At 43.8% G+C, this 288,358-nt stretch overlaps 4 protein-coding genes across 4 annotated transcripts in view; 1 reads left to right on the forward strand and 3 right to left on the reverse strand.

Annotated features, from left to right (window-relative positions):
• Positions 1-11,299: 11,299 nt before the first annotated feature.
• LOC149281548 (leucine-rich repeat-containing protein 59-like) lies at positions 11,300-20,316 on the reverse strand. Its single transcript, XM_089499133.1, has 7 exons — positions 20,212-20,316; positions 19,041-19,100; positions 18,766-18,924; positions 12,393-12,497; positions 11,903-11,975; positions 11,641-11,814; positions 11,300-11,553 (listed from the first exon to the last, which is right to left on the reverse strand). The coding sequence occupies exons 1-7, from the start codon at positions 20,314-20,316 to the stop codon at positions 11,300-11,302; spliced, it is 930 nt and encodes a 309-aa protein (XP_089355259.1).
• A 28,080-nt stretch (positions 20,317-48,396) lies between these two features.
• Positions 48,397-209,465, forward strand: LOC149281549 (medium-chain acyl-CoA ligase ACSF2, mitochondrial-like). Its single transcript, XM_089499134.1, has 18 exons — positions 48,397-48,585; positions 48,885-50,301; positions 50,466-50,484; positions 89,854-90,049; positions 90,551-90,679; positions 91,839-91,892; positions 98,140-98,258; positions 113,102-113,264; positions 122,974-123,072; positions 123,174-123,322; positions 135,033-135,121; positions 145,297-145,373; positions 169,834-169,941; positions 170,017-170,168; positions 173,245-173,386; positions 176,928-177,038; positions 208,298-208,366; positions 209,415-209,465. The coding sequence occupies exons 1-18, from the start codon at positions 48,397-48,399 to the stop codon at positions 209,463-209,465; spliced, it is 3,333 nt and encodes a 1,110-aa protein (XP_089355260.1).
• LOC149281550 (chondroadherin-like) lies at positions 166,074-167,853 on the reverse strand. The gene is made up of 3 exons (XM_089499120.1): positions 167,077-167,853; positions 166,303-166,466; positions 166,074-166,215 (listed from the first exon to the last, which is right to left on the reverse strand). The coding sequence occupies exons 1-3, from the start codon at positions 167,851-167,853 to the stop codon at positions 166,074-166,076; spliced, it is 1,083 nt and encodes a 360-aa protein (XP_089355246.1).
• A 54,220-nt stretch (positions 209,466-263,685) lies between the features above and the next one.
• The window catches only part of LOC149281551 (putative sodium-coupled neutral amino acid transporter 12), a 41,461-nt gene continuing 16,788 nt past the window's right edge, over positions 263,686-288,358 (reverse strand). Inside the window, exons 8-9 of the mRNA XM_089499180.1 lie at positions 265,268-265,361; positions 263,686-264,446 (exon numbers count right to left, since the gene is read on the reverse strand). Of these exons, the coding sequence (XP_089355306.1) occupies positions 263,686-264,446; positions 265,268-265,361 (855 nt within the window). The remainder of the gene's footprint in view (positions 264,447-265,267; positions 265,362-288,358) is intronic.

Genomic DNA, 288,358 nt, shown 5'->3' on the forward strand with positions numbered 1-288,358 from the left:
TTGGAATTTTTTTTTATGGATTTTGGTAGATATTCGTTAGATCCGGTTAGATCAACTGTTTTTTTCGTTAGATCTATCTCGCAGGAGGCAGTATTCACAATCCTATTTTGTGTGCGGGGAGGATAGGTTTTATTTCCTAAATGCTTTATTTCCTATCTTTTAGCTTTGTATAGTGTTTCCAGGGCCGGCCTGAGGTGTTCAGGTGCCCTGTGCAGACCACCCCCGAATTCCACGGAACAGAGGTAGAGCTCAGCGGGACATAAATTCCAAATTTCAGTTAGAGGGGAAACCCATATGTATTGCTATCCCCCGCACACAAAATAGGATTGTGAATACCGCCTCCTGTGTGATAGATCTAACGAAAAAAACAGTTGATCTAACCAGATCTAACGAATATCTACCAAAATCAATAATTAAAAAAAAAATTCAGTTGAGGGGGGGCAACCCCTATGTATTCCCATCCCTTGCACACAAAATAGGATTGTGAATACCGCCTCCTGCGTGATAGATCTAACAAACAAAAAAATTGATCTTACTGGATCTAACGAGTATCTACCAAAATCCATTAAAAAAGTTCCAAATTTCAGGAGGGGGGCCAACCCGTATGTATTCTCATCCCTCACACACAAAAAAGGATTGTGAATACCGCCTCCTGCATGATAGATCTAACGAAAAAAACAGTTGATCTAACCGGATCTAACGAATATCTACCAAAATCCATAAAAAAAAAATCCAAATTTCAGTTGAGGGGGGGCCAACTCGTATGCATACCCATCCCCCGCACACAAAATAGGATTGTGAATATGCAATATCTCATTAGACTAGATCTAACAAAAATTTTGTCTGATCAAACCTGATCTAACGCAGAGCTACTATAATCAGTAACATTTTGTTGAAATTTTTGTTGAGGGGGGGCTGGCTACGGGTTAGCCCCCCCTGAAAAAGATTGTTAATATTGCCTATTTTAGAGTAGATCTAATGAAAAAAAACAGTTGATGAAACCTGATCTAACAAAGATCTAACAAATGCAATGATCTTTTGTAAAAATTCTTAATATGGGGGGGCTAACCCGGGGGAGGTGATGTTAATATAGTAAAGACATTTAAGCCAGCATGGGATAGGCATAAGTCCAAGCTAGATATAAGATAAGGCCAGGTACTAAGTAAAGTACTCAGAGGATGGGCAGACTGGATGGGCCTAATGGTTCTTATCTGCCGTCACTTTCTATGTTTCTATGTCTAGACCATAAAAGACTCACTTAGCAGCCTCTCTATTTTTGAAAAATCCACATTACTAAAATACAAAAGCTTGGGTTTAGTGTGGTGTAATGTAATTAATGTAACCTTTCTTACACTGATTGATGATCACTGTGGCCTAAACTCTCTCCTACAGTGACATCTGAAATCAAGTCTTCATTTGTAAATACTAAATCCAGCCCGGCGTCTTTCCTTGATGGCCCCTCTACCAACTGCTTTAGGCACAGTCCCTGTCAGGAATTTAGGATATCTTTACTCCTGGTTAAACCAGCTGTTTGTTTTTTCCAGTCTACATAATGGAGAAAAAAGTCTCCTATAATCATAACCTCACCTTTCATGTAGGGCTGCAACAACTAATCGATAATAATCGATAATGAAAATCGTTGCCAACGAATTTCATTATTGATTAGTGGAATCGATTTTTATCGATTATAAAATAACGTTTTTTTCAGAGCAAACGCTCTGAAAAATACCCCTCATTATATAATCCGTTTCAGTGACTCACAGCAGCAGTTCCTACTTACCAGTCCCTCCCTGTAATCACTGTGACAACTAGTGATGTCCGGATCATGAACGAATTGTTCATTTGATCCGAATCTTTTTAGTGATCCGGATGAATCGGTTCAGTAGACTGAACGATTCATTTGTAGCTGTTCAGTCTGTGAATCATGCAGTTGTAACCTGATCAGTCAGAGAATATCACCATACTTTTATAAATAAATATTAATTATCACTGCCCCCAGGATTTACATTCCCCTTTACCTCTAACCGCACCTTAAGTTAACTTTATTAAATTAAATTAACCCTCAGCATTAAATTAACCCATAACACCCCATCAACCATGACTGCCCCTACAATTAACCCTAAACACCCCATTAAGCATAACTGCCCCTAAATTAACCCTAAACACCCCATCAACCATAACTGCCCCTAAATTAACCCTAAACACCCCGTTAAGCATAACTGCCTCTAAATTAACCCTAAACACCCCGTTAAGCATAACTGGTTAATGGGGTGTTTAGGGTTAATTTAGGGGCAGCAGTGGTTAATGGGATGTTTAGGGTTAATTTGGGGCAGTTGTGGTTAATGGTGTGTTTAGGGTTAATTTGGGGGATGCTGTGGTTGATGGGTGTTTAGGGTTAATTTGGGGGATGCTGTGGTTGATGGGGTGTTTAGGGTTAATTTAGCGGCAGTTATGGTTAATGGGGTGTTTAGGGTTAATTTAGGGGTAGTTATGGTTAATGGGGTGTTTAGGGTTAATTTAATTAATTTTATAAGGTTAACTTAAGGTGCAGTTAGAGGTAAATGGGGGCAAACTGAGGGGAATCTAAATCCTGGGGTCAGTGAAGATTAACCCAGTACTTGGGTCTGTGACTCTATAAGGGGACTATGAGTTATCTGGGGGGGTATAAGGCATATCTGGGGAGGACAGAGTGACATATCTGGGGGCATAAGGCATATAGGGTATATAAGGCATATGTGGGGAGGGCAGTGTGGCATGTCTGGGGGGACTGAGTGGTGTATCAGGGTGTATAAGGCATATCTGGGGCCACAGTGGCATATCTGGGGCCACAGTGGCATATCTGGGGGTAGAATGGAGTGGCATATGTGGGGAGGGCAGCGTGGCATGTCTGGGAGGCAGTGTGGCATGTCTGGGGAGGATGGAGTGGTGTTTCAGGGGGTATAAGGCATATCAGGGGCCACAGTGACATATGTGGGGGTAGAGTGGAGTGACATATGTGGGGGTAGAGTGGAGTGACATATGTGGGAGGCAGCGTGGAGTGGCATATGTGGGAGGCAGCGTGGAGTGGCGTATGTGGGAGGCAGCGTGGAGTGGCGTATGTGGGAGGCAGCGTGGAGTGGCGTATGTGGGAGGCAGCGTGGAGTGGCGTATGTGGGAGGCAGCGTGGAGTGGCGTATGTGGGAGGCAGCGTGGAATGGCGTATGTGGGAGGCAGCGTGGAGTGGCGTATGTGGGAGGCAGCGTGGAGTGGCGTATGTGGGAGGCAGCGTGGAGTGGCATATGTGGGAGGCAGCGTGGAGTGGCTTGTCTGGGAGGCAGCGTGGCAAGCTCAAATGTGCATACATTGGGGGCTGGTTGGGAAATAAAGACAAGAAATGCATTTTATCAAAGTTTTTTTATTCTGCTGTTTGTATTTAACATCAATTGTTTATTAAATTATTTTAAATAAATGAAATTTACATTTTTTTTTTAAATTAAATTAATCAAAAAAATAATCGGCCAACTAATCGATTATGAAAATAATCGTTAGCTGCAGCCCTACTTTCATGTTGGTCATTTCCTCAAGTAGTAGATTGTCAAATTCCTCTGCTTGTCCAGAAGTCTATACATCACACCAATGCGAACAACCGCTTTGTTACAAAGTTCTAAAGTCGCCCAAATGGTTTCTAGGTTCTCCTTATTACCGTATTTACTCGAAAACAACGCTCTGAAAAATGACGATAGTCTTATATTCGAGGTTGTCTTCTAATTAGACCTCAAATAGAGGTTTGACTATAGGACTAAGATCCAGATCCCCCGCAGCGCTGCAGGGGAACCGGATCCTCCTCTCCGGCAGCCGGAGGGGTCTGTGCGATGCGTGCAGACAACCTCCACTGCTGCCAGGGCTTCTATGACGTTACATGACCTTCCAGTGCTCATCATAGAAGTGCCGGCAGCAGCAGCGGAGGTTGTCTGTGCACATCGTGTAGCCCTCTACCGGCTGCCCCCGCTACACACCAAGGAATCTGAAACACGGGGGAGAAGTCTAGAGAAGCACTGGTAAGTCAGGGGAGGGTAAGTGTGGCATATAGGGGAGGGGATATGCGCTTTCTAGAGGCAGAGTGGCATATAGGGGGTTAAAAGGAATATCAGGGAGACATAGTGGCATATAAAGGGAATAAGGCAAATCTGGGGGGCATAGTGACAAATAGGGGGTTAAGAGGCATATCTGGGAGGCAGGGTGGCATATAGGGGGTATAGGGCAAATCTGGGGGCTGGTTGGCCAATAAAAGGAAATAAAAACAAAAAATTCTCAATCAGTTTTTATTAAATAAAAAAAAAATAGTTTACATGTGAATTAGTATTTACTAGTAAAACTTTTTTCTTATAGGGTAGTCATATTCAGGCTCTTTTTTTCCTAAATTAATATTCAAATTTTGGGGGGGCGTCTTATAATCGAGCAAATACCGTACTTTGTAGAAGTTACCTTTAAGCTATTTTTTTACATAAATGGCAACCCCTTCCTTTTCTGCCATCTCTAGCATTTCTATATAACATGTATCCTGGTATGGCAACCTCCCAATCATTTTTCTTGTTGTACCAGGTCTCTGTAACTGCGACTAAATCCACATTATCACTAATGCATTAAGTAATTTGTGGAAAAATCAATTTTTCACTATCTTTCTATCATATCATCTATTATTCATTGATAAATATTGGTGACAAAACCAGGCATTATAATATAGAATATAGTGGAAATTCAGTCCTTCTTCACGGGGCTGTGTGAGCCTATGATGTGCCAATGTCTGCCTGCCAAGGCCCAGTGCTCTACTGTTACTGCTGCCTTTGCACCTCTTTGTTGGTCCTGACTCCTGCATGTGTTTATGATGTGCCAGTGTCTGCCAGCCAAGGCTCAGTGCTCGATTACTACTACTGGAGTTGCCCTTAACCCCTTAAGGACCCTTGGGCCTGGTTAGTACATGGATGGGAGACTACATGGAAATACCAGGTGTCATAGGCTGTTAATTTGTGTGAAAACCATGCCCGAATATGAGATATTTAGGATGATTGTGAATTAAATTATTTTGGAAAAATATATTTTTACATAATGACATTCTTATATATATTTATTAACTTAAACATTATCCTTTATCTCTTTTAGATTGTTTGTTTATTTAACGCTTCTTTGTAGGGTTTGAGATTATGAAATATTTGACTAGTGCAGCTGCGTTGACAGACCGGTCTTTAATATTGTATATTATCATGCTACAATTTTGTTATAGTAGTATTGCTAGATCTTATAGTAACATAGTTCATAAGGTTGAAAAAAGACCAAAGTCCATCAAGTTCAACCTATATACATATTGTGTCCCTACTGTGTTGATCCAGAGGAAGGCAAAAAAAACCCTTATGAAGCAGATGCCAATTGCCCCATACCAGGGGGAAAATTCCTTCCCGACTCCAAATATGGCAATCAGAATAAATCCCTGGATCAATGTTCTGTCCCTATTAATCTAATATCCATAACTTGTAATATTATTGCTTTCAAGAAACACGTCCAGGCTCCTTTTGAACTCTTTTATTGAGTTTGCCATAACCACTTCCTCTGGCAGAGAGTTCCATAATCTCACCGCTCTTACTGTAAAGAACCCCCGTCTGTGCTGGTGTAGAAACCTTCTTTCCTCCAACCGTAGAGGATGTCCCCTTGTTATAGATACAGTCCTGGGTATAAATAGGTCCTGGGAGTGATCTCTGTACTGTCCCCTTATATATTTATACATAGTTATTAAATCCCCCCTAAGCCGTCTTTTTTCCAAACTAAATAGCCCTAATTCTGATAATCTTTCTGGGTACTGTAGTCCTCCCATTCCCCTTATTACTCTGGTTGCCCGTCTTTGAACCCTCTCCAGCTCCACTATATCTTTCTTGTACACTGGTGCCCAGTACTGTACACAGTATTCCATGTGTGGTCTGACTAGTGACTTGTACAGTGGTAGAATTATTTCCTTGTCGTGGGCATCTATGCCCCTTTTGATGCACCCCATGATTTTATTTGCTTTAGCAGCAGCTGCCTGACACTGGTCGCTACAGGTAAATTTACTGTTAACTAAAACTCCTAAGTCCTTTTCCATGTCAGTCGTCCCCAGTGTTTTCCCATTTAATACATATTCCCAGCCTGGATTTTTCCTCCCCATGTGCATAACCTTACATTTATCTGTGTTGAACCTCATCTGCCACATCCCAGCCCAAGCCTCCAACCTATGTAGATCCATTTGTAATCGTGCACTGTCCTCTATTGTGTTAACCACGTTACAGAGCTTAGTATCGTCTGCAAAGATTGATACTTTACTATACAATCCCTCTACAAGGTCATTAATAAATATATTAAAAAGAATAGGACCCAAAACTGACCCCTGTGGTACCCCACTAGCAACAGTAACCCACTCAGAGTATATACCATTAATAACCACCCTCTGTTTCCTATCACTGAGCCAGTTACTTACCCACATACACACATTCTCCCCCAGCCCAAGCATTCTCATTTTATGTACCAGCCTTTTATGTGGCACCGTATCAAATGCTTTGGAAAAATCAAGATATACGACATCCAGCGATTCACCCCGATCCAGTCTTGAGCTCACCTCCTCATAAAAGCTGATCAGGTTAGTTTGACAGGACCGATCCCTTGTAAACCCATGCTGATATGGAGTCATACGCTTATTTTCATTGAGATACTCCAAAATAGCATCTCTTAGGAAACCCTCAAACAGTTTACACACAACAGAAGTTAAACTAACAGGCCTATAATTCCCCGGGTCACTTTTTGTCCCCTTTTTGAATATTGGCACAACATTTGCTATGCGCCAGTCCTGGGGAACAGACCCGGTCACTATAGAGTCCTTGAATATTAGAAATAGGGGTCTGTCTATTACATTACTTAACTCCCTTAGAACGCGGGGGTGAATGCCATCTGGACCTGGTGATTTGTCTATTTTGATTTTTTTTAGGTGGCACTGCACTTCTTCCTGGGTTAGACAGGCGACATGTACTGGGGCAGTTATCTCATTCTGCTGTATATTACCTGGCATTTCATTTTCCTCTGTGAATACAGCAGAGAAGAATATATTTAATAGATTAGCTTTTTCCTGATCCCCGTCTATAACTTCTCCCTCATTACTTTTTAAGGGGCCAACGCTTTCATTTTTAACCTTTTTACTATTTATATAGTTAAAGAACATTTTGGGGTTTGTCTTACTCTCTTTGGCAATGAGTCTTTCTGTCTCCACTTTTGCTGCTTTTATCTGATTTTTACATATTTTATTTTTTTCCCGATAGCTTTTTAGTGCTTCCTCACTACCTTCCTGTTTTAGTATCTTAAATGCCTTTTTTTTGCCATTTATTACCCCCTTTACATTTTTATTTATCCACATTGGTTTTCTCTTGTTCCTGACTCTTTTATTCCCATACGGTATGTACCTTTCACAGTGAGAATTTAAGATATCCTTAAAAATCTCCCATTGAGTGTCTGTACTCTTGTTTTTGAGGACATTTTCCCAATTTACAGTGTTAAGGGCTTCTCTTAGTTGATCAAACTTTGCCTTCCTAAAGTTCATGGTTCTTGTGGCTCCTCTAAGAGTTCCCTTATTGAAGGACAAGTTATAATGTATCATATTGTGATCACTATTTCCTAGATGCCCCCTGACCTGCACATTAGTTACTCTGTCAGGTCTGTTGGTTAATATTAAGTCCAGTAGGGCGCCCCCTCTGGTCGGGTCCTGTACCATTTGGGACAGATAATTATCCTTACTTATAGTCAGAAACCGGTTTCCTTTATGAGATTCACAGGTCTCTGTTTCCCAGTTTATGTCGGGATAGTTAAAGTCCCCCATAATAACCACCTCATTGTGATTTGCTGCCTTGTTTATTTGCTTTAATAATTGATCTTCTGCTGCTTCCATTATATTTGGTGGCTTATAGCAAACCCCGATCAGTATTTTATTATTTTTCTTTCCATATATTTCTACCCATAATGACTCCACATTATCATTTCCCTCACATATATTCTCCCGCAGTGTGGCCTTTAGGCTGGACTTTACATAAAGGCAAACTCCTCCCCCTTTTCGTTTTTTTCGATCCTTCCTGAATAGACTATAACCCTGTATGTTAACCGCCCAGTCATAGCTATCATCCAACCATGTCTCTGTTATACCTACTATGTCATAGTTTTCTTCAGACATTATTAACTCCAGTTCGTCAGTTTTATTGGTCAGACTTCTGGCATTAGTAAGCATACAATTTAGAGGTGTATGGTTTTTTTCCCTATGAAGCCTATCCCTATTGACTATTCTAACCCCTCCCTCCGCTCCACCCCCAGGTACATTTATAAGCCCCAGCTTTCTATCTACACTATCTTCCCCTTCTATATTGTAGTTTCCCTCCCCCCCTTTACCTAGTTTAAACACTCCTCCACCCTTCTGGCCATCTTCTCCCCGAGCACAGCTGCACCCTCCCCATTGAGGTGCAGCCCGTCCCTACCGTAGAGCCTGTATCCGACAGAGAAGTCGGCCCAGTTCTCCATGAACCCAAACCCCTCCTTCCTACACCAGCTTCTGAGCCACTTGTTTAGCTCCCTAATCTCCCGCTGCCTCTCTGGTGTGGCACGTGGTACAGGTAATATTTCAGAAAATACTACCTTGGAGGTCCTTGCCTTAAGCTTGCTACCTAAGTCCCTGAAATCATTTTTAAGGACACTCCGCCTACCTCTCACTTTGTCATTGGTGCCAATGTGCACCATGACTGCTGGGTCTTCTCCAGCCCCCCCCAGTAATCGGTCAACCCGATCCGCGATGTGCCGAACGCGAGCGCCAGGCAGACAACACACTGTTCGGCGATCCCGGTCTTTGTGACAGATCGCCCTGTCTGTCCCCCTAATAATTGAGTCCCCCACTACCAGCACCTGTCTGGCCTGCACTGCGCTCCTCCTTCCCTCCTTACTGGAGCAGACACCCCTCTGGTGGTCAGAGGCAGTGACCACCACTGTTGATTTTAAACTTGTGTACACTTTTTTGATATGATACCGTATTTCCCCAAGTATAGGACGCTCCCTTGTATAAGACGCACCCCTATTTTGGGGGGCCAAAATAAAATATATATATATATATATTACATAAAGTTATTGTACTGGCTGCCTGGGCATGATACGAGTGTGATTGATGTTGGCTGCTAGCAACTGTTAGCAATCGCACTCCTATCATGTTCAGGCAGCCAGTACATGCACATCACTTTCAGCCTCCCTGTTCCCCCTACAAATGGATCCATGCTAACACATATATACATACATTTACTCCCACACCTTACCTGAGCTGCCTCTCGCCGACTTCCGTGGGGGCCACTGTTTCCCCTCTGCCTTGCTTGAGCAGGACCAGGAACTGAGTGGAGTCATGTGACGCGATGTGCATTTACGTGACTCCACTGGGTTCCTGTGCAGCCACGACGGATCAAGGTAAGCAGGTCCCCTTTTTAGAAAGAAAAAAAAATCTACCACCACTATATAAGACGCACCAAATTTTTTCTAAAAAAGGTGCATCTTACACATGGGGAAATACGGTAATATATATATATTTGTAGTATATTTTTCACTTTTAATATAATGATATTTATATATACACAATGACTGGCTATCTTTGCACTGTCACTTTATATATAGACTGGTCAGTTTGCACTGTCACTTTAAATTATGTAGGATCGGGTGTGTCCAACCCCTTAATCACTTGTTTTGCATAAATATTTGAGCATGTGCACTTATGTTTCTAAGGCTTGAGAAAGACCTGTGTCGAAAAAACGTTGCCTGTGTGAAATAAACTCACCTTACCATTTGAGTGCTGAGCCTCTGCTTTTTTATTTTGGATTTAGAATTAACAGTGACACTACGCATGCTAGTCACGCAATGCCACACACATGCATACAAAACAGTCACACTACCCTATGCACATGCATACTGCTCTCTATAGCCACACTACCCTAGGGAAGTACAAACTACCCTGGTCACAGTCATACTAAACAATAGAACATTACAGTGATACTACCCATACTGCACACATGCATATCCCGCCATACAAAGTCACACAACCCTATACAAAAGTATACTATAACCAACACACAGTGACTGTACTCTATGCACATGCATACTACCCTGCATACGGTTACCGTGTCTCCCACCAACCTTCACAAAGGCTACCAGAGCAAATAGCTGCCACCCATGGGAGCAATAATCATCCAAATCCAGTGCACAGGAAATCAAGATACCTGCTCATACTAGTATACACAAAATGTTTGTCCAACGCTAAGATATTTATTTAATCATTAAACACAAGTATATGGGTTAATTTATTGTACTGAACAGTAGAATTTATGGTTTGAATAAGTGACATATCACAAATTTGTTGGTCTCTCCCATGAAAACATTTCATGTGAACGTTTTTTCTGTAAATTTGAAAGCAAAACCACTGAAATGTCTGAGCACTGTAACTCAAATCCAACCCACATCTTTGGTCAGCCATTTTTTCAAATTTACGTATCTTAACTATACAGTAGTAGTGTCCTGTTTTTACCACTGCTGCTTATTGAATCTCTTTTTATTGAGTTCTTCCATCCACGGTAAATTAATATATTTTAGGGCTGTGCATGTCAACGTATTGTCAACAAATGCATCTCTACCTTGGCCCACTTACTACCATTTTACTGTAGGATAAGTTAGAGGAAATGATATGCAAGTTTGCATTGAACAATATATTGCGCACTCAAGGTATCACAGACTGTGACAAAGTCTTAGGTGATCAGGCCCCTTCCCCAAGGGTACTGCTGCTAAATGGGATGTTTACATAAGTCTCTGCTTTCCAGAGGTCCATTTATACTATGGAGGACTCGGCGACCCAGAACCGCCTCCATAAGACTACATAAAGGGTGGTGTTTGCCTTTAAGACACGGATCGCCATTATATGATGTCATATCCCGGCTCTCTGTATTGAGGGGCGGCCGCAGAGGGGGAGGTTGGAGTCTCGAGTTGCATAGGGCAGCGGCAAAAGTAAATACACCTCTGCATAGGGGTGTTTAATACAAACCAAGATATTCCTATTTAATGCCATTATACCTTATAATTTTAATAATATTTTAAAAACACTGGAAATCAAGGAGCCCATTTAACAATGAAATCCACCAACACAGCAGCAATGGACACACAAATTCATAAAAAAGAAGTACCCCGTAGAAAGAGGTGTACAACAAGTCAACCCCACCCCATTTAAAGTGAGTTCATACAAGTGTCAATGACCTTCTTGTTGTGGGCCTGGTGGCTGTAGAATACCTTCCAGGATCTGATAGCTGCGCAGAGTAGTCAACGTTTCCTCATACACTGCATTAATACTGAAGCATATATTCTTAGTTTGCAGTTGCGTACAGTGACAAATCACAACAATCCCTATAGCCATCATCAACATGAACAGGATGAAGACAACAAGGCGGCCCAGCCACGATTGCCTCTGCTGCTGCTTCTTCTCAATGGGAATGGCAAACACTTCTGTAGGTGTATAAAAATGCACGTGTATATATATATATATATTATACAATGAGGAAACGTGTATTATGCCGTCACTAAAATACTTACTGTGATTGTAAGATTTTTCATTCTCTGTGTTATTCTTTACTTGTCTCTGAGCTGCCTGTAAAGCATTGTAGTCTCTCCTCTTTTTATCTTTTTGCCGGGCTTTCTCCCGACGCCTCAGCTGTCTTTGCCGCTCCTCCTTCTGTTGCTGCTCAGCTTCATGTTTCTGCTTCTGTGCTGAAACAAACCTGGTGTTGTCAATTAACCTCCCTACTGTACATTAGTGAAGAAAAAAAAAAACACTTTGCTGCCTGTTAATACTTACCTTGTTCCATCAGAAGTTTACGCTGCATTTCTTTTTCCAGATCAGACTGAACAATCTTCATGTACTGAAGAACCTGCACAGAACACAATTTATATGACTCTCTTACAGTTTAAAGGGGGGGCAAGCCATGGACGCAGACAACCCCCGCTGCTAACCGCACCTCCTTCTGGCTGCAGCGGAAGTTGTCTACGCGAATTGCGTAGACGTCTACATGTTGCCCCGGCTACACACCGGGGAGTCAGAAGCACCGTTAAAGTTTGGGGGGGCATAAGACAGGAGGATCCAGGTCCCCTGCAGCGCTGCGGGGGATCTGGATCTTAGTCTCATAGTCAGACCTATTTGAGGTCTGATTCATAAGACGACCCTGATTATAAGCACTTGCTCTGAAAAAAACCTTGTCTTATAATCGAGCAAATACGGTAATATTTACATAGGTTTAGCATTTAGATTCCACCACTTACATTTCATAGGCTATATTATCTCAACTCACCCCCTGGGCACATTCTTTACACTGCTTCTCATCCAGGCAGTCGCCAGCTACTTTGGCCAGAGCTGGATTGAGTGGATTGTCTTTTAGATCAAGCCACTTGAGGTTCTGTTTCCAAAAGAAAGTGTGAACAAAACATGTATGCACTACCAATTCACAACATACCACAAACCCCCAAAATGTAACATCTCATGTTATATCGCACAATATTAAATATCATGAACCGAATAACTGCAGTTTAAATTTGTTTGATCACTCCCTCACTTCTTCACATCGAAAGCACCAGCACCTCGGGTTTGTTAGCAACACATACAACCAATCTATGCAAATATAACAGGACAACTGGGGACTTGGTATTATAATAATAATCACCCCTATAACTATTCTGAAACAAGATGATTTGTGCCCAATAATTCACCCTTTTTTATGCTACTGGGAAATGACAAAGAAAGTAAAGGTAGCGCTGCCTGGCAGGAAATTATAAAATCCCCAGGAATCTCCTCCATATCCTAAGTGAACAAAGCCTGATGTACGCAACACTATTAGAGTGGAAATTATGCTACTGATGTACCCATAGTATTAAGATCAAATATAAATAAATAAAAAAGATAGAGATCACAAAACTCATTATAATACTCTCCTGCTAATCTTGGGAGTCCTCAGCTGACGCAACAAAGTCAACAGCAAGGAGTAAAAGTGTGTAGATTCTTCCAAACTCCTGCCTTACCAAATTTGATCCACCTAAACATCAGCTGCCCTTGCCCAAGACATTGAATCAGCCCCAGTAGAATGAAGACATAATGCAGAAAGAGGTTCCTTTATCAACCTAAGGTGCCAACCATGTGAGAGATACGTGGTTGGCAAAGTAGGCTTTATGGCTATAAACCGAATTCTTACCTGGGAATTCCTTTTCCTTGCTGGCACAGACAGAGAGAGATAGCTCTGCCTATCAGGTAGGGCAGAAACAAAAATAATTTCCCTGTGAAGTTTGGCAGACATCAGTGAAGAAATAGCTGCCTGAAAACTGTCAAAATTACCCTAGTTGAACACCTTGACTTGTCTACTGTTCATATAGTTTTATGGGGTAATTTACAGTGGGGGCTTCCAAAATGTCCCAAATGGGACATGGGCCCAGTAAACCAATTTCTGAAAATTCCAAATTTGAAAACTAAAATGCGCACGTTCCAGTTTTGCCCTCATAGCTTCATCAAAAAATGCATGAACCATGCACGTGAGGCCTTGTTGGAACCGGGGGATGCTGGTGAACACAATTTGGAGTTGCACATATTCTATACAAAATATAATATGAAATTTAAAGCAACATAGGCAAAAAAAACCCAAAAAGATATAAAAATACCTCACAATTTGACAGCAATTGGTGATAAAATGACCCTAGTTGTACACCTTGACTTATCTACTATTCATAAACATAATTTTGGGGGGAATAATCAGTATCTGTGACAACTATTGCAGTTATTAGCCTACCATGCCAAATTCAAATTTTTTTTTACAAACATGATGCATGCCTTGCAATATTTGCCCTATACTGGTCAAAATAGATGAAGATCATGGCCATATTGGGTGGTTTCAAAATCAGGACAAGTTAATGCAGGACTTGACAAATTTGTTGTGAATCTAGGCGCCAGGTAAAAAAGTTAGGAGCCAGGATTTTTTTAAACTAACAGTTGGTTAGGAGTGATCGGATCATCATCAGCCCACTTACTAAACTCACAGCGTTTGACCTGGAAGCACCCTGGACTTTCAGGTCAGTGCTGTTTTTTTTTTAATTATTAATTATTATTTTATTTTATTTTTTAACTCTTTCGATGCTGATGTTCCATTGGAGCACAGCATTGACTGATATTTAGTCCCCACAAGCTTGTGGGGAAAAATGTTAATCCTGCAATGCCACGAATGTGTCATACACAAGTGTGGCATTGAAGGGGTTAACGCTGCACTGTCGCTCTCATGGAGCGATCAGGCAGCAGGGGGGGTGTTGGGGCTGGCCTCCACACTCATGTGGAGACCAAAGAACCTTCTCCCCTGTCCCTGAAGCTGCCTCTGGCAGTTGGGACTCAATTGCTGGTCTATAGACCAGCCATTGCAGGGAGGGGAGTCTTTGATGACTGCTGTAGGCTTCCATGCCTACAGGAATCATCAAAGGGCTTGTGGGGGCTCGTTTTTGCTGTTGCTGGTCTGCCTGGGCTTCCAGGCAGACCACCAGCAGCAGAGCCCCGTACAAAACGGGAATTAACCCCTAAATGCCGCGATAGCGGCATTGAAGGGGTTAACGCTGCACTGTCGCTCTCATGGAGCAATCAGGCAGCAGGGGGGTGTTGGGTCAGGTCCCCACACTTGTGTGGGGGCCCAATCAACACACAACCCCCTTACCTGAAGCTGCCTGTGGCAGCTGAAAACACGATTGCTGGTTTTGCAGCAACGGCGGTTTCAGCCTACAGGATCACTCCGTGGGAGTGATCTCAGGCTCGGGGGCGGGCTCTGAGTGGCTGTGCTGTCTGCCCAGACTCCTGGGCAGATAGCAGCAGCAGCGCCCCCATGTGGTTACTCAGCCTCTTACATCCACATTTTTTTATGGATGTAAGAGGCTGACAAAACCTAGGCGCCAGGACAAAATTCTCTGTCGCCATGGCGACCTGGGATTTGTCGAGGCCTGAGTTAATGAATATATTTTGGATAATTTTTTCCCATTGGTTCAATGTGTGTACAATTTGTACTACCCAGCTTAATATGGTTTCAAATGAAAGTCCTACTTGTGCTGAAAAAAACAAAATATGATTTGTGTGGGTGCACTAATTGAGGAGAAATTACAGTTGAAGAAAGACATAGCAAAAAAGGCTCCGGTCTTTTAGCGCAACCTTAGTAACAAAAACCCGGTCCTGAAGGGGTTAATATACGAACAATGAGTCACACCACACAAAAACGTTTTAGATTTGAGAATTTGACACACTTTGTCAAACTATGTAATAGTAATTTTTTTTTCCACACAAATTGTATTTTAGTTATAGATATACAGGTTCTGGTATATGTCACTGTCAAACAACACCCCAATGTGTGTTCAGGAACATCTCCTGAGTACAGCGATACCCCACATGCATGGGTTTGTCAGATTGTTTGGCTGGCAAAGGGCTACTTTTGGGGCATGCGTAATTCAGGTGGTCATTTGGTCATTCTGCCTCCATCTCCTCTTTGGAATATCTTTGAAACCGGTTAACTCAATTTAACCCATTTAAACCATATATTTTTGAAAACTAGCCACCCCAGGGTATTTCAAATTCTGTTTTTTTAACCCTTTCCATGCACCCATTATACAACCACACTTTGTCAAACTTTGTAATAGAAATTATTTTTATTTTTTTTCACACTTGTGAAATTGTACTTTAGTTATAGATATACAGGTGCTGGTATATGTCACTGTCAAACAACACCCCAAAGTGTGTTCAGGAACATCTCCTGAGTGCAGTGATACCCCACATGCATGGGTTTGTCGTGTTGTTTGAGATTTAAAATGCCACATTTGGGAAGTGCACTTTTTTTCTCCGTTTTGGTCAGTCTGTACCTATGCCCTATCTTTGAGCTTGGCCACTCCAATTTACCCCATCAGCCATTTTTTTTTTTTATATTAGACACCCCTTGGGTATTTGAAGTGCTTTTATTTTAACTCTTTGTTGAGAAATTTTAGCGCTTGCTCAAAATAATAAACTTAATTTTTTTATTTTAATACTTTTTTTTACACATTTTGCTGGTACTGGATGGTTCCTCTAGTGACATCACTGCATAATTATTTTAAAATTTTAGCACATTTATTTTTTTATATTTTACTAATCACATTGTGATTAGAAAGCTGGGCTCCATTGACTTGCATGGTTGAATGCAGTACCTGTATTCAACCTGCAAGTGGAGCCAGAGTTCTCTAGAGGGTCTGGAGACCATCTAGCGAACTTTTAAAACTTGATTGTTTTTTTTACAGGGCGGCCTGCTATCTTGCTGATGGCGAAGATCACCGGCAGTGGCGGCTGTGACCGCTCTCCAGAGCGGTCACAGTCCATCCCGAGGTAAGTGTTTGGTGTTACTGGATGCCTCCTGATCGAGGCATTCCAGCGACATCGAGGCATTACAGCAACACCGTTAATTTTTTGACGGTTCAGGACCGTCAAAGGTCGTTAAGTGACCGTTTTTCCGTGACGGTCCAGAACCGGCAAAGGTCGTTAAGGGGTTAAAAGGTAACAGAACATTGTATTAGGCTGGTCAGTAAGAGCCACTGTGGTACTGCGCAGAAGTGGTCAAAATCATATAAAAACAAGAAGTCAGCCTTTGGTAAATACAAAAAAAAACAAAGTGAAGAAGATAGACAGATATAAGAACATAAGAAGAAGAAAATTATTAATGTAAACTATTTTTTCATATTTAATAAAAGCTGTGATTGAGAAAAACATTTTTTTGTTTTTATTTGCCAACCTGCCCTGCAGGGGATCTGGATCTTAGTCTCATAGTCAGACCTCTATTTGAGGTCTGATTATAAAATGAGGGGTATTTTTCAGAGGAATTTCACAGGTACCTCTTAAAAAATTGAAATGGTGGTGGTGTTAGTTGAGCGATCAAATTCAGATCTGAGGATACAGACAAGCCTCTTCTTCTAGGTTGGATTCTACATTTCACCTACAAAGAACTTCTAACCCAAGGATGTAATGCTAGTTGCTGATTGAGGAAAGCACTCTGACAACTGTCCAAACAGGTTCTGCTAAGTAGATGCCTTTTAACAGTTTCCTATTTTGTAGCCATCATCTGACATTTTTTTCATTGTAGCAGGAGAAAAAAAAACAACTGATCCCAAACCCCTGCTTCCCTTATGTGAGAAAGGACCCAAGATATCACCAGTCCCAGATGCTTCATGATCAGTCTAAACTGCACTTTCACTGATGCATAATTATAGTAGTCAGGACTACGAGATTCTGGAAGAAATGTCTTCTGTAGGGAGGTGTCAATTCCTAAACTCAGAAATGCAACTGTTCTTAAAGATTAGATTTTTTCAAATTTAAAATCCATGTCTTGAAATCCTACTGTTCTCTGAATATGAGAGCATAAAATATTCTCAGACACAGCTGCCAGTAACAAGTCATCCAGAAATGTCACTATTCTATGTATTCCTTAACACTGCTGTAACCTCTAACATTTTGGAAAGACACAGGGGGGACTGAGGCAAGGCTGAACAGTATTGTCTGAAGCTGAATATGCTACATTACTTGAGAGCGAATTGCCACCCTCATAAACGTACATCCAGTCTTGCCTGGAAGCTTCCTGGGGACAAGATCCCTAAAGTGGATTTTTATGGGCTCCATCTCGAACTTGCAGTAAATAATAAAATTATTTAGGAATCTGAACTCCACAATCAGCCCAAAGCCTTTGGAATCACAAGGACCAGACAGTAAATGCCTCTTTGTTTCTGACATAATGGAACTGGAATCAAAAGCTTTTTTGGATATATTGCCACCTGGAATTAGAGGAGATGCGCGTATCACTCCCAATTTCATCACACTGCAGCAGAAACAGAGCGCCCAAGGGCTGTAAAACCTCTAGGGACCTGCCTAAGGATTCTGCCCCAGCACTTAGTAGCTGCCTGGTTGCACAAGGACCAAACCAGTACAGAACACAAGGCTTCTCCAACTCCCCAGAGTACAGTACAGTGCACTCCCACAAGCTCTACTAAACAATAAATGGGAGAAGATAGCTCACCTACCCCAGACAGCATAAGGGGTAGGTTACGGGGATTTTACAAGTTCACGCCTTATCTATCTTCACCGCTTCATGCTTCTGGGAATGACATGAGAAAATCATGCATACTACACTATATGCACTACCAGTTGTACCAAGGTGCCCTATTCCATATACAGGTGAACACTCTCCAACAGTTGTAACTCTGATTCTTCAGTTATAAAACATAACTATTCGGCTTACAGAAAACGGTTTCAAAAACTCTACATCCTCATGCATTTTGCAACAATTGTTTTGGGCAGCTGGTGGTTAACAGGCTCAAAGGTACAGAGATGACACTTTCACTCGACAGTTTTTCTTTTTGCCTCTAAGGCAGCCTAAATGGTGAAACGGGACAGGTTTTGTTTGTAATCTGAGAACATTGATTTTAAAACACTATGTATTTTGGTGTAACAGATTGATTTTAAAATGTTGACTTTTAATATTGTTAAATACCTATTATTATTATAGCCCATATTTTCATATCAAGCTAGAAAATTTCAGGGGCAATATCAACGACAAAAATTGTGTAGCCAGAAAAAAAGCACTATGGCCCTATATGACAATATCATCTACACACAGCCCCACTTCAAATACTAACTTTTACCTTTAGGTATGCAAAGGTGACAGGCAGCACTGTCAGTCGGTTCTGTAACAGATCCAGGTGTTGAAGATTTATCAGTCTCCCAAATTCAGATGGAAGTTGCACTAGCAGATTCTTACTGAGATCTAACTTTACAATGTGAATGAGAGAGCAAAAGTCCCCCTATGGGAAAAAAAGAATTAGAAGTTCTTAATAAAAAAGCGTGGAAAAATATACTGTGCAACAGTACTGTACATGTTTCCTCTGGAAAGTGAGATACCATCAATGCAACCTCTCACCGGTAATGCTGTCAGCTTGTTACAAGACAGGTCCAATACAGTGGCCTTTGGTATTGCTGCCTAAAATACAAAATAAAACATCCTGTTGATAACTGGTGTGTAATATATATATATATATATATATATATATATATATATATATATATATATATATATATATATATATATATTGTTTAAGGGTAATGTCAGTTGTACTGTGAAGGTAGATTGGTCCCTAGTTACCTCTAGCTAATTTCTTGAGAATTGGAAGCTTAAAGAAAGTTCCTATATAAAAGCAAAAGCAACACTGGTAATATACTGGTAGCTCCTAAAGGAATAATATCAAAGGGTCCAATAAAACAGATTATGGGCATTTTCCATCAACCGAGTGATTTGCATAACACAGAAGTTTATGGGAGGAAAATGCTTCTTGCCGTACATAACAGCATTGCCATTAAATATGTATTTAAAGTGTGACTGGCATGGAATAACTGCAATTATAGCCATTCTTTCTTGTAATGCCAGTGCTAATGTGCACAGGCTGTTAACAGTGGACCTTCACATCATACTGTCAGTGTGGGGAAAGCAATGTTTTTACCTTGAGCACTGCACACTGCCACAAGCCTTAATGGCCCCTATCGTTACCGCTGTGCAATATCTCTAAAGGATGCAGGGAGCTAGGTACAGCATACTATGGAGATCAAAGGTCTTCGCTTCCTACAAGGCCAATTGAGCAGCGTTGAAGCCTTAGGGGCTGCCACTCCCCACCGACCTACAAAGCTAGGCCAGAATGAGGACCATGAGTGCCTATATGCACGCTCACCAGTTCATTCTACATGTAGCAGCATGTGCCGCATTTCAGGATTGTAGAGATCAGAAGAAAAATAATATTTGGCCCATACATGGATATCTACTAACACAAAGTATATATATATATATATATATATATATATATATATATATATAAATACCATCGTAAGTGACCTGTAAGTTTTTGATTCAGAGCAAAAGTTTGTATGCTCATATTGGCATAAGTGTTTTAAATTACTTCCCGAAAAAGAAGGAAACTAGTGCTATATGACCTTGATATTTAGCAATCACTGAGTCCCTAAAAAATATAGATGAACAAATAATTGCCACCACAGGTAAACTATAATTTGTTGTTGCAAAAGCCCTCTACACAAAGACTAACCAGTTCCCGCACTGGTATTTCACTCATGTCACTCAAGCTCAAATCAAGCTCGTTTCCATCTAATTTGTCTTTCAGGTTTCCAAGCTTTGATGCACCTCGGGACATTTTTCCTGCAACAGAACAAAAACAATGATAAACAAAAAGTACTTATCCACCACACTTCGCAATTCAAAAAGTCTGTGGCTCGATATCTGCGAGATGCCTTATACCCTTACACTGGAAGTCGGATCGCCCTCCGACATTGCAGGCATGAATGTGTAAGGTACAGGAAATCAGGGTGATCGAGGACCTCTCGGCTACCTCTATAAAGCAAAGGGACGCCTACACTGCTACCTGGTTTCACTGGCTTATGTATGTGGGTGATCACTCTTCGTAGGTGCCTCGGTTGTTTTTCCGTTTGGGGCAGTTATACGTTGTTTCATGCTTCCATGCCGCCGATGTACCATTTGTGTTATCAAGTGTATTTATGCCTGTACACCTTTGCATTTCCATGTATTGCGTACTTACCTATGGTGTACTGTGACTTATTGCCATGTCATCTTGGCTTTATTGTGCTGATTCCCCTATTTTTCCTCCCCCCCCCTCTTCCCTTCTGTACCCCTTCTCCCCTATTATAAAATTGAAAAATCAAATAAACATTGGATTTTGAAAAGAAAAAAAAAGTACTTATCCAATTATCAACAATCACATTAACAGTCTGTTTATGATCACAGAATTTGCAACTTTATGGTACTATCCCCCCCACACCCCAAAGTGTTCCTGTTATCTTCTCATAAGCTATCACACCATCTATTGTCCAATCCCTCTCCACTGTTTCTTATCAATCTGTAAGGTCATTCCCTCTTTATTCAGCAAATACCCAGTCTCTCTCTCCATCCCCAGATATATACCTCTCTGGACATCTCTTTCCTAAATGGCAACTACCACCATATTTTATATCCTACTGTTATTCTATGATGATAAGAAATAAATATTTTTTCTCCCACAAATTGACATAAAATAGCAAGTTCTTGTGGCCTGGAAGTTTCTTGGAGATCATAACACTGCGTAAATTGCATCAGATGTGACACTGTGATAAGGTTTTAAATATAATCTGCTGCAAATTACATTAACAATCGTTAGCCATGTATTGTCAGAAAAACGGCAAAATGCATGTGTAACAGTGCTCTGGTTTCACATACAGTAGGTCTAACATCAGCTCAGGCTAGTACTACCCCTTACTGACCAAAGGTCACCTAGGAAAGGCAACACACACACACACACACACACACACACACACACACACACACACACACACACACACACACACACACACACACACACACACACACACACACACACACACACACACACACACACACACACACACACACACACACACACACACACGTTAACCTTTAACTGCCGCTCCCTTCAATAGGCTTCCTGAATTACCACCGCAATAGGACCTCAACTTCTACCATTCTGGGAGACGCTCTCCCACACTTCACCACCACCAGATTCCACTAGCGAAGCCATCTCTTCCCAGACGCCCATAACACATACTAACACATACCACTTTTCCATTCCATGGTCGTCAACAGCTTTCTCTGCATGTAACCTTCCAGGTATCAGTCCTCAGCATTAGCCACCATAAAATTACATAACCGTCTCTCTTACCTTCAGTAATTTTGCTCTAGGTCCCAAAACATTCACCTTTACAACTCCAATATCCCACTTCCCAGCGCTTCTGCTGACGAGTATTATTCCACGTCACGCTCAAATGATATGAACCAACGAGACGATAGACCGAATCCTAGATGGTGTGCCATCTTCCGGTCTGGATGTGCTACACCTTAAAACATATCAACTATGGTAGTGCTTTCGGTTGTGTTTGGGCAATAAAATGACGTGACGGAATACCGAATCCTTGTACATTAATTTAAGAAAGTTAAAAAGTAGCTTAGCGACTGTTGATGACAAGTTTTTTTTATTTCAGTACTACCGCTGCCACTATTTATTTCAGTTTGGAGGACCCTCAGATTTTAGTATTGTATGTCTTCTACATTGTAGAAATGCTTGCACTTGCACGAAATTAAATTATTTAATTATATTTTTGTGAGGGAACACTGAGAGGTTTAGGTTTCAATGAACTCTGTGCAGATGTGCATCGTGAGGTATGACATCATTAATGCATAAAATATTAACCCTTTCCGTCCCGGGGGTTTTTGGTACCTCAAGTCCTGAGGAATTTTGTCATTTTTGTGGTATGTTGGTTCAGCGATTATTCCCCTTTCCTGCAAACAGTGTACCCAGTATACACAGTATACAGTATATTGTTTTTTCAAGGAGAGAGAGATGGCTTTTGATACCATAGTTAGATAATTAGATGAATATTTAGGATGAGAAATTTAAAAACTAGCTAAAGCTAGAAACCCCCCCCCACACATTTTTTTAGATATTTTCCCCTCTGAACAAAAGGTGATGGAAAATGCCTTCCAAGTTTATCCATTCAGGTGTCCTGATTTCAGAAATACCTAATTTATATATGATTTCCATACTTTCCCAGCACTTATAGGGAACATACTATAAGGTGTACATTATTCTTTACAAAGCATTAGAGTTTTTACTAGACTTGTGCATTCGTCTTCGGGTGAACATGAAAACAAACATGAAGAGTGCGTTTTCGTGTGCGTTCTGAAGACATGAAGAAGAGAAGACAGCGGCAGTAAAACGTAGACGAAGACAGACAACGCGAAGAATCTTCATACTATGGCCATAAGATGTGACGGAATCTCCAATAGTTATCAAATAGTCCTAGGCTAGTTTCTGTACTTATGTGTGTCAGTCTGTGATGTAACCTGTGGGGTGTCCTGACCTGTCCTGTTCTGTCTTGTATCCTCGGTAGAGGGGTATCCTGTCTTGTTCATGTCTGATCTTGCGTATTATTTGTCTTGTGCCCTGTATCATGTATACCTTGTCTGTTATGTTTCTTGCCTGGTCTCCCTATCCCTTGTTTGTTATGTTTCTTCTATAAACTCTGCTTAGCTTCCACACTCCCAGCCTGCAGCACCCTGCACATGAGTCTTGTGCTATGTCTCATGCCTGTTCCAGGGTGCCTGCAGGATTTAACTTTGTTCTGGTCTACATCCGCTGCTATGTCAGGGCGCTGGTATGTGGCTGCACAACCCTAGGTGCGGTCGCCCTGCACCAGGCCCTGTCCAACTCCACTACTGCATACTGAACTCCTGAACACAATCTTTGGGCGCTCTGGGTCTTTACAGTCGTATGTATCTTTACAGTCGTCTGTATGGACCCAGTTCTTGACACCCGGTCTATTTGTTTTTATAGATTACAGATTTTAGAAGCTATTAAATACGAACAATCTTTTGAATCTTTTGATGAGCCTGCTTTATCCAGCCTGCTTGTGAGTGGATCTTACACCATATTAAAGCTTTTTTATTTTCAACATATTACACTATTATTGTATTTTGTTTTTTCCCTTAGATGCTGAAACGTTGATGGTTCTGAACAGTTACAGCGTTTACCTATAATCTCCTGCTATGTAATCCTGGAAAGGGGTGGCTGTGTTGGGTGGCCTGTTACATCTCCTTCCTTTTTTTTTTTTTTTTTTTTTTTCTGTTGACATGGCGTCTAAACATGCAACAGAAAATAAATCATCCAGAAAGGATAAGAAAGATAATAAATTAGACAAAACTGAAAAAAGACTTTCAAATTTTCTCTCGCCACAACCCCCTAGGAATTTGGATTCCAGGGAAGAAATTTCATTTTTAACACAGGATGATGATTTGCAGGTAATGCATACAGATCTGCCTCAAGATACACTTGATAAAAGTTCAAGTTACTTCAAAAAATCACACAGGAAATTCAGCTGAACACAAATGCATTAAAACAAAATATCAAGCAAATTGCTCAAAAAATTCAAATTATAGAAGAAGAATTTAATAACATAGATCTTCAGCAGCAAAAGATAAAAGATCAATACGTCTATCTCTCTAGAAAATATTTGCAACTAGAAACTAAAGGAATGGATTTAGAGGATCGTCAACGTCGCAATAATATTAGAATAAGAGGAATTCCCGAAATGAAAACAAGAGAAGAATTAGAAAATTATATGACTTTTTTTTTTTTTAAAGAATTATGCCTGGAGATTGATTCAATAACTGATATAATGCATAGATTTCAGAGTTTTTAAACCAAAAGGCCTTCTAGAACAAGTACCCAGGGACTTTGTTGCATGTCTCCAACAGTATAGATTTAAAGAACAAATTATGACTGCGTTCAGGATCAAAAAAGGTCTTGATAAAAAAATATGCAAACATAAAGATATTTCACGATCTCTCGTGGTACACAAGAAATTTCCGGAAACAATTTTAAAAAAAAATATAAATGGGGCTATCCGAAAAAGCTGATTGTACTATATGAAAATACATCCTTAATCTTTGAAGAGATGGAAGCAATTTTGGACTGGATAGGGAAAAAACAATTAAATTGACAAACTTTTTTAACCCCTTGACTGTTAACGACGGCATGGTGCAACTTTATTAATAACTGACAATTGTCAGTTAAAGCGGTATGGGGGCATGCTGCTTAGATGCCTGTATCTCAGAATAAAAAAATTTAAGTAAAAAAAATAAAAATGTACAAAAAAAGTAAAAAAAATGATTTAGGGGTCTCTAAAGGCAGATAAATAAAGATCAAAATTGCCTAGAGACCCCCAAAATAAATTATCCAAACATAAACTAGTTTAACTTAAAAAAAAAAGTTTAAGTATTCTAGCTAAATGATCACTGTGATCAGCTATTTTAACCCCATGATCCCTTTGACCAGGTTAAATTTAGCCAATGGTAGAGGAAGGCAATTTTTGAAATCCTGATGAACTGTAAATATTATTAAAATCAGCCATTTAGTGATGGGAAGTTCGGATCATTAAAGTGAATCGGATCATTTCGATTCGTTCACTGAAATGATCCGATTCATGATCCGAATCTTCGGCTCACTCAGTGTGACTCACAGGAGTTACTGTTTTCCAGTAACTCCGTGCAGGCACACTAATGATTGGCCTTGCCCCTTTCATTATGAATCCCCCCCCCCCCTGCCTCCAGTGATGTCAATGAAGGCAGAGAGTCATTCAAAGATTCGGATCTTACAGGGATCCGAATCTTACAGTGATCCGGATCACTGTAAGATCTGGATCATTGTAAGATCCGGATCTTTGAACGACTCTCTGCCTTCATTGGGATTCGAATCAGTCAGATAATATTACTGTATATACTGTTATAAATAATACATTAATAATCACTGCCCCCAGGATTTACATTCCCCTTTACCTGCAACTGCACCTTAAGCTAACTTTATTAAATTAATTAAATTAACCCTCACCATTAAATTAACCCTAAACACCCCATCAACCATGTCTGCCCCTAAAATTAACCCTTAACACCCCATCAACCATGACTGCCCCTAAAATTAACCCTTAACACCCCATTAAGCATAACTGCCCCCAATTTAACCCTAAACACCCCATTAAGCATAACTGCCCCTAAATTAACACTAAAGACCCCATTAAGCATAACTGCCCCTAAATTAACCCTAAACACCCCATTAAGCATAACTGCCCCTAAATTAACACTAAAGACCCCATTAAGCATAACTGCCCCTAAATTAACCCTAAACACCCCATTAAGCATAACTGCCCCCAAATTAACCCTAAACACCTCATTAAGCATAACTGTCCCTAAATTAACACTAAAGACCCCATTAAGCATAACTGCCCCTAAATTAACCCTAAACACCTCATTAAGCATAACTGCCCCTAAATTAACCCTAAACACCCCATTAAGCATAACTGCCCCCAAATTAACCCTAAACACCTCATTAAGCATAACTGCCCCTAAATTAACACTAAAGGCCCCATTAAGCATAACTGCCCCTAAATTAACACTAAAGACCCCATTAAGCATAACTGCCCCTAAATTAACACTAAAGAGCCCATCAACCATACCAATTTATTAGATAATTTATCTGGAGTACATGCAATTAATTTAGGGGCAGTTATGGTTAATGGAGTATTTAGGGTTAATTTCAGGGGCCGTTATGGTTAATGGGGTCTTTAGGGTTAATTTCAGGGGCTGTTATGGTTAATGGGATCTTTACAGTTAATTTCAGGGGCAGTTATGGTTGATGGGGTATAAGGGTTAATTTTATGCTGATGACTGAGGGTTAATTTAATTAATTAATAAAGTTAACTGTAGGTGCACTTATAGGTAAAGGGGGGCAAACTTAGGGGAATCTAAATCCTGGGGGCAGTGTGAACATTATTAATGTATTTATTTATAAAAGTATGGTATCAGTAATATTCTCTGTAAGATTCGAATCTCTGTAAGATTCGGATCCTTGTAAGATCCGGATCCCTGTAAGATTCGAATCATTTGAATCATTGAATCATTCGAGTCTTCGGATCATTCGAGTCTTCGGATCATTCGAGTCTTCGGATCATTCGAATCTTTGAACGACTCTCTGACTCTATGAGTCATCGTTCCTCTGTGAATTAATGAGCTGTAACCTGACCCCAGAGTCTGTGTCTGAGTTTTCTGCAGATGACTCACAGCTCTAGGATCAGGTTACAGCTGAATGATTCACAGACTGAACCGCTACAAATGAATCGTTCAGTCTACTGAACCGATTCATCCGGATCACTAAAAAGAACCGGATCAAATAAACGATTCGTTCATGATCCGGACATCACTACAGCCATTTAGCCTGTGCGGTACGTGAGTAACCATCTCATCCCTGGAGCGCCTTGCATTTTTACTGCAAAACTTATTTTTGCTGTAAAAGTGATTTTTTTTTCTCCCTTTACCATCATTTCTTTTGGATTGTAAGGGGAAAGAATGGTGTGTGCTTCTGTGAGTGAATGTATGGAAAGTATGGAATGCGAGTGAATGGAGATATGAAAGGCGTGTGAATGGTCAGTAATTAGGGTTGACGCCTTAACGTGGCATTACTGCTCACGTAAGAAGTTAAATTATGGCACAAAAAGTCCACATTTGTAAAAACTACACCCCTTGGCGCATCAAATGAGGGGCTGCATGTGTTTCTAGTCCAAACCTGGAGTGCGCAAGACACAAATGAACATGTCGCTATGGTTAGAAAAAACATATTTTCTAGCCAAAGCGACACATTCCATTATTATTTGTGCACTCAACTTTTGTCCTAGAAATACATGTAGCCCCTCAATTGAACCGCCAAGGGGTGTAGTTTCTTGAAATGTGTACTTTATGTACCCTAATTTAACTTCCCAGATGTCTAGACCACTTTAACTTCAGATATGGCAGAATTAAGAATCTTGTTAAAAAATTGTCTTAAAACATTTAGGGGTGATGCCTGCAATTAGACAGCTCTAGACAGCTAGGAAGTTAAATTATGGTACATAAAGTATACATTCTCAGAAACTACACCCCTTGACGCATCAAATGAGGGGCTGCATGTATTAGTAGCACAAGACTGGAGTGTGCAAGACATACATTTTTTGTTGTGCGCGTCAGATTTGTGATACAAATACAAATAAGACCTCATTTGCTGCGGCTGGGGGTGTAGTTTCTAAAAATATATAGTTTTGTTGGCATATTTTAACATCCCAGGCAGCTAGAGCTGTTTAGTTGAGGGCAGCCATGCATTAAATTTAAAGATGTCTTTTGTGATAGTCTAGTAAATTTAACTTTTAGCAATAAAATATTAGAAAAACACAGTCTACTGTTCTCAATTTCTGTTTATTTTAGACCGGTTACCTACTACAAATATTTAGCAACACAGCTTTTGATATTAGAGTTTAGAAAAATAAAAGTACAAACTAATTTTTATTGAGTCGGAAGTGAAAAAATACACTTTTTTCCAATTTTTGGCTTTATTTTGCAAATCTAATGAGACATACACATATAAAAATTGTATATTTGGAATCCGCTGGGTGTGCTGAAAAAAACAATATATGGTTTGTATAGTTTATTCCCAAGAAATGTACTTCTAAATGCGTTTAAACGAGAGATGCACCAAAATGCCGAAAACCAGCTTAGCACCTAGGTGGGAAATGGCTTAGCAGCCAAGGGGTTAAGCTACTAAAAATACTTCAAAGTGGTTCTGAATCCATTATACTTTAAGGCAGGGCTCGACAAATCCCAGGCGCCAGAATTTTGTCCTGGCGCCTAGGTGTTTGTCAGCCTGTAATCGCGGGGCGCTGCTGCTGCTGTCTGTCCAGCCTGAGATCACTCCCACGGAGTGATTCTGTAGGCTGAAACCGTGATTGCAGGAAAACTTTGCGTTTTCAGCTGCCACAGGCAGCTTCAGGAAAGGAGGGTTGAGTGTTGATTGGTTCCCCACACAAGTGTGAACACCTGACACAACATCCTGTCAGATATTTTATGATAGAAAACATGTATTCTATATATTCTGTATTTTACATGAGCACAAAATGGAGTCAGAGCCATTTTATTTTACTTAATCATATAATGATTATTTCTATCTTTGTTCCCTCTATAATTGAGAACAAAGAAGTATTCATGTATATAGATGTTTCAGTATATATGATCCAATTAACGTTATCTTCCATGAGAAAGTTAAGGAGTAGACACTACATATCCTTAGGAATGTAAATTGGAATGGGGGATACCTCGTAAGACCACCAAAACCTAATTTACTACCTAGGAGGCAACGTCTGGAGATATGGGTGACTACAAAGACCTGATTTACTATCTAGGAGGTAACATCTAAAGATAAGGTGACCAAGGATAAATTCCTAACACATATGTAATGGTCTTAAGTTATTTCTTAGACCAGAGCGTCTCTCGCAGGTAAATTAAGAAATTACAACGATGTAAATACGAGTAAAAGTCCTAATTATAATGGGTAAAACCCACCATTATGATTGGAGAATTCCAATCAAGAGGTGGAGGCTATGATAATAAGCCCTGTCTTTAAAAGCTTAGGTTTTTAATCATTAAGGGTCGGACCTTAAAAAAAAGAAACGGACCTGAAACAGACAGACCCTGACGGACTCATTTAAATTTACCCCAGAGAATTGGAATCTCAAGATCCTGGCACCATAATCTTACTCTTAGAATTACTTTGAGTCCCAACCTATATAACTTTTAGAAAGTATATTTCTTTCCACTTAATTTCTTGCCACTGAACCTGGATTAACTTCTACAAGGACCAGTAGGACAACAGCAACAAGTGGTGGTAAATATAATTGTTTTATTATGCTGAATAGAGATAAATTTTGTCTTCTTCCTATAGAATTTCCTGTTTCTGGGAAATAAATAATATATTGCATTATTGTATATGACGGCTTGTGAGACTGCAGCTTATAACCCGTGATAGTGACAATAATGAAAAGGTATTTTTACCTGTAGATGAAGTTTGACATTATTTGCATCTATTAGAAATTTCACTAAATACTCTTAGACATTATTAAATTATTTTAATCTGTCATATTAGTTGAACTAATATAATAGAGTTAGTGATCTTTTTATTACCGCCCTGATTATCATTTTTGGTTGCTGAGTGGGATGGAAATTAATGGTGTGTGTTAGACTCATAAAGTAGTAATTCATATTGATAATATCGATAATATATTGTAATTGGAACTGATTCAATTTGACATGTTTTAAGAATTTCGTGTTTTATATCATGCACTGTGTGACTCCTATAGATATTTTATAAATTGTGTTTACAATAAATAATATTTTCTTGATTGACTATCGTGGTGATATATATCTAATTTGAATTATAATTTTCGGCGATCTGAAAGGATTTAGGATCGGAGATAAAATATAGGGTATCTCCTTAAATTAACATTGTGGATGTGGTTCTACAATCTTTGGTAGCGTCGTTATTTTGCGTGTGTGATAAAATATTGGTTTTACCTATTTTGTCTCATTAATATCCCTAACATACTCCCTGCTGCCTGATCCCTCCCGGAGAGCGATAGTGCAGCGTTAACCCCTTCAATGCCACGATCACGGCATTTTAGGGGTTAGTTCCCATTTTGTAAGGGGCTCTGCTGCTGGTGGTCTGCCTGGAAGCCCAGGCAGACCAGCAACAGCAAAAACGATTTCCCACAAGCCCTTTGATGATTCCTGTAGGCATGGAAGCCTACAACAGTCAACAGAGACTCCCCCCTGCAATGGCTGGTCTATAGACCAGCAATTGCGTCCCAGCTGCCAGAGGCAGCTTCAGGGACAGGGGGAGAGGGTTCTTTGGTCTCCACATGAATGTGGAGACTAGCCCCGACCCTCCCCTGCTGCCTGATCGCTCCATGAGAGCGACAGTGCAGCGTTAACCCCTTCAATTCCACAATTGTGTATGGGGTTAACATTTGTCCCCACAAGCTTGTGGGGACTAAATATCAGTCAATGCTGTGTCCAATGGAACATCAGCATTGAAAGCGTTACAAAAAATATATATATGTATCTCAAAAATAATAATAATTAAAAAAAAAACCCAAAAACCAGCACTGACCTGAAAGTCCAGGGTGCTTCCAGGTCAAATACTGTGAGTTTAGTAAGTGGGCTGACCAACTGTTCGTTTAAAAAAAATCCTGGCTCCTAACATTTTTAGCTGGCGCCTAGATTCACAACAAATTTGTCAAGCCCTGCTTTAAGGATACACATATACATGTTATCTGTAGAACTGTATAAGAAAATATTCGGACAAAGCAAATTAAGTGATAGTAGAATTTATTATACGATCTTGCAAGAATGGGTGACCATACTAAAAATTATAAAAGTAGGCACACTCTTATCAAGTTACGATGCTTTTCTATAACCCTATTCCCGAACGCAAAGACCCAACTCTGAGACCCTATTTGATAGAGTCACCAGAGTTTATAGCCCATCCCAACCGCCTAAACAGAATACAGTAGAATTTACCCGTCCTTGATTACTACTAAGTTGCTAAGTATCTCATTTGTATAAACACCCAAATTTAGTTTGGTTTCAAAACAAACCTAGCTATAGATTTACAAAAAAACCTTGCTGACATGCTGAACACTGGACCAAAAGAAAATGTATCTTTATCTGAACATGTGCTATTTCTGGCTGAAGCAACTGTTGTTCTTTTACTTGCTAAAGCAGTTTCACTACACATTGCTATTAACTCATTATATACTTTTTAAAATTGAACATATACTTCATTTCTTACAGTCCTTCCTGTCTTTATTTCATCATTTAATATTTGAAAATGTATTTCTTTCCTTCAAACCTGTGTAATAACATTTCACTAGGACTCCATGACATTGGGCAAAACATTCTGCAAAAAGTTGAACACGTTTTGAAAAGATTCAGAAGACATTGCATGCAACAACATAAGCATATACATATCACCACAATCAGGATCAGACTACTTAATAGGGTTTTTTTTAACACTTAAAGTTTATTGGGTTTACAATAGAGCAAACAAAGCAAAGATAAACCGTGGGTACAAATATCGCAAAGATAACGAGCAAATAGAACCGAATTCCAGAAATATACTCGGTAAACAAGGCATACTGACACATGGAAAGAAAAAGAACAAAAAAAAGAAATATAGACTTAGAAATACAAAAGAACACCCGACAACACAGAGAGAAGACAAAAACACACACAGGGAAATAACAAGAGGGGGGGAGACAGGGGAAGGGGACGGGGGTAAAGATGAGGGAACGAGGCCCAATCCAGCAGCTGATACAGCGGACCTATGAGGCTGCAGTGGCTTTAAGGTACCATGGTGTGCGAAGTGAGCCTAACATAAAGCCCGAAGGGGTATGTCCAAATTGATTCTGATAAAACTGGATCCAGCAATCCCGAAGTCTCCTCAAAGATATGCGGGGTATTGATGGCAAAATGAGCTGCCTTCTCGTATTGGCAGGTGGTAGTAAGAGAATAAAGAACATCATGGATAGAGGGAGAAGATGAAGACTTCCACTTCTTGGCGATACTGATCTTGGCAGCAATAAGAAAGTAAGCCAGCAGTTTACGGTGAGGGCCAGATAGGTCTTCCGGAAACATGTCGAGAAGCGCCAATTCAATGGACCTCGGCAGCTGAATAGAGAGAAGATGTGCACTAAGATCGAAAACATCGTTCCAATAACTGCGCAGAGCAGGACACACCCACCATATATGTGCCATCGAACCCCGGGCACCGCATTGACGCCAACATAGTGGGGACACTGTCGGAAATATGGACGCCAGCGTAGTCGGGACATAGTACCATCAAAATTTTTCTGTTGGTTTCAAATTGAGTCACATTCTTTGACACGCCTCGGATCGTGGAGAGAGCCTGAAACCAGTCGGAAACATCAAAGGCGCGGCCCAATTCCCGTTCCCATGCGACCATATAAGAGAGCTTGGCATCCATGGAGGGGTTCAGCAGAACCAGGTAGCACAGAGAGATGGCCTTGGGAACTATCTGGGCCCGGAGGCACATCTGGACGATAGGGGAACGGAGGAAATAGATTTCTGCATAACAGAGCGAAGCTGAAGGTACTTAAAGAAGTCCTGTCGAGGGAGATGAAAATCAGCACACAGATCCTGGAAGGCGCGTACGTGAGATTGATGGAAAAGCTGCGAGATCGACCGGACTCCATTTCGGATCCATGTATCCAAGGATGTGTGCGGGAGGAGTGATTGCAGAACGGAGAGGGGAGCAAACCACGAGACCAAGGATGGGAAGCGTAAGGATAAGTCTATATTTGTCCCAGACAGCAAGAGACTGCTTCGTTGTGGGTAAAGCAGCCGGCAGTGGTCGCCGAAGTGACTTAGGGAGCCATAGAAGATCGCCAATCCGGTAAGGTCGTGTGAATAGGGCTTCTTGATCGACCCACACCACTTGCGAGGGACCCGAGAAAAGCAGCAGAGTCTGAGCAAGAGTTGCAGCCAAGTAATAGAGTTGAACATTCGGGACTCCTAAACCTCCGGAGAACTTGGGCCGCTGTAAGAGTTTCGTGGATAGTCGCGGGCGTTTATGAGACCAGATAAATTTAATGAGGCGGGACCCGATGGACCGCAGGAAGGCAGCCGGGAGGACAACAGGAAGCGTTCGAAAAAAGTACAGGAGCTTAGGTAACGCGTTCATTTTAAACGCCGTGATACGCCCCAACCAGGAGACCTCCAGTTTTGACCACCGGTTAAGATCCTCTTGAATCCTGTTCCAAAGGGGGAGAAAGTTGTGTTTGAATAAAGTGTGGGTGGTCTTGGTAATACGGATCCCCAGGTACGGAACTCAGTAGCATGAGCAGAAAACCCCTGGATTTCAGGATCATTCCATATCGCAATCGCCAAGGGTTCCATGGCCAGCGCAAAGAGAAGCGGGGAGAGTGGGCACCCCTGACGGGTGCCATTATGGATGTGAAAAGACTTAGAGAGGAATCCAGAGGAGCACACCCTGGCAGAAGGGCCACTGTAGAGGAGAAGGACTGCATTAATGAAGTGCTCCAGGAGATGACATGCCTCTAAGGTAGCTTTCAGGTATCCCCAATGAAGGCGGTCGAACACCTTCTCCGCGTCCAAGGACAGGAGAAGGCACGGCGCTTTAGTAGTATTGGCTAGATGAACAATGTTGATAATCTTACGAGTATTGTCAGACGGTTGACGGCCCAAAACAAAGCCCACTTGATCATTCGAGATCAGCGACGGAAGTAGACTGTTGAGACGTAGGGCCAAAAACCTTGAAAAAAGTTTTGTGTCCGTGTTCAGCAGCGAGATCGGCCTGTAATTAGCACAGAGAGTAGGAGATTTACCAGGCTTGGGAATAGTAATGATCTGCGCCTCCGTCATTTCCGCTGGCAAGGACGATGCAGACATAAAATAGCTAAACAAGGAGCATATATGCGGAGCCAAGATGGAGCGAAATTTCTGGTAATACAAATTCGGTAGGCCATCTGGTTCAGGTGCTTTGTGAGGTTTGAGTCCTTGGAGTACCGCTTCTATCTCCTCTATCGACGGAGGAGCAATGAGAGAGTCCCACTGATTCCTTGGCAGAGCAGGGATAGGAAGCAAACGCAGGAAAGAGGAAATGGAGGCTTTCGACGGCTGGGTGGTATGCGGTTGGGAGTGTAAATTATATAGAGAGTCATAGTAATCCGCAAAGCTGTCGCCGATATCTTTGGGGTTATAGAGCCGACGTCCATCAGGGGCTTGAAGATAATGCGCTGTAAGTTGAGCCGAGCGCTGAGTGAGCTTCCTGGCAAGTAAAGAGTCCGCTTTGTTATCCTTGGCGTAATACGTTTGCTGAAGTCTGCGGAGCATGTATTCCGTACGCTGTAGTTGAAGTTGGAGTAATTCTGACCTAACAGCGGTAAGTTGGCGGTAAGTATCGTCAGACCACAAGGCCTTATTAGCTAGTTCCAGAGCTGTGAGACGTTGAGTGAGATCGAAAATGGATTTCATAAAGGCACGTTTCCGGCGGGATGCCATTTTAATAAAACAGCCACGAACCACAGATTTGTGGGCTAGCCGGGGTATCATTGAGCCGAAAGTAATCTGAAAGGGAGTCGGACACTTCAATAGAAACATCTGCATGCTGTAACAAGCTCTCGTTCAGCCTCCATCTAGAAGAAGCGGTGCATCGAGAATAGAGATCAAATGTAGTCCAAATTGGGGCATGGTCGGACCATGTTATAGGTCCGATATCTGCTTTCGTTATCGTTTGCAAGGTAAGTTTATCTACGAGGATCAGGTCAATCCTGGAGTAACTGGCGTGTGCTGTTGAGTAGAACGAGTAATCTCTGTCGAGCGGATGAGTATTCCTCCAAGTATCAAATAACATGTGTTGGTGTAGTAAGTCCTGGAAACGGGTACCTTGAATAGTCAGAGACTTCAAATATTTAGAGGACATTTTAGCGGAGGAGTCGAGAGACGGGATCGGGAGAAGATTAAAGTCCCCGTCGTCAAAGAGCCGACCCTCAGCGACTTTCCGCAGCTTGGCTAAAACCCGATCCAGGAAGGAGAGCTGATTACAGTTAGGAGAATACACATTGAGGAACGTACAGACAGTACCGTTAAAAGTGCCGCGGAGAATGAGGTAACGCCCTGGAGGATCACAGACTTTGGAAAGGAGTTGAAACTGGACGTCTCTGCGAAATAGAATGGCCAGTGGGTAGTATTTGGAAGTCATATGACGTTTATGGATAGTATTAAGGCCCTTAGCATTGATCGAAAGCAGCGCAATGCTGGACATAGTCAGCAGCGGAAGGGCAAGGGAAACAAAGGAAGACAAACACAAGGACAACCACAAAGGAACAACTCACAAGACTAGAGACAAGAGAGAGAAAAAAAGAGAGAAACTATACAATCGAGTTTTAGGCCTGAATCGTAGCAGACGAAACTAGGCCACAATATATTCCCACGTAAAACCAACACTAAGGGGTTTGTAGGAAAATAGGTAGAGAGGGCGAAGAAATACCAGCCAATGGGAGTCAATATGTAGATATAAGAAAAAAAAAAAAAAAAATAAAAAAGGGGGGGGGTATGTATAAATGTGTGTGTACGTAGGCAGGCGGCGAGAACCCATTTATGAACCGAACCGAGCAACAGAGGCCCAGGAATAACTATAAATGGGCGACCAGAACCCACCAAGTATGTAGGCACTATATGGATGGAGGAAGCAGGAGGGGGCCAACATAACAAAGGCAGGCTGGTATGTAAAAAAGTGGATGTTGTATGAACAGGAATGTATATGTAGATGTATGTATGTAAATCTAAACAATAGAGGCCCAGAAAGAAGCAGAAATGTGTGGCAGGACCCACCCAGAGGAGATACTCCACAAGGATGGAGGTATGAAGAGGAACCAATTGTAGAGAGAGATTAGTCTTATGTATGTGTGTGTGCGTGGACGTGTAGATGAATGTGTGCACAGCTAAGAAACAGGGAAGAAGCATAAGTGAGTGTCAGGACCCACCCAAAGGAAAAACCTCATAGGGATGGAGGCAAGAGGAGGAGCCAAGTGTGGAGAAAAAGTAATCTTGTATATGTGTGCGTGCGAAACTAAATAAAAAGGTGCATGCACCAAAGCTTGCGAGGCTGAGCAACAGGAGTCCCAGAGCGAGTACACAGGAGCGTCAGAAGCCCACCGAAGATACGAGTCCACTAGGCCCCTAAGTAATGTGAAAACCAATATGAAAGAAAAAAAAAATATTGAATATGTGTGTGTGTACATGAAACCTACAGGCATGAAAACAATAAAAGAGAACAAGTATGGGTGTAAATCGAAGTAGTGATAGCCCCTCAAGGAGATGTACTCCTGAAACATATGGGCATGGGGGAATCTGCCCCTGGAAAACATATAAAAGTGTATGTATATGAACAAAAAAAAAAGGGGGCAATACGAATGATAAATGTAAACAGGCAACCGGACTGTAGTCCGTGGCCGACGGGACAGTAAGTGAGCGTATGTGTAGGTGCAGAGTAACCTCACGAACAGGTAAACGGGTAAGAGGGAAAACACAATACAGGGGCTCGGCAACGAAAACTGCAGCAAGGAGAAAACAAACCCCCCAAACAAACTATAAGGCACATAACCCGTGAACCAGGTATGTCCAAAGATAGTGAGCAGTCAAGGAGCCAACCGGGAGGCAGCAGGTTCAGGTGGTCTGAGAAGGCATGCCGGGCTGAGTCGTAAAGGGACCACGGGTGAAGCGTCGTCGGTCCTTACGCTTGCTAGAAGCGACCAGTTCCCACTCCGTCGAGAGTCCCCGGGCTGGAACAGGCTCCGGAGGCGCAGCGGGCAGGTGATCAACCACAATGCCCCAAAGATGGAGAAGCTGGAGGCCATCAGCGGGGGTCAAGACAGTGGAGTGTACCCCATTCCTGGTCACAAGAAGCTTGACTGGAAAACCCCACCTGTAAGGTATGTTGTTGGCCCGTAGAGCAGTGGTGATCGGGACGAAGGAACGTCTTTTAGCAAGAGTAGCAGCAGAGAGATCAGCGTAGAGGTGGAGATCGGCGTATGGGTCAGGTAAAGTAGGGAAAGCACGGGCACATCTCAGGAGAGCGTCCTTGGAGTGAAAATAATGCAGGCGAATAATAACATCTCAAGGGATGTGTGATGGCAGAGATTTCGGCTTGGGAATGCGGTGGATACGGTCGAGGAGAAAGTCCGAAGGGGGAACATCAGGAAGCAGTGAACAAAAAAAAGTAGACACATACTCCGGCAGGGCCGCCATAGTCACCTCCTCCGAGATCCCATGAATGCGAAGATTGTTCCTGCGGGAGCGGTCTTCTAGGTCTGTAACTTTAACCTGCATCGTCTGGACCTGATCTTCCAGGGTATTGTGCCGATCTACTAGATCATTGAAAGCGGAGGCGAAATCCTCAAACTTCCCCTCCATGTGGTCTGTGCGGGAGCCCAGTTGCTGGAGGTCCGATTTAATCTCAGACAGCATGTCTTTAATCTCCGAGGTCATAGCCACTCTCATACCATCAAGCATGTTCTGCAGAAGGTGAGTAGTAACCGGAGCATCCACTGTCTCATCCTCTTCCTCCATCTCCGGCTGAGAAGCTGAGAGCGGAGGGTCGTCGCCATCTTGTGCAGAAAAAGGCGGCCTAGCCCTCTTCGGAAAGTACTGCTGTAGCTTGTGCGTGGACCTCCAAAACATGGGCGACAGAGTCACTACCCTTGAAAGTGATGCGGTTGCTACTCGCTCGGCAGTGGATGCCGCTTCGGAACAACTTCATCTACAAGCTGAGACTATTGCCCAGCTGACGCAAAAGGTCGAATACCTTGACAACCGGGGCCGTCGCTCTAACCTGCGAGTACGCGGAATTCCGGAGTCTGTTGCTGGGCCCGATATCACTACGGTGACCTGTGCTCTTTTTAACCGCCTGCTCCAACAACCGGATGACACGGTAATTAAATTTGACCGGATTCACCGGGCACTTCGCCCTAGACAGCCTGATGGTCGCCCGCCGAGGGATATAGTGTGCTGTCTCACGGAATACGCTGTGAAGGACGCTATACTTGCTGCGTGTCGCAAGGCTGGCTCTTTGGATTGGGATGGTAACGCTATACAAATCTTTCCCGACCTGTCTCCCATCACCCTTCAGTATCGTCGGATGCTCAGGCCTCTTACATCTGCCCTCCGGGATGCTGCCATCCCCTACCAGTGGGGCTTCCCGTTCTCCCTGATGGTTCGCAAGGGACCGGACCGCTTTATCGTCCGTCGGGCTGAGGATGTACCGGACCTCCTTGAGAAGCTGGGCCTACCTGCTGTATCTATTCCTGATTGGGAATTTTCTTTCCCTCTCCCACCCAAATTGAGCGACTCCTCGCGTGACTGGTCGGCCAGACCCCAGAGGCGCCGTAAATCCAGACCGGAATGATGCTCTCCATGATTACACTGTAAGCTTACCTTGCTGTTCTTCACGGGACTTTTTCCTGGGCTGCTGCTGTGGTGCCTTTTGCTGGCGCTTCCCTGGACTCCTTCACGTCTTCTCATCGCCCGGCTCCGCTTCGAGGGTTGACCTCTGGCTGCACATCGCCGCTCCCTATCGTCCTGGATGACTTTCGGCTCTTTTGCGGTTGGCTACCGCTCATGGACTACCCGTGTGTTCCCTCTCTCTCCTTGCGGACGTCATTGGTACCGGCTTGTCCGGTACTTGCACTGTTTGTCGGGTTCATGCGAGGGTCGACCCTTCCTTTTGTTTATCTTTGCTTTGGCTTCTCTCTTTTTTGTTATTTTATTATTATTATTGTTTTGTGTTTTTATTTGCCGTGTACCTGGTCTTGCCTCGCAGGGCTCTTGCTTACCGGGACTCGGTGTGTAGTATTGGGGGTCCCTCGCCTTTACGGCTCCCCTATTGTTTTCCGCTTCTGGTAGCTTTTATTTTGCTTTTCGTCCCTGCTGCGCTCTTTCTCCTCCTTTGGGGGTTTTTTCTTTCCTAGTCATGACGATCGGGACGCCTTTTTCTTTTCCTTTCTTTTCGCAACCGATCTCTGTCATGGCACCCTCTTTCCTTTGAGGGCCTTCCTGGATGGCGGGTTGTGAGTTTTACCCGCAGCGCTTCCCTTGGTCTCCGGTTTCCGGGTTAGCCCGTGCTCGAATGCACTCTTCCGCATCCCTGTTAGCCCCTTTTTGAGTTGTCAGTCTTTGTTGCATCCTTTCTCCTCCTTCGGGAGTCTTTTTCCTGCCTAGCCACTACGGTCGGGAAGCCTTTTCCTTTTTTCTTTCTGCTACCGACTCCTGTAGTGGCTTTCTTTTTCCTCCACAACCTTTGCCAGGGCAATAGGCTGTGAGCCATGCTAGTTAGTTGCGCCAGGCTACTTTGTGGCCCTGGGCTATTTGACTGTTTGCCTCGCACACACTTACCCGCTTTCGCGCTTCTGTTCGTTAGCCCTCCGTGTCTGTCTGTCTTTTCTGTTGCACCCTTCTCCTCCTCCGGGAGTCGTTTTTCTTTCTAGCCATGGCGGTCGGGAAGCCTTTCCCTTCTCCTTTCTTTTTGCTCCCGGCTCCTGTCATGGTTTCTCTTTTGCTAGCGTAGCGCTCACCTGCCAGTGGCGGGTTGGGTGTCTGTAGCACACGGTTGCGCATTCCACGGTCCTTGGTGGCCACACACACCTCTACACACTTACTTGTTTTATCCCCATTTATTTGCCTATTTTTGCCTATTCTTACGCCGTTTTGGTTTCTTTCCTCCCTTGTCATATTTCTGGTATGTACTCAGGAGATGTTGCTGAACACATATTGGGGTGTCTTGTGACAGCGGCATATACCAGGAGCTGTAAATTCATACATAAAGTAGGTGTGTGTGGGAAAAATACACACACAAAAATACTACTGCAAACTTTGAAAAAATGCTGGTGGTAAAATGTGTGCATGCAAAGAGTTAAAATACCAGCATTTAAAATACCCTGTGGTGTCTAGTTTTCAAAAATATATGGTTTTGTTGGGCACACTGAAATGGCCCGGCTCAAAGATGTACCAAATAGGGGATGGGCAGTGGATCCCCAAATGCCAAAGTTCAACATTGAAAAATGTGCATGCCCCAAATGTGGCCCTTTTGCCCCCGAACAGCCAGGCAAAATCATTCATGTGGGGTATCACTGCGCTCAGGAGATGTTGCTGAACACATATTGGGGTGTTTTGTGATAGTGACATATACGAGAACTTTTTAATTCATACCTGAAGTAAAATGTGTGTGACAAAACAAATGCAAAAAAATGACTACCATAAAGTTTGGCAGAGGCTGATGGTAGAATAAGTGCTTGGAAAGGGTTAAAATACCAGCATTTGGAATACCCTGTGCTGTCTAGTTTTCAAAAATATATGATTTGATGGGGTAAATTGCATTGGCCGGCTTCAAAGATACCCGAAATGGCACATGGGGGAAGAATTACCAGATTTGGAAAAAATGGCTTTGAAATAGCAAAACGCTACCTGTACTTATTGCTCCATAACGTGCAGAAAAAAGCAAAAAAACATAAAAACATTGGGTATTTCTAAACTCAGGACAAATAGTAGAATCTATTTAGCAGGTTTTTTTATTACCTTTTATAGATGAGTAAAAGATTTTTCAACTAAAAGTTAGAAACAGTCATTTTTTTCTAAATGTTTCACCATATTTTATACTTTTATTAATAGTAAATAATATGATACAATCAAAACAATGTCATCTAAAGAAAGCCCTTCTTGTCCTGAAAAAAAACAATATCTAATGTGTGTGGGTTCAGTAAACGGGAAAGAAGAAAATTACAGCTAAACACGAGCAGCGCAGAAATGTTAAAACGGCCATTGTCACGAAGGGTACAAAAAGTAAAATCACGAAGTCACGAAGGGGTCACGAAGGGGTTAAATAAAAGCCTAAAACCCAACATCCATTGATACTGGACATTGGTTCTTCTCCTGAACGAATATCACACAGTTGCCGATACATCTTCCAGGGTTGGCCTATCTTTTTCCAAGTCTCCGTTTAATAAAAGATCAGGTATACAACAGTGTGTTACATCCGAAAACATACCAAAAGGCACAGGTATAGTACAGAAGCACAATGCACTGCAAAATAAATCACGAGGAATCAATGGTCATAGGCAAACAACATATCGGTTCACAGGGCGATAATCATGCATGACAGAGATCATCATGACACGGAACGAAAGGGAGAAGTATACAAAAGTACATAGTGTGGAGCAGAGGTGCTCAATAAACAGGGTATATATCTTCGTGTTGGTGCCTGCCTCGTGGCTTGTCCACGCTTTGTTATGTTTTATGGTTCTTGTGTTTATATTTGTATGGATTTTGTTGTCTTGATGGCGCGTGTCCTCTGCTCACTCTTCTACTGTCTCTCTAGGTGTCACACTCATGCAATCGAATAAAGTGAGATTTACTACCCTTAATGTTCGGGGCCTTAATAAGCCGGAACGTCGTTCTCAACTGATTCACTTCTTGCGGTCTGCTAAATCTAAGGTCGCCTTTATTCAGGAGACCCACTTCAGGGCCGGGAGGGAACCCAAATTATATTCTCAACACTTTCCTCTCCTCTACACGTCTAGCTCCCCGGATTCCAAAACTAAGGGGGTCGCTGTATTACTCCATAAATCCCTGCCGTTTCAGCATGTTTACACCTGGAGGGATCAGGAGGGTAGATGCCTCTTCATTAAAGGTTTCGTTGCCACCCAAATGGTTACCCTGGCCTGTGTTTATGCCCCCAATCGTGATCAAACGCGGTTTCTGGTTTCTGCCCTCCACAAATTAGCTGATTTTCAGGAGGGGATCTCCTTGTTGGGTGGTGACTTTAATATGACGTTGGACCCGCGACTGGACAGCTCCTCGGGACGGTCGTGCATCTCCTATTCGCGCATCGCCCGGGTTAAACGGGCCCTTCACGCTATACAGTTAGTGGACGCGTGGCGTGTCCAACATCCCTCTACTAGGGATTACACGTATTTTTCCCCTTTAAAACCAACACTAAGGGGTTTGTAGGAAAATAGGTAGAGAGGGCGAAGAAATACCAGCCAATGGGAGTCAATATGTAGATATAAGAAAAAAAAAAAAAAAAAAAAAAAAAGGGGGGGGTATGTATAAATGTGTGTGTACGTAGGCAGGCGGCGAGAACCCATTTATGAACCGAACCGAGCAACAGAGGCCCAGGAATAACTATAAATGGGCGACCAGAACCCACCAAGTATGTAGGCACTATATGGATGGAGGAAGCAGGAGGGGGCCAACATAACAAAGGCAGGCTGGTATGTAAAAAAGTGGATGTTGTATGAACAGGAATGTATATGTAGATGTATGTATGTAAATCTAAACAATAGAGGCCCAGAAAGAAGCAGAAATGTGTGGCAGGACCCACCCAGAGGAGATACTCCACAAGGATGGAGGTATGAAGAGGAACCAATTGTAGAGAGAGATTAGTCTTATGTATGTGTGTGTGCGTGGACGTGTAGATGAATGTGTGCACAGCTAAGAAACAGGGAAGAAGCATAAGTGAGTGTCAGGACCCACCCAAAGGAAAAACCTCATAGGGATGGAGGCAAGAGGAGGAGCCAAGTGTGGAGAAAAAGTAATCTTGTATATGTGTGCGTGCGAAACTAAATAAAAAGGTGCATGCACCAAAGCTTGCGAGGCTGAGCAACAGGAGTCCCAGAGCGAGTACACAGGAGCGTCAGAAGCCCACCGAAGATACGAGTCCACTAGGCCCCTAAGTAATGTGAAAACCAATATGAAAGAAAAAAAAAATATTGAATATGTGTGTGTGTACATGAAACCTACAGGCATGAAAACAATAAAAGAGAACAAGTATGGGTGTAAATCGAAGTAGTGATAGCCCCTCAAGGAGATGTACTCCTGAAACATATGGGCATGGGGGAATCTGCCCCTGGAAAACATATAAAAGTGTATGTATATGAACAAAAAAAAAAGGGGGCAATACGAATGATAAATGTAAACAGGCAACCGGACTGTAGTCCGTGGCCGACGGGACAGTAAGTGAGCGTATGTGTAGGTGCAGAGTAACCTCACGAACAGGTAAACGGGTAAGAGGGAAAACACAATACAGGGGCTCGGCAACGAAAACTGCAGCAAGGAGAAAACAAACCCCCCAAACAAACTATAAGGCACATAACCCGTGAACCAGGTATGTCCAAAGATAGTGAGCAGTCAAGGAGCCAACCGGGAGGCAGCAGGTTCAGGTGGTCTGAGAAGGCATGCCGGGCTGAGTCGTAAAGGGACCACGGGTGAAGCGTCGTCGGTCCTTACGCTTGCTAGAAGCGACCAGTTCCCACTCCGTCGAGAGTCCCCGGGCTGGAACAGGCTCCGGAGGCGCAGCGGGCAGGTGATCAACCACAATGCCCCAAAGATGGAGAAGCTGGAGGCCATCAGCGGGGGTCAAGACAGTGGAGTGTACCCCATTCCTGGTCACAAGAAGCTTGACTGGAAAACCCCACCTGTAAGGTATGTTGTTGGCCCGTAGAGCAGTGGTGATCGGGACGAAGGAACGTCTTTTAGCAAGAGTAGCAGCAGAGAGATCAGCGTAGAGGTGGAGATCGGCGTATGGGTCAGGTAAAGTAGGGAAAGCACGGGCACATCTCAGGAGAGCGTCCTTGGAGTGAAAATAATGCAGGCGAATAATAACATCTCAAGGGATGTGTGATGGCAGAGATTTCGGCTTGGGAATGCGGTGGATACGGTCGAGGAGAAAGTCCGAAGGGGGAACATCAGGAAGCAGTGAACAAAAAAAAGTAGACACATACTCCGGCAGGGCCGCCATAGTCACCTCCTCCGAGATCCCATGAATGCGAAGATTGTTCCTGCGGGAGCGGTCTTCTAGGTCTGTAACTTTAACCTGCATCGTCTGGACCTGATCTTCCAGGGTATTGTGCCGATCTACTAGATCATTGAAAGCGGAGGCGAAATCCTCAAACTTCCCCTCCATGTGGTCTGTGCGGGAGCCCAGTTGCTGGAGGTCCGATTTAATCTCAGACAGCATGTCTTTAATCTCCGAGGTCATAGCCACTCTCATACCATCAAGCATGTTCTGCAGAAGGTGAGTAGTAACCGGAGCATCCACTGTCTCATCCTCTTCCTCCATCTCCGGCTGAGAAGCTGAGAGCGGAGGGTCGTCGCCATCTTGTGCAGAAAAAAGGCGGCCTAGCCCTCTTCGGAAAGTACTGCTGTAGCTTGTGCGTGGACCTCCAAAACATGGGCGACAGAGTCACTACCCTTGAAAGTGATGCGGTTGCTACTCGCTCGGCAGTGGATGCCGCTTCGGAACAACTTCATCTACAAGCTGAGACTATTGCCCAGCTGACGCAAAAGGTCGAATACCTTGACAACCGGGGCCGTCGCTCTAACCTGCGAGTACGCGGAATTCCGGAGTCTGTTGCTGGGCCCGATATCACTACGGTGACCTGTGCTCTTTTTAACCGCCTGCTCCAACAACCGGATGACACGGTAATTAAATTTGACCGGATTCACCGGGCACTTCGCCCTAGACAGCCTGATGGTCGCCCGCCGAGGGATATAGTGTGCTGTCTCACGGAATACGCTGTGAAGGACGCTATACTTGCTGCGTGTCGCAAGGCTGGCTCTTTGGATTGGGATGGTAACGCTATACAAATCTTTCCCGACCTGTCTCCCATCACCCTTCAGTATCGTCGGATGCTCAGGCCTCTTACATCTGCCCTCCGGGATGCTGCCATCCCCTACCAGTGGGGCTTCCCGTTCTCCCTGATGGTTCGCAAGGGACCGGACCGCTTTATCGTCCGTCGGGCTGAGGATGTACCGGACCTCCTTGAGAAGCTGGGCCTACCTGCTGTATCTATTCCTGATTGGGAATTTTCTTTCCCTCTCCCACCCAAATTGAGCGACTCCTCGCGTGACTGGTCGGCCAGACCCCAGAGGCGCCGTAAATCCAGACCGGAATGATGCTCTCCATGATTACACTGTAAGCTTACCTTGCTGTTCTTCACGGGACTTTTTCCTGGGCTGCTGCTGTGGTGCCTTTTGCTGGCGCTTCCCTGGACTCCTTCACGTCTTCTCATCGCCCGGCTCCGCTTCGAGGGTTGACCTCTGGCTGCACATCGCCGCTCCCTATCGTCCTGGATGACTTTCGGCTCTTTTGCGGTTGGCTACCGCTCATGGACTACCCGTGTGTTCCCTCTCTCTCCTTGCGGACGTCATTGGTACCGGCTTGTCCGGTACTTGCACTGTTTGTCGGGTTCATGCGAGGGTCGACCCTTCCTTTTGTTTATCTTTGCTTTGGCTTCTCTCTTTTTTGTTATTTTATTATTATTATTGTTTTGTGTTTTTATTTGCCGTGTACCTGGTCTTGCCTCGCAGGGCTCTTGCTTACCGGGACTCGGTGTGTAGTATTGGGGGTCCCTCACCTTTACGGCTCCCCTATTGTTTTCCGCTTCTGGTAGCTTTTATTTTGCTTTTCGTCCCTGCTGCGCTCTTTCTCCTCCTTTGGGGGTTTTTTCTTTCCTAGTCATGACGATCGGGACGCCTTTTTCTTTTCCTTTCTTTTCGCAACCGATCTCTGTCATGGCACCCTCTTTCCTTTGAGGGCCTTCCTGGATGGCGGGTTGTGAGTTTTACCCGCAGCGCTTCCCTTGGTCTCCGGTTTCCGGGTTAGCCCGTGCTCGAATGCACTCTTCCGCATCCCTGTTAGCCCCTTTTTGAGTTGTCAGTCTTTGTTGCATCCTTTCTCCTCCTTCGGGAGTCTTTTTCCTGCCTAGCCACTATGGTCGGGAAGCCTTTTCCTTTTTTCTTTCTGCTACCGACTCCTGTAGTGGCTTTCTTTTTCCTCCACAACCTTTGCCAGGGCAATAGGCTGTGAGCCATGCTAGTTAGTTGCGCCAGGCTACTTTGTGGCCCTGGGCTATTTGACTGTTTGCCTCGCACACACTTACCCGCTTTCGCGCTTCTGTTCGTTAGCCCTCCGTGTCTGTCTGTCTTTTCTGTTGCACCCTTCTCCTCCTCCGGGAGTCGTTTTTCTTTCTAGCCATGGCGGTCGGGAAGCCTTTCCCTTCTCCTTTCTTTTTGCTCCCGGCTCCTGTCATGGTTTCTCTTTTGCTAGCGTAGCGCTCACCTGCCAGTGGCGGGTTGGGTGTCTGTAGCACACGGTTGCGCATTCCACGGTCCTTGGTGGCCACACACACCTCTACACACTTACTTGTTTTATCCCCATTTATTTGCCTATTTTTGCCTATTCTTACGCCGTTTTGGTTTCTTTCCTCCCTTGTCATATTTCTGGTATGTACTCAGGAGATGTTGCTGAACACATATTGGGGTGTCTTGTGACAGCGGCATATACCAGGAGCTGTAAATTCATACATAAAGTAGGTGTGTGTGGGAAAAATACACACACAAAAATATTACTGCAAACTTTGAAAAAATGCTGGTGGTAAAATATGTGCATGCAAAGAGTTAAAATACCAGCATTTAAAATACCCTGTGGTGTCTAGTTTTCAAAAATATATGGTTTTGTTGGGCACACTGAAATGGCCCGGCTCAAAGATGTACCAAATAGGGGATGGGCAGTGGATCCCCAAATGCCAAAGTTCAACATTGAAAAATGTGCATGCCCCAAATGTGGCCCTTTTGCCCCCGAACAGCCAGGCAAAATCATTCATGTGGGGTATCACTGCGCTCAGGAGATGTTGCTGAACACATATTGGGGTGTTTTGTGATAGTGACATATACGAGAACTTTTTAATTCATACCTGAAGTAAAATGTGTGTGACAAAACAAATGCAAAAAAATGACTACCATAAAGTTTGGCAGAGGCTGATGGTAGAATAAGTGCTTGGAAAGGGTTAAAATACCAGCATTTGGAATACCCTGTGCTGTCTAGTTTTCAAAAATATATGATTTGATGGGGTAAATTGCATTGGCCGGCTTCAAAGATACCCGAAATGGCACATGGGGGAAGAATTACCAGATTTGGAAAAAATGGCTTTGAAATAGCAAAACGCTACCTGTACTTATTGCTCCATAACGTGCCGAAAAAAGCAAAAAAACATAAAAACATTGGGTATTTCTAAACTCAGGACAAATAGTAGAATCTATTTAGCAGGTTTTTTTATTACCTTTTATAGATGAGTAAAAGATTTTTCAACTAAAAGTTAGAAACAGTCATTTTTTTCTAAATGTTTCACCATATTTTATACTTTTATTAATAGTAAATAATATGATACAATCAAAACAATGTCATCTAAAGAAAGCCCTTCTTGTCCTGAAAAAAACAATATCTAATGTGTGTGGGTTCAGTAAACGGGAAAGAAGAAAATTACAGCTAAACACGAGCAGCGCAGAAATGTTAAAACGGCCATTGTCACGAAGGGTACAAAAAGTAAAATCACGAAGTCACGAAGGGGTCACGAAGGGGTTAAATAAAAGCCTAAAACCCAACATCCATTGATACTGGACATTGGTTCTTCTCCTGAACGAATATCACACAGTTGCCGATACATCTTCCAGGGTTGGCCTATCTTTTTCCAAGTCTCCGTTTAATAAAAGATCAGGTATACAACAGTGTGTTACATCCGAAAACATACCAAAAGGCACAGGTATAGTACAGAAGCACAATGCACTGCAAAATAAATCACGAGGAATCAATGGTCATAGGCAAACAACATATCGGTTCACAGGGCGATAATCATGCATGACAGAGATCATCATGACACGGAACGAAAGGGAGAAGTATACAAAAGTACATAGTGTGGAGCAGAGGTGCTCAATAAACAGGGTATATATCTTCGTGTTGGTGCCTGCCTCGTGGCTTGTCCACGCTTTGTTATGTTTTATGGTTCTTGTGTTTATATTTGTATGGATTTTGTTGTCTTGATGGCGCGTGTCCTCTGCTCACTCTTCTACTGTCTCTCTAGGTGTCACACTCATGCAATCGAATAAAGTGAGATTTACTACCCTTAATGTTCGGGGCCTTAATAAGCCGGAACGTCGTTCTCAACTGATTCACTTCTTGCGGTCTGCTAAATCTAAGGTCGCCTTTATTCAGGAGACCCACTTCAGGGCCGGGAGGGAACCCAAATTATATTCTCAACACTTTCCTCTCCTCTACACGTCTAGCTCCCCGGATTCCAAAACTAAGGGGGTCGCTGTATTACTCCATAAATCCCTGCCGTTTCAGCATGTTTACACCTGGAGGGATCAGGAGGGTAGATGCCTCTTCATTAAAGGTTTCGTTGCCACCCAAATGGTTACCCTGGCCTGTGTTTATGCCCCCAATCGTGATCAAACGCGGTTTCTGGTTTCTGCCCTCCACAAATTAGCTGATTTTCAGGAGGGGATCTCCTTGTTGGGTGGTGACTTTAATATGACGTTGGACCCGCGACTGGACAGCTCCTCGGGACGGTCGTGCATCTCCTATTCGCGCATCGCCCGGGTTAAACGGGCCCTTCACGCTATACAGTTAGTGGACGCGTGGCGTGTCCAACATCCCTCTACTAGGGATTACACGTATTTTTCCCCTTTACATTCTCATTATACGAGGATTGATACTATTTTCGTGTCTCACCATCATTTACCTATGTTGTCCTCCTCCAGTGTGGGTCCCATCACTATAAGTGACCATGCCCCGGTCCATGTTACTCTCTCCTTTAAGTGTCTCCCCCCCCGCTCCTGGTGTTGGAGACTTAAAGCTCCTTGCTTTCCACACCTGCCCATGTTCAAATTCTTGATAAGGACCTCAAGCAATATTTTTCGGAGAATGTTTCTGCCCATCTGCCCTTTTCCACTGTTTGGGAGGCCCATAAGTCGGTGATACGGGGGCGGCTAATTCAAATGGGGGCTACTGTTAAGCGCATCCGTTTGGGTGAAATCATGCGTCTTGCTAATGAGATAGCTCGTTTGGAATCTAGGCATAAACTCACCTTAGACCCTGCCCTCCTGGTTCAGTTGGTTGCTCTGCGAGAGAGGTTGGCGTCCCTGGTGGATAGTCAGTCTAGGCGACTTTATCTCCTAACCAGTAGTCACTTCTATGAATCTGCGGACAAGGCGGGTAAGTTGCTTGCTAGGGCCCTTCGTGCCAAGCGGGCTCAGTCCTTTATACCGAAGGTCCGGGATCGTTCCGGTGCCACCCGCCACTCCACCCCTGACATAGCAGCTTGCTTCCGCGATTTTTATGCATCCCTGTACAACCTGCCTCCAGCTCCGGGCTTGGCGCCGTCCTTTCGGGATTCCCTGCGGCAGTATTTGGCTAAATATTTAACGAAACATATTTCCCCGTTGGATGCTGCGCTTTTGGATACCCCGATTGACCTTGCTGAGGTGGTGGCGGCCATTAAATCTCTCCCTAATGGCAAGAGTCCTGGTCCTGACGGACTTACGAAAGCATATTATAAACAGTTTGTTGCCACTTTAGCCCCCCATTTGGTTACCTTGTTTAATGGCATGGCTGATGGGGATCACTTTGACCCGCATACCAACACTGCCCATGTTACTGTTATACTGAAGCCGGGTAAGGCGGCTGACCTTTGCGAAAGCTATCGTCCCATCTCATTGCTCAACACTGACATAAAATTATTGGTCAAGATTCTTGCTACTCGTTTGGGGCCCCTTGTACCGTCGCTCATCCATCTGGACCAGGTTGGTTTTGTTCCGGGGCGGGAGGCGAGGGATAACACCACCAGAGTCCTTGACGTTCTTGACCGGGCTGGGCGCCTTCATACCCTGCTGGCTCTGGTCTCTACGGACGCTGAGAAGGCGTTCGATAGGGTCTCGTGGCCCTATCTCTTCCAAGTGTTGCGCAGCTTGGGCCTGGGTGCAACTTTTTGTAACTGGGTCTCAGTACTCTATTTTAACCCCTCTGCCAGGGTCAAGATTAATGGCTTTCTTTCGGACCCGTTTTTCTTGGCCAATGGTACTCGTCAGGGTTGTCCACTGTCCCCCCTCCTGTTCGCGCTTAGCATGGAACCTTTGGCCAATGCCATTAAAGCCAATCCTGGTATCTCTGGAATGTTAGTTTCGGGGGTGGAGCATAAATTGGCCTTATTCACGGATGATATGTTGGGGATCCTGTCTGCTCCCCTTACATCCCTGCCCTATTTCCTCCAGGAACTGGAGACGTACCAAGCATTTTCTAATTACAAGATAAACTTGGGTAAGTCGGAGATATTGGGGGTCCACCTGGCGGACTCTACTAAACGGGAGTTAAGCTCTTGGTTTCCCATTAAATGGTGCGGCTCGTCCCTTCGATTCTTGGGCCTCCAACTCCCTGCGGATCTCTCCCTGCTATTCTCATTGAATTTTGTCCCCATCCTGCAGAGGGTCTCTCAGGACCTGTGTAAGTGGGCCTTCCCGCATGTTTCGTGGTTCGGGAGGGTTGCCGTCGTTAAGATGAACATCTTGCCACGGTTCCTGTACCTCTTTCATGCCCTACCGATTTTTATTCCCAGGGATTATTTTAAGCAATGCCACCGAGTCTTTTTGAAGTACATTTGGTCGTCTGGACACCATCGCCTCGCTTTTTCCCATCTGGTTCGTCCTAAGCTCCTGGGAGGCCTGGGTGTCCCACACTTGGAGTTGTATTACCATGCGGCTCATCTGCGTCGTGTGGTTGAGTGGACTATTAGGGCTCCTAAGCAGTGGGTGACACTGGAGGAGGACGCTCTCCCGCACCCCATACACTCTTATCCGTGGCTGTCCACCCCCTCCCGGCCCACCGCTCGCCTTAAACATTGCACCATTTCCCCGACTATGCGGATCCTCCGGAAATACATGTCCAAGGGTTCTTTGACGTCCTCCACTAGCCCTCTCTTCCCCATCTCTGACAATCCTGCCTTTGCCCCTGGCTACAGAACAGGCAGGACTAGACCGTTTTCTCCTTTAGTTTCCGGTATTTTGCGTTTCTATCATATTTCTGACTCGGACTCAGTCAAACCGCTGCAGACTCTGTTAGGGGCGTCTCGGCCGCGCCCGCAAGACACCTTTTTTTATGCCCAAATGCGCCACTTTATTGCTTCTTTACCGTGCTTGATGAGTTCATGAGTTTGAACGCCTGTGCACCTCTAAGTCTGAGCAGCCCCACCTGGTTTCCACACTGTACTCCATCCTCCTTACTCTTGAGTGCTCCTCTAAGCCGTATTTCCTGGCCCTTTGGGAACGGGATCTCCCGGCTCTCTCCGGGGATGAGGTATGGGATAAGATTATTCAGTTGGTTCATAAGGGCGCTATCTCAAGTAGAATCCAGGAAACCTCCTACAATTTATTGATTCGGTGGTATCGCACCCCACATGCTTTACATCAATTCCTCCCGGATGTCCCGGACCGTTGTTGGAGGTGTGAGACGGGCCCTGGCACTATTTTACATATTTGGTGGACTTGCCCATGGTTACCCCCTTTTGGAAGCTAGTGGAAGGGGTGATTTGGGAAGTAAATGACCCTCATTATGTGCTGACCCCTGAGGCGGCTCTCTTGCACCATACATCGCTCCCGGTCGCTGTTTATAGACACTCAGTGACGTACCATATATTAAGTGTGGCCAAAGCTGTTATCCCCCGTTTTTGGAGAAGCCGTGACACTCCGCCGATCCAGGCTTGGGTCAGCAGGATGAACTTTATTGCCCACATGGAGGAGTTGGTGTGGGCCTCCAGGGGCAAGGAATATTTGTTCATCAGGCGCTGGTTCTGGTGGAAGGAGCTCACCTCTTCCCCGCGCTTTCCTGCTCTTTTACAGTCCGCCTGAGGAGCCCCTTCGGTCGTGTGGGTTTGCCACCCCTGGGTCCGTTTGCGCGGCTCACCCTTCCCTGCTCTGGGTGTTCCCCTCTCTTTGTGTCCCTCGGCTGCTTCGCTAGCACTTAGGTCTTATGTGGTTGTAGCGACACGCGCCATCTGACTCTGATTTTTATGTTGTGTTCATGATTTTGTTTTGTTTGTTTTTGTTTGCTCTCTCCGTACGGACATCTCCGTGTGCTTACGTACGTGCCTTTTTACCATACGCATCGTGTTGAGGGGGTCTTTGTTGGACACCGATCTCCTCTTATATACCCTGTTTATTGAGCACCTCTGCTCCACACTATGTACTTTTGTATACTTCTCCCTTTCGTTCCGTGTCATGATGATCTCTGTCATGCATGATTATCGCCCTGTGAACCGATATGTCGTTTGCCTATGACCATTGATTCCTCGTGATTTATTTTGCAGTGCATTGTGCTTCTGTACTATACCTGTGCCTTTTGGTATGTTTTCGGATGTAACACACTGTTGTATACCTGATCTTTTATTAAACGGAGACTTGGAAAAAGATAGGCCAACCCTGGAAGATGTATCGGCAACTGTGTGATATTCGTTCAGGAGAAGAACCAATGTCCAGTATCAATGGATGTTGGGTTTTAGGCTTTTATTTAACCCCTTCGTGACTTCGTGATTTTACTTTTTGTACCCTTCGTGACAATGGCCGTTTTAACATTTCTGCGCTGCTCGTGTTTAGCTGTAATTTTCTTCTTTCCCGTTTACTGAACCCACACACATTAGATATTGTTTTTTTCAGGACAAGAAGGGCTTTCTTTAGATGACATTGTTTTGATTGTATCATATTATTTACTATTAATAAAAGTATAAAATATGGTGAAACATTTAGAAAAAAATGACTGTTTCTAACTTTTAGTTGAAAAATCTTTTACTCATCTATAAAAGGTAATAAAAAAACCTGCTAAATAGATTCTACTATTTGTCCTGAGTTTAGAAATACCCAATGTTTTTATGTTTTTTTGCTTTTTTCTGCACGTTATGGAGCAATAAGTACAGGTAGCGTTTTGCTATTTCAAAGCCATTTTTTCCAAATCTGGTAATTCTTCCCCCATGTGCCATTTCGGGTATCTTTGAAGCCGGCCATCAAATCATATATTTTTGAAAACTAGACAGCACAGGGTATTCCAAATGCTGGTATTTTAACCCTTTCCAAGCACTTATTCTACCATCAGCCTTTGCCAAACTTTATGGTAGTCATTTTTTTGCATTTGTTTTGTCACACACATTTTACTTCAGGTATGAATTAAAAAGTTCTCGTATATGTCACTATCACAAAACACCCCAATATGTGTTCAGCAACATCTCCTGAGCGCAGTGATACCCCACATGAATGATTTTGCCTGGCTGTTCGGGGGCAAAAGGGCCACATTTGGGGCATGCACATTTTTCAATGTTGAACTTTGGCATTTGGGGATCCACTGCCCATCCCCTATTTGGTACATCTTTGAGCCGGGCCATTTCAGTGTGCCCAACAAAACCATATATTTTTGAAAACTAGACACCACAGGGTATTTTAAATGCTGGTATTTTAACTCTTTGCATGCACACATTTTACCACCAGCATTTTTTCAAAGTTTGCAGTAGTATTTTTGTGTGTGTATTTTTCCCACACACACCTACTTTATGTATGAATTTACAGCTCCTGGTATATGCCGCTGTCACAAGACACCCCAATATGTGTTCAGCAACATCTCCTGAGTACAGTGATACCCCACATGCATGGGTTTGTCATTTTTGGGGGGAACTAAAAGGCCACATTTGGTACGTGTGCATTTTTCTAATTGGAAATTAGATGTGTGGCCATCCTTCCCCCCGTGTTAATTGGGACCTTGTTGAACCCGGCCAATTCAATTTACCCCATCAAATCATACATTTTTTAAAAGTAGACACCCCATGGGCATTTAATATGCCAGTATTTTAACTCTTTCCATGCGAGAATTGTTTTAAGCTAATATGCTAATTTTAGGACTTGCTCACAAAAATATATATTTTATATATATATATTTTTTTTTTTTTGCCTTTTTTTATTTTTTTAACATTTTTTTTCAACTTGAAGGTTCCCCTGATAGTGACATCAGTGGGAAATTATTTTTACATTTTACTGGTTTTTTACTATTTTTTTTCTAATTATTATTAATTTTATTTTATTTTTAATTTCTTTTTTCTAATCACACTGTGATTAGAAAGCTGAGCTCCATTGACTTGCATGGTTGAATGCAGTACCTATATTCAACCTGCAAGTGGAGCCAGAGTTCTCTAGAGGGTCTGGAGACTGTCTAGCGAACTTTTTAGACTTTATTGTTTTTCTTTGTTGAATTTTCCTGGACTGCCGCCATCTTGCTGATGGCGAAGATCACCGGCAGCTGCGGCTGTGACCGCTCTCCGGAGCGGTCACAGTCCATCCCCAGGTAAGTGTTTGGTGTCGCTGGATGCCTCCTGATCAAGTTTAAGTTTTAAAACGGGCGTCCGCCGCCATACAAAGTATGGCTGATGTTGACGCCCCGGGGAGGGGCCAGAGATGGCCCCTTTGTGCCGATAATGGCGTTGCTGAATGCCTCGAGGTCGAGGCATTACAGCAACGCCGTTTCGGTGCAGAAAGCGAAAATAGATCGCTTTCTGCACCCGTTTAATGACATGCCGGTCCTGGCACGTCATTTGTCATCGACTTGAATTTCCGTGACGTGCCCGGACCGGCAATTGTCATCAAGGGGTTAAATCCTTGTTTCAGCAGAATTAATAGTTTTCCACATTCATTTAGAGGCACCATATGAGGAATTATTTCAATTATATCCTTTTAATCTTTTTAAAATCTTTTTCCACATGCCAATCAGATGTCAAAAGTGGAGGTTGTACAAGTCCTTTAAATCTGGTATAATGTGTCCAGTTCTTTTCTGCAGTTCGAACAGCAGTTTCAGTAGTTAGGAGAACTTGGAAAAGGCCTCTCCTAAATGGGTTGGAGTTTAGTCTCTTTTCCAGATCAAATCCAATCTCCAGCTTTCAATGGATGTACTCTAATATCAAGAGTAGGAGTCTGTGCAAGCATTCCTTGTACCTTTAAATGGGATAGAGAAGAAGAAATCGCCAGTATATAGTTCTTTAAAAAATCTTTTGATTCAAATATGGGTACATTATCAACATTTCCCATTTAAGGTAACCCAAAGCAGGAGTATAGAACACCTCTTCAGGTTGTGAAGTCAGTGCAAATGGTTCTTTATTCAGGCAGTCGTATAACGGCTGCATATATTCAGATGCTGACCTTATCCAGGGACAACAGTATAAAACTAGCTTTAAAAATGCATGTATCTGCTTCTTTTTGTGTCGGATAAATAATATCTATTCCCCCTGTGCCCGCTTTAACAAACTCCTAATTTAAATGTTATCAGCTGGTCTGGAAGAATGTTCACGCGGGGGCGTTATGGGGGAACGAAGCTGCAAAATCTCTCCCTCACTATTACTACATGCGTGGTGGAGACAAATTTAACACTTACAAAGCCAAAACTCCAGCGCCCACTTTCTAGAGCACCAAAATTTTTTACATTAAACATCAATTTATAACCAAGCAAATGAAACGCTCTGCTCATTAGTTGATAACACTATATTAATTCAGAATTATAGATAGAACTACCGTCAGCTGCAGATATATATTCAATATATCTACTACTTTTTTAATATACAAAATTTAGATACGAAAATCCAAAATTTTTATTTTGGTTCTTAATGCTATTCTATATATGTTCCTTAGGCTAGGTTTCCACTTGGTTTTTTTTAGCTAAAAACGCCCATAAAAACGCCAATAGCGCCACCTGGCGTTTTTTTTGTGAAAAAACACAGCAGCCAGATGTTAGCTGTTCTTCAATAGGAAATCGCAGAATGCCATATCCACTTGGCGTTTTTTTGTTTGGCGTTTTTTCAGTCCTCTTTGGCGTTTTTCTGCTTTTTTGGGCTCTGTGGCAGTTTTTCAAAATCGCAGCATGTTGACACTCTGGCGTTTTTTGCAAGGAAATCTTGGCGTTTTTCTCCAATAGAAGTCTATGGGAGAGAAAAAACGCCATGAAAAAGCCATGTGGGTTTATTGCCTTGGCGTTTTTTTATGGCGTTTTTTCCACAGTTACAATGCAGAGGATGGACCCAGTATCTGTGTGTCCTATGAGAAATAGGCTGGAAACAAACAGTTTCACACAAAACAAAGTTCATATTGAATTCTACACCATTTGGAACAAACATGCCATTACAAACAAACATACGCAACGCATCAACTGGATCCTGCGTGCCAAAAGCAACAGCAAACAATTTGCACCATCATTTGGGGCCAATCTTCCTAGAGGAGCAGACATTCGGAATAAAGCACGCCTTACAAACCACAGAAAAGTGACAAAAGGGTCCGCCGGGGCGTGTTTAAGTAGAACTCTACCAAGTAAATGACATCAGGGGGCAGATACTTGCCATTTATCCTAATCCCTTTTAGCTGGGTGAAACTTCTAACTTGTAAAGGCTGGAAAAACTGCCTAAGGTCAAAAAAAGCAATTTCCACAGAAAGGCTAAAACGCCAGAAAAAACTCCAGAAAAAAACGCCAAAACGCAGGAAAATGCAGTGGCAGTTTTCTTGGCGTTTTTCATCAAGAAAAAAAACGCAGGACAAAAACCCAAGTGGAAACCTAGCCTCATGGCGTTTTTTCTCTCCCATAGACTTCTATTGGAGAAAAACGCCAAGATTTCCTTGCAAAAAACGCCAGAGTGTCAACATGCTGCGATTTTGAAAAACTGCCACAGAGCCCAAAAAAGCAGAAAAACGCCAAAGAGGACTGAAAAAACGCCAAACAAAAAAACGCCAAGTGGATATGGCATTCTGCGATTTCCTATTGAAGAACAGCTAACATCTGGCTGCTGCGTTTTTTCACAAAAAAAACGCCAGGTGGCGCTATTTGCGTTTTTATGGGCGTTTTTAGCTAAAAAAAACCAAGTGGAAACCTAGCCTGAAAAAGCCATGTGGGTTTATTGCCTTGGCGTTTTTTATGGCGTTTTTTCCACAGTTACAATGCAGAGGATGGACCCGGTATCTGTGTGTCCTACGAGAAATAGGCTGGAAACAAACAGTTTCACACAAAACAAAGTTCATATTGAATTCTACACCATTTGGAACAAACATGCCATTACAAACAAACATACGCGACGCATCAACTGGATCCTGCGTGCCAAAAGCAACAGCAAACAATTTGCACCATCATTTGGGGCCAATCTTCCTAGAGGAGCAGACATTCGGAATAAAGCAGGCCTTACAAACCACAGAAAAGTGACAAAAGGGTCCGCCGGGGGGTTTAAGTAGAACTCTACCAAGTAAATGTCATCAGGGGGCTGATACTTGCCATTTATCCTAATCCCTTTTAGCTGGGTGAAACTTCTAACTTGTAAAGGCTGAAAAAACTGCCTAAGGTCAAAAAAAGCAATTTCCACAGAAAGGCTAAAACGCCAGAAAAAACTCCAGAAAAAAACGCCAAAACGCAGAAAAATGCAGTGGCAGTTTTCTTGGCGTTTTTCATCAAGAAAAAAAACGCAGGACAAAAACCCAAGTGGAAACCTAGCCTTAAACTATTATTTTTCACATAGCCTTTTGCATTATATATATATATATATATATATATATATTGTGCAGTAAGCACAATATATATAGCTGTAAGAAATCCATGTATTTCATCACTATTTTATAAAATATCTGATTTTTTTTTTTATCCATACTGATTTTTTTTTAACTTTTGGGGGTACCATTTCAAATATTGTTCCCATCGTTTAAGTTTCTTTCTTTCACTTGCTATTTTTCCCTTCTTTTAAATATATAAACATACAATGATCCCTCACAAAAAAATATTTACAGGGAGAATGTTGACCTAGGTATTATATTTCCACATACTGTCCTCATATTTGAGGGAAAGAATTTGTTCTTCCCTCTGGATCTGGGGATATTCCCTCTGAAAATGCCCTATTTCTCCACATTCAAAACACTTCCTTGTTCCTTGCTTCCAACCTTCTTTACCATTTCCTGACACTCTACCTGGTCCTTTACTATTTTCTGATCTACCTCGTCTCCTTTGGAAAGGTCTTCTTCTTGAATTCACATTTCCCAATGCTTCAGTACATTTCTTCACCACCTCATCTACAGAACTCAACATAATTTTAGCTTTCTGTTTCTGTCTTTTAATGTCTCTCCTTACAAACGCCTTTTGTGCTTCAAAAGCTTTCATTAAATTCTGTCTCTTAGGTACCGCTTCTCCAATACCCCTTACCACAAGATCTCTTAGCACCTGCATATTAACCCTATGCTCATCATTTGAATTATCCCAATTGGGATCAACATTTGGATATTTTTGCTCTGGTGGAGGATTAGCATTATTTCCAGCAGGGTGTTTTCTCTCCCATATTGCCATTTCTGCTCTCCTAATCATCCCTTTTTCCTCCCCAGTAAACAATATAGCCATTATGGACATCATCTCGGCCCATGTATATACCTTAGGACCCAAAAATTGATGAACTTGTTCTGATAATTCTAGCAGATTATCTAATAATGATTTCATTTCTTTCTTAACTGGTTAGAGGGTTTTCTACATATCCAATTTGTCCTGCCCCGATGGGTACTTCTCTCAAGGGGAATTGTTTATGTGTTTTAGACATGGGCAGGTTCTCTTGATCTCTTTTTAGTTGTTGGAGCTCTTCTACCGCTCCTTCTTCCTCACTCACAGACCTCTCTTCCTCCTCCATTAGCGGTGCATTCGGAGCCGCTACTGGGGGAGGATTTGCTGGAGGGGGAATTACATATAGTGGGGGACGGTTATCTAAAGGCTCCCACTTTCGTTCTGGAATTTCCTCAGATATCTTGTTAGTAACCTTTGTATCGGTTTTTGTTATAACTGGATATATTTTAACTTTATCAGTTAATTTCTTATCCTCCCCTAACCAACAACAAGCATGTTCATACTCTTCCTGATTAAAAGGCTGTTTATCATTTACATACAGATTAAGATTTTGACGAATCCACAATTCACTTGCCCCAAATTTAGGCCAATATACAGCAGGAGATAATATAGGTTGTTGGGGCCATTTAAAACAGCAATAATTAATCATCTTTTTCTTACTCTTAGTTTTTGTTTTTCCCCAATTCTCCCATCCCTTTAACATTAACCCCAACGGACTATCGGGCGGGATGTCTAGCAGAGAACTGTTATTCTGTAGGCTTCCCTTCAGCTTCGACTGAATTATTCCCATGGTGTAGGTTCGTATTTGGTCTCACACGTGCTTTAAGCTATGTGCGTCCGTCTCTCTGCACTCGCTTCGTATCCCAGATATGACACATTCTAAGTTCTTAGGTGAACTAGAAGAACATGAAGGAAGATATGATGTTTCATAGGATTCATTACCACAACCCTTCATGGGGTTAATTGACACGGGGTCACAGGCGACTATGATGTCAAATGTGTACTTAGCAGCAGAAAAGCCAAAGCTGGGAGACTTTCCAAATACTCTACTGAGTGTTGGAGGTAATTAATGTCATAGATTCTACCTGGTTAAAGTTTACTATAGGTAATTAGACCTTGAGACACCCGGTAATAGGGGTAAATCTCCCCTATGACCAATTGATTTTGGGTATAGATTTACCGTATTTGCTCGATTATAAGACGACCCTGATTATAAGACGACCCCCCAAAATCTGAATATTAATTTATGGAAAAAAAGAAAAAGCCTGAATATAAGACGACCCTATAGGAAAAAAGTTTTACCAGTAAATGTTAATTCATGTAAACTATGTGAACAATTGTTTGTTAATAAAATATTTTGTTTTTGTTTTTATTTCCTTTTTTTCCAACCTGCCCCCCCAGTTATGCACATCGGCCCCCAGGCTTGCCACTCTGCCCCAGAAATGCCTTATACCTCTTATATGCCAGAGATTCCACTGTGCCCCCGATATGCCTTATACTCCTGATATGCCAGTGTGCCCCATGATACGCCTTTTAACCCTCTATATGCCACTGTGCCCCATGATATGCCTTTTGACCCCCCATGTGCCACTCTGCCTCCAGAATTGCCTTATACCCCTATATGCCACTCTGGCATTTAGGGGGTTAAAAGGCATATTATGGGGCAGAGTGGCATATAGGGAGGTATAAGGCATTTCAGGAGGCAGAGTGGCGCATAGAGGGTTAAAAGGCATTTCTGGAGGCAGAGTGGCATTAAGGGGGTTAAAAGGCATTTCACAGAGCACTCTGCCTCCAGAAATGCCTTATGCCCCCCCCCATTTAACACTCCCTCCCTCCTCCAAACTTACCGGTGTTTCTGAGTCCCCGGTGCTTAGTCCGGGCAGCGTGTAGAGCTCTACGCGCTTGAGCGGAAGTTGTCTATGTGAATCGCGTAGAGCTCTATACGCTGCCCGGACTAAGCACCGGGGACTCAGAAGCACCGGTATGTTGGGGGGGAATAACACAGGAGGATCCAGGTCCCCTGCATCTGAGTCCCCGGTGCTTAGTCCGGGCAGCATGTAGAGCTCTACGCGCTTGAGCGGAAGTTGTCTACGCAAATCGCGTAGAGCTCTGCACGCTGCCCCGACTAAGCACCGGGGACTCAGAAGCACCGGTAAGTTGGCGGGGGGCATAACACAGGAGGATCCAGGTCCCCTGCATCTGAGTCCCCAGTGCTTAGTCCGGGCAGCGTGTAGAGCTCTATGCGAATCGCGTAGAGCATTACACGCTGCCCGGACTAAGCACTGGGGAAGCAGAAGCACCGGTAAGTGGGGGGGGGGCATAACACAGGAGGAAGATCAAGGTCCCCTGCAACGCTGCGGGGGATCTGGATCTTAGTCTCATAGTCAGACCTATTTGAGGTCTGATTATAAGACGACCCCGATTATAAGACGAGGGTTTTTTTTCAGAGCATTTGCCGGACAGGCTCTGCCCCACCAACACCCAAACACCAGGACAGGCTCTGCCGCATTGAAGCATAAAAAATGTGTTTTCTACACTGCTTTGTCATTAACTGCCCCTTTTGCATTTTTGCCACCTTGTGTATTAATGCCTCAGCCTGGCCCCCCTTAATTTCGATTAATGCCCCCCCACCCACAACCTTGTGTATTTATGCCCCAACACCCTTGTATATTGATTTATGTGATGCCAAAGCCAATCCCCTCCCTTATGTATTGATGCCTCCACCCATTTTGTATTGGTTAATGTGATGCCCAACCATCCTCTTGTCTGTTGATGCCCCCACTGCCATGTGTATTACCCCCAGCCACACCCCTCCTTTTGTATTATTTAATTTTTGTCCCAAGGGAACCACCCTTTAAATATGGGTCCACTTTCCTATAACCCCTATTTTTTTGGTCATGAGGAACTCTTCTGTGAGTACCAGGACAGGCTCTGCCACACCGACACCCAAACACACACACCAGGGCAGGCTCTGCCCCACCAACACCCAAACACCAGGACAGGCTCTGCTGCATTGAAGGTCAGGAGGAACTCTTCTGTGAGCCCGCCCCCCCCTTGAACGTCACGTCTTAAAATGGGCGGGACGAAGAGCTAAAGGCACTGCTGCCACTGGGCGGCACAGTGTGTGCATGCCGGCAGCTTTAACTTCATTAGGCAGCCGGCGGAGGTGGTCTTACAGCCCACGGACCGGCCGGCCCACCGGGGAAATCTCCCGGGGGCCAGTCCGGCCCTGCTCACATGGGCACCTCGAAGTCTGACGGGCCACATTTGGGACATCCAGTTCCGGGCGCTGGGCAGGCAGCGGGGTTAGGATCCAGATCCCCCGCAGCGCTGCTGGTGACCTGGATCCTACTCTCCGGTAGCCACAGACGTCTACATGAAGTGCTTTGACAACCTCCCCTGCCAGCACTTTCCACGGGGGGAGTGCCGGCAAGGGAGATTGTTAAAGCACATCTCGCAGACGTGCCGGCAGCGGTGGTTGTTTACGCTCGTATCGCCGCAGCCGAAAGTCGTCTACATGTATCGCGCAGATGTCCCTAGCCTGCCCCGCTAGACATCAGGGAGTCTGCATTGGTAAGTCTAGGAGGGGGGGGGGGGCATATCTAGGGAGCAGAGTGGCAGCATATCTGGAGGGGGCAGTGTGGCAGCATATCTTGGGGGGGGCAGAGTGGAAGCATATCTTGGGGGGGGTAGTGTGGCAGCATATTTTGGGGGGGCAGAGTGGCAGCATATCTCGGGGGGGGGAGCATATCTCAGGGGCCAGGGTGGCAGCATATCTGAGGAGAGCAGTGACTATATTTGAGAAAATGGTTTTAAAATATGCTACTTGTACATATAGCCCATAACTTGCAAAAAAAGCTAAAACACATGACAAACAGAATGTTTTTAGCAGTTTTTTCATAAGCTTTTGTAGATTAATAAAATTCAGAAAAAGTATTTTTAACCATATTTTTATAGCAAATTGGATGGTATAATAAAAAATGCCCTTCTTGTCCTGCAAAAAAACCCAATACATAATTTATGTAGGTATACGAAATGAGAGAGAAGAAAATCACAGCTAAACACAAACATTGCAGAAATGTTAACAGCCATTGTCACGAAGGGTACAAAAAACCCAGCTCCTTAAGGGATTAAAGTGGAAGGCTGCATTGCTTGACATGCACGCTACTTAGTGTATAGAGCTGAGCGCAAAACGACATGACTAAAGGCGGGTTTTTCTGGATTTCTTCGTTTCAAAAAATTGTTAGAGCCCATCGTCGCATCCTTTCCGTCATGTAAGACATTGGGCGGTATAATGCTGAATAGATCGATTCGTAAAAAAAATATCACTCGCTTTGTAAAAGCTGGCATCAGCTTTTCCCCTGCTCTCCGAAAACAGTGGTAGTCTAGAGAGTTAGGATCAAAATATATTAGTAGTTTAAGAGGGCACTTTTTAGATCCCTGAGTAATGGAAGAATAACTATAAAACCAGAATGTGGGTAGCGGCCGACAGATGTGGGACGAACCTTAAATAATTCCTCTTATAGGCACAGAAAGGGGTGTAAACGCGTCAATGAGCATGGCCATTGTAGAATGGGCGTGGCTTTAAAAGTCCTCACCGTGGGGTCACGACTTGTCGTTTATGCTGTAGAGTCTGTTTGTGAAACTTGGTGGTTCTGATATGGCGCCTTTTGGGTTGGTGCAAGGTCTGAGCCGAAAGGTATTAAGTGTGGGATTAAGGAACGTCTACTATCGTGGCATCCACCGGTGCAGGTAACATGAGAATAGATAATGCATTTCGCTTCCATTTGAGATACTGCTGAAGTAACTAACATACGTTTATAGGGACACGCAAGTCCCCCTTTTGATGTCTGTTTTCAATTACCGTGTGGATCGCTGAATAGTCATTGTTTTGCGAAGTCCGGGTGAAACGGCCTTTAAAGAGCCGTTTTATTTGAAAGTCGATACATTTATAAGTTTGTAATCCTGTAAAATTAACAGGATATTAGTACAGGGACACGAAACTTTGAGGCAGCTCTATTATTACAAAAGGTCCAATAATAGCCTACAAGACAATATTTTGTTAGATGCTTAGAATCACAGCAGAATAGTCGATTATGTCAGACCAAAGAGAATATTGTTGAATGCTTTAATATATTTCTGGGAATTGACCAACACAAGGAAGCTTTCCAGTAACGTGAGCCGTGCACTTGAGTCCCTATTAATGCCAAAGGTGAATCTACACAGTGCAACTTGCAAAAAAAACGTATTCGTTGGCAAATTGTGGATTTAGTATGCACTCCCACTAAACGCGCCCTCATCTGTGTCTTGCTAGTTATCCATGAGTACATATTAATCTTCGGGGTAAGTAAACAGCATTTAGATCCACACTTGTAGGACTTCAGGTTTCGATTGAACCAGAATTTCAAAGATTTATGACAGAGGCAGCCACTGTTATGACCCATTTTTTCCTGGTTACTGGGGACTCACTTTAGTAGCTCAAATTGGAGAAACCCCCAGAACGACAGTTGCCAATGTTTTTTCCTTTATTTAAGGGGTAGTAATTCAAAGTTCTTTTTTTTAACAGGGGTCTATAAAGCAGTGTTTGCGTCTCTGATCACTACATTTCAGTGAAACATAGTTTCAGGTAGAAACTCTCCTTTTTAACTTTTCTAGAGGCTTATGTATGTACTGCTGGGTGCTCTGGCATGTGTGTGTGCAAAGACATTGTGGACGTGTATCCACACATAGCAGATTATTAGCTTTTTTAACTCTTTAATGTATCTTTACGCTTGATTAAATATTTTGTACTTTGATTTAAATCTGATGGAGTTGTGGATTATTACTATTATATGCTGGGATCTCATCTAAATAAGCTGGTGGAAGCTATAGCTTTAGCCGTTAACAAATTAACCAGTAAAAAATATTTTGATAGAGAAGCAGGGAATAACACTGGCTCTCACACAAGGATCAGGAACATGTATAAAAACTTAAACTTTCCTGAGTTAGCATAGAAGCACCATGGAGATTTTTTTTCCTTTTTCTGACCATAAAATACAATGCTTTATGCAATACGGTATAAACTTTATCTGCAGACCCGGAGTCTACCATTATCATAATTCATGTGATATTTTGGGTGACTGTTCCTGTTCAAACATCATACTGACACTGACAAGACAACACTAATGTAATTAATCAACTGCAGAAATTATGTTGGAATGACAGTTAAGGCACTCAAAGTGTTTGCATACTGGAACTTCCACTACAGGAATATAAACCAGTCAACCTATCTAGTCTGCCTGTTGGTGCCTTTTTTCATGGCTGTTTTTTTCACTTAAAATGAACTTGAGTAAAACCTTTTGTACAACACAAAACAATGACATTAAACATATTGGTGACAAAATCAGGCATTTGACTGTGGTCGCACATAGTGTGTTTTAGTTGTTGAAATACTGTTCCTGAGTAGACTTTATAAAGATAATTGCCTATTTACGGTACCAGCCAAACTTTTATTTTCTGGAAAACACAAAACAATTATCTGGCTGCAGGCGTGTACACTATTTTAGTTACAAGAAAGGACTCATGGAGGAGTCACCTGCTGGTTAGCTTATGAGATATTCTATGGTGAAAAACAACAAAAATACATTGGTAGTGTTGTTGATGATGACAATGACCTGGATTTAGAATATGAGCCAGACTTGGATGAGCCAAGCGACACTTCTAGAAACAGCAGCAGCATACCTATGCCATGGGTACCTCTAGTTGCACTGGCAGCTCTACTACCACATTTATCACAAATACTATCCTAGACAAAAACACTAGTACCACTGCTGCCTCATCTGATGGACATTGTCCTCTATAGCAAAATGGAAAATTGTACCAGTCTCCCAGATGAAAAACATCCCATGACCCCTTTGAAGGGTTAAACAATACTGTCAAGGTGCTGTTAAAACCATTAAACCTATCATTGCTTGCTGAGCCATTGAGATTCTGCAATTTGACCCTTGAACTACAGCACACAAAGTCATACTGTTAGTATGATTTGTTTTGCTAATTTTAAGAAAATGAACTCCTGTATAGCCACTAGCAATGCATCATTATTGCAGACATGTGAATTTGTGTGCAGGGCAAAGGTGTGTACTCATGCTCCCATGCAGATATTAAAAAAAAAAAGGTCCTCTATTTTTTGTGGGTGGCTCCTAGATTGAAAACATTTCAAAGGTGTTTTTAACACATTTTAAACTCTGCCTCCCAGAGACAACAGGGACAATACAATAGGGTCCTAACCTCCACTATCTATTACTGGCCGAAACCAGTTCCAGGGATGGCCAGGGTAAATGTCTGTAGTAGTGGAACTGGGGGGAAGGGGGGGACATAATAATGCACCATGGGGTGGGGGGGTCTGATATTAAACTAAAACAATGGCGGTCACTTCCTGGTGGCAGATCCTGGCTGTCTGCCAGAGATAATCCCCTCAGAAAGTGATGAGATGATATACTGCTGGGGGTAGCCACACAAGTCTTTACAAAGTCAGGGCCCATAGTCAATAGGGAGGAGGCTGGCAGTCAGGCCTCTCCAGTGGTCCCAGTGATGGAGGGTTCCATCACATAAGGCATATCTGGGGAGGGCGGAGTGGCATTTCTGGGGTTGTGTGGCATATCTGGGAGTATAAGGCATATAGGGTATATAAGGCATATGCCTGGGAGGCAGTGCGACATATCAGGGGAGGAAAGAGTGGCGTATCAGGCGTTATAAGGCATATCAGGGGGCACAGTGGCATATCTGGGGAAGACGGAGTGGCATATCTGGGGCTATAAGGCATATGTTAGGAGGGCGGAGTGGCATATCTGGGGGTATAAGGCATATCTTAGGAGGCAGTGTGGCATATCTGGGGGTATGTGACATCTGGGAGGCAGTGTGGCAAGCCTGGGCTCAAATGTGCATAACTGGGGGGGGGGGGGGCAGGTTGGGAAATAAAAACAAGAAATGCATTTTATCAATTTTTTTTATTCTGCTGTTTTTTTTAACATCCTATTTGTTTATTAAATTATTTTAAATAAATGAAAAATGTACATTCTATTTTTTATCCGATTAATCGATTAATCAAAAAATAATCGGCCAACTAATCAATTATGAAAATAATCGTTAGTTGCAGCCCTACAGCAATCACACTCCTATCATGCCCCCAGGCATACCCAGATTCCAGCATGTACTGGGTGACTTGGCATGATAGGAGCGTGCTTGCCATAGGTATCTGTCTGTGAATCTATTATAATCAGTAATCTATTTATATGTTTAGGTCCAAGTGAGGCGGCTGCTTTAAGATCAATACTCGTTTATTCACCCATTTTGTTAGAAGTACTTACTATGTTTAATGGCGTCACTGCATATTTCCAGTCTCTAGCTTTAAGTACACATGTTGGAGGTGATCAGTAGAGCAACTTTCAAAGTTGTGTACACTTACAGTGGCTTCATTAGTGTAAAGTAATTTATGGACTAAATGACTGTTAGCTCAGGTATTTCCTGGTTTACCCACTAGGGGTCAGTATATTCTTGTTATGTATCGTATTATATATGGTAGATTCTTGTTATACAGTTTTTGACAGGTATTACTGTATTGGAGGTGTCCTGGGATGACCAATTATCATATGAATTCTGACTATGGTTTATGTTTTCTACTAGGTTTCTTGGGTGTTTTCATTAAAGTTGTACAGTATTCCATCATTCCATCAAGGTTTGGTGTCAGCAAGTATACGTCTTCGTCACCACCTAGACTATCGTATGCTAGGTGTATATATGTACCAACGCGTCATGTTCGGTCATTTTGTCTACGTCTCTTACACATTAGATTAGGATTAGGAGAGCACTGTTAGGGTCATGACCTGTCACATCTATGGATCCGTGCACGCTAAGGAATCATTAATTGGCTGGTGACCAGTCTCCTTGCCCGTAATACATACGTCATACGTACGATTTACGCAACACTCTTACTAATTATTTTTGACTGCTTAGATCAACTAGGCCTGAGGATTGTTGCTTGCCGGTTCTCGTCTCAGGGTGCTTCGGCCTTTTTAAAAATAGTCTGACATGTCTTTTCAGACTCGTGTGTCTTGAGATTTCGTTATTAAATGATCTATTAAGCCCCAGATGGATCACCTTGGCATACCACTCCCTCGCACGTACACTTCCCCCTTAGGAAGTAGACAAATCATTCAAAACCTTATTGGCCCTCGCAGCTCCTTGCTGGCATTGCGCACTGTTGTCAAGTCTGTTGTCAACCGTTATTCCTAAATCCTTATCATTGGTAGTTTCCCCCAAGGATATTCCATTTAAAGAATAGGTTGCATTTTTATTATTTTTACCATAATGCATAACTTTGCATTTCTCTATATTGAACCTCATCTGCCACTTGCACGCCCAGTCCCCAGCTCTGTCTAAATCTTCCTGCAAAGAAGAAACAACAAGATTAGTCTGAATTACCCGGCCTAATTTTGTGTCATCAGCAAAAACTGTGACATGGCTCTCAATGCAGCTTGGGAGATCATTTATAAATAAACAAAAAAGAAGAGGACCGAGGACAGACCCCTGAGGCACTCCACTTAATACCTGCGTACAGGCTGAGAAACATCCATTCACAACAACCCTCTGCATTCTATCTTTTAGCCAATTTCTGATCCACATACAGACATTTGCCCCTAAGCCTATTTTTGTTAATTTATAGAGTAGCCTTTTATGCGGAACCATATCAAATGCCTTAGCAAAGTCCAGATAAATCACATCTACAGCCACCCCCAGGTCTATATTTTTACTAACTTCTTCATAGAATGCTAATAAATTGGTTTGACCGGTCTTTCACAAATCCATGTTGACTTCTACTAATTGGATTATGGATCAAGATATGATCTTGAATGTATACCTTTAGCAACCCTTCAAATAATTTCCCCACTACCGATGTTAAGCTTACTGGCCTGTAATTGCCCGGTTGAGATTTTGATCCCTTTTTAAATATGGGCACAAAATCTGGCTTGCGCCAATCTAATGGAACTATGCCCGAGCCGAAAGAATCCCTAAAGATTAGTAATAATGGTTGGGACAGAATTAGGTTTAGCTCCTTCAGTACCCTTGGGTGTATACCATCCGGTCCAGGGGCCTTGTCTACCTTAAGGCTAGGTTTCCACTTGGGTTTTTGTCCTGCGTTTTTTTTCTTGATGAAAAACGCCAAGAAAACTGCCACTGCATTTTCCTGCGTTTTGGCGTTTTTTTCTGGAGTTTTTTCTGGCGTTTTAGCCTTTCTGTGGAAATTGCTTTTTTTGACCTTAGGCAGTTTTTCCAGCCTTTACAAGTTAGAAGTTTCACCCAGCTAAAAGGGATTAGGATAAATGGCAAGTATCTGCCCCCGATGTCATTTACTTGGTAGACCCCTTTGTCTCTTTTCTGTGGTTTGTAAGGCATGCTTTATTCCGAATGTCTGCTCCTCTAGGAAGATTGGCCCCAAATGATGGTGCAAATTGTTTGCTGTTGCTTTTGGCACGCAGGATCCAGTTGATGCGTCGCGTATGTTTGTTTGTAATGGCATGTTTGTTCCAAATGGTGTAAAATTCAATATGAACCAGTCCAGGACTTTGTTTTGTGTGAAACTGTTTGTTTTCAGCCTATTTCTCGTAGGACACACAGATACTGGGTCCATCCTCTGCATTGTAACAAGGCAATAAACCCACATGGCTTTTTCATGGCGTTTTTTCTCTCCCATAGACTTCTATTGGAGAAAAACGCCAAGATTTCCTTGAAAAAACGCCAGAGTGTGAACATGCTGCGATTTTTAAAAACTGCCACAGAGCCCAAAAAAGCAGAAAAACGCCAAAGAGGACTGAAAAAACGCCAGACAGAAAAACACCAAGTGGAAATGGCATTTTGCGATTTCCTATTGAAAAACAGCTAACATCTGGCTGCTGCGTTTTTCCACTAAAAAAACGCCAGGTGGCGCTATTGGCGTTTTTATGGGCGTTTTTAGCATAAAAAAAACCAAGTGGAAACCTAGCCTAATAGTATTTAATTGCTTGAGCACTTTTTCTTGTGTCAGCCAATCGCATGTTTGCTGCAACAGTTCCTTAAAATTAGCCAGCATGGACTCCGTCATTGGTTCTTCCTTGGTATAAACAGAAGAAAAAAAAGCATTTAAGATGTCGGCATTCTCTCTGTCCTCACTAACCAAATTTCCAGTTTCAGATAATAACGTACCAACATTCTCTACCTTTAACTTTTTGCCATTTACATACTTAAAACATTTCTTGGGATTGGTTTTACTTTCCTTGGCAATAAGTTTCTCATTTTGTATAATTTACCAAACATAACAAAAAGCAAATTACAGATAAGCTCTTTTCTTCATAGATTGAATTTACCTAAACTTTCTTTAACGAAGCTGGCTAAATTAAACGCCCCTATTCAGTTGTCAGAAATAAGGAACACCATACATAAATTACCGAAATCTAAAGCTCCTGGCCCAGATGGGTTTTCTACCCCCTTCTACCAGCTTTTGGACCAGGTTATTTCTCCAGTTATGTTAAGATTATTCATAGAGATACCAATTAAGAAAACATTCCCAACTGAAATGTTACAAGCTATGATAAACCCATCCCCAAATCGGGGAAAGACTCAAGCAAAGTAACAAACTATCGTCCTATCTCTTTAATAAATCTAGACATAAAAATGTTCTCTAAAATTCTATCTGAAAGATTAAGAGAAGTAATGCTGGACCTAATACATCCAGACCAAACAGGATTTCTTATAGGTAGGAATGGGAGGATAATACACGTTAGGGCTGCAACTAACGATTATTTTAATAATCGATTAGTTGGCCGATTATTTTTTCCATTAATCGATTAATCGGATAAAAAATTCAATTTTTTAAAATTTAAAATAATGTAATAAAAAACGTACAATTTACACTTTCATCTCTTTATTGCAATGGCCTCTCGCTATTCACCTTCTTATTTTACTGACATAATAAAAGCTACAAGAACCCAAACACAGTGTACAAAGTTATTAGTAAATATTAATTCATATGTTAACTATTTTTCATATTTAATAAAAACTGAGAAAAAAGCCTTGTTTATATTTTCTTTTATTTACCAAACTGCCCCCAGTTATGGACATCTGACCCCCAGCTTGCCACTCTGCCCCATATATGCCTTATACCTCTTATATGCCAGAGATTCCACTGTGCCCCCGATTTGCCTTATACTCCTGATATGCCAGTGATATCTAACTGAGCCCCTTGATATACCTTTTACCCCAGATATGTCTTATGCCCCCCTGATATGCCTTATAACTTCCAATATGCCACTCGCCCCTATTTATGCCTTATACCTCCCTATATGCCACTGTACACCCTGATATGCCACTCCGCTCCCCATAAATGCCCTGCACCACCCTGAAATTCTCCCTGATTCACACTCTGCCTCCCCCAGATATGCCACTCTGAAATTCATTATACCCCCCATACACCACTCTACCTCCCCTATACACCACTCTAACTCCCCCAGATATGCCATTCTGCCTCCCTGAAATTCATTATACCCCCCATACACCACTATAACTCACCCATACACCACTCTGCCTCCTCCTCCCTCCCATGCACCACTCTGCCTCCTCCCCCTCCCATACTCCACTCTGCCTCCTCCCCCCTCCCATGCACCACTCTGCCTCCTCCCCCTCCCATACTCCACTCTGCCTCCCCCCCTCCCATACTCCACTTTGCCTCCTCCCCCCTCCCATACACCACTTTGCCTCCTCCTCCTCCCATACACCACTTTGCCTCCTCCCCCTCCCATACACCACTTTGCCTCCCCCCCTCCCATACTCCACTCTCCCTCCTCCCCCCTCCCATACTCCACTCTGCCTTCTCCCCCTCCCATACTCCACTCTGCCTCCTGTCAGCAACGGAGGTTCACAAGACACAAGGGAGCCGGGTAGAGAGGCAGAGTGGCGTATGGGAGGGGGAGGAGCCAGAGTGGTGTATGGGAGGGTGGCTCCCATACACCCCTCTGACTCCTCCCTACTGGATTCTCTGTAAGCCGGTGGGGGTCTGCACGATGTGCACAGACAGCCTCCGTTACTCACCTTCACTTACGCTGAGTGAAGGTTAACAAAATAGCAGGGAGTCGGGAGAGAGGCAGAGTGATGTATGGGAGGGGGAGGAGTCAGAGGGGTGTATGGGAGGGGGGAGAGAGACGGAAGTGAGAGACCGGCCGACAGTGAGGGGAATCCAGGTCCCCTGCAGCGTTGCGGGGGATCTGGATTCTAGTGTTATAATCCGATCTCTGTTTGAGGTCGGATTATATTAGGATAAAATCGATAAAAATCGATTCGACTAATCGATAATGAAAATTATCGATTATCGATTTTATCGATTAGTTGTTTCAGCCCTAATACACGTAGAATTTTAAATCTTATCTATGAACTACAATACTCTAAATTACCAGCTGCTTTAATAGCTTTAGATGCCGAAAAGGCTTTTGATCTGGTCAATTGGTCATTTTTAGAAGAAACCTTAAAGGCCTTTGGCCTGAGCGGAGATTTTTTTCATAACACACTGGCTTTATATAAAAACCCACAAGTCAAAATTTCAGGAGCCAATTTAAATTCTAAATTTTTTAATATCAACAACGGTACAAGGGAAGGGTGCCCATTAGCCCCCCTGCTGTATACCCTCTCGATTGAACCCCTTGCAGTTATAATCCGTCAATCTACCAAAATTAAGGGAGTATCAACGGGTCCACTAGAACATAAAATTGCACTCTACGCGGATGATATCCTCCTCATTTTAACCTCGCCAGAATGATCAATTCCGGAAGCTATAGAAAGAATCAAGGAATACGGTTTATACTCCAATTCTAAACTTAATACAGATAAATCCTAGATTATCGATTTTAATATGGACGCTTTTCGATCAAAAAAAAAATTTTAGGTAGCCCTCTCTGGGGAGCAGACTCCTATTAACTTCCGACATAGTAAATAACAACTATATGAGTCTTTTTGACGATTTGAAGACTCAATTGGCGGAGTGGCACTTTAAAATCTTATGTCATACCTAGACTATTTTATTTATTCAGAACCATCCCACTCCCAGTGCCTTTAAAGGTTTTAAATCAATTGCAAAACATGTTCTTCTCATTTGTATGGCTAAATAAAAAGCCAAGAATATAACGTTCTATACAAAAAAAAATCTATCCCAGGATGGACTTAAATTTCCTAATATACAATTTGTATATAAAAATTGCATGTTTTGTCATTTTTTAGCCTGGGATGCTAAACGAGATCATGATTTACCTTGGTACAAATATGAAAAATGGAAATGCCGCAATTTTGACCCATTTCAACTCTATTGGTTTAACTCTGAAATTATAAAAGAACTAGATATATCTAATCCCTTAATATTAAATATTTTGAGCAACATGTTTAAATTTAAAGAAAAATTTGGTTCTAAAGATTTATGGTCATATCACACCCCTATTGGAATTTTACAACTATTTATTAAGGATATTGACTTTAAAGCTTGGCAATTGTATGGGATTCTTAAAATAGAAGACATTTGTTCTTCATCCGGGATTAATTCCTTTGCAGCGTTGCAAACTAAATTTTCTCTACCTAGTAAAGAATACTTTTCTTATTTAAGAATCACTAGCTTTATTAAGTCTAAGCCTTGAACCTACCAAATATCTTAGATTTATAGAATAGTTTAAAAATATGATTTAATTTGGCTGCCTTGGCAAAAAATCTACTCCGATTTGGTTTGATTCTACTTCCTTGGCAATTATGTTTTCTCTTTTTTCTTTTTACCCCTGACAGCCATTAAGCCTGTTTACGATCTGGCTGTAGATTATTTTGCCGCTCTAAGTATGAATGTTCTTAGATTATTTTTTAGTATTATAATCATACATCACAATTTGGATATTGGATAAAGAAATCGGCTGTTTAAGCCCTTCTTTGTATTAGTCTTGATGTTCCTTCTCCTTTGCCATGTATCTTATCTTTTTCTTGGAATGGTTGTTGTTGAAGTTGTTTGAAAATTATTAAAAAGAATAATAAAAAAAAGTTTCTCATCTTCTAGTTTAGCCATTTTAATCTCCTTTTTCCCGGCTTTGTTGGCATCTTTGTATGCCATAAATGATACTACCGACCCCTCGTTTTTATAATGCCTAAATGCCAATTGTTTATTCCTTATTTCCTGTTTTACTTTACAGGTAAGCCACATTGGTTTTGATTTGTTTCTTTTGTATTTGTTTCCCATAGGTATATATTGGGATGCGTAACTTTGCAATGTGTGCTTAAAGGTATTCCATTTGTCCTCTGTGTTTAACCCAGAGAACAATCCATCACAGTCTATACAGTCCATGGTTGACCTTAGCCTGTCAAAGTTTGTTCTTCTGAAATTAAATGTTTTGGTAGAGCGGTTACCCATTTGCTTTTTGGAATTAATCTCAAATGAAACCATGTTATGGTCACTATTTCCCAAGTGTTCTCTTACTTTAATGTTTGAGATAAGCTCCTCATTGTTAGTTATTACCAGATCCAGACAGGCATCCATTCTGGTTGGGGTTTCTACTAATTGCGTCATTAAGCAGGTTCAGAAACTTGCTGCCCTTAGTTCCACTATTCCGATCTATATCTGGGTAATTAAAATCTCCCATGATTAAAACTTAATTCCTATTTGCAGCCTTTTCAATTTGAAATAGCATCTGATCTTCTCCCTCATTACTAAAGGCTTGTAGCATACACCCACAAATAGTGTGTGACTCGTCTTACTATCTAGGTTAATCTCCACCCACAGCATCTCCACATTACTACTGTCATCATGCACAGCTTCCTTAATACTGGGCTTAAGTTTAGGGTTTGCATATAAACAAATCCCTCCCCCTTTTCTATTTACTCTGTCCCTTCTAAAAAGTGAATATCCTTGTAAGTTTACCGATCAAGTCATATTGTTCATTACTTACCAATATTTCCAGCTCACCCATTTTGTTTGCCAAGCTTCTCGCATTTGCTAAAATACATTTAAGGTTACTACCCATTTCTGGTGTAACAGTTGACAGCAGGTTTTGTCAAGAATTATTTGTCTTCTCCCAGACTCACGTACAGCGAAGAACTGGACTCCGTGACCCCTGCCAGAGGGTTCGAACAGGGCAGCACTCATTAGGGCCTGCACTATACTCAAACTAGCGTCAGAATTACTGAAGCGTGACATAGCTTACCCATGCTACATATAGAAAGGCTGAACTATTTAGATGTTGTTCCCTACTAGTGCACATGCCATGACTTCAGAGCAAGTGTCGCTTTAGTCCATCAATACGTCTCTGACTCAGATCCACAAAGTTCTCAACTCCCTCTCCATATCCATGCTGCAGCTTCAGCAACGTAGAAACTCTTTTAAAGAGACTACCTGCTGTTAGTCCACTACAGTCTATCCTGGTTTTCCAAGCTAGTCCCTGCCAGCAGCCTCCAGCCACTCTGCCTTTAGGTACTGACCCCCTCCCCCCTATGATCACCCCAGCTCATTTTGTGCCCTCATATATTAGGAAAGGTGTGCACTTAGCCCCCCTTTTGATTGCCACACACAATGTTGCAATAAGTCCTATGCTTGTGGAGAGGTATTGGTGTTTCTCAAGGCTAAGTATCATAGGCTGAATAGGAAACTGGTGACTGCGCTACCTTCACACCCAATCAGTGTGAATATAAAGTGAGTGAATAAAATATAATAATAATGTGTGTGGATATTACCTATAACAGTTATGGAGAACAATATTCTTCAAAGAAGGATGTATCCATCTCACATGAAAAAATATAAAAACAAGATAATAGTGTAATATATAATGACTTAAAATAAAAAAATGAAAAGATGGTTATACTGTTACATTTGGTGGGGCTTCCCCAAGCCCATATATAAGCGTGTTTTTTAAAACGAGTGCCCCTTCAAAGGTATGACTCCTCAGAGTTAACAGACAGAAGTCGGGGATCGTAGAAATCTTTAATATAGCTTCTTCATGGGTAAAATATAAAATCAAACGGGGGAACTGTGAACGGTGGGAACAGTGGTTCTTTCTCTCCGTAGTCGTTCTGAAGCCTGTTAGGCTTCCTCTGATATGAAGAAACCTCAGCTTTACGTATCAGAGGAAGCCTTACAGGCGAAACGCACCATACGTGCTGACATTATATTGATTATTTAATATTTAATTAATTTCTTTGCGCACTTTGTTCCCCTTTAGAATAAATAGGAAACTCTCTATTCCATAGTTCGTTCTGGCTTTCAGTCTGTTTAGAGGTACTGTCTGCTCCATACACCCCAGAAGTAGAGAAGAGCTTGACTTATATTTGTATAATGTTGTGGATCTGGGCCTTAAGTATAGGGTTTCTTCATTTTTCGATTAGCACCGTTCGTTTTCAGCCAAAGCAGCGGCTGCTCTCTCCCAGTTTCGGTTCACTCCCAATTGGGCCAATTTGGATATGGAGCTGTTTTATAGGACTGCCAGTCTTTGGCTCTTACTACCAACTGCTTCCCAAACTTCGGCATAGCAGCCACTACCAGCTCCTCTAGTGGAGCGCCTTATGTCCGCCATCTTTTTCTGCAGCGCCTCAGGTGGATAAATTGGGCAGGGAAGGCCCTGATCTTCAATAACTTTAACATCTGTGGTAAAGTGTATGGGAAAGTGGTGGATGGGATATATATCTCACCTGGTTTCCTCAGCCAGGCACGGTAGCAAACCCAGGAGCCCTCAGGTGAGGCTTCCTATGCTCACTACTGGGGAGGAAGCCTTAAAAGAGAGGGCTGTTGGGTTTGCAGGGTGGAGAAGAGACTGAGGCAGGGAGCAGCTACGGCCAGCGCTGCAGCCCACCAGGTATGAGGTTTTACCCATGGACAACCTGTTACTTTGCTTTGTGCCAGACCGTAGGCTTGTAGAGAGGTATCCGGATGTTTAGTTAGAGCCGGAAAGGCCTAGAGTTTGTTTTATTTGCAAGGGGCTCTGTGCCTACATCATCTAAATAAACACGCTTGACTTTTGAAACCTGTGTGAATACTGTCATTGCCGCCCCATGTGTGAGCTGTCCCCTTTACATCACAGACTGCAATTACGGGCAGTGTCGTTTGCTACACGTCTGCTTCATCTGTTATAGGGCACATCTTAAATCGGCCTGTACTCTTAAACCAGCACATAGCTGACTAAGCCGGATCAAAGTCAACCAATTAGCCAGGTATCTAGACATCACCCGTCCCACCAGCCTAAAGAGCTCCTACTAACTGGTTTCACTGTAGGCTTTCATACAGGTCCGATCAACCTCCCCCAGTCCACTCTCGAAGGGTGCAATCTGCTGTCAGCAGAGCCATACCCACAGGTCACCTCTGAACTGCTTCACTCCAAATGGGAGAAAGGGTTCGTCATAGGGGCATTCACCGAACCCCCCTTTCATACTTGGAGGGTCCACCCCATTGGCGTAGTTCAAGGCGAATTTCCATATAAATTCCGTTTGTTTTATGACTTGTCTTCGCCTCATTCTTCCCATGTTTCTAGTCTTAATCCCTTGATTCCATCGGAAGAGTTTTCATTAAAATATATATGGCCGTACAGAGTATCATGCAGACAGGTAGGGACGCTTGGTTGTCAAAGGCGGATATATCTGAGGCCTTTAAGCTTCTCCCTGTTTTACCCTCACTGTGGCAATAGCATGGTATCAGGTGGGAGGGAATGTACTTATTTGCCACTAAACTTACTTTGGGGTCTAAAAGCTGGGGTCTGGCTTTTATTTCCAGACTCCTAGCCTTGCTACCATTAGCCCCTGACTCTGACGCCGTCATCCGTTTAGACATAGCGGCCCAAGCAGGCCTGGTTTCTTATGGCTTTGGAACTGAGTTTCTGTGTTCATTGCACAGGCATCTGAGGGTTCTCCACATATCCTATCTGATGCGGCAGCCACGCATGTCTATGCAGCTATCTTCAGTAAGCGTTGGCTGGCGGGCTGTCGTCTGCAATCAGCCCCGTTGGAATATATCCCATAGTAGCAGCTGCTCAGGTTTGGGGTCACTTATGGACCGGTAAGACGGTTTTTTCTCACAGACAACCAGGCCACAGCATTCATTCTTAATAAAGGTCGTTCCAGGTCCCTGATTATTATGTCTTTCATGCAAAAACTGATTTGGTTATCAATTCATCATCAGTTCCATTTGTTTGTGTCACACATACCAGGGGTGGATAACGTGGCAGCAGATGCCCTATCCCAAGCTAACTTCCCTATGTTCTTTTCAGAGACCAGAAGCAGACCCTATAGCCATGCCTCTGCTGCATTCCTCCCATCTCATTATGAACTGAAAGTTCATATAGACAACGCCATTCCCTGTCTCACAATACTTGGAAGGCCTATACTACAGCATGGAATACCTTCTCGAGGTTCCAGGAGCTATGACCCTGCCTGCATACTCGTAACACGGGGTATATACTAGCTTTTATTTCGTATTGCCATACTGATCTACCCTGTCATTTAGTTCCATTAAACTCTGTTTGACAGGTATTCTGCATTTTAAATCTCTAGCCAAGCTCAAGGCAGCTATCTTTTGGGCTTTTTATGGCACCTGGGTAGGTGGAACTTGGCATGTTATACTAGATACATTCCGGATCCACAGAAGGAAATGGCTAGTGCATTTTCTTAACTTGTCGAGTGATTACTCCTGTTTTGTAGTCTCGAATTTAAGTTTATTGCAATGTTTTCACCTTCTTGGCCTCTTTTTGGCGTACCTACTGTGACGGAAACCTCCATCACTGGGGCCGCTGGAGAGGCCTGACAGCCAGCCTCCTCCGTGTTGACTATGGGCCCTGACTTTGTAAAGACTTCTTTGGCTACCCCCAGCAGTATCATCTCATCACTTGCTGAGGGGATTATCCCCAGCGGACAGCCAGTATCTGCAACCAGGGAGTGACCAACATTGTTTCAGTTTAATATCAGATCCAGGTGCATTAATCTGCTGTATAGGTCAGTCCCCCGCCCCCCCGTTCCTCCACTACAGACATTTACCCCGGCCATCCCTGGAACTGATTTTGGCCAGTGATAGATAGTGGAGGTTGGGACACTATTGTATTGTTAATCCTGTTACTGCCCCTGTTGTCTCTGGGAGCAGATTAAGGGGGCGGTTTGTGTCCCAATATCTTGTTTTATGTTAATGTATGTTTTTCATACTCGGCTAGTGACTGGGGAACCGGGGAAAGTGTGTTGTCCCAGCCTAAGGGAGCACAAGTAAGCGAAGGTAGTCGGTCGGACTAGCCAGCTACGTGACAAAGACCATCATGATCTTGGCACACCTCAGATCATGTCGGTCTTCTTTAAATCTGTCTTTTACGTTTCTGTCCTTGCCTTGTATTGACTCTGTTTCCCCAGACGCCGTACACAAGTGATAGGCTATGTAATTGACCGTATTTGTGGGCAGGGTCTGGGGCTTACTTAAACCCCTACCCTCTCTCTCTCAGTTGATGACAATTGTTTCAGTTTTCCCACCCTCCTACTCCTCTCTCTAATTACTCATTATTAGGGTATGCGTGGGGTGTCATAAGAGAGGGAGAGATAACCAAAGGACAGAACTAATAAACCTAGGAAAAATCGATAAACACATTAACACATCAGAGACAATAACAACAATTAGACACACATTGGACACACATTCAGAAAACCAGAATCCACATTAAGTCCCTCTTTTATGGTGTTAAAATATGTTATCATTTTCATCTCAAATGTTTTCCTTTCCTGAGACCCTTTAAAATTCCCTACGGGGGGAGGGCAAAATTTGTCTTCCTCATGGTTTTTGATAGAGCTTCTGTGTAGGTTCATTCTGAGGTGCAGCTTTAGACCCATTTCCCCAATGTAGCACCCTTTGTCACATGCTGAACATTGTATCATGTACACCACGTTAGCAGATGTACATGAGTATGATTCCTTGATGATGTATGTTTTGTGACTGGCTGTGTTACTGTCACATATATGTTGACAAAGTTTGCAGCGGGATTTGTTGCATCGTACAGTGCCATTGTGTGTATGCTCCTGGTGCCAGTTTGCTGCAGACCAATCTGTTCTTCAGGTTTGGTGGTTTAAATGCCAGTATCGGGGGGGCTGAGGGAATATTTTTTTCAGTATGGGGTCCTCTGAGATTACTGGCTATAGGTTTTTAATAATTTTGCATATTTCCTCAAGAGTTGGGTTGTAGGTAACCACTAGAGGGATCCTGCTAGTGTTATCCTTTTTTTTGTACTCTAGAAGCCTTTCCCGTGGTGTTCTTAGAGCAGATTTATTTTTTTTAGATATAGTTTTCTCCCTGTAGCGCTTCCTCTGAAATGATTCTGCCAGCGCGCCTAGGTGTTTGTCTCAGTCCTCAGTGTCAGAGCTAATACGGTGGTATCTGATGGCTTGGCTGTAGATGACACCTTGTTTAGTGTGATTGGGATGAAAGCTTGAATTGTGAAAGAAGCTGTTCCTGTCTGTGGGTTTCTGTACACAGAAGAGTGAAGTGAGCCATTGGTGACACTTATGGCACAGTCCAGGAAGCTCACATTATGTTTTGAGAAATTAATTTTAAATTTTATTGATAGGTGTAATGAATTGAAAGATTTATGGAATTCTAAAGGGTTTTCTTCTCCTTCTGTCCATGAAAATGTCGTCGATATAATGATAGTATTTATGTGGTTTGTGGGGGTGAGTGGCTAGGAATCTCTGTTCCAGGTCGGCCATGAAAAGATTGCCATATTGCGGTGACATTTTGGTGGCCATGGCTGTCCCGGTCATTTGTAGGTAGTTAGTGTTGTTGAAATTGAAATAGTTGTGTGTAAGTATAAATTCTATGAGCTTAGCGATATATATAAAATATTTCATATACATGGTGTGATTTTTTTTAAAGGTGGGTGTGGGGGGGGTCATTTTCAGCCAAGTGCATCCTGAATTTTCGTGTCCGGTTTTGGTCCAGAATTATAATTTCGATGCATCCCTATCAACCGGGCCAGGGGGACGGTATATAAAACAGCAATGCATAAGGAGATGGAATGAAATAGTCAGATAGCATGGACTTCAAATTAGGAGAAAGAGAGCGAAGGAGCAGAGGGGAGAAAGCAGCAGGAGAAGCAGCGTTACAAGAGGTTAGCCAGGTCTCAGAGCTAGAAGGTGCAGGGAACTAGAGGCAAAGTGGTCGTGTAAAGCCATTAGTTTGTTACACACGTAACGTTCGTTCCAGAGTGCAAAGGTAAAAGGGGGGTAGGAGGAGGGGCAGAGTATGTGGACAAGATTGTTGAAGTTTCTGGAATGTTGACTGAAAGGCTAGAGAAGAGAGCACTAAATGAGGACCATGATTTGGTGAAAGAAGGTGCGAATAGGACTTGTGTGAGTGGAGAGATTGTTGGAGTAAAGGGAGGTGGGAGAAAGGGAGGAAGTGAAGTTGAAAAGTGCTTGGGATGAGAGAAGGGGAGAAGAAAGTAATGAGGGAGCAATACAGACATGGTGTGTAGGTGCTGTTGTGTATGTAATTCGGTGTGTTTTCAATAAAATTCAGTACCTTCTTTACCTCAACACTAGTTCTGTCTGGTTCTTGGGGTAATATGCAAAAAGGTCTATTTGTTTAACCCTTTGTATGCAGGATCTCTTGTTACTGTCCTGGGCTTAATGAGCAGCTTGTTACAATGTTTCCGTCACACTTCTGAAAATGACTCCTTTACACATATTCTCATTTTAGAAAAGTCAGCTTTTTTTTTAAATCTAAAGCTTTTGTTTTTGTGTGGAGTGACTCAGTGTTCGTATATTAACCCCTTAATGACAAAGCCCGTACATGTACAGGCTCAAAATGCCAAGTCTCAGTTTCTGAACACAATCTAAAACGGCCTCCTTACTACTCGTTTTGAAGATAATCCGGGTAAGGAATTTAGAATATATGAACTGCTGGCACAACCAGATACTTTGATTTTCCAGTTTAAATCAGGAAGATTGGTGTCAGCTATGATTACAACTCTCGCCATCCCCTTCAATGTCATTTTGGATATTTCCTCAATTAGTAGAATATCTCTTCTACTTGGCCTCAAGTTTAGTTAGATTAGAGGATGCTGGTATTGCTATATCCCATCCTGAGCTCCCATGACTTCTAGATCCCCTCTATGCTAAATGAGCTGCTCTTCTGGCTGTTAGATATAATCTTTGTTCCAGCAATCCCACCTCTGAGTGTGCCTCTCCAACAAGTTCACTTAAATGAGCTGTGCTGGATTTGGTATTTGCAGATGGAGACTTGTTTTCAGATGAGTAGGAGAGTGTTTGGACTCCATTGATCATCAATCAGTGTGGTTTAATATAAGGACAGAGGTTACATTGCACCATACTAAAACCAAGGTTTTTGATTTTGGAAGCATGGATTTTCCTAAAATGTAGAGACTGGTAGGGGAGTCTTTGATGGTCTGGACATCTTTAGATGGACTGAGCTATGTAACAGATGTCCTCCTAAAGGCAGCAGAACATTGAATTAAACTTGTTTACAAGAGTAAAAGAAAAAGTAGCCACTGTAGTACTCAGCACATATGGCTAATATATTGAGTGAGAAGAAACAAGGTTTTAATTCAGTATTAAAAGTACTTTGGCGTGTCCTGAAAAAACCTTTAGCAGGACTATTTAATCAGTCACTAATGACATGAGTATTTCCAGAAGACTGAAGTTGGCAACTGAAATACCACTGCACAAAAAAAGATAGTAGGGAAGACTCGGCCAACTAAGCCTAACGTCAGTAGTTTGCAAATAAATGGAAACCATGCTAAAGGATAGGATTGATAAATGTCTGGAAGTACATAGTTTGCACGATCAGAAACAGCACAGGTTTACTACAGGAAGATCTATTAATTAATCTTTTTCTTTGACTGGGTAACGAAGATACCGTATTTGCTCGATTATAAGAGCAAATGCTCTGAAAAAGACCCCTCGTCTTATAATCGGGGTCGTCTTATGCCCCCCCCCCCCCCAAACTTACCGGTGCTTCTGACTCCCCGGTGTGCAGCCAGGACAGCGTGTAGACGTTTACGCGATTCGCATAGGCAACTTCCGCTGCAGCCGGAAGGAGGTGCGGTTAGCAGCGGGGGTTGTCTGCATCCATCGCAGACTTTCCCCGGCTGTCAGTGGGGAGAGTTCTGGTGCGGTGAATTCTCACTGATAGCCGGGGAAGGTCTGCACGATGGACCCCACTCTGCCTCCTGAAATGCCTTGTAACTCCCTATATGCCACTCTGCCCCATAATATGCTTTTTAACCCCCTAAATGCCAGAGTGGCATATAGGGGTATAAGGCATTTCTGGAGGCAGAGTGGCACATAGGGGGTCAAAAGGCATATCATGGGGCACAGTGGCATATAGAGGGTTAAAAGGCAGATCATGGGGCACAGTGACATTTAGAGGGTTAAAAGGCATTTCTGGGGCAGAGTGGCAAGCCTGGGGGCAGATGTGCATAACTGGGGGGGCATAGGCTTCAGGTGAGAGAGGCAGGGTTCAGTCATACCATGTAACCAAACAGCAATAACTATGTGGTAAATAACTTTCACTATAGCTTAATGGCAAGAGAATGTGGCTGGAAATACTGTGGAGATTAGTTCAACTCCAGGCAGACGTCTTAAAGGGGTGGCCATGCCTGGCAGTTTGCTAGCACCAACTCCAGACAAAAACTATAGAGTCAGTGGCTTAGATGCAATGTAAAGGACATTCTACTTTACTCAGAAGGTAGTAGCTAAATGAATACAGTGAGGAAATTTGAAATTGATATGGGATGAAAATAAAGCCTTTCTCACTATAGGACTGCTGGCCAAAGGCTATTTGAATTTTAAACTCCTTTATCTGGAGAGATGGTCAGACTAGATAGGCTGAATGGTTCTTATCTGCCTTCAGATTCTGTGTTTCTTGGAATAGAAAACTCAGGACTGTCTCCCCTCTTCCTCTTCCCTCCCTGCTGCAACCAGGGATTATAAAACGACCCCAAAATCTGAATATTAACTTAGGAAAAAAAAGAAAAAGCCTGACTATAAGACGACCCTATAGGAAAAAAGTTTTACCAGTAAATGTTAATTCATGTAAACTATTTTTTTAAATAAAAGCTATGATTGAGAAAAATATTTTTTTTTTATTTCCTTGTATTTTCCAACCTGTCCCCCAGTTACGCACATCTGCCCCCAGGCTTGCCACACCAATATGGCACTGTGGCCCATGATATGCCTTTTAACCCTCTATATGCCACTGTGCCCCATGGTATGCCTTTTGACCCCCTATGTGCCACTCTGCCTCCAGAAATGCCTTATACCCCTATATCCCATTCTGGCATTTAGGGGGTTAAAATGCATATTATAGGGCAGAGTGGCATATAGGGAGGTATAAGGCATTCCAGGAGGCAGAGTGGCATTAAGGGAGTTAAAAGGCATTGTATAGAGCACTCTGCCTCCAGAAATGCCTTATACCCCTATATGCCACTCTGGCATTTAGGGGGTTAAAAGGCATATTATGGGGCAGAGTGGCATATAGGGAGGTATAAGGCATTTCAGGAGGCAGAGTGCTGTATTAAATGCCCCATAATATGCCTTTTAACCCCCTAAGTGCCAGAGTGGCATATAGGGGTATAAGGCATTCCAGAAATGCCCTATGCCCCCATTTAACACACACGCGCACACAAACACACACACACGCACACACGCACACACACACACTTACCGGTGCTTCCAATTTCCTGCTGTATTGCCGGGGCAGCGGGTTGACGTCTCCTTCCGCTGCAGACGGAAGGAGGTGGAGTTGGCAGCGGGGGTTTGTCTGCGTCCGTCGCAGATACCTTCCCAGGCTGTCAGAGATCAGAGTTCCCCGCACCGGTGCGGGGAACTCTGATCTCTGACAGTCGGGGAAGGTATCCGCGACGGACGCAGACAACCCCCGCTGCTAGCCACACCTCCTTCCGGCTGCAGCGGACGTTGTCTACGTGGATTGCGTAGACGTCAACCCGCTGCCCCGGCAATACAGCAGGAAGCACCGGTAAGTGTGTGTGTGTGGGGGGGGGAGACAGGAGGATCCAGGTCCCCTGCAGCGGTGCGGGGGATCTGGATCCTAGTCTCATAATCAGACCTCTATTTGAGGTCTGATTAGAAGACGACCCCGATTAGAAGACGAGGGGTATTTTTCAGAGCATTTGCTCTGAAAAAAACCTCGTCTTATAATCGAGCAAATACGGTATGTCTAACCATCATTATACTATATGCCTTCTTAATGATAGTGACATTTCGGAGGCATCTTTGCCCCTGACCATTGGGGTGAGGCAACCTATGCATAGGTGGTATCACTGTACTCAGCAGATGTTGCCGAACACATATTGGGGTGTTTGTCAGTGTCGTATACAGTACCAAGGGGAGTAAATTCATACCTAAAGAACGTGTGTGGAAAATACACAAAAAAACATAAAAAAGGCTAGTGGTAGAATTAGTGAATAGAAAGTGAATACCACCATTTAAAATACCCTGAGTTGCCTAGTTTAGCCCCCAAACAACCTGACAAATCCATGCATGGGTGGTATCACTGTACTCAGAATATGTTGCTGAACACATATTGGGGTGTTTTGAAGTGACGTACACTGATCAGCCATAACTTTATGACCACTGACAGGTGAAGTGAATAACACTGATAATCTTGTTATGATGGCACCTCTCAGTGGGTTTAATCTATTAAGCAGCAAGTGAACACTTAGTCCTCAAAGTTGATGTGTTAGAAGCAGGAAAAAATGGCAAGCATAAGGATCTGAGTGACTTTGACATTGGTCATCCCTGCTGAAGTTTTATCACAAGTACAGATTAAAATTATATTTAACGTATACTTGGTCCTTTTACCCTTTCTATCCTGGTCTGGACCCACACCTGCCGATTATATCACATCAGCTTCAAATATGTCCCAAATAGCACATGGGGGCATGATTAGCAGATTTAAGAAAAATATTATTTTGAAATAGCAAAAATGCTACTTGCCTATAATTTCAAAAAACTCAGGACAAATAGTAGAATCTACTAAGCAGTTTTTTCATTAGCTTTTAAAGTTAAATAAAAAAGTGAGAAAAAATGCTTTTTTACATTTTCTTTGCCATATTTAATTTTTTTATAGGAAATTAGATGATATGATAAAAATTGTATCTTAAGAAAGCCCTTCTGTTCTGAAAATAAATTATATAAATTGCGTGGGAAGACTAAACATTGCTAAACACCAGCACTGCAAAAATATTAAAACAGCCTCGATCATGAAATTGCCTGGCCTTAAGGGGTTAAAATCTGTTCTGCATTGCTCAGGCAGGATTTAACAAGTGGATCATGGAGGCTAATCACTTGGGTTTAAAAAGTGTTGCAGTTTTAAACCTATGGGAGAGGCCAATGTGAGACGTCTTCAGGTTTGGACTGGGTGTAACCTGATGGATTCCCAATATAAAGCTTATGGAACTGAGTTTTATAGACACTGTGTATGAAGTGAGAAATATCTTTCTTTTATTTACTCATTATTGACAAGCTGTGAGTCTCTTATGTTGCGTTTATTCTGCTGCAGAGAAATAATACTGACTTTACAGTATTTTAAACCTTCAGTGTCCTGTCCTACTGTGGGAGTACCCTACAGACTACCACACTCCCCAATAGTTTGATTTTAGAAAACTGATAGCGGAAAGAACAAAATGAAAAAATAAACCATCTTTGCCCGGAGACACTCTGTCAGGACTCGGGTGATCAGGTCGGGTAGGAGCCCATGCGCAGGGGATACTTGGGGTTCAGTATGTAACCCACGGTGCATGATTATGCAAACAAAGACACCACAAACAGAAATCCAGGTAATGCAGTGTATTTCATGTATATAACAGGGCCAGCAAATAAGGGTAATATAGTCTAAGCAAGTAACCGGACGTATGGCAAAATAAAATACAGGTAATAAGTCTTTTGGCAGGGAGCCCGCTTGGAAGGGCGCAACAGACAGAGAGCCCGCTTGGAAGGGCGCAACAGACAGAGAGCCCGCTTGGAAGGGCACGAAAGGCACACAGCCCGCTTGGAAGGGCACGACAGACAGAGAGCCCGCTTGGAAGGGTACGAAAGGCACACAGCCCGCTTGGAAGGGCACGAAAGGCACACAGCCCGCTTGGAAGGGCACGACAGACAGAGAGCCCGCTTGGAAGGGTACGAAAGGCACACAGCCCGCTTGGAAGGGTACGAAAGGCACACAGCCCGCTTGGAAGGACACAAAGCAGGGAGTCCACTTGGAAGGACACAATAGCAGGGAGTCCACTTGGAAGGACACAATAGCAGGGAACCAGGAACAGTACAGGTGCAGAGCCACAGCAGGAAGGTCCATAGACTTCAATACAAAGGCCCTGACTAAAGGGCAGGGCAGGTTCATAAAGGCAGGGTAATCCAGGTAATAAGGCCCAGCTGGATGTAGACTAGTGCTCAACCCAGGTAACAAGGCACACCTGAGTTCTGAGTGCTCCAGAGGGTGGAGGGTGGCCACTAGTGGTTGCAGATGTAAACACCACAGGTATTAAAAAAGCCATGGTTCAGGCAGCGAAATATTGGTTCCTGACAGTACCCCCTCCCCAAGGAGCGGTCACTGAACGCGAACAGACTGAACAAAATCTGTACACCTTTAATAAACTGAGCAGAAGGGTGTACTTAACGTGATTTCTTCTTCTTCTTCTTCTTTTTCGGTAAAGCTTGTTCACAGATCTCCAGGTCTTCCTTTCTGATTATATTGCCATTAGAGGTAATAACACAATCAAAGGAAAGGTTATCTGTGGTGCAATCGTAGGTCAAATTAGGACTGGATGCTGAAGAAGTTGATGAGAAGGTATGATTCAGTGCTTTCTCTTTCCATGTACCAGGGGTCACATAGCTGCCCTGTACCCAGGGCACTACTGGGAGCAGGGGGGTAGTACCAGAACTGCACTGGGTCAAAACGGGAGAAGCAGGCTTGGTATGGGAAGCACTGATGGAAGGCCCCTTCTTCCTCAGAGATGGAATAGGGTCATGTATCTTTGCTATCAGTCCAGAGGTGATACTAGGGGCTATGGTAGTCTCTGGTGTATCACACTTTGCTGAGGTAGCAGTGATAGGAGTTGCAATCACGGCTGAACAGAAAGCAATAGGAAGTTCATCCATATGGGAGCAACCCACACTGCCACAGACTGTAGGATCACAGACGCTGCATTCCATCACAGAACAATCATCAGGCTTCAGCTGGACATCCACCGGAGTTTGAGAAGCACCAGGAATCACCAGGGTTGGTATATACTCCATGGGTTCACTATCCTGGGGAATAAAGCTACTTCCCCTTTTAGCAGAGCTCTGTGGTTGTGACGTAGACTGCTCAATCGGTACAGAGGGTTTAGGAGGTTTCAGAGGACATTGGGTGATCCAGTGTCCCTTTTTGCCACAGTAAAAGCAAGATTCCTCATCACGCCTTTGTTGTAATTCGGTTGTGGTAAGGGGTTCACGTTTCCTAGATTTCCTAGGAGATTCCTTTTTAACACTGGTAACAGGCTTGTTGGATTTCTCAGGTGATGTAGCAGGTGTAGGTGAATGGTCTTTATGAGAGTGATTGGAGTTGGAGTCCCAGATTTGCATTAATGATTTGCACAGTTCAAGCAAGCATTCTCCTATCATTTTGATGACTGAAAGTAACCCCGCTGACTCCTTGTAATGGCCTTTGTATTCTGTCAGGACTCGGGTGATCAGGTCGGGTAGGAGCCCATACGCAGGGGATACTTGGGGTTCAGTATGTAACCCACGGTGCATGATTATGCAAACAAAGACACCACAAACAGAAATCCAGGTAATGCAGTGTATTTCATGTATATAACAGGGCCAGCAAATAAGGGTAATATAGTCTAAGCAAGTAACCGGACGTATGGCAAAATAAAATACAGGTAATAAGTCTTTTGGCAGGGAGCCCGCTTGGAAGGGCGCAACAGACAGAGAGCCCGCTTGGAAGGGCGCAACAGACAGAGAGCCCGCTTGGAAGGGCACGAAAGGCACACAGCCCGCTTGGAAGGGCACGACAGACAGAGAGCCCGCTTGGAAGGGCACGACAGACAGAGAGCCCGCTTGGAAGGGCACGAAAGGCACACAGCCCGCTTGGAAGGGTACGAAAGGCACACAGCCCGCTTGGAAGGGTACGAAAGGCACACAGCCCGCTTGGAAGGGTACGAAAGGCACACAGCCCGCTTGGAAGGGTACGAAAGGCACACAGCCCGCTTGGAAGGGTACGAAAGGCACACAGCCCGCTTGGAAGGGTACGAAAGGCACACAGCCCGCTTGGAAGGACACAAAGCAGGGAGTCCACTTGGAAGGACACAATAGCAGGGAGTCCACTTGGAAGGACACAATAGCAGGGAGTCCACTTGGAAGGACACAATAGCAGGGAGTCCACTTGGAAGGACACAATAGCAGGGAGTCCACTTGGAAGGACACAATAGCAGGGACCCAGGAACAGTACAGGTGCAGAGCCACAGCAGGAAGGTCCATAGACTTCAATACAAAGGCCCTGACTAAAGGGCAGGGCAGGTTCATAAAGGCAGGGTAATCCAGGTAATAAGGCCCAGCTGGATGTAGACTAGTGCTCAACCCAGGTAACAAGGCACACCTGAGTTCTGAGTGCTCCAGAGGGTGGAGGGTGGCCACTAGTGGTTGCAGATGTAAACACCACAGGTATTAAAAAAGCCATGGTTCAGGCAGCGAAAAATTGGTTCCTGACACACTTGCTGGAAAATTGGCTTCTGGCTGTGTGGGATTCAAGGGAGGAGGATATTATCTTGCCTCTTTACAGGTCATTGGTAAGACCTCACCTTGAATATGCGGTACAATTCTGGGCACCGGTCCTTAAAAAGGACATTATGGAATTAGAAAAAGTGCAAAGGAGGGCTACGAAATTAATAAGGTGATTGAGTCTGGTCAGCCAAGATAACCCTTAACTGACCACTCAACTTCTTAGTGAATAGTATAAATGAGTGATTAAAACTAACCAATAACTGTATATTGTTTACTACACCATGTATTCAGTCTATTGAGCAGAAGCCCATTGGGAGGCCTGATCACCCAATAGTCTAGGCTAAACATTGCCTTGCATTTATAAAACAGATGTTAACATTTTGCAAGCATGCATTTAATATGCTCCTGTTTAATTATATTGGATGTACTTATTATTGATTATATGATTTGTTTAATAAATGTATATAATTATTATTATGTATATAATAATATGAAATATATTTAAACCTTAATTGTACTTAGAATTTGATTAATGTGAGATCATTCTACATTAAGGTTCATGCAAATGAAATAATGTACCTTAGTAGTAGGGAATAATTTTACTTCAAAGGTTGAAGTCCCATAAAAAACAGCTACTCTATGACTCTGTTTTCTTGTCCACAGCTCACTGCTGTCAGATGTTCCTCCTCCTAGACCTGTTACTTCCACCAGTTATGTCCATGGAACCTGTAGCTTACCACTGACCAGCAGGACTATGCAGCAGTGTCTGGCTGAAACCACTGACCGAATCCCTGATCATGAAGCTCTTGTGTTTCTGCAGAGTGGCACACGGAAAACATTTAGCCAGCTAAGCAAGGATGTGTGTGACTTGGGAAATTATTGGAGGGGAAAGTAAAAGGACTGTATTTTGTAGAGATATGAGTGTCAGGAAATGTGTACTATTCACATACAGGGAGATAACAAACTAAGGTTTATGGTGAGAAGAAAGGAATAGGCAACAAATATATCATAGTACAAAATGGAGCTATATATACCAATATCCATAAGCAACAGTTAGATATGAGCAATATGCTGTGCTTACTAAACAGGAGACAATGTCAACTTTGTGGTTATATACATATGGACTGAGATATATATGCCCAGTCTAGGGATTAGCTAGAGAAATGAATATTTAAACTCCCTGATATTATTGTGCATTTTACTGTGCAATACATAATGCATCATTAATTCAATAAAACATTTCTTGCATAAGATGTGGCAGCACTGTTTTTTGCAATGCATAATGGAGTTACAAACTCACCTGCACATTCAAGTTTTCAATAGATAGATAAAAAAAATAAAAAATTATTTTATTTGCTAGGTTGAAACTCTTGCCGCTGGACTTTTAGCACTTGGTCTTAAGAAAGGAGACCGCTTAGGGATGTGGGGACCAAACAGCTATGAGTGGATCCTTGTGCAATACGCTTCAGCAAAAGCTGGAATCATCTTGGTGAGTCTTTGGCAAAGGTGACTTTATGGATACAAAAATAAAATGTAAGCTTGACCATTTTTATGCTTTACAACAGCATTTTTTAACATTTGTGCTATGATCTCATTCAACTGTAATTTCATTATTTCTCATTTAGGGTACAAATGATACATTGTTTGGTTTTTCAGGGCATGCAGTGGTTTTCTTATGTATAGTCTGTCATTTAGTAGAAAAAGAATGTGGAAAATTAAATCCTTAGTTTTAATTAAATCTCATATGCACAGGATATTCAAGGGCAGATATTAAAAGGTGCCCATATTTGTTCCAATTTGTAATATTTAAAAAATTGGTAAAAAGTCTGTAGTTTCAGTAGCGCTTACGGATCTTAAAACCGCTACAGAAAAGTATATGTTTATGAGAAGTAGAAATTCTACTATGGCCGTTTTGGCATATTTCGTGCATCCATTTCCCCTCCAAGACAAAGTTGGTGTTCAGAATAAACAAATCTGCTTGGCAGTTGTGATGATACGGACATCTAGAGAAGTCTCTCCCCCATGTGTATCGTCCAGAAGGGGAACACTGCTGAGACTGGGGTCAAGTCAGTGACTATATCTCCACCAGGATGCTGGTCTCAGTAAGGGAAATTCTGTAAAACAAGGCTAAACGAGTGGTAATCGGTAGCAGATTTTGACCAGAGTCAGGTTAGGCACGGAGTCCTCTCCATACAGTGCTGACAGATCTGAAGACTCTGTGGGGTAGACTGCAAGGAAGACCAGGTTTAATAGGAAAACAAGGACAGGAAAAAACACAAGCAACTCGGTACAAAAGGAAAGTTAACACAAGAAAAATTAATTACATCCTGCAGGAAAATATATATATATACATACGTACATACATACATACAGTATATATATGTGGGTGCACTGAGAAAACAGTTGAAGAAAGACATAGCAAAAACATGAAAATTGCTCTGATCCTGTAGCATAAGACCTCGGGCCTTATGGGGTTAAATTACTTTTGCTATTACAACAGGGCTTTAGGCAATGTTGCGTTCACCTTAGCTAACTTTGTAAGTTCTAGTCTAAAGTCATTCTAATGCATTCTGTTGTGTTTCTTGCTTGTTAATTAAGTTCCTTACAACCAAAGTGAATTTCTCATTTAAATTATATCTTTAACCTAGGTATCTGTGAATCCAGCATATCAGCCAAATGAAGTTGAATATGTGCTAAGGAAGGTATGGAAACTTAGTTACCATTGTATTCAGAAGAGGACAGCTAAAAGTTAAATACATGCTGTATTATTATTACTATTACTATTGTTATTACTACATTTTATCTAGATTTCAGTAAGGCTTTTGACACTGTTCCACATAGAAGACTTGGAAATAAACTGCAATCTCTGAGTTTGGATTCCAATATTGTTTAACGGATTAGACGGTGGAGTATAGAATATTTGATTCTGTCATAACCTCAACATCTGAGGAAAGGGATTTAGTGGGTAATTATTCCAGAGGACTTATTGGTTGGTAGACCATGACTTGTATAGGGAGAGGCACTAGCAGTAGACAGAAGGAAGTGCTTATGCTGTTTTACAGAGCACTGGTGAGACCTCAATTTAACTATTGTGTAAAGTAGTGCAGACCATATCTCCAGATGGATATAGATACTTTGCAGACAGTTGAAAGAAGGGCTAATTAAATGGTTCTTGGATTGCAGGATAAAACTTACCAGGAAAAATTAAAGGATCTTAACATATATAGCCTTTAAGAGAGATGTGACAGGGGGCATATGATAGAAACATTTAAATATTTAAATGGAAACTGCATTATAAAGGGAGTAGAAGAAGAAATACTACCACAACATGAGGGTATAGTCTTGGGGGGAAAAGGTATAAAAGTAATATCATGAAATGTTACTTTACTGAAAGGGTAGTGGATGCATGGAATAGCAGAAGTGGTAGAGATTAATACAGTGAAGGCCAGGGACAACACCATTAGGGCCCTGGATCTCCTGGCCCACGTACGCGATCGGGGGGGTCCATCTCTGTTGGTCTCCATGGACGCGGAAAAAGCATTTGACAGGGTGGCATGGCTTTTCTTATTCGGTATTCTCCGAACCTTGGGAATTGGGAACGTTTTTCTCAACCTCGTCACTTCTTTATATACCCATCCCTCGACTAAGATTAAAGTTAATGGGACCTTTTCTAATTCTGTACCGATTTCTAATGGCACCAGGCAGGGCTGCCCTCTCACTCCCATACTTTTCATTCTCTCGCTGGAGCCCCTAGCTAATGCCATTCGCGCTGACACCAACATCAAGGGTATTGAGGTAGGGGACACCCCTCACAAATTATCCATTTACGCCGAAGAACTCTTACTCTCCCTGTCAGACCCCCTGAACTCCTTAGCTCAGGTTGCCTCAGCTTTACACCTTTTCCATTCGGTTTCCAACTTTAAAGTAAATATGCAGAAATCGGAACTGCTTGGACTTCTGGGGGGCATGGGACTCCCCGATGTAGAGATGTATTGGGTTTCTTCCCCCCTCCGTAGGATGGTCGAGTGGACCTTACCCCCTACTAAACCATGGATTCAGATAGAAAATTCTCTCTTCCCCGTCGACATCTCGTTTGTTCCATGGATTCAGGAGAAATTTAGAGTCCCCAGCATGCTCAGACACCCCACTATCTCCCCAACCCTCAGGGTTATCTCCCGGATGTATTCCAAAGGCGCTCTGTCCTCCTATCCTGGCCCCTTATTACCAATCTCGGGCAACCCGGAGTTTACCGGTTCGGAGCCGGCCCATCTCCTATCCAGACTGTATGAAATAGTAGTTTTGTCATGCCTTCCTGATAAGCCATATTACTACAAGCTGTGGGAACACGATTTGGGCATGTCTTTCTCGTTAGAAGATTGGTTCTTTTGGCACACAAAGGATCCATCTCAAGTAAAACGCAGGAAACTGCTTTCAAACTCTTGTCTAGATAGTACAAGCTCCCTGTAGATTTGCATCGCTTTATCCCCCAAATCTCCCCCCTGTGCTGGAGATGTGGTTTAGACCGAGGCACGTATCTTCACATCTGGTGGGAATGTACACTAATCCAGCCTTTTTGGGGAAAGATAGAGGAGGTCATTAGGGAGGTCATAGACCCAGAGGTCCGTCTTACCCCTGAACTGATCCTGCTACATCACACGCCAACGTCCTTTGGATCATACAAGCGTACACTCACCTTTCATTTAATTAATGCGGCTAGAACCACTATCCCCAGATTTTGGAGGTCTGGCAAACCTCCTCCTATCGAAGCTTGGCTGAAACAGGTTATGTACATATGCAATATGGAAGATCTCATTTCGACCGCTAACGGTCGGGGTTATAAAAATGATCTTAAATGGCTACCGTGGCACCAATTCCTCTCATCCCCTAGGTTTACAGCAATCTTTCGGTTCCAACCCCCACCCCTTAACTCCCACGCTCGGCCCCCACGTACGTCCTGCCTCCGAGCTTGTATGGTCCTTTCCTGCCCGGACTCACCGTATCCAGTTCCGGTCCATATCGTTCCTCATACATGCTGCCTCGTCAACTTCTACCATGCCACTTTTTGTACCGCCGTGTCGCTTGCCAGGTGGGGGAGACACCCTTTTTTTCTTTTCTCCCTATCTTTTTATTCCTCCCTTGTTCAATGTATCCAAGACATATGTGGTACCCTCATTTCTTCGCTATGATGTAAAACTTTACAGTGGTACTTATCGGTATTACTCCGATTTACACAACTACATGGGAGTCTTCCTCCTTTCCCGTTATTTCATGGATACGGGGTATTGTTTTGTCACACTGTGTTACTGTTACTCTCGGTTGTTCATCTCAGTTTGTCACTTCCATCCGAGCAATACCAAACGTCAATATGTAACTATTGTTTTGCTAAAGTATGTCTCACTCTTCTAGTGCATTTATCTAAACATCTGGATGTACTGTACTTTATTTGACATTTCTTTGATACATCTCTGTATGTATATTGATGTACTGCTGTGACTTTACCTCGTGGCACTGTTATAAATAAAAGTAACTTGAATACAATATAATGGTCAGAGGCATCCCAGATCGAACAACTGAAAGATCTTAAATAAACTCTTGCTAAACTGTTCCCTATGGAGCTAGGTTGGCCTGACGACCCGACTAGGAGGCCTATCAAATTTGACATTGAGGAACCTCAACTGAATCCCCTAGAGACATTAGTGTGTTGCCTTCACAACTTCACCATAAAAGAAGAAATCACGACTAAGGCATGCCACAGAGCTAGGTTGCCTCATTGCCCCGATATGGTGTCTAGAGGGGCTAATAATGACCCCCCTCTAAGGAGACATGGAACTGACAATCACTACTTTATCATACACATTTTTTATATATTTGGTGATTATACTGTATAAGGCTGCCTTAGTCTCACTGGAGCGATATGCCAATGGAGTACCTGCATTATGTAACCCTCTAAGGTCCTATCAATTGATTATGTAGCAGATTCAGCTGCTCTCAGGATTCGGTGCGCAAACGGTTCGTTTAAATTTGTACTTCCTTTTTACTTTGTATAAACAGACAGTATCTCACAAAAGTGAGTACACCCCTAAAATTTTTGTAAATATTTTATGATATCTTTTCATGTGACAACACTGAAGAAATGACACTGCTCATTTTTGTTGCCAAGGTTTAGACATTAATGGCTGTGTGTTGAGTTCTTTTTAAGGGAACAGCAAATTTACACTGTTATACAGGCTGTACACTCACTAATTTACATTGTAGCAGAGCGTCATTTCTTCAGTGTTGTCACATGAAAAGATCTAATAAAATATTTACAAAAATGTGAGGGGTGTACTCACTTTTGTGAGATACTGTAAAGTTTGTAGTGTTTCTTGAAGTTTCTTTTGTTTTATTGGATTGGTTGACTTTGCTCCCCCACAATAACGCCCTGGTATTGTCGACGATCCCCCCCTTTTGTTGGGATCACGCTGAGTACCATAGTGCCACTCTTTTGACTGGCATGTTTTGTGCGGCCTTTCTGGCTGTCTAAGTTTCTATCCCTTGTTCTCTCTGTTCCCTCTCCCCGTTCTCCCCCTTTTCTCTCCTTTCCCTCTCCCCTACCACTCTCCCTCCCTTCCTCCTCCTCTCCTCCTGGTCTCCCCCTCGCCTCTCCCTCCTTACCCCCTTCCTTTTCATTATGCCACCCCCTCAACTGCTCCCCTTACTCTTTTATCTTTTAATGCCCGGGGATTAAATATTCCGGAGAAACGCTCACATTTGCTTTGAGACCTGAGACAAGAGAAGGTCGATGTGGCCTTCCTTCAGAAGACTTACTTTCTTGCAAGCAGTTCCCCTAAGCTTTCTAAGGTGTAGCCATCCTCTTTTCGAAATATCTGCCATTACGTGAGGTGGATGTGGATCCAGAGGGGAGATATATCCTACTGAAGGGGGTCATTGCAAACCAAAATCACACTTTCACTAACCTCTACCTCCCTAACAGACGTCAGCATCTCCTCATTAAGCAGGTCCTTCGTAAGTTGCAGGACTCTCAGGAGGGTATTTTGGTTCTTGATGGGGATTTTAATGTTCCTCTCCACCCCGCTATGGATACCTCGACAGGTCAGACGTGTACCCTGCGGCATGTTCTTGGGAAAATCACTTCCCTACTCTCAACACACCGTTTAGTGGACTGCTGGCGGGCTTTATATCCCACGGTTAAAGACTACACCTTTTTCTCGGCGTCTCATGGCTCCTACTCTCGCCTTGACTACTTTTTCCTCCCCTGTCACCACACCGCCCTCCTACACCATGCTCGTATAGGTCTTACTACGTGGTCAGATCATGCCCCGGTGCTCCTCTCGCTCAACTTGCCCCTCGCCCTCCCCTTCCAACATTCTTGGTGCCTTAATGAGTCACTGTTGACTGATGAGGCGGTGGGTGCTGACACGGCATGGACCCTTACCAGTTTCTTCCAGGAGAATGTGACTGGGGAAGTCCCACTCTTTACGGTGTGATCCAAGCCCATTTAATCCGGATTTTTTCGGGCAGAGAGCCCACAAGGATTCTCTTTCTGGAAAGAGCCTGCAGCAGTTTATGTCCTTACGAGGGGAGTTGGCTTCAATCCTGAATGCCAAACATCAGAGGGCCTATTTACACTCTAGGGCACAAAGGGAACAAACCCGGGGAAGTATCTGGCGAGAGCCCGCTGCGCCTCCCCCAATTTGACATATATCCCAAAGAAACATTCAGACACTGGCCAGACATGTCTTCTCCATTCTGATATCTCCAATAGTTTTGTTAAGTACTTCACAAAACTTTCTAACATTAATCCTCCTAGTCAGGCTTCTTCCTCCGAGGAGAGGGAGTCGAGGCTTGCGGATTATTTGCGACGGACGTTACATGTAGGGCTGAAACAACTAATTGATAAAATCGATAATAATCGATAATTAAAATCGTTGACAATGATTCTTATCGATTATAAAAAGAGTTTTTTTCAGAGCAAATGCTCTGAAAAACTCCTCTCCTTATATAATCCGACCTCAAACAGAGATCGGATTATAACACTAGAATCCAGATCCCCCCCAATGCTGCAGGGGACCTGGATTCCCCTCACTGTCGGCCGGCGGGTGACTAACTGATAGCCTTAGTACTTAAGAAGTTAAAGCATACACCTAGATACGATCTTAAGGCAATAGATAAGTAATGCAATAGATAAAAACCATATGAAATAACCAAAGAAAAATTAGTAAAATGTGATAAGTAATAAAAACAACTTTTATTGTATACAGTTTAACAGTTTAACCCTTAGAACTCATTTGTAACAAAAGTTGAAAACGTATTAGTCTTTGCTTAAACATGTAGAAACAGGGACAGATTGAACCACATAAGTTGTTCATTTATTATAGTCTCCTAATTGCCCTCTGCGCTCTGTCGACAGCCTGCTTCTATCCTCATCAGTTATTATGTCTTTCCATTCACATATTTAGGATTTTACAGATAATGTAACTCACTAAAAACCCACCTGTTCAGAGAAGCATACAACGTGTCCTAATACTAACCATGTGAATTTTTAAGAAACCATTAGATCTCCCCACCCTTGAGATTTCTATGGCACTGACTTCTCAAGATGGCTCACAATACTAAAATCACCCTTGCCTTAGCAGTCCCTCACCTTCTGTCTCTTGTGCCTTCAAACTCCTAATAGATTTTCAGCTTAGAAAAGTAGGGCTCTCTTCTCATTCTATACCGGTATGTCTTTACGTGTAAATTTTATTGTCAATTTTTACTGGTATTATTTATAGGAATACAGCATAAGTAAATACAATGCAATGTATTCAAATTATCAAGTTTCACTTGTAGCAATATTGTCCAAGAATTGACTGCAGCATTGTATGTCCTATTCACCTATGTTTTTGATATTGTAGCTTCAAATGATCTCTACTTGCATTGATTATGATCCCTCCCTTCTGCTTACAGGTTGGGTGTTGTGCACTAATCTTTCCATCACAGTTTAAAACACAGAAATATTATGAAATCCTTAAGCAGATTTGTCCTGAAATAGAAAACTCACCTGCTGGAGGTATTCAAAGCAAGAAGTAAGTAGGTCACTTAACTTGCTGTTATCTTTTTAAATAGAAGTACAGTCTTAAGCACCGCAATATTTAGGAAAAAATGTTAATGTGGGGTATTACTGTAAAAAATCTCCTCTCACTTAGTGTTTTTGGTCTTTTGTTGTATGGAGGTAGGGCATGCCGTGGCTTATGCCAGACAGCTGTCTGGCTCATTCATGTGAAGTTCTATTCAGTATGTTGTCATTTTTTTTCTTCCTTTTTTGTACATGTGCAGCTTCCTTTACTATGTTTTGCCTACTATTCCTCTCCTATATTTTATTTATTATGTACTTGTCTGCACTATATACATACAAAAGTGTAAAAAAATGGGTTCATTTTTTAAAGAGTCTATTCATAGAGTCTATGCATAGAAATTTGTTTGGAAAGCTACACTATATTGACAAAAGTATTGGGACACACCTCTTAAGTATTGAATTCAGATGTTTCAATGACACCCAGTGCCATAGGTGTATAAAATCATGCACCTAGCCAGTCAGTCTGCATTTACAAATATTTGTGAAAAAATGGGTCAGTGAAATCAAGTTTGGTACTGTAATACCATCCTACCTTTGCTATTAGTCAGTTTGTGAAATGTCATCCATGCTAGTTATTCTGCGATCAACTGTAAGTGGTATTATTGGGAAGTGGAAGCATTTAGGAACAGCAGCAATTTAGCCATGAAGCTGAAGACCACGTAAAGTCACAGGGTGGGTCATCGAATGCTGAGGTGCATGGTTCGTAAAAGTTGCCAAGTCTGCAGTTACAAACATTTGTGAAAAAATGAGAAGTTCTGAAGAGCTCAGTGAATTCCAGTGTGTTACTGTGGAGCGCTGATATTGATTTGGGATTGGTCCTGTACTTGGCCAACACAAATGATGTTTTGCAATTATTTATTGTATATCATAACTTTTCTCTGTAACGCTCCATGTTATCAGCTACCCCCAGAAGTATATTGTCTTATTACATGCTGAGGGGATTATGTCTGGCAGACAGCCAGGATATTATTATCTTTTATTTATATAGCGCCAATAGTTTACGCAGCGCTTAATACAATACATAAATTCAAGGGATATGACAAGAATTGATAGACTAAGACAAACCGATACATCCGGTGGAGAGGGCCCTTCTCGCAAGCTTACAATCTAGAGGGAAATGGGGTGACAAACATAAGGCACAGAGAAAGGGTGAGAGGTAGTGTGGTGGTTGTATCAATGACAAGGAAGTTCTAGCAGCTAAGATGTTATGCTTCTCTGAAGAAGTGGGTTTTTAGATGTTTCTTGAATGTCGGGAAGGAGGGTGAATGCTGAAGGTTCCTTGGGAGTAGATTCCAGAAATATGGGGCAGCTCGAGTGAAATCTTGTAGACGAGAAAAGGAAGAGGTGATAAGTGAGGAGGAGAGCCTTAGCCCATGGGAAGAATGTAGGGAACGAGTAGTAGAGTATTTGCTAATGAGGTCAGAAATGTATGGAGGAACAGTATTATTGATGGCCTTATATGTCAGTACCAGGATTTTAAATTTAATTCTAAAGGTAATTGGGAGCCAGTGGAGTGTTTTACAGAGGGGGAAGCAGAAGAGGAGTGACGTGCAAGGAAGATAAGCCTAGCAGCGGCATTTAGGATAGACTGTAGAGGAGAGAGTCGAGACAGTGGAGTGCCAACCAGAAGAGTGTTGCAGTAGTCAAGACGGGAAATGATAAGTGAATAAACCAGAGTTTTTGTGGATTCTTGGGTGAGGAATGGGCGGATACGAGAGATCTTTTTTAGGTGCAAGCGGCAGGATCTGGCGAGGGACTGAATGTGAGGGATGAAGGAGAGGTTTGAGTCAAGGATGACCCCAAGGCATCAGGCCTGGTTGTTAATGGTGATAGAGAATTCAGGTAGTGGAGTGGAGATGGAGGGAGGGAGTTTCAGGTAGCGTTGTGACATCCATGAAGAAATAGCAGACAAGCAATTGGTGATACGGGACATGAGAGATGGAGAGAGAGATCAGGAGAAGACAGGTAGATTTGGGTATCATCTGCATATAGATGATACTGGAGGCCAAATGATTGACGAGTTTGCCAAGAGATGAAGTATAAAGAGAGAACAGCAGAGGGCCAAGGACTGAACCTTGGGGGCCGATGATGTCTTACCAGAGAAGTTGACAGATAAGGAACGGTTAGACAGATATGAGGAGATCCAGGAGAGAGCTGTATCTCGAATGTCTATAGAAGAAAGTGAGTCTAGAAGACGGTGGTGATCAACAGTATCAAAAGCAGCAGAGAGATCCAGTAGTATTAGAATAGAGAAGTGACCTTTTGCTTTGGCAGAGAGCAAGTCATTGGAGACTTTTGTTAGAGCTGTTTCAGTAGAGTGAAGGGGTTTGAAATCAGACTGTAGAGGGTCAAGGAGGGAATTAGAGGAGAGGAAGTTAGTAAGGCGATTGTAAACAATCCGTTGAAGCAGCTTAGAGGTAAAAGGAAGTAGAGAGATAGGATGGTAGTTAGTCAAACAGACGGGATCTGAGGAAGGATTCTTTAGAATGGGTGTGATTAGCGCATGCTTGAAGGCAGATGGTACAGTTCCAGATGATAGAGAAAAATGAAATAGGTGGGTAAGGGATGGACATAGAGACTTTTTGAGGTGTGATGGGATGGGGTCAAGGGGACAGGTTGTTGGGTGAGAGGAAGAAAGAAGCGTGGCTCTCTTCTTCGGTTGTAAGGGAAAAGGCAGTTAGTATGGGAGGAGTGGAGAGAGGTGGTGAGCAAGCAGGGAGTGACAAGGCATTGTTTTAGTTAATCTGTTTAGTGTCAGACTCCCCCCTCCAAAGTATAGTAATATGTTTTAACGTCAGTCTTTCCCTGCCCCCCCCCATTGTATACCACTATGTTGATAATTCATTTATGTCTGTATAAAAGCCCTATGTGTCACTCTGAATAAACAGTTCTTGTACTTCACCCTAGCTTTGGCTAGTGATTTGGGAGACTGGAGAGTTGGTGCTTTGGAGTGTGCCTGTATACAGTTCTTGTAAGAGCTAGGAAGCAGCTATTGACGGAGGTACCCAGTCTGGGTACAGGGTGTCCTGTCACAATTACCCTTCACTGGAAGTAAGGGGCCTAACCCAACCCCTGAAAAACAGCCTGTGACGGAAGCCTCCATCACTGGGACCACTGGAGAAGCCTGACTGCCAGCCTCCTCCCTATTGACTATGGGCCCTGGGTTTGTAAAGGCTTCTGTGGCTACCCCCAGCAGTATCATCTCATCACTGGCTGAGGGGATTATCTCCAGCAGACAGCCAGGATCTGCCACCAGGGAGTGACCACCATTCTTTGATGTTTAATGTTGTATAAATCAGTCTCCCCCCACCTATTGTATTGTTAATCCCGTTACTGCCCCTGTTGTCTCTGAGAGGCAGATCAAGGGGGCGGTTTGTGTCCCAATATCTTGTTTTATGTAAATGTGTGTTTTGCTGGATATATCCAGCTCTGTGTGTCTAAAATAAATCAGTCTTCGTTTGGTTTTACCCTACACTGAGTCTCGGCGAGTGACTGGGGAACCGGGGAAAGTGTGTTGTCCCAGGCTAAGGGAGCACAAGACAGCGGAGGCAGTCGGTCGGACTAGCCAGCTCCGTGACATTGGTGGCAAGCGGCGGGATTTCTTCTTAGTCTGAGGGACACTTACTTTCTACCGGGATTGACCGACAGGATGGCAGACTTCGGTCGCCTTGGCAAGGACATGGATGTGGTATCCGAATTCCAGGGACTGCTGCGGGTCATCCTCTCCTGCTACACCACTACTCTGCCTATAGAACAATACCAGAATCTGAGGCAAGTGGTTCGACGGTCAGTATGGCAGAGGGCTGTTATACGCCGGGGTCAGTGTCTTCCAAGCTCCGAACAAAAGATTAGAGACCAGCGGGAACTACGGATGTCTTTCATGGGACAGCAACCCCAGGAGCAATGGGTATCCGAATTGGACAAGCTGGTCCAACAGGAGGTAGAGCTGGAAGATCACTATAGGGCTCTGCAGTGGTATACAGAGCAAGCATATTGGGGAACTGCGAAAGATTGTTCTCCAGAGGGCTATGACTTTGGTGGCCCTGGATTATTATGGGATAGTCTTCAGGAGGATCCGGACTTCGGCAGTACAGCGGAGTGGCGGATTGAGGACATCCGGGATTTCAGGGAGTGGGACCTCCCAGATGCACTAGGACTTAAAGGTGATTTAGACTTTTTAATTATGCAGGAGTGGGAACTGGAGAAGGCGTATAAAAAACTGTTTGACCGCGTTCAACAGAATGCCCCAGTGTCCAGGGATTGTGTGGATTTTGTGGATGTGATTGAGTGGTCAGCTGAGGATGTTGACTCAGGCGGGGTGGATGGGACTGCGGTCTCCACCCCTGAGTCAGGGGGATACTGGGCAGCTAATCCAGATCCGATACTGGAGCTGTGCGACTGTGCTCCACAACCAGATCCAGAGATTGTGCATCTAACTGATTTTACATCTGAGGATGTTAACCCAAGAGGGGTGGATAACACTGCGGTCTCCACACCGGGGGCCTCAGAATGCTGGGCAGTCTGCCCAGATCTCTTAGTCCCAGCTGAAGAGCTGGCAACAGGGCAGAGCGCTGCTGGCTTCTGCCCCACACCTGCAATGACTACAGGGATCCAGGGAGATGTGGCAGCCGGCCCTTCTCCCCAGCGGCAGCTCACATGTCGGGGAGCGGAGGAACTTGTTTTTCCTCCCCAGCGGCAGTGGGAGGAACCGAGAGATGTGACAGCCGGTCCATCTTCCCAGCGGCAGCTCACATGTCCGGGAGCAGAGGAACCGGCCCTCCCTCCCCAGCGGCAGGCCGACCCACAAGATTCCCTAACCCCAGCTGAAGTGCTGGCAACCAGGCAGAGCATCGCTGGCCTCTGCCCAGCACCTACCAAAGCTGCAGGAATTCAGGGAGATACAGCGGCCGCTCCGCCCCCCCAGCAGCAGAACCTAATTCCAGGACCGGATCAACCGGAACTCCCTCCTCAATGGCAACAGGAGCACCAGGGAGGGGATGCAGGCGGCATCACTCCCCAGCGGTACCCGGGAGATGGCGCAGCCGGCCCATCTCCCCAGCAGCAGCAGGAGCACCAATTTTGGGAGGGCATTAATGGGCCAAATAAACTGACTGACTACGGAGTCAACCCGTTTGGGGTCTCATCCTATGTCAGTCCAATTCGAAGGGGGGAGAATTGTGACGGAAGCCTCCATCACTGGGACCACTGGAGAAGCCTGACTGCCAGCCTCCTCCCTATTGACTATGGGCCCTGGGTTTGTAAAGGCTTCTGTGGCTACCCCCAGCAGTATCATCTCATCACTGGCTGAGGGGATTATCTCCAGCAGACAGCCAGGATCTGCCACCAGGGAGTGACCACCATTCTTTGATGTTTAATGTTGTATAAATCAGTCTCCCCCCACCTATTGTATTGTTAATCCCGTTACTGCCCCTGTTGTCTCTGAGAGGCAGATTAAGGGGGCGGTTTGTGTCCCAATATCTTGTTTTATGTAAATGTGTGTTTTGCTGGATATATCCAGCTCTGTGTGTCTAAAATAAATCAGTCTTCGTTTGGTTTTACCCTACACTGAGTCTCGGCGAGTGACTGGGGAACCGGGGAAAGTGTGTTGTCCCAGGCTAAGGGAGCACAAGACAGCGGAGGCAGTCGGTCGGACTAGCCAGCTCCGTGACACAGCCCCATACCATTATCACTCCTCCACCAAACTTTGTAGTTGGAACAATGCAGTCAGGCAGGTAACGTTCTCCTAGCAGCCAACAAATAAACTCGCCGATCAGACTGCCTAACAGAGGAGCATGATTCATCACGCCACAGAACACATTTCCACTGCTCCACAGAGTCCAGTGGCGGCGTGCTTTCGATACGACACTTGGCTTTGTATTTGGTAATGTGAGGCTTGTGGCAGGATGCCCTATACCCCTACCGTTTACTCCCGCGCTTCCTTCTGCCGAGACATCAGTGGTTAACCCATTCAGAGCTTTAGAGAGAAGGGGGATGTCGCTGCACCGGTGCTGTGTTGGCGCTGTGGCTAGCCGTAGCTTAGCGTTATCAGCACATGTACTATCCTGAAAAGGACAATGAGTTATTACAGCAGCCCACCTCAAGCATCTGACAGCACCAATGTTGAGATGAAAACCGGACTCACTTTTATTGAAAACACACCAGTATTTAAACAGTACAAGGGGGTAATTTACATACAATAGTCACAGCAAACCACACTTAGTTCTCCATCAGGCCCTCCTTTGAACACGTCTCGGTATTTGCACTCGCCCCACCTCAGCCCAGTAGGGGTCGCTATTGGAGTGTGTGGGGAAGATGCTAAACAGGGGTGGTTCCCTGACTGCTGGCTGACACCGGCTGGATATCAGATCTTTGTGCAAATACAGACCATGGAAGTCTCTGTCCTGGAGAGTACCCACCACACATACAACCCCTCCCAAAATGCAGGTACCCCAAATCTATGTCCGAGCTCCACAATCTTTTGAGTCACTTTTAATTGGAGAAAAGAGGACTCTGTACCAGGGGGGAAGAAGTAATTACAAGGAATCCCTTGTACCCATCTCCCCAAAAACAGAACCCCTTTCAAGGCCAGGGCTCAGTCTGTAGAAAGGAGGCTGACCCCCAGGACCCTCCAGAAGCCCAGGGCACGACAGCTTCCGGGACAAGGCTTGCATGCAGCTGCTCAGCCATGGAAACCCATTCCATGAAGCTACTGCTGCACAGTTTTTGTGCTGATAATAACCCCTTAACGATCTTTGACGGTTCAGGGCTGTCACGCAAAAACGTCATTAAATTGAACCGTTGTTAAATTAAAAAAGCTTAGAAAGCTTTCCTGTCTTAAATGGCGATAGCCCATAAGCCCGTTCGATCCGGCTTTATAATAACCTGCCCCTCTACGTATGATTGTTTTAGAATACTGTAAACTATTATATCACAAGTTGGTCACTGGATAAAGAAATCGGACGTTTGAGAATATCTTTATTGTACATTTCTGTGATAACTGAGAGCACTGTTCTGTTTATGAGTGCTCTTCTTTTTCTTTACGCATTTCCCAAAAGTAGCCTTTTTCCAGCCAAACAATCTGACAAACCTACGCACCTATCTCATTGTACTCAGGAGATGTTGCTGAACACATATTGACAAATACCAGGACCTGTATATTTAGAACTAAATTACAATTTGTGAGAAAAAAAATTACTATTACAAAGTTTGACAAAGTGTGGTTGTATAATGAGTGCATGGAAAGGGTTAAAATACCAGCATTTGAAATACCCTGGGGTGTCTAGTTTTCAAAAATATATGGTTTGATGGGGTAAATTGAAGTAGCCGGCTTCAAAGATGTTCCAAAGAGGAGATGGAGGCAGACTGACCAGATTTGGAAAAAGAGGTTTGGAAATCATAAAACGCTGCTTGTACTTATTGCCCTATAACTTACAAAAAACAGCAAAAAAACCATAAAACATTGGGCATTTCTAAACTCAGGACAAATAGTAGAATCTATTTAGCTAGTTTTTTTACTTGCTTTTGTAGGCGAGTAAAAGATTTTTCAAATAAAGGTCATAAAAGGTGTTTTTTATAGTAAATAAGATGATATGATCAAAATAATGGTATATGAAGAAAGCCCATCTTGACCTGAAAAAAACAATATATAACTTGTGTTACAGCTGAACACAAGCACAGCCTCTGTCCCAAAGGGTACAAAAAGAAAAAATAAGCCCGGTTCTTAAGGGGTTAATGCCAATGGAAGTCTGGAACTCTTCAGCTATGGAATCAAGAGTGTTAGTTACTTTTACACACCATGCCTCTCAGCACCCATTGACTCTGTGATTACGTGGTCTTCTGCTTCAGTAGCTTTGGAATATCCAGCAAAAAGTGGCATAACTTTCCCATCACAGTACCATGCTTGAAGCTCCTCAGAACTTCACAATTTTTTCACAAATGTTTGTAACTACATACTGTAGTTAAGTAGGCTAAGTGTTTCATTTTATACACATTTGGCAATGGGTCTGATTGACACACCTGAATTCAATAATTAAGAGGTGTGCCTCAATACTTTTGTAAGTGGTACATGAAATATAAAAAATGGTAATTGTATGTGAAGAGACAAAGTGAAAATAGTAGCAGTTTTGGACACCAGAGTGGGAAAACCCCAACTGTTGCTACTTGCTAAGCAATATAACTATGAAAAACTTGAGGTACTTGGTACTAAGCAATATATATCGAAATCTTGTGATGGAATTCCCAATGTTTATGCCTTAGATGGGTGTTTTTTGAAAGGCATTTGGTGGGTATGTGGTGAATTCTTGCTTTGATTTTTAGCTAAATATGCCTGGGTTTTTTTTTTACATGAAAGACTGTTGAAAGCAAAGTTGAACTTAAAAATAAAAAGACTGGGGGGGGCGTGGCTGGCTGGTCTCCAAGATGGACGTGTAGTCACTTTGCTCCTCCGTGATGCCCTGCTTTTAGCTACTTACGAAGCTGATACCTCTACCACATTAGCTCCACCAGACAGCTGGGGGATCAGGCATGCCTGGCAGTACCCGAAAGCCCGCAAAAAGGAAGACGGTACCTGCCATTTTTCAGCGAAAACCCTCCAACTCCGATCTTCCCGCGCTTTCCCTAATGGAGGCCGCTGTGCCGGTGACACCATGCACGAGGCGCGACGTAGACGAGCTCAAAGACCTCGTTCTCTCCGTCAAGCAGGACCTCATGGACCACATCCATAATGAGCTCCGAGAACTGACGAGAGACGTGGCGGAAATTGGATCCAGGACGGACGTCCTCGAACGCACTCAATCGGCCATGCAGCGTGATCAACGCCACATGGAGTCCGACATGGCCGCCCTTCAGCAAGAGGTCCTTGCCCTCCAGGATGCTCAGGAGGACCTCGAGAACAGGTCGAGGAGGGCCAACTTTCGTTTGCGGGGAATACCGGAGACCCTGCACGACATGCAAGACATCCTGGGCCAGGTGTTCTCCCAATTGCTACCCCGCGTCCCGCCTGGCGAAGTCCCGGTCGACCGTGTCCACCGGGCCCTTCGGCCTCTGCCCAAACCGGGTGAACGACCGCGTGATATCGTGGTTCGACTTAGGGACTTCTCCCATAAGGAAGACCTGCTGCGCGCTGCCAGAACCACCGCTCTTAGGATCGATAATACGGAAGTGCAGGTGTACGCGGACGTTGCCCCCAGGACCCTGCTGCGTCGAAAGGCCCTTAAGCCTCTCACAGACCATCTTCGCTCTCACGACATTCCTTACCGGTGGCGGTTCCCGTTCGCCCTCCAGGTCGTCAGGGGTGAGGTGACGCGCTCGGTCAAATCGCTTTCGGAAGCCGACCTTCTTCTCCGCGACTTGGGTTTGCCAGCCCTCGAGGCGCCCCGTAGGAGGAATCGACCAGATCCGGGCCCTCAGCGTGTGGGTGAGTGGATTGATGTCCCCCAAGCCCCACCATTGCGCAACATCCAGGCCCTCGCGGGAGCTCCGGCGGCCCCCTGAGCGCCGGAGGCATGTGTTCCGCCCGTCAGCTTCCTGATGTCCGCGGGGTCCCACACGGTGCCTTCTCTAGGTACGGCAGCAGCGTTGCTCATACCTCGGCAGGCGGTAGAACTTGCCTCGTGACCCTCGGGGCTGACCGCCACTCGTAGCTTACACCGCCGGATTCGTCGACACTCTTCTATCAAGGCGACGGGGTGCTTCGGCTCTACGGTCGACGACTCGCTCATTGCCAGGTGCGCCGTTAGCTCGTCACCGGTGCCCTCTGGCCGGTTGGTCTCCCCGTTTCACGTTTTGGCCGCTCTGCTGCGTTGGACTTACCGTTCTGCTGCCTCTCATTGGGACTTCTGTGCTCCTCGGGTCAGCTAAGTTCGCCGTTTTGAACTGTTTGCACTTTTGTTTTGCGCGTTTGGTTCGGTTTTTATTTTTTATTCTTATTTTCTTGTACATTGCACTGCTCATTACAAGGTACATTTGGCTGACCATGTTCCGCCATGACACTTCTGTTGGTCTACGCATTTTCATGTCTTAAAGGCCTTATGCGCCTACTACATTTCCAATGGCCATCTGGCCATATTTGTTGCCTGTAAACCTCTATTCCCCTGGTTAGCAGCTAGAGGTTTCGTCCATTTCTCTAGGGCTGGAGGACCCACCTTGGTGCTTCGCCATGCCAGAACCCCCTAGAGACCGTAGTCGGTCTCGTGGTGATCTGACACCTGAGCCTTCGTCTCAGACGCCGAGTCCATATTGTGACTCGCCGGTCAGACTGACTCCCCTTAGGCTGCCCTACGGCTACTCAGCTCCTTACATTTATGTTTCTTGGCGGCCTATACCTGCACTGTTGTATCATTTGTTTGCCATGCCATTTTGTTCCTTCTCCTGGTCCTTCTCTTCTTCCCCTCTTCTCTTTCTTCTGTTCTGTTTTCCTCTTTCTTCTCTTCTCCATTTTCCTCTCGGTCTCTTTCCCTTCTTCTCTCTTCGAGTGTTCCAGGGTGCCGGCCGCTCCTCAGCTGCTGTTCCGACCTTCCGCCACATCCCTCCATTCCTGAATGGCAAGTAACGTCACCATCATATCGCACAACGTCAAGGGCCTGAACTCCCCTCGGAAGCGGCGCCTGGCCATGACCTACTACCAAAGACACCGAGGTGATATTATTATGCTCCAGGAAACGCATCTTCGATCCTCATATCTGCCGTCGTATTGGAGTAAGCATTACGGCACTCATTTTCACGCTACACATCCTACCATGAAGAAGAACGGGGTCAGCATCTTTCTTCGCACGTCCCTGGCCTTTCAACTCCAGCAGGTCACAGCTGACAAATGGGGCAGGTATCTCCTCGTAACCGGGCTTCTACACTCCCAACCGACGGTCATCCTCAATGTCTACGCTCCTTCCACAGCGGCGGCCTCCTTTTATGCGCACCTTTCCGACATCTTGTTACCACACCGTAATCATCAAGTTATAGTTGGTGGAGACTTTAACACCTTGTGGGACGCTTTCCTGGACCGCCGGGGTCCGTCGCCCCTGCGACATCCTCCTACGAACGCCAAACATCTTAGGGACTTCGCGAGGACCGCGGCCTTGGTTGATGTCTGGAGACTTCTCCATCCGAAGTCTCTGGACTATACCTTTTATTCCCATCCTCACCAGTCCTACTCTAGGATAGACTATGTGTTTCTTGGCCAACGCTCTGCGCATTCTGTGGTGTCTTCAGGGATCCATCCTATCACGTGGTCGGACCATGGTGCGGTGGAATGTACTGTGAGCTTGGGCGGCGCCCTGAAGCAGCGGGGTCTATGGAGGCTCGACGAGTTTCTACTTACCGACCCTCTGGTTGTGGAGGAGATCTTCAGGGATCTGGGAGACTTCTTTCATCACAATGAATCCCCTGAAATAGACCCGACGCTCCTTTGGCAGACTCACAAGGCGTTCATCAGAGGCTCCTTTCTCCGCATCGCGGCTCGTCGCAAGCGACTCTACCGGGAAACTCTTGACACGCTCTCCTCTAAATTGCAGGAGTTGGAATCACAGCATAAACGCACCTTGGACACTAACGTCCTTCACGATATCATTCAATTAAAAGGCGAAATTAACCTCCTCTTTAGCAAGCAGGTTCTCCACTCCCTCAATGCTACTAATCAGAAATTTTTTGAAAAAGCCAACAAACCCGACACCATGCTGGCTAGGAGATTGCGGTCGCAGAGGAAAGCGCAGAACATTCCCAAAATAGTGGACCCCCTCCAGAACACCTGGGTCCACCCTACCGATATCGCCAATCAATTCGCTGCCTACTACCAGAACCTGTACGACGGCAATAAGGCTCCGGAGAATGCCATAGACCGGGGTCCCCTGCTCCGGTTTCTTGACTCTCTCTCCCTGCCGACCCTTCGGCAGCACCAAGCGGACAAACTGTGTGGCCCCTTCACTGAAGAGGAGATCCGCGTTGCCGTGGCTTCTCTTAAGTCCTCCAAAGCCCCTGGTCCGGATGGCCTCCCTGGCTCCTTCTATAAAAAGTTCCAGTCAATCCTCATTCCGCGCCTGCTCAAGCTCTTTAACGGGTTCCTGTCCGGGGTTCCTCCACCTAAGGAGATGCTGCAGGCCAAGATAATCGTCATCCATAAAGACGGCAAGGATCCGTCTAATTGCGGCAGCTACCGTCCCATCTCCCTTATTAACGCGGATATTAAACTGTACGCGAAGCTTCTTGCAACAAGGTTGGGGTCGGTCATTCCGACGCTAATACATCCGGACCAGGTGGGGTTCATTCCGGGCAGGGAGGCCCCGGACAATATCCGTCGAACGGTAGACCTGATAGAAGCGGCCAAGATGACACACCAGGGTTCCATGCTATTGGCCCTTGACGCAGAGAAGGCCTTCGACAGGATCGACTGGGCCTACATGTGGGCTGTTCTGGAGAGATTTGGCCTTGGAGGAGGCTTCATTAGGGGGGTCCGAGCCCTGTACTGTCACCCCTCAGCGTCTGTCGCCCTTATGGGGTGCGAGTCTTCGGTGCTTGACATACGCAATGGCACGAGACAGGGGTGCCCGCTGTCTCCCCTCCTGTTCGCCCTCTGCATTGAGCCTCTGGCTGTGGCCGTAAGGAGTCATCCAGACATCACGGGCATCCGGATCCATGATACTCAGTACAAGCTGAGCTTATTCGCGGACGACATTCTACTCACCATCTCTAATCCGCTCGTCTCGCTTCCAAACCTCTACGCTACTCTACGCACATTCTCCAAGCTTTCGGGATATAAAATCAACGAGGCCAAATGTGAGGCTCTAGATCTCACCCTGGACGGCTCATTGCGAAACTCCGTGGCTGCGAGTTTTAACTTCACTTGGCAACCCTCCCATCTCAAGTACCTGGGTGTTCTCCTTACCAGAGACTTTGCTTCCTTGTACCAAGCTAATTTCCCGCCTCTCTTCACCGCTCTACGGGTGGAGCTCGAGCAGTGGTCCCGTTTTCCAATCTCGTGGCTGGGCCGCATCAACGCGGTAAAAATGAACGTTCTCCCCCGAGTTCTCTATTTATTTCGAGCGCTCCCGACGCCTGTTAACAAATCCGACGTTGCAACACTTCAGTCTCGTATATTTCGCTTTATATGGGGTTCTCGGCGTGCTAGGATCAATAGGACTACGATGTACAAGCAGAAATTGGCTGGGGGTCTGGCTGTGCCCCATCTGTACCTGTACTATGTGGCGGCCCGTATATCTCAACTGGAGGTGTGGTCCTTCCCAGCTCGCTCTCTTCCCTGGGTCGACATCGAGCGTTCCTACTTTTGCGGCCCCCAACTGGGGCGGTTACTTTGGATTGACCCTCCCATGCCCCTGCGGTCCCCGGCCCTGCCGACCATCGTGGCGGCCCTGGCCCTGTGGCGTTCCTGGAGCCTCAAGCTTCGCCTTCGTGGATCACTGTCTCGTCTCACTCCGCTGCTCAACCACCCCCTTTTCCCGGAAGGCCATCACATATCCCGCTTCCAGTGGTGGAGTTCCGCCGGCCTCTGTACATTGGGGTCGGTGGTGAGGGCTGGTGCGATGCTGCGTTTCCAGGAACTAAGAGAATCAAGGCACATTCCTCCGGGTGAACTTTTCCGTTACCTACAGATCCGCCACTTTGTCCATTCCCTCCTCAGGGGTGGCACCTTGTCTCCGCTGACGCCGTTCGAGAATCGTTTCCTTGCATGCAAGAGATGTAGAGGTTCCATTTCACTACACTATTCTCACTTCCTGGACGTCACCTTTCCTCAACCACCTCCTTACCGCGCGAAGTGGCATAGAGAACTCCAACTGTCCTTCTCGGACGACATCTGGGACGAAGCTTCGACTAACGTTCACAAACTGACAGTTAACACGTCCACCAAGGAACGTGCATTCAAAGTCCTGGCGCATTGGTACATGTCGCCGGTGCGGTTATCACGAATGTTCCAGAATAGTGACGCTAGCTGCTTCCGGGGCTGCGGGGAGAGAGGTACTTACTTGCATGCCTGGTGGTCGTGCAGCCTGGTGCGCCCGATATGGTCCACTTACTTTGCCATGCTATCGACAGCCTTAGGCACTGAGGTTGCCCCTTCGCCTGAAGTGGCACTGCTCGTCATGGATGTTCCGGACTTACCCTTGTTGCCTGCCTCTCAGCGCCTCATTCACCGTATTTGCGCGGCAGTAAAGCATGCCCTAGCGCGGAGGTGGAAGGGCCCCCCTCCTACCCACGGCGAAATCTTGGCACGCATATGGCACCTTCTCACGATGGAGCTCATGACCGCCAAACTCAGGGACGAGCTGCACAAGTTTGAGAGCGTTTGGGATCCTTGGTTGACAGCATTCTCGGATACCAGGGCATCTGCTCTCCTGCTTCGCCTTTAGTCTCGACTGGCTGGATGCTCTGCAGGATGGCTCACCCTTCCTCTCTTCTTTGCTCTTTTCTTTTCCTCTCTTCTCTCCTTCTCTTCTTCTCTTTCCCCGTCCTCTTTTCTGCCTCCTTCTTTCCCCTCTCCCACATAAAATGTACTCTTCTGTTGTTGCATGACTGTACTCAGTAGCTTGTGGAGGGGGTGCACTCGGCTTGGTTCATCTTCTCTGGTAGCTACTGGCTTATGTTGCACGTCCCTCTACATGTTCTCTTAGTAGAATTTTGTATACGACACGGTGCTTTGCTCGATTTATGCTACTGTACTACTGTTTTGTCACCTGTGTTGTTCCTATGTTGCCTTACAGTGTTATGCATGTCGCAAATAAAACAGGTTTAAACAAAAAAAAATAAAAAGACTGATCTCTATTTTTAATAGTAACTTTATTTTTGCAGGTTGCCTAACCTCAAAACTGTTATAGTCTTGGATAAGAGATATTCTGGTACCTTACACTTTCAGGAGGTGATGGAATCAGGAGGATCTGACTTTGTGAAGCAGCTGCAGAATTTACAGAAAGAGTTATCTTGTGAAGATCCCATCAACATACAATTTACATCTGTAAGTGAATTTGAGTTGAGAAATAACTTCCATGTAAGTCCTCACATAACAGCTAATTCAATGGGTTTGCATTCAAAGGATTGTATTGAGAATCAGCAGTGTTGATTACTGTTGCTTTTGTTCTGTTTTGTGAGTGTAGACAACTATTTTTCAGCAATTAACCAATTTGGCTTAAATTGTATCATCATGTCAGGATGAGAGTTTTGAGATGTTTCTTGAATGTTGGGAGGGTGAATGCTGAAGGTTCGGTGGAAGTAGATTCCAGTGATATGGGGCAGCCCAAGTGAAATCTTGTAGACGGGGAAAAAAAGAGGTGATAAGAGGAGAGCCTTAGTCCATGGGAAGAACGTAAGGATCGAGGAGGAGAGTATTTGCTTATCAGGGCAGAAATGTATGGAGGAGCAGTGTTATGGAGGGCCTTATATGTTAGTACCAGGATTTTAAATTTTCTAAATTTAATTACTCTTCTGTCCTTGTGAGGACAGCAGGAATGGTGGAGTACGATATGCAGGAAATAACCCCAGAAGAAGCAGCGGTGGTCAGGAACGTAGCCAATGGTCAGGATAACAGAGAGCAGCGTTGTCAAAATCAGAAGCCAGCGTCAGGAAACCAGAAAATCAGAATAGCCGTTTAGTAGCCAAGGGTCGGGTAACGGAGATCAACGGAGTCAAGGTAATAGCCAGGTTCAGTACACAGGATAGCAGTAGGTAGTAATAGACGCACAGGGTAGCTCAAAACAGGAACAATAACTGGATTTTAAACTTGCCGCTTGGAGGAAGCCTCACCCCCAACCGTGACATCATCCACGCTTGTTCTCAGTCGTCTCCATTCGGGGACGCATAAAGCTGGTTGAGGGCACGTGCGCCTAGCGGAAGTCATGCTGGATGCGGATGCAGAAGCCGGAGGTGCGTCGCTGGATTCAGTACCCGTAGGCAGCGGGTACTCGGGTGAGTGGCTTTGTCTGAGTCTGATTTGCGGACCCTAACGGCCCTAGACTAGGTCAAATGCAACACTCCCTGCTGGTGTCCCCCAATTATGAAACTTTGGGATTTAACAAGCTTTAAGGGAAACAAGGGATACAATGGCATATCCTTGCTGCAGTACTTTGGGAATATTTCTTCTCTTTTGTTAAATAGGCAACAATGTGCAACCTTTGATGTGTAAGTTCTTAACATTTCTGGGACAATTTGCCAACCCCATGCCCTTTACAGCCCAGTGTAAGCAGTTGGTTAGGCTAATGGAACTCGAGAGTAGTGTAAATAGAACTGTACTTCAGGTTACTAACAAAAATCTAAGGGGTACAACAAGAGTAAAGTAGGAAAAGTTCAAACCAGACAATCTTAGGGGTAAAGCAGAGGCCAAGATGGAAAATTCGTACAGGTCCAAAATGCCAAAGCCCAGGATGATAGTCCAGAAGTCAGTCCGCAAGGCAGAGTTGTGTAACCTAAGAAAGCACGCAGGGTAAAATGGCACCTGAACCAGGTAAGTTTCACCACTGGTTGATGCATTTAGCTTCTTTCCCAGTATTGGAGAATAGTTCGTTCAATAGTGCCATAATATCCAGCAGGTTATGATTGTCACGGACAGGGCTATCGGCCGAGCCGTGACGTGGGAGTACGGGCGTAACAAGGGTCAAACGCCAACCAGACTTCCGGCGCGTTTGGTCACTTTCCCCGCAGGGCACCAAGCAACCACCACCAACCCCAACCAGTCACCCCAAAACTCCCAGTGTAAAACACGCTGCCACCACCAAGAACTTTAAAACCGGGCGTCTTAGTTTACCCGAAAAACAATTAGACCGCGATAACTACACAATCCCCAAACTGATATCTATATAGTTAACCGCTTAGTAACGTGACTTATATGTATACAAAAGGCTATCTCTAGGCTGAATTCGATTAGAGAACAAAGACAGAACTGATTAAAAATGTTTAATCTGAGCATAAAATGGGTCACAGTGCTGTTATACAAAAATGCATATAAAAAGAGACATAGACTAAAATAGTACAAGTACAAAACAGTATAAATTAAAAGGGATAAAACAGAGTATCATACCATACTTCCTTGGAGCCTTGATGTTGTCTCTGTGATGGTAAAAACAGGCTCTCTACCATTACCAATTGCCCACCTTTTTATCCCCCCCCCAAGACCGCCCTTTTCCTGTTACCTGAGCAAGGGGATGGGAGTAGGGGGTTCAGAACTATGACCTTCTGAAGGCGGGGTTATATCTTCTCAACTTTGGTCTGGGATCAGAAAATATGTAATATGACGCCGGCCGAGCTTGGCATAATTATGACACCAGGATTATCATAATTCTCTGGTCCTAGTGATCATTTTCATACCAAACTCCACACCTGTATCAGTTGGCACAAGGACACATTCGCATAACACTTGCTATGGACATGCCTGCATGGCGTGTTTGGTCTCCCTGAAACCAGCACATCACAGGCAGAAGGATGCAATGTATGATGGGGCCCAAAAGTTATGTACTCATCATATTTTGGACATTATGCATTTATTAATTTTACCCTGTGTCCATTGATACCCTGTCTCCACACCCCAGGGAGATGTTGCCAGGATGTCTGGCCTTTCACTCTTCCACAGGAATCCCTTCCTGTCCAAGGTGACAATACCCAGCATGGGGTAATCAAGTTTTATTTTGGGTTCTGGCTCCAAAAGGAAAGGTGTGAACAAATGTTACTGGACTTAGCATCAGTCAAATGCCTTAACCCATTCAGTGCCAAGCTCCAGTTACTCATGCCGTGGCATGACACCTCCCCCTTTTAAATGGTGGCCCAGAGATTAAGCCACAAGCTTATCTCTGCGCCAACCTACTCTGTCCCTGGGTAACAGTTTCCGGCTTAGATAAAGTATTTCTTTGGGAAAACCCACCCTGCAGAATATACTGAGCAAAGCATCAGCTACCTTATCTGCTCTGCTACAGGATAAGGCCATGGTCTCAGGGTACCCAGGGGCATAGTCCACCCCCTTAATAACAGATTGTTTCTTCATGCAGCTCGGTATAGCTACAAGCCCCAACAAATCTACTTGATGGGTAGCTAGGGTGTCCCGCCCTGGGTTCCCAAACCAAGTAGGCACTACGTGAGAGATAACAGAATGGTCACCAGTTTCACCCTCTCCCTTGTGTCCTGACTCCATAGTCCCACAGAATATGGGCACAGGTGCACCAGAGCCCTCTCTCCGTCCCCCACCCGCTACCATTTTAAGGGATACACTAAAGCCTCCCCCCTCCCCCTCAGAAATAGAGTCTGGCTTTTGGCCTTTAGTGGAATCACTTTTTACAATATGCCCGGTGTCCCTTTGGTTTGACACTGCTGGTTCAGGCACAGACAGGTATTCTTGCACTCTCTGCCCCCTATTCTGGGAAGACTGCTGCCAGGTTACCACAGCTATGGTTGAAACATCTGTCACTCCACCTGTTCCACTCAAAGGAGGCATACATACAGGACCCTGGGAACCAGCTAATCTTGCCACAGAGCAACACTCACTCACCCTCTGCCCTTCTGCACAGTCGGGTGGTCCTCTCACACTTTCACAAAGCACCTCAGACATCCCTGGTTCTGGCACAGATTCGATCTGCCCTCCCTCCCAGTGATGCAAAGCCTTCAAATTCTCACAAGGCACCTCCAACATTCTGGGTTCTGGCACAGACGGATTTTCACTCGTTCTCTGCCCTTCTGCACAGTCAGGTGGTCCTCTCACACTTTCACAAAGCCCCTCAGACATCCCTGGTTCTGGCACAGATTCGATCTGCCCTCCCTCCCAGTGATGCAAAACCTCCGCATTCTCACACGGCACCTCAGACACCCCTGGTTCTGGCACAGATTCGCTCTGCCCTCCCTCCCAGTGATGCGAAACCTCCACATTCTCATACAGCACCTCAGACACCCCTGGTTCTGGCACAGATTCGCTCTGCCCTCCCTCCCAGTGATGCAAAACCTCTACCTTCTCACACGGCACCTCAGACACCCCTGGTTCTGGCACAGATTCGCTCTGCCCTCCCTCCCAGTGATCACATTTCACAATGTCCCCCAAAGTTTCACACAGAACTTTAGGTGAAGCAGGGCTGTCAGTCAGCCCTTCTGGCTCGCAAGCAGTGTCCTCTGGAGCATAGTGACAGAGCATTCGGCCCAAATCATTCCCCAACAGAACATTAACAGGGATATCCTCAGAAACACCCACTTCCCGCAAACCTTTCCCTGCACCCCAATCCAGGTACACACGCGCCATGGGCACAGCAGGGCGCACACCCCCAATTCCTTTGATGGACATGGTTCTTCCAGGGATTATGGCCTCCGTATTCACCACTTCAGGGCGCACCAAGGTGAATGAAGCTCCAGAATCTCTCAGTCCCATGGTCACCCGGTCACCCACAGTTACACTCTGCAGGTTATCCTCCTTTCTCCCCGCAGGCCCACCCACAAGCAAAACTGATGGTGCCTCTTCAGTGGCGCTCCCACCCCCACGAGCAGGTTGGGGTGGATTTCTAGTAGGGCAATTAAAGCTCAGATGCCCAATCTGGTTGCATTGAAAACAACGGCGGGCATGTGACTCACCAGACATAGCCCTTACCCCATTGGCAGTTGGTGGTGAAGTCCTCACTGCTGATCTTGTGGACGATGATGGAACTGTAGCCCCTCTCCAGGTGGAAGTACCAGCTGACACAGCTCCACGCCTGGATGCACGGATGTCGGCGTAGTCATCTGCCAGCTCTGCGGCATGCCTAGCTGTTTTCGGTTTTCTTTCTAAAATCCATTCTCGTACATCGGGGCTCCGGGTCTGTAAGAACTGTTCCAGGACCATTAAGTCATTAACAGCTTCATAGGTAGTAACTTGTACCCCAGTAACCCATTGCTTGTACACGGTTTCCAATTGTGCAACATATAGAATGCAGCTGGATGACGCACTCTGCTGCATGCTCCTAAACTTTTTCCTGTAAGCCTCAGGAGTAAGGTTAAAAGTTTTTTGCAAGGCAGATTTGATTGCCTCATAATCGTTATCAGTCTCTGAGGGAAGGGACACAAACACATCCAAGGCTTTTCCTTTCAGTTGTGGGGTTAAATATCTCCCCCACTGGTCTGAGGGTAGTTGGTGCTGCCTGCACACTTTTTCAAAACTTTTTAAGAATACATCCAAATCAGTCCCTTCTTCCAGGGAGGGAAAATCATCCTTGCGGAGCCTACGTGTGCTGGGATCGGATGCATTACTGTTCAGAGAGGACTGAACAGTGGACTGCAGCTTGGCCATTTCCAGTTCATGCCTCCTTTGTGCCTCTCTTTCTGCCATCCTTTCTTGTCTCTCCGCTTCTCTTTCTGCCTGCCTTTCCGCAGCTTCTCTTTCTGCAGCTTGCTGTTGAATCATCACCTGCATGGCCTCCCGAGGATTTGAAGCCATTAGTTGCCGAAATAAATCCGTTGTGCAAACGTCCATAGCACCTTGAGGGGTACAACCACTAGGCATTCCAATGAGCACTCCTGCAGTAGTAGGGAGTTCTGTAACACTTTCGTTGTCCGTCTCTGGCTGGACAGCGTGCCTATCGGTCTCCATAAGGTCAGCAATAAGTTGTTCCTTGCTTTTGCCAAAAGTTTGTAAATCCCTTGCTTGGCACATCAATTCCAGGGCCTCTTTGGGTTGTTTGCGATAGGCCTCCATATTCAGATGGTGTAGAGAAAGAAAACAAGAGTAGGGAGGGGAAACTGTTTTGTACTTTGTATGTCTTTTTTAAATCAGCACTGAGCTCTGTCTTTGGAAATTACACAAAAAGGTATGCAATTTCTTCTAGTGCTCCAGGCGAATCCAGTCAGCACTAAAAACCTCTAAAAAATATATATATATATCTATCTATCCCACCGCTATGCCACCAGTTTGTCACGGACAGGGCTATCGGCCGAGCCGTGACGTGGGAGTACGGGCGTAACAAGGGTCAAACGCCAACCAGACTTCCGGCGCGTTTGGTCACTTTCCCCGCAGGGCACCAAGCAACCACCACCAACCCCAACCAGTCACCCCAAAACTCCCAGTGTAAAACACGCTGCCACCACCAAGAACTTTAAAACCGGGCGTCTTAGTTTACCCGAAAAACAATTAGACCGCGATAACTACACAATCCCCAAACTGATATCTATATAGTTAACCGCTTAGTAACGTGACTTATATGTATACAAAAGGCTATCTCTAGGCTGAATTCGATTAGAGAACAAAGACAGAACTGATTAAAAATGTTTAATCTGAGCATAAAATGGGTCACAGTGCTGTTATACAAAAATGCATATAAAAAGAGACATAGACTAAAATAGTACAAGTACAAAACAGTATAAATTAAAAGGGATAAAACAGAGTATCATACCATACTTCCTTGGAGCCTTGATGTTGTCTCTGTGATGGTAAAAACAGGCTCTCTACCATTACCAATTGCCCACCTTTTTATCCCCCCCCCAAGACCGCCCTTTTCCTGTTACCTGAGCAAGGGGATGGGAGTAGGGGGTTCAGAACTATGACCTTCTGAAGGCGGGGTTATATCTTCTCAACTTTGGTCTGGGATCAGAAAATATGTAATATGACGCCGGCCGAGCTTGGCATAATTATGACACCAGGATTATCATAATTCTCTGGTCCTAGTGATCATTTTCATACCAAACTCCACACCTGTATCAGTTGGCACAAGGACACATTCGCATAACACTTGCTATGGACATGCCTGCATGGCGTGTTTGGTCTCCCTGAAACCAGCACATCACAGGCAGAAGGATGCAATGTATGATGGGGCCCAAAAGTTATGTACTCATCATATTTTGGACATTATGCATTTATTAATTTTACCCTGTGTCCATTGATACCCTGTCTCCACACCCCAGGGAGATGTTGCCAGGATGTCTGGCCTTTCACTCTTCCACAGGAATCCCTTCCTGTCCAAGGTGACAATACCCAGCATGGGGTAATCAAGTTTTATTTTGGGTTCTGGCTCCAAAAGGAAAGGTGTGAACAAATGTTACTGGACTTAGCATCAGTCAAATGCCTTAACCCATTCAGTGCCAAGCTCCAGTTACTCATGCCGTGGCATGACAATGATATCATGATTTTACAATCTAAAGGGATTGGTATGGGTAATTGAAACAAAAGGAGGGATGAAAAGCAGGAGTGGTAGCTCTCTTGTATCAATAATTAGGGTTAGGTGACTTCAGGATGCAAAATAACAAATACAGTATTTGCTCTGAAAAATAACCATCGTCTTATATTCTTGGTCTAATCTTATGGATCTGTCTATTTTCCTCACTTTGGGTTTTTTGTATTTACTAAAGGCCAACTCCTTGTTTTTTTTAACTATTTTCCTTCACTGTATATTACACTTACACTGTTACATTTTAAAAAGTCTTGTGTATTGGCGGGTTGTTTTTTGAGATTTTTTGAATTCCGTTATTTTTCTTGGGTTCTGAAGTGTTGATTTACAAGGGACGCATTTGTTAACAACAGAATTAATACCCATTTCCTATGCTGAACAGGTCTCTTCTTTTTTTGTTTGTGACACTCTGTGGTTAGTGGTGAGTGTTTGTCCTATATTTCCTGCCTCTCTTAAGACTACTGTCACAGGAATAGGACCGCAGAGGCTTATCTTGTGAAAATAGACTTCAGTTTATTGCAGCCAGGCTGGACTGTTTATACAAGACAGGGGTCCTTGACTCGCAATTGCACATTCAACATTAAAGGCAGTTCCCCCATCAAGTCCTCTTCCCATAAACCCTTTCCTGTTCCTGCTTAAACAGCCCTCAGTCCTCCAACACAAACAATCCACTCAGACTTCCTATCACCGATACCTTTGTGACCCTATGTGGCAAACTCAGGCTATCTGTGTACCAAATTGCATTGTCCTAGTCTCATAGGACCCAGAGTAATAATCCTGGAAAGAGTAACATTATGAGCATATGACTATAGCTGGCTATGCTGACTGGATTGTGGTGCCAGGCTGTCTTTCTAAGTAAATCATGTTCTAATCTGATTTTATTCTCTATATAAACCTTGCTTTGTTTGAGCTCCTTTAACCTTGAGGAAGCTAACCCACTATAGCAGCGGAACATTGCCAGCTACATAGAAAATAACAAAGTATACTCATTATATCTTAAATAAAAATGCTTGCTGTTTTATTAACCATCTAGAAACTCTGTCAGGCACTGTCAGGGTCCACTTTTTCGCTGCCTGAACCATGGCTTTTTCATGCATGTGGTATATCAATCTGCTACCACTAGTGGCCAACCTCCGCCCTCTTGAGCACTCAGAACTCAATTACCAGGATCAGATGTACCTTATTACCTCAGTTGAGCCCTAATTATTACATCCAGCTGCGCCTTGTTTGCGGGATTGAATCCTGGCTACTTCATCCAGCTCTGCCCTTCAGTCAGGGCCTTTGGTATTGAAGTCTGTGGACCATTCTGCTGTGGCTCTGCACCTGTACTGTTCCTGGTTACCTGCTTTGTGTCCCTATCCAAGTGGACTCCCTGCTTTGTGTCCTTATCCAAGTGGACTCCCTGCTTTGTGTCTTTATCCTTGTCCTGTCATAATACATAGAATACATTGCATTACCTAGATTTCTGCTTGTGGTGTCTTTGTTTGTATAATCATGCAATGTGGGTTACAGACCGAACCCCGAGTCCTGACAGGCACCCTCTTCTTCCTCTTATCTTACATTATGTTAGATAAGCACTGACAGAAGTCAAGGATCCTCTATATCAGCCTTCTCCTCTCCTTGACTGGTCCTCAGTATTTCAAGTAACAATAATATGCATATACACACAGATATATGTATATGGTAAAACTAGAGGATCAGATGTTTAGATGTAATAAATGGAAGTTTCACTATACAGAGAGGGTGGTAAATAAATGGAATAGCCTCCCATAAAAAGTAGTGGGGGCTAAGACAGTGAGAGAATTTAAGCATGCATGGTATAGGCATAAAGCTATTCTGAAGACAAGACTTATTAAGGTGCAAGTCTTTTCGCCAAGGAAAATGGGCAGGCTGAATGGTTCTTATCTGCCATGAAATTCTGTTTCAATGTTTCATATTATATTTAAAGAAAAAACCCTCACCATTTAATGCTCAAGTTACACTCATATCCTATTCTGTTTGTTTCCCACATGATCTACCATGGTCCACATCTACGACCACAGCAGAATCCTTGTCCAGTGGCCCTATCTGTGGCTGCTGTAGCCAAGAGTGATGATAGTTTGTATTGTTCTTTCTTAAAACTTAAAAAGGTGAATCCTTATCCAACAAATAGTCTCTCAGGTGAGAGAATTCCAAAACAAAAGTATCATATTATGTTAACATATAATGAGGTAACTTCTCCGAGACCTAGTACTTAGATGCCTCAATCTTGATTGGATGTGTGATTAGTTTAATGACACCACCAATCATTTTGGAGCAAAAATGGTTCCATTGTGTGGACGTACTCCTCCAGGGACTCTGGATTCTTTGTCTTCTGTGCCTTTGCAGCACATTATGCAAGTCATTCTATCTAGAGCGTCAATTCCATTGTGTTATAACAATAAGGAAGAGACAAAATTAACATTAAAACTGACAACATACAAAATTGACAAAAAACACAAATGAAAGTCCGCAGTTCTAATACAAGACAGGCTGCATCATCTTCAGACATAATTTTGGGTCAGTACTTTCTCTCCTGTCTTTCTGTTTTAGGGTACAACTGGCAATCCAAAAGGAGCAACCTTAACCCACCATAATATTGTAAACAATGCAGCACTTACAGGAATGAGAAATGGCCTTAACTGGAAGGAGGTAAAAACCATCAGGGCATTTTGTTGATTTTCATGCATATTCTTAAACTGTTTTATGATTGCCAGAACCAAATTGATCTTCTGTTTTTTCTTTTTATTTAGGGTGTTCGGATAGCCATGCCCGTTCCTTTGTACCATTGCCTGGGTTCTGTTGTTGGAAGTCTCATGATGGCTCTTTATGGAAGTACTCTTGTCTTTCCATCTCCAGGCTTCGATTCAAGAAAATTGCTGGAAGCCATTTCCCAAGAGAAGTATTATTTTTTAAGTCTAGTTATTTATTTTGTGCAGTTACTCATTTTTCTTATTATCTGCTGAAATATTATTGTGCTAAATTATAGGTGCACAGTAGGTCATTTTACTTATGGGCATTTGCTAAAGATAAGTAGTAGATTATTTATTTAATTGTAGTTGCACAATTCCCATTTGGTAGAGGCAATTGCATATAGTATTCTTGCATACAGTACTCTTTATGGCTTATTGCAGCAGAACATTTGGGAATTCTTACCTGAGGCAACACTGTTACCTAGGTATCCAAAGCAGCACTGTTCTGAAATATACAATAAGGGTGAGTAAAAACTGCAACATGTAACACTGCCCAAAGTGCTGGCAAAGAATCTTGCCTGTAGTGCTGTGATCATGTATGGTGTGAACATCAAGTAGCTTTAATCCGGTAAGGAATTAGTCCATTAACAAAATGCAGCCATAGGTATGGTTGAATGTGGTGTAATACCCACTGGAGCCTCCTGAAGTATATGCTACCTGAAGGGCTTTAATGAGAGACAGTGCCCTTTTGTCACCCCTACGGGAACCCTGAAAGGCAGAGCTGGCCCCAGTATGGTAAATTGCCAGCTGAAGATATGTTGTTTCCAGATAGATTTGTGGAGAAGAAGAAGCATGTGTGCATTTAATTCTCTGTGATTCTATCTACCTGGTCTCTCATGCACTTCTGCAAAAAGCCAGCCTCTTCCCCCATTCCTCCAGTCGGGGAAAAGTGTGTGCCTAGAAGTTCTGCCCTTTTGCAGATGTGCATTGTGAGTATCAGTGATGTATTTTTATGTGGGTGGAATTGTAGAGGCAGGAACAAAGTGGATAACGTTACAGATAACCTCGCAGTTAAATAACAGACTGCTCACAGCTGGTGGCAAAACTGTGGCTGAGGTAAGGGGGTGAATGTAGAAGAGCATGGATGTGTAAATGAACGTGTATGGGTAAATTTGTGAGCGTGGATGTGTATGTGTGAGCATGGGTGTTTATGTGAGTATTTGTATGTATGAGCGTGGATGTGTGTGTGTGTGTGAAAGCGTGGATGTGTATGTCTGTTTTTGTGTGAGCATGGAAGTGTGTGTGAGCATGTATGTGTAAGTGTGTGGGACCATGGATGTGTGTGTGAGAGCATAGATGTGTAAGTGTTTCTGTCTGGGAGCATGAAAGTGTGTGTGAGCATGGATGTGCACGTATGTTTGTGTGTGAGCATGGATGTGAAAGTGTGTGAAGATGTATGTGTAAATGGTGTGTGAGCATGGATGCGTATGCGTAAATGTGTGTGTAAGCATGGATGTGTATGTGACGTACAGTACCCTGAACCTGGGTGACAAGGAAACGAAAATTGTTCAACTATGACTTCCTGTTTCATATGGGTATAAATATTAGGTCATTCATCAAAATGGTTAAGACCAAGGAATATATCTGTGCGGCAAAAGGTTTTTTAAGCTTTAAAAAAATGGGAAATAGCTATTTTCTTGTAGCCAATGCAGTGAAAATGCAGATTTCCACCAACAGGGCAATAATTACCGTATTTGCTCGATTATAAGACGAGGGTTTTTTTCAGAGCAAATGCCCCTTCGTGACAAAGGCTGATTTTACTTTTTGTACCCTTCGTGACAATGGCCGTTTTAACATTTCTGCGCTGCTCGTGTTTAGCTGTAATTTTCTTCTTTCCCGTTTACTGAACCCACACAAGTTAGATATTGTTTTTTTCAGGACAAGAAGGGCTTTCTTTAGATGACATTGTTGTGATTGTATCATATTTTTTACTATTAAAAAAAGTATAAAATATGGTGAAAAATTTAGTTGAAAAATCTTTTACTCATCTAAAAAAAGTTAATGAAAAAACCTGCTAAATAGATTCTACTATTTGTCCTGAGTGTAGAAATACCCAATGTTTTTATGTTTTTTTGCTTTTTCTACACGTTATGGAGCAATAAGTACAGGTAGCGTTTTGCTATTTCAAAGCCATTTTTTCCAAATCTGGTAATTCTTCCCCCATGTGCCATTTCGGGTATCTTTGAAGCCGGCCAATGCAATTTACCCCATCAAGTCATATATTTTTGAAAACTAGACAGCCCAGGGTATTCCAAATGCTGGAATTTTAACCCTTTCCAAGCACTAATTCTACCATCAGCCTTTGTCAAACTTTATGGTAGTAATTTTTTTGCATTTGTTTTTTCACACACATTTTACTTCAGGTATGAATTAAAAGGTTCTGGTATATGTCACTATCATAAAACACCCCAATATGTGTTTAGCAACATCTCCTGAGTACAGCGATACCTCACATGAATGATTTTGCCTGGCTGTTTGGGGGCAAAATGGCCACATTTGGGGCATGCGCATTTTCAATGTTGAACTTTGGCGTTTGGCGATCAACTGCCCATGCCCTATTTGGTACATCTTTGAGCCGGGCCATTTCAGTATGCCCACATGTATGGGTTTGTCATTTTTTGGGGGAACTAAAAGGCCACATTTGGTACATGTGCATTTTTCTAATTGGAAATTAGATGTGTGGCCATCCTTCCCCCCGTGTTAATTGGGACATTGTTGAACCCGGCCAATTCAATTTACCCCATCAAATCATACATTTTTTAAAAGTAGACACCCCATGGGCATTTAATATGCCAGTATTTTAACTCTTTCCATGCGAGAATTGTTTTAAGCTAATATGCTAATTTTAGGACTTGCTCACAAAAATATATTTTTTATATATATATTATTTTTTTTTTGCCTTTTAAAAAAAAAAATTTAACTTTTTTTTCAACTTGAAGGTTCCCCTGATAGTGACATCATTGGGAAATTATTTTTACATTTTACTGGGTTTTTTTTACTATTTTTTTCTAATTATTATTAATTTTATTTTATTTATTTATTTATTTTTACTAATCACACTGTGATTAGAAAGCTGGGCTCCACTGACTTGCATGGTTGAATGCAGTATCTGTATTCAGCCTGCAAGTGGAGCCAGAGTTCTCTAGAGGGTCTGGAGACCATCTAGCGAACTTTTTCATCTTTATTTATTATTTGTGCCTGTACTGTGAACTGAGTGGGCATTTGCTCTGCTCCTGCCCAACTCGTCCAGGAAATGCTTGCACCTAGGGTCCTGTCGGGGACAAACCCTAGGTGGGCTTTCTCCGTCCCTTTACATCCATAAGGACAAACCACTCATAAAGATTGTTTTGTCGTGGGCGTTGTCTTCGGTGGTTGCCCAAGCGCTCATTGACTCAGGGGCTGCTGGCATTTTTATTGACTCCACATTTGTTGGCAAGAACAACATCCCGTCTAGGTCACGTCACACCCCATTGGTCATACAAGCCATTGATGGCAGACCACTACAACCTACTCTCATCATGCAGGAGACGGTTCTGGTTTCTATGGCTATTGGGGCGCTTCACCACGAGGAGATTCAGTTTCTAATAATTTTTGCTCCTCAGCTTCCAGTCATACTGTTGATTGGCGTCCGTCTGAGATACTTTCATGGTCCCCTGCTTGTGAACATGGTTATCTACCATGGTTACCTACCAAGATCAAGGTCCTGTGTACTGCCTTATCCCCTCTGTTGCCTAACAAGTACAGGGACTTTGCGGATGTCTTTGGCAAATCTTGGGCAAACTCTTTACCACCACATCGGGCATATGATTGTACAATCAAACTCCAGCCAGGTCCCATACCTCCTTGTGGCCATGGAGTAGGATGTTTCATGGAGGTTAATTCGTAAATCTACATCCCCTGCAGGTGCCGAAGACAGCATTTAATACCAGCAGTGGGCGTTATGAGTATCTGGTAATGCCCTTCGGCCTGTGTGGCGCTCCAGCTGTCGTCCAAGAATTCATAAACAATGTGGTTCGAGATATATGCAACACTCCGTAGTAGTATATCTCGATGATATACTGATTAATTCTGCCTCAATAGAAGCGCATTACAAGGATGCCTCACGTGTGCTCCAAAAAACTAAGAGAGAATGGGCTTTACTGTAGGAGGGAGAAGTGTGAGTTCCATCGATCTCAGGTTTCCTTCCTTTGTTACATCATCTCTGATAAGGGTTTTTCCATGGACCCACAAAAACTGTCAGCAATGCTCAAATGGCCTTGCCCGGTGGGACTCTGGTCCATTCAGTTTTTCTGGGTTTTGCCAACTGCTACAGGAAATGTATTCACTATTTTTCATCTTTGGTTAAATCTATCACCGATCTCACTAAAAAGGACAGTGATCAATGTAGGTGATGGTACACCTTATATCACAGGTTAGAGACACATTGCAGTTACAAAAAATACAAAAGTATGCTAAAAATACAAAATATAGGAAGACAATTTAAATGTCCACATGTACATCTACATACTGCATGCCTTTGTACCTGCTTTTGCCTGGACAGTCATTTTTGCTGAGGGTGATAGGAGGGGGTCATCAGTCTGTGTTTTCTTATATTTAACCCCTTAATGATTTTTGTATGACCTTCTGAAGGAAACTGAAGGGAGGTATAGTTAGAAGCATAGTGTTGTCCAAAATGTCTTGGTATATCACCTTCAGCTCACAAACACTCTACTGGATGAATGGAAGAAATTCCCACAGAAACTCACAAAAAAAAAAAAACCACAGATGGACCCCACTGAACACGGCCACAGAGACTACTATGATGTATTGAAGGATCCATCTAAGACTCCTAACACGTCATGCACACAGGAACATAGCCACACACTTAAACACTTGAATACCATACATACACATGCACACACTAACATACACACACACACACACACACACACACAATAATACACACCTAAACATTCCCACACTAATATACCTAGACACATGCCCACTATAACACACCTGGAAACATACTAACATACCCATAAAAACATGTGTACAAAAACATACCCAAAAACATACGCTATCATACCAAGACACATTCAAACACACATCATTGACTTACCCTGCATACCCCTAGATTTAACACATGGCACTTTTTATTAGTGATGCCTTAGACCATGTAGCACCCCGCAATATTCTCTTGTGTCCAAATGCTTCATACAGTGACACATGCACTCATTTTAACCAGAAATAGGCCTGGATTTAACCCTAGGTGCCCCTGAGGTAAACATGTGTTACAGGGAATCATTCTCTTCCCTTTAAGTACGACATGCCTGCTCATACACACATATGCACTGCTCTTACGCATGCCAGCCCACAAAAACACACATATACGCTGCAATTCGTTTTGCACATCAGACCCCCCCTCTTCGTTTTGCACATCAGACCCCCTCTTCGTTTTGCACATCAGACCCCCCCTTCGTTTTGCACATCAGACCCCCCCCCTTCGTTTTGCACATCAGACCCCCTCCCTTCGTTCTTCACATCTCTTACCTTTCTCTTGCTCCTTTCCTTCTGGTTTGCCGCTCATTCTCAGTGCAGTGCGGCTACGCACAGCTGTTTATGCTGTCCGCCGGGGCTGGGATATAAACGTCATATCCCGTCGCCCGGCGCTCTCAGTGACAGAGAGCACACTGGTAAGTGTGACCTTAATGTTGGACTGGTTAGGGAAATCAGTGATCTCTATCCGTGATATATCTATCCGTGATATAGTCCATGGCTGAATAACATTCCTAAGGGACAGTTTATGCGCATAAAACGTAACTGTTCAAATAATTCTATATACCAACAACAAATTAATAAGGTTAACGATGAATTTATACAAAAAGGTTATCCAGAATTAATATTACAAAAATCTATGAGAGAAACCGAGACGGTTGCTTTTGACCTCCTGTATATCTTGAGCTGATGCGCATTGAGGAACAATATTGAGTGGAATACCACAAGCTGCTGTTTTCCAGAAACAGATATCCTATTGGATCCTATGATATTCCTATACAGACGCCCTATAGTTTGAGCAAACTTGGTTGCTCAAAAGATTGTGAGTACAAATCGTATAGGGGGGTTAATATATCTCTTGTATAAACAATATTATACGATTATCTATATGTTTCTTTTATTTTTCATGTAAACCTGCTGAGGGTCTCATAGAAGACATCAGCTGTGATTTGTGATCTGAATCTAAGTATACCTGTGTTTTTTTTTGGTTTTTTTTATGCACGATGGGTGTTATTTTGTAAGGACGGACATGTTCAATTGTATATAATACAAAACTGCATAACACTATTAATATAGAGTTATTACAAACGGAGCGCTGCACTTTATTTATCTTGTTTTTTTTACTGTCACATAGGGGTTAAGTGTTAAGTGCTGGCAGCTATTTATATTCACTTTATATATCTAAATATCTATTAGAAGCGCCGGTATTCACTTTATTTTTGTAAATCCGTGATCTCCCCAACCAGTCCTGCAGGCTGAAGCTGCTCATCGGGCAGCTGTGCACTCCCTCACAGCTGCGCCCGAGGGCACTCGCCTCACTTACAGCCCTGGGGGGGATTTCTCTGTTATTGGTCCCCCTGGCATGATTTCCTGAGGGGGATCCGTCTCCCCCGGACTACTCTCCGTGCTTCAGATTCCTTGGTGTGTAGTGGTGGCAGCCGTTGGAGGTCTGATGCGCACAGACAACCTCCGCTGCTGCTGCTGGCACTTCCACTGGGGCTTCTATGAATGAGCACAGACGGCCACCGGCTGCAGGAGAGGAGGATCCAGGTCCCCTGCAGCTTTGCGGGGGATCTGGATCTTAGTCTTGTAGTCGACCTCGAATATAAGACGATGGTTATTTTTCAGAGCATTTGCTTATAATCGTATAATCGAGCTAATACGGTAATCTGTGCAAACAATCGTAAGAAATATGTAAAGTTTGCTAAAAACAGTAACACTAATTAATGTTATGACTCCCTTTGCCAGGGATTGGTGACCAAATAGTTGCATAAGTATCCAAATGCTCCTAGTGAAACACCTTGACTTGTCTTGTCTTCTCTCAAAAATATATACTTATATGGGGTTTTCAAGGTGGTGGTCTTCTAAACAGTCCCAAATGAGGCATAGGCCTCACAAAATAAGATTTTAAAATTTCAAGTTTGAAAAAGAGAACAGGTATGTTCCATTTTGTGCCCTGTAACATAAAAAAATTCAGGTTCTGTCCTTGAAAAATCAATATGTATTTTGTTTGTGTGCACAAAACTTTTATAAAGAGAATCATGGAAATGTAGTGTAATAATGCAGAAAAAGTCTGAGGTTTTTGAGCACAAAACACCCTCAGTAAAGAATAGTCAAGCTGTCAAAACACACACATATTTACTGCCCTTACAAGTGACTGCCCATAAACGTACACTGGCCCATACACGAATACATACACACGCACATTCCTGCTGGCCATTACATATAAAAAAAACCTGGCGTACACTTTACCTTGCATCCACACACTTGCTTGCCCTTAGAGCTGCTTACCCTAACATAAAACATACGCTCTCTCCCTTTTCTCACAATTTCCCCCATGATCTAATTATCTCTCCTCTTTCTGCCCATCTCTTTCTCATTACCTCCCGTTATCATTCCTCTTTTTCCTTATCTCTTAAATTTTCCTTGATACTCCCCTTTCTTGTTATTGCTACCATTTCTCTTTATCTCATCTCTCCTTTTTCTCTTTATCTTCCACCCTTTTTCCTTTCTCTGTATGTCTCTTCTTTCTTTGTATGTCTCCCTTTTCTAGCTAGCTCTCCCTTTTCTCTTTTTTCTCTCACCTTTTGTTTGATCTGCCTTTTTCTTTAGCTTAACTCTCCTCCTATTTCACTTTATCTCTCCACTTTCTCTTTATCCTTCCTTTTCCTCCCTATCTCTCCCTTTTCTTACCAACTCTCATTATCTCTCTCCTTTCTATCTTAATTTCTCTTCTTTCTCTATCACTTTTTTATCTCCCCACTTTCTCTCCATCTAACCTCTTCATCATATCTTCATGCTATGCATCAATAGCTTGACAAGCTTTGCGAGGGAACACTGAAACAAAGTTACCCATGAACAGACCTTGTGCCCCTGTATTTTAGGCCGGTTAAAGGAAGTTCCATGAACTCCCCATCTGGCCCTGCCCCTACAGTGGCCATCTGTCCAGTCCACCTTTGACAATAGCTTGCAGGATGTCTTTGTACTGACACCTTGTTGGCCTTTGCCTGACACTGCAGAGAGAGGGCTGGAGGGAGGAGAGGCGCAGAGGAGCTGCCCTCTGTTGTCGGCCCTGCCAATGTACAATTCTTTCCTGTAGCGTGGCTTCCATTAACCCCTGTTGGGACTGGGGCTTTTGTATACCGAGGCTCAGTTTTTTTGTGATTATTACATTGTTGGTTAAACTATGATTTTCGATATTTGATGAACCTGCACAAATAAGACATCTTTTGTGTAGGACAAAGTAGCACAATCATAGAAATACATAAGACATAATAGTTATTAGTTATAATATGTATAAATCTATACTTAAATAGGAAAAATCTTAAAAAATTATCCTACACATTAGGTGCCCCAGCTGAACAATGTCCCAATTTATGTTCAGCAACACCCCTTGATTAAAATAATACCCCACATACATATTTTTATATATTCAAGGTGGTCACATTCATATTTTTTATTTGTATATTGTATATACTACATTTTATTCTTTTATTATTTATTACATTCGTTAACACTGGTTTAAGGAATTTGGAGGTAGTTTTTATTACATATATATTTTTGTACTAAAGGGATATTGGGGCACTGTTTTCCAGAAAAATATTAAAAAAAATTTTGTATTATTTTTACATTTTCTCTTCTCCCCCTGATCTGTCTGTGCTGATCAGTGTGATCAGCAAGCAGGGCTCCATAACCTTGCATTGCTGGTTGCAAAATAAACACTCAGAGATCCCTTCTGGGTCTAGAAAGACCCTGCTGAGTCTCTCCTGTCCTCCAGTGAACCTTTGGCGGGTATCGCGTGATCGATGATTCCTTATGTAAAGGTATATATTTGTGCCGAGCGCTGTTACATATGATCAGTCAGCAGGAAGCCAGAGAGCAGGAGCCCAATAAGTCTGCCAATTGATTTGCCAGTGCATTGCAAAGCTCTTTTAATACCATTTAGTATAAAAACTATTACTGTTCTCTAATAAGGTCCCTGAATGGTATGTTAGAATAAAGCTGGTGTTGTGTGTGTGATGATATAGAATGTTTAAAAGTATCCAATCAGTAAAACTGTGTGCAGTGGTTTAGAAACATAGATACATTTATTAAAACAAATACAAAAAATAAAGCTGCAAGGCCCTTGCAGCTGGACTCTAAAATAAATTGCATAAAATAACTGTCCTATAAGATCTATAAGGGTATCTCGTTATGATAAAATTGGTATAAAATGGGGAGAAAAAAAAAAAAAGACACAAAATGCTCAAGGCAGTTGATTATAACATCAAGAGATAATGTCTCTCGTGTGAAATATGTACAAATTTCATATAGTTGGTTTCTATAAATATATCAAAGACCGAGAAGATGACACAATAATATTGCTGTTTGTTATGTGAAGTACTTCAAATATAGTGGAAAAAGAGTATTTCATATTATTCACAATATGTAGGTGATAACACTTATCAGTGTTCGGAGTGTCTTCTGTGAATCCTTTCTATGAAAATGTTTTTAGATACCGTGTGTCTTTATTATGATTTTTCGGGAGAATTAAATATGGTGCTGTGCACCTCTCACCGATCTTCTTATGCTGTGTCCCGCGGAGCTCTCACACTTACATATTATATGTAAGTCTGAGATACACATATTGTGTCATTTTAATAACCATTTTTTTTCCCCTCCCCATTTTATACCAATTTTATCTTAACGAGATACCCTTATAGATCTTATAGGAAAGTTATTTTATGCAATTTATTTTAGAGTCCAGCTGCAAGGGTCCTGCAGCTTTTGTTTTGATAAATGGATCTGTTTCTAAACCACTGCACACAGTTTTACTGATTGGATACTTTTAAACATTCTATATCATCACACACACAACACCAGCTGTATTCTAACATACCATTCAGGGACCTTATTAGAAAACAGTAATAGTTTTTATACTCCTTTGCTTTAGGTTGTAAAGGGTACACAACCTTATCTCAATACCAGTTCTTATTTGGTCCTACCCTCTATATTGTTGAGCTACCTATTCTGTTTACACTAATACCATTAAGTGCATCTTATCAGGTTTCATGTATAAATTTAATTTGAAAATTTTAGGTGGAACGTCTTCCCCTGTAAAAACACTTTTTGCATGTCTCGCTATATCTTTTATCTCCCTTTTTTATTAACAGGGAAATTTGCTCATCTTTGTGTGCCATAAAGTGTTTTGCCTCCATAGACTTGTATTTCTTTTTATCTCACCATATTCTGAATCTTCTTATAGTCCCTTAGCAACAGAAGCAATGCTACGGTAAACTCCACATTGTCTTTAGACATAATGATGCTTTCGGTTTTTAATTTAACGGCTCCTACCAATGTCTTGGTATGTCCCCTTTAGCATACTAAGACATTTTGGACGATGCTATGCTTCCAAATTTGTGGGAACAGTTTGGGTCCTTCCCTTTTCTATTCCAGCATGACTGTGCCCCATTGCACAAAACAAGGTCCATAAAGACACATATATATATAATATAAGGACGAAACAGCTGTCCATGAGTGGTGATCTGGCTATTGTACTTCTTCCCGAGTTTTGTCTAAAGGCTGTCTTGTACAGCGGGCAATTACTTTCAAGGGATCCATGTATAAAGTGGATATGGAGGCAAAGGTGATAATTGTTAACCTTATTTGCATGCCCCTACCCAGAATCCTTTGTGGTTGTCAATACACCATGAGATTTCTGAGGGAAAAACAAGCCTTCTGGCTTGTCTGGTGTCTGTAGATGAGTGTTTAATAATACTTCTACTACCCCCTATATATATATATGACACCGTATTTGCTCGGTTATAAGACAACCCCCCAAAATTTGAATATTAATTTAGAAAAAAAAGAAAAAACATGAATATAAGAATACTCCTATAGGAAAAAAGTTTTACTAGCAAATATTAATTTACATGTAAACTATTTTTACTAATTTGCACATCTGCCACTCTGCCCCAGATATGCCTTATGCCCCCTTATATACCACTCTGCCCTCATAAATACCTTATATGCCACTCTGCCTCGCTGACATGCCTTATAGCCCCCTATATGCCACTCTGCCTCCAGAAATGCCTTACTCCCCCCTCCATATGCCACTCTGCCCTTATCGATGCATCCCTAGACTTGTCCTCCGTAAGTCAGACTCCCTGGTGTCTAGTGGGGGCAGCTGGTGGACGTCTGCGCGACCGTTAGTTCCCCCGGGGCTTCTATGACTGAGCACCGGAAGGTCATGTCACGCCGGTGCTCTTAGAGCTCATAGAGGCTCACAGCGCTGCAGGAGACCTGGATCCTCCTCTCTTGCAGCCGGTGAACGTCCGTGCAATGCACTCAGACAACCTCCGCTGCTGCCGGCACTTCCGCTATGGCTTCTATGATGGAGCTGCGGGGGATCTGGCTCTTAGTCTTGTAGTGAAGATTAGAAGACAACCTCGAATATAAGACCAGGGGTTATTTTTCAGAGCATTTCGAGAAAATACGGTATATATAGTTTTTTTTATTGCCCTTCCTTAAATATGGAAGGAGATTGTTTCATAATGAAATCATTTGGTAGGAATATTCAGACGTTTTACTGTATGTGAAATATGCTCATCTCTTTCTTTTTAACAGGTGCACAAGTATGTATGGAACACCCACTATGTATATAGACCTTATGGGGCAGCCAGATTTTTCCACACACACGTCTACCCTTACCACTGGTAGGTGTAAAACAGTTCCCTTAATTGCAAAATGTAATTATAGAGGTCTCTGAATTGATTTGCAGTACACTTAATCTGAGTTAAAGGTGGGTTTGTGTAGCAAATATTTTGGAGTCAATCTATTCCAACACTAATGAGGTTAATGCAGCTGCCCCACCTATTTATGTGAATGCATCCCTTCCTTTTAAAAGGCCCTGAGTCTAATGAACTGTATTATCTGTTGCATTACAATACATCATCTCAAATATCTTTAGTAAGAATATCACACTTTTAAAGATGTTAAAAAGAATAGCACCATTCTTTAGTTTGGCAAACTTTATACAATACTCTCAAGTAAGCAGCATTATTGAATCAAAGCACAGTACAGAGGGGTAACCAGTATGGGTAATCAAATTCCATGCCAAAGGTCAAATTCTAGATAATCCAAATCCAAAAAGCAGTGTAACCAAAGGGCAAGACAAAGTCACAGTAAAAGGCTTGGGGTCAAAACCAGAGGATGAAGAAAACAGACAAACATATGACCAACAACAATTGGGGCAAGGAAATTACGTTCCAGCAAAGGAAGCTGGCAGAAACCCCAGTTTATAAAGGCCTTTGATTATCAGAGAAGCCACAATTGTATCAGGAACCAAAAAAGGAATGGCAGGGGACACTGAGAGACAGGAAAAAAGTAAAAAATAAAAGTAAATCACGCATCGACACCCAAGGGCAGTGCCTCCTGTGTTTTCGAATTGAATGGGGAAGCCAGGGTTTTTTTCATCCATACATCCTGCCCATGTGGCTTCAGAATGGGCCTGGAAAAACTCCTGAAGGGTCCCAGTGAATACTAATAGTCCCTGGTAGCATGTGGGGGTAAAATCTCAGATGGGACAGCTTATGTTATGTAAGGATGCAGTCTATCCTTTCCTTCCAGCCAGGGTGCTGGGTGGAAGGGTTCCCTTAAGCTCTGGTGGCTTGGCATGCCTCTCTAGAGTAAGAGTTTTACCGTGCCTGTGGTTGAGACGATCTGTCAGCAAGAGGTCCAAGAGATGGCATAGCAGGCCTTGGTCGATGAAATCATGCATGTTTACTTACATCTGTTTACCCGGGCAGTGTCCATGTGCCAGGTAAACTTAGCTAAATCGGGGACCCAAGAGTTAAGAAACTACCCAGATAGTCGCACACAGAGCAAAGTTTGAAATGGTCAGGATATTAACTAAGCAGCATAATCAAAGCAAATAGGGTCACAGACATCAGAGAGGCACTGTACTCAAGGCAAGACGGGTAAAGAACCAGAAAAGTAGTCAAGCCAAACTAGGTCAGGATACCAGAAAAACAGCACAGTCAAGTCAGGCCAGGTCAGAACACCAGAGAATAAATAAACTTACTAATGGAGAGAATCAAAGAAGGCATCACAAAAGGGTAACCATGTTGGAGTAGCTGGACCTTTAAATAGTCATCAAAAGGAGGAAAGCACAATCACATGACGACTGTATTGCATACACCGCCAGATAAAGTCATCTGCGGAAGAAGAGAAGTCAGGAAGACTTTAGCGAGTCAGGGAGACATCACAGATGGCACATGGTCAGGGAAGCTACCAGTAGTCTTTCATTCACAGAGAGGCAGCTGTGGATCCAACACAGCTCTAGTTAGGTCTAGTTACACCCTAGTTGTGAGAGTGGTCAGAAAGATTATTGAAGACAACACCTTGGTGATCCTTGTGGCCCCAGATTTCCCCAAAAGGGAAGACTCCGTAAGACTCAGTAAGGCTAGGGACAACACAACCCTGATCGAGACTTTCCTCAAGTTCACAACCTGGCTCCTAAAGCAGAAATCCTGATCAAGAAGGGCCTCTCCAGGAATGTTGTATCCAATATGTTGCAGGTTAGGAAATAAATCACCCATTTAAGATACAGGAAGACTTGAAAGCTTTTCTTTATTATCTTGTTGCCTGTTAAATAAATATTCTAGATTTCTAGATTTTTTTGCTGATATTTGAAAGCTTTATTTGACTTGATCCAATTTATTTGGAATACTGATAAGGCAGGGTAATTCAGACTAATCTGGATGTTTCTTCTTTGCGGGAAGATTTAGACAGAGTTGGGGACTGGGCGCACAAGTGGCAGGTGAGGTTCAACATAGATAAATGCAATGTTATGCATTATGGTAAAAATAATAAAAATGCAAACTATACTATAAATGGAATATCCTTGGGAAAAACTACCATTGAGAAGGATTTAGGAATAATGGTAGACAATAGACTTGACAACAATAGACTAGAAAACTGAACGAGTTCACAGAGGGTCTGTCCAGACCCTCTTGAGAACTCTCGAGCTCCTCCTGCAGGTTGAATGCAGGTACTGCATCCAACCATGCAAGGTCAATGGAGCCCAGCTCACTAATCAGTGATGAGTAAAAAATAAATAAATTGTTTAAAAATGTTTCCAAAAAAATTTAAGAAAATATGGTAACATGTAAAAATCTCCACTGTCACCAAAAAAACCCAAAACGTTTTCAATAAGCAATTCTTTATCTTCACAAAAATTCCAACATGGAAAGAGTTAAAATATTGGCATTACAAATTCCCATAGGGTGTCTAGTTGTATGAAATGTATGATTTGATGGGGTAAATTGAATTGGGCGGGTTCAAAGATGTCCCAAATATGGGACATGGGGGCAGTAGGATCAGATATCTAACTGGCAAAAAAATACACACCTCACAAAGGCGGCCTTTTACCGCCCAAATAACCCAACAAACCCATGTATGGGGGATATCACTGCGCTCAGGAGATGTTACTGAACACATATTGGGGTGTTGTTCGACACGGACATATACCAGGAGCGATAAATTTATACCTGAAGTACAACATGTGTGAAAAAAATACAAAACATTTTTACTACCATAAAGTTTCACAAAGGCTGGTGGTAAAATCAGTGCATGGAAAGGGTTAAAATACCAGCATTTCAAATACCTTGGGGTGTTTTTAAAAACATATGATTTGATGGGGTAAATTGCATTGGCCGGCTTCAAAGATACCCGAAATGGCACATGGGGGGAAGAATGACCAGATTTGGAAAAATGGTTTTGAAATAGCAAAACGCTACCTGTACTTATTGCCCCATAACGTGCAGAAAAAAGCAAAAAAACATAAATACATTGGGTATTTCTAAACTCAGGACAAATAGTAGAATCTATTTAGCAGGTTTTTTCATTAGTTTTTGCAGATGAGTAAAAGTTTTTTGTTTAAAAAGTGAGAAAAATTATTTTTTTAACAAAAAATCACCATATTTTATCATTTTTTTTTATAGTAAATTAGATGATGTGATAAAAATAATGGTATCTAACGAAAGCCCTGTTTGTCCTGAAAAAGACAATATATAATATGTGTGGGAGCACGAAATGAGAAAGAAGAAAATCACAGCTAAACAGCAACACTGAAAAATGTTAAAATAGCCATTGTCCCACAATATACTACGTTAATAAGGGAGATACTAGTTATGAAGAGAGACTAAAAAGTTAGTTATATACACTGGAAAACATCATTTTAGAGGGGATATGATAACATTATATAAATATATGCAGGACCAATATAAAGAGCTCTTCAGTGACCTGTTCATTAACAGAAATGTACAAAGAACAAGAGGTCACCCTCTGAGACTGGAAGAGCCGAGATTTCACAGACGAAGGGATTCTTTACAGTAAGGACAATAAAGGTATGGAATTCAGTGCCTAGGGAGGTGGTGTTATCCAATACATTAGATGCCTTCAAAAGGGGTCTCAATATTTTCTTAGAAAGGCATGACATACAGAATTAAATAATATTTTAGAGCTTTTTGATCCAAGGAGAATTTTGGAGTCAAGAAGAAATTTTTTCCCCTGATGGTAGAATTGGAAATTATTCTAGCCTTGGTGACCGAATAGTTATAATTTTAATAAGAGTCAAGTATTTTGCATCTCTTTCTTTACTCTCACCAACAGCAGTAAAGAAAGAGTTAATGTAAAAAGTGAAACAACCAACAGAACAACACACAGATGGTATATAAACCTCTAAACCTTCCCCCTCTTCCTCTTTCGTCCTCTGCAAACTGGTGCCGAGGGACATCAGGTAACTGCCTCAAACGTGGATACCAAAACCGGAGAAAACTTCAACTGGAACCCAAACTGGAATTCTCACAACCAGACGCCTCCATTGGAAAACCGCAAAAGGTACAATACGTAGATGTATTCAAGCTGGAAGAAGAGAGAGAACGTAACAGGACCACATCCCAACAAGTAGTATCAAACAACAAAAGGCAATATGAAATACGAGCGGTCCGCAAAAGAGGACCACAGAAAACATTAGAAAGTGGAGAGAACCACAATCCGAACAGAGGGAGGGAAGGGAGGGAAAATACGCGCCTCCTGTATTTATTTTTTCAATTCTCCGTTTATTGAAAGCGAAACATGACGATACACAATGTCACAGTGGCACAGTGGTAATAGGTACAGAGCACATCAATGAAAACAGCAGAATCAGCAGCCATCGTTACAGATGCAATCCTGAGAAGTTGTTGCAGCAAAGTTTCAAGTAACAGCTGAGCACAATGGTCAGACATAAACATAAAACATGTGTCAAAGGCATAGTGGTACGCAACAGACGTACGGAGCGAACATCAATGGAGACCGTAGTGGTCTAAAATAAAAAATAAACCAAACCAGACCGTGAGTGGCACGGAATCAAAATGAGGAAAGGAAAACAGCTAAGTGGCACATGAACAGAGACCTGAGGAGGGAGGAGGAAACTGCCAACGTAGACCTAGATCAGAGGAGGAACAGGGCGGTCCTCCAGGGAGGAAATATAGGAGCGCCAATAGAACCACTGGAGCTCCACCGTATGGCCCCGCCCCCTAGAGGCGCCGGAAAGGACCTCCATCTGGTAAATAAATTCTACCCTATTGAACCAGGCAGCAAGAGAGGGGGGATTGACGGACTTCCAGGATCTCGGAAGGGTGGTAAGCGCAGCATTAATCAAATGGAATGTGATAGAACCCTTATAAGTATGGTACGGAACCTTGTTATAATGTAAAAGGATAGAGGCCGGAGTGGCTAAGAATGTAGGATCTGACACTTCCCGAATTACCGCAGCCACCGCGTTCCAAAAGGGCTTAATAACAGGGCATTCCCACCAAATGTGGAAAAGGGAGCCGGGATGAGAGTTACAGCGCCAGCAAATCGGAGAGATTTGGGGCAGGAATCTATGCAAATACAGGGGAACCTTATACCAACGGGTAGCAATTTTGAAAAGGGTTTCCTGCACCCTACTGGATACGGTCCCCTTATGTACAATCATAAGCATCCTTTCCCAATCCTCCAGAGAAAAGACTAGTCCCAGATCACTCTCCCAGAGGCTGAAATAGTAAGGTTTAGTAAGGACCACCGGCGCAAGAAGGAGGGCGTATAGAGCAGAGAGCAAGTGTGGGGACTCCCGGGAGTCGAGACACAATTGCTCAAAGGCAGTGGGAGAGCAGGCGCCTCCTGTATTTATTAAAATTATAATTATTCAGGCACCAAGCCTAGAATAATTTCCAATTTTAAGGCAACCGACCAGAAAAGTCACTTACCGGATCGATTACACTTCCACTGAGGAAGCCAAGTCAGCGAAACGCGTTTGGAAGGATCCATTTGGACTATTTTATATTCCACAATCGGTGGATTTTCTACACACACGCCTTTATGCACTTTGAGTGCATGGACTAAATATTCAACACGAAGATCATTAAAGATATCACTGCATTTCACTCTGATGAGTCTGGATCATCTGTTTCACTTGTGAGTGCAACACTTCACTTTCACATAAGATTGACATTACACTCTACACTATATTGTTTTTGTTTTTTTTCCCTATATGTATCTGCGCCCCATAATTTTCTGGTCGGTTTAAATTTCTACACCCTGAGGAAGAGTGTTTATTATTATTTATATTTACTTTTACATTTTAACACGAGCACGTGATTTTAGGTTATTTCACAATTTTAAGGCAAGACAAGCTTCCTATTTTGCAGTTTTAACGCCTGATATAGGTGCCACAGCTGCAGAAGAAACGGGACAGAAGTAGAAGGAGCGAAAAGTGGAAGCACAAGTCCAATCCGCTGCCTGGAGAATGTCCCCCAGAGCGCCACCAGCCTGCAAGGCACAGGAAGCCGCAGCCCCCAACCGAGTGGGCACCAAAAGATGTCGCCACACCAGGCAAAGACAGGAGCCACCGAACCCATCTAGCCAACGTAGGAGGCAAAAACGCCTTAAACGGTTTAACATAAGAAATGAATCGTTGGGAGGCGGAGGGCGAACAGCCGCAGAATGAAAAAGTTAGGTACGTACGCATCTAGCTACACAAAGCTTAGGGTCGTCGTTGAAATACGGTAGGACACGGAGGAGGACAAAGACTTTCTCATTCTGCGGCTGTTCGCTCTCCCTCTGTCTCCCAATAACTAATTTCTTATGTCACCTTCCAGAGAAAAAGATATGGAAGTTGCATCAAACGCCCGAAAGTCCGATACCCTGCGAAAGGACAGAAGCAAGGTAAGTTTAGCTGACAACTGCCGAAGGGAAAGGGATTCGTTTTCAAACGGGGCCCGAAGGAAATCCAATACCACTGCTACATCCCAAAGAGACTCATAGCGAGGGGCTGGAGGCCTGGACAAGCGGATACCCTGCAAAAGCCCGCATGCCAGGGGAGCCTTACCGACCGATTCGCTGACATGACCAAAGTAAATCGCTGAGCAAAATAAAAAAAATTGAGGACAGAGTCTAAAGGGGCCGAATGGGGATCCACCTGTCGCCAAGCCGCCCGGTATGACTTTCTAGTGCCTGGAGCCCAAGACTCTCGGAGCAGTGACTGAGCCTGCTCCAATAGGACCGGGACCGATTGTCCAGGCAACCAACGACAAACGGGAAATTGTCCAGGCAACCAACGACAGACGGCCCTCCATAATGAGCGGATGGCCTTGACCCTCCCGGCCTGTCAGGAGGAATGACATAGGTGGGAGAGCTAAGGGGTCCTGAAAGGACAACTCCAGCAGGGCTAGAAACCACGGCTGTGAGTGCCAGAGGGGGGGTCACCAGAACGAGAGACCCCCCCGGCCCGACGTAGGTGATGAACGGCCCTGGAAATGAGGGGGAAAGGCATAAGCGCCCGACATGGGCCAAGCCTGGGTGAAGGGTCCAACGCCCGAGCTTCTGGATCCGGAAGCCAACTGAAGAAGTCCTCCATCTGCCGATTTGCCAAGAGGTCCAAATGCAGGGGATCCCTCCACCGATGGATAGCCCGGAAAACTGGAGCATGGAGTCTCCAGTCACTCGCATCCCACCAATGTCAGGAACTGGGTCCATACAAACAACTGTAATGACCCAGAGCGCCCAAAGATTGTGTTCAGGAGTTATTGTGCAGTAGCGAAGTGTGACAGGGCCTGGTGCAGGGCGACTGCACTCGCCCGGGTGGGCATCTAGGGTTGTGCAGCCACATGTATGTTGACCAGCACCCTGACATATCAGCTGATGTAGTCCAGAACAAAGCAGAACTTGGAGGTATCCTGCCGGCATCCTGGAGCAGGCATGAGATATAGCACTAGAATCATGTGCAGGATGCTGCAGGCTGGGAGTACGGAAGCTAAGCATTGTATCAACAGAAACGTAGCAAGCAAGGAAGACAGAGCAAGGAACAGGGAGACCGAACAAGAAACATAAGACAAGACATACATGATACAGGGCACAACAAAGGACAGGGAACAAGGCAAGGAACACAGGGGATGGAGTGAGGAGCCAGAATCCTCAGACGCTTTTCCTTTAAGCAAGGATAGGACATCTTAACTGGGACATGGGGAGAGGAGAGAGGAACCGAAATCCTCAGATGATTCAGGGAAAGGAGGGCAACGGTACATAAGAGACAGACAAACATGAATACAGGAACTAGCCTAGGACTATGAGATAACAATTGGAGATTCAGTCACATCATATGGCCATAGTATGCTTAGCCCACCACTATGCCAAAGTACTCCAATATTCGGTGGGTCCTAACGCTAAATCCTGCTTACTGAATCACTAATAATCTGAAACCAAACATTGAATCTAAACACAAAACCAAGGACATACCTTTAGACTGCAGACTCAGACAAACATAACAAACGGGTGGGGCACACCTTATAAAGGAAGCAGAGCTGAAGCAAAGAGCAAGACTGGAATCAAGGAATCAGAAGCACAGAACAGAGCATATGGAAATCCAGGAACGGATTACAGCAAAACATGGGAACTGAGGCAAGGCAGGGAAAAACAGAGATATGCAGCTCCGCAGCCTGGATGGACCCTGACAATAAATAAATCTCTTTTAGCCTCTACCCCTTTGGACGCTATACATCATGCAATCAGAGTCATAGATTTAACCAAGTGGCAAGACTGCGGCATAATTTGCTTAGAAAATGTATTAATCTATGATACCTTTATGACATTTTCTGAGATATTTACCTTTTAAGGATTAATAACTATGCACATCTGCCCCATGGCTTGCCACTCTGCCCCAGAAATGCCTTATACCCCCTATATGCCACTGTGCCCCAAGAGGAGTGGAAACCAGCAGTGAATGTGCCTCCACTCGCCTGTGTTTGATCCTTCCACAAGCTGCAACCCCAGAAGCCTGCTCCTAAGCCACTTGTAGGCCGCGCATTGAGGAGGGCCCTGTCAGGCCTTGCTGCCATGCGGGAAGCATCCTGACCTCTGGCATCTTCATCTTTGACCTCCTTGACTACCCTGACCTGCACACCTACTTTTTTTTTTTGTGCTTGTGACTACTCCCGAAGAGTTCTGTTTTAACCTTAAAGTTTAACTAAGTTTTGTTTTCCTTGCATCTGGGTTCCACATCAGTGATCATGAGTACATTTTTCAACTATCTGACATTGTCACAACTAACCTATGGAAAGTAAGGAGGCCTTTCTCAAGATAAAAGGTTAATTTGTGCCTGCTTCTGCACTGGATTAACTGCATTGACAATTAAAGCTGTGTGGTTCTATCACGAAGTAAGACATAGAACAGCCTTTACACCCTTTTCTAAAAAAAATTATATAAATTATTATAATTAGGTGAATTATGATGTTAGGAATAGTGATCCTTTTACAGTTATTATGGCACTTGAGAAATAGAAACATCTGCTGAAGGGTTCTCACTTGCCTATCACTCTACTTACAGACCACAAAAACCTTTAAGTACATCAGTTATGTGAAGCATTGGAATCCCCTGGAAGCTTGATGGCTTTGTTCTTCTCTCAATTCAATTTTATCATCTCCTACCAGCCAGGTTCTATGGATGTTAAACACATCTCAAATGTTTTCTCAAATCTTTTGGTGCCCTGTTTGTCAGGTCTGTGCTGCCAACAAGACACCTACCTTATGGATTACTACAACCCCTTCCCATTCCCAAATAGCGATGGTCTCATATTCCTATGGAATTCTTTGTGGTTTACCTCCCTTGGATAGACATACTAACATTCTTACTATCATTTATTGTTTTTCCAAGATGGTTAATTTTATTCCCCTCTGCTCTGGACCTAGCCTCTGTCTTTATCAAGGAAGTTGTATGTTTGCATGGTTTGCCTATTGAAATGACCAGGGTTTGAACTGTGTGACTCTGGAAAGCCTGAGTCTTCCCTACCCAAGTACCCTTGGCCCTCTCCAGAGCTTACCATCCTCAAACTAATGGAGCTGCTAAAAGTGCTAATCAGACACTGGAACAATAAGCTCAGTTGTGTTCCAGGTCTGGCGGGTGCTGATGCTCTGGTTAATTCCATTGTCCATTCCCACCTCCTTTGTAACATGTTTCAAAATCTAGTCCACTGGAATGGCTGGAATTTTGCTCCTGATTTTCATGCTTCTTGGCTGCTATGGACTTACCTATTCTTCTCAACCTGGTGTGGCTGCTTTTCACCCGCTGGGTAGTCCTCTGGGAGCAGGTACTGTTAGGACTTACCTTCGCTGTGGAGGTCCTCCACATTGTTCTGCAAATCTCCTCTCTTTCATTGATTTATGGTCCCTACACCTCTGATGCAGATGCTTGTAATGTCAACGCAATATAGCCCACTGCTGGGAACTGTACTTACCACTGTGACATATACTCATACCATTTATTAATATTTCTTTTCTGTTTTATATGTTCTCCATTATCTCTTTCTTAGGTGTTATGGCAGGATCCATTGCACCTCCAGAGCTCATGAAGAAGATTGTTACAGAAACAACTATGAAGAATATTGTGGTGAGTTATATCTGAATGGATGAAAGTTGATGATAAAAGTTGATGTCATCTTTTGTTTTATGGCATGTTGCAATGTTTTACATTTAAAAATATAGTAGAATATTGAGATTATTTTGTAAATTTTATAAAAAGAATATTGCATCCCCAACATTACAATATTGCTGAAGCTCGTTGTATACTTCCATATCCATGTAGTAAAATCTGCTTGGACAAAACCATCTCTTGTGCAAAACAGTAGTAAATAGATAGAACTCTCTGGCTTAAGCAGTTTTACCGTGAACTCTATATAAAGGCATATACAAACAAGGGAGCCGCCGTAACTGTGTGTTAGCAAGTAAAAAGTGAAATAGCTCATATATTTAATAGCATGTCTCTGCCTAGAACCATGGAAAATGCATTGGAAACATTTAGGACTCACAGCAGGATTCACTGGGCATGCTCCTATTCTGGGGCGTAACTAGAAACCACAGGTCCCTGGTGCCCCCAAACAACTTGTCCGTGCCTTCTTTGCCCCTTGTCCCCCTCCATTCCAACACTTTGGCACACATATGTAAACACACTTACACAAATTACACACACTTACAAATACTCACTAACACACACATACACATTTATTCCAACACACACTCCATCTCACCCACTTACACACTCATGCTCACACACAGAATGACACATCCAATGCTCACAAACCCAATTACATATGCATGCTTACACCACACAAGTACAAATCCATGCTCACATACATACACACACACACACATATATATATATTTGTGTACGGAGTCTGGGACATTAGTGTGATGAACGAGAATAGTCAGACTGACGAAACGCCTACCTACAAGATCTGAGGTGTGCCATGATCTTGATGGACGGTAAGAGGCCAAAAGTAAGCATTGCAAATATTCCAAAACTGCAACAAGGTGATCAGTCAACAAGTTTAGAAAAAGCTATACCCATTTCCACCTGCGGATCTGGGATGTACCTAGCATAACACCCAGAGTTCCATCTACCAAGATGCTTGATGACGTGGGCAGGCACCCCATTCTTAGAAGCAGCTGAAGCTGCGCCTATACGGAAGGAGTGAGCCGAGAAACTCTTAGGGTCACAGCCTAAATTAGCCAATAGGATACGTACATGCGTAATAAACTGTATGGTGGTAAAGGGTCTCATCGGGAAAGGAAGCAGAGGACTATCTGGTGGTTTGTTTGCTAAAGCAGATAACAGTAGGTCCTGTCTGACGTATCTTGCAATGTCGCAAATGCTAATGTGTTAACCCTGCGGCTGCCTGGTTAAATCGTTTCCGCAACACGAGGGACCGATTGCCCGTGTAAGAAAACTCACTGGGCCGCAGGAAGCCATAAAAGGCCAAAAAAATATGGCAGCCCTGAGCACCAAGCTCTGCAGTACCCTAAACTGAGAACTGCTGTGCAAGGAAGCCATACCTTGAACCAGGGTACCAGAAATAGGCAACCTCATGCGCGTTGTAGTTTCTGCAACCCAGCGAGCGCCGCTTTGATTGGCCTAGAAGCCAACAACGAAGAAATGTCGGGGTCGGCTATAGACCTAAAGTGCTGAATCCCCGCCAGATGCAGTCTAATGGTACTATAGGACAGGTTAAGTGCTGGCCGGGATATAAATCCTGGAATCTAGCAGAGGTATTCCAGACCGTGGTATAAACCTTCTAGTATTAAGGGACAAGGAGCTGTCGATAAGGGCAAGGGCGTCGTCCATATGTACTTCAATCCATGCTGAGCTGGGAGAAGTGCGGTGCAGGCGTGGGTAAGGTGTCTGCTGCTGGATTCTGTAAAAAGAACATACGTAAATTAGCTGGCGAGAGGGCATCAGCTGCCGAGTATAACACTCCTGGTATGTGAGTGCCCAGGAAATGAAAATTATAATGCAGAGATAACCATGCAAGCCTACGCAAAAAAGACATGAACGACAGCGACGTAGACCAACCTTTATTAAGGATAAGAGCCGAGGCCTTATTGGCTGCATGAAAAATGACCGTCCTACCTGACCATAAATGACCCCATACAAAAGCAGCAGCCACTATAGGGTATACTTCGAACAGAGCCAAAGTGTCAGAGAAAGCATGTATCTGAAGAATCTCAGAAGTCCAAGGGCCTGCCATCCAGTGATCACCAAAGATAGACGCAAAGCCACGTGAGGCTGCGGCATCAGAAAGGACATGAGGCAAATCACGGGACGGCTGAGGGATGAACAAAGACACACCGTTCCAGTTACTTAAAAATACATCCCACATAACAAGATCTGCCTGTGCTGCTACATCTAAAGAAATGATAGAGTTATCATCGGGTGCTACCATAGTGCGGGTAAGATAGGGAGAAGTTTGAACGCATCGCAAATGTCTGCTTTAGACAGTCAAGCACCCCTACCTGCGTGCAAAATACTTTGAATGGCCATGTCAATCGACGAGTATTTAAAAGAAAACTCTTCAGAAGGAATCAATGAATTAAGTCATAAATCAAGCGGTATTTATTGGAGAATTTATCTCAAACAACGCCAATGGGGGTTAATCCTCCAAACATGAAAGGGAGGCTCCTTGAAAGGCCCTATAATGAACCCCTTATCCAATTCCGTGCGAAGCAACTCTGACATGACCCGGGGGTTTGCCTCTGCTGAGAGGAGATTATGCCCTTCAAACGAGGACTGGGGAAGGGCGATAAGACCCGTATGAAAACCTGAAGTGAAACCTGTGATTAAAAAAGCCCGTAGCTGCTGAGATGGGTGACCTTGCAGAAACGTAGCTAACTGGTCCACATTGACCCAGCTCAGTCAGCTGTGCTGCTGCTTAATAGTACAGGCGGTTTCAGGGTGTGCCCAATAGCAAATGAAACACGTGAAGCAACCGACACTGCGCATAATTGCATAGTGCAAGGTTAAAAATATCGCAAATCTGAGCCTTCCCTAAATAACGAATGGGCCTGCCCAACTTATCCACCTGTGGTGTCGCTGAAGAGGATGGCTGAAGCTGCGCCCCTCCCCTATCCAAGCTGGTAGAAGCTGCCAGAGCAGCTGTAGGACACCAGTTGGTGGTGTGAGCTGAAGACTGGCGCTTGGAACAAAGCTTGGCCTTAATCCCTGCAAAGTGTCTACAAAACAGCTCCATATCAAGCACAGCCCAATTAGTAGTGCACTGGAACTGGGAGGGAGCCACCGCTGCTTTGGCCGAAAAGGAACGATGATAGTCATAAAAACATGAACCCTCGTACTTGTAACCCAGACCTACCACATTGTACAAATAGAGGTCCAGCTCTTCTCTCCTATCCGGGTGCACAGAGCAGATCATATCCCTAAATAGACTAAACGCCAGCACAAACTCAGGGATAGAGAGTTTCCCGTTCAACCTGAAATCCTTAGACTTAAGAACCACTGACACATCCCCGCAAGCATACGACTAATTGTCAGCGACACCATGCATGGTGCTCAAAAGAGAAGCAAGGTTAACATCTTTGCCTTCCAAGATATCCCTCCTAATACTAGCCGACACAAAATGACAGCAGGGTTAGTGCATTGTTCAGAAGGGGACAGGGAGTGATGACCACCTGGACAGAACCTAGAACGAGGTGGGACCCCCATGACCGTACGTTAACAAGCGGGACATGCAGCTACCTAGGGGAATTGTACGTGCAAGGGCCCGGTATGCCGACCCGATCCATGTGGACTGGATGGATCAACGGAGAGTCTAGGCATACAAGTCTGAAAGACGTGTCAGACTTTGATTACAAAGGCGGAGGATGCCTGTGGTGAGAACAGGCTAATAATAACCTCGGCCTAGTTTGGTTTAAGTGGATGAGTAAGAATGTTATGAGTATTGCACGTGTGGCATATGTAGTACGGGTGAGTAGACTGGACGCCAGCCAATTATAAAACTAAGTCTCAGCCCGTATGGACCCATAGGCGTGATAGGTCTGGAACAACTGAAATATAGAAAGTAACGGCAGATAAGAACCAGTAGGCCCATCCAGCCTGCCCAACCTCGGAGTACTTTCCTTTAGGGCTGAAACAACGAATCGATAAAATCGATAATAATCGGTAACGGAAATCGTTGTCAACGATTTTCATTATCGATTAATCAAGTGATCGATTCGTTGTTGCAGCACTCGGCTCGCTTTACCTCCTCCATGATCATTTCTCCGCTTCTGCTACGCGCTCTACAGTCTCCGCCTCCAATGAGCTACGTGACCCCGCTGAGCGCCGGATGTGACGCGCTTGAACTAAGAAATGGTGTTGGTCTGCTGTATAAAGTTTTAAACTACTTGAAGGTTGGAACGAGTCCACAGCTGAGGTAAGTGAGTGTCTATGTGCGAAGCAGAGTGAGAGTGGGGGTGCGGGTGCAGGGCAGAGTGTGGGTGCAGGGCAGAGTGTGGGAGACTGGGGGCAGGGCAAAGTGAAAAACTTTTTTGGTATTGAAACTTAGTTTGAGAAATAATGTGTTTTGGGTTCTTAGCTTTAATTATGTCAGTAAAATAAGAAGGCGGATAGATAAATGCCATTGTGATAAAGAGATAAGTGTTAATGACACATCTTAATGTAAATTATACGTTTTTATTTTAAACAAAAAAATTGCATATTGATTATTTTTTCGATCGGATAAAAATAATCGGCCAACTAATCGATTATGAAAATAATCGTTAGTTGCAGCCCTAATTTCCTTTAGTACCTGCCCGTATCGTATAGCTAGCTTGGCCTTATGCCTAACCCATGCTTGCTTAAATTCCTTTACTGTATTAACATCTACCACTTCTGCTGGAAGGCTATTCCATGCGTCTACTACCCTTTCCGTAAAGTAATATTTCCTGATGTAACCATTAAACCTTTAAAACTGGAGCTCGCCTACCCTGACTACATTGGAAGGTGTAGGTATAGAACTCACGTGCGTGATAGAAGATAAAATATGAAGCCACGGTATGTTATGTAAGTACCTTACAAGGAGGTCAACTCACCAAGGTTTATGACGGACAACAATGGAAACCATAAAATATATCAGCCCCCCCCGGAACCTAATACAACATAAAATATCTATGCACATATATGTGCCAAAGTACACAACCCCTCAGGACCAGCGGTGAAGCATACTTCCCACGTAAAGCAATAAATTGGATCGGTAGCGGAAGTTGGAGCACCAAGGGTTAAAAGCCATTCTAACCCTAAACCAACATGCAATCCGACATAAAGAGTGGACAAACCGGCGTTTGTCCGTTTACCTGGTAGTTGAAAGAGGTATGGAGCGAAGCAACGTGTAGGATACCGGAACAACGCTAACAATGCAGACTTTGTACTTGGCCGCCCGCCAAAACTTCAGGCCTGCTACTCAGGAAAAGCGTGACCCTGACTCAACGCATAGCACCTGAGGGTGAGCGGTAGGGGGTTAAGTAGTACCCCAGACTCCGTCCACAAATACGGCCATTGCCATAGCCTCTAACATATATATATATGTATTGTCATCTGCATGTACTCCGTGTGCACTTTACATGTATGTACAACCACATGTTTTATATAAATAGAAGAGACGTTTAAGAGAATTATTTATTTTCTGTTACTTTTATTAATTGGTTTGGAATGTATGGGCGGCATGGGTTGGCTTTGTGTTTTTTACCACTATATCTTGTTGTGTGGTATATGGTTTGCTATAAACTGGTTCTCTATTAATAGGTTTAACAGAAAAATATCTGGCATATGAGGGTTAATTCTGTGTGGGCTAATTTTACAGGATAATTTATTTCCTCTTCCAAAAATTAGGTGCATATATGTGGAGTATTTAAAATTTAAAAAAGTGATGAAGTATGAAAGATGCATTCAAAATTGTGCTGTTTGCTAGTTTAAATTCTAAATGATAACAGATATCATACTTTTCTCATGTCAAAACCAATGAGGTTATCTCACTTCTTTAAGGAACTTCTTATAATGTGAAAGTCTTTTTTTCATTTTAAAACTCTTCAATGCAGTCTGAGCAAGCACTTATTTTTCAAGATTTTTAAAAAACAGCCTCTACTCTTCTGGAAAGGCTTTCCACAAGGTTTGAGAGGTCAGGAACTGATGTTAGACAAGAAGGCTTGGCTTGCAGTCAGCTTTTCTGTTCATCACCCAAAAGTGTTCAGTGGTGTTAAAGTCAGGTATCTGTGCAGGCCACTCGGGTTTCTCAACCCCAAACTCCTTAAACCATGTAATTATGGAGCTTTGTACACAGGGACATAGTCATGCAGGGCGCCACAAACTATTGCCCAAAACGCCTTTGTATCCTGTTGCATTAATATGATCCTTCACGCAAAGTAAGGGGCCTAGCCCAAATCCTGAAAAACAGCTCAAGGCAACTATCCCTCCTCCACCAAACTTTACAGCAGGCGCTATGCATTCTGGTAGGTGGTGTTCACCGGGAATCCACCACACCCAGATCCGTCCATCAGACTTTCAGATAGCCAAGCATGATTCATCACTCCAGAGAACAGTGGCAGTGTGCTTTACACCGCCCAGCAACAAGTGATCTTCGGGTTTTATGAAGCTTCAGATGCATAGTGCTTATGTTGATTTCAGAGGCATATATATATTTGTAGTAGGGGCAAAAGAATAGAATTAGTCGAACGGAGAGATATAGGTATAAACCATTCGGTCTGAGGTATGCCAAACCCAACGTACGAGGTAGGCCTAGAAGAGGGCAAGATTTAAGACACAAGGTTAAACAGACCATAACTTTTAATAATGAATAAACATAACAATATGTACCAATATCACTACAGTACAAGTGACATGAAAGCATTGTAAATTTAAAATGTTGGTTGGGGAATATATAGGCAAAAACAGGAGGACTTCCATCTGCCTAGCTTCTTGATGATATGGGCCTTTATTTTTAGAAGCCGTGAGGCTGCTCCGATTCTAAAGGAATGCCCTGAATATCCAAGCCAGTTAAGGCCTACACTGGTTAGTAATGGCCTAACATATATTAGAAATGCCACTGATGATATTGGCTCCCTGGGAAAGGGCAAAACAGTACTGTCTTTCTGCGTATCAGCCAACAATAATAATAAGGCTCCCAGGACTGCTACTGTGCACCAGGGGAAATTGGGAGAAAAAAAAACGTAATTAGTGTACTTGGACCGGAATGATTCGTTTTCATATGACCGAGGAACTAATATCATAATGATCAGAAGCGCAAGTAAGAAATTTTAAGAAAAGAAGCCGAATTAGGTGTAGTACCCAGCTCACTAGGCCGCATGAATCCGTAGAACGCTAAAAACATAGCAGCTTTCATCACTTTACATGTAACGGGGCTGAAGGGATGTGCATCTAAACAGATCGGAAAATGCCACCATCAATAGGTAAATGACTGAGATGGCTCGGTCTTTTGTAGACCTTTTAGTAAGGTTTTCATCGGATGGGAAGAGATCAGAGAGGGGTTGTTTGGAAAATATAAAGATATATGATGTATATGACTCCTGTTTACCCTCAGCTTCTTTAGCAAGGCAGTGGTCGTCTTGGAGGTGTGTTTGGGGTCGTTATCATGTTGGAATACTGCCCTGTGGCCCAGTCTCCGATGGGAGGGGGTCATGCTCTGCTTCAGGATGTCACAGTACATGTTGGCATTCATGGTTCCCTCAATGAACTGTAGCTCCCCGGTGCCGGCATGCAGGCCCAGACGATGACACTCCCACCACCATGCTTGACTGTAGGCAAGACACACTTGTCTTTGTACTCCTCACCTGGTTGCCGCCACACACGCTTTACACCATCTGAACCAAATAAGTTTATCTTGGTCTCATCGGACCACAGGACATGGTTCCATGTCCTTAGTATGCTTGTCTTTAGCAAACTGTTTGCGGGCTTTCTTGTGCATAATCTTTAGAAGAGGCTTCCTTCTGGGATGACAGCCATGCAGACCAATTCGATGCAGTGTGCGGCGTATGGTCTGAGCACTGACAGGCTGACCCCCCCCCACCCCTTCAACCTCTGCAGCAATGCTGGCAGCACTCATACGTCTATTTCCCAAAGACAACCTCTAGATATGACGCTGAGCATGTGCACTCAACTTCTTTGGTCGACCATGGCGAGGCCTGTTCTGAGTGGAACCTGTCCTGTGAAACCACTGTATGGTCTTGCCCACCGTGCTGCAGCTCAGTTTCAGGGTCTTGGCAATCTTCTTATAGCCTAGGCCATCTTTATGTAGAGCAACAATTATTTTTTTCAGATCCTCAGAGAGTTCTTTGCCATGAGGTGTCATGTTGAACTTCCAGTGACCAGTATGAGAGAGTGTCAGAGCGATAACACAAAATTTAACACACCTGCTCCCCATTCACACCTGAGACCTTGGAAGACTAACGGGTCACATGACACCGGGGAAGGGAAATGGCTAATTGGGCCCAATTTGGACATTTCCCCTTAGGGGTGTACTCACTTTTGTTATTTTGAGGGGACAGCAAATTTACATTGTTATACAGGCTGTACACTGACTACTTTACATTGTAGCAGAGGGTCATTTATTCAGTGTTGTCACATGAAAAGATATAATAAAATATTTACAAAAATGTGAGGGGTGTACTTACTTTTTTGAGATACTGTACATTTCTAACCAGCATAGATCCAGTATAATGCCACATGATAGAAGTAAGTAATAAATAAAAGTAATAAAAAGTTTGGAGGGAGTTCCCTTTAAGTAAAGCCACAGCAAACAATACTGAACAAACAGAAGAACCGCCTAGAGTGGGAAGGGGGCTGCCCTCAAATTTACCGCATACCCTATGTCGCACAAGTCGATTGGGACGATTATACATACACTTACTGGCCACTTTATTAGGTACACCTTGCTAGTACCCTGTTGGACCCTCAGAACTCCCTTCATGACATACTTTCTACAAGGTCCTGGAAACCTTCCTGTCAGGTCCTGGTGGAGATGAGCTGGAGACCAATGGCAGGGTGGCATTCCAAGACTATTAAACGAACCACTTTAAATGTCAGTGGACTCAACAAACCTGAGCAATGCTCCAGGTTGTTCCACTTCTTGCAAAATTCTAAAACTAAAAATAGCTTTTATGCAAGAAACTCATTTTAGAGCGGGCAAGGAACCAAAACTTTCCTCCCAACCTTTTACTACAGCTTTTTACTTGAGTTCCCCTGAGTCTAAAACAAAGGGAGTTGCGATTATTTTACACAATTCCATTCCCTTTCAACATCTGGACACCTGGAGGGATGGAGAGGGGAGATGTATTTTTATTAAAGGGTTTATTGCAACACACAAAATTACCTTAGCTTATATATATGCTCCTAATCGTAACCAAACAAGTTTTCTTGTGACCGCTTTAATATGGTATTAGATCCTAGAATGGATAGTTTATCTGGTCATTCACATATCCCCTACTCACATATAGCTAAAGTTAAAGTCTCCTGCATAGTCTACAACTGGCTGATGGATGGCGGACTCAGCATTCGTCCACTAAAGATTCAATTTTCTTCTCTTCCATACATACTCGTTATACAAGGATATACTCGTTTTTCCTTTCATATCACCATTTGCCTATGCTCTGCTCTTCCAGTATTGGTCCCTCAACCATTGGGATCACTCGCCTGTCCATATAAATTCATCCTTTGCTAATCTTCCCCCTAAATCGTGGGCTTGGAGATTTAAGGAATCCCTATTGTCCACGCCTGCCCACATACAGACCTTAAGTAAGGAACTCTGGCGTTATTTTGCAAAGAACATTTCAACACAGGTCCCCTTTTCAACTGTGTGGGAGGCCCATAAATCGGTGATTGAAATTCTACATCTGACTAAACAAATAGCGACCCTGGAGAGATCCCATAAGCTTACTCTTGACCCACATATTTTACCTCAACTCAGCGTTCTGAAGGATAGGTTGGCTTCCCTCACAAATAGGCACACTAGGAGGCAATACCTTTTAACCCACACCTGCTTTTACGAATTGGGTGATAAGGTGGCCAAACTGTTGGCTAGGGCCTTACGTGCAAAACGAGCACTCAGGACCACAGGGGTAAGCCACATTTCTCTACTCCAGATATTGCTGCTTGCTTCCATAAATATTACACCTCTTTGTATAACCTGCCTCCCGTCTCGGGACCCCTTCCGTCCTTTAGAGCCTCTCTACAGGAATACTTAGATAAACGTTTGTGTACCCGTCTCTCTGTGGACAACTCTGCTCTGTTGGAGACTCCTATCAGCTTAGTTGAAGTAGAGGAGGCAATTAAATCCTTAGCTAATTGAAAGTGCCCTGGTCCTGACGGGTTAACGAAAGCAAATTATCAGACATTTCTCTTGATCTTGGGTCCTCACTTGGTCACCTTATTTGATGGCCTTACTAATGGGGACCATTTTGACCCACATGCAAATAACTAATACCGAAGCCGGCCAAAAACAGGGATCATTGTGAGAGTTACCGCCTTATTTCTCTTCTTAATACAGACGTTAAGCTCCTAGCACATGACAACACAATAAGGGTGATTAATATTCTTTCTCAGGCTCATCAGCATCACACCCCTATGGCCCTTGTCTCTACCGATGCCAAGAAAGCTTTCGACAGGGTGGCCTGTCCCTATTTGTTTCAGGTACTGTCAGGACCCTACCGGTCGTCGGCGGGGGCTCTCGCCCGGCGGCGACACCGCCGGGCGCCCGCGTCCTCGGCCATGTGTCCGTCGGGTCCCAACCCGTCACCGACGGAGGTTCTCACCCGGCGGAGTCCCCGCCGAGCAGCTACATCCTTGGCCGCACGGCACGGCATCTCCGTGCCGCGGGCCGCGTCCCCGGTCTCCGTTGCGGCGGCAGCCGCACGCCAGGACTAACAGTATGGCGGGGGGGCGGGTCCTGCGGTCCCAGACCGCTGCTGGCAGCCAGGGGGGGCGTGTCCTGCGGTCCCAGACCGCTACTGACAGCCAGGGGAGGCGTGTCCTGCGGTCTAACCGCAGAGGGGAGGGATTAGGGATTACTTGACAGCCACAGAGAGAGGAGGGGTTAGAGGAGGAGTAACAATTAGGCGGGCTATTTAAACCTGCAACCCTGTACCTTCAGTACTTGGTTGTTCAAGTTCCCTACCGGATTCCTATACCCTGTTGCTGTTCCTGCTCTATTTGGATTATACGGACTTTTGACCCTCGGCTGGATTTCTGGACTTTGTTTTTGGATTACCCTTGTTGTACTGCGAACCTTCTGATTTGATTACATGGACTTTTGACCCTTGGCTATATTCTGGACTTTGTGTGTTGGATTACCCTTTACTTCACTCCCTTGCACCCGGTGTCTCTCTGCGCTGCGCTCCGCTCCCAACTCAACATTTGGGCCTCGGGCAGACTTTTCGAGGTTGGATTGAAGCTCTTTGCCAGAATTACAGTAAATGGGTATCTGTCTCAGCCGGTCATCTTGTCGAATGGCACACAGCAGGGTTTCCCCCTATCTCCACTATTATTCGTCCTAGGGATGGAACCTCGTGCTAATGCCATTAGACATAATTCAGCCATTAACCCCTTCATTCCCCTATAGACATACCGGGACGTCCAAAAAACGCCCACAAAGAAACCCCTATGGACATCCCGGTACGTCCAGCCCTTCGTGCAGCGTCAGAGACACATCCCTGCCGTTTGACAGCCTGGACTCCGGCTTTCTGCTGCCCGATCTCCCGTAACAGCTTCCGGCATGAAAGCCGGTAAGCTGTTACAGTTGCAAACGCGCGATCGGGCATTCCGTTCCGAAGGTCATCGGAGGACAGGATATCCTGCCCTCCGATGAGGCACAGAGACGCTGCGATCTCTATGCAGGTCTGTGAGGACCTGCATAGAGATCACAGTGTGATCGGTGCAGGGGGATCGCGGGGAGGGGAGTGAGAAACCATCTCTCTCACTCCCCCTTCCGTCCTGAAAGAGAAAAGTTAATTCATTTAAAAAATAATATTAAATAAATCATTAAAATAATAATATATATATAATACAAAAAAAATTATAATGTGAGCTGTGATGTCATTGTGTGAGGCGTGAGCTGCCCGGAACGGAGAGAATATAGGAGAGAACCTGGTATGCAGGTAACAACTTGGAGCACACCACGAAGAAACAGGAACGAAAGGAATAGCCGGGGCCTGGTACACGAGGTAGCACGTCAGGAATAGCCGGGTCTGGTACACGGGATAGCACGTCAGGAATAGCCGGGGTCTGGTACACGAGATAGCACGTCAGGAATAGCCGGGTCTGGTACACGGGATAGCACGTCAGGAATAGCCGGGGTCTGGTACACGAGATAGCACGTCAGGAATAGCCGGGTCTGGTACACGGGATAGCACGTCAGGAATAGCCGGGGTCTGGTACACGAGATAGCACGTCAGGAATAGCCGGGTCTGGTACACGGGATAGCACGTCAGGAATAGCCGGGGTCTGGTACACGAGATAGCACTAGGATCACAGGAACACGAGGTATAAGGCACAATAACTGAGCACTGAATGAGTTTCAGTGCTCAGTTTTTAAACTTCCCGCCAGTGATTGCCACGCCTATAGACGTGACGTCACTCGCGCGCGTTCCCAGCCGGCAACGGCGGGGAACACATAAAGTTTTGTGAGGGCGCGCGCGCGCGCGCTTAGGAACCACCACGTGGCCGGCTGAGGAGGACGGGACAGCCGCGGAGCGGGACCGTCTACCCGGAGCGGGTAAGTGATGCCGGTGAGGACCCCGCCGTGGGTTCTGACACATTGTGACATCACTGGCATGTTCAGGAGGTCCCTAGGATGACCTCTAACCATTTCTGTGTAAAAATAATTTATAAAAAATAAAAAAAAATTAAAATGTAAAAAAACAAAACAAAAAGATATAAAAAAAGATAATAAAAAAATTATTAAAAAACCTTACTTCCCATTGCCCTAGCATAACATCTAGCCAGTATAACCCTTCTGCCCCCGTTCACAACCCCCAAACCCGTTAAGCCATAGGCATAAAAATTATACAAAATTGTACACCTTATAGTATGCTCCCTGGTGCTGGGAAAGTCTGGAAAATCTATATAAATTAGGTATTTCTGAAATCAGGACACCTGAATTAATAAACTTGGAGGGGATTTTCCATCACTTTACCTAATTTTGTGAGGATTCAGAGGGAAAATGTAAAAAAAAATTAGTTTATTTTTCTAATCTTCGCTAGTTTTTACTAAATTTCTCATTCTAAATTTTCAGCTAATCATCCAACTATGGTATCAAACGAAAGCTCTATCTCTCCTTGAAAAAACAATATATAGTTTATATGAGTACACTATTCACAGGAAAAGAGAATCATCGCTAAACCGACATACACCAAAAATGGCAAAATTGCTCTGGGCTTTGAGGTACCAAAAACCCCTCGGATTGAAGGGGTTAAGGGGATGATCGTTGCACACACGGAACATACACTTTCGTAGTTTGATGATGCTATGCCTCCTTTCGGAACCGCTGACATCCCTGCCACATGTTATTGAAGAGTTGAACACCATTCAACGCTTTTATAACTACAAAATTAACCTAGACAAATCCGAGATTTTAGGTGTTCACCTTCTCCGACCAGGCTAAAAAGGGTTTGCGTTCGTGCTTTCCCTTTTAATGGTGTGACTCCTCTATTAAATATCTGGGTTTGCAGATTCCTGGGGACCTCTCCTTACTATATAACCTGAACTATATCCCCCTGTTGAACCGGGTCTCTGAGGACCTGCATAGGTGGGCATATCCCCATGTATCCTGGTTTGGAAAGATCTCGGTTATCAAAATGAACCACGTTTCCTATATCTTTTTCATACGCTGGTCCCTCCAGTTAAGCATTTTCTCATCTTATATGTTCTTAGTCAAAGGTGGGTCTGGGGGTGCCTGATTTGGAACTATATTTGTTACAGGGTCACCGTACCCAAGGCTGGGTACCCCTGTTTGAGGGCTGAGGAATCACCAGTCAGTCCCTCATACGGATAGCACTCAGCTATCCACGGATCATCCAGACCACCATTCGTAGTAAACCAAGAAGAACTCTCTTTATTACAAACACACAGAATTTATATACAATCTCAATGCAATGTGTACCGAACCCAACCCCCAATCCCATCAGCCACATCCCATCCCAAATCCCGTCAGTATACAGGGGATGTATCAAGTGAGGGGATTACAGAATACAATGGGTTCCCCTTGTTATCCCCCTGTAGTGCGGGTGCCGTCTGGGCAGACAGGGCTGTGTTGGCTGATTAAGAGCCCCAGCCAGATTATAGGATTGTCTCCTTGAAGGCTGGAGATGAAGCCACATCAGTCTCTGGGCTGGTTACACAATAATACACAATATAATATATTACCGGGTCACGGTATACGGAACCGGACACAAAAGTGCTCCGCGACCCGGCTAAACTTCATATGACACATGAGCCAGCTAGCCTGGCCCTGTCACAATATTTTCACGCGGCGCACTTATGCAGGATAGTGGAGTGGTCGATTCGTGCTCCTAAACAGTGGGTGATGTTGGAGGAGGCTGTATTGCCTCATCCTATCCACTTGTTCCCCTACCAGACATTCATAGACACAGCTCTTTTTCGAAACATCCCACTCTCTCTCCAACGATTAAGATACTTAAAAAAAAATATGTCCCAGAGTCAGTTGACCTCCTTTCTTAACCCTCTTTTTCCACTGTCGGATAATCCCGCGTTTAAACCAGGCCACCTCTCTTGTAGGGCCCTCAGGCATATTACAAATGCATCATGTAACTCATCTAGATTATATGAAGCCTTTGAGGGAACTGGTCAATACAAATGCTCCTCTGGTCGAAGATCTTTTTATTTTTATTCACAACTAAATTTTATTTCTTCACTGCCACAAAATGCCTTTCTCCCCCTCCCATACACCATTCTGCCACCTCCCCCCCATACATCACTCTGCCTCTCTCCCCCTCCCATACACCACTCTGCCTCTCTCCCCCCTCCCATACACCACTCTGCAGCATTGCGGGGGATCTGGATTCTAGTGTTATAATCCAATCTCTGTTTGAGGTCAGATTATATAACGAGAGGAGTTTTTCAGAGCATTTGCTCTGAAAAAAACCTCTTTTTATAATCGATAAAAATAGATTCGACTAACCGATAATGAAAATCGTTGTCAACGATTTTCATTATCGATTATTAGCGATTTTATCGATTAGTTGTTGCAGCCCTATTCTGTTCAGTTCTCTGATATAAGATAATATATTATATGTATAATATATCTTATGAAATCTTACACTTTTATTACTTTAATTACACAACGCACACTTGTGGTATGTGACTGGTTGGCGGCGATGCGTCACACGTCCTTTTGTTTAAGCTAATTTTTTCAGTTCATACTTTTATTTGCACCTGCATGAATAAAACAATTCCCATATTGTTGTACAATTATCAATAGGTACTTGTATGCCGGTACAACTTCCATTACATTGTAAACTGTTTATTTTGCTTACTTTACCTGTACTGTTGTGGTGTACGGTTTATCTCATTCTGTACTGTTTATTTACAACTCTAACTGTATAACTACGGCTGTACCCAATTGTACTGTACATCCATTGAAAACTTGCCTGGTTAATTTCCATTTATTGTACACTCACATTGAACTTGGATGTCATTATTTGCATTGTTAATAAACAGAGAATTTATTCAAATACTGTCATTTGAAGTATCCTGCGTTGTCTACTTTTCAGTAACGTATGGTTTGATAGGAATTCATTCAATTGGCTGGCTTCAAAAATGTCCTAAAGAGGTGTTTGGCAATAACATATACCAGGAGCTGTAAATTCTTACCTGCAGCCTTTTATGATGGTTTGTCTGAATGTCTGAAAGATGAGTTATCCACCAGAAACCTTCCTGGGGACTTTGATGACTTTATATCGATAATCAAATGAGAGAAAGTAACTTACAGAAAAATTAAACAGTTGTTCCTATTCCTAAACCTATGTTTATTTCACATTATTTAGAATAAATGAGATTATAAAAAAGAAAAATACTTGTAAAAGGGGAATCATGGTTGAACAAAGATATACTAAAAATTGCAAAAAGCCCTGGTTACTTGGGGGGGGTAAACCTCTATATCAGAAAATGGTTAAAAAACTAACCCCTTTGGGTCAAACACAGTACAAATCTAATAAACCCTTATGCAGAATGCTAAGAAAAAAAGTGCATCATAGTTCTCGGTCTCCAACTCTGTCAGTGAGGAGGAGAGATGCAGAGAACAGAGACAAAGGCAATGTTTACAAACATAATCTTTGTCATTTGACCTAGTTCATTGAAGCAACCACATGGCTGTGGTCGCTCTTAGCGACCAATAACATGCCAGATATGTCATGAAAAAGCAGGACGTCATGGCATTAAATGAGCTTAGAAAGTGACCTTTGGTCATTTTCTTTGTTCAAGGCATTCAGTAACACCGAAATTTCTTCCAGGTGTTGTCATCCCTTCCCAGAGCATCCACATGTGCCATATACAATACGGAGGCGGATGCCTATTTTTAAAGATCAACTAGCTAAGCTCAAATGGACCTGCTGAAATTCCTTGATATTGAGAAATTCAGCAACACTGAAAACCCACCCCAGGATGCACTGTGATAACATGTGGTAACATGTAAATATAATTCTCCAGTGACATCACCATCAGGGGTACCATCCAATTGTAACAAAATGTAAAAAAAAAGTTAAAAAATATTGTGTTTCATGTGTGCAAGTCCTAAAGTTAGCACTGTGCCTTCCCCAAATCCTGGCATGAAAAGTGTTAAAATACCCTGGGGTGTCTAAATAGTAGCAAAAGAGGGTCGCTAGTATGGATAGCAATATATATCAAGCAAACTGTTCTCTCAAGAAATGGAGACTCTGGTGGATATATGGGGAAGAGAAAAAGCCCATAACGTGAATCCGTAATACACAGTAATACACGCTTTATTGGATGAACCCACAATTGGTAGTGGCACTGAGACCAGCTGGGGTGTCTAGTTTTCAAAAATATATGGTTTCATGGGGTAAATGGAATAGGAGAAGGATGACCAGATCTCAGTATTCCAAATAGAAAAATTAACACCTTCCAAACAACCCAAATCTATGGGGAGGAGATGCAACTGTCCCGATTTAGGCGGGACAGTCCCGATTTTGGGACTCTGTTCCTCTTTCCCGCCTGTCCCTACCTCTGTCCTGATTTGCCGTCCCATGGGCAGGCCGGTGGAGCAAAGACATTACGCAATTTGATAAGCAGCCTGCTTGTGTGTGCCTTGCTGCTTCTGCTTCAGTGAGACTCTTCACCCACCCCCCCTTGAAGAGGGGGTGGGCTCACAGAGTCAATAGAGTTCCTCGGGTCAGTCCCGTGGAGGAGAGCACGGAGCAGGTGGGAAAGTCAGGGAAAAAAAGGTAATAGTTATGGTTCTAAACAAATAAGGGCAACAATACACAAGGCTGGAGCATTATATAAATCAAGACTAAAGGGGCTGCTGGCTGGGGGCATACATACACAGTGGGGTAAGGCAAGGGACACAAGGTTGTGGGGGCATTAATACACAAGGGGGGCTGGCTAGGGGCATCACTTACATCTATACCAAAAGGGAGCTGGCTGGTATAAATACACAATGGGGGGCTGGCAGGGAGCATGAAAACATAGAGGCCTGACTGGGGGCAATACACAAGGTTGTGGGGTCACCAATACACAAGAGGGCAGCTGGGAGCATTTCACGATAAATCAATACTAAAGAGATACTAAAAAAAAATCTCTTCTGCTGTGGACTATTCTTCCAATGATGCTTAGCCAGCATCATGGTGGACACCTGGCTGGGTGAGCATCATGGCAATTGTTATTCACAGCTAACATCTGAAGCTTTATCTACTGTTAATTGCATTTCCCATGATGCTCAGCCAGCATGGGTGTGCTATCTGGGTGCTGCCTGGGGCATTGCCTGGATGGGCAATCTGGATCTTTGGAAGGCTTGTGTGTGCAACCTTGGTGCTCTGGCAAAACCTGTGGGTGCAAAGTGGTGCTTTGGAAAGTTTTGTAGTTGCAATCAGGTACTGTGGGTGTAAGGGGTGTGGGGGCAAAGATTTAAGGAGGGCAGGAGAAATCAAGTGAAGGGCTCTGCTATAGATAATGCATGTTACTGTGTGATATTACCTGGCTGGGGCTCTGATATAGATAATGCATGTTACTGTGCGATATTTTTTATTAAATTAGACACCCCTTGGGTATTTAAAATGCTTTCTATGTCGAGATTTTTTAGAAGATAAAGCGCTAATTTTAGTACTTGCTCATAATAATTTTTTTTTTACATTTTGCTGGTACTGGATGGTTCCTCTGGTGACATCACTGCATAATTATTTTTAAATGTTAGCACTTTTTGTTTTAGCAATTTGTTTTCCATTTTTTTTTTATTATTTTTTGAATATTTTACTAATCACATTGTGATTAGAAAGCTGGGCTCCATTGACTTGCATGGTTGAATGCAGTACCTGTATTCAACCTGCAAATGGAGCCAGATTCCCAGGATGGTCTGGAGAGACTCTCCTGAGGACTCTTTTCAACTTTATTGTTTTTTTAAAGGGCGCTGTCATCTTGCGAGTGGCAGGATCACTCGCAGTTATGGTTATGACCGTTCTCCGGAGCGGTCACGACGCGTCCTGGGTTGGGTGTTTGGTGTCGCTGAATGCCTCGGTATCGAGCCATTTCAGCGACACCTTTGAAGTTTAGGAGGCGTTCATTGATCGACTCCTAAACTCTTTTAAAACGGGCGTCCACCGCAATACAGTGTATGGTGGACGTTGACGCCCCAGGGGGGCCAGACATGGTCCCTGATGCCTCTCTTGGCGTTACTGAATGCCTCGACATCATTGATCACTTTCCAAGCTTTTTTAATTTAATGACGGTTCAGGACCATCAAAGGTCCTGAACCGTCGTTAACAGACCGCTTTTGCGTGACGGCCCTGAACCGTCAAAGGTCTTTAAGGCTGATCTGCCTTTGCTGTTGTATTAGATTAATTTAAATATTTTTTTAGATACATTGGTTTGGTTGAATTCAATGTGTTGGTTATTTTTGAATGAAGCGTGTTTTAAGTGGCGATGCAAGCGTGACATTGTAAAGTGCAACTGCTTGTATTGATGAGTTCCACGAGAGCGATTTAAAAAATAAAAAAGTGTCCCTCTTTCACATTTTGAAATGTTGGGAGGTGAGGAGATGTTTCTGAACTGATATTGGGGTGTTGTTTGGTAGTGACATATACCTGGAGCTGTAAATTCATACCTAAAGCACAATTTGTCTGAAAAAAAAACACAAAAAAGTTCTACGCAAACTTTGGCAAAGATTGGTAGTAAAATAAGTGTGTGGAAAGTGTTAAAATACCAGCATTTGAAATATGAATGGGTGGTGTTACTGTACTCGGGAGATGTTGCTGAACACACATTGGGTATTTCTAAACTCAGGAGAAATATTACAATATATTTAAGAGTTTTTTTCATAACTTTTGTAGATGAGTAAAACATTTTTCAAATAAAAGTCCGAAAACTTTTTTTAGTTTTTCACCATATTTTATTATTTTTCTTATAGTAAATTAGACGATATGATCAAAATAATGGTATGTAACGAAAGCCCTTCTCACGCTTAAGAAAATACAATATATAAGTTGTGTGGGTACACTAAAATGAGAGAGAAGAAAATTACAGCCTCGGTCACGAAGGGTACAAAAAAGGGGGAGGGGGGACAGTTTGGCCCTCAAGGGGTTAAATTATGATTGCTGACAGACCTATTGGTCTGAGTGGGAATTTAATAGAGGTATATTTGCGTCCCCCTATTATTTCTATTCTTCATGCTTTTATAAAAATGTGTTTCATTTTACATATCACTCATGTACTTATAACTTAATTTTAAAAAAATAGTTTATTTCATTCTCTGTTCAGTGCATGCACTTTACTTTTTTAATCATTTCTATTTTTAGAATAACTAGCCATGACTGAATCCTTTCTGTGCTCCTTGCATACCTTTATGCAGTAATTTTTCTTGAATTTGTGTTGTACAGTATTGTGCAGTGTACACTGAGCATGGTGTCTGCCATATATGTTTTAGACACCACTATATTATTGGACCATCTGGCTAGGCTTGCCCTATGATAAAAAGCAGCCATCTCTCCACTGTAAGAGCACACATTTTGACAAGAGAATATGCAATATTGTTGTACTTGGCTACTTGAAAAAAGTTTTAATACAAAGCAAAGTTAAAAATGCTCAAGAACACACGTTCAGGGCCACAATTATCACCAAGCAATGTTTAAATAGTTTGTAATCCTATGTGATCTTAAAATGGTAGTGTTTTATATTACGTTCTTTATGTGTATTCTTATAGAATCTGTGAATATGTATGTAAATGTTTGTTTACACAGTATATTTACAAACATGGTTGGTCAACAGGTGGATAAACATTAGATGGCCATATAATATAATGCATTCCTCCTCAAATTGCTCCACGCATTCTGTTATTTTAGGAGGTTTTTACAGGTCCTAGAAGTTAAATGATTACTGATCAACATAGATTGAACACCCCAAGTTTTTTTTTTTCTTTTCAGCTCATGTCATCATTTTGCGGTTCTTATAAATTCCAGCCGAGCTAATGCAGCATCTTTTTAATTTGTTACTGTTAATATTCTGTGTATGCTGAGGCCTATGTTTGTGTATTTGTCCTAGTTGTGGCTCCCCCATCTGAGTTATTTCACCTCTTTAATGACGTTCTCCCTTGGGTAGCTTTTTTGCTTGTTGTTTACATGCTTGGAAAGCATTGGTGTCTTTTAGCTGTTGCCCTCTGTACTGTGTCGGACTGGCACAAGTGGCATCAGGGCGCAAAGGATTACCATCCATCCACCTACAACCCAATGAGCAAAAAGATTAAAGCAGGAATTAGTTAAATTAAAGTAGATGTAGTTAAGTGCATCCACGTTGGCTAACCTACCTTCTCAAAACTGCCAATTTACAAGAGCAATGCCAGGGATTTTCGGACAAGGTCATATTCTGCAGTGCTGAAAATCGGAAACTTGCAGGCAATTGGCTTAGTTTGTTCCCTCTGATGTCAAGGTTCTTTAGTGCTGTAACTCCAAGAAATGCTTTGTCTGAAAACTAAAGCACAAATGTTTGCAGGTTTGGCTAGACTAGAGTTTGTTATACTAAAACCCATGTTGGGTACTCATCCTTCCTAATTCCAGCTACCTTAATAATCCACCATTTAGTATTGGCAGTGGAAAATTCCTTTCAAGATCAGTCCTGTGGGTATGGTTAAAAAACCATGCATGTATTTAAACTAGGGTGCACTATTTACATGCAGGGCAGCCAGATTAAAATTTATGGTCTCTTGTACTGAAAAAAGAGTTATTTGTTGACCGCTTTAACTTTGCTCACAGTTGCTTACCAGTCTGATGAAGTGTTTGCCAACCTGTATTAAGATCCAGATACATTTCTGTTTCCCTCCTCCTCCAGCCCCTTTGGATCCCAGACAGGGACTGTTTTGTGAACCACTGAGAGACTGCTTCTTACAAGACATTTTTGTCTACGTTACCAATGGTCAATACAGACCACTCATTGTAACTAGTAAGGACATGGTTAGTCTTAGTTTTAACTCATTAATCACAAAGTATACGATCTGGAAATCTGGGAGGAATAATATTATACATAGAAACATTCCAACCAACAAAATATTGCATGGTAAACAGTCAAAAAAAATTATACTCACCTTTTCGATACCCATATGGTCCAAGGAAAGGGACTCCATATACCGGCCAAAAGACTGAAATGCTAAATCAGGGATGATTTTAATAGGGTTTTGTGAAAGCTTCAGGTCCTCTACTACTCTCAGTTTGCCAAGTGCAGCTAGCGGGTAGTAGTTAAGATTGTTTCCATCAAGATGGAAAATGGCTAGGTTCTCTACATCATCCAGAGAACTAGGCTGAAGTACAGAGATCGCATTATTAGACAGGTATAGCCAACGCAGATCTTTTGCTCCGGTGAAAGACTTTGATTTGATCTCACGGATCCTATTGTTGCTGAGCTGCAGGATGAAGAGGTTAAAGAGTGGTGAAAAAAGACCTTTGGGCAAGTCCATGATCTTATTGTGATCCATGTACAAATATGTGAGCTCAGACAAATCATCAAAAGCGCTTGAGCTCAGCACACTAATGTCGTTGTGTGACAGGTAAAGGTAAACTAATTTCTTGAGACCACGGAACGCTCCATTTGCAACCTCTTGAATCTGACAATGCTGCAAATGAAGAGAGACCAAACCTTTCATTTCTCTGAAGGAGTTGGGAGCCAACACAGGAAAATTGTTGTACTGCAGATTTAGAAGGCGAGTTTGCGCAGACACCTTGGGAAGCTTCTTCAGCCCAGTACCGTAACAAATCACATGTTGTAGAGTCCCACCATGGCAGTGGCAGTCTGGGGGACATGCCTGTAGAAGAGGTAATGCAGCAGCTACAAGACTAAATGCAAGGAAGAAACAACGTTTTTCCATAGTGAGCATAGAGCCTTGGCAAAGTGAGAAAGACCTCCTCACACAGGCCTTTTTATAACATTAGATTTAAAAAAAATGCAGACCGCAACCAGACTGGGATGCGGAGTAGGAACATTTTGGGAGGTGAATGTGAAAAATAACCCTTTCTGAGCCATATAGAAATAAGCATAATGAACCCAAAGAAGTTTCCAAATTATAGCTTCAGACACCAAAACCTGAAATTATCTGAAATTTTAAATTACTAGTTTATCTCACACAATTGATTACCAATGCTCCAATTTCTGCAACAGAAAAAAATGCAATCAAGTCAGTTATAAATGGTTTTGCTTTAAATACAATCTAGCCCATTGGCTATTTTCTAATTTATCCTTTAACAAAATTAATTGATCATTTACTTACAAATCCAGCAATATGATATCTTATATAATGTGAGAACTGCTTCAATAAATATGTTAACACACAAAAAAAAGATTTAAGCACAAATGATACCCGATATCCAACTAGGAAAATACATAAATATGTATACATAAATATGTATAAATACAAAAGTGAAACTTCATAAACACACAACTAAAAAGCTTGAGCGTTAACATATATCCCATATGACCAAAATATGTGGACACCTTTCCCAATTATTGAGTTTAGGCGTTTCAGCCACATCCATTGATAACAACTGTATAAAATCAAACACATAGACATGTCCTTTCTATCGAAAAACAGCAGTAGAACATAGTGACTTTAAGTAGTACGTTCATAGGATGCCACCTTTGCCACAAGTCACTTTGTGAAATTTCTGCCCTGCTTGATCTGCCCTAGTCGACTGTAATGGTTACTATTGTGAGGTGGAATCATCTAGAAGTAACAACAGTTTAGCCACAAAGTGGTAGACCACGCACACTCACAGAGCAGGGCTGCTGAGTGCTCTCACATGTAGCTAGTAGAACTCCCCTATCCTCCGTAGCATAACTAACTAAGTTCTAAATAGTGACAAGGTCACTATGTGCAATGCCAAGTGTTGGCTAGAGTGGTGTAAAGCACAATGCCACTGAACTATGGATCAGTGGAAACATGTTCTCTGGGGTGATGAATCGCATTTTACTATCTGGAAGTCTGATGGAAAAGTCCCTACTGTAATGTTTGGTGGAGGATGGATAATGGTCTGGGGCTGTTTTTAAGGTTTCGGGCTAAGCCCCTTAGTTGCAGGCAAGCGTAGTATTATGTTACAGCATACAAAGAGATTTTAAAAAGTTCTATGCTTCCATCTTTGTGGCACCAATATTGGTAAAGGCCTTTTCCTTTTTCAGCATGGCTGTCCCTCTGTTCATAAAGCAAGGTCCATAAAGACATTGTTTGACAAGTTTGGTGTGGTTGAACTAAAGTGGCCTGCACAGAAAGTGCCTGACCTCGCAAATTTTTTGCTGAATGGCCACAAATTGCCTCAGACACACTCAAAAGTCTTGTGGAAAGCCTTCCCAAAAGAATGGAGACTGTTATAGCTGTAAAGGGGGGACTCCATATTAATGCCTATGGTTTTGGAATGCTGTGTTCAACAAGCTTATATAGGTGCACTGTTCAGTTGTCCACATACTTTTGGTCATATGGTGTATGGTAAACTTTCGTGATAATATCCAGGTTACACTTTATGCTTAGGGCAGCTGGCCCCTGGGTTGTTAGTTTTTATATTTTGGTCCACTATCTTAAGTTTTATTGGTTGTAAAAAAAGTAAAAAAAGCCTTTAGGAAGAGTTCACTTGTTACAGGATTCTTTTTCCTAAATTTTCTTTCTGATTCTATGAATTCCCTTTCTATGTTTTGGATGACATCTGTATAGTAACATTTGGCATGTTGCCTTCCAAATGTGTTTTTGACTGGGCCACCTGACTGCAATTTTCCCCTGGGCTGTATGTTACTAGCATGCCTCTGCCCTCAATCAGTGTCTGCTTCTTACTCCTTCTTACTCCTTATTTCTATTGGCTCACAGATAGGATATGGAACAACAGAGAACAGTCCTGTTACTTTTATGGGATTCTTGCATGATGATCTAATACGCAAGACTGAGACTGTAGGGTACATCATGGCGCATACAGAGGTGAGGTACAATTGCCTGTATGTTGTCTACAATTGTATCGCATATTCTTTAACTAATGATACTATCCTCCACCAGGCAAAAGTAGTGGACCCTTCCACAAACCTCATTGTGCCGCTTGATACACCTGGGGAACTGCTCATCCGTGGATACTGTGTAATGATGGGCTACTGGGGAGACCCTGAAAAAACCAAGGAAGTAATCACTGATGAGAAATGGTATAGAACTGGGTAAGTTCAGAAACTGACATCCTACAAAACTAAAACAGTACATGATTTAGTGACAGAGACAAATAATAAAAAAAAATCATTATCTGTCTTAAGCTTGTTTTTCCAAAACTGAATATTGCTGTGTGAATATTTTTTTTTCCGCACAAGTAGGGCTTTCTTTTGAAATAATTATATATATAAAACATTTTTCACAGTTTCACCTAAAAAAACTATATTTAAACTGGTGCAAATGGGGAAAAATTTTTTTATCTTGGCACTTACAGGGTTAAATATGAATGCATTGCTGTTCCTAAACAAGATTTTTTTTTAAATGTGGTATGCTGGGAGTTGCACCCCAATAGTGGCCAGAAAAAGAACTTTGAAAGCTGACACCCCAAAGTATTTTACTAGGAGCTTAACACTTTTGATTTAACCATTTCAGAGCCTTTCTGTCCTAAAAGAAAGTGTTTTCTTTTACACATGATTGTTAATTGAGATTGATCTGTATAAATAAGAACTAACCTGTGTATTGCACTTTTATGGCTTGTGAAAAACCCTATTGGGTTGAAATGTCACTCTCGTGTGGAAATAAAACTGCACTAATTTACTCACATTGCTGAGCACCTAGAGATTCTTTGCTACATTTGAGGGTGTTGGTGGTTACCCTGCTCGTGCAGTTAAGGTGCTGTCTGACAGTCTCCAAAGTAAAGGTATCAATTTAACCCCATAAAACTATATCATTCCTGAAAGCACAAAGCCCAAGGACCTCAAAGTCATCAACCCTTACCTTTCAGTTTAGAGAAAATAGGAGTTAGCTGATAGCATTAGGTAACATTAGGATCGCGTTGGTGTATAGTTATAGGTAGGATTAGATGTTAGGTTACAGTACTGTATAGTGATCAGATTACATCTAGGGCTGCAACAACTAATCGATAATTAAAATCGTTGAAATCGATTCAACTAATCTAAAGAAAATTGTTGACAACAATTTTCATTATTGATTATTATCGATTTTATTGATTAGTTGTTACAGCCCTAGATGTAATCTGATCATCATCCCTAAATAGAGGTCTGACTGTAACACTAAAATCCAGATCCCCCGCAGAGCTGCAGGGGACCTGGTTCCTCCTCTCTGGCAGCCGGTGGGCGTCTGTGCGAAGCACGCAGATAACCTCCACTGCGGAGCGGAGGTTGTCTGCACGCATCCCGCAGATGTCCACCGGCTACCCTTACTAGACACCAGGGAGTCTGGAGCACGGGGTACAAGTCCGGGGGGAAATAAAGCATATCAGGAGGATAAGCCATATCAGAGAGCAAAGTGGCATATTTGGGTATAAGGCATATCAGGGGGCAGATTGGTTTATAGGGGGATATAAGGCATATCAGGGGCAGAGTGGCAAGCCTGGGCTCAGATGTACATAACCGGGGTCCAGGTTGGGAAATACAAATAAGAAATACATTTTTTTCAAAGTTTTTTATTATACTGTTTGTTTTTAACACCCAGTTTGTTCATTAAATTATTTTAAATAAACAATTTTTTTTTTTTATCTGATTAATAGAAAAAATAAATCGGCCAACTAATCGATTATGAATATAATTGTTAGTTGCATCCCTTATTACATCCCTGGCTATTGAAGTGAGATGGATCGATGATTAGTGACCAAAAAGGTCATTAATCAATGGTCACATATTTTATTAGGTTAGATATATATTGTATTTGGTTTTATATGTATAGCTATCAGATCACTTGTAAGTGACAAGTTTAGGCCACTGCCATTGATCAGGAAGACTCTCTCTTTCTAGGGTAGGGTCATCCAGGGGCTGCTATAATGATCAGATCACTCCTATTGGCCAGGAGTGATCTGATCATCATCAGTCCACTTTTGATTGGTACTGCAACAGTTTATGAACTGACAGCAATTGACCTGGAAGCACCCTTGACTTCCAGGTCAGTGCTGTTATTTTTTAAATGCTGATGCTCCATAGAAGTACAGCATTGAATGAGATTTAGTTTTCAAAGGCTTGTTGCGACAAATATTTACCCCTGCAATGCCATAATCGTGTTATACACAATCACAGCATTGAAGGGGTTAACACTGCAGCAGGTGAGGGGTGGGGCTGGTCTCTACACTAATGTGAAAACCAAAGAAACCTTAACCCTTGTCCCTGAAGCTGCTTCTGGCAGCTGGGACACAATCTGAAGCCGGGGAGGAGCGTCTTTGATCACTCCTGTAGGATTAACCCCTAAATGAGTCATTGAAGGGGTTAACGCTGCATTGTCGCTCTTATGTAGCGATCAGGCAGCAGGGGAATGTTGTGGCAGCTGGGAACGGGATCGCGGGTTTACCGGCGATTGTGTGTTGAGCCTGTAAAATCGCTACTGTAAGTGATCAAAGGCTCGAGGGCGGGCTCGGAGTTGCTTTGCTGGTCTGCTCAGACATCTGGGTAGACAGCAGCAGCAGCGCCCCCGCGATCACCATGATTGTGGAGAAAAAGGGGCATTTTTTGCATAACGTACTAAGTACGTCACAGGACAGATGAGCCCACTTGGGCATGACGTACATGGTACGTCACCGGACGTGAAAGGGTTAAAGTTCAACCGCTATCAGTAATGTCAATGCCTCCCCCTTTTTGGAAATGCCAATGCTGTACATGTAATACCAGGTAGCAGGCTAACTCCGGAGGTTTTTTCTGTATTACCTAGCATTGCAAATTTGAGGATAGGTGCTGCTGAGCTCTAAAGTTGAATTTCACGGAAAACAATGTAGTCCCTGTACAACTACTAACACCAGTTCTCCATAAGTACAACACAGAATCTATAAATCAAATTGATAACAGTCCATTTTTTTTATTTATTGTGTTTACTAAATTTCCAAGCAAGTACCACAAATTGGTTTTCCATGTACACCATGCTCTGAAAAAGTTCTGAATGTGAATAGATCTATAAGAGCTTCTACCAAGAAAACTCTGGACATACTACTATGTCATCAAGTTTTCCAACACTGTCCCACAGTTCTCTAAATAGTTTTTTTTATATCCTGGAATGTTTTAGTATGAGCATGTCCTGTTTTGTGACACCATTCTCTTATATTTGTAGAGACATTGCAACTCTGGATCATTATGGATACTGCCGGATTGTTGGGCGTTGTAAAGATATGATCATCCGTGGAGGGGAGAATATCTATCCTGCCGAAATAGAGCAGTTTTTACACACACATCCCAGCATCCTAGAAGCACAGGTAAGTGTGAAGGATGTAGGAAAAAAGTGTATACTCAATAAATACCATATTTGCTTGATTATAAGACAACCCTGATTATAAGACAACCCCACAAAATTTGAATATTAATTTAGGAAAAAAAGAAAAATCCTGAATATAAGACTACCCTACACGAAAAAAGTTTTACTAGTAAATATTAATTCACATGTAAACTTTTTTTTTCATATTTAATGAAAACTATGATTGAGAAAAGTGTTTTTATTTCCTTTTATTTGTCAACCTGACCCCAGTTAAGCACATCTACCTGCAGATATGCCTTATACCACCTATATGGCACTCTGCCTCCCAGATATGCCTTATACCCCCTATATGCCACTCTGCCCCCCAGATATGCCTTTTAACCCCCTATATACCACCCTGCCTCCCTGGTATTCTATTTAACCCCTATATGCCACTCTGCCTCCAGAAAGCCCTTATACCCCACATATGCCACTCTTACCCTCCCCAACTTACCAGTGCATCCCTAGACTTGTCCTCCATGTTTCAGATTCCTTGGTGTCTAGTGGGGCAGCCGGTGGAGGTCTGTGCGATGCGCACAGACAACCTCCGTTGCTGATGTCCCTTCCGCCAGGGCTTCTATGAATGAGCACCGGAAGGACATGTGATGCCGGCACTCCGTCATAGAAGCTCCAGAGGAAGTGCCGGCAGCAGTGGAGGTTGTCTGCGCACATCGCACAGACGTCCACCGGCTGCCAGAGAGTAGGATCCAGGTCCCCTGCAGTACTGCGGGGGATCTGGATCTTAGTCTTGTAGTCAGACCTATATTTGAAGTCTGATTAGAAGACAACCTCGAAGATAAGACGATTGTTATTTTTCAGAGCATTTGCTCTGAAAAAAACCTCATTTTATAATCGAGTAAATACGGTATTTGTTCTAGTATTTTGGGAAGGGACAAAGAAAAACGTGCCATGAACAATCAAACTTTTCTTATGGACTCCACAATTTCCCTAATTATCCCCATCTTCTCTATGTCTCTCCATCTAGGCATTTCTTATGCTCCTATAGTAAAGTGATTAGTAAAGTAAGTGATTATTAACGAAGAATTTCATTGGTTAGAACTCACTTGATGTCCATCATGTAATTAGGTTAACATGCAAGAAAACACTATTTTGCTGTTAAGAGCCTGCTAATGTATACATGTCATCAGCTGTCCAGTATGGAACAGCAGCCAAGTGTTCATATAGAAATAGTGATGGTTAGTAGGGTGACCACATTTTATTTCTGCCATTCAAGGACACACTATGAAGCGCATGAGATTATATATGCGTTAGACATGCATTTTTAACTACATAATATGTACTTATCTCTTTGAAGTAAAGACCGTGATTGAAATATGATTTCAAAATAACAGCTGAACTGGCGGTTAGTTTTCATTCTTTTAATAGTAGACTCTGCTGCCGATATATATATTAGCCCCTCCTGCACCAAATCCTCCACACTGAATCAGAATCTGACATTGCAGGTATAGATCAACAGAACACAAACCCAGCATTGCAGGTATAGATCAACTGGAAATCACATGTAAACTCAGCACTGAGGCTATAGATCAAATAAACACATGGAAACAGCATTGCAGGTATTGATCAACTGAATAAGACATACAAACCCTGTATTTGCAGGTATACATAAATAATGTATGGAAACAACAGAATAACACACAAACCCAATTGGAATTCACATAAAATAAAGGTATAGATAAAACCCCCTAAATTACTAGCATAGATCACAGGTTGCACACCCCAAACCCAACCCTGGCGTCCACAAATTCATTCATTCTCTCACTCCCCCTTTGAAGTTCACTTACCTTGTAGAGGTCCTGCGGTGGGAGCACAAGGCCTCTGTCTCCCTGCTCTGCCACGGTGCGCACTGCTTCACTGCTGAGCGCCGGTAAATTACATCATATATTCAACATGAAATGCCGGCACCGCAACTGAGGGGCGCCGAGCGGTTGCTAAAAACTTCTCGAGCTACCGGTGCCCCTCTCCTCAGCGTCAGAAAAAAAAAAAAGGCGTTTCAATTCTGGGACAATGCATTGTCCCAGATTGAGGCTGCCCCATTGTGGCACTGTCCTGGGCATGGGCGTAGGAACCCCTAAAAATCTGGGGGGGACAGCATTTTCCCCCATCAGATCCCCACTTTCTCACACTATCTACCCCCTCTCCCCCCCTCTCACACTTTCTTACTATCTACCCCCCTCCCTACCCTCCCTTCTCACACTATCTACCCTCTCCCTACCCCCTTCTCACTAGCTACCCTCTCCCTTCCACCCCCTTCACACTAGCTACCCTCTCCCTACCCCCCCTTCTCACTAGCTACCCTCTCCCTACCCCCCCTTCTCACTAGCTACCCTCTCCCTACCTCCCCTTCTCACTGTCTACCCCAGGGGTGTCCAAGTTTTTTCTGCAGTGGGCCACTTCATCAGAATTGTATACGTGCGCGGGCCGCACTCATTTTTCACTGTGATAAAATATGGCCTTTAATAAAATATGCAGATTAAAATAAAGTAAATGACACAAAACCTTTACTTTTCCTCTCACTGATTTCTGGGCCTAGAAAGTTTTGCGACTACAAATTCAGGACTCAGGATAATTAAAAATTAAATACTTCTATTTATTCTAGGGATGCACTAAAATGAAAATTCTGGACCAAAACATTCACGGTTCACTTAGCCAAAACCGAAAATGACCCCCCACCTTTAAAAATAATAATAAAAACTCACATTTTTAATAAAAGTAGGTAACACACCACAATTGGACAAAAAAAATTAGCAATATGACTTGGCATGATAGGAGTGTGATTGCTAACAGCAATCACACTCCTATCATACCCAGGCAGCCAGTACATGCTGGTACAGGGTGGCTGTAAGTGATGTGCAGACCCCATACTGCTGGCAGCATCAATACACAAGGGGGGCAGCTAGCTATTTTTCAGCATGTACTGGCTGACTTGGCATGATAGGAGTGTGATTGCTAACAGCAATCACAGTCCCATCATGCCTAGGTTCCAGCACTTACACATCCATGCTATCACACACACTCATTCATTCATATACTCATTCATTCACAGATTCATTCCCTCAATCACGCATACTCATTCAAACACCCCCCCCCTTACCTGCACTGCAGCTCCTCGATGGCGCTCACAGGCTTCAGCAGAGGGCGCGGCCTCCCTCTGCGTTCTCTGGTACGGCACAGAGGAAGCAGGATGTGATGTAATGTCACGTGAACTCTGCTGGGTTCCGGTTCCTCTGTGCAGTACAGAAGACCCTCCCACAGGTAAGTAGCAGGGCTCGAGGTGCGGGCCGCGTAAGATCGGTTGCCCTGGCTGCCGATCTTACGCGGGCCGCACCTCGAGGTCTCCCGGTTCCTACGCCCATGGTCCTGGGCAATCTGGGACATGTGGTCACCTGAAAGAACCTGTGTTTTTGTTTTATACATACATGAATACAGATAGACAGAGCTATGGGAAAGTTCAATTCATTTAACTAATTCCTCTCTTCCAGGTTGTTGGTGTGAAAGATGAGCGAATGGGGGAGGAGATATGTGCTTGTGTCAGAATCAGAAATGACATAATATGCACATCAGAAGAAATCAGGGACTACTGCAAAGGGAAGGTGAGGTTCCACTTTGTTGGCTTAACCGTTTACATAATAAAATATACAATATGAAACTAAAGCATAATGTTATTGTTAGTGTCACTATCCGGAAGTGAGCTGGTAAGTGAAAGGTTCCTAATAGCAAAAAAAACTCCAATACACACAGGACACAAATCCAGGCGAGGTACAATAGGGCACGAGCGGAGGCAGAGTCAAAAAACAAGCAGGGGGTCAGAGGCAGGCAGCAAATAGATAATGGTCAGTAAGCGAGAATAGGGTCTGGTACACAAAGGGTCAAAACACAGAGAACGCTTCGGTATAGGAATCCAACTTCAACTGATACTTCAGCAAAGGATACTGGGACTGAAGCGTCTAAATACGTTCGAATTTGGCGCCAAAATGACGTCAGTATTTGAAACGTGTTGCTATGGCAACGGTGGAGCGTGTCCTGCGTCTCACTGGATTCTGCCGGCAGCTAGAGAGAGACGCGTCTCCCTGGCAACGGAGCGAGCGCCCCCTCCCTCCTGTTAAACTCCGGCTGCAGCTGCGTGGGAGTGTAGCTGGAGAGGCCCTGCTTGCTGCTGTGTCAGTAAGCCGGGAAGGAGCAGAGATGTCAGCGTGGGAACGATGGCTGGGGTAAGTACTTGCTTTATGACAGTACCCCCTCCCGAACGGTAACCTCCGGGAACCGATAGGACCAGGTTTAGAGGGGTAACTCCTGTGAAACCGACGAACCAAGACAGGTGAGTGAACTAAAGAGGCCGGTTCCCAGGAACGGTCAGCAGGTCCGTAACCCTCCCAATCCACTAAATAATACAAACGGCCTCCCCTAAGACGGGAATCCAAAATGTCTTGAACGATATATTCAGGATAACCTTCAACAATGACAGGAGGAGGAGGTAAGGAAGACCGTGTGGCCAGTCTATTGGCAATAACTGGTTTGAGCAGAGAGGTGTGGAAAACCGGATGGATTTTGACAGATGGCGGTAACGCAAGTCGATAAGTGACTGGGTTAATACGGTGAGTGATGGTATATGGACCAATAAATCGGGGTCCCAACTTTAAAGAGGGTATGGCTAGTTTCATATTTCGAGTAGATAACCATACTTTATCCCCGGGTTGATAGTCAGGGCCAGTACGTCTATGTTTATCCGCTTGACCCTTATATCGTTGTTGAGCAATCGTCAGATTTTGTTTTGCCATACGTAATGCTTTATGTATTACTCGCAGTCTTTTCGCCGCCTCTGGCACCATTACTGGGGTTATGGATATAGGTAGGTCAGGAGGATGATAACCGTATAGCAGAAAGAACGGGGTTTCTTGTGTTGATGAGTTCTTAATGTTATTGTGTGCAAATTCTGCCATAGGTAGCAAAGAGGACCAGTCCGATTGGAGGTAAGATGTGAAACAACGAATATATTGTTCTAGACTTTGATTTATTCGCTCCGTCTGACCATTAGTTTGAGGGTGATAACCAGAAGATAGGGCTGGTTCAATCTTCAACCCTTTACAAAATGACCTCCAGAATTTTGAAGTGAACTGAGAACCCCGGTCAGTCAGTATTTGAAGAGGAACTCCATGTAAGCGAACAATCTCTCTTATGAACATGTCAGCTGTCTCAGTTGCTGATGGGAGGTGTTTCAGTGGTATGAAATGCGCCATTTTGGTCAGTCTGTCTACAACAACCATGATGGTATTATATCCGTTAGATAAAGGTAATTCCACTATAAAGTCCATTGATACGGAGGACCATGGCGATTGGGGAGTGGGAATAATTTGTAACAATCCCGGAGGGCATTGGTGTGAGGTCTTGTTCCTTGCACAAACTTGGCATGAGTTCACATAGTCTTTTGCATTCATTGCCATGTTAGGCCACCAGAAGCGACGGCGAAGCAAACTGAGCGTTCCTGAGATCCCTGGATGCCCTGCCAACGGGGCGTCATGGCAGATGCGGAGAGCGTCGGTCACAAAAGGTGGAGGTATTATCAATTTATTTTGATGGTAAAAGAGTCCTCCTTTCCTCTGCAACGGTTGAACTGTAGGACGATGAACTCTGAATTTGAAGTAGTCCCTCAGGGAGCTAATAAAATCTTTCTTGGTGACCAAAAAATGTCTCGGGGGAATTATTGGTTGGGTGGTGTTGGGGTCATCCTGTTCATTGACGTATTGGCGAGATAAAGCGTCAGCCTTGCCATTTTTACTTCCTGGTCTGTAAGTTATGTGAAAATTGAATCTTGTAAAAAAAAGAGACCAGCGCGCCTGACGAGGTCGTAGTCTCTTGGCTCGTTGAAGATATTCCAGATTGCGGTGGTCGGTAAAGATAACAAACGGATGTCGAGAACCCTCGAGATGATGTCTCCATTCCTCTAGTGCACACTTTATTGATAGCAACTCACGATCGCCTATGTCGTAATTCTTCTCAGCCGGTGAGAGTTTGCGAGAGAAAAATGCTATAGGGTGAAGTAGATTTTTAGGTCCTTGTCTTTGAGAAAGGATAGCCCCCACCGCTACTGTAGAGGCGTCTACCTCCAAAATAAAAGGCAGATCAGAATTGGGATGTACCAGTATAGGAGCAGAGGTAAATCTTTGTTTAAGCGTGACGAAAGCCTCCTCGGCCTTTGTGCTCCATAAAAACTTGGTATTTTTGGATGTTAGGGTTGTGAGAGGAAGGACGACTCTGGAAAAATTATGAATGAAACGCCTATAGAAATTAGCAAATCCAAGGAATCGTTGCACATCTTTACGTGATTGAGGCTGTGGCCACTGTTCAATGGCCTTCACTTTAGTTTTGTCCATTTCGATGCCTTTGGATGAAATGTGAAATCCCAAGAAGTCTATATTATTGGTTTCAAACTTGCATTTTTCTATTTTGGCGAACAAACGGTGGGCACGAAGACGTGAAAGAACCTGGTGTACATGGCTGCGGTGCTCTTGGAGGGTAGCGGAAAAGATCAATATATCATCAAGATAGACAACCATGAAAGTATCTAATAAATCCCGGAAAATATCGTTGACAAAGTTTTGAAAGGTAGCTGGAGCATTACATAGTCCATAGGGCATCACTAAGTATTCGAAGTGTCCATAACGAGTACGAAATGCAGTCTTCCACTCATGACCGTCTTTAATACGCACAAGGTTATATGCTCCTCGTAGATCTAGTTTAGTGAAAATAGCGGCTTGCTTTAAACGTTCGAATAATTCCGGGATGAGAGGAAGAGGGTATCGATTTTTTATGGTTATAGCGTTTAGTTCTCTGTAGTCCACGCAGGGCCGTAAACCCCCATCCTTCTTTCCTACAAAGAATATTCCTGCCCCGGCCGGAGAGGTGGATGGACGAATAAAACCCTTGGCTAGGTGTTCGTCGAGGTAATCTCGTAGTACTTTCAGTTCTGATTCCGACAAGGGATATATACGGCCGTAAGGAATTTTAGATCCAGGTATGAGGTCTATAGGACAGTCGTATGAACGGTGTGGCGGAAGACATTCAACTCCCTTCTCATCAAACACGTCCTGGAATTCCATATAGCATGAAGGCAAACCCGGTATGGAGGTTCTGGATACAGTAGGGGACGTTTGAAGAGAAATATGTGCAGTACTGAGACAATGGCGGATGCAGAACGGAGAGGAAAATGTTACTTGTCCTGTAGTCCAATGAATGACAGGATCATGTTGCTTGAGCCAGGGCAGGCCCAAGATTAATGGAAATAAAGGGGAATTGATGACATCAAAGGTTATTCTCTCTGTATGCCTATTCCCTATAGAACAGGTGAGTGGGACAGTTTCTAAATGCACTGGTCCGGAAGACACGGGTGAGCCATCAATGGTCTGGATAAATACCTCATGTTTCTTAGAAGAGGTAGGGATCTTCTGTTTGGCGAGGTATTCTTTATCAATTATATTGCTGCTTGCCCCGGAATCGATGATGGCTTGGAGATGAAGTTGATGAGATCCCCACTGTAAACGCAGAGGAACAGATAGGTGAGTAGCGGTCTCCAGAAGTATGGACGAAATACAATAGGATCTGTTTCTGGACTCACCTCTAGGTGATTTAGGACAGATAGGGCAGGCCGATAGGAGATGGGAATCCGCTCCACAATATAAACATAAATTATTGTCCCTACGTCTGTTCTTTTCCTGAACGGACAGAGAAGATCTGGCTAGCCCGATCTGCATAGGTTCCACCTCCGATAGAGGTGAGGGTGTAGGAGTAGGATCCTGTGAACGAGGCATAGATGTTCTCCATGAGGGAGTCCAGGGACGTTGTTTCTCGGCCCTACGTTCTCGCAATCTCCGATCAATAGAAAGAGCCAAAGCCATCAGAGGTTCAAGTGAATCGGGAACTTGGCCATGAGCCAATTCGTCACGAACAGCATCCGAAAGACCCAGGCGAAATTGGTCAGCAAGGGCGTAATCGTTCCATTTAGTATCTGCAACGAGGCATCGGAACTCGGTAATGTACTCCTCCACTGGACGGCGGCCTTGCGATAAGGTACGGATAGCTGAACATGCCGAGGAGTGGAGGTGTGGGTCATCGTATAGTGAGGACAAAGTAGCAATAAAGGAGGTGTAATTATGAATAACAGGATCATTTGAAGATAATAAACGATGTGCCCAACTTGCAGGTTCACCCTCCATTAACAAAATCATTGAACGAATCTTCACGGAGTCAGAATTATAAGTACGTGGTTTAACAGAAAAAATGAGTTCGCAATTAGTAATAAATGCACGGAAAGTCTTTCGGTCTCCGGAGAATTTGGTTGGTAAAGGAACTTGGGGTTCAAACGACGGTCCTAACTCTGGAGCTGCAACGGAGGGAGCAGGTGGTGGAGAAGGGTTAATAGGAGCAGCAACTTGGTTTTTGAGGTCAGCTACTTCATTATGAAGATTTCCATATTGAGCTTGCATGTCCATCATCATTTGGGCCAGCTTCTCCATCTTGTCGTTCATATCTGAAAGTGTGGCTTGGAGTCCTGCAGGAACCATAGTAATGGCTGAAGTATACTGTCACTATCCGGAAGTGAGCTGGTAAGTGAAAGGTTCCTAATAGCAAAAAAAACTCCAATACACACAGGACACAAATCCAGGCGAGGTACAATAGGGCACGAGCGGAGGCAGAGTCAAAAAACAAGCAGGGGGTCAGAGGCAGGCAGCAAATAGATAATGGTCAGTAAGCGAGAATAGGGTCTGGTACACAAAGGGTCAAAACACAGAGAACGCTTCGGTATAGGAATCCAACTTCAACTGATACTTCAGCAAAGGATACTGGGACTGAAGCGTCTAAATACGTTCGAATTTGGCGCCAAAATGACGTCAGTATTTGAAACGTGTTGCTATGGCAACGGTGGAGCGTGTCCTGCGTCTCACTGGATTCTGCCGGCAGCTAGAGAGAGACGCGTCTCCCTGGCAACGGAGCGAGCGCCCCCTCCCTCCTGTTAAACTCCGGCTGCAGCTGCGTGGGAGTGTAGCTGGAGAGGCCCTGCTTGCTGCTGTGTCAGTAAGCCGGGAAGGAGCAGAGATGTCAGCGTGGGAACGATGGCTGGGGTAAGTACTTGCTTTATGACAGTTAGTTAGGTTGTTGTCACAACACAATAGATTCAAATGTGTTTTGATATCAGTTCCTTTAACCCCTTGATGACAATTGCCGGTCCGGGCACGTCACGGAAATTCAAGTCGATAACGACAAATGACGTGCCAGGACCGGCACGTCATTAAACGGGTGCAGAAAGCGATCTATTTTCGCTTTCTGCACCGAAACGGCGTTGCTGTAATGCCTCGACCTCGAGGCATTCAGCAACGCCATTATCGGCACAAAGGGGCAATCTCTGGCCCCTCCCCGGGGCGTCAACATCCGCCATACTTTGTATGGCGGCGGACGCCCGTTTTAAAAGCGTTTAGGAGGCGATCAACGACTTAAATGGTGTCGCTGGAATGCCTCGATCAGGAGGCATCCAGCGACACCAAACACTTACCTGGGGATGGACTGTGACCGCTCCGGAGAGCGGTCACAGCCGCAGCTGCCGGTGATCTTCGCCATCAGCAAGATGGCGGCGGCCCGGGAAAAAAAATAATAAAGATGAAAAGGTTCGCTAGACGGTCTCCTGACCCTCTAGAGAACTCTGGTTCCACTTGCAGGTTGAATATAGGTACTGCATTCACCCATGCAAGTCAATGGAGCTCAGCTTTCTAATCACAGTGTGATTAGAAAAAATAAATTAAAAATAAAATTAAATTAATAATAATTAGAAAAAAAATAGTAAAAAAACAGTAAAATGTAAAAATAATTTCCCACTGATGTCACTATCAGGGGAACCTTCAAGTTGAAAAAAAATGTTAAAAAAATAAAAAAAAGCAAAAAAAAAATAAATATATATATAAAATATATTTTTGTGAGCAAGTCCTAAAATTAGCATATTAGCTTAAAACAATTCTCGCATGGAAAGAGTTAAAATACTGGCATATTAAATGCCCATGGGGTGTCTACTTTTAAAAAATGTATGATTTGATGGGGTAAATTGAATTGGCCGGGTTCAACAAGGTCCCAATTAACACGGGGGGAAGGATGGCCACACATCTAATTTCCAATTAGAAAAATGCACACGTACCAAATGTGGCCTTTTAGTTCCCCCAAAAAATGACAAACCCATGCATGTGGGGTATCACTGTACTCAGGAGATGTTGCTGAACACATATTGGGGTGTCGTGTGACAGCGGCATATACCAGGAGCTGTAAATTCATACATAAAGTAGGTGTGTGTGGGAAAAATACACACACAAAAATACTACTGCAAACTTTGAAAAAATGCTGGTGGTAAAATGTGTGCATGCAAAGAGTTAAAATACCAGCATTTAAAATACCCTGGGGTGTCTAGTTTTCAAAAATATATGGTTTTGTTGGGCACACTGAAATGGCCCGGCTCAAAGATGTACCAAATAGGGCATGGGCAGTGGATCCCCAAATGCCAAAGTTCAACATTGAAAAATGTGCATGCCCCAAATGTGGCCCTTTTGCCCCCAAACAGCCAGGCAAAATCATTCATGTGAGGTATCGCTGTACTCAGGAGATGTTGCTAAACACATATTGGGTTGTTTTATGATAGTGACATATACCAGAACCTGTTTATTCATACCTAAAGTGTGTGAAAAAACAAATGCAAAAAAATTACTACCATAAAGTTTGACAAAGGCTGATGGTAGAATAAGTGCTTGGAAAGGGTTAAAATACCAGCATTTGGAATACCCTGGGCTGTCTAGTTTTCAAAAATATATGATTTGATGGGGTAAATTGCATTGGCCGGCTTCAAAGATACCCAAAATGGCACATGGAAGGAAGAATTACCAGATTTGGAAAAAATGGCTTTGAAATAGCAAAACGCTACCGGTACTTATTGCTCCATAACGTGCAGAAAAAAGCAAAAAAACATAAAAACATTGAGTATTTCTAAACTCAGGACAAATAGTAGAATCTATTTAGCAGGTTTTTTTATTACCTTTTATAGATGAGTAAAAGATTTTTCAACTAAAAGTTAGAAACAGTCATTTTTTTTCTAAATTTTTCACCATATTTTATACTTTTTTTAATAGTAAATAATATGATACAATCAAAACAATGTCATCTAAAGAAAGCCCTTCTTGTCCTGAAAAAAACAATATCTAATATGTGTGGGTTCAGTAAACGGGAAAGAAGAAAATTACAGCTAAACACGAGCAGCGCAGAAATGTTAAAACGGCCATTGTCGCGAAGGGTACAAAAAGTAAAATCAGCCTTTGTCACGAAGGGGTTAAACGTGGAGCGATGAGATAGATTATTGTGGACATTATTTTGCAGAATGTGTGCCACATCAGATTTTTGCAAGAACAAAGTATATGTTTACGTCACTGAAAAAATATATATAGCATATAGTCATATACGTGCATGCAACCTTCTAAACTGCATTTTTATGAATTCAGAGCAGGACTGTTAGACATTCCTGCATTGGCATCTGTGTATGCTATTTTACATATATATATATTAGCTTTGTCACCATGAGAATTGTTAGTCATCGTAGGCTTGGCGAAGATAAAGGTCTAATCAGAGTGCAGCAGCTAGAGTTTCATTGGACCTTTGCTTTAAGCTTAGTGTGGCCATGGCGCACTGCTATTTTATGCTTTAATATCTGCCCAGTGCAGGTTGTGGGAGGGCTGCCTATTCATTCAGTAGGGGGTGAGTTATGGGTATAGAGGCTGCTAATATGTGCTGTGTGCAGTTAGGGGTGGGAGACTAACACAGCATGAATTGTCAGCCTTATACTTCCCCACCACAGATAGCATGAATTAAGTGTCAGGGGGAGTATGAGGGGTTGGAGGGTGACAATTGGAAATTATTCTAGCCTGGGTGCCCGAATAATTATAATTTTAATAAAGACAGGAGGCGAGTATTTTGCATATCTTCCTTTACTTCTCACCAATAGCAGCAAAGAAAGAAACATAGAAAAAGAAAAAACAACCAATAGGCATACACCACAAGGTATATAAACCCTAGCCAGTCCTTCCACTTCCTCTTGCGACCGCTGCGAACCGGAACCAACGAAGAACAGCCAAACACCGGCGACGAACACCGGACACGAACTTGAACTCCAACCAGAAGTTGAAAGAAGGCGAAGAACAGCCGACGACCTCCGACAACGAGAAGACCGGATCCATAGCAGGCTCCAAACCGGAACAGTGGAGTCCGCATGGGAAAGAACCTCAACAGCAGGTAACGAAGGATCTCAACCCGGAGGGGTACCACCCGGACAGGGCATCAAGCTGAAAAGCAAAGAGAACACGTAACAGTACCAGATACCAACGATACGGTAAGGGAGAGCACAGGTACACAGAAGCCTTAACAGCACAGGCAACAACCATCAGAAGAACGCCGAAATGCACCAATGACAATAACAGGAGTAAAAGACTCCACAAACAAAAATTACCTCACCATGGATCTCGAAGCTAAACGGGAGGGAAGGGAGGGAAAATACTCGCCTCCTGTCTTTATTAAAATTATAATTATTCGGGCACCCAGGCTAGAATAATTTCCAATTTTAAGGCAAGACAGGAGGCTTCCTATTTTGCAGTTTTAACGCCCGACACCAGCGCGGGAACTGCAGAGGATAGCGGACGAAAGTAAAAGGTGCGAAAGGTAGCAGCACGAGACCAATCCGCTGCCGACAAAATATCGCTCAAGGCCCCCCCAGCCCGAAGGGCGCCCGAAGCCGCCGCACCCCTGACCGAGTGGGCCCCAAAAGAGGTCGCTATACCCGCCAGGGAGAGCAACCAACGAACCCACCTGGCTAAGGTAGGGCTCGAAACCGGCTGAAAAGGCCGAACATACGAGATGAGCAACTGAGAAGAAGAGGGAGACCGAAAGGCCGACGTACGTGCCAGGTAAGCCTGAACGCATCTGGCAACGGACAGGTAAGGGTAGACTACCGAAGAGGACAGAGACTTAGTCCTCCTGTGAATGGAGAAGCGAATACCGTCAGGCGAAAAGGAGATAGCCGAGGCATCAAAAGCCCGAACGTCAGAGACCCTGCGAAAAGACAAAAGACATAAGAGCAAGGTAAGTTTAGCTGACAACTGACGTAAAGACAGGGAATCGTTATCGGGCCAGGCCCGAAGGAAATCCAGGACCAGGGCCACATCCCACAGGGAATCATACCGAGGGGCCGGAGGCCTGGACAATCGAATGCCCCGTAGCAAACGGCACGCCAAAGGAGCCTTACCCACAGGCTCACCCGAGAAACCCACATGGCCAACAGAAACGGCTGACCGAAAAAGGTTAATAGTCCTATAAGACTTACCCTCCTGAAACAAGCCGGCCAGGAAATTAAGAACACCCTCTAAAGGGGCCGAATAGGGATCCATGTGTTGTCCCAAACACCTAGAAGCCCAACGTCCCCAAGCCGCCCGGTAAGACTTCCGGGTGCCCGGAGCCCAAGACTCTCGGAGCAGGGACTGAGTGACCTCCGATAGGCCCTGGACAAGCTGGGGTCCCCCGAGATCGACCACAGGACCAGAGATAGGCGCCCTTCTAGGAGGAGGGGGTGACACTGCCCCTCCGGGTCCATCAGAAGAGACGGAAACACCGGAATGGCCAACGGATCCTGAACCGACAGTTCCGGCAGAGCCGGAAACCAGGGCTGTGCGTGCCAGAGCGGAGTCACTAGAACCAAGGAGCCTCCTGCACGCCGAAGAAAGTGGACGACCCGAGGAATCAGGGCGAAGGGGGGAAAGGCATAAGCGCCGGACACCGGCCAAACCTGAGTGAAGGCGTCCGTCGCCAGGGCCTCCGGATCTGGAAGCCAGCTGAAGAACTCCCGGAGCTGGCGGTTCGTCCTCGACGCGAAGAGGTCTAGGTGTAGAGGCCCTCGGAGACGCAGGATGTCCTGGAAGACCCTCGGGTGAAGCCTCCAGTCGCTTGCATCTCTCCAATGTCTCGAGAACCAGTCTGCTAACAGGTTCTCCGGACCCGGGAGGTATTCCGCCTGCAAGGTGATGTTGCGAGGGAGACAAAAATCGAAGATGCCTTTCGTCAGATCTGCGAGAAGCTTGGAGCGCGTACCTCCTAGGCGGTTGATGTACCGCACCGCCGAGACGTTGTCCATACGGAGAAGGAGACAGCAATCGGAACGGTCCCTTGCCAAGCTGCGGATAGCGAACGACCCCGCAATCAGCTCCAGACAGTTGATATGGAGGGATCGCTCCTCCCGTTGCCTCGGTGAGGGATGCTGCACCCCAGCCTAGGGAACTGGCGTCGGACTCCAGGATGAAATCGGGCTGGGACCCGAAAATGGCCCGGCCGTTCCAGGCCTCCATATGGCGAAGCCACCAGTTCAACTCCTGACGAGCTTCTTGATCGAGCCGGATCGGCTGATCGTAGGAAGGGAGAGAGCGGAGGTGTCGCGCCTTCAAACGCTGGAGAGCCCGGTAGTGCAAAGGGGCTGGAAAAATGGCCTGGATGGACGCCGAAAGCAGACCCACCACTCGAGCTAGCATGCGAAGTGAGCAAACCTCCTTCCGCAAAAGGACGCGGATCTCCTTCCGAATAGTCACCATCTTTCATCTGGGCAAACGCAGCATAGCCACCTTGGAATCTATGATGAACCCCAGGAACTGAATCCGCTGACGAGGAACCAACTCGGACTTGAGCGTGTTGACGATGAAGCCCAACTGATGTAGCGACCGGACCACGAAATCCGTCTGTCCCTGGAGGAGAGTCCGACACCTGGAGAAAAGAAGAATGTCGTCGAGGTAAACAATACACGTAATCCCCCGAGAGCGGAAGAAATTTATTTATTATGGGGCGAAATTCTCCGGAGCGTTTCCGGACTAGGAACACAGAGCTGAGGAAAGAGACGGGACCCCTGGACCGTTCGATAGCCCCCTTGGCCTGCAGAGACCGGAGCTCTGACTCTATGAGATGTTGGTCGGACACGGATCTGACCGCCGGAGGAGGTTTGCTTACCTGTAAGGGGGGAGACACGAAGTCTATCAGATACCCGCGAACCGTTTGGAGGATCCAAGGGTCTGACGTAATCCGCACCCAGTTGCGGAAAAAACGGGAGATCCTGCCAGCGACCTGTGGATGGGAAGAGAGACAGGAAACATCTGTACTCACCGAACCCTGAGCGTCCTCTGGGGAAGCCGGTAGAAGCTCTGCCTCTGCTGCCTCCACGTTGTGGAAAGGGTCGCTGCTGGAAAGCCCCACGGTAGGACGGTTGAGGCTGCTGGGGGTATCTGGAGCCTTGGAAAGAGTAACGGCTGGCGACCCGGCCCCGCGGTCGTCCAGCCCTGGAGGAAAAACGAGGGGCTGGCTGGAAAACCTTCCTCATGGAGAGCTTCGCTTTATTCCACGAAGACAGGAGGGAAACATGACGAATGAGCTCCTTGACAAAGGCGTCGCCAAAGAGCATACCGTTGGCGGCTGCCCCCAAATCTTTGGAGCCCAGTTCTGCCAGCCGAGGATCCATACGGAGCAGGACCGCCTTACGCCGTTCTGTGGCAACGGCGACGTTGGCGTTACCCAGAAGGCAAACAGTCCGGAGAGCCCATTCCCGGACAAGCTTGGGATCAAGGGGCTTTTTTTTGAGATAAGCCTTGTCCGCTAAAGACAAAATTTGGGTAATGGGGCCAACAAGATCCAGGATCTTATCCTGGGCGGATTTAAGACCCTGTTCCAAGCCCTTTCTAGGGTAGCGCGAAGCAGACAAAAGGGCGACCACATTAGGGTCAAGCTCAGGAGTGAGCGCCACCTTATCGGGTATGCAGGGACGGGGACATTCCGCCCGTAGCTTATTGCGTACCTCTTTAGATAACGGTTTGCGCAGCCATTTGTGAATATATAAAGCAATGTGCTCAGGAGGAGCCCATTCCGTGGCTCTGGGATGGCGCATAGTGGTGGGGTCAAATAGGGCAAAACCGGAGGGGTCTACGACCGGTAGGTCCGTAGAAGTAGAGGCAGAGTGGGGGGTAACGGAGGGGCCTCCGGAACGATGGGGTTCATTAAGAAGGGGTTCCTCCACCAAACACTCACGTACATATCGTGAGTCTAGAGTCCTGGACGAGGCCAGGTTAAGTGAAGCCTCAGAATTATCAGAACCCTCTGCCTGCCATTCATCTAAGATGGAGAGGGGGAGTTGGAGGGAATCCTCATCCCCAGCCGTATGGTGCACGGAGAGCAGGGAAGGGGCAGGAATTTTTGGGCGTTTGGCCGGAGCCTTGCCCTTGCCCGCCGAGGCACTGTTGCCCTTCCAGGGGCGTTTAGAAGATCTAGTCTCCTCCTCTGACTTTTCAGACCCAGAATCTGAGATGACATTAGAAGGAGCCACCGGGGCTGGAGGTGGAGGAAGGGCCGACTGGGGCATAGATGCCGACATTTTAGAAATGAATGACTCCACAGAGGAGGAGAATTTGGAATCTAGCCATGCCACGAAAGCGTCCTGGCTCGGGGCATTGTCCTGAGACATGATATGATCACAGGGGCTCAGCCTGATGTATATGAGGATATAGTAACATAGTAACATAGTAACATAGTTCATAAGGTTGAAAAAAGACCAAAGTCCATCAAGTTCAACCTATATACATATTGTGTCCCTACTGTGTTGATCCAGAGGAAGGCAAAAAACCCTTATGAAGCAGATGCCAATTGCCCCATACCAGGGGGAAAATTCCTTCCCGACTCCAAATATGGCAATCAGAATAAATCCCTGGATCAACGTTCTGTCCCTATTAATCTAATATCCATAACTTGTAATATTATTGCTTTCAAGAAACACGTCCAGGCTCCTTTTGAACTCTTTTATTGAGTTTACCATCACCACTTCCTCTGGCAGAGAGTTCCATAATCTCACCGCTCTTACTGTAAAGAACCCCCGTCTGTGCTCGTGTAGAAACCTTCTTTCCTCCAGCCGTAGAGGATGTCCCCTTGTTATAGATACAGTCCTGGGTATAAATAGGTCCTGGGAGTGATCTCTGTACTGTCCCCTTATATATTTATACATAGTTATTAAGTCCCCCCTAAGCCGTCTTTTTTCCAAACTAAATAACCCCAATTCTGATAATCTTTCTGGGTACTGTAGTCCTCCCATTCCCCTTATTACTCTGGTTGCCCGTCTTTGAACCCTCTCCAGCTCCACTATATCTTTCTTGTACACTGGTGCCCAGTACTGTACACAGTATTCCATGTGTGGTCTGACTAGTGACTTGTACAGGGGTAGAATTATTTCCTTGTCGTGGGCATCTATGCCCCTTTTGATGCACCCCATGATTTTATTTGCCTTAGCAGCAGCTGCCTGACACTGGTCGCTACAGGTAAATTTACTGTTAACTAAAACTCCTAAGTCCTTTTCCATGTCAGTCGTCCCCAGTGTTTTCCCATTTAATACATATTCCCAGCCTGGATTTTTCTTCCCCATGTGCATAACCTTACATTTATCTGTGTTGAACCTCATCTGCCACATCCCAGCCCAAGCCTCCAACCTATGCAGATCCATTTGTAATCGTGCGCTGTCCTCTATTGTGTTAACCACGTTACAGAGCTTAGTATCGTCTGCAAAGATTGATACTTTACTATGCAATCCCTCTACAAGGTCATTAATAAATATATTAAAAAGAATAGGACCCAAAACTGACCCCTGTGGTACCCCACTAGCAACAGTCACCCACTCAGAGTATGTACCATTAATAACCACCCTCTGTTTCCTATCACTGAGCCAGTTACTTACCCACATACACACATTCTCCCCCAGCCCAAGCATTCTCATTTTATGTACGAGCCTTTTATGTGGCACCGTATCAAATGCTTTGGAAAAATCAAGATATACGACATCCAGCGATTCACCCCGATCCAGTCTTGAGCTCACCTCCTCATAAAAGCTGATCAGGTTAGTTTGACAGGACCGATCCCTTGTAAACCCATGCTGATATGGAGTCATACACTTATTTTCATTGAGATACTCCAAAATAGCATCTCTTAGGAAACCCTCAAACAGTTTACACACAACAGAAGTTAAACTAACAGGCCTATAATTCCCCGGGTCACTTTTTGTCCCCTTTTTGAATATTGGCACAACATTTGCTATGCGCCAGTCCTGGGGAACAGACCCTGTCACTATAGAGTCCTTGAATATTAGAAATAGGGGTCTGTCTATTACATTACTTAACTCCCTTAGAACGCGGGGGTGAATGCCATCTGGACCTGGTGATTTGTCTATTTTGATTTTTTTTAGGCGGCACTGCACTTCTTCCTGGGTTAGACAGGCGACATGTACTGGGGCATTTATCTCATCCTGCTGTATATTACCTGGCATTTCATTTTCCTCTGTGAATACAGCAGAGAAGAATATATTTAATAGATTAGCTTTTTCCTGATCCCCGTCTATAACTTCTCCCTCATTACTTTTTAAGGGGCCAACGCTTTCATTGTTAACCTTTTTACTATTTATATAGTTAAAGAACATTTTGGGGTTTGTTTTACTCTCTTTGGCAATGAGTCTTTCTGTCTCCAATTTTGCTGCTTTTATCTGATTTTTACATATTTTATTTTTTTCCCGATAGCTTTTTAGTGCTTCCTCACTGCCTTCCTGTTTTAGTAGCTTAAATGCCTTTTTTTTGCCATTTATTGCCCCCTTTACATTTTTATTTATCCACATTGGTTTTCTCTTGTTCCTGACTCTTTTATTCCCATACGGTATGTACCTTTCACAGTGAGAATTTAAGATATTCTTAAAAATCTCCCATTGAGCGTCTGTACTCTTGTTTTTGAGGACATTTTCCCAATTTACAGTGTTAAGGGCTTCTCTTAGTTGATCAAACTTTGCCCTCCTAAAGTGCATAGTTCTTGTGGCTCCTCTAAGAGTTCCCTTATTGAAGGACAAGTTATAATGCATCATATTGTGATCACTATTTCCTAGATGTCCCCTGACCTGCACATTAGTTACTCTGTCAGGTCTGTTGGTTAATATTAAGTCCAGTAGGGCGCCCCCTCTGGTCGGGTCCTGTACCATTTGGGACAGATAATTATCCTTACTTATAGTCAGAAACCGGTTTCCTTTATGAGATTCACAGGTCTCGGTTTCCCAGTTTATGTCGGGATAGTTAAAGTCCCCCATAATAACCACCTCATTGTGATTAGCTGCCTTGTTTATTTGCTTTAATAATTGATCTTCTGCTGCTTCCATTATATTTGGTGGCTTATAGCAAACCCCGATCAGTATTTTATTATTTTTCTTTCCATATATTTCTACCCATAATGACTCCACATTATCATTTCCCTCACATATATTCTCCCGCAGTGTGGCCTTTAGGCTGGACTTTACATAAAGGCAAACTCCTCCCCCTTTTCGTTTTTTCCGATCCTTCCTGAATAGACTATACCCCTGTATGTTAACCGCCCAGTCATAGCTATCATCCAACCATGTCTCTGTTATACCCACTATGTCATAATTTTCTTCAGACATTATTAACTCCAGTTCGTCAGTTTTATTGGTCAGACTTCTGGCATTAGTAAGCATACAATTTAGAGGTGTATGGTTTTTTTCCCTATGAAGCCTATCCCTATTAACTATTCTAACCCCTCCCTCTGCTCCACCCCCAGGTACATTTATAAGCCCCAGCTCTCTATCTACACTATCTTCCCCTTCTATATTGTAGTTTCCCTCCCCCCCTTTCCCTAGTTTAAACACTCCTCCACCCTTCTGACCATCTTCTCCCCAAGCACAGCTGCACCCTCCCCATTGAGGTGCAGCCCGTCCCTACCGTAGAGCCTGTATCCGACAGAGAAGTCGGCCCAGTTCTCCATGAACCCAAACCCCTCCTTCCTACACCAGCTTCTGAGCCACTTGTTTAGCTCCCTAATCTCCCGCTGCCTCTCTGGTGTGGCACGTGGTACAGGTAATATTTCAGAAAATACTACCTTGGAGGTCCTTGCCTTAAGCTTGCTACCTAAGTCCCTGAAATCATTTTTAAGGACACTCCGCCTCCCTCTCACTTTGTCATTGGTGCCAATGTGCACCATGACTGCTGGGTCTTCTCCAGCCCCTCCCAGTAATCTGTCAACCCGATCCGCGATGTGCCGAACTCGAGCGCCAGGCAGACAACACACTGTTCGGCGATCCCGGTCTTTGTGACAGATCGCCCTGTCTGTCCCCCTAATAATTGAGTCCCCCACTACCAGCACCTGTCTGGCCTGCCCTGCGCTCCTCCTTCCCTCCTTACTGGAGCAGACACCCCTCTGGTGGTCAGAGGCAGTGACTTGCTGCAGTACTGCTAACTCTGAACTAACATCCCCCTCATCTGCCAACCGGGCAAACTTGTTGGGGTGTGCTAGATCAGGACTAGCCTCCCTGGCGCTTTTCCCCCTACCCCGCCTTCTAACTGTAACCCAGCTAGCTGCCTGACTGTCCTGTACCTCCATCCCACTATCCTCCCCCACCTCTACCTGCGAGAGAGCTTGCTCAGTGAGCAGCAGACTCCTCTCCAAGTTGTCAATAGATCTCAGTGTTGCCAGTTGCTCCTCTAGACTCAGGATTTGTGCTTCCAAATGAGCAACCCGCACACATCTCGCACAGCAATATGCACCCTCGAAGCGCTGCTCAAGGATTGCATACATTGAGCAAGATGTACACCTGACCGCATTGTCAAACATGGAGGACATCTTGGCAATGGGGATAGCTCCAATAACTGGCAAAAACAGACAGTAAGGCGCAAAATATATATAAATATATTATATGCAATCACAAGGATTTATACTTTACCCTCCTTCTTGCTTTTTAACTCCTTCTTTGCTTGTAACTCCTCACTTAGAGATGTCACTTAGGAGATTCACCCCAGCTCAGGATTCGCTTGTGTGTCCAAGCTAAATGCAACTGCAAAAGCCAAGCAGAACTCACAGACAGGGACTCAGCCTGCCGAAAGCCAATGCGATAATGGCCCTCAATATATATGCGCAAACAGGGGCTCAGCCTGTATAGTGTGACAGGGGCTCAGCCTGTCTGAAGCCAGAAGCAATAAAGGCTCCAACAATAAACTCCGAGGCACACAGAGAATAGAATAAATTCAGGGGCTCTGAAATAGAGGGACCTGCAATAAAAAACAAATGAATTGAAATGAAAAACGAGTAGAAATATAAATAGACTAAAACAAATCACAAATGGCGACCAAATCACGGAAATACCCGAGATCCGGACGCCACCAAAAACATGGCCGCCGAAAACAGCAGCAAGGAGACAAAAAAGAAACCAAGATGGCCGCCGCCACTGAAAAACCACGAAATAACAAAAATGGCGGCGAAATCTCGCGAGGCGAGACCTCCCCGTCAAACCAACATGGCCGCCGAGCGGCAACGAGGGACAGAAAAGCCCGCGAAAACCGGCAACAGCACCACCAGCACAACGAAAACGCCGGCAGTAAGAAACACCGGCAGAAGAGAGTGAAACGAGGTACTGAAAATGCGGAACAGACCGGGGGGGGGGGTGCTAGTGGAGAAACGGGAAAGCCCTCAGGAGAGGACTAAGATAGAAAAATATTAAAGCCTAGGGGAGCATTCCCTAAAAGGCAGAACCATACAGAAAAACAACAAAGGGCAATAGACAAAATAGAGTAATAACACAGAATCTGTAATAAACGAATCTGACCTGTCACTATCGGTGAGCAGCAAAGAAAGAGGAAGTGGAAGGACTGGCTAGGGTTTATATACCTTGTGGTGTATGCCTATTGGTTGTTTTTTCTTTTTCTATGTTTCTTTCTTTGCTGCTATTGGTGAGAAGTAAAGGAAGATATGCAAAATAGGAAGCCTCCTGTCTTGCCTTAAAATTCATATTATGTCTGGTGGGGTGGGGGTTTAGGGGGCAGGAAGCTGACAGTTTATACAGTGTGGAAGGGGACAAATTGGGACTTGCAAATAGTGGTGTGTGCAGTAGGTAGGGTGCACTGGTGTAACTACAGGGGACCCCTGCGAGCTCTTCTTCCTGTCTCCTTGTACCGGTAAAAAATAGTTTATAAAGGGCCCTTCCGACCTGGGACACACTGATCCAGGGCGGAAGGGCCCTTTATAAACTATTTTGAACCAGCACGGGGAGACAGGAACATATCGGGGTCACGTGACATGTGACCTCGTGGTGAAACTGTTGCTGCTCGTACAGTGTGCACGAGCAGCCGGAGGGAAAGCTGCAGGAGCAGTATGAAGTGTAAGCGGCCCCAGGATGTGGGATATATATAATATATGGATATATACTTGTGTGTGAGCATGCATGTGTACGTGTGTGAGCATGCATGTGTAATTGTGGGGTGAGATGATGTGTGTGTTAGTAAATATGAGTAAGTGTGTGTAACTTGTGTGTGTTTGAATATGTTGTATGTGTGAAGGGAGGGCAAAGAAGACACATACTCCTTGTCTGGAGGCAATGATGGCACATACTAGCTGTTGAAGTTCGGGGGCTGGGGGGAATTGTTCGCACCAATAGTTTTCAAGGCTATTTTGACACTTTTGCGGTGCTCGTGTTTAGCTGCAGTTTCTCCTCTCCCATTTAGTGTAACACAAGTTATATATTGTGTTTTTCAGGACAAGAAGGGCTTTCTTCAGATACCATTGTTTTTTATCATCTCATCTAATTTCCTATAAAAAAATAATAATAAAATATGATGAAAATTGAAAGGACTTTTTTTCTCTCTTATTTGAAAAGTCTTTTACATATCTACAAAAGCTAATGAGAAAAACCTGCTAAGTAGATTCTACTATTTGTCCTGAGTTTAGAAATACCCAATGTTTTGGTTTTTTTGCTTATTATAGGGCAATAAATATAGTTTTGCTATTTCAAAACCATATTTTTCCAAATCTGGTCATTCTGCCTCATGTGTTATTTGGGAGTTCGATTTCTGACTTTGAAGCCAGCCAAGGCAATTTACCCCATCAAACCATATATTTTTGAAAACTAGAACCCCAAGGTATTTCAAATGCTGGTATTTTAACCCATGCACTAATTCTACTACCACCCGAATTGTACTTTAGGTGTGACTTTACAGTTCCTGGTATATGTCACTGCCAAACCAAATGCCAATATGTTTTCAGCAACATCTCTTGAGTACAGTGATGCCACCTATGCATGGGTTTGTTTGGTTGTTTGGGGCTTAAAGACCACATTTGGGAAGTGCCCTTTTTTCATCTTGGTCAGTGCCTATGCCCTTTTTGGGACATCTTTGAACCGGGCCACTTCAATTTATCCCATCAAACCATTTTTTATTTTTTTTTTATTTAAAGCAGACACCCCTTGGATATTTTAAATGCTATTAATTTAACTATTTCCATGTCAAGATTTTTGGGAAGATACACTGCAAATTTTAGCAGTTGCTCATAAAAATAATTGTTTAATTTAATTTTTTTAATATATTTTTTTGAAACATAAAACCTCAATCAATGAAAGAACATTTAGCCAGTCTTTCATTCTATCTCTCGTTCTGTAATTTGTGGCATTAAAATGTCAATGTTGTCCGTCCGAACTCTACTGTCGCTAGTCCATAATTTTGTCCCCAACAGGACCCAGGGAAGCTTGCAACTAAGTTATAGCCAGCACCTACACCGTTCCCGCGGTGACAGTTATCGCCGTCCAAATCCCCTACAAATAGGGCCAGACCGTGGGCCGGGCGGCAGGCAAACTAACATTGAAAACAGCCGTTGAGCGGCTGTGAGCGGGATTGGAAGCCTCCTCCGGTGCCAGGGGCGGGCTGGGCAGGGAGACAATCGCCCCCCAGGCCGCCAGAAATCTAATCTAAACGGCCGCTGCGTGCTGATGCGGCCGGCCGGTACTACTTTAACTCTTTTTTTTTTTAAATTTAATATGGCAAGCCGGAGTGGTTTGCCATAGTACATTTTTTTTTTTTAAAGTATTAAAGTATTAAAGTACCGCCGGCCGTCAGCATCGGCACCCAGCGGCCGTGTGCGATGGCCGCCTAGTGATGGGAGCAGCGTGAGGGGTGAAAGCTCCGCCCCCTCGCACTCTGGAGCACCGGATGTCGTGTCAGTGACATCCTGTTAGCATAGAAAATGGCAGTCTGCAGCTACCAGAGGACAGAGGTCAAGATGAAAAAGCCCCAAAGTGGAAGAAGTAGAAGGTCAGTAAACTAATTTATTTTTTGAACAAACTGTATAATATTTTTTATGTAAAAGCCTTATGCCCCTATATTCCACTCTGCCTCCCTGATATGCCTTATACCCTCCTATATGCCACTCTGCCTCCAGAAATGCCTTATAGCCCATATATGCCACTCTGTCCCATGATATGCCTTTTAACCCCCTTAATGCCAGAGTGGCATATAGGGGTATAAGGCATTTCTGGAGGCAGAGTGGCATATAGGGGGTTAAAATGCATATCATGGGGCAGAGTGGCATATAGGAGGGTATAAGGCATATCAGGGAGGCAGAGTGGCATATAGGGGGGCATAAGGCTTTTCTGGAGGCAGAGTGCCCCATGATATGCCTTTTAACCCCTATATGCCACTCTGCCTCTATAAATGCCTTTTAACCCCCTATATGCCACTCTGTCCCATGATATGCCTTTTAACCCCCTATATGGCAGAGTGGCAAGCCTGGGGCAGATGTGCATAACTGGGGGGCAGGTTGGCAAATAAAAGGAAATAAAAACAAAAAATGCATCAATCATAGCTTTTAGTAAATATGAAAAAAATAGTTTACATTAATTTACCACATTTGGGAAGTGCCCTTTTTTCATCTTGGTCAGTGCCTATGCCCTATTTGGGGCATCTTTGAACCGGGCCACTTCAATTTACCCCATCAAACCATTTTTTTTATATATTTTTTTTGAAACATAAAACCTCAATCAATGAAAGAACATTTAGCCAGTCTTTCATTCTATCTCTCGTTCTGTAATTTGTGGCATTAAAATGTCAATGTTGTCCGTCCATAATTTTGTCCCCAACAGGACCCAGGGAAGCTTGCAAATAAGTTATAGCCAGCACCTACACCGTTCCCGCGGTGACAGTTATCGCCGTCCAAATCCCCTACAAATAGGGCCAGACTTGCCCACCGGGTGGGCCGGCAGATCCGTGGGCCGGGCGGCCGGCAAACTAACATTGAAAACAGCCGTTGAGCGGCTGCGAGCGGGATTAATTAATTTAAAGAAATAAAAATGTTTGCAGTAGCAAATGTTTTGATTCCATTATGTGTAATGTATTTAATTTATTAGGGCCTTTTAACACTTTTGCTTTCTGGCATTTTAATACAAATAATGTGATAAAAATAATTTTTTATATTTATTTGTACGGCAAATAGTGTGACTCGGGTATGTATAAGGGGTGCGTGTGGGTACAAGAGCTCGACCGCGAGATAAACTATATGGGGCTGGTCTCCAAATGTTTCCAAGGCTGCTTTTCAGTCCCAGTCCGGCCCTGCCTATAAAGTGTGCCCATTCTCTAAAAATGATGCGGATTTCCTTTGCCAAGCTTGCCTCCATTCTCATTAGAAACAAGAGATTGGATTTAAGCAATGCTAGAGTCGGTGGGGATGTCTGGATCCACTGCTGTAGCATCGACTTCCTGGTAGCCGCCGTCAAGATTCTAAGTTGAGTTTCCCTTATATTCTATTGGGATTCTTCCCAGAATAGCCAGCTCCGATGGGACGTGTCCCAAAGGGAGTTATAATCGTTTACTGTAGGTAAGCGTGGCTGCCCAAAAAGCCCTGTGCCGAGGCCACTGCCTGAAACAGTGGTATAAATCTGCTTGAGGTGCATTATATTTCATGCAACTTCCATCAGCCCTAAGTCCCATTTGAAAGAGACACGGGGGGGATATGCATAATGTGTAATTTTCAAAAGCAAGTCTGTGTAAAGGGCAGTAGGTAATGCCCTACTTGTTGCACAAGCAGCCTAGTAAATATCTTCCAACTCCAAGGTGAGGATGCCCTGGAGCCACCTACGGCTCCCCCTTGTAGTATAGGTAAGCATTGTGGTCCTCTTACAAGAGACAACACCATCGCTGTTGAGCACACATGTCCTGAGGTAGGGCTAATTAGCTGATCCAGGCGATTATCACAATCCTCAGAAGCAAAATATCGCAGTTGAGCCATAATGTAGCTACATTATTTGAAAATAAACAAACAGGGATATCGGCAACTCTGGTCTCATAGCTCTTATCCCATCATATGATGTGTATCATCTTGTGTGTATGTCACTATCTATCCAAAGGGTATAGGTGTCCAGCTCTACCCTCCTGAAAATGAACTATTAAAAACCCAATTCTCGTGCTCACAAGTGTAAGTGAAAAATAATTATGATATACTTCCACAATACTTCCCAGATGACTGCAGCAGCCCAAAAAAGACACTCTTGCTCAGGGTGTAAATGTACCAATAGACAGATGATTGGGGCGCAGATACATATAGGAAAAATAATAATATAATGATAGTGCAGCGTGTATAACCAACAATAAATGTGATTTGTGTTATAATTGCACTCACAAACAATATAGATGCTTCAGACCCATCAATGTGTGGTAGAAAGATTCCTTTTATTAATCTTCATAGAGAGTCTATAAAAAACAAACTAAAATAGTGCAGTATCTTTAGGCAAAAACAAGTATGGATGGTAAAATTGCACTCACAGTTAGTATATGCACAACATGAATAGTGTGCATCAGTAGCGTACCTAGCGGGGGGAGGGGGGGCGGTCCGCACCGGGTGCCGCTGATCAGGGGGGTGCCAACTTGCCGGCACCCCTCCAGAGACGGACAGTAATGTCCGCCGCTGGAGGAGAAGGCAACTTCTGCTGTGCGCCGGGGTTTGTTGTCAGATCCCGGCGCACAACACTGAAGCCGCGCCCACAGTGCCCTCTGACCCGGAAGAAGACAGAAGAAGAGGAGTGAAGAAGACAGAAGAAGAGGAGCGAAGAGGAAGAAAAGGAGCTTACTGCTGTAAGAAGAATAGAGGAAAGGTAGGAAATCATTCAGTGAGAGTGGATTGGTATGTGTGGAATCTGGATTGGTATGTTTGGAATCTGTGGATTGGTATGTGTGGAATCTGTGGATTGGTATGTGTGGATTGGTATGTGTGGAATCTGTGGATTGGTAAGTGTGGATTGGTAAATGTGGATTGGTAAATGTGTGAGAGTGATGGGTGTTATGCTGTACCATTTCCAATGTCTTTTTCAGTATATAATTATGCTCTAAAGTACATCATAACTCCCATCACTCTATACTGTTCCATACAGTGGCAGAGATGGGAGACAGAGGCCTTGCACCCCCACCTCAGGACTCCTGAAAGGTAAGTGAACTTCAAAGGGGGGAGAGGGTAGATAGGGAGAAGGGAGTGAGACGGGGGGATAGGGGGTAGATAGGGAGAAGGGAGTGAGAAGGGGTAGATAGGGCAGAAGGGGGTGAGAATGGGTAGATAGGGAGAAAGGAGGGTAGCAAGAATATTGAAATAAAGAGTCAGAATGAGAGAGCGAAAATGAATGGATTAATGTGTGGATGAATTGTTTGAATGAGTGAGAGGATTAAAGAATTTGTTAGAATGCATCAATGAAAATGTGTAAATAATTTGTGTGAAAGAATAAATGATTGTGTGAATGAATTGTGTGAATGAAAGTGAATTAGTGAGTGACTGTAAAAGTGTTTGTGTTAATCATAGGTGTATAGTTGATTTGTCAAAAAGGCAAAGATGGTATAAGCAGGGTGTTTATGGGACAAAAATGGCACAGGCAGGGTGTTTGTGGGACAAAGATGGCACAGGTAGCGTGTTCATGGGACAAAGATGGCGTACACTCGGCTGTTTGGGAACAATGCTGACTCATGCTGGGCTGTTTGGGGGCAAAGATGGCACGTCCTATGTGTGTGTAATTTGGGTGCTGGTCAGGTTCTATGTGGGCAATGTGGACGCTGTTTTTTTTGGAGGGTTATTAAAGAAAGCACTATTATATGTTCAGTAAATGTTATATAACCCCTTAATGACAAAGCCTGTACATGTACGGGCTCAAAATGCATTGTTTTCAATTGGTTTAGGGACCGCCCATTGTCCTTAAGGGGTTAAACGTATTTATTTTACTTATAAGTTATTAATTTATTTTTTCAGATTTCTTGTTGTTTACAGTTGAAATACAGTTTACAAATTGGTGCAATAAATATTCTTAACATAATTTTGTAGATGTCTTTACATTTGGTGGGGGGGGGTGCCACTTACAGGATCCGCCCCGGGTGCCAAATACTCTAGGTACGCCCCTGGTGTGCATGCAAGCTCGTAATGCCAGAAAGTCCGCAATAATTCAACTGAAGAAAAAGTCCAACAGAGTTCTTCTAGAACTAGTTCTTCTATGTTGTGTAATGTAATGTAATTGTGTAATGGGTCCCTGGGGTGGAGTAGCAGGATTTACAGCTCACCTGGGCTCATCAGGAGGGTTTAAAAAACCCAGCTTGGTGCAATTCACTCTTATTCCAGCCAAGAGAGCTGCTGGAAAAAAAAACCTTGCTGGATTTATTTTGTTTGGTTGGGGTGTTTTGTTGGGAGGTGGGGAAGCCACCCCATCCTAGAGAGGAAACAAAACCCTGTGTTTAGTTAGTGCTCAGATGAGCAAGGGTTTATTTGTTTATGTTGTATTTTTGTTTAGCTGCTGTTTTGAAGAAAATAAGTATTTACATTTTATCTTGAATTGGTTTTTATATTACCCTAGAAGTGATTCTGAAAGATCTCTGACTAACTCCTTGTGCTTTAAAGGACGTTAAGTTACAGGGGTTAAAAGGAATATCAGGGAGGCAGAGTGACATATAGGGAGTTAAAAGGAATATCAGGGAGGCAGAGTGGCATATAGAGAGTTAAAAGGCATATCTGAGAGGCAGAGTGCCATATAGGGGGTATAAGGCATATCTGGGGGCAGATGTGCATAACTGGGGGGCAGGTGGCAAATAAAAGGAAATAAAAACAAAAAATGCATTTTTCTCAATCATAGTTTTTATTAAATATGAAAAAATAGTTTACATGTGAATTAATATTTACTAGTAAAACTTTTTTTCTTATAGGGTAGTCTTATATTTAGGCTTTTTCTTTTTTTCCTAAATTAATATTCAAATTTTGAGGGGTCGTCTTATTATCGAGCAAATACATGACTTCAAAATCTCTTGTATTAACTAAACCAGATAAAAATGACAGATTTATCACTTCATACCGCCCAATTTCCTTACTGAACTAGGATCTAAAAATAGTTTCTATGTTACTTGCCAATCATCTTCAAAAATCTATACATGTATTGCGTGGTAACGGCAAAATCTACATACATCCTGGACTTTCTATGGGTCTACCTCAACATCCGAGACATAGAAGGGCAACTCAGCCAGGGTCCCTGACCCTGTCGCTCCCCAATGAGGCATAGCTGTAAATGATCCTCAGGGGAAACAAATCACACCGGTGCTGATGACATCTGTTATGGACCACATCCATCATACCTCTCACCCTCTCTGGACAGCCACCCAGATTTGCCCTAGGTGCAAGTCCCACCATGTACTTTCTCCTTTAGACTACATGGATTTTTGAAGGTACACTCAGAGGTAACCCCACCTTCATGTCCACACCCTCTGGCCCTGTTTGTCCATCCCCTTGGCTTCCTCACATGCTGCCATGAGCAGTTTTCATGGATAGGACCCTCCTGCAGCACTACCTATTTTGCATCGTATGTTTGGCGTGGCTTGCATTTGGAGCTCAACATCTCACGTGCCATACTTACGGTGGCTCACATTACATGGCCCATGATTTATCTGGATTCCCACTGTTATTGATGTTTTTCATAAAAGTCTGTGGTTTTATATATAACGGGTACACTAAACATTCTCAACAAGGCTATTCTGAGTTTTTTAGCTAGGTTTAAGAAGGGAGTGCTGGCAGTCGGTGAGGACCCTTCGATCCTAGGGTCAACACATCGGGCAGGGTAACACATGTCCCCCTGTCACAATACCGCAGATTTGCTCCAACCTAAGTAACAGTCTGGTTTATTGCACCTGGAGGAAAGGGAGTACACGTTCAACTCCCTGTCTATTCGCAGATTGACTCCTTTTTTGTGGAACACTGCCACTTCCGAGGTGCAGTCATCGGGTCAGCAGAGTGCACTGACTACTTCCCAGTCTCCCTGCTTTTGAGTGCTCCCACTTTCAGGCCCTCTCGGACCACCTGGAGATTCAATGAGTCACTTCTGTCAGACTCAGTGAACAACCTCCCAGAGCGCATCTCAACTAACATTAGTTAGTCCTTAAGGGTTTTTTTTCATACAAAAGACCTCTCACCTCAAAAAGTCCCACTCTGGAGAGTTACAGTATTAACCACCCTTGAACAAGCCCACAAGCGCAACCATGCACCAGCGGCCATTTAAGGGCTTCTTTTTTACACAAGGCAACCAATTTCATGATATTTGGAGGCTCGTGTACACAAAACCATTAGTCCAGAGAGGGAGGTGGAACTGGAGGTCCCCATCATAGCCGAGGAAGTAGCTTTGGCCCTTAAACAACTTCAGTTCAGTAAGGCCTCAGGACCTGGCAAAGGTATTGAATTCCATCTCAGAAGGCTGCCGGTTAGACTCACATCACCTTGCAGCCAATATTATTTTACTGCTGAAAGAGGGGAAGAACTTAGTGCTGCGCTGGGTCCTTTCCCTCTACTCCGCCCCATCCGCTAAGGTTTACATCAATGGGGCACTGTCCCACCCTTTTGACATTTCCAATGTTACTAGGCAGAGTTGCCCCCTGTCCCCCCTCCTCTTTATCCTCATCCTAGAGCCCCCATGAAGGCTATTAGGAACAACCCGGACGTCTCAGGTTTACAAAACTCAGAGTACCACCGCAAGATTCTTGCATACACAGACGACATCCTGTTTGTTGTCCCTGGGCCTCTGATTTTAATGTACTTTCGTATTTAAATCAAAATGGGGCTCTCTTGAAATATAAGACCAATCGTGATAATATATGTGCATTCATCAGTGTTTGTTCACGTATACATATTTACATATCTATTTTTCTCCTCTCACTTCCCCCCAGTTTTTTCCTCCCCATGGTTCTGGCAGATGTAAATTGACATGGCTTTGCACCCACGACCTGGGCGCCCCTAGGCTTAACTTGCACCGTTTTATACTCCTACCTCATTCTACTTGTGTTCCTTACATCCATGATGTGTGAAAATGTACACTGCAGTTAACCAAGTCTCCTCCTGTACAATGCTCTTATGATTTGGATAACGTGGCACTCCTTACCAGGGCCCATAGTCTGTAGGAAGGAGGCTGGCACTCAGTCCCCTCCAGGTTTCCATGGCTTCCGTGCCACTGGTCATTCTGCCCCATGTCCTATTTCGGGTATCACTTTTTAAGCTTGTTTAATGAAATGACGTGTCAGGCACGTCGTAGGTCGTTAAGTGACCGTTTTTTCGTGACATGACCCGTCAATAGGCGTTAAGGGGTTAAAACTCAACTAGGGCTGCAACTAGCGATTATTTTCATAATCGATTAGTTGGCCGATTATTTTTTCGATTAATCGGATACAATTTTTTACATTTTTTAATTTATTTAAAATAATTTAATAAAGTAATGTAGGATGTTAAAAAGAAATGGCAGAATAAAAAAACTTTGATAAAAATGCATTTCTTGTTTTAATTTCCCAACCTGCCCCCCAGTTATGCACATTTGAGCCCAGGCTTCCCACACTGCCTTCCACATATGCCTTATATAACCCAGTATGCCTTATACCCCCTGATATGTCACTCCGTCCTCCCCAGGTATGCTGTATACCCCCCTGATATCCCATAGTGCACTCATAGATTTGCAGACTCGTTCACAGACACAATACTTTTATAAATAAATACAGGGTTAATCTTCACTGCCCCCAGGATTTAGATTCCCCTAAGTTTGCCCCCTTTATCTCTAACCGCACCTTAAATTAACCTTATTAAATTAACTAAATTAACCCTCAGTCCTCAGCATTAAATTAACCCTGAAGACCCCATCAACAACTGCCCCTAAATTAACCCATTAACTATAACTGCCCCTAAATTATCCCTAAACACCCCATCAACCACAACTGCCCCTAAATTCACCCTGAAGACCCCATCAACCACAACTGCCCCTATATTCACCCTAAACACCCCATCAACCACAACTATCCCTAATTTAGCCCTGAAGACCCCATCAACCACAACTGCCCCTAAATTAACCCATTAACTATAACTGCCCCTAAATTATCCCTAAACACCCCATTAACTATAACTACCCCTAAGTTAACCCCACCTCCCCTAACTTTCAGCAGCCCAAATATTAATTTTATACTCAGTTAGAGGAGTGTCACAGCCATGTGGATGCTACAGGAAATGGGCAGAGCCAATCGGCCATTTGGCCCCGCCCCTTTCTACCTCCCTGTCCCTCCATGCAGTCACTGCTGATTGGCCCCGCCCCTTTCTTTCTCCGGCAATGATTGCAGGGAGGGACTGGTAAGTAGGAACTGCTGCCGTGAGTCACACTTAAACGGATTATAAAACGAGGGGTGTTTTTCAGGGTATTTGCTCTGAAAAAACCCTAATTTTATAATCAATAAAAATCGATAATGAAATTCATTGGCAACGATTTTCATTATCGATTAATATCGATTTTATCGATTAGTTGTTGCAGCCCTAAACTCAACAATTTGCAGTGTTTGGAACCCAGAGTTACAATAAGTGGTATAATTTTCTAGGGTATGGGGTCAGATTTTAGGGGACTGCCGTGGGTCAGTTGTATGTGGAGAGGTTTGTTTTTCTCTTCTAGTGGGGATTTGATGTTGATCCACCACTGCTTGGTCCAAAAAGCAGCCCCCCAAATCGTAGCGGCCAAAGTGATTTGCTGATCACCCCACTACAAGTGCAGTCTTGTTGTAACCTGTTTCAATGGCCAGGTTTCTAAATCCGGTGACATATTCTAAGATACCCTGTGGGGGTCGTCGTATATGGCCTCCATGGCTCTGGAGAAGTAGCACCAGGTATCAAGGACTGAACTGTTAGCGCAGAGAAGGTGATGGGGCCATGTTTGTGGTTCCCCTGTCAGAGAAATAACTGTGTGTATATAAACATAGTCCGTGGTATAGGTCTTTGGTTTAAGTGTAAAGAGAACTTGACATGCCGTAATGAAACACTGATATTGTGTAGGTCCCCGGACAACTTCTACAGTAAAAGGGACCCGGGGCACGAAGTAAGAGGCAGTGTCTTCGTGTCGTTGAGGAGGAGAGTTCAACTGAGAAAACTCAGCAGTATAAGAGGGAGCAGGGCTTGTATCTGGTTCTGTAGCTGGCTTTGTCTTGCTTGTAAGTCCAATACGGTCTGATTAAGGGTGGCGAGTTGCTGAGTGAGGGGCCGTGATGGCTTCGGCCATACCTGCAGACTTTTAGCAAAGGGATTGACAGTAGGAAACAAACTTCACACACTGGGAGTGAAAGTGAATCAGAGGAGGAGTGGGTTTTTAAGACAGAAAGACTAAGTTTACAAAAGGCACCACAACATCTGTGAAAATTAAACAATACTTACACTTATCTAAGACTCTTCACACTCTTAGAAAGCCCATGGAACCCCTTCTGGGGAATGGAATGGAGCTTCTTCCGTGTACCGTATAACAGAAGAGGACTGGAGGAGAGAGTTAATATAATTTTAAAAAAAAGTATTTACATAGAAAAATACTTTAAAGCTCCCATGGAGAGGACCGGAATCATGCCGTGCTATATACTATTTATATAGTTAAAGAACATTTGGGGTTTGTTTTACTCTCTTTGGCAATGGACATATATTGATACTCTTATCTTCGCATAGACTTTTTGCTGTTTCTTGCTTACAATATCATTGGTTGGAGTAACTCCTCTAGTGACATTATGTGAGTCAAAGTTCACGCAGACAACCTCCGCTGCTGCCCGGCACTTCCCATCACCTTTTGGGGAAAATGTATTTGTTTGAGTTATACGGATGAGCTATTGTTCTTTGTTCAGTCTTATTAATAACCAGGTCATCCAAGAGCAATTTGTATTGCCCTGTATGTATTTGTATAACCGCTTCAGGACCGGCATTCTCATACTGCGTCTTCCATTGAAGACCGCAGTTTTATTTAAATATTTTAATTCCGTGCTTGTGATTTGCTTCAAAGTGATCACGTGCACGTAATTGAGGGGAAGTGGCTGCTACGGATCGCTGGGGACACCCAGCGGTCAGTAGCAGCCACCCCTTGCGATCCCAGCGTCATCCATGACGTACCTGGTACGTCCCGGGCTGTGGGTGACACCCAACCAGGAAGTACCAGGTACGTCACCGGTACGGAAGGGGATAATGACATAACATTCTTCATAACTAAAGCGCTCCATTCCTTTTGTTAATTTTGTAACTAGACTCTGCATTTTCTATAATGCAATTTTGTAAGAACAGGTGCCCAGACTTGCACTGCATATTTAAAGTGGGGTCTTATACAGAGGTAAAAGTATATGTTTTTCACTTCTGTTATTATTTATTGACTTACGTAGCACCAATGTATTCCTGGGAGCTGTAACATGGGTGATCAAGCACTGCATCATATAAACTGAAATTAGAGAACTTAAACTGTAATGGCTGGCCCCGCTCAAAGGAGCATGCAATCTGATTTTATTTTGTATGTCACAAAGCCTTTGTTAGACTTTGCTAAGAAATCTTATTGGGGAGGCAACTTGTGAAGCATACATATTTGCTACTCCAGTGTAATTATAGTAAATGTTTCCACTATTTCAATCAAAATGTGTTTCCTTTCCAACAGATTTCTCACTTCAAGATCCCACGTTACATTGTGTTTGTAAACGAATACCCTCTGACTGTTTCTGGGAAGGTAAAGTAGATGGGGATTTTAATCAAAGCAGTGGATGGTGTGAAGTGAAGAACTGTATGATGAATAAGAGTTTTTACTAAGAATGTATGTTAGTTCAGTGTTTTTTTAAGAAAACAACAATAACTAAAATGACATGGGAGTATTTGCATAAAGGCAATTCATATAAATCAAATGCAGTGTATGCAATTGCAGTGGGACTGTTTATTTTTCACTTTAACATTTAAGTAAAAGTCTGCTGCACACTAAAACATGACATTTATTAAAAACACATTAAAAACCTAGATACAGGACCATCCATTCCAGAGCTGTAGATAACTTTTAAAGGCTCACCTGAAACCACTCGGTGGAGTCACAGCTCCTGTATACTGCTATGTCACAGGTAAATGGTTCTTTGCAGTAGGCTTCGTATACCTGGAAATGCCTCAGGAAAGGAGAGAGATGCCAACTTTAACATCAGTATCCCCCATGTAGTCCATCGTGGTCATGTGGGCCACACACCAGACATACTTATAGAATTTGACCGCAGATATAAACCATTCAGGCCATATCGTTTTAACAATAACTATATAAACAAGTGCAAGGTGAGGTGAAGTGTTCATTACATTACATTTATTTATAAAGTGCCGGCAGATTCCACAGCGCTGTTACAGTCAGTAGAACAATTTTATATACAAAAACACATACAATAACAAACTGGTACAAAAGGAGAAGAGGGCCCTGCTCTTGCGAGCTTACAATCTAGTCGGTGGTTGAGGGGGAAGTGAGACAATAGGAGAGGACTGCTTGGATGAGGATGTGTTGATCTGGTTCCGATGTTGTTGTAGCCACTTTCTGCAGTGGTACCTGGTATGTCGTTTCCCTCCCGTTTACCTCCAGTGTAACTCTTACATAGCCACTTATAAGGAGGCCACTTGGGGAGAGGCCACAGCAGCTAAATTTCCAAGCGTTCAATATACTTCATATGTGTCTTGCAGAAAACAAATGCACATTGTCAATTGGATGCTGGAAAACGTATTTTATTAATAATTTTATTATATTTCTATTTTAGATCCAGAAATTCAAGTTGAAAGAATTAATGGAAACACAGCTAAAGTTATAAGGACCACCATTTCGTGTTTTGATTGATATCCCATCTCCTGTAGTTCAACACATTTTCTGGGATTCATACTACTTCCTATTATAGCTCCCAATACCCTTATTTTAACATCACTGTCAGATGGTTGTATGGTGTAACAAATTGTATCAATTGAAATGAATATAAATAAAGACAAATGACAACATTCTGGATGAACAAGACAGTGGTTTTATTTAGTTTACAGCTGTCTAAACAATAACCAAACAAAAATAACTTTGAACAATAACCAACAAACTCTTGGCCCAAGCCACAGAGTATCAAATAAAAATGAAGCAGTCCAACTTCCCTATAAGCCAGCTAGCCACCATGAATAGACATCCCCAATCACCACAAATGGGTAATTAACAGCCATTTGTGGCCCCTTCAACCAAAACCACGACCTTTTCAACCATACTTTGAATATTCAGATTAAATATATCACAACCAATTTCTGACAAATGTATACCATCTTTTTCTATAAAGGCCTTCACAGGCACCTTGTACATGTTTAAAACTGTAGCCACCTTCCATAATCATACATTTTTCAAGAGCTGTATTTCGCTTGCGCCTGTCTTTCTAATACTTTGAAATCCTGATGCTGTAACCAAATTAAACGTGGTACAATTTCAGACCATACCAATATTGTACCCATAAACATTTGTTTTAACTGCAGGATTGCTTCCTTAAATTGCATCAAAAGCTGAATAGATTTAACCCTTCCAATATCATTACCCCCACAATGTATGATAATAGCATTGGGCCATGGAAAAACATTCACAAAGCCCAAAATATATTTAACTGAAAAACAGTCATTCCCCTTATACCTAAACAGCATAAAATAATTTCATTTGAGCTGAAACCCAAATTCTCGCCATAACACCTTTCTGCAGCTCTTCTTTCAGCCCAGAAAAAAATTGTGTCCCACAATCCATACCACTATAGGACAAACACCTGTAAAGAAAATAACATTAACACAACAGTACAATAAATTCATAATAAATTAGGCCTGATGTATAATTTAACAATTAGAATCCCACCAACCCAACCTTTAAATTGAACTATCCAAACCCAACATAGCCGCCTCTGTTGCAGCACCAGAATGTGAAGAAAGCTTTTCATGCCCCAAACCCATACTTATCAAACAATTCTGCAAACCCGACATATGAATCGGCCAATTACCCTTATAATCTGACCTCCTGCTATTAAATAAACATAAACATATCACAGACACTATTGGAACAGAATGAGATCTGTCTACTTAGGAAAGGAATAAAATTTGCCCCAGCAAAGGGCCCTAACCAATTTGAATTATTTTTGGATACTCAGAAATACTTAAGAAAGTTAACAGTGAAAAGATTCTTCTGTAAATCAGAGAGACCAGTTGGGGAGGGGGACACCATGAAGGATAGTGCCACGGATCAGTTCACACACACCAATCTCAGACCTAAATCCAAATTCTTTCCCTATAATGAAAAGATTGAACATATTGGGGTTTTCACAGACCTAGTACTTAAAGACATGGAAAAACTGGTACATAAACACAAATCATATAATCTCAGTAAAGAAGAACAGCTTGCCTTACGCACCCTTAAGGAGAACCATAACCTGGTTGTAAAACAAGCGGGCAAGGGAGGCGCTACGGTCGTGATGGACCGTTCATATTACATTAAGGAAGCTAACAGGATACTGGGTGATACCACTACATATAAAAAATTAAGTAAGGACCCAACTAAAGATTTTAGTGTAATATTATATGGGATACTAGAAGAAGGCCTGGAGTCGGGGGTTTTAAACAAAAAGGAGTATAATTATCTTCTTTGTGCTCGTTTCATCTTCGTCAATCTCATCAAATGAATTGCAGAACTGCAGAATGCACTTCATTCGTTGATGGCAGGTGAGCCCCCTGCCGAAACCACCAATAGAGTCGCACACACGTACCTTCATGGTGCTATCCGAGGTGTACACAATACACATTGCCCGAAACTGAGGGCCAAGTTCCTCCGAGCAGTTGTCTTGTCTGAGACCTAGACAAATGCTCCAAGGAACTTGGCCTCCTTTTTATCATACACAGTCACACATCCATAGATGTTTAATAAAAGAATAGGGATTATTTTACATTTTTAAATTGATTTTGGACCACTTTTAAATACATGCCTAACATTTGTTACCTATTTATAATGGCATACTTTGCAACAACCCAACTTTTACTGGACAGGACTGGAAAAAAGCAGGACTGTCCACGAAAATGTTGGGTGTGTTGGCAGGTATGCGAATGGAAAAATGTTGGACAAGAACTAAAAAATTGCTTAGGGTTAATGTACGGTTATGTTTAAGATTATTAGCAGTGCACTGTGTTGGTTAAAAATGTATTATGTCTAAATAATATTTTAATTTTAATGGGTGTTAAAAAAAAATAGGGGTTTATTTAATTTTATTTTAAAGTTATATTTATTATTTACTTTATTATATTTATTTAATGTTGTAGTGCTACCCTACCCAGCTATACCTATGTGCACTAGCATACCTAGTTTAGCTAAATTTGATGGGACAGGACAAAAGCAGGACTGTCCCTGAAAAAGTTGGGTCTGTTGGCAGGTATGTGGATGGAAAAATGTTATAGGGTGAAGTGTGAGTTATAGCGTTAATGCTAGTGAGTGTAGAAATGAAGCCCAGGGCAAATAACAGGAGGAAAAGTCCTTGTGATTTGTGACTTGTACGTGTGTGTGTTATGTGTTATGTCACTGTGTTATATGTGTTATGTGTTATGTTTGGTAGGTTGTGTATCAGACGGAAAAAAATGAAATGGAAAAGCGAATGAGTGGGCAATTGGCGACCCACTCACCTGTTTTACCCCAGGGCAAAGCATCCAAACAACTGTCAGTCCTAGACGTTAGGCAGCGGGCTTCCAGAGCTCAGACACAAGGCCCTAGCGTAAGCTGGCTACTCCGGCGGAGGTAGCAGGTGTTGCCACACCGCAAACAGACGCAGCCAGGGGGGAGAAACTACCCTTACCATTAGGGACATTTTGGGCATGACTGTAGCCAGGAAGCGAACTGGCAGAGAATAGACGCTGGCACCACCACCACCAGCATTGAAAAATGGAAAAACGAATGAGTGGGCCATTGGCGACCCACTCACCTGTTTCACCCCAGGGCAAAGCATCCAAACAACTGTCAGTCCTAGATGCTTGGCAGCGGACTTCCAGAGCTCAGACACAAGGCACTAGCGTAAGATGGCTACACTGGTGGAGGTAGCAGGCGTTGCCACACCACAAACAGACGCAGCCAGGGGGAGAAACTACCCTTACCATTAGGGACATTTGAGGCATGACACTAGCCAGGAAGCGAAGTGGCAGAGAATAGACGCTGGCACCACTACCAGCAGCAGCATTGGGAAAGTCGAATGAGTGAGCAATTGACGACCCGCTCACCTGTTTCACCCCAGGGCAAAGCATCCAAACAACTGTCAGTCCTAGATGTTTGGGAGCGGACTTACAGAACTCAAACACTAGGCCCTAGCGTAAATTGGCTACACCGGCGGAGGTAGCAGGCGTTGCCACACCACAAACAAGCGCAACCAGGGGGATAAACTACCTTGACCATTAGGGACATTTGAGGCATGACTTTAGCCAGGAAGCGAACTGACAAAAGATGCTGGCACCACCACCAGCAGCAGCATTGGGAAAGGTGAATGAGTGGGCAATTGACGACCCGCTCACCTGTTTCACCCCAGGGCAAAGCATCCAAAGACTGTCAGTCCTAGGCGTTTGGGAGCTGACTTACAGAACTCAGACACTAGGCCCTAGCGTAAATTAGCCACACCGGCGGAGGTAGCAGACGTTACCACGCCGCAAACACGTGCAACCAGGGGGAGAAACTACCTTGAACATTTTGGACATTTGAGGCATGATTTTAGCCAGGAAGCGAACTGGCAAAAGATGCTGGCACCACCACCACCACCAGCAGCAGCATTGGGAAAGGCGAATGAGTGGGCAATTGACGACGCGCTCATCTGTTTCACCCCAGAGCAAAGCATCCAAAGACTGTCAGTCCTAGACGTTTGGGAGCGGACTTACAGAACTCAGACACTAGGCCCTAGCGTAAATTGGCTACCAGGGGGAGAAACTACCTTGAACATTAGAGAAAGAAAATTAACTTTCCAAGCTAAGAGCTGGGTAACCCAACTTGGGCAGATTGAATTTAAGAAAGGCAATCTGCTCCATCAGATGAGGTGCCATGCGTGAGCGCGGTGGACTCAGTATGTTTCCAGTCATAGAAAACACGCACTCACTTTGAACAGTGGTTGGCGGACATGATTGTAGCTGCTGTGCAACCCATGAGAGTGCAGGCCACACACTCTTTCATCCCAGTAGCTAAGAGGATCAACATTAGGGGCAGAAGGAACTTCACAGAGGTAAAGTTTGACCATTTCAGCAGCACTGCTCTCCTTTCTGCTGCTAGCTCTGTCAGATGGTCCAACTATACTCCCAAGTGCCTCTTCCCAAAACGCAGCTGCTCCACTCAGCTGTGTTGTGCTGCTTGTGGCACTGCTGCTGCTGCTAGGAGTAGCAGACAACATCCTCTTTTCCTCCTCCTGCACCTCTCCCTCCTCGGACAGCATTCCCATTTTACGCTGCCAGTCACGCACCTTGTTAACCAATTGCTCCCGGTAGCTACTGAGAACATTGAATTCGGGACTCTCTTCCATGCGTTTGCGAAGGTGTACTTTTAGCAGATCCTTCAGCTTCCTGACTATGGCTGCTACGTCAAGATGTAGAGTGGCACCTTGAACAGCCTCACGGTTTTCAAGGAACACATCCACATTGCTGCCTAGATGGGAGAACACTGGGATTACCTGGGCCAGACTGGCAGTGTTTGAGCTTAAAGTTTCAGTGGCATCCCTGAATGGTTTAAGGACTGCCACTAGCTGGGCGATCACTGTCCAATCCTCCCTATTCAATGGAGATGTAATCCCAATATTATGCTCTGAGACAAGATTATGGATTGCCCTCTGCTGCTCCAAAATCCTCTGCTCCAAAATCCTCTCCAGCATCTCTAAAGTGGAGTTCCACCGCGTACTGACATCCTGTCGTAGGCAGTGTACGGAAGACCTGACCTCTCTTGCTCTTGCCTCAAAAGTTGGCTAGCCTTAACACTATGGTGAAAGTGCCCAGCGATCTTTCTGCAGCGGGACAGAACTACTGCTGCTACATTAGTTCCTTCTGACATTGCTGCCTTCACTACAAGATGGATGATGTGGGCTGCACAGCGCACACCAACAATATGACCATCTCGCAGCGCTTTCACCATATTGGCACCTCCGTCAGTGACCACAAAACCGACTTCAACATTGGTGCCCGCCTGTGCTCCCACCCAAAGGCTAAACATTTTCCTCATTGCATGCAGAATATTTTGGGAAGTGTGCTTCTCATCCATCACTTCTGCATGGAGAAGGAATGATCGGTATCCTGCTGCAGCAGCTTCCTTGGGCACACCGGGCTGCCACCAGTGTGCTGTCAAAGAAAGAAAGGCATGCTGCCCACTAGGTGCACTCCACAAATCTGTTGTGAAATGAACAGACTGACCAGCAGCCTTGGAAAGGTCCTCTTTCACTGCTGAAACACAGGACCAATACAATGAGGGGACAATGTTCCTAATGAAAGTGGAACGTGATGGAACTGTATATTGTGGAGCCACAGCCGCCATCAATTGTTTGAAAGGCTCCCCTTCGATCATGGAGAAGGATGCCCCTCCAACAGCAATGAACTGACCAACAAGTTGCGTTACTGGCCTGCTGTTTGGACATTGACCTCTTGGAGTGGAATGCCACAAATTGTTCCAGGGTGGGCAGGGTGCTCCAACCTGCCTTGGTCTTTGGCTGCCAGCACTAGCTGCTGCTGCTATTGGATCAGAAGCAGCTGTTGGGGTTTTTCCACTCTCTCTGGAGATGGTACTAGTTGTTGTAGTACCACGGCCACCAGCTATGCTGCCTGCACTTTACTTCTGCATCTTTCCCCAATAGCATAGCGTTGTGTTGAGTGCTGAGGTGATGCTTCATGCTAGCACTGGTAAAATGGCCAGACACTTTCCCTCTGCTTATTAGCTTCCCACAATGTTTGCACTTTCCATAGCGCCCTTCTTCAACATTTTCAAAGTGCTCCCAAATTGAGGCACGCATAGCCTTGGAGTGTGCCTTGGGTGCTGCTCCTACTGCTCGGGGTGGATGAACAGAGGCAGAACTAGGGGTGGTGGGACTGGTGGTAACAGTACTGGCCATAGTGGGACTGCTAATTGCTTTACATTTGCTAGGTTTTGCTGCTGCTGCTGGTGGTGGTGGTGATGGTGATGATCGTAGCGGAGAAGGTGGAGGCTCTGGGGAAAATTGTGCACTAGTGATTTGTACACTGCTCCCTGAGGAATCTGATTCCTGACCACTCTTCTCCTCTACTTCCTCTGGTGGTTTTCCCTACGAAGGAATGAGATTTGAATGTGCTTCTGGTGCTTTAGGCTTTCCGTAACAAAACATAGAGCTTGTGGGCCTAGCAGCACTACTACTACTGCCTGCTTTTGGTGCCTTTCCTTTACTTGATGATCCTTCAAACAATGCTTCCCCAAATGATAAGCGAGGGCTTGGCCTACTTGACCGACTAGACTGACGCAAAGGCTGCATCTTAGAACTGGTGGTGGTGCTAGTGGTGGTGGTAGATGGAGCTTGTCCCAAAAGGAGGATCCATTTCAAATTTTGTGTTGTGTGTGTAGTGTAGTGTTTAAAAAAACTATATAAAAAAAAAAATGAAAGACCAAAGATTGACTGTGTGACGACAACAACTGTACTAAGCAAAGCTTCAAGGTACTAGCTGTAGTACTAAAATAATTCTAATCCTTAATCTTAATCTATAATATATTATATAACATAATATAATATAAATCTATAATATAAGTAATTCTAAATTCTAATTCATAATCTATATTCTTCTATCTATAATCCATAATATAAGTAATTCTTCTAATATATATTATATAACATAATATAATAAATTCTAATTCATAATCTATAATATATATAAGTAATTCTTTCTAATTCATAATCTATATTCTATCTATAATCCATAATATAAGTAATTCTAATCTATTAATAATATTATATAACTTAATATTAATTAATAAATCATATACTGAATCTGATTTAACCTCACTTTAGCTTAGTGGGCTTGAGAGCGTCTGCCTAGCGTTGGACTTAGAATAGTAAGGAATATAGCTTTAGGCTTAGCATAGTAGTAGGCTAGGCTCTTAGGCCCGTGTAAATTCAAATTAAAAATAAAATACTGCTAGTTAATATAAATAGTTAATCTTGAGTTAATAATTTAAATAATTTGAGCACTTTGGCAGATTGCACACAACAGCACAGCGCAGTTGTGCATAGTTTTACTTTTTCAGCAGTAGCACTGAAGAGAACTTCCTCTAATTTTTTGGTCTTTCATTATATAGACAGAACTATATCTCTCTGTAACGCTCAGATGCAGCACAGCAGTGTTGCCAAAGCAGTCACACCGAAAAATGAATGGATCTCTCAGGCAAGCTCTGGTCTTATAAAGGCGGTTTAAGAATTAAAAAAACCAGCAGCATTGATTCTTTGTGGTTGTGAGTCTTCGTCTTCACCTACGTTTTGCCGGCACTGTATTCTGTTCTACGTTCCTTTGGAATGAACAAAAAAACGGACTTTCCGTGCTCGGTTTTATGTTCGCCCGAAGATGAATGCACAAGTCTAATAAGAACCTTAAGGAACTTCCAGGTAGACCCATCATTAGTGGACTGGACTCATTAACGTGTAATACATCAGAATATGTAGACTACTTCCTATAGAAGTATGTCCCTAAGATCCCAGCGTTTCTGAAGGACACCACACATCTACTAAATATACTTAGAGATATACAATGGTCCCCAGGATGTGGCTGTGGGCCACTTTGGATGTTTAATCCTTGTACACTGTCATTAATCACGAACAGGGAATAGAGGCGATCAATAATACCTTATCTCGAGATACAAACATGAACCCCACACAAAAATCCTTCATCTTGGAATGCATAGACTACATCCTTAAATATACCGTATTTGCTCGATTATAAGACGAGGTTTTTTTAATCGGGGTCGTCTTATAATCAGACCTCTAATAGGTCTGACTATGAGACGACGAAGATCCAGATCCCCCGCAGCTGCAGGGGACCTGGATCCTCCTGTCCCCCCCCGCCCCACTTACCGGTACTTCTGAGTCCCCGGTGTGTAGCTGGGGCAGCGTGTAGATGTCTACGCGATTCGCGTAGACAACTTCCGCTGCAGCAGGAAGGAGGTGTGGCTAGCAGCGGGGGTTGTCTGCGTCCATCGCGCAGACCTTCCCCGGCTGTCAGAGATCAGAGTTCCCCGCACCGGTGCCGATTATAAGACGAGTGCATCACCACTTAAAACACACTTCGTTTTTTTTTCAGCAGTCATGCATATTAAAAATAACCAACGCATTGAATAAAATTCCCATGAGGCTCAGCCAGACATACTACTTTCATGATGCTGGCAGAGCATCATGGGAAGTGCAGCAACAGTAAAGCTGCAGATGCTAGCTGTGAACAAAAACTTCCATGATTCTCAGCCAGCCAGGTGTCCACCATAAAGGCTGAGTATCATTGGAAGAGTAGTGCACAGCAGCAGAGATTTTATTAAATGAAAAAAGGCTAATGTTAGCCTCCTTCCCAGGACCCTTATATGTGTGTACACACACACACATACACTGCCCTTACACAGACCTGCCCATAAACACACGTATACACATACATTGCCCTTACACACACACATACACTGCCCTTACACACACATATACACGTACACTGCCCTTACACACACCTGCCCATAAACACATATACACATACACTGCCTTTACACACACACATATACACATTCACTGCCCTTACGCATACACATGTACACGTACACTGCCCATACACACACACACATATGCACGTACACTGCCCTTACACACACACATATACACGTTCCCTGCCCTTACACACTCCTGCCCATAAACACACACATACACTGCCTTTACACACACACACACACACACACACTGCCCTTACACACATGTACACTGCCCTTACACACATACACACTGCCCTCACACACACACATATACACGTACACTGCCCTTACACACACACACACATGTACACTGCCCACACACACATATATACACATACACTGCCCTTACACACATACATGTACACTGCCCTTACACACATACACTGCCCTTACATATATGTACACACACATACATGTACACTGCCCCCCCACACACACGTACACTGCCCTTTCACACACACACATACATGTACACTGCTTTACACACCAGCTAACAAATGCCTATACTGCTCTTACACACACTGGCCCATACACACACACAAGCTTACAAACACATACACTGCCCTTCCACACCTTTCACCCCATATCTTACCTCCTCCACCATCCTTCTGCCTCCATCCTGTATCCTGCAGTAGGAGCACAAGGTCTGTCACTTCAGACCTCGCTTTGCTACTCCCTCATCACTACGCGTCGGCTATTGCTGCCGATCGCAGGGATGACATCATATCCCCGCACTTGGCATTACTTGCTGGCAGGTAGTGATGAGGGAGCAGTAAAGCGAGGTCTGAAGTGACAGACCTCGCCCTCCCTAATGTTGAGCCGACTACAGGGAGATTGCGATCTCCCAGCTAGTCTGGGAGGCTGCTGCTGCACCTGAGGTGAGTATCGCTCTTGCCTCACCCTTCCTCTGCCCCTGCAAAGCGGGAGAGAGGAAGGGATAGGCAGTACAGCGGGACACAGACCGGAAATCGGGACTGTTGGGGGGCATGCAATAACAAACTGGTACAAAGGAGAAGAGGACCCTGCTCTTGCGAGCTTACAATCTAGTCAGTGGTTGAGGGGGAAGTGAGACAATAGGAGAGGACTGCTTGGATGGGGATGTGTTGATCTGGTTACGATGATGTGTTGCAGCTGCTTTCTGCAGTGGGACTTGGTATGTCGTTTCCCTCCTGTTTAACTCCAGTGTAACTCTTAAATATCCACTTAAGATGAGGACACTTGGGAAGAGACCACAGAAGCTACATTTCCAAGCAAGCTCTTATAGCTGCAAGGAGATGTGGACTGCATGTTAATGCCCATAGTTTTGAAATGGCATGTCCAACAATCTCATATAGGTGTTATGGTCAGGCATCCACACGTATTTGGTCATAAAGTGTATCTGTGTAAGTGGGTATTTATATCAAGGGCAAGAGTGGCAATGTGGCAGATTGGACAAATGTCAGGGGCAGATCAGGTCCTGCAATGTGCAGCCACTGGCTGGATATGTGTGGCTACATACTGTGTGAGTACTAGGGCTGCAACAACTAATCGATAAAATCGATAATAATCGATAATGAAAATCGTTGCCAACGAATTTCATTATCGATTAGTTGAATCGATTTTTATTGATTATAAAATGAGGGTTTTTTCAGAGCAAACGCTCTGAAAAATACCCCTCATTATATAAACCGTTTCAGTGACTCACAGCAGCAGCTCCTACTTACCAGACCCTCCCTGTAATCACTGTGACAACTGGCCCCGCCCCCTTCCTTCACATGGCTGTGACACTCATCTAACTGTAAGTATAAAATTAATATTTGGGCTGCTGAAAGTTAGGGGAGGTGGGGGGTTAATTTAGGGGCAGTTATGGTTAATGGGTATTTAGGGGCAGTTATGGTTAATGGGGTGTTTAGGGTTAATTTAGGGGCAGTTATGGTTAATGGAGTGTTTAGGGTTAATTTAGGGGCAGTTATGGTTAATGGGGTGTTTAGGGTTAATTTAGGAGCAGCTTTTGTTAATGGGGTGTTTGGGGTTAATTTGAGGCAGTTGTGGTTAATGGTGTTTTTAGGGTTAATTTAGGGTAGTTGTTTTGATGGGGTATTTAGAGTTAATTTAGGGGTAGTTATGGTTAATGGGGTGTTTAGGGTTAATTCAATGATGAGGACTGAGGGTTAATTTAATAAAGTTAACTTAAGGCGCAGTTAGAGGTAAAGGGGGGCAGACTAAGGGGAATCTAAATCCTGGGGGCAGTGAAGATTAACCCAGTACTTATTTATAAAAGTATGGTGTCAGTGTGATGTGAACGGGTCTGTGACTCTGAGGGGACTATGAGGTATCTGGGGGGTATAAGGCATATCTGGGGAGGATGGAGTGACATATCTGGGGGTATAAGGCATATACGGTATATAAGGCATATGTGGGGAGGGCAGTGTGGCATGTCTGGGGAGGACGGAGTGGTGTATCAGGGGGTATAAGGCGTATCAGGCACAGTGACGTGTGTGGGAGGCAGCGTGGCGTGGCATATGTGGGAGGCAGCGTGGAGTGGCCTATGTGGGAGGCAGCGTGGCGTGGCATATGTGGGAGGCAGCGTGGCGTGGCATATGTGGGAGGCAGTGTGGAGTGGCATATGTGGGAGGCAGCGTGGAGTGGCATATGTGGGAGGCAGCGTGGTATATGTGGGAGGCAGCGTGGAGTGGTATATGTGGGAGGCAGCGTGGAGTGGCATGTCTGGGAGGCAGCGTGGAGTGGTATATGTGGGAGGCAGCGTGGAGTGGCATATGTGGGAGGCAGCGTGGCATGTCTGGGAGGCAGCGTGGAGTGGTATATGTGGGAGGCAGCGTGGAGTGGTATATGTGGGAGGCAGCATGGCAAGCCTGGGCTCAAATGTGCATCAATTGGGGGGGCTGGTTGGGAAATAAAGACAAGAAATGCATTTTATCAAAGTTTTTTTTATTCTGCTGTTTTTATTTAACATCATTTGTTTATTAAATTATTTTAAATAAATGAAAAATTTACATTCTTTTTTTTTATCCGATTAATCGATTAATCGACAAAATAATCGGCCAACTAATCGATTATGAAAATAATCGTTAGTTGCAGCCCTAGTGAGTACAAAAACATATTGTGCCACCAGGCGTACCCATTAGCCTTAAAATGCGAGGGCAACATAGTCATCACTAGTCCAGCTCTGGCAGGGTATATGCCTGTGTCACAACACAGGTATGTGCATTTCTGTTTGTGGCAGGACAATTAAAAAGTTATGGTGTTTTTTTGGGTTCATTAGGCAATGTGCTTTCAGGGAACATACATTCAATTATGAGGTTCTTTAGTTGGAGTTCCCCCCACCACCAAAATAAATAAATATATTTTTGTAATGTGCTCCCCATTTCTCATTGGAGCACAGAACAGCAAGGTTTGAAGTTTAAACTACAACACTCCTGCAAGCTCCTACCTTAGAAACATACAATTTGACAGCGGATAAGAATCATTCAGCCAGGGGCGTAACTAGAAACCTCAGGGCCCCGGCGCGAGAATCTGTTAAGGGCCCCCCCACCCCCTTTCTCACTATCTACCCTCTCCCTCCCTCCCTTCTCACAATCTCCCCTCTCCCTCCCTAACCCCCTTCTCACGATCTCCCCTCTCCCTCCCTAACCCCCCTTCTCACGATCTACCCTCTCCCTCCCTACCCCCTTCTCACAGTTTCCCCTCTCCCTCCCTACCCCCCCTTCTCCCAATCTCCCCTCTCCCTCCCTACCCCCTTCTCACGATCTCCCTCCCTAACCCCCCTCTCACGATCTACCCTCTCCCTCCAAACCCCCTTCTCACAATCTACCTTCTCCCTCCCTACCCCCCTTCTCACGATCTACCCTCTCCCTCCCTACCCCCCCTTCTCACGTTCTACCCTCTCTCTCCCTACCCCCCCCTTCTCACGATTTACCCACTCCCTCCCTACCCCCCCCTTTGTAGGTCACCATCAACTCCTGTGTTGGAAGAGTGAGGCGTTTGTCTCGGGTGCCGGCGCTTCACTGCTTCACTCTGGGCAGCGCTGAGGCAGGCGGCAGCGGCATCCTGGATTTCTGTCAGTCAGGGGGACCCAAGAGTTGCCGAGCGGTTTTCAGCAACCACTCGGCACCCCTTGGGCCCCCCTGACTGGCAGAACTCCAGGGCCCGGTCGCAGTCGCGACCCCGGTAGTTCCGTCACTGCATTCAGCCCATCTGGTCTTCCCATTTGTCCTGATGCAAAGACTCAGATCTTAAACAGTCCTTGGTTTTGTCCAAGTTTCAGGATAGCTTTATGCCTATTCCACGTAAGTTTACATTTCTTCTCCATATTAGCTACTACCACTGCTGATGTTCCATCTTTTACCATCCACTCTGTAATGTAATACTTCCTTACATCAAATAAATAGGGAATAAACCACATTAAACACATAAACACTTTTGAGTATAACCTTTAGCTGTGTGTGTTAGACCTGTTTTTATTGTTACGTCCCTTCTTGGGCGCTACATATCAAGCAACCCATATAACCCCCCAAAATATGCACTTTCGCTTTGAGAACGTGGTTGGAAGAGTGGATAAGGGGCAGGACTTAACTGAGACCTCATGTGACTTTGTGACCTATTTACCAAATTAACGTACCTAGAAGAACAACAATATATTCTATTTACATAATTGAATTAACTATTTTTCAGTTGTTTATACAATCTTTATAGCTCTACAGAACGTTTGGGAGACTTACACACCGAAAAAACATTACTGAGCGGCAAGAAAAGCGAGACATCAAGGAATCAGGGAAGGAACAGAGTTACGAATTACGAAGCGTACACATAGAATATATAGCATACTTGCGTCGAGAGATGCAAAAAAACTTGACAAGCCTGTGAATATTTCGCACGATCGCAAAACATGTTATCCAATCAAAATATAACGCAGATATCGCACCGCATTCTGATTGGTCACTCTTCCTGTCTTTCTCCCCCATGCGGCCTCCCATGATTGTCATAAGCATCGCACTTCCTCACTTTATAATTTAGCTTGCTGCGGGGAGACTGGTTACTATGTCAGTGGAGCGTGTACGTATGTGTGTTTTGGAAAAGAGCGCTTCGGGCTATGGCTTTCACCTGCATAGCGAGAAAGCGCGTCCGGGGCAGTTCGTACGATTGGTGGAACCCGGTTCGCCTGCCGAGAAATCTGGGCTGCTAGCTGGGGATCGCATAATCCGGGTGTGTGGCGAGGATGTGCTGGATCTTGGGCACCAGCAAGTTGTCAACAAGATACGAGCGGCAACTGAGCAGCTGACTCTAGAAGTGGAGAGAACTGAAGAGCAGGATGAGGCGATTACAAACAAAGTAACCGACGCTCTGGTTAGTTGCTGCTGCTAGTGGCGTAACGTTTTTTTCCGGGGTGGGGGGTGCTCGCGGGTTTACGTAGCGGAAATAACGCTTTAATCTTTGTGGGTGAAGCCAAAGAGATGACGTGTGTGTGAAGGATTTATGTATTTCGAGTGATGTGACCAAACTTCTGTACTGGTGTAGTTTTGGTTTTATAGCTTTACTTTGGTTGGAGCTTGGAATATTTTATAAATGAATTCATGTTTCTCCACTTTTTTTGTCTATTACCAGAAAGATGAACAACTGGGAGTTCAAATGGTATGTATATTTGATGGGCTTCTTGTGAAATATTTGGCCATTTTTATATATTTTTTTAAGGTGGGCTTTAAGAGGTTTAAAAAAAAAAATAAAAAAATAAAAATCACCGTGGACATAAAATACAGTCCAGTGTGCAGTAGTTTATGTTGGCACGGACCCTTGTACCCTCCTCAGCCTGATGTTTGCAATGTATTTTATATAGCGCCATCATATTCCATGGGGATATACTATGGGTAGACGGGACATAACAACAAGTATATAACCTTACAATTTGACTTACAGAAACCGGTGCGGGCCCTGCTCAAACAACCTTACAATCTAGAGCAGGGGTGGGCAATTAATTTTCCCATGGGGCCACATGAGAAATTGGAATGGTTTTAGAGGGCCAGACCTCTACAAACTACAAACTCCGAAGCCTTGTCCATTTTGTTAACTTATGTGCTGTTTAATAAAGTTATTCAAGCCTACGTCATTGGTAGAGGTGCTTGAATAAGTAAGGCCTGAATAACTATTAGCACAGCACAGAAGTGAACAAAATGAACAAGGCTTCGGAGTGCATACCGTATTTTTCGCTCTATAAGACGCACCTGCTGATAAGACGCACCTAGATTTTAGAGGAGAAAAAAAAGGAAAAAATATTTTGAGCTAAAAAATGGGCTAAAATATTTATTACAATAACTGAATAAGCTATGAACACAGTAAGACACACACAGACACAGTAAGACACACACAGACACAGTGAGACACACACAGACACAGTGAGACACACACAGACACAGTGAGACACACACAGACACAGTGAGACACACACAGACACAGTGAGACACACACACACAGACACAGTAAGATACACACAGACACAGTAAGATACACACACACACAGTGAGACACACACAGACACAGTGAGACACACACAGACACAGTGAGACACACACAGACACAGTGAGACACACACACACAGTGAGACACACACAGACACAGTAAGACACACACAGTGAGACACACACAGACACAGTAAGATACACACACACAAAGTAAGACACACACACACAAACACAGTAAGACACACACACACAGTAAGACCTCCCTCCCTAACCCCCCTTCTCAGTATCTCCCCTCTAACTCCCTAACCCCCCCTTCTCAGGATCTCCCCCCCCCGCCCCGGTCACTTACCTTAAACTCCTGTGTTGGAAGCGTGAGGCGTTTGTCTCGGGTGCCGGCGCTTCACTGCTGATCGCCGGCGTCTGACGTCATATGCCGGCGCCCAGCGTAAAGCGCCGGCACCCGAGACAAACGCTTCCAACACAGGAGTTTAAGGTAAGTGACCGGGGCGGGGGGGGACACCGGACTCATTGGTGAGTCACCAGGACACTCTTTGCGGGCCGGTCCGAGCTATTCAGCGGGCCGGATGTGGCCCGCGGGCCGTGCTTTGCCCAGGTCTGATCTAGAGGGAGTTAAACTAAGTGTTTCACTGGCATGCCATTGAACCCTGAAACCAATAAACTACCTTGTTGTTAATGCAGACTAGATTGGTTGTGTCCTTTTGTTTTGATCAGTTGTAGATTTTCTACATTGCAACCATAACTCTTCCCCTTCTAACCTTTTACATTCAAAGCTCAAACCATCATCTGGTGTTCTTGCTCCTCAGAGCTGCAGAAGGCTAGAATAAAACCTTTAACCCCTTCAGTCCCCTATAGGCCTACCTGTACGTCCATAAAATGCATCTAAAGAAACACGTATGGAAGCACCGGTGCATCCGTGCCGCTACACGGGAGATTAGACTGTCGTTCGACAGCCTGGACTCCCCCTTGTCAGCAGAAGCCAGCATCGCTGACTTTCTGCTGCCCGATCTTCTGTAACACCTTCCAGCGTGAACACTTTTAAATGCGCGATCGGGCATTCCCTTCTGGGTCGCGCCACTGCTGAAATCACCTGGAAGGTCATCGGAGGACAGGATATCCCCTGCAGGGTCTGTCTAGACCCTGCTGGGATATCCGATCATTCCGATGAGGCATAGAGATCAGTGTGATCGGTACAGGGAGGGGAGTGAGAAAAACCATGTATAGTACCCTATAGGGTACTATATAAGGGATGGATATGGCCCTCTAGAAAGAAAAAATAAGGATGTGGGGTGGGGTATTTCCATAATCAGGAGCCGCAGCTAAACAAGTTTGGCCGGGTTTCTCTGCCGTAACACATACCCTGTGCAAAAAATCTCTAAGCGACACAGAAGTGTTGGTGAAAAAATCAAGCACAGGAAATCATTTCTGCGGCCACCTTGGACAGTGATTGGTGGCCAAATAGCTGCATGAAGAGTGCCCAGATAGCCCTAATACAATAGTCTTGGTTGTCTGCTTTACAGAAATACATGCTTTTGTGTTTATTTTTGGTTTATTTATTTAAAATGGGAGTTGCAATCCCATCAAACCTAATGCTAAAATTCTACGAATAACTCTGTTATTCCCTATAAGTGCTGGGAAAGTATGGAAATTCTATATAAATCAGGACACCTGAATTGATAAACTTGGAGGGGAATTTCCATCACCTTACCTAATTTTGTGAGGATTCAGAGCGACAATCTAATTTTCGCTAGTTTTTACTACATTTCTCATCCTAAATTTTCATCTAATCATCCACCTATGGTATCAAAAGAAAGCTCTATCTCTCCTTAAAAAAAACACTATATAGTTTACATAGGTACATAGGGCTGCAACAACGAATCAATAAAATCGCTGTCAACGATTTTCATTATCATTAGTCGAATAGATTTTTATCGATTATAAAGAGGTTTTTTTCAGAGCAAATGCTCTGAAAAACTACTCTCCTTATATTATCCGACCTCAAACAGAGATTGGATTATAACACTAGAATCCAGATCCCCCGCAACGCTGCAGGGGACCCGGATTTCCCTCACTGTCAGCCGGTGAGTGTCCGTGCGATGCGCACAGACAGCTTCCGCTTCTCCCCTCCACTTCCGCTGGGGAAGATGTAGAAGCCCCAGCGGAAGTGAAGGGGAGTAACGGAGGCTGTCTGTGCGCATTGCGCAGACCCCCACCAGCTGACAGAGAATTGAGGTCTCCTGCACAGACAGCCTCCGTTACTCCCCTTCCCTTACGCTGAGGCTTCTATGAAGCTCCAGTGAAAGGAGGCATACACCACTCTGCCTCTCTACCTGACTCCCTGGTGTCTTGTGAACCTACACTGCTGACTGGAGGCAGAGTGGTGTGTGGGAAGGGGGAGAGAGGCAGAGTGGTGTATGGGAAGGGGGAGAGAGGCAGCGTCGTCTATGGGTGAGTTATAGTGGTGTATGCAGGGGTATAATGAATTTCAGGGAGGCAGAGTGGCATATCTGGGGGAGTTAGAGTGGTGTATAGGGGGGTAGAGTGATGTATGGGGGGGTATAATGAATTTCAGAGTGGCATATCTGTGGGAGGCATAGTGGTGAATCAGGGAGTATAATGAATTTCAGGGTGGTGCAGGGCATTTGTGGGAGGCGGAGTGGCATATCAGGGTGCACAGTGGCATATAGGGAGGTATAAGGCCTAAATGGGGCGAGTGGCATATTGGAAGTTATAAGGCATATCAGGGGGCACAGTGGCATATAAGGGGTATAAGGCATATCGATATTAGGCATATCAGGAGGGCATAAGACATATCTGGGGGTAAAAGGTATATCAAGGGGGCTCAGTTGCATATAAGGAATATAAGGCATATCGGGGGCACAGTGGCATATCAGGGGGCACAGTGGAATCTGGCATATAGGAGGTATATGCCATATCTGGGGGTCAGATGTGCATAACTGGGGAGAGTTTTTGGTAAATAAAAGAAAATATAAACAAGGCTTTTTTCTCATAGTTTTTATTAAATATGAAAAATAGTAAACATATGAATTAATATTTACTAATAAATGTTTCTCAAACTAGGTTTTAATACACTGTGTTTGGGTTCTTGTAGCTTTTATTATTATGTCAGTAAAATAAGAAGGTAAATAGAGAAATGCCATTGCGATAAAGAGATGAAAGTGTAAATTTTAAGGTTTTTTTTACATTATTTTACATTAAAAAAAAAGGCATTTTTTTATCCGATTAATCGGCCAACTAATAGATTATTAAAATAATCATTAGTTGCAGCCCTATAGGTACGCTATTCACAGGAAAAGAGAATAATTGCTGAACCGACATACCGTAAAAATGGCAAAATTGCTCCAGGCTTTGGGACTAGGGGTTCCGGGATACATGCGCGTATATACGGATATATATACGTATATGTTTTTTTTTGTTTTGTTTTTTTTTCTTCTTTCTTTTCTCTTTCTCTCCTCTCTACACTCATACACGTGCGCTATATCTATATTACATGTCTCCCTCCCTTCGTGGGTCTCCTCGCTTGCAAGGGACAATTATGTGGGTATTATGGCCATGGTCCCCTACACGGGGTGGTGTCCTCTACAGCCCTGATCGGGTTTGTTTTGTTGCATATGTCTATTATAGATGTAATAGGTTCCTATTGTTATTTGCCGGGGGAGTGTTCTTCTCATCTCCTCACCCAGGTTCCCCTGTGTTCCTCTCTGAATAGACTCGGTTGCGTTGAGTCTATTCTCTGAAATATTATTGTTCTCTCCCTGGTGGTCTTTCCCGCCGGTGCTCTTTCTCTTTCGCTCCCCTATTCTTTCCTCTTTTCTTCTCTCCTCTCCCCTTTTTTTTTTTTTTTTTTTTTTTTTTTTTTTTTAATTCTCTCTCCTCACGCTCCCTGCCTCTGGGCTCGGCTTCCTGGCAAATGTCCCCCCTCCACCAGCTGGGGCTGAAGATAGTCTCCCATAATGTCAAGGGATTGCTCTCCCCGCAGAAACGACGCATGGCGACAAGGCATTATCTTCGCTCCCAAGCTGATATAGTTTTACTTCAAGAGACTCACTTCCGCCAGCGATCTGTCCCCAAGTTCTGGGACCCACGGTTTCCTGTGCACTTTCACTCCGCGGCTCCGGATAAGCATAATGGTGTGTCCATTCTCATCCATAAGAGACTTCCTTTTCGTGTCCTCCAGACGTTCTCCGACTCGGAAGGCCGGTATCTTCGTTTGGATGGCCTACTTAACGACCGTCCGATCACGATTGTCAACATATATGCACCTAGCCCTCCGACATCTACGTTCTTCGATGAGCTTGCACAACTGCTCCTCACAACTCCACCGGGTGGTCTGATTATCGGAGGGGATTTTAATTCAGTTTTGGATCCTTACATGGACAGGACTCTTTCGAAGGCTCGGACTTGCCCGGGCTCCCTCTTTAAGCCTTTGCAGAAGTTTGTTAAATCTCTTGGTTTGTTCGACGCTTGGAGACTCCTCCATCCCACGGATCGGGACTATTCGTTTTTCTCACACCCTCACACAATGTACTCCAGGCTGGACTATTTCTTCCTTAATCAATGCCTCCTTCCCTCGCTTCTCGAGTCCAAGATCCACGAGATATCGTGGTCCGACCACGCTATGGTTGAGATATCGCTGACGGACCTTCTCCATCCCAACCTACGACCTTTCTGGCGTCTAAACGACTCCCTGCTTCTCGATCCTGAGGTTCGGGAAACCATAACGCAATCTCTCACTACTTACTTTGCGGAGAATCTGACTCCTGATGTTACCCTTGGTACCGCTTGGGACGCGCACAAGGCGGTCCTGCGGGGACAATTCCTGGCCTTGAACTCGGCTAAACGGAAGCAGCATCTTTCCCGGATTAAAGACCTTGAGACCACTTTGTCCAGACTCCAGACAGAACACAAAAGCTCAGGCGACTCACGTCTTTTTCGGGAGATCGTTTCCATCAGGGGCCAACTGAATTTATTACTTTCCACAGATGCCACCAAGGCGCTTCTTCGCACCAGACAAAGGTTTTTCGAGAAAGCAAACAAACCGGATACCATGCTGGCAAGGAGACTACAGAGCCTCATCCGCTCCCGGACTATACGCAATATAAAGACACGATCTGGTTGCCTGACCTCTGACCCTGAAGCCATAGCGGATCGGTTTGCGGACTACTATTCTCATTTATATGACGGCAAGAAAACTTCCTCCTCCGCATCGCTACCAACTGACCTGCAAATATTTCTTTCCGACTGCAAGTTGCCTTCCCTTGCTCCTTCGGCTCTAGCTAACCTTAATGCTCTCATTACGGTGGACGAGGTTTCAGCTGCCCTGAAATGTTTTAAGAACTCAAAGGCCCCTGGTCCCGACGGCTTCACCGCTAAATATTACAAATCTTTTGCTGCCTGCCTTCTCCCACATATGACCGCGTTATTTAATACATACCTCAAGGGGGAGGCGAGCCCGTCTCCAGACATGCAGAGGGCCAAGATAGTCATGATCCCCAAGGAAGGTAAGGACCCTTCGCTTTGCACCAGCTATAGACCCATCTCCCTCATTAACATGGATTTGAAGCTGTTCGCTAAGGTGCTTGCACTCCGTTTAAATCGGGTCCTTCCTGCTCTGGTCCATCCTGACCAGGTAGGCTTCGTTCCGGGGAGGGAGGCTCCGGACAATATTAGGCGCTCTCTGAACCTGGTCCACTCGTGTCGGAGGACCGATACGCCAATGATGCTCTTGTCTCTGGATGCAGAAAAGGCCTTCGACCGGGTGGATTGGGGGTATTTGTGGTCCACTATGCGGGCTTTTGGCTTCTCTGGGGCCTTTTTATGTGGCGTACAGGCTTTGTATACGTTCCCCTCAGCAGTGGTAGATATCGGCACGTTCCGATCTAGGTCCTTTGCCATTAAGGGCGGGACCCGTCAGGGTTGCCCCCTATCACCGTTACTGTTTGCGATGGCTATTGAGCCCCTGGCTCAGGCCATTCGTCAGCACCCAAATATCAGAGGTCTTACTGTGGGGGGCCAGGAATATAAACTTAGTCTCTTCGCGGATGACGTCCTGCTTTCCTTGACTTCCCCGCTCGCATCTCTGCCCAATCTATATCATCTGCTGGGGCGGTTCGGGAAGCTTTCCGGCTATAAAGTGAATCCGGATAAATGTGAGGCCTTGAATGTTAGCCTTCCCTCCCATACGGTGAAGCTCCTCTCCCTTAATTTTGATTTCAAGTGGCAGCCCCTCTCCTTGCGGTCTCTGGGCATTAACATCACCCCTTCTCACCAGCAAATGTATGCGGCCAACTATCCGCAACTGCTCCAGAATCTGAAGCGGGATCTTTCCGCTTGGTCCGCCTACACTTTATCATTTTTAGGGAGAATATATGCGGTGAAGATGACTTTATTGCCTAAACTGCTGTACCTCTTCCGTTCTATCACTGCCGATTCAACGTAGAGATATTGCTAGCCTTCAGGGAGCTATTGAGAGGTTTGTTTGGCAGGGCCGAAGGAGCAGGTTCGCTAAATCCACTCTATACAGATTAAAGAAGGCTGGAGGGCTATCTACCCCCCTCCTCTATGAATACTATGTTGCGGCCCAGTTGGCGATGCTTTTGTCTCTATCTGTGCGCCCCTCTCCTGCCCGTTGGGTTCAATTAGAATCGGATGTCTCCTCCGGGCTGAATCTACGTTGGCTTATGTGGCACCATACACTGGATAAACACAGGGTCTCCAGTAGCCCTACCCTTCTTCACTCACTCTCTCTCTGGCATCAAGTTCGCCACAAGTACCGACTCACGGCTGATAGTTCTCGACTAACACCATTATTTCAGAACCGGGACTTCCCTGCGGGTTGACAAGGGACTGGTCACAGTGGGAGACCTGCTCCTGAATAATCGACCCTACTCCTTTCAATGACTGACTTCGTTGCACGGTATCCCTGCTGCTGAACTTTTTCGATACCGCCAAATTTCTCATTTCCTCAATCTTTTTCTTAAACGCTACCCTGACCATGTATCCACGTTTTACGAGCTGGCGAGCAGCCGCCCTCACAAATCCAGAGGTGCGATTTCCGATCTCTACAGCCATATTTTGGGGGTCAAATATCCATCACCGCCCTCATTTGAATGTCGCTGGGAGTCCGACCTGGATCAGCATCTCGACCCCTCTGATTGGGGGGAAATCTATGAGAATGTATGGAAGGTCACAGCTTGCACCCTAGTGCAGGAAAACTGCTTTAAGGTGTTGTCTCGCTGGCACCTTACTCCTTCCAGACTGCATCATATGTTCCCGACGCATTCTCCCCTCTGTTTTCGCGGATGCAACGCGACTGGGGCTCCGCTGCACATTTGGTGGACTTGCCCCAAGATCACACCTCTGTGGTCTCATTTCTTCAGTCTGCTGAGTGATGCCCTCGGGGAGCCTCTCCATCCAGAGCCTTGGTCGGCTCTTCTCTGCAGATGTTACCCTTCTGACACTTTGACGAAGCCAGCCCATCGTCTCATATTCCGAGTCTGTACAGCGGTCCGCCTCGCCATTGCCCAAGTGTGGAAATCGGGGACTCCTGAAATTCCTGCTGTGGAAGCAAAAATTTGGCACATGCTGAAGATGGAAAAAATCACGGCATACCTACATGACAAGTCACATCTTTTTCTTCTCACTTGGGAGCCGTGGCTGGAGAAGTTCGGAATGCCCTCTGCGGCCATTTCCTGGATCTGATGATGTGGTCCTCTACGGTGGACGTTTTCTGTTCGGTTAGCTGAGTCCTTGAGGTGTTATCACTACGTCTGGTCCCTTTTTTTTTTTTTTTTTTTTTTTTTTTTTTTTCTCCCCTCTCTCCCCCCCTCCTTCTCCTTTTCCTCCTCCCTTCTTTATTATGTCTTTTTCTCGTCTTCTGACCCTACTCTCTTTTCCTCTATCTTTCTTTCTGTTGCTATTTTCCACTGATTTCTACAGCCCTGTCTCAGGTCTTCCTGTCTCGACACTCACTAAGCATTCCACATGCCTTTATGGCCATCCTCCCGCAGGCACCACCACCCGTGCCTGTTGACGTGAGGTGGCCCACTGTTTATGCCGGGGCTCATTTGTGTACATCCTCTATTGTGCTGAGATTGTTTGAACTGCTCTGTTCTGTGTTCTGTATTCGGTATGTTTTGTCTGTATTTGCTTTCCTCTGGAAATCATCTTTTCTTTTGACAAAATAAAAACTACTTTTCAAAAAAAAAAAAAATTGCTCCAGGCTTTGAGGTACCAAAAACCCCTGGGACTGAAGGGGTTTGTGACCGAATGACCTGTCATACAGGTAGTCAGAGATGGCTGCAGCCTGTCACAGGGTTAAACATATGCTTGTACATGGTGGACACATATTTTGACAATGTAATAATTTAGTGGGCATCGTCCTAGCATCCTTCCAAGGAAACTTCTTCACAAGATCTGTTCAGTATAAACTCTCGCTATTTAAATCCTTACCTCCCAATATTTCTAAAAATGTTGTTCCTGTCAAATCTTCCCAACCAATAAAACAGATCCATGCAGAACTGGTTCAAGTTACTGCTAGGCATGGGGCTACATCACAAGATTGGATCTTGCTTAAAAGTAAACATAAATTCATACTGTGTACATAAAGGTACTGAATAAGCAACCCAAGTAATCTGTACTAAAGTATTTTTTATTAACCCTTTAATTATGTACCAGACATGTCGCCAATAAACAGTCAGTTAACAACCGATGACGTGCCTGGCACGTCATGATATTATATAAGCTTGGAAAGCGATCTAAGATATTAAAAATAATCAGGGGAACCATATAGTTCCATCAAAATGTGAAAAAGTCTAGCAATATAAAAAATACAATGTTAGTTTTATAAGCAAGTGCTAAAATCAGCACTTTCTTATCCCAAATCCTGGCATGGAAGGAGTCAAAATACTAGAATTTGAAATACACATGGAATGTCTAGTTTAACAAAAGAAATATGATTTGATGGGGTTCATTGAAATAGCCTGGTTCAAAGATGTCCTAAATAGAATGTGAGTGAATATGGACCAGATGTTAGCCCCCCTCAAAAAAAAATAAATAAATGGGTGGTATCCCTGCACTCGGGATGTTGCTGAACACATATGGGAGGGGGGGGCTTGACAATGACATATATCAGGAAGAATACCTGCAAAGCAACCCACAAAAAAATTGACAATCACAAACTTTGATGAAGGCTGGTGGTAGAATTAGTGCATGGAAAGGTTCAACTGTGAATTTTAGCCAAATTATATATACACACATGCTCACATTCTCACTGGCCACTTTATTAGGTACACCTATTCAATTGCTAGTTAACACAAAATGACTTTGTGGTGTGTGGTTGTTGGAGTATTTCGGAAACTGCTGATCTACTGGGATTTTCACTCACAACCGTCTCTAGGGTTTAGAGCATGGTCTGAAAAAGAGAAAATATCCAGTGAGCGGCAGTTGTGTGGACGAAAATGCCTTGTTGGTGTCAGAGTAGAATGGATGGACTAGTTTGAGATGACAGGCAACAATAACTCGAATAACCACTAGTTACAACCAAGGTATGCAGAATACCATCTCTGAACGCAAAACACATTGAACCTTGAAGCAGATAGGAGTGGCACCTGGTGTGCTTTTCTGCTGCTGTAGCCCGTCAGCTAAGAACAAGAAATTGAGGCTACAATTCCCACAGGCTCGCCAAAATTGGACAATGGAAGACTGGAAGAACGTTGCCCGGTCTGAGGAGTCTCTATTCCAGCTGCGACATTAAGATGGCATGGGTCCAGCCTGCCTTGTATCAACGGTTCAGGCTGGTGGGGGTGTAATGGTGTGGGGGACATCTTCTTGTCCCGTTTTTGGCCCCTTAATACCAATTAAGCATTGTTGAAACATGACAACCTACCTTAGTATTGTTGCTGTTCATGTCCATCCCTTTATGATCACAGTGTACCCATTTTCTGATGGCTACTTCCAGCAGGATAATGCACCATGTCACAAAGCTCACATCATCTCAAACTGGTTTCTTGAACATGACAGTGACTTCACTGTACTCCAAATGGCTTCCACAGTCACCAGATCTCAATCCAGTAGAGCACCTTTGGGATGTGGTGGAACGGGAGATTTGCATCGTGGATGTGCAGCCAACAAATCTGCAGCAACTATGTGATGTCATCATGTCCGTATGGACCAAAATCTCTGAGGAATGTTTCCAGCACCTTGTAGAAAGTATGCTGAAGAATGAAGGCAAAAGGGGTACAACCCAGTACTAGCAAGGTGTAACTAATAAAATTGCCAGTGAGTGAGTATGTATGTATGATGTATGTATAATCAAAATTATTCAATCCCCATTTTAAATCGAGTCAATGTTTGCAATGAACAAATCAAACAAAAGCAATTGAAGCATTCGTTGTCTTGAGCTGTTTCAAGTGGTTCCCCAAATTCAACTGAAAATGCAACTTACAACATCTTCTCCAGTGTCAAAATGATCCAATCCCCTGAATAGAATCCCCCACAACAGCGCAAATATGCAAAACTGATTTCTCAAGCACACCTGATGCAACTAATCATGGGCTTCATTAGATGCACCGGGTGTGCTTGAGCTGGAACACATGGAATACCTGAAATGTCTAGGGGTTTGAGTATCCCCTTGGACTGCATGTTCGAAATCAACATGGAAGAATGGTCCAAAAAGATAGAGGAGATCATCATCTTTCACCAACAAGTAACAGGATACAAAAATATAGTGAAGGCACTGAATGTGCCTAGAGATAACCTGATATGCAATGGGTGTTGAATAATTTTTATTGCGTGTGTGTGTATGTACACACCTTATCCTATTTTCCCAATCTTTGGATACCAAAATTTTGCGTTATATGGGAAAGTGTGTGTGCTTTTTAGTGTCTAGATGGCATGTTAATGATGACAATTTTTAGCTCTTGGTGTTTTAAGGCTTGGAATTGTAGTTCTTAAAGAGGTTCTACATGTCTTGTTCTGCTCCTCAGAAGGAATTGCGTCCTCGGCTATGTTACATGAAGAAGGGGCCTAATGGATATGGATTCAACTTGCACAGTGACAAGACCAAACCAGGACAGTTTGTGCGGGTTGTTGATTGTAACTCCCCAGCAGAGCAGGCTGGATTGCTTGCCAATGATCGCATTTTGGAGGTACTTTCAGTCACTGTGTGTGTATATGTATGTGTTGGGAAGTATCTATAAGAAATTCCATAACAGATGTTAGATGTGTTGTTTCAGAGTTGTGCTGTATTGTTTTAGGACTCAAGGGCTAGAGATTAATTTATATGGCTTAATATGTTCCCTGAGTTATGTTTTCTGTCAATTTAACTAGTTTTGTGAAGATTCATAGGGGAAAATATATGAAAAATGGGTTTTTACTACATTACTCATGCTAAATTTAGCTAATCATGGAAATGTCAAAAGAAAACCTTCTCACTCCAGGAACGTTCTATATTCAAGGCCTAATGTTGAATATCTATGGCTTATAAATGTGTGGAACGAATGGGTGGTGCTATGCAAAACGTTAACACTTCAGTCTTTTGGTAGCAAAAGTAAAGATAAACCCATTGGCGATAATTGACGTGCCTGGCGTCATTTACTTTTTTTTTTTTTCTTTTCTTTCTCCCAAACGGCGTTTCTGAAATGCCTCAATGTTGACGCATTCAGCAACACGGGGATCTGCAGCAGGGGCCCTGTCTGATCACTCCACAGAACATAAACTTGAGCCATATAGAATATGGCGCTGGCCGCCTGTTTAAAACTTAGGTCATTTTCACGAAAGGTACAAAAAAATTAACAGCTCTGTCCTTTTTTAAGGGGTTCAATGTTTTGGAATGGGAAACTTTGGCTAGTATCTCTACAATGTGAGTTACTTTCTACAAAATGCTTAAAAATAGATGTAATGTAGATAATGGATATGATTTACTTTTAGTGGACCTGACTAATAATGGGTTTTGGGTGAGATTTCCAGTGTAATGTCCTTATGTAGTCATAGGCAGACTTAAATTGGATTTTTTTTTCTTAGTCTTACACTTTGCAATTCTATGTACTAAATCAACCTGTGTAATTTTCGCATTTAATAAAAGCAATGTCTTTGTATTAAAAACACAACCGGAAAGTTCTTGGCCTTTTATCCTTTTCAATGATCGTTCTGCCTTCATAAACGGAAATTAAAATGCTTGCCCTGTCTCTGAGATGTATATCACGGCTTACTTGAGGTAAAGGGCAAACTGAAATACACTCCAAACAAAGTACAGGCTTTTAAAAAATATATTATGTTAAAGGCTGTGACTCCAACAGTTCTACTGTAATGTTCTCTTTTAGGTAAATGGGGAGAGCATGGTAGGGAAACAACATGCAGATGTGGTGAATGCAATAAAATCGGTAGGAGATGAAGCTATCCTGCTTGTTGTGGATCCAGAAACTGATTCATTTTTCAACAACTGTAATGTTATTCCAGGTCGGGATCATTTGAGTGGTAAGTATTAGAAGCCCCATATCTGCTTGATACTTGGAGCTTTTTTATTTGACCAGCAAAGCTTAGTTTGGTTAATTTTGACATTGTGTGACTACACTAGGTGATTGATTCTACAGTAACTTAGTGTGTGTGTGGGGGGGGGGGCACACACACACACACACACACACACACACACACACAAAGTTACTGTAGAATCAATCACCTAGTGTAGTTGGCCACCTCAATGCAACATACTAGCATGGCAGTCTCATGTGTAATTAACCAATTTGAGGCACTTCATAAGCAGGTTGTATTATTGACTTGTTTATCTATTAATATCAAGCTTCTGGTTGGGCATGTAACGGCTTGTTTTAGGGGCATTGCCTATCTGAGAGACCTAAATAACATTCTCTTTCCCAGGTCCTTTGCCAGAAAAAGTTGCCAATGGAAATCTGGAAAAGGTACAGTTAGTTTTATCTGTTTCTTTGTTTGTCTTTTGGACTGCTGTCAGCCCTGACTTTGTGTTTCACAGGATAACGAGCGAGTTGAAGAACACAATGAAGACTCCCTTTCTTCTTCTACAACTGCTGCCACACCTCTACAGGAGACTCAAAAGGTATTATTGTTACAGTATTCTTGCTTACCTTTAGTTTTTGATTAAATAAGTAGTTGATCATAACCTCGAGAAATATCATAACCCATGATAGATATATAAATATTTAACCCCTTCTTTAGTAAAGGTTTTGTGCCCAAAAACCTGAGACCTTTCAATGTTTTACAGTTTCCTTAACCATGATTCTTCTTTTTAAATTTGTTGTTCCTAGGACAGATACAGATTTAAAGAAAGCTCTATGTGTATAGTTCAGCAATTAGTATGAATAATACATTAAAATAATGAGATTTTGTTTCTCATTTTACTATGAAAATGGTCCCCAAACCAGTTCAGTTCATTAAAATACCAATACCGCATTGGCACGATTTTAGGCCGCACCCTTATAGTTTGATGCTATTTTAAAGAAAAATGAATTTTACAAAATGAACAAGAATGCAAAAAAACAGAATGTTGCAGAATCTTGTAATACCTTTTTTATTGGACTAACAGTATTTAAAATAATAGACGAGCTTTCGGGAGTCCTCCCTTTATCAAGTCAAAAGCATTTCTGACCAAGCAAGTGAAAAACACAGTTTAAAACTGACCAGTACATGTTCTGATACAGGGTTAAAACAGGGGTTAAAACAACACGGTAGAGAATTTGCAGACAAAAAACTAAGAGGGTCGTAAATAGTAAATAGTGGCATATACTGCACAGATAAGGCTAGAGGGGGAGCAGGGGTGAGCGTGTAGGAGAGAGAGAAGAAGAGAAAGAGAAAAAAAAAAGCACAGGTTATAGGAAGTTTTGATAGTGTGCTAAGAAGCTCAAATCCACATTAAGTCCTCTGTTTTTACAATCATAAAAATGTATCATTTTGGCTTCAAATGTCTTTCTTTCTTGGGTGTTTTTGAAATTACCTCTCAGTGTTTTGATTTTAAGGTCATGTATGGAGTGACCGGTTTGGGTGAAGTGGCGCCCAACTGGAGTGCAAAGGTTTTCTTCATCATGATGATTGATGGAGTATCTGTGCAGATTCATCCTTTTATTGAGTTGCTGGCAGGTTTCACCGATGTAACACCCTATAGTACATTTGGTGCATTGAATCATGTATACAACATTTTGTGAAGTGCATGAGTATGATCCTTTAATGTTGTATGTCTTGTTGTTGTGGGTGGCTGTGTTGCTGGTACAGATGTGTTGGCAAAGTTTGCATCTGGCTTTGTTGCATGGTTTGCTTCCATTATCTGTGTGTGTAGTTTCAGTATGTAGTTTGCTACTCACCAGCTTTTGTTTGAGATTAGCTGGTTGTCTGAAGGCCAAGATGGGGGGTTCAGGGAAAATTTCTTTTAACACCATTACAACATTAAAGGATCATACTCATGCACTTCACAAAATGTTGTATACATGATTCAATGCACCAAATGTACTATAGGGTGTTACATCGGTGAAACCTGCCAGCAACTCAATAAAAGGATGAATCTGCACAGATACTCCATCAATCATCATGATGAAGAAAACCTTTGCACTCCAGTTGGGCGCCACTTCACCCAAACCGGTCACTCCATACATGACCTTAAAATCAAAACACTGAGAGGTAATTTCAAAAACACCCAAGAAAGAAAGACATTTGAAGCCAAAATGATACATTTTTATGATTGTAAAAACAGAGGACTTAATGTGGATTTGAGCTTCTTAGCACACTATCAAAACTTCCTATAACCTGTGCTTTTTTTTTTTGTTTTTTCTCTTCTTCTCTCTCTCCTACACGCTCACCCCTGCTCCCCCTCTAGCCTTATCTGTGCAGTATATGCCACTATTTACTATTTACGACCCTCTTAGTTTTTTGTCTGCAAATTCTCTACAGTGTTGTTTTAACCCTGTATCAGAACATGTACTGGTCAGTTTTAAACTGTTTTTCACTTGCTTGGTCAGAAATGCTTTTGACTTGATAAAGGGAGGACTCCCGAAAGCTCGTCTATTATTTTAAATACTGTTAGTCCAATAAAAAAGGTATTACAAGATTCTGCAACATTCTGTTTTTTTGCATTCTTATACACTGGACTAATACGGCTACCCCAAACTACAGTACAAAATGAACAGTAGTACATGTATTTTAACAGTTTTGGTATCCATTATTCAGTTAGTCAGCATATGTTATATACAAACATAAACTTGGAAAACTAATAGCCATTTTAAAGCCCCCCCTTAATTCATAATGCACCTTACTTACAGATATGCCACTCTTGCCCCCCTAGATTTACCAATGCATCCCCATACTCCCTGGTGTCTAGCGGGGGGGCAGCCGATGTATGTCTGTGCGATGCACATAGACGATCTCTTCGGCGCAATCACAAGGTGATCGGGGCACAGGGTTGTGTTACTGTCAGCAACACCGATTATGGTGTTAAGCTTTGCAGGATCCACAAAAGCCTCACAAGTTAGGCCTCCCCCGGAAAAAAATGGCCAGCTAAAACAGTGCTTAGGAATACGGCCATTTTTTTTCCGGGGGAGGCCTAACTTGTGAGGCTTTTGTGGATCCTGCAAAGCTGTGAAAACGCAGCGATCCCGGCATTGCAGATATTAAACGGCAGCCCGTACATGTACATGCTTTGTCACCAATGCGGTACATCGTTACCCTGTCGTTAAGGGGTTAAAATAGCACCGAACTTTAAGGGTGCAGCCTATAATTGAGCAAATATGGTATACTTTGGAGAGAAAACAAGTGGGGGTGCGGCCTATATTCGGGGTTTAGTGCAGGAATGTGCAATTCGTATCACCCGACACCCGGGACATGCAGTTCCGGGCGCTGGGCAGGCAGCAGGGTTAGGATACAGATCCCCCGCAGCGGGGGAGTCTGCTTTGGTAAGTCTAAGGAGGGGGGGGCCGAGTGGCAGCATATCTCGGGAGGGAAGGCCAAGTGGCAGCATATCTTGGGGGGGGGGGCAGCATATCAATTACAAAAAAAATTCTTTAAAAAAAGCACCTAACTTTTAGGGTGCGGCCTATAATCGAGCCGATACAGTATTTCTCTGCGCTTCAGACTCAAAGAAAAAAGTTAAATGATGATGCATTTTCACAAGTATGCTAGCCTTTTGGGTTTTTTGTGCTCCTGTTTTGTGCGCCGCAACTTACATCGCTGCTGCAAAGCTACAACAGCGGGTGCACAAGAAAATCAAAGGCTGACATTAGCCTATTTCTATTTAAAAAAAAAAAAAAAAAAAAAATTACAATTTGCTGGGGGCTAACTATAGATCAGCTAGCAGGTTATCATATAAATCAAGCTTCTTTAGCTAAACTATTAAAATGGACCAGTCCTCTCAAGTAAATGTACTGATCTCTGGCACTCAAAGGGTTAATGTGATATTGTTTTTAATGCAACTGTCACCAAAAACTAACTTTCATGTGGTACCAACAGAGTTTGCAGCTATTCACAACAGGGCTTATGCAGAATGGTGTCACTAATGGCAGTAATGGACAGAAGGTGTTGAGGGCCATGCTTACTAGAACCTAGTATCTAACACTAAAGTACATTAGATAATATGAGTGTTACTGGCAGTATGAGAGCATACTAATATAACTGCATTGTAAACTGAATGTAGTTGGATATATTTTGTGTTCTGGTGTTTGAACTTTTTTCTCTTTTGTCAGCATTGATGGGATGTTGCCACCGCCATGTTCCATTGGCAACCCCTACCCTTTTGCTCAGATTACTTGCCATTTTGCCCGATTGTAGTGTGCATAAAAATGCCAAACAGATAACATATATGTAATATATGCCATTATATAACGTAGTCAGTGGAGACCAAAAATTTCTGAATTGGAGCTCCAGCAAAAAATGGCACAACGTCAAGCATGTTACGATGGCCCCAGTAGCCACTATTTTTGTACATTGTTCTACTCCGCAAATGGGAGATAACAAGGAGGTAGAACAGAGAAAAGGGCATGATCTTTGAATAATAGGTTTAGCCTTTATTGTTCAGTAGTCTTGGTGGCAGAGAACATACAGTACAGGGCATCCACTTTAACATTCCTGCTGCCTGGCATATGTAAGATAAAATTTAAGCAGATGAGGAACAATGCCAACCATCGCCATTCTCTTATGCATGTGCTTTGGAGGCTCGTATAACTTGCTTTGCCTCCTTCTGCCTAATCTTATAGATCTGTCTATCTTTCTCACTCCGGGGGTTTTATAATAACTAAATGCTAACTTAGCTTCTTTACTATTTTGATCACTTCTGCCGAGTGCCACAGTGGTTTCTTCAAATTTTGTGCTCTTGCCGACAAGCCTAATACAATTTTCTGTTGCATTAAATAATCCCATTTAAACGGCTCCAGTCTGATAATGACTCCTTTACAAATATTCTTATTTTAGAAAAGTTATTTTGTTTTTGTGTGGTGTGACTCAGTCACTGTTCATATATTAAACCACACTATCACTAGATCCCAAACCTTCACCGATGGTAAAATGGTACACCAAATCTCATTTTGTGAACACTAAATCCGATATGGCCTTCATACGAGTTGGCTCCACACCTAGGTTTAGTGGGAATTCCAGTAAGGATTTTAAAATATCTGTGCTCCTGGCACGACCAGTTACTTTCATCCTCCAGATGTGCACTGGAAACCCAAATTCACCCATGATTATAACTTCCCTCTTCAACGTCATTTTGGCTATTTCCTCAGTTAGTAGAATATGTAACTCTTCTACTTGTCCAGGGGGTTTATAAATCATACTGACACAAGTTACTGTATAATTACCGAACTCTTATGTAACCTAAACTGACTGTTGGACATACCAAGGTACTCTATATATGAAAGCAGTAAAGTTTTTATGGATTCCAACTACCTACTTGACCATCTTCAATCTGGTTTTCGCCCTGTCACTCCACTGAGACTGTCCTTACTAAAGTTACAAATTACCTTCTCACTGCTAAATCAAAGGGTCACTACTCAATGCTAATCCTACTGGACCACCTTCTTCTCCTTCAAACTCTTTTTATGCTCTTGGTCTCCATGACCCTGTTCTCTCCTGGTTCACCTCTTACCTCTGTGATCGTACCTTCTGTGTTGGTCTCCAATAACACCCCCCGTCGGAGTCCCCCAAGGCTCTGTTCTAGGACCCCTTCTGTTCTCTCTTTACACTTACTGACTTGGCGAACCAATCTCATTCTTTGGCTTTCAATGCCACCTATATGCTGATGACACAAAGATCAATCTATCCTCTCCTAATCTCTCACCCTCTGTCTTAGATTGTCACTAACTGTCCTGCTTCTGTCTCTAACTGGATGTCTGCACGTTTCCTGAAACTCAATCTCTCTAAAACCCAACTTCTCATATTCCCCCGTCGGTTTCCCTTAATGTTAATGGTGCTATCATCTCCTCATGCTTGGTGTCACCCTTGACTCTGACCTCTCGTTCACACCCCACACATACACACACACATTCAGTCTATCTCTAAAAATTGCCATCTCCACCTTAAACATCAAAAAAAAGCATCTGTCCCTTCCTAACACAGGATGCTACTAAGGCTCTTGTCCATGCCCTTATTTTCTCCAGCCTTGATTACTGTAACGACCACCTGGTCTCGCCTCTCTCCAATCCACCATGAATGCTGCTGCCAGACTTATCTTCCCCTCCCATTGTTTTACGAACCTCTCTCCCCTCTGTCTCTTCACCGGTGCCTTGCGCTTCAGGACTCACTTCAAAATTCTGGTTCTTACTTTCAAAGCCCCTCACAGCGGTCCCCCTTGTTACATCTCCTCACTCATCTCTAAATACACCAATTGGTCCCTCTGCGAATGATCTCCTTCTCTCCTCTCAAACACTGATTTCTAGCTCCCATGATTTCTCAAGGGCCCCAATTCTCTGGAATGCCCTCCCCGGCCTATCCATCTTTCCCTTGGTCTTCGTTCCTTGGAAAAAAAAAAAAGAAATCCCTCAAGACCCACTTTTATTACACATGTACGCCCTCCCATATTCCCTTAGCTCACCTTTCTTAGTCTCTTTCCTGCAATACTTATACTAATATGGCTGCTCCATCCCTTCTGATGGCACTTTTACCGATTGTGTAATACACCCCAATTCCCTCTAGGTTGTAAGCTTGTTTGAACTGGGCCCTCCTCACCTGTTTCTGTAAGTCAAATTGTTATATACTACTTATGTCCTGTCTACCCATTGTACAGCATTACTGAACTTGATGGCGCAATATAAAACAACAAATAAGGTGGCCCTCTCCCACAAGAATCACTAACTTGTGTTATGTTAGACTTTATCCTGTGTACCAATCATTTTTCTCATTATACCATGCCTCAAAAACAGCCAATAAATCTACATTCTTAGTTTCCATTGCTGTCACAAGTTCATAAATCTTATTCCCTAAACCGCAAAAATTTGTAGACATGATTCTAAGCTTGCCATTTTATTAAACCATTCGTACTACAGGCACCTTCTGTCTTTTGTGTTGGGTGGGTGGGGGATACTTCCTGCTTATTTTGAAGTGATGTATAGGTCTTCATATTATCTGTACTAACCAAGCCCCCAGCCTCCTAGCAATTTTGAAGTGGTTTAGAGGCTTAATTTGAGAACTGCTCCTGCGCCAATTTCTAAGGTGTCGGCTTCCAATACGAGTGAGTGAGAACCGTTGCAGAAATAAAGACTTGTTTAAACTTGAGAATGGCTTCAACTGACAATTTAATACCGCTCCTTTTATTGGTTAGAGCTACTGCTAAGGAAAAGTCCAGAATATCCGATAGTAATTTGCAGAACCCATAGTGGTTTTAGCCTTTGATAGCATGGCTACTAGAGAATTGCTTTTAATCTTGAATGATCCATTGCAATTAGTCAATTTATGAACTATTCAAAGTCACTGTCAGATTTCAGGATGAACTGTTGTATGCTCTAAAATCCAATTTAGTGAAGGTTGTGGATCCCTTGAGTCTGTTAACACAGCTTGGAAATTGGCACCCCTTAATCTTATTGTCGTGTATACAAGTTGGGTCATAAACTGCCATTGTTTTCATAAGAAAAATCCAGTACCGTCTGGATAATCCGATAATCTTAAATCCCTTGTCACAAGTTTCCATAATGTATCTGTCCGTGGCCCAGACGGAGGTATAACCATCCCTCTAGGAGCAACTGTCCAGCTAACAGATCAATAAACGACGGATGTAGACGGGGCACGCCCAGTCAGAAATATGGGGATCAGCAGTGCTACTCGACCAGAGTAAAAGCAAAACCACAAAAGGGGCAAGTGGGAAGCTTCTCAATGGTGTTAAAAGACAAAAAGCAACTGTAGCTGCTAATTAATCATTAAATAACATACACACGTGATTTCACAGTGTGAAGTGCCGGTAGTAGCAGAATGAAAAGCGCCTCCTACAAAAATGGTGCTGCAGGAGGTTGGGTAAACGTAGCAGCATTTGATTCTTAATTAAAGAAGAGTGCCACTACACTGTTGGAATAGTGGGTCAAGATGCAATAATCTGAACACACTTCTGCTGTTTTAAGATGCAAAGGTATGCCATTATATTGGACTTAAAAAAAAAAATCAGAGTTTTTCATGTTATAGGATTTTTATTATATTTTTCACATTTATTTTTTTATTTTATTTAAATCAGCTTGTGTTCTTGGGGCTTTTTTTACCCAGGTTGAAGAAATGCCCTTTTAACAATAATAATCTGCCTGTGAACCATTGAAGTTGCGGTCAAATTTCAGGATATAACTCATACTTGTTAAATGATTTTTGGATATGCAGTGGATCTGAAATAAAATGGAGATGAGTATTTTACAGAAGTTGTGAGTAAAAATACAAGATTAGAAAAGGGGTACTAAATGTGTTAAGATATTTTGATGAACACGAGTCAATGAAGAAGTGGAAGTTGGTATAATGCAATCAGGAACTGCCAAGATCAGGCTGTTTCTCAAAATTCAGCCCTCAAATGAGTTTAATGATTGAGTCAAGTAGTGATACATTAGCCGGCCATATCAAGAAGTCTGCGTAACACTGACCAGTCTGGAAGGGGGCAAAAAAGCAGTTACTCAAAACATTAACAGCATGTCTGGCGTCTTGATAAAGGAGTGTCCCAGTTGCATTATTGGTCTATAATATACATTATGTATAGGACTAGAAGTTACTAGCTTTCTTAGCATGCCTCCAAGTGCTTGTAGAGCCCTGATAAGACTAGCTTTATAAATTCAAATTGTTTACAGAAAAATATTAACTCTTTTGTTCCTCCCTTAGGATCTAGTGGATTCTTTCCCAGTGACGGCTACAGATGTGGCACTATCTGCTGATCCACCTCTAGACCTAAACATGTCACTGGCAGTGGCAAAAGAACGTGCCCACCAAAAGCGATCGCAAAAAAAGGCACCTTCCATGGATTGGAGCAAAAGAAAAGAGGTGTTCAGCAGCTTGTGAGCACTGAAAGTAAAATCTGTAACTACTAGATCTATAGAAAAACCTCTTGCCCTGATTGCAACAGTTCTTAGTATCCTAATGTCACAAATATACTTTTTCCTTAATTGGGCTACTTAGTAGATGCTGGGATAGCAAAGTACTGGGGATCAGTTGTGTTGATGTCCAAACGTAGAAAAATGATGTCCTAAGACATTCTAAATCAATAATTGTCCCATACAACCTGAACAGTCTGATCTACTGAAACAATGTGGCTACTGAAGTTCAGGGACAATTTTGTTGTCCAAAGTAAAACCAAAACTGTTTTTTGTTTGTCTTCAGAAAATCATAAGATCTTTTGTAATCTAGCTAAATACATTAATTTTACTTTTTAACACTTGTCTTCTTTAGTCTTTGTTTGGACAGATGTTTAAGGTTATTTCTCCCTGTTAATGTGCTACTTTTTGTCACTGCATTAAAACAGAGAAATTACTGCACTATCTTGTTCTGATAAAAGATTTAAGGTCAAGCCTGTGAAGGTTGGGTTATAAAGCCACTACTACCACTGGAAGTACAAGATGAATATGCATCTGCCCCTCCCCTGGCAATTCAGCAAACACTTAAGCATGCATTGGGTAGGTAAACTAAATATTTTTCTAAAAAGCTATGACCCCCTCCACCATAGTACATGTAAAATGTACTAGCACATACATGTAGATCAAGGCTTGACAAACCCCTGGTGCCATGGCGACTAGAAACTGCTTTCTGGTGACTTGCAGGAAAAGGGAGTAAAAACTGACCAGGGGTGTCATTGCGAATCCGGCACGTCATTCTTTCCTGCGATGAGGTGGGTGTCGAGGCATCCAGTGGGATCATGTAATGCACTCAGTAGCTCTGTTCTGTGAGTCGGTGTCCTGCTGCGTCACCCAGTTTATACTAAGCTTCAGTTGGTGGATAAGCCACCCTGACAATATCCTGTATGATAAATTTGACAATTCATTGTCCCTTGGATGAGGCCCTGAGGCAGTAAAGTCACCTTAAGTCCTGGTGTGGGTGGGTCTGTGTGGCAGAGCCTGTCCTGGTGTGTGTTTGGGTGTCGGCGTGGCAGAGCCTGTCTTGGTGTTTGGGTGTCGACGTGGCAGAGCCTGTCCGTATGTGTGTTTGGGTGTCGGCGTGGCAGAGCCTGTCCTGGTGTGTGTGGCAGAGCCTGTCCTGGTGTGGGTGGGTCTGTGTGGCAGAGTGTGTGTGTGTGTGTGTGTGTGTGTGTCGGTCGATGTGGCAGAGCCTGTCCTTGTGTTTTTGGGGGTCGGTGCATGTGTGCGTGTATAGATAGATAGATATTCGGTCATCTGTTTCCTGGCACTTTACTTTCTGTAGGAATAAATAGAACTATTTAATTTTTACTTATACAGAGATAAAATACCCTCCTGAATTTGTAGTCATTTCAGAGGACAAAACTTTCTTGGCCCAGAAATCAGTGAGTAAATAACACAAAACCTTTACTTTTCCTCTGTTTCAATCATTTTATTAAAAAGGATTAGTGGCACTAAATTGTGGCTTCCGGCGTCCCGTGTTTGATTACTTTTTTAGTGTACGGATCATCACATAAGATTATATCTTGTATTATCGGTCAAGTGCGGATGTCATCTTTATGCAGTATCCATAGATACCAAGGAGTTAAGATTCTATTTTATTTATTTCCATAAAATGGCCACTAAAAGCCTCGGCACCAGGCCCGTGTTGCTCTTAATCCGGCCCTGCCTCCAGTATGCGTCAGCCAACTTAAATCCAGCTTCTCCCCACAGTGTGCTCCAGCCTTGTGCAGTTTTATTTGGTTAAACTTGTTTTAAATGGTTTGTGGACTGACTTTGTTTTACTGTTTAAATAATTTAGTATTGATAGAATGACGATACTTCTCCACTGCTTTTTTTATTATCGCCAAATTAACCCTCTGTTAATATGCATTATAAAGCTAAAAGGCCATATTTTCTCTCAGTGAAAAAGGAGTGCGGCCTACACACACACACATACATTTCTGGTGAAGTGGCCCACTGCAGAAAAAATGTGGATAGCCCTGCAGTAAGCTATACATTCCCTGAAGCATTGCTGAAGGACATCAAGTACACTTTTTTCATTTTTTATTTTTTTCCTATTTGGCCGAACCACCGTTTTATTGTTTCCATTGTTGTAACAGTAATACAAATAAATAAATACGTTTTGATGCCCGTAAATGCCTCTGCACTATCGCAAGCTGCTTTAAAATGGAATGTGCCATTAAAAACACCTTGGGAGCTCAAGAAGCAGTCAAAAAATCAAGTAAAAATACCAATTCTGTTGGTGATTGTGACAAGACAGGAGTCCCGCGTAAAAAGCTAGAAAAAAAATGGTTTACAGTAAAAATTGCATATCCTAAAGTCCTATTCAAGCTGGAGAAGGCAGTTATTGTACTGAAATGTGCAGGAAGCTGCTCAGCCTCAAGTTACCACCCAGAAAGAGTCTTCAAGTGATCAGTCTGTTCCAAAATATTTCTGTCCAAAATGCATAGGAGCAACTGGATGGACCTCGGTGGTGAGTATGGTGATGTCAGGGAACTCCTGGATGATGGATACTGCACCATGCGGCGTAGAGAAGAGGCTGAGAATTATGATGCGCGCAGGTTGGACTCCATGTTCAATCAGAACCTTTACAGCCTCAATAACTGTATTCCCAGTGCTTAATATAGGGTACATTAACAGCACCTTCCTCCTGTATATATCCGGAGGGAACTTAGCGTAGTAAACTTTAGCTCTCTGCGTTTCTTCGTCGCTCTGGATGAGGATTTTCCCAATGCGGATGGAGCGGCAGCAATCGCGCAGACCCTGTTCCATGGCCTCACCGCTCCTCATTATGCTCACTCTGCAGTTTCCTTTTTCAAACTTCACCCCCTCGTACTTGTAACCAGTAGGTGTGGTAACAATGCATTCTGTGTACGGCAGCTGATTCAGGCACATAAAACATACATAGCTGGCTGTAGCTGACACTAACAATTAAACATGGCACTGTCAAAGGTAAAATTTCTGCCCGGCTAGCTCGCCCCGGTCTGGTCTGGACGTTTTCTCTGGAGTAATAAACAATACTTCATTATCTGTAAGTCTTTTTTGTTTAAATCTGTTTATTTGCAGCAGATGCAACACTGTAGGACATCGTACACAGAGCTCAAACATCGTAACAAAAGAACAATGACATGTATAGCGTTTTCAAGTATACAGTGTACTCGGCCCAATAAAGGAGTCACAGAGGGTGAATTGTAGAATATGTCGACCGAAGTCGGAGGAATCGGAGCGATCAGTGTGAACACTCTCCATGTTGCGATACAACATTTGGAGATATTTTTTTGTAGCGGTAAGGGAGGGGGGAAGGGATGGAAGGGCAGGTAAAAAGAGAGAGATGAGAAAAAAAAAACATACAGTCTGAGCGATCCCAGGTAGAAATCCTCTCCCTGTAATCAGACGTATCAAGGGAGCTGACGCTCTGGTATCTGAGAAGGTAGCAAGCCAAGGGTCCCAGATGCTCTCAAACTTGTGCAATTCATCCCTGAGTTTGGCAGTCATGTGTTCCATGGTGATAAGATGCCAGATATGTGCTAAGATTTCACCGTGAGAAGGTGGTGGGCCACATGGTGAGAGCAGTGGCAATGGCTGGCAGAGTTCTTCTTATAGTAGGACCCTGGGAGGCCATCTGGACCCAGAGCTTTCGAGGGCTTAACAGTAGCTAAGGCGGCCTGGATCTCCTCCTCTGTAAAGGGGGGCTACTCAGCGATTCAGTATGGTGCTGGAAAAGGGGAGGGAGTCAAGGAAGTGAAGCAGGTGGTCCCGTCCTTGAGCATTCATTGGGGCTTTATTTCCATCATACAGTGCCTGATAATACATAGCGAATTGGTTGGCGATATCGGTAGCGTGAACCCAGGATTTCCGTTGGGGATCCACAATCTTGGAGATGTTCTGTGTCTTTCTCTGAGCTCTCAACCGCCTGGCCAGCATGGTGTCGGGTTAATTGGCTTTTTCGAAGAATCTCTGATTGGTAGCGTTGAGAGAGTATAGAACTTGTTTGCTGAGAAGCATATTTATTTCACCTTTCGGTTGTATAATGTCGTGGAGGGTGTTAGTGTCAATCCTGTGTTTATGGAGAGTTTCCAACACAGTCAGTCGGGACGTGAGAGAGTCTATAGTTTCCTAGTAGAGTTTTTTGCGGCGAGCCGCTATGCGGATGAAGGAGCCTCTGATGAACGCCGGGTGGGTCTGTGGGTCTGCGGGTCTGCCATATGAGTAGGGGGTCCATCTCTAGAGATTTGTTAAAGTGAAAGAAGTCCTCCAGATCTTTAGTTATTTCTGCAATCACCAGGGGGTCGGTGAGCAGGAACTCATCGATCCGCCACTGCCCTCGTCCTTTCGGGACGCCTGTCAGGTGAAGAGAGCATTCTACTGCTCCATGGTCTGACCAGGAGATAGGATGAATCTCTGACGACGTCGCAGAGTTGGCCAGGTATTGGCCCAAAAATATATAGTCAATCCGTGAATAGGACCGGTGGGGGTGGGAAGGTAGCCCAAGGTCTTCGGATGGAGGAGTCTCCAGATGTCCACTAGTGCGGCGGTCTTTGTAAAATCTTTGAGGTGTTTTGTGTTGAGAGGAGGGTGCAGTAGAGGTAAGGGACCTCTCCTGTCCAGGATCGAGTCCCACAGAGTGTTGAAGTCACCCCCGACTATAAGTTGATGATGGCGGAATGGCATAAGAATGTCAGAAAGGTGTGCGTAGAAAGAGGAGGCCGTCGTGGAAGGAGCGTATATGTTGAGGATAGCCATCGGATGGGAGTGCAGCAGGCCAGTCACCAGGCGGTATCTGCCCCATTTATCTGCTTTGACCGATTGGAGCTGGAAACCCAGGGAGGATCGGAGAAATATACTGACTCCGTTTTTCTTCTGAGTAGGATGGGTGGCATGATGGTGTCTGCCAAAGTGCTTGCTCCAGTAAGTCGGTAGATACGAGGCTTGAAGATGTGTTTCCTGGAGTAGGACAATGTCACCACAGTGTCTTTGGTAGTAGTTCATGGCTAGGCGCCTCTTCTGAGGAGAGTTCAGGCCCTTGACGTTGTGTGAGATTATTGTGACGTCGCCCGCCATTTGGACGTGGAAGTAGAAGGCGAATGGTTGAGATGGAGGACATGGTGGAGCAGTCGCCCAGGAACACTCGGAGGAAGAGAGACAAGAGAAGAAAAGAAAAAAAAGGCTGTACTAGAGCATTAAGGCACGGGATCAGGCCGCAGTGGGGCAGCCAGGAAGATGTCAATCTGACCGGCAAGTCCCCATGCGGACTCGACGTCAGTCATAAACTCAGGTGTCAGATCATCAGAAGAACAAGAAGGGTCTCCTGGGTTCTGGCATGTCGTTCCACCAAAATGGTCTCTCCTGCCCTATGTCATTTAACGATACCTCTACACCAAAGTACATGTAAGAACAGCGATGGTACGGAGCTATCATAGTAAGGCAGCCACTCCGGGTATGGCATGCTCAAAGGTGTACGATACCATGAGTTGAACGGTAAATCCACGGTTGTGGATCTAGAGTCAAATCGCCCATGTCCCGAAATGGCCATAACTGGTAGCGAAAAGAGAAAAACCAAAACGCCAAAATGAAAACGGAGATCTTTCGTTGTGTGGGTTTGTGTACGGTGTCATCTGGGGGATCCCGGTGTTGACAGGTGCATTGAGGTGTGTGTAGCAGAGTGGCGGCTGTGTCCGGCTGAGATCGATGAAGATTGCGCCCCAAACCATGCGTAGTGGACCGGGATGTCGGGAAGAGTCACATGGTCACGGAGGAGAAGTAGTCGTCGTATCCCGGGAGGAGGATGCGGCCTGGGACCCCTAAGGCAACTTGGACCCCCGTGAAGGATGGGAGTGCGGGCACCCAATGTTAGTTGGCAGCTTGAGACTCGTCAGGGGCCTGGATGTTTCTTCTAAGCGGGGCTGGGGGGATGTCGAACCACTCACCCGCTCGTTGAGGTCCAGGATTTCTTGCCTATTTCTCTTGCGGCCAGCAGATAGGCGGGTAGACCAGGTCTTGAAGTAGGTCCGCAGCTTCCGATAGCGATTTAATCGACCGTGTCACGTCACCTCAAGCTACCTGGAGGGCAAAAGGGAACCTCCATCGGTAGGGTATGTCGTGAGAGCGGAGGTGGTCTGTGAGAGGCTTGAGGGCCTTGCGGCGCAACAGTGTTCTGGGAGAGATGTCTGCGTAAACCTGGATCACCATGTCCATCCGTAAAGTAGTAGATCTCGCTGCTTTCATCAGGTCCTCTTTGTGTAAAGTCCCCGAGTTTGACAATGATGTCTCGTGGTCTCTCACCCGGTTTGGGTTTAGGCCGGAGTGCTCGGTGGGCCTGTTCTACAGAAACCTCCTCCGCTGAGTACGAGGTAGTAGTTGGGTAAAAACTTAAGATCTGTAGGGTCTCAGGAACTCCCCGTAAGCGAAAATTGTCCCTCCTCGATCTGTTCTCGAGGTCCTCCTGCACGTCTTGCAAGGTAAGGACCTCTTGTTGCAAAGCGGCCATGTCGGATTCCATCTGGCGTTGGTCACGCTGTATGGTGGATTGGGTGCGTTCGAGGACATCAGTCCAAGATCCTATCTCTGCCACATCCTTCTTCAATTCACGGAGTTCATTGTGAATATGGTCCATGAGATCTTGTTTGACGGAAAGGACTAGGTCCTTTAGTTCGTCGACATCGCGCCTCGTGCATGGCATGACATTCACATCAGCAGAAGGGCCTGCGGGCTCCATGAGGGAAAGCTCGGGAAGATCGGAGCTAGACTTTTTCTCTGAAAAATGGCAGGTACCGTTTTCCTGTTTGCGGGTCATTATCTGTAAATCTTATCGACAAATCTGGGTTTGGTAGATGGTAGAAAAATGCTACCTACCAGAATGCATAGTATGTGCTGTAAACTTTGGTGGAAGAGGAATAAAAGTCTGAGGCTGGTTTTTAGGGTTTGGGCTAGGCCCCTTAGTTCCAATGAGGGGTAATGTTAATGCTACAACATACAAACACATTTTAGACAATTGTATTCTTTCAACTTTGTGGCAGAAAGGCCCCTTCCTGTTCTAGTATGACTGTGACCCTGTGCAAGGTCCACAACGACATGTATTGGTGCTTTGTGTCCATTCAGGCAAAAAAAAAAATCCCAGGGACACACCAAAATCTTGTGCAACACCTTCCAAGAAGAGTGAAGGCTGTTATGGCTGCAATGGGTAAGGGGGCAACTCCATATTAATGTCCATGAATTTAGAATGGGATGTCCAACAACTTCATAAAGGTGCGATGGTCAGGTGTCCCCATAGTTTTAGCCATATAGTGTATATTTATGCAATGTACTAGTCCTAGTGAGATCCAGATTTATTAGGGACAACAGCAGAACAAACAGATGAAAGCAGTTACATTTGCAACAACAACAAAACAAAAAAATATTTCAATTGTGTGCAGAACAATTTGACCAAGACTAGAGTCAGAAGAAGCTCTAACGTCCAGGTAGGAATGTCTGATGAATGTATTAATAGCTCTACAGATACTCCTCCTCCTAGACCACCTTCAACTGGAATTGAGCAACATACTGTATCACCACCATATGAGTGGCAATTCAGACAAAAAGGACACAAATGGAGGATACCACATAGCCTTTAGGACTAAAGAGAGATCCCAGTAAGGAGTAAATGACCATAGAGGAAGATAAACCCGTAGGTGTGGTGCCGTAAAACACACCACTATAGGATCCAGTACCCACTTAACACCTATGAGGGCTGAAATGTGATCCTTCTTGGAATGAAAATTCTTTGCTTAATTCCACCTGAAGAAACAGTACATTTTTACATAATAATTTATTTTTCCCTGTAGTTTCTGAGTAGCATGAAGAGGAAAATATAGCTCCGTTGGTCCAGGTAGGAGAGGAAATCTCCTACATGCCCTCAGTGAAATAACAAAGCCAGACACATATATAATGCATCTAAACACTTTATTATGGTGGGAATAGTGCTACCAGTATAAAACAAGAAAAAATTCTCAGGTGGGATTAAACAAGGTGTATAAGGATGAGCTAAAACACAGCAAATAGGGTAGGATCACAAAACTACAGGTTGTAGAACTCCTCTGCCAAACTCATCTGCTAATCCCACACTATGTGCTAGGTAAAGTAATGTAAAATTCCCTTAGAGTCTTATCCCTTACAAGTTATGGATATTAGATTAATAGGGACAGAACGTTGATCCAGGGATTTATTCTGATTGCCATATTTGGAGTCGGGAAGGAATTTTCCCCCTGGTATGGGGCAATTGGCATCTGCTTCATAAGGGTTTTTTGCCTTCCTCTGGATCAACACAGTAGGGACACAATATGTATATAGGTTGAACTTGATGGACTTTGGTCTTTTTTCAACCTTATGAACTATGTTACTAGAGTCCTTGTGTTCCCCCTTCCACAATGCACTGTGGGCAGTGTCTATATCTATCGTCCACTGGCCTTATCCTATATCTATCTTAGCTGTATATCCCACGCTTGCTTAGATGTCTTCACTTGGTTAGAACATCTACCACGTCTGCTGAAAGACTGTTCCACTACCCTTTCAGTAAAGTATTATTTCCTGATGTTACTTTTAAACCTTTATCTTTAGCTCCTTTATCTTTTTCTTGTAACTTTTTTCCTGTCATCCATGAACCATTTTAGTAGCCCTTTTCTGAACTTTCTCCAGCATATCTAAATCCTTTTGAAGATACAGTCTCCAGTACTTTACACAATACTCCAAGTGAGCTCTCACCAGTACGTCATGAGCACTCCCCTCTTTCTACTGCTAATACCTCTCCCTACACAACCAAGCATTCAGCTAGCATTTCCTGCTGCTCTATTGCATTGTCTACCTACCTTTACATCCTCTGAAAAATCACCCCTAAATCCTTTTCCTCACACGTCAATGTTAGGTGTTAGATCCACATTAAATACCAGTTGCCACAGCTCTGACCTATTTCCAGTTTACCTAAATAATTGGTAATATCCTTCCAGAAACATCAACCCTGTTGCAAATTTTTGTGTCGCCAGCAAAAAGAAATACTTTACCATTAGGACCTTCTGCAATATCACTAATATAAATGTTAAAGAGAATGGATCCAAGTACAGATCCCTGAGGAATGCCATTTGTAACAAGACCTCGCTCCTAATATACGCCATTGACTACAACCTTCTGTTTTCTGTCACTCAGCCACTGCCTAATCCATTCAACAATATTGGGATTTAAACTCAGAGATTGCAATTTATTGATAAGTCTTCTATGTGGGACAATGTCAAAAGCCTTACTGAAATCTACACAATATCTACTGCACCACCTTGATCAATTACTTTAGTGACCCAATCAAAAAAGATTAGTTTGACATGATCTTCCTGAGGTAAACACATGTTGTTTACCTCAATCCTATCCTTTACATAGTTTCCATTAATTTCCCCACTACAGATGTAAGACTTACTGGCCTGTAGTTGCCCGACTCCTCCCTACTGCCTTCTTTGTGAATGGACACAACATTCTCTAATTTCCAATCCTCTGGGACAACTCCCGTTAATGATCTGTTAAATAAATATGTTAACGGTTTTGCTAGTATACCACCAAACGCTTTTAATAACTTGGGGTGTATCCCATCAGTCCCCAATGGCTTATTTGTCTTCACCTCGGACAACTGAATTAAAACCTTCACCCCGATAAACTCACATATATCAAATGAGTCTTTTCCTAACTGAGGTCTCTTTCCTTCATTTTCATCTGTAAAAACTGAACAGAAATATTCGTTGAGGCAGTCAGCTTTATCCTCTTCCTTCTTTTGTTTTTAATCTTATCACTCCTTGTTTTACTTTCCTTTTCTCTTATGATACATATATTATAATATACATATATTTTTTCTTATATATATATATATATATATATATATATATATATGTATATATATATATATATATATGTATATATATATATATATGTATATATATATATATATATGTATATATATATATATATATGTATATATATATATATATATGTATATATATATATATAGTTTTATCTCCCTTTTAATTGACAGTCTAGAGACTAGCCTCATTTCCCTCAACCCCCTCCATTTCTCTCCTCACTTATCCCAGCCATTCCACCACCCCACTTCCCTAGGTTGTTTCCACAAATGTGCTAAACCATATGTCCCAAGACTGGAAGTTGTACTCTATGTGTATTGCCCTGTGCTGTGTTGCAGTACTGCTTATCATCAACCTGGTTATCATTTTTGTATTAATAAAAATATTTTAAATACAACAAAATTAGGATTACACTTTTCTGGAATGAGGTGTTGCTCAATCTACTTTCTTATAAAACAACATTAGGTACAAAAAGTCATCACTTTTAATAAATCCTCTGAATACATAAGGACACAAATGTTTAACGAGTTACTAAGTTACTGATAATTGCATGCAGTTATAACTAAATACTGAGTCATCCTGAGTTTAATCACTCACTACCTGCAACCTCTGGATTTTACCCCTGACCTACTAGGGTTGGGTTTACTGTTCTAATACGCATTGCGTTAATAATTATCAGTTCCTGTAAACCTGGCAAACATAGAGTTGCTAACACATATAATTTTTCAGACAGTTGGTTGGTAATTAAACCAAAACATCAATCTTTTGTGTAGATAACATAATACTCACACCTGGCTAGCTGCTGAGATCAGTAGATGTGTCTGAAATTATGTGGACAAAAACTATTGGCATAGTCAAAAGACCAAACATAACACAAAAAAGTATCTATATCTTGCTAATATGCTATAAATGCTTCCATGTTGCCATCTGATAAAAAAGGACACTTGTTTCTAATGTCCAAGTGCCTTTCAGCCTCTCTGTGCTTTGTGGAGTATTTCTGTGTGAAACACATGCAGCATTACACCGAATTATGCCATTATTACTGATATATGACCACTGTAGAGCCACACTGGCCTATACGGGATACCTATGCTATTTCAGAGCATGCACTTGCAATGTCTGTACATGAAATGAAAACCAAGGTGCTGTGTGCCAAATGCTCAAGAAGTAAATAATTGTTAATCCTCTGTCATATCCCTTTAGTGAAGAAATAAAAATGTTTCCACAAAAAAACTGGTGTGTTGGCTCATTGTATTCAGTCTAATGTATGAGTTTATGCTTTTTTGCTTATTTTAGGATACACGCAGCTAGTGTGTATTACACGTAGGTACAACGTATAAAGTGGTATGGGAAGTGTTTCTGCAAATGTGATATTCCTTTAGCCATGCACATTAAACATGGATGTCTATCTGTGGCAGTTCAAAACTAGTCTATGTTGAATTTGTTCTGTATATAATTTTATTTGTATAATGTAAAATCTCATATACGAAATCCAACTCCCCAACTCTGAAATGTATGACTTATATGTAGAGTTTTCCTAAAGTTTTAGTTAAGGTATTTTACAGATGAATATTGGTTAATGTTTCCCTATGTAGTAAAAATAAACACGCTGGGGGATAATTGTATCTGCATTTCCAGCTGACATAGTGTAAAGTACTATGCAGCTTCAAGATTGTTAAATCAAATGAAAATCACATTAGGACTGTCAGTGTGGTGCAGTGATTTATCATGCAGCATTTAGAAACAGAGAAGTAAAGAGTAATTTGTGTGACATAAAATGTCACAGGGGTCTTAAGCACAGTCCTCTAGGGCAAATTTAAAGCAAAACAATGCTTTATTTTTAATTGCTCAATCAAAACAAAATCATAAAAAGAAACAACCTAGCTCCCAATTGGAGCCCTCTCTAACTACACGATGCTGGCCCAGACTGGCCTGCCTAATAACAAACTAACTTGACCCAGCCAGACCCAGCTAAGCCAGGCTCTGGAAAATCTCCCCCAGACAGCACACAAAAGGTCCAGGTAAGTAATGCCTCACTTGGCTCAGGGGTGGTCTTCTTCAGGGCCCTGGGAGCACAGGGAAACTTCAATAAAATCAATAAAACAATATTACACAAAAAGTTCTTAGGTTAGGGTTTTGTTTTGTATTATTGCATTTTTTGTGTATTTTATGTATTATAACATGTAACAGTAACCTAATTCAATATTAATATACATTTTTCAATACACGTGTCTATTTTATTTGTCACACATTCCCTAAAGAACAAATCTAAGAGGGTCACAATTTCTTACAGAATGACGACCCAGGTGGCATAGATTTAGTGTGACGTGATGATATTTATAACTGTATACTGTATATTGAATTTTGATACTGTTCATTATGTTCACATCATTTAATTAAATTCTGCTTTGCTAATGATGGAGAGTTTGTTGAAAAAGGTTGCCAAGGCTGTCAGGGTAACCCTTGAGGCATTGGGGTAGGTTTGAGTTTGGGAGGGGGGCCATGGCAGATTAATTAAGCGACTCCTTACCTACCTTCCCAATCTCCTCTTATGTCTAAATCACCTTGTGCTCATTGGGGGAACAGGGTCACCAGGAAACCCAGTCTTGTCGGCCCTAACCAGACTTCCATGACCTAGCCAGCTATGGAGCTCTACATGGCCGGAAACACTCCATGTGCCTGACTGGGACCTAGCCACAAATCCATGGAACTTTGGAACCGTGGCAATGCCCATTGATAGTTGGAATGGAGTCGCAACGGACATCAGTTGTCTCACCATGTTGCTCTTTTGGGGTTATACTGTACTCGTGGTGGGCCACAATTGGAGGTGGTTACGGAGAGGGAGTTCATTTGGGAAACCTGGTTTTATTTCCCATCTTTAGAATCAGTGTTTACCCAGTCGTGGCCCAGCTACCGTATGGACCATTCCCTGGTTGCTCAGGGTCCCAATGACGGATCAAGCTGCCTGGATGGAAGTGATGAGATTACACTCTTGATCTGATTATGTTTGTGTATGTATAAATGTCTGTGCTGTACCAAATAAACTCAGTTCTGTTCTCAACTCAACATTGGTCCTGGCTGATGTTTGGGGTGGGCTGCTATAGTAACACCACTGTCCTTTTCAGGACAATACATGCTCTGAATATGCTAAGCTACGGCTAGCTACAGCGTCAACGCAGCTCTGGTGCAACGGCTTCCCATTTCTCTCTACAACGCTGGTCCTGTCTGGCACTGTTAACTGCTGGTGTCTTGGCAGAAGGAAGGACAGCTTGGCACGTGTACCCAGCCAGGGTACAGGTAGTTCTGTCACAAATGCCCCAAATCCTGAAAGCATTACTAAGTATACAATAGGAACTAGACATGTGCAAATGGGCCAAAAACTATTCGGAGACATTCTTTGGTTAATTTTTGGCCCATTCGTTTTCCTGCAATGAATTGCGTTACGAGTGAAAGGGCTTGAGAATTTCAGAAGAAAATTGTGAGCATTTTGCTTTCTTTCATCCACTTCTATGGTGGTCTTAGACCAAGGTTTAGATCAGAAGCAAAGTAATGTAAATCAGAGAATGAGAAAAAATCACTGCAAGATTACTATTATCTTTTATTTATATAGCGCCAACAATTTACGCAGCGCTTAATACAATACATATATTCAAGGGGTATGGCAAGACGAGAATTGACAGACTAAGACAAAACCATACATTGGGTGGAGAGGGCCCATAAGGCACAGAGAAAGTGGTGGTTGTATCAATGACAAGGAAGTTCTAGCAGCTAAGATGGTATGCTTCTCTGAAGAAGTGAGTTTTGAGATGTTTCTTGAATGTTTGTAGGGAGGGTTCGTTGGGAGTAGATTCCAGAGATATAGGGCAGCTTGAGTGAAATCTTCTAGACGGGAAAAGGAAGAGTATTTGCTTACGAGGGCAGAAATGTATGGAGGAACAGTATTATGGAGGGCCTTATATTTTAGTACCAGCATTTTAAATTTAATTATAAAGGTAATTGGGACCCAGTGGAGGGTTTCACAGAGTGGGGAAGCAGAAGAGGAGTGGCGTGGAGAGATTTTCGTGTTGTTAATGGTGATAGAGAATTCAGGTAGTGGAGATGGAGGGAGGGAAGATAATGCAAAGGCGCTCTTTAGAAACAAATGATTAGCGTGTGGTAACATTAGAAATTTAGCTAAAATTATGTTCACAAAAGAGGCTTTGTGCCTTGGGCTCCTGGAGGGGCCTGGGGGCCAGCCTACAGACTATGGGCCCTGCCATTAGAAGGGGTTTTTTTTGTTTGTTTTTTTTTAGGTAGGTGGGTACAGGGGTCTATTAGGACTACTTTTGCCCCTGGTACAGAGTTCCATGTTTCCCCAATTACCAGAGACTCTGAAGACTGTGGAGCGCGGATGCAGATTTGGGTGGTTTTACTCTTGATCAGGTCAGGATTTACAGAACAGAGAGCTCCATGGCGAGTATTTGCACCAGGATCTGATATCCAGAAGGTTTCAGCCAGAAATCAGGGAACCACCCTTGTTTACCATCCTCCCCAGATATTACAATAGTGCCCCCCTACGGGGCTGAGTGCAAATACTGAGCAATGGGGAAAGGAGGGCCTGATGGAGAACTGTGTGTGGTTTGCTGTGTCTACTGTATGTAAGTTACCCCCTTGCACTGTTTAAATACTGGTGTTTTCAATAAAACCCAGTCCTCTTTTCACCTCAACATGAGTGCTGTCTTATGCTTGGGGTGGACAGCTATTTTATTGTCCTTTTTAGGAAAACATTCACGCTGTGTTCGCTACACTTTGTTAACTTCAGCTAGCCACAGTGCCAACGCAGCTCCAGTGCAGCAGCATTCCCCCTTCTCTCTAGAACGCTGGTTCTCTCTGGTGCTGAAGGGGTTAATCACTGGTGTCCTGGCAGGAGGAAGCAACGTTTGGCAGGAGTACCCAGTAGGGGTACAGGGCGTCCAGCCACAAGAGCCATGGGTGATAGCTTGAGGCAGCGAGAAGAGGAGTTTTAATTTTACAGCAAGATAAGAGGCTTCATATTTGCATTGAACTTCTTCAAAAATAATCAACTTTATCTTTTCTGTTTTCAGGGGGGCATTACCCTCTCCCACTCACTTTGAACCTTTCTTCCAATATCCTTACTTATTTAGTTAATTGCGCTGATGCGACCGATTGCGGCCTACTGCCCACAGAAATCATTGACTTTCCTACAGTCGTGGCATTCTCGCCCCTGTGTTTTTTCCACTTCGCCATCAGAGGGTACCTGTCCCTACCTGATCGCTAGCTTACCTCAGACATCCAGGTCCTCGGCCTTCCTATGCAGCCTGCGCTATATATTTTTAACCCTTTGCCCTCTATATACTTACTACAACCCCGTTTTGGGGCCTATTTTTTCCAGCCCGGTCAGTTACCCCCCCGACTGTCCGGCCACACTCCAATAGTGTCTGTTTTGTATGTTGCTGATTCATGGTGGACAATATAGACAACCTGCTGGATGGCAAGTGTGGCTATGCTCTGCATTTGCAAGCTCCCTGTCTTCAGCAGTGACCGCTCTGCACAGCTCCTTAACCATTCAAGTGGTCCCCCACACTCCACCCAGGAGAGATACAGGATCTGATTCAGGGGCCTCACAGCGATCCCTTGAACATGGCGGCATACTGAAAAGGCCATGACCTGAACTCCAGGCTAAGACCCTGGTGAAAGTGACCAGGAGCGGTCCCCTGATTATGGCTTCAAGAAATGCTACAATATCAGATCCGTAGTCTGATCCTCAAGATGCTAACTATGAGCCAACCTCGTCAGCAAGACTTTCACCGTTGGGCTCTCTTACTAAGCGCTTAGTTCGAGAGACGGTGGTAGATACATCTCTTCTCGGCTCAGGGTGTTCAGATCTGTCTGTTGAGATAGATGCCTAAAGATGTCCCCTGGACAAAGAAGTACACCAAAAGCTGCAAGCAGAATGCCCTGCGCCCACGGTTCTGCATAAGGTGCCTTAACACACCATAATTTGACCCGTTTGTCACCTTCATGGCCAAAAGTAGCAAAGATCCCTGAAAAAGCCTGGAACAAGGTCTCAAATCCTCACGGGACAAGCTCCTGGACTTATCTGGGGCACTCACACAAATCTTCCGATTTGGCCGATGAGACGATATCCGAGTGCACGACTGGGCCCTACAGGCTCTGTTATCCATGAAATGGGGGAAGGTTGCCCTGTTCAAATTGCACAGCAAGTTCTCTGACTTGGCCTCTAAAGAACTGGGTCACCAATGGTCACCTCTCTGGTGATAACTTCCTGAAGGAGCTTAAATCAGCACGTGGCGATATTTAGACTTCCATTAGAAAAGTCTTTTGCTAGGGCCGGCCCGGCCAGCCGTCCAGCAGGCAGGGGGCAGTACTGCCAGCAACTTCCTCACTTCAGCCTTCAAGTTCCAGGGCAACACTACTTTCTCCAGGGGCACCTTCTGAGGTTGAGGTACTTCCTCTGCAAAGTCAAGACCTACCTCAGGTAAGCCTCACTACTATTTTCTCCATAGCCCCATAGTGGGCTATTAACCCCTTCATGCCCACGCCCTCCACACAGTCACGGCTTGGCAAGTAGTCCTGACCGTGACAAACTTGGTGGCAGGCTAACTTTCATGTGGCTTCGTGGGAACAAAAACATGTTTCATATAATGGTTTCCTAGCTTTGTCTGTTGCTCCCTTCATGTCCCCTTAAATATAATTCCTGGGCATGACACAGAGACAGACTAAATTATGTGGTAAATATCTATGGGTACAGTGTATCAGTGTTGCCCAAGGACCCCATCTGTCCTTGAACCCAGCAATTTTCTCCAGTAAAAGGATTTTGACCTTGTATAATGTATAGCTCAATCAAGTGTTTTACTACTTTCCATGAATTGTACAGGGCCAGCTCCACACTTCTTGCAGTAGACGCTCCTCTGTACCCCACCATTAAATACACAATTTCTTAAGTCGTTTCGCTTTATTTTGTTAAAAAAAAAAAAAAAAGCTTTGGTCCACAGTAGCAGGTCTGCTAAACCACTTCCTATGTGCAATGCACAAAGCTACCTAATGCACACAGAGCAGAAATGTGCTAGGATTTTACTTGTAGAGAGAACGAAAAGTACAGCAGTTACATTTTAAGCCGTAAAGAGACAAATCAAAGTTAGTTTTGAGGTCCAAGAACCCCCCCAGATTCTCAAGTTCCCATCTATGAGCAAGGCACATATAAACAGACATTACTTGTGCAAAATATCAGACCGTTGAAGTTAGTTAATTATTTCACTTTTATCTTCCAATGTGCAGGCACAACACTTATTCTAACAGGAAAGAAAACAATATACATAGTAAGACAGGGACCAGCCCAACTTTTTTCATTGCCTTCTTATGTGTCCTGCATACCTACAACCTAATTATATGTTGATGTCAGTTAAGATGATGTTAGCTGTTACAAAGATGAAACAAGCCAGTGCCCAGCAGAGCACAAACCACACCCAGCCAACTTGCCGAAATGGAGAAAGGTATTTATTACTGAGTTCAGACCCATATACCAAGGCAGAGTCCTTTCGACTACATAATGCCAGAAAAGCTGGAATTACATACTGGATTCCATTCCCTGCGTATGCTCCTGTGACACTCACAAGAATTTCAAGGTGGTTAGTACAGAAGGCCACAATGACTGGAGGCACCAGTGTAATGAGGGGAAACACGATACGGTCCACAATCCAAGGGTAGGTCCCACCCTCACGATGAAAGAGGGTCTTCCAATTGTTGCAAAGTGTAACGGCAATGATGGGGAAGTTAGTACTGATTGTGAAAACAGGGAAGAGTCCAAGGAAGTAGCCAACTACTGTGGGCACGTAGGGGCTGCAGCCACTGAAGTTAAGAGTGTACATGTCCATTAGAGCTCCTGAGCTGAAGCAAAAAATGGCTGTGAAGCACAGTAGGCTGTAGAAGGCAAGCACCAAGATGTAGTCCAAAAGAACAAGTCCAGTTAGGTGTTTCTTTTTGGACACCGGTGTGATCAGTGATGGTAGAGAATGTTGGCACATAAAAGAGTACACACAGACACCAAATAAGTTCCGTATCCCTGAGAACTGGGCTATGGGTGGATCACCGGCCCCTTCCCCTGCAGCAATCCGGACAAGTGCTATAACAATCATAATGCTAAAAGCTGCAGTGGATTAAAAAACAACAGGTTAAACAGAAGCACCAAGGAACAAACTAAAGAAAAGGTTAAAAAAAACAAAACACAAAACTGTGAAGCTTTACTACTTTCCCTATGAACCATTTCCCTTTATCCCCCTCCCATTATTTATTTTCCTTTCTCTTTTTTTTCTTTCCCTTCCACTCTCTTTCCCCTTTCCTTTAGTTGTTTGACCTGTATAGTGAGTTTTGAGGGATTTTGATAGTGAAGTCAGTTAGGATTGCACATTAAGCCCTGCCTAGGGACAGGAGGAGAAAACGGAGAGCTTTCAAAGGCAATTCAGAATGATAGAAGGTATTGGGCAGCATCACACATTAAGAAGAGCGGCAGGCAAAGTCAAGAAAGATTACTGACTGGTTGGCAGAATGCTCTCTCCCCCTAACTGTATGCAACATATACGGCAGTGATTAGAGCTTACTAGTTAGAAAAGCTGCAGGTCTGTGACTGATCAGCAGAGTTCTCATCTTCACAGATGGCTTCTGCGTTTAAATGCAACTTTGAGTCTTACCTCTAACTAAGGTCTAGCGTGTACAGATAAACATGCAAGACTTAAGATGGGAAAGGGGTAAGATGGGTACTCAGAAATGAGTCAGTAACCCCCACGGTGCTACAGTAAAAGAGTTTCTGTAGTAACGTACATGTTACATGGTTGACATTCTGCCCCCTTTATGCTGGCCTTGGACTACTTCCATGGTTGGCACTGAAATGGTTAAAGGTCACTGCTCCCACTGACTAAGTAGGCGTTGATTACCAGATTACAGAACATAATAGAATGTTCCCATACTTACCAATCCATCTCATTAGTGATGTCAGTATCTGGAGGTACTTAGTCTTCTGTACATTGAAAAAGGTAAAAGGACCAAGGAACATTGTAAACACACTCTGTAAGACAGAAAAAAATCAATAGTAAAGGGAGGATATCAATACAGATCCCTCACATGTATGCATAAAAAGTCACTTTAATTCAGTTACACCACAAACTCAACTCCTATCCATTACTTTTGTGTTCAACAACTAAAGTTAAAAAGAAAAAAAAGTTGCCTATTCATAAATTTTGTCTTATATTAGAGGTCGTTTTCTAATCAGACCTAAAATAGAGGTCTAACTACAAGACTAAGATTCAGTCCCCCGCAGTGCTGCAGGGGACCCGCATCCTCCTCTCTGGCAGCCTCTGCTGCTCCCGGCACTTCCTCTGGGGGCTTCTATGACTGAGCGCCGGCATCACATGACCTTCCGGTCCTCCACCATAGAAGCCCCGGCAGAAAAGGCAAATAGGGGGTTAAAATGCATGACAGGGAGGCAGAGCGGCATATATGGGTTTATAAGGCATATCTGGGAGGCAGAGCGGCAAATAGGGGATTAAAAGGCATATCTGGGGGCAGAGTGGCATCAAATAGGTTACATGTGAATTAGTATTTACTAGTAAACTTTTTCTCTATAGGGTAGTCATATTCTGGCTTTTTTCTCTAAATATTCAAATTTTGGGGGGTCATCTTATAATCAGATTAGGGCTGCAACAACTAATCGATAAAATCGATAATCGATAATGAAAATCGTTGCCAACGAATTTCATTATCGATTAGTTGAATCGATTTTTATCGATTATTAAATGATTATATAATCCGTTTTAGTGACTCACCGCAGCAGCTCCTACTTACCAGTCCCTCCCTGTAATCACTGTGACAACTGGCCCCGCCCCCTTCCTTCTCCCAGAAGGCCAGAACCACATGGCTGTGACACTCATCTAAGTATAAAATTAATATTTGGGCTACTGAAAGTTAGGGGAGGTGGGAGTTAATTTAAGGGCAGTTATGGTTAATGGGGTGTTTAGGGTTAATTTAGGGACAGTTATGGTTAATAGGGTGTTTAGGGTTAATTTAGGGGCAGCTATGGTTAATGGTGTGTTTAGGGTTAATTTAGGAGCAGCTGTGGTTAATGGGGTGTTTGGGGTTAATTTGAGGCAGTTTTGGTTAATGGTATGTTTAGGGTTAATTTAGGGGCTGTTGTGGTTGATGGGGTCTTTAGGGTTAATTTAGGGGATGTTGTGGTTGATGGGGTCTTTAGGGTTAATTTAGGGGCAGTTATGGTTAATGGGGTGTTTAGGGTTAATTTAATGATGAGGACTGAGGGTTAATTTTATTAATTTATTAAAGTTAACTTAAGGTGCAGCTAGAGATAAAGGGGGGCAAACTAAGGGGAATTAAATCCTGGGGGCAGTGAAGATTAACCCAGTACTTATTTATAAAAGTATGGTCTGTGACTCTATGAGGGGACTATGAGATATCTGGGGGGTATAAGGCATATCTGGGGAGGACGGAGTGACATATCTAGGGGTATAAGGCATATAGGGTATATAAGGCATATGTGGGGAGGGCAGTGTGGCATGTGTGGGGAGGGCAGAGTGGTGTATCAGGGTGTATAAGGCAGATCTGGGGCCACAGTGGCATATCTGGGGGTAGAGTGGAGTGGCGTATGTGGGGAGGGCAGTGTGGCATGTCTGGGGAGGATGGAGTGGTGTATCGGGGTATAAGGTGTATCAGGCACAGTGGAGTGGCATATGTGGGAGGCACAGTGGAGTGGCATATGTGGGAGGCAGCGTGGCGTGGCATATGTGGGAGGCAGCGTGGCGTGGCATATGTGGGAGGCAGCGTGGCATATGTGGGAGGCAGCGTGGCATATGTGGGAGGCAGCGTGGCATATGTGGGAGGCAGCGTGGCATATGTGGGAGGCAGCGTGGCATATGTGGGAGGCAGCGTGGCATATGTGGGAGGCAGCGTGGCATATGTGGGAGGCAGCGTGGCATATGTGGGAGGCAGCGTGGCATATGTGGGAGGCAGCGTGGCATATGTGGGAGGCAGCGTGGCATATGTGGGAGGCAGCGTGGCATATGTGGGAGGTGGAGTGGCATATGTGGGAGGCTTTTGCAGTTGCATTTAGCTTGGACACACAAGCGAATCCTGAGCTGGGGCGAATCTCCTAAGTGACATCTCTAAGTGAGGAGTTACAAGCAAAGAAGGAGAGTATATTCATTACTATTGCAAGGGGGAGCACTGTGTTTGTTTGTGTTGTGTTCAGTGTAAAGTTTTGTTGAAAAAAGCAAAAAAAAAAGGGGTAAGGGCTATTTCAGGTGTATTGCTAATTAAGTAATTAAGTCTCTGTGAGTTCTGCTTGGCTTTTGCAGTTGCATTTAGCTTGGACACACAAGCGAATCCTGAGCTGGGGCGAATCTCCTAAGTGACATCTCTAAGTGAGGAGTTACAAGCAAAGAAGGAGTTAAAAAGCAAGAAGGAGGGTAAAGTATAAATCCTTGTGATTCCATATATTTATATATATATATTGCACCTTACTGTCTGTTTTTGCCAGTTATTTGAGCTATCCCCATTGCCAAGATGTCCTCCATGTTTGACAATGCGGTCAGGTGTACATCTTGCTCAATGTATGCAATCCTTGAGCAGCGCTTCGAGGGTGCATATTGCTGTGCGAGATGTGTGCGGGTTGCTCATTTGGAAGCACAAATCCTGAGTCTAGAGGAGCAACTGGCAACACTGAGATCTATTGACAACTTGGAGAGGAGTCTGCTGCTCACTGAGCAAGCTCTCTCGGGGGTAGAGGTGGGGGAGGATAGCGGGATGGAGGTACAGGACAGTCAGGCAGCTAGCTGGGTTACAGTTAGAAGGCGGGGTAGGGGGAAAAGCGCCAGGGAGGCTAGTCCTGATCTAGCACATCCCAACAAGTTTGCCCGGTTGGCAGATGAGGGGGATGTTAGTTCAGAGTTAGCAGTACTGCAGCAAGTCACTGCTTCTGACCACCAGAGGGGTGTCTGCTCCAGTAAGGAGGGAAGGAGGAGCGCAGGGCAGGCCAGACAGGTGCTGGTAGTGGGGGACTCAATTATTAGGGGGACAGACAGGGCGATCTGTCACAAAGACCGGGATCGCCGAACAGTGTGTTGTCTGCCTGGCGCTCGCGTTCGGCACATCGCGGATCGGGTTGACAGATTACTGGGGGGGGCTGGAGAAGACCCAGCAGTCATGGTGCACATTGGCACCAATGACAAAGTGAGAGGTAGGCGGAGTGTCCTTAAAAATGATTTCAGGGACTTAGGTAGCAAGCTTAAGGCAAGGACCTCCAAGGTAGTATTTTCTGAAATATTACCTGTACCACGTGCCACACCAGAGAGGCAGCGGGAGATTAGGGAGCTAAACAAGTGGCTCAGAAGCTGGTGTAGGAAGGAGGGGTTTGGGTTCATGGAGAACTGGGCCGACTTCTCTGTCGGATACAGGCTCTACGGTAGGGACGGGCTGCACCTGAATGGGGAGGGTGCAGCTGTGCTCGGGGAGAAGATGGCCAGAAGGGTGGAGGAGTCTTTAAACTAGGTTAAAGGGGGGGAGGGAAACTACAATATAGAAGGGGAAGATAGTGTAGATAGAAAGCTGGGGCTTATAAATGTACCTGGGGGTGGAGCGGAGGGAGGGGTTAGAATAGTCAATAGGGATAGGCTTCATAGGGAAAAAAACCATACACCTCTAAATTGTATGCTTACTAATGCCAGAAGTCTGACCAATAAAACTGACGAACTGGAGTTAATAATGTCTGAAGAAAACTATGACATAGTGGGTATAACAGAGACATGGTTGGATGATAGCTATGACTGGGCGGTTAGCATACAGGGTTATAGTCTATTCAGGAAGGATCGAAAAAAACGAAAAGGGGGAGGAGTTTGCCTTTATGTAAAGTCCAGCCTAAAGGCCACACTGCGGGAGAATATATGTGAGGGAAATGATAATGTGGAGTCATTATGGGTAGAAATATATGGAAAGAAAAATAATAAAATACTGATCGGGGTTTGCTATAAGCCACCAAATATAATGGAAGCAGCAGAAGATCAATTATTAAAGCAATAAACAAGGCAGCAAATCACAATGAGGTAGTTATTATGGGGGACTTTAAACTATCCCGACATAAACTGGGAAACAGAGACCTGTGAATCTCATAAAGGAAACCGGTTTCTGACTATAAGTAAGGATAATTATCTGTCCCAAATGGTACAGGACCCGACCAGAGGGGGCGCCCTACTGGACTTAATATTAACCAACAGACCTGACAGAGTAACTAATGTGCAGGTCAGGGGGCATCTAGGAAATAGTGATCACAATATGATACATTATAACTTGTCCTTCAATAAGGGAACTCTTAGAGGAGCCACAAGAACCATGAACTTTAGGAAGGCAAAGTTTGATCAACTAAGAGAAGCCCTTAACACTGTAAATTGGGAAAATGTCCTCAAAAACAAGAGCACAGACACTCAATGGGAGATTTTTAAGGATATCTTAAATTCTCACTGTGAAAGGTACATACCGTATGGGAATAAAAGAGTCAGGAACAAGAGAAAACCAATGTGGATAAATAAAAATATAAAGGGGGTAATAAATGGCAAAAAAAAGGCATTTAAGCTACTAAAACAGGAAGGCAGTGAGGAAGCACTAAAAAGCTATCGGGAAAAAAATAAAATATGTAAAAATCAGATAAAAGCAGCAAAAGTGGAGACAGAAAGACTCATTGGCAAAGAGAGTAAGACAAACCCCAAAATGTTCTTTAACTATATAAATAGTAAAAAGGTTAAAAATGAAAGCGTTGGCCCCTTAAAAAGTAATGAGGGAGAAGTTATAGACGGGGATCAGGAAAAAGCTAATCTATTAAATATATTCTTCTCTGCTGTATTCACAGAGGAAAATGAAATGCCAGGTAATATACAGCAGGATGAGATAACTGCCCCAGTACATGTCGCCTGTCTAACCCAGGAAGAAGTGCAGTGCCGCCTAAAAAAAAATTAAAATAGACAAATCACCAGGTCCAGATGGCATTCATCCCCGCGTTCTAAGGGAGTTAAGTAATGTAATAGACAGACCCCTATTTCTAATATTCAAGGACTCTATAGTGACAGGGTCTGTTCCCCAGGACTGGCGCATAGCAAATGTTGTGCCAATATTCAAAAAGGGGACAAAAAGTGACCCGGGGAATTATAGGCCTGTTAGTTTAACTTCTGTTGTGTGTAAACTGTTTGAGGGTTTCCTAAGAGATGCTATTTTGGAGTATCTCAATGAAAATAAGTGTATGACTCTATATCAGCATGGGTTTACAAGGGATCGGTCCTGTCAAACTAACCTGATCAGCTTTTATGAGGAGGTGAGCTCAAGACTGGATCGGGGTGAATCGCTGGATGTCGTATATCTTGATTTTTCCAAAGCATTTGATACGGTGCCACATAAAAGGCTGGTACATAAAATGAGAATGCTTGGGCTGGGAGAGAATGTGTGTATGTGGGTAAGTAACTGGCTCAGTGATAGGAAACAGAGGGTGGTTATTAATGGTACATACTCTGAGTGGGTTACTGTTGCTAGTGGGGTACCACAGGGGTCAGTTTTGGGTCCTATTCTTTTTAATATATTTATTAATGACCTTGTAGAGGGATTGTATAGTAAAGTATCAATCTTTGCAGACGATACTAAGATCTGTAACGTGGTTAACACAATAGAGGACAGTGCACGATTACAAATGGATCTGCATAGGTTGGAGGCTTGGGCTGGGATGTGGCAGATGAGGTTCAACACAGATAAATGTAAGGTTATGCACATGGGGAAGAAAAATCCAGGCTGGGAATATGTATTAAATGGGAAAACACTGGGGACGACTGACATGGAAAAGGACTTAGGAGTTTTAGTTAACAGTAAATTTACCTGTAGCGACCAGTGTCAGGCAGCTGCTGCTAAAGCAAATAAAATCATGGGGTGCATCAAAAGGGGCATAGATGCCCACGACAAGGAAATAATTCTACCACTGTACAAGTCACTAGTCAGACCACACATGGAATACTGTGTACAGTACTGGGCACCAGTGTACAAGAAAGATATAGTGGAGCTGGAGAGTGTTCAAAGACGGGCAACCAGAGTAATAAGGGGAACGGGAGGACTACAGTACCCAGAAAGATTATCAGAATTAGGGTTATTTAGTTTGGAAAAAAGACGGCTTAGGGGGGGATTTAATAACTATGTATAAATATATAAGGGGACAGTACAGAGATCACTCCCAGGACCTATTTATACCCAGGACTGTATCTATAACAAGGGGACATCCTCTACAGTTGGAGGAAAGAAGGTTTCTACACCAGCACAGACGGGGGTTCTTTACAGTAAGAGCGGTGAGATTATGGAACTCTCTGCCAGAGGAAGTGGTTATGGCAAACTCAATAAAAGAGTTCAAAAGGAGCCTGGACGTGTTTCTTGAAAGCAATAATATTACAAGTTATGGATATTAGATTAATAGGGACAGAACGTTGATCCAGGGATTTATTCTGATTGCCATATTTGGAGTCGGGAAGGAATTTTCCCCCTGGTATGGGGCAATTGGCATCTGCTTCATAAGGGTTTTTTTGCCTTCCTCTGGATCAACACAGTAGGGACACAATATGTATATAGGTTGAACTTGATGGACTTTGGTCTTTTTTCAACCTTATGAACTATGTTACTATGTTACAGCGTGGAGTGGCATATGTGGGAGGCAGCGTGGAGTGGCATATGTGGGAGGCAGCGTGGAGTGGCATATGTGGGAGGCAGCGTGGAGTGGCATATGTGGGAGGCAGCGTGGAGTGGCATATGTGGGAGGCAGCGTGGAGCGGCATATGTGGGAGGGAGCGTGGAGCGGCATATGTGGGAGGCAGCGTGGAGCGGCATATGTGGGAGGCAGCGTGGAGCGGCATATGTGGGAGGCAGAGTGGAGCGGCATATGTGGGAGGCAGCGTGGAGCGGCATATGTGGGAGGCAGAGTGGAGCGGCATATGTGGGGGGCAGCGTGGAGCGGCATATGTGGGGGGCAGCATGGAGCGGCATATGTGGGGGGCAGCGTGGAGCGGTATATGTGGGGGGCAGCGTGGAGCGGTATATGTGGGGGGCAGCGTGGAGCGGTATATGTGGGGGGCAGCGTGGAGCGGTATATGTGGGGGGCAGCGTGGAGCGGTATATGTGGGGGGCAGCGTGGAGTGGCATATGTGGGAGGCAGCGTGGCATGTCTGGGAGGCAGCGTGGCAAGCCTGGGCTCAAACGTGCATAAATTGGGGGGGGCTGGTTGCGAAATAAAGGCAAGAAATGCATTTTATCAAATTTTTTTTATTATGCTGTTTGTATTTAATATAATTTGTTTATTACATTATTTTAAATAAATGAAAAATTTACATTCATTTTTTTTATGCGATTAATCGAAAAAATAATCGGCCAACTAATCGATTATGAAAATAATCGTTAGTTGCAGCCCTAAATCAGATATGGTATTTTTGAAAACTAGACACCACAAGGTATTTCAAATGCTGGTAATTTACAGCTCCTGGTATATGTCACTGTCAAACAACATCCCAATATGTGTTCAGCAACATCTCTTGAGTACAGTGATACCCCCATGCATGGGTTTGTCTGGTTGTTTGGGGGCTAAAAGGTCACATCTGAGAAGTGCACCCCCCATTTTGTTCAGTTTGTGTCTATGCCCTATCTTTGAACCCAGCCACTCCAATTTACCCAATTCATTTTTTATTTATTTTTAAAATTAGACACCTCTTGGGTATTTGAAATGCTTTTGGGAAGATACAATGCTAATTTTAACACTTGCTCATAATAAACTTTATTTTATTTATTTTCATTATTATTATTATTTTAATATTTTGCTGGAACTGGGTGGTTCCCCTGATGGTGAAATCACTGCATAATTATAACATTTTTTATTTTTAGCTATTTTTTTTCTCTCTATATTTTCAGAAAAAGTTTAAAGTTTGGCAACTTGGTTATTTTCTTAAATGATGCATTTAGGGCTGCAACTAACGATTATTTTAATAATCGATTAGTAGGCCGATTATTTTTTCGATTAATCGGATAAAAAACTTTAAATTTTTTTCAATTTAAAATAATGTAATAAAAAACGTACAATTTACACTTTCATCTCTTTATCACAATGGCCTCTCTCTATTCACCTTCTTATTTTACTGACATAATAAAAGCTACAAGAACCCAAACACAGTGTTTCTCAAACTAGGTTTTAATACAAAGTTATTGGTAAATATTAATTCATATGTTAACTATTTTTCATATTTAATAAAAACTATGAGAAAAAAGCCTTGTTTAAACTGCCCCCGGTTATGCACATCTGACCCCCAGCTTGCCACAATGCCCCCATATATGCCTTATACCTCTTATTTGCCAGTGATATGCAACTGAGCCCCCTGATATACCTTTTACCCCCAGATATATGTTTTATGCCCCTCTGATATGCCTAATATCGATATGCCTTATACCCCCTAAATGCCACTGAGCCCCCTGATATACCTTTTACCCCCAGATATGTTTTATGCCCCCCTGATATGCCCTATACCCCCTATATGCCCTGAAATTCACAATACCACCCCCATACACCACTATAACTCACCCATACACCACTCTGGCTCCTCCCCCTCCCATACACCACTCTGGCTCCTCCCCCTCCCATACTCCACTCTGGCTCCTCCCCCTCCCATACTCCACTGTGGCTCCTCCCCCATACATCACTTTGGCTCCTCCCCTCCCATACTCCACTCTGCCTCCTCCCCCTCCCATACATCACTCTGCCTCCTCCCCCTCCGATATACCACTTTGCCCCCTCCCATACTCCACTCTGGCTCCTCCCCCTCCCATACATCACTTTGCCTCCTCCCCCTCCCATACTCCACTCTGCCTCCTCCCCCCTCCCATACTCCACTCTGCCTCCTGTCAGCCACGGAGGTTCACAAGACACCAGGGACCCGGGTAGAGAGGCAGAGTACCGTATGGGAGGGGGAGGAGCCAGAGTGGTGTATGGGAGGGTGGCTCCCATACACCCCTCTGACTCCTCCCCCCTCCCATACACCGCTCTGCCTCTCTACCCGGCTCCGTTACTGACAGGAACTTTCACTGCAGCTTCATAGAAGCCTCAGCGTAAGTGAAGGTGAGTAACGGAGGCTGTCTGTGCGATGCAGACCCCCACCGGCAGACAGAGAGGATGATCCTCTGTCAGCCGGTGGGGGTCTAAACGATGCACACAGACAGCCTCCGTTACTGCCCTTCACTTACGCTGAGGCTTCTATGAAGTCAGTAACGGAGCCGGGTAGAGAGGCAGAGTGATGTATGGGAGGGGGAGAGAGACGGAAGTGAGAGACCGGCCGACAGTGAGGGGAATCCAGGTCCCCTGCAGCGTTTGCGGGGGATCTGGATTCTAGTGTTATAATCCGATCTCTGTTTGAGGTCGGATTATAATTTTTATAAATCGATTCGATTAATCGATAATGAAAATCGTTAACGATTTTTATTATCGATTTTATCGATTAGTTGTTTCAGCCCTAGATGCATTGCCACCTTGGGGTGGGTGTTGAGTGTTGCTGAATCCCTCGATATTGAGGCATTTCAGAGACACCATTGAAGTGATCAACGATCGCCTCCTAAACTCTTTTAAAACGAGCGTCCATACAGTGCATGGTGGATGTTGACGCCCCGGGAAGGGACCAGACATGGGCTCTGATGCCGATCTTGGTGTTGCTGAATGCCTCGACATTGAGGCATTAAAACAACACTGTTTAAGCAAGGAAAGGGATTTAAGATTGTTTAATGTCATGATGTGTTAGACATGTCATTACTTGTTAACTGACCCTTTTTGGGAGACGTGCCTGGCCCGTCATTGGTCGTTAAGGGGTTAAGCTGTGGTGTGTAAGCAACAACCAGTGGAACCTGGTCAATACTCTTTTATACTTTTATTCTCCTGTGGATGTTTGCGGCGTTCTGTTTTTAAATATCTGACTGATTTGTTTATCTCCGTCTATGGTATAAGAACATATTTTACTAGATCTCACAGTTTCGCTGTGATAAGAAGAGTTCAGATGTTTTGGTTGGAAGGTGTTGCTGTTTCAATAACTAGGCGTGTTCATTGGTTTATAGCATAAGGAGGTTTGGATAGGGGTGTGATACTGTTTGTTGTGCAAAGAAAGCTGATAAGGGCATTGGAATAGGCGAGTTTAATTGTAGCATGTACAAATTGTATTCCCCCCCAAGTCTTTTTACATTATTTTAACAACCAGCCTTATGTAAAACATGTTTATTAACCTTGTAGACCACATTTACTTCACAGTATGGTTTGAAGTTCCTACTATATTTTTTTTTTGTTTAAATCTGTTTATTAGCATTGGTCACAAAGCAGAAATAAATAACAGGAAACTCAGTAGTCGAACGATCCATAAACAGAAACATCTTGCACCCGAGGTCAGAAATCATACATGTAATGCACTAGGAAAAGACAACGTGCCAATACAGATAATGCACATAGCAGACAGTATTGATCATGGCATAACATGTCGGATACACAGAAATAGACCCAAAAGGACCAACCATAACAGTACACGAACGACCAGGTATACAATGTTGTGACACCAAAGCAATTTTCTATGTTTATACAGAAGTGTCGAGAGACCACCTCTGATTGAGGGAGAAGAGACCCAGAGGGGAGAGAGTAAGAAGGAAGGGAGTGAGAGAGAGAGGATAAGAGGATAAGAGAGAGAAAAAAAAAATAAAAAAAAATAAATAATAATAAAAAAAAAATAAACACGTCCCCAGGAACCTAGAGGTGTAGAACAGAATGGACTCCTACAGGGTCCATAAAGGTAGATATCCAAGGATCCCAAACCGCTTCGAATTTTGGCACTTCGTCTCGCAGGGTAGCCGTCATTTTTTCCATGGTAAAAATATGCCAGATGTTAGAGTTAATTTCACCCTGAGAGGGGGGAGAGCCCTTCCAGTGTCGGGCTATGGCTTGTTTCACCGCCGCACATATACGGTGGATAAGGCGAGAAGCGGAGGGGGACAAAGAGTCCGTTGTGTCCATGAATAACAAGGCAAGCTCCGGGGACGGCGCGATGGTAACGCCAAGCGCTCTTGACAACATGTCGAAACAGGAGGACCAAATCGGGCGAAGGTAGTCACACGTCCACCAGGCATGGAGGTAAGTACCAGGTTCTCCACAATTCCGGAAACAGCTGCGGGTGCTCCCCTGGGCCATGCGCGAGAGTCGCACAGGCGACAGATACCAGTGGGCCACAACTTTATAAGACCTCTCACGGATGACCGTGTTAGCGGTGAGCTTGTGGACCTGTACCGCGGCCGCATCCCACGATTCATCGGGGAATTCCTCCTGGAGTTCCCTGTGCCACAGAGACCTGTAAGCCGGCGACCGGGGATAGAGCACGGACACAAAGTGAGCATACTGTAACGATATAGAACCTCGGAGGCGTTTGCGGAGCAGGAAGCGCTGTTCAAAGGTCGTGAGAGCCGAGAGATCCCCGGCACGAAGCAGTGACTGAGCAAAATGGCGCAGCTGCAGGTAACGAAACAGTTCCGAGTTGGGGACACCCTTAGCCTCCTGGAGTTCCTGAAAGGAGAGCACCTTATTGCCTTTAGCCAACGCTCCGAGTCTGGTCAGATCCGCATCCCGCCACCACCTGAATTTGGCCGCCTGTACTCCGTCCTGGAAGAGGGGGTTGTGCAACAGGGGCGACAGCTGGGATACAGCACCCATGAGGGAAAGCTTACGTCTCCACTTGCGCCAGATGGTGAGAGTAGTGGTTATAGCCGGTAAAGTGGGAGCCGCCGGGGGTCCCAGAGGATCCAGCCAGGGGACCACATGAATGTCAGAGCAAGTTAGAAATCCCCTTTCTATGTCGATCCAGGGAAGAGTACCTGGAGGAAGGGACCACGCTTCTAGTTGGGATATCCTGGCTGCCAGGTAATACAGGTAGAGATTGGGAACCGCCAGACCTCCAGAGTGTTTCGGTTTATACATAGTGGATCTGTTGATCCTCGCTCGCCTGGAGCCCCATATATAGCGGAAAACAGAGGCTTGAAAAGAGTCAATCTCGTCCCGTTTGACCGGTGATGGTAGAGCCCGAAAAAGGTAGAGGAGTCGGGGCAAGAGAGTCATTTTCACAGCATAAATACGTCCCATCCACGAGATAGGGTATTGGGACCATCGTCTAAGCTCTTTCCGAAGGGCTGTGAGAAGCGGAGGAAAATTAGTCCTGTACAAGGAGTGAAAGTCATTGGTGAGGTAGATACCCAGATATTTCAACCTGGAGGATTGCCATGTAAAGTTAGAGGAAGACGCAATAGATGATCGGACCGGGTCCATCCAGTTGACATTCAGCGCCTCACACTTGGTCTCGTTAATTTTATAGCCGGAGATCCGCGAAAACTCTCGAAGGGTGCTATAGAGATTAGGAAGGGACACCACAGGGTTGGTAAGTGTAAGCAGAACGTCATCCGCAAAGAGGCTTAACTTGTACTGAGTGTCCTGAACCACAATCCCCGTAATATCCGGGTGTTGTCGAATGGCCGCCGCCAGGGGTTCAATACAGAGTGCGAACAGGAGCGGGGATAAAGGGCACCCCTGACGGGTACCACTCCTGATGTTGATAGTAGAAGATTCACAGCCCATCAGGGCAATCGTGGCGGACGGTTGGTCATAGAGCGCACGGATACTCCTCAGGAAGCCCTCATGAAAGCCGAACCTCCGCAAGACCTCCCACATATACCTCCAGTCGACCCTGTCGAAGGCTCTCGGCGTCCAAAGCCAACAACAGAGATTCTTGGTTGATGAGTTTGGCGACTTCAATCAGGTCTACTGTCCGGCGAATGTTATCCGGGGCCTCTCTATTGGGGACAAATCCCACTTGATCCGGATGCACCAGGGAGGGCAGGACAGCTCCCAGGCGGGTCGCTAGCAGCTTTGCATACAGCTTGATATCCGCGTTGATGAGGGATATGGGGCGGTAGCTGCTACAGCTAGCGGGGTCCCTCCCTTCCTTGTGTATGACGATAATTTTGGCCATCTGCATTTCCCGAGGCGGAGGCACCCCTGTGAGGAATACATTGAACATGGAAAGGAGACGAGGCAGTAACTGACGTTGGAATTTCTTATAATAAGAGCCGGCGAGGCCATCAGGTCCAGGAGCTTTAGAAGCCTTGAGGGAGGCAATGGCGTCACGAAGTTCCTCCTCACTGAAGGGCTCGCCGAGACGCTCCATCTGGGGCAACGAGAGCCGGGGCAAGGAAACCGAGCCCAAAAAAGCATGGAGGCGGGTCGGGTCCTGAGCTGTCAGGGGGGCCTTCTGGCCATCGTAGAGACTTTGGTAAAAAGACGCAAATTGATCCGCTATATCGCGGGGGTGGAACCAGCTTTTATTGTTCGAGTCAATAATCTTCGAGATATTTTGAGCCTTTCTCTGGGAGCGCAATCTCCTAGCCAGCATCGTGTCGGGTTTATTGGCCTTGTCAAAGAATCTCTGTTTAGTGGCATTCAGCGAGTACACCACCTCCTTACCAAGGAGAAGGTTCAATTCCCCTTTCAGCTGGATCAGTTCGCGTAGTGCAGCTGCATCCAAGGAATGCTTGTGCGCCGCTTCCAAAGCGCTCACTTTGTTGGTGAGGGATGTGATGGCTTCTTGGCGCAACTTTTTGCGACGTGCCTTGATACGGATGAAGGAGCCTCTAATATAAGCCTTATGTGTCTGCCAAATCAAAAGCGGGTCCATGTCAGGGGCTTCATTAAACGAAAAAAAGTCATCTAGGTCACCCGAGACTTCCTCCAGTACTGATGGATCTGTAAGGAGAAACTCGTCCAGTCTCCATTGCTTGGGGCCCGGATGCCAGTCTGACATGCGATAGACGCACTCAACAGCTCCATGGTCAGACCAGATAATAGGGTGGATCTTCGAGGAACGGACAACATTAGCCTGATGCTGGGCCACGAACAGATAGTCAATTCTCGAGTAGGATTGGTGTGGATGGGGAAAAAAAAGTAAAATCCAACGACCGCGGGTGAAGGAGACGCCACACGTCAACTAGAGCCGATGTTGTTGCGAAATCTTTGAGATGTTTAGAATTGAGTGGAGGATGGACCAGCAACGCAGGGCCCCTTCTGTCTAAGTGTAGATCCCAAAGCGTGTTAAAGTCACCTCCAACAAATAATTGATGACCTCGCAGAGGCAACAGGGAGTCAGCGAGGGTGGAGTAAAAAGAGGCCGCCGAGGTGGAGGGGGCGTAGACGTTAAGAATCGCTGTTGGTTTATTGTGCAGGAGACCCGTGATAAGGAGAAAGCGGCCCCATTTATCTTTCGTGGTCGATTGGTGCTGAAAGCCAAGTGACGTTTTGATAAAAATGCTGACTCCGTTCTTCTGTGAGGGGTGTGTGGCATGAAAGTGGGCACCAAAACACTTACCCCAATACTGTGGGAGGTAAGAGGAGCGTAGGTGAGTTTCCTGTAGGAGAACAATGTCAGCATGAAGTTTATGATAATAGGTCATCGCCAATCGCCTCTTCTGAGGAGTGTTGAGCCCCTTGACGTTGTGGGATATAAGCTTCACATCACCAGACATTTAACCCGGTGGGAGAAAGCTGAAGAAGGCTGCCTGGAGACAAAAACAAAAACAAAAAAGGAGAGGGGGGGAAAGAGGAAAGCAGAAGAAACAGAAAGAGACGGAAGAACAAAGGTCATACAGCACACAACATGATGCGTAACAACATATAATGGGCTAGGCTGTATGCGACGGATCAACCTGGCCATCAACCCCCCGCGCCGAAGTATCGGCGGTAGTAGAGGCATAGCGCCAGACTGAGTGAAGACCAGCATCGGTCTTAAAGGGGAATTAGCGGCACGCACTACCACAATGGCCTCCGTGGCCCTGTGTAACTTGACTCTACCTCTGGGCAATGATGCGTAAACGTGTGCCATAGGAAGACAAACGCGTGCACGGAAACGAATTCGGACGCCGAAAATAAATGCGGATAAATTAAAGTTATAATAATCGCAAAGAATAAAAACGCGATATCCCGATAAAGAAACAATAAACCATACGAAACAGTAGCAGACCCCAATATCGAAGCCACCCCGATAGGAACTGTGAAGCATAGCAACACTGTAGGGTCTGCCCGCTACATCGCAGTCCGCAGCAGTCTATGACCCCCTCATACCGCAAAGGATACCGTAAGTGCGGAGAGTCCCAAAACGCGGCGGGGCTCCTCGGGGCGGATGAAGTGCTGGAGCGACGAGCTGGCAGGAGAGTGCGTCCATATCGAGGGCTGTCGAAGGGCTATGTGATGTCCTGAGTGTAGTGTACTGCAGCTAGACGATCAGGGTGGCCGAACCCGGGGTGAGCAGGTCTGCAAGAACGATCCGTAGCTGCCAAGTTGAAGATCCTAGCCTACGGGGCTGCGCGTGAGGAACTCGGGACATCCATCCACTCGGCAGTCGCGATGGGTCCACGGTCTTGACGGCTCCTTTTTCGGCCTGACGTTAAGGGGGGAAGACCCAAAGAGTGAAGGAACTCTACGGCCTCCGAGGGGGCCTTGAGGATGTAGCTAGTACCCTCCTTGATGACCTGGAGCGCGAAAGGGAACCTCCATCTATAGGGCACATTGTGAGAGCGCAGGTGAGCCGTTACAGGATGGAGGGCCTTGCGCCGTTGAAGTGTTCTGGGCGATAGGTCCGCATAAAGTTGAAGCTCACAATTATCTATGCGCAATTGCACAGACCTAGCCGCCTTCATGATGTCCTCCTTGAGTGCGTAGTCGCGTAGTTTGACAATAATGTCCCTAGGGTTGTCAGCCAGCTTGGGTTTAGGCCTTAACGCCCTGTGGATTCTATCCACGGCAACGTCCGACAGCGGGACATCAGGTAGGAGCTGTTGCAGAATCTGGTGCAGTACCTCATCGGCGTCTTGGTACGTCTCAGGGACACCCCGAATACGAAAATTGGCCCTACGGGACCTATTCTCCAGGTCTTCCTGGGCATCCTGTAGCGTGTCGAGCTCGTGGCGTAGAGCAGCCACCTCAGTTTCCAGCAAGTGTTGGCCGCGCCGGAGGTCAGTATGGGTGCGCTCGAGTACGTCCGTGCGGGATCCAATGTCCGTGATATCGCGCGTCAGTTGGCGTAATTCCGTGTGGATGTGATCCATCAGGTCTTTCTTGACCGATAAGACCAAGTCCTTAAGTTCCTCCACGTCCCTCTTAGTGCAGGAAACCGAGGCTTCATCGTTGGTGGGGCCCGACGCCGCCATCATGGGAAGCGCGGGAACTTCGGCCGCAAGTATCTTCTTCTGGAAGATGGCTGGCACGGTCTTCCTCTTCGGCAGCTTGCGAGAGCCCCCAGTCATGCCGGGTGCCTCTGCGAACGGGTGCGGTATAAAAAAAAAAAATAAAAAAAATAAAAAAAAAAAAATAAAAAATAAAAAAAAAATCGAGGTAGGTAGCCGTTATTAGTGCTAATTATAGGGCGTCCTGGAGGAGCAGGTTCACTGCACGTCCATCTTGGAGCTCGGCCGGCCACGCCCCCCGTAAATGTGTTCCTACTATATTTTAGCATATTACACTCGCATGAATACAAAATGGAGTCAGAGCCTCATGCTGACGAGTCCCATTAAGGACGTAACAGCTGCACGAGTGGTGATCTGGCTATTGCACCACTTCCCGAGTTTTGGCTAAAGGCTGTCTTGTACAGCAGGCAATTACTTTCAAGGGATCCATGTATAAAATGGATACAGAGGCAAAGGTGATAATGGTTAGCCTTATGTGCATGTGCCTACCCAGAATCCCTTGTGGTTGTGGCAGCACCATGAGATTTCTGAGGGAAAAAACAAGCCTTCTGGCTTGTCTGGTGTCCGTAGATGAGTGTTTGATTAACCCCTTAAAGACAATACTGTTTCTTACTCATAGTATATTGTGGGACAATGGGTCTTAAAATTTTTCAGTGTTGCCGTTTAGCTAGGATTTTCTTCTCTCTCATTTCGTGCTCCCACACATTATATATTGTTTTTTTTCTGGACAAACATGGCTTTCTTTAGATACCATTATTTTTATCATATCTAATTTACTATAAAAAAAAAAAAAAAAAAAAAAAGATAAAATTATTTTTTGTAAAAAAATTATTTTCTAATGAAAACTAATGAAAAAACCTGCTAAATAGATTCTACTATTTGTCCTGAGTTTAGAAATACCCAATGTTTTTATGTTTTTTTGCTTTTTACTGCACATTATGGGGCAATAAGTATCAGTAGCGTTTTGCTATTTCAAAACCATTTTTTCCCCACATGTGCTATTTCAGGCATCTTTGAAGCCGGCCAATGAAATTTACCCCATCAAACCATATATTTGAAAAATAGACACCCCAAGGTATTTCAAATGCTGGTATTTTAACTATTTCCATCAGCCTTTGTCGCTCCTGCTATATGTCCGTGTCAAAAAACACCCCAATATGTGTTCAGTAACATCTCCTGAGTGCAGTGATAGCCCACATGCATTTTGGGTTATTTGGGAGGTAAAAGGCCACCTTTGTGGGGTGTGTATATTTTTTGCCATTTAGACATCTGATCCATATTTGGGACATCTTTGAACCCGGCCAATTCAATTTACCCCATCAAATCATTTTTATTTTATTTTTTTATTTTTATTTTTTTTAACATTTTTGAATATTATTATTTTTTTTTATTTTTTTTTTACTAATCACCCTGATTACTAAGCTGGGCTCCATTGACCTTGCATGGTTGGATGCAGTACCTGAGAGTTCTCAAGAGGGTCTGGATTTTTTTTAAATTTTTTTTTTATTGTTGATGCCATCGTGTGAATGACGCCAACGTCATTTACATGATGGCACTTGTGGTTGCTCTTCGGAGCAATCACAAGGCTATCGGGGTAGGGGGGTTGTGTTGCTACATGCCTCGATTCCGATCGCTTCCTAAGCTGTTTTAACCGGGCGCCGCCACGATCTTTGATGATCGGTGCGGCCATTTTTCTTCTGGGGGGGCCTTTCCTCCCCAGATCCACGGTCAGCCTCACTTGTAAGGCTTCCGTGGATACTGCAAAGCCGCCGATCGCAGCTTCATCGCGGCGATGCAGCTATTTAACGGCAGCCTGTACATGTACGGGCTTTGTCGTTAAGGGGTTAAATATAAATATATATATATATATATATATATATATATTAGTTAGTTTCAAAAGTATGACACATTTTAAGGGAGTCGAAAGTACTTATCTCAACAAACTGAGAAGGTATTGTCCTTTAGAGACGCACTATGTGGTCAAGGATAGACACAACAGATATTTAATATTAATTATACAAGTAAAATCCATAATTCTAATTGGAGGCTTTCGATCAATAGGAAGAGATTATGGCAATAAGTATTGTTTTAAAAAGTTGACGTTTACACAAAAGGAGTTCCCATATAAAAAGAATGTAATTAAATTTGGGCTCCCAAGATATTTTTGAATTAATGTATTACCCTCATAATTACTTTTATCTAAAAATCTTCATATTTAATATTTTCTCCAGGCTAATTGGAAATTTAGGACACTTGTCTAAGTTTTTTTTTTTTTTTTTTTTTTTTTTTTTTTTAATATGCCTTTAACCCCATGCACTCTGCCTCCAGAAAAGCCTTATGCCACCCATACAACCCCCGCCCCGACTTACCAGTGCTTCTGACTCCCTGGAGTGTGGCGGGGGCAGTGGGTGTTCCGCCGGAACTTCTATGAGCACTGGAAGGTCATGTGACGCCGGTGCTGCATCATAGAAGCTACAACCGAAGTACAAGCAGTAGCTTGTTCATCGAGCGGATGAGCTGGCACAGAAGAGAATTCCCAAGAATTGGACCCAAGACTGTGGTATAAAACTAAATTAAAGTATTAAAGTGACGTTTTAAACATATTAATATAGACGTTTTGATTGACAAATTTTGTAAAACAATTTTTGTGAATAGGAAGATTCTTTGACATTTAATCCGTAAATTGATATAACCTGTTTAAATAGTACAGGTTGTTTTTTTTTCTCTTTGTCTGATATTTCTATAACAGAAAACACGCTCTAACAAAGTAACACTCTTGTTAATATGGGATGTGCATACTGGTCTTAATTTTAGGGATAAGAACTGTATTACATTTTTTTTTCATGGATAAAAATTATACTTACCTTATGAAACTATGCTAACATGCCCTACAAGCCCTATTTATTTTTCTATTTATGGCTGCATCTCTTTGTCGCCCCTCAGGAATCTTCTCGCGTCGTTTCTTTAATGGGAATGGATATTTTTGATAGCTCCCTATATCATAAAACCCTGTTTTCAGGTTATGTTGCTGGTTTGAGAATGGGGTTTCTCAGCCCTAGCAAGAGGGAGGGTATTTGTTTTGGCTTCTTTATTTTTGTTTTAGACTGCCGAGGATGTAGGCAGGGCTGCGGAGAGATCTGGGCAATTATGGTTAGGTTTCTTACTATAAACAACCAGGGTCTGAATAAACCTCAAAAATGAACTGATTTTTCAGGAAACTGATGTTTCAGCTAGGCATTTCATTGCATGCCCCCCAATTGTCCAGATTTGGGCGGGACAGTCCCTATTGTGGGACTCTGTCCCACCTATTTCTACCTCTGTCCCGCTTTGCAGGTGCAGAGGAACAGTGAGCCGAGAGCGGTACTCACCTTGGGTGCAGCTGCGAGGGGGCGCACAGCTGCAGGACTAGCTGGGAGATCACAACCTCCTTCTAGTCGCCTCAACATTAGGGAGCACGAGGTCTGTCACTTCAGACCTCGCTTTGCTGCTCCCTCATCACTAAGGGCCGGCAAATGATGTCGAGCACCGGGATACAACGTTGTACACCCACGCTCTGCATCAATAGCCGGCACGTAGTGATGAGGGAGCAGTAAAGCGCTTCCACCACAGGATGGAGGATGAAGAATGAAGACAGAAGGATGGAGGATGGAAGAAGAGGTAAGAGATGGGGAGAAAGGGGTGTAAGGGCAGTGTATGTTTGTATGTGTGTTTGTAAGCTTGTGTTTGTGTATAAGAGCAGTATAGGTATTTCTGAGCTGGTGTGTAAGGGCAGTGTACGTGTATGTGTGTGTAAAGGCAGGTGTGTGTAAGGGCAGTGTATGTTTATATGTGTGTGTGTGTAAAGGCAGTGTACGTGTATATGTGTGTGTGTGTGTGTAAGGGCAGTGTACGTGTATATGTGAGTGTAAAGGCAGGTGTGTATAAGGGCAGTGTACGTGTATGTGTGTGTTTGTGAGCAGGTGTGTGTGTGTGGGCAGTGTACGTGTATGGGTGTGTGTGTAAGGGCAGTGTACGTGTAGGGGGGTGTGTGTGTAAGGGCAGTGTACGTGTAGGGGTGTGTGTATGTGTGTAAGGGCAGTGTACGTGTAGGGGTGTGTGTAAAGGCAGGTGTGTGTAAGGGCAGTGTATGTTTATGTGTGTGTGTGTGTGTGTGTGTAAAGGCAGTGTACATTTATATGTGTGTGTGTGCGTAAGGACAGTGTACGTGTATATGTCAGTGTAAAGGCAGGTGTGTGTAAGGGCAGTGTACGTGTGTGTGTTTGTGAGCAGGTGTGTGTAAGGGCAGTGTACGTGTAGGGGTGTGTGTGTGTGTGTAAGGGCAGTGTACGTGTAGGGGTGTGTGTGTGTGTGTAAGGGCAGTGTACGTGTAGGGGTGTGTGTGTGTAAGGGCAGTGTACGTGTAGGGGTGTGTGTGTGTGTAAGGGCAGTGTACGTGTAGGGGTGTGTGTAAGGGCAGTGTACGTGTGGGTGTGTGTAAGAGGAGAGGAAATCTAAAACACTAACCTTATTATTGAAAAAATCTTATTTATATGATTTATGGAGAGTATTTAATCTGCAGGAGAAGGACTTTACACACTTCTCTCACAGTTCATAATCCAGAACTGATCTAGTGCTAGGAAACATAGCTGTGGTAAACCAATTAAAAAAATATCAATACAATATACTGGTCAGATCATAACACAGTCATTTGGGAACTAGCCTCACAAGACAAAAGAATAAAGAGAATGGCAACTGAATGATAGGCTTTTATATAAGGATACTGTCACGTACAAGTAGTTTGGAGACACCGTGGTCAGGTAGGACTCCAGGACAGAGCAGTTCAGACAAGCCAAGGTCAGGATTCCGGAGAACAGGATATCCGGTATACGTAGCCGAGGTCAGGATTAAGGAGATCAGGATAAACGATAAACAAGCCGAGGTCAGGATACAGGATAACAACGTAGTCAGGCAAGCCGAGGTCAAACACAGGAATCAAGCAGGTAAACGCTATCTGGGTGCTAGCACAAGGCATAGACGACCATCAGAAGGCAAGGTGAAACTGGTCTGAGGGGTTTAAATGGAGAACCGCAGAGGAAGTCTGAATCTCCCATCAGCCCCTCATGACATCACTTCCGGTGTCAGTGAATCGCGGCCATCTTGTGGATGGCGTAATCTCCCTTCATAAATTCCTGCAGTATGCGAGTTCCCCACTAGAGGGCGCGCGTGCGCAGCAGCAGGACGCCGTGTACCAGGAGGTCTGCCTCTCCTGCGCGGCACTTCAAAGGAAGGTAGTGGAAGCGGCCTTGCGGTGGAGGGAGGTCTCCCTCTCCCTCGTGGCGGCTGCTGCGGAGGTGGACGTGCGGTGGAGGGGGGGTCTCCCTCTCCTTCGTGGCGGCTGCTGCGGAGGTGGCCGTGCGTTTGAGGGGGGTCTCCCTCTCCCTCGTGGAGGCTGCTGCGGAGATGGCCGTCCGCGGGAGGGGGGTCTCCCTCTCCCGCGTGGAGGCTGCTGCGGCAACATGGGAGCCGAGGGAAGGTGAGTAACAGATACCAATCTTTCATATATCAAACAATTGACGAAATACCGTATCGGCATTAGAAACCATTATTTTGATCATATCTTATTTACTATAAAAAAAATAAAAAAAAAACATGGTGAAAAATTGAAAAAAACCCACATTTTATGACTTATTTGAAAAATCTTTTACTCACCTAAAAAAGCAAGTAAAAAAACTAGCTAAATAGATTCTACTACTTGTCCTGAGTTTCGAAATACCCAATGTTTTTATGTTTTTTTGCTGTTTTTTGTAAGTTATAGGGCAATAAGTACAAGCAGCGTTTTATCATTTCCAAACCATTTTTAACAAATCTGGTCAGTCTGCCTCCATCTCCTCTTTGGAACATCTTTGAAGCCGGTTAACTCAATTTAACCCATTCAAACCATATATTTTTGAAAACTAGACACCCCAGGGTATTTCAAATGCTGTTATTTTAACCCTTTCCATGCACTCATTATACAACCACACTGTCAAACTTTGTAATAGTAATTTTTTAAATTTTTTTCAGACACAAATTGTACTTTAGTTATAGATATACAGGTCCTGGTATATGTCACTGTCAAACAACCCCCCCATATGTGTTCAGGAACATCTCCTGAGTACAGCGATACCCCCACATGCATGGGTTTGTTAGATTGTTTGGCTGGCAAAAGGCTACTTTTGAGGCAACACAGACTTTTAGCATCTGGTCATTCTGCCTCCATCTCCTCTTTGGAATATCTTTGAAGCCAGTTAACTCAGTTTAACCCCGTCAAACCATATATTTTTGAAAACTAGACACCCCAGGGTATTTCAAATGCTGTTATTTTAACCCTTTCCATGCACCCATTATACAACCGCACTTTGTCAAACTTTGTAATAGTCATTTTTTTTATTCACACAAATTGTACTTTAGTTATAGATATACAGGTGCTGGTATATGTCACTGTCAAACACCCCAATGTGTGTTCAGGAACATCTCCTGAGTGCAGTGATACCCCACATGCATCGATTTGTCGTGTTGTTTGAGATTTAAAATGCCACATTTGGGAAGTGCGCTTTTTTTCTCCATTTTGGTCAGTCTGTACCTATGCCCTATCTGAGCTCGGCCACTCCAATTTACCCCATCAGCCATTTTTTTTTTATATTAGACACCACTTGGGTATTTGAAGTGCTTTTATTTTAA

This window comes from Sceloporus occidentalis, unplaced genomic scaffold, assembly GCF_023333645.1.
Source record: "Sceloporus occidentalis isolate IW3139 unplaced genomic scaffold, rSceOcc1.0.p SCAF_130, whole genome shotgun sequence".
In the NCBI taxonomy this organism is placed as follows: domain Eukaryota; kingdom Metazoa; phylum Chordata; class Lepidosauria; order Squamata; family Phrynosomatidae; genus Sceloporus; species Sceloporus occidentalis.

Excerpts from the sequence above, each read along its gene's own strand:
- LOC149281550 (XM_089499120.1), bottom strand. The coding sequence starts at position 167,853 with ATGGAAAAACGTTGTTTCTTCCTTGCATTTAGTCTTGTAGCTGCTGCA. Across the intron at positions 166,467-167,076 it reads ACCATATGGGTATCGAAAAG|TTTTCAGACAAAGCATTTCT; the intron begins GTGAGTATAATT and ends TTTGTGCTTTAG. Across the intron at positions 166,216-166,302 it reads AAATTGGCAGTTTTGAGAAG|GTGGATGGATGGTAATCCTT; the intron begins GTAGGTTAGCCA and ends ATTGGGTTGTAG.
- LOC149281549 (XM_089499134.1), top strand. The coding sequence starts at position 48,397 with ATGGTTACCCTGGCCTGTGTTTATGCCCCCAATCGTGATCAAACGCGG. Across the intron at positions 123,073-123,173 it reads ATGGCCTTAACTGGAAGGAG|GGTGTTCGGATAGCCATGCC; the intron begins GTAAAAACCATC and ends CTTTTTATTTAG. Across the intron at positions 170,169-173,244 it reads GAGAAATGGTATAGAACTGG|AGACATTGCAACTCTGGATC; the intron begins GTAAGTTCAGAA and ends TTATATTTGTAG.
- LOC149281548 (XM_089499133.1), bottom strand. The coding sequence starts at position 20,316 with ATGTCCCGAGGTGCATCAAAGCTTGGAAACCTGAAAGACAAATTAGAT. Across the intron at positions 12,498-18,765 it reads TCACCTTTGCATACCTAAAG|AACCTCAAGTGGCTTGATCT; the intron begins GTAAAAGTTAGT and ends TTTTGGAAACAG. Across the intron at positions 11,554-11,640 it reads TGAAAAATCTTACAATCACA|AAGTGTTTGCCATTCCCATT; the intron begins GTAAGTATTTTA and ends ATACACCTACAG.